At 38.3% G+C, this 268,004-nt stretch overlaps 2 protein-coding genes across 11 annotated transcripts in view; both read right to left on the bottom strand.

Moving 5' to 3' along the window:
* Window positions 1-27,049: 27,049 nt before the first annotated feature.
* On the bottom strand, window positions 27,050-197,922 carry mcf2a (MCF.2 cell line derived transforming sequence a). Of its 6 annotated transcripts, none has more exons than XM_039766155.1 (30): window positions 197,280-197,922; window positions 136,151-136,222; window positions 127,246-127,360; window positions 123,553-123,643; window positions 114,184-114,303; window positions 104,106-104,222; window positions 103,796-103,945; window positions 101,591-101,715; window positions 100,593-100,707; window positions 100,345-100,464; window positions 99,054-99,245; window positions 79,279-79,470; window positions 75,817-75,988; window positions 68,587-68,675; window positions 68,223-68,308; window positions 63,749-63,815; window positions 63,488-63,603; window positions 60,266-60,335; window positions 54,407-54,499; window positions 50,556-50,648; window positions 50,091-50,216; window positions 47,993-48,214; window positions 46,552-46,644; window positions 46,378-46,456; window positions 45,293-45,356; window positions 42,973-43,100; window positions 40,360-40,499; window positions 39,283-39,395; window positions 33,616-33,716; window positions 27,050-27,789 (listed from the first exon to the last, which is right to left on the bottom strand). In XM_039766155.1, the coding sequence occupies exons 1-30, from the start codon at window positions 197,380-197,382 to the stop codon at window positions 27,749-27,751; spliced, it is 3,405 nt and encodes a 1,134-aa protein (XP_039622089.1). In that variant the 5' UTR covers window positions 197,383-197,922; the 3' UTR covers window positions 27,050-27,748. The 6 variants fall into 6 exon arrangements, with proteins under 6 accessions (XP_039622089.1, XP_039622091.1, XP_039622090.1 ...); XM_039766157.1 differs by having other exon boundaries at window positions 42,973-43,097; XM_039766156.1 differs by having other exon boundaries at window positions 136,151-136,219; window positions 197,280-197,921.
* A 40,893-nt stretch (window positions 197,923-238,815) lies between these two features.
* The window catches only part of atp11c (ATPase phospholipid transporting 11C), a 266,736-nt gene continuing 237,547 nt past the window's right edge, over window positions 238,816-268,004 (bottom strand). Inside the window, exons 25-30 of one of the 5 annotated variants that reach the window (XM_039766150.1) lie at window positions 266,770-266,905; window positions 263,877-263,942; window positions 260,876-260,979; window positions 258,267-258,423; window positions 254,645-254,735; window positions 238,816-243,568 (exon numbers count right to left, since the gene is read on the bottom strand). In XM_039766150.1, the coding sequence (XP_039622084.1) occupies window positions 254,646-254,735; window positions 258,267-258,423; window positions 260,876-260,979; window positions 263,877-263,942; window positions 266,770-266,905 (553 nt within the window). In that variant the 3' untranslated portion in view covers window positions 238,816-243,568; window position 254,645. Of the gene's footprint in view, window positions 243,569-251,661; window positions 251,771-253,550; window positions 253,564-254,644; window positions 254,736-258,266; window positions 258,424-260,875; window positions 260,980-263,876; window positions 263,943-266,769; window positions 266,906-268,004 lie in introns of those variants that run through there. The other 4 variants (XM_039766149.1, XM_039766151.1, XM_039766152.1 and 1 more) reach the window with 4 other exon arrangements.

Below are 268,004 nucleotides of genomic sequence, written 5' to 3'. Positions count from 1 at the left end.
GTGATGCAGATCAATTTTGTTCCAGTGCAGAGAAATGGTAAACTGGCAAGTTTATTTAGGGGCTGTTTGGCAGGTGGTCAGCATTGTCTATTAATTCTTCTCTTTTCTGATTCTTCTATTGTTGGCTCACAAACTCTGGAGAGTGGAAGGGTGGGGTTGGGAAAGATGCCATCAGGTTTTGGGGTGGGAAGGGCTTGTTGTTGCCTACTGTTGCAACATTTTTTTTTCCCTGTGATGGTTAATTTCACACAGCAGTTGTGTTGGTGTTACTTGTGTTCCCAGAAGGAGGTGTTTCATGTCACAAGGCACCCTGGATATCATCGAGAGGAGTCGCAGCGCACGGCTCAATGGCAGCTCTGGTCTGTACCGGGAACTGTGAAGGACGGCTGCGAGGGCTCTGAGGGCAGATAAAAAGGCGTTTGTAAGAGGAATCTGTGAGCAAGTGACACACCATCTGTGGTCTAGCAAGCAACGTCCTCATTACAGAGGAATCAAAGCATTACGCACATCCGAATCTGTTCCTCGGAGAGTCGCAGTCAGGACGGCTGATGGAACGGTCCTTACGGATGACACTGCAGTTGTGACCCCCTAGGCTGGCTGTTTTAAGCAGTTGTTCAAAGCTGATCTTCCAGCTAGGATGTTGGATATCTCTGGGTCCACAGTTCTTGAGGATGATCCTCCAATTAGCTGTGAACCACCTTAATCTCACTGAGATTGCACATTCGGTGAACCAGCTGAGGGAAGGAAAGGCTGCAGGGATCTGTGGTATCTGGGGTGAACTTCTCCAGGTTGGTGGTAAGGCTGTCCTCCTGGCATTGCATGCAATCTTTCCTTCCATTTGGAAGACTGGCATCATCCCAACTAACTGGAAAACGGGACTTGTCGTCCCTATCTGGAAAGGGAAGGGTGATCGCCTGGATTGTGGCAACTACAGGGGGATAACACTGCTCTCGGAGCTGGGTAAGATCCTTGCTAGGGTCATCCTCAATAGGATCCATGATCACTTGCTCACCTACCAGCGACCGGAACAGTCTGGTTTTATGCCTAGGAAGTCTACCATCAACCGCATCCTGGCACTGAGGGTTCTCAGCTGAGTTTCTTTGCAGAATTTGTCGATTTTCGTAAAGCGTTCAACTCGGTTGATCGAGCTGCCCTATGGGACATCCTGACGGTTTGCGGGATCCCCTCGAGGTTGCTGGATATCATGGCCGGCCTGTACACTGGTACTGTGAGTGTTGTGCAGAGTAAAGGCAGAATCTCTGTGTTTTTCCCAGTTGATTCTGGAGTTCATCAGGGGTTTGTTCTTGCACCTACTCTGTTCAATGCTTGTATGGACTGGGTGTCGGTCAAGATCGTGGGGTCCAGCGGCCGTGGGACATCTGATGGTGAAGAAAGATTCACGGATCTTGACTTTGCTGACGAAGCTGTGATCTTTGCTGAGTCAATAGAGGTTCTGATCAGGGCACTAGAAAGACTGAGTGAGGAGTCTGTCTGGGCTTGTGAGTGTCCTGGATAAAAACCACAATCCAAGTCTTTAATGACCTCTTGGGCACAGTCATCAGCAGTGTGTCTGTTTGCGGAGAGAGTGTCGACCTTGTCGAGAGGTTTACTTACCTCGGCAGTGACATTCATGTTTCTCTTCCTATGAAATCAGTAGACGGATTAGGAGAGCATGGGGGGTCATGAGGTCGCTGGAAAGGATGGAGTCCCGAATGAGGCACATTACCTGCATTGTGAGGGAGCGTCAGTTATGGCACTATGGCCATGTGGCGCGTTTCCCTGAGGATGATCCAGCTCATCGGATCCTCATTGTTGGGGACCTGAGTGGCTGGACCAGGCCAAGGAGTCACCCACATAACACCTGGCTGCGGCAGATAGAGGGTCATTTCTGGAGGGTGGGACTGGACCGCGTGTCTGTCTGGGGGGTTGCCAACCGTGGTCCCGAGCTGTTTCGTCGTGTAGTGAGTGCAGCAATGCACTGTACCAGTGCATGCTTCTCAAGTTGACTTATTAATTTAACTTATTCAACTCAAACTAAAAAAAAAAAAGTGTTAATGTGTTGAATTAAGAGAAGTGTATGTGGAGAATGGAGGACATTCATTTCATGGACACATTCTCTCTGTCTCAGGTCATGCACTCTCTGATGAGATGGTAGGAAGCTCTTTGGATTCTTTCGGAGTTTTGACTCATACTCTACCTTTTCCTTGTTTCTTTTATTTAATTACCTTTTCTTGTTCTTTTCCCAATTAATGTTAATTCCTCTGATACACTGCTAGGTACTGCAGCCACCTGCAGTCTCACATAATGGCTGCCTTCCTCAGCTTATTCCTGAGCCTTTGAGTAGTTTGGTTGCTTCTTTGCAGTAGCCTCTGTTTTGAATATTGGTCTGTTTTCTCATTTGCTTCTTCTGCTTTTGGATTTGGCTTTTTCTTCTGGCCAGAGCTTTGGATGTTTCATTATTTTACGTCCTTGGTGTTAAACCTGTGTCAGGCTCAGGGGGCTTTGTAATAATATGCTTTATTATGTTAAGATCAAATAACTCACAAAACAGCATTCTGTTACCATCAAGTGGATGAAATACCATTATGCAGTAAAAAAAAATCAGGAATTTTCCTGTGCTTTCTGCTACTTTATGGTAACTCATTAATATTCATGAGTGGGGTGGAGCCTCCAGTGACACAATGGCAAATGAAAAGCCATAAAGGCAGTTTTAGTACAAACTGAAACTGAGTTTGGGCAATGAATTGGTCATCAGACGTTGACAAAGAAAGTGAAGCTGATGCATGATACAGCTCTGTATGACCAAACTGCCGTGATATACCCAGAGAATTTGTTGTGGGAAGTTTCATCACAGTGTGACAGAAATGAAAAGTAATTGTGATTAAGTGCTAGGACAAACAACATGCTAACCCCTTAAGCCCTGTTCACTATCCGGCAGCCATCTGTTTGTGTTAGGGGAAATGTGGAAGTCGCTAAGCTACGCACTGTGGTAGCCTACAATAACACAAGGGGTGTGCCAATCACGTGGATCAGGCAATGACATTCTACCCTCTCGTGCTCAAGCAACAGAAAAAATATTATAAGAAAGTGCACAATGGTGATGTTGGGCTGTGCGTTGGCGACTGTCTCAAAACATATTACATGAAGGACGTGTACTAAATCTGCATAAGTACACCAGTGGACACTCAACATACCTTTCCCACTGTATTCATTAATGCTATGATATATTTATATTTCTGTTATATGTAATAGCATTTTTTCTTGATGAAAAAATGTCAATGGTTTGGGCTCAGTTTTCCCAGTGTAAATGTAACACCAAGGAGGCTAAATCTCTTTTGTATTTAGGTCCATTTTTCTGTAATTCAGGTTTTAGTGTTGTTTGGTTTCTGCTTTGCCTTGTGTTTTTGTATGAAACTTTCCCTTTATTTTAGTTTTCTTTCTTAAACATTGCTTTCCATCTATATTATTTCCCCTCTTTTCTTACTGATTAGTTTGTGGCAGTTTTAATTTTATTATCTACTAGCAGGAGTACCCAGCATTGCCCGGGAATCTATAATCGGTGAATTTCCGAAATGAAAGAAACAGAATATAGAAATAGAACAAATAGTTTTCGGATTCACATTTTATTGTAAGAGGTAATATAAGTGCTCATTCCAGAGCCTTTGGATACATTATATTTTTTGTTTTCCCTTGTGTGAGAAAATTAACAAATTCTGAGGATTGCCCACTCGAGGACATGCTACGTAGATTGTCCGCGTGAAAAGCATGGATTTTCGAAACTGATGCCTGCAACTTGTAGTTATTGTCCTTGAGTCTTATTAATTGACATAGCAAAAGCCAAACGAACAGGAAATTGGAGCAGTTTGAAATCAAATGGTAAATCATTCGGAATCAGCGGTATTCTTGGTATGAAAACATCTTTGCGTCTTGCGCAACGTGTCATGATAGTTGCTTCAGTAATATTTGGATAGAGAGTCTTGACACAAAGGGAAGTGGTATTACACAGTAAGGAGCGTCTGTGTTGAGCCGTGCTGCTATCTAACGGACGTTGGCGATGGTAACTACAGAGAGAAGTGACATACAACCGCTGCTGCGTGTGTGGAAAATGGCGGGGGAAGGATGCTGTCTTTTTAAGCGAGTCTCTGTTCAAACGTGCTGCCATATAACGGACGTTGGCGAATGAAACACAGCACTATCAGTGCGTGACGGAGTGTGACTCGCAGAAACGCGGGTGTGTCAGCCGGTCACGCGCCACTGGGTCGTTCACGTTTTACATCCATACGACAGTTCCCCTTCACCCAATCAAAGCAGTCGGCCATCTTCTACTTGGACACTTCCGCCATCTCTTGGTAATTTAAAGGAACATGGGTAAAAAGCGACGCACAGGGACCAAAGCTGCCGCTAGATGGCGCCGCGGTGAAGTTCTGTTGCAACGTGCGTCCATCTTAAGTACGGGGACTTATGCCGAACGTTGTGTAGGTGAAAAGGTGCCCTGCGGTTCACCACAAACATTTTTCCGAACCAAACATACCCCATGACCTTCTCCTGGTTACAAAGGAGCCCCATACCCAGTTTGGTGGCGATTGTACGCCTGGTGCAGATTTGTATGGCGGAAAAACAAACCTACATACACACACACATAGATAGACTGCTTTATATATTAGATATATACTGTAGATTTGTTGCAATATACTGCTATAGATAAAACTGCATTTAGCTACATTTAACTATGAGAATGATGGCGGAAATAAAAAAATCATAAAATTATAAAATTAAATGTATTAGTAACAACACAATGAGGGAGGGGGTAGCAGCTTATTGTTCCCATTATTTACATGGGATGTTTAATGTTTACACATTATTTCTAGACGGATGATGTATACATTAAAATAAAATTGATAATAGTTATTGAAAGGATGTGCGTTATATTGAATGCAGTTTTTAATATCGTGTGCACATTTATATTTCCATGGTACAGAAAATGTGGATGGTTGTTTAAATCAAATACAACTTCCGGTGGTGTCATTTTCCTCAAATTTCATATCTGTTTGCTTTTTATCATTATAAATATTTATAAAACACTAGACATTAAGCCCGTTACAATAACGGGCGCTAGAACAGTAGTGCATAAACATTAGTAGGAACAGTCTATATTAAATGGCAAGGGACCTTGTATGGGGCTGTAATATGCATCACTGTATTGTGTGCCTTTAATTTTCTCTCTTTGTAATACTGGTTTGTATTTCCGTAAAATGCCTGTAATTTTGTCAGACAGTAATACAGTGGAACCAAAGTAATTTCCCCCATAGGATTGTATGTAAATACAATTAATCCGTTCCAGACCGTACAAACTGTATGTAAATATATATATATATATATATTTTTTAAGATTTTAAGCACAAATATACTGTAGTTAACTAGCAAAATACCCGCGCTTCGCAGCGGAGAAGTTGTGTGTTAAAGAAGTTATGAAAAAGAAAAGGAAACATTTTGAAAATAACGTAACATGATTGTCAAAGTAATTGTTTTGTGTATTTGGCGGCAGCGTCACAAAGTTATTTTCGTCTAGCTGCATCAGAAAATGTACCACGACGTCTGACATGCCTCCTTTTTACTGTTTTCTCACAGCTTGGATTGCTGCTGTCATAATCGGTTTGAGTGTATGTACTGTGTGTATATGTATATATATATATATAGATATATATATATACATACATATATACACATATACACATACATATCTTCATATATATACATATATACTGTACATATATACATATCTATATATACACATATATATATATACATACCTATCTACATCATATATATACATACATACATACACACACACATACAAATTATATATATGTGTGTGTGTGTATGTATGTGTGTGTATATATAATGTAGATAGGTGTGTGTGTGTGTATATATATATATATACATACATACATACATACATACACACACACAGGTATATATATGTATGTGTCTATATGTGTGTTTATAGCTTTGGTCACTGAGTGCAAGGGAAAATAATAAAATGTAGTCTATAAGTTATTAAACAGTAAAACATTAACGTTTTAAGAAGTAAAGATACACTGAGCACCAGTGGAGTGGTTGTGGGTAAACTACATTTTAAAGCCGGTATAACATAACAGGTAAGTAGTACTAACAGCAGCTAAAATGTATATGGATCATCTGTCGGTAGTAGATCCCTTTTGAAAGGCGCTACACGACGGCTGTGGTATAGAAATTACATTTTCTATGTGAACCTCAAAATTTCTGCCTGTGGTAATGTGCTTTACCGGCATTACCAGCAATTAAAAGAAAATCATTTTTGTGTGCTCTGCAGTGTTAAGTGAGAAAGGCTTTGGTTGGGGATAAAAGGAAAAAAGTTGTAAAGAAAGGAAACTTGCCTTTTTCTTTAATATAGTGTGCATAGAGGTCTTCGCTGACGATATGAGTGTCGCGATGGGTCTCGTGTAGACTGGAGAGACCAGTGTGTTTACAGTTGTCTGGGCTATAGCTCATGGGAAGGGGGAAAAAATGAAAAGTGTTTACTTTCACTTAAGGCAGAAGCGCAGTCAGCGTCTCAAAGGCTGGCAAAGCTACGCAGGAGCGCTCGCGCGCCGGCCGCCCAACTTTTGTAGTGTTTTTGCAGTGCAGGAAACGCCATTTTTTGCAGACACGTTCAAGTGAGGAAAACTCTCCGCGCTCTTTAGAGGTCTTGCTTTCTCTGCGCACTGCACTCATAGTCAGTTCACGTGAGCCGTTAGGAGTACATGCATCGAAGCTTCTGAGCTGTGCCTGTGCTATCTCGTGCAATCTTGCAATGTCCACGGCGTTATTTAATGTTAGCTAAGACCCGGCACTTAAAAGTCTCTCGCTACAGCAAGTTTAACTCCATTACAAAGTGATCCAAAGTCTCGTTTATATCTCGTGTCTTCTCATTAAACTTGTATCTCACGAATAAAGTATTCTGTGTTTCTCTTCAGGGCTCTTCCTTCTTTTCTAGGTAGTGCGGTCACAGTCAGTTCATGTGATTACGTGGGAGGCGTGATGATGTCACACGCAGCTCCGCCCTCCACGACAATCGGGCTAATGTCCATTACATTATATGGAGAAAAATAGGTTCCAGTTATGACCATTACGCCTAGAATTTCAAAATGAAGCCTGCCCAACTTTTGTAAGTAAGCTGTAAGGAATGAGCCTGCCAATTTCCAGCCTTCTACCTACACGGGAAGTTGAAGAATTAGTGATAAGTGAGTCAGTGAGTGAGTGAGTGAGTCAGTGAGGGCTTTGCCTTTTATTAGTATAGATTCCATGATTTTTCTTTATTTTGCTTAACCTTTTCATCTTTAAATTTAGATAATGAAAATGGTGATTAGTCACTTAGTGGTTCAAGTGTTTATGTTATTAGCTTCAAAATGGTAACATATTAAACAGAAATGGGTCAGCACTACATTTTAGAAGAACACACCACTGAGTGAGCCATGAGAGTGTTGTGGCCATCTTGTCAACAAGTAATTGAAATGAGTGACATGTGCTAATTTTAAGTTGGATTTCAAGTTGGTCAGCCAGAAGTAGACACAAAGTACAAATAAGTGGAAGATGCTCCACATAGAGCAAGGTCATCAGTGGAGTAACCCAGGTTTCTGTACTTGGACCATTACTTCTTCTGATTTATATTAATAACATTGATTCTAGTATAGTTGCAGCTTGAACATCTTGTTGGGCTTAAAGGGGCTGATCTTAACTGATTCAGGTCATAACTGGTAGACACTTTTCAGTGACTTTAAATTCCTCTTTTTCGTCTATTGCTCCTCTTAAATGTGGTATTCCCCAGGGATCCATTTTGGATCCTATCTTATTTTTCATATACCTTCACCCTATTGGAGCTATTTTAGGAAATTTTACATTTCTTTTCATTGCTATGCTGATGATACACAGGTTTATATTCCTGTCTGCAACTCTGCAATAAATCAACTCCACAACTGTCTTTCTGAACTAAGATCCTGGATGGCTAATAATTTTCTTGATCTGAATCAAAATAAAATGGAGGTGCTTATAGAGGGTCCATCAGTTAAAGCCCAAATTGGTCTTGGACTTCTCGGCTCTTTCTCTGTCTTTTGCAAACCTCAAGTCCGCAATCTACAGTAGGTGTTATCTTTGACAGTAACCTCTCTTTTGAGAAACACATTAATTCTGTAGTTAAGAGTTTTTTTTCCAGCTTTGTCTATTAGGTAAGATCAAGCCTTTTTTATCTTCTAGGGATCTTGAGAAAGCTACTCATGCTTTTATCTTTTCTCGCCTTGATTACTGAAACTCACTGTATTCTGGGATTAGCAAATCCCTGATACACATGTTACAGTTGGTCCAGAATGCTGCCACTCGCTTTCTGGTTGGGGCAAGAAAGTCTGATTCTGTTTCTCCAATATTAGCTTATTTACAATGGCTGCCTGTCAGTTTTCGAATTGATTTTAAAATCTTATTGCTAGTTTTTAAATCTTTACATGGACTTGCTCCTGCCTATTTATCTGAATTGTGTAATTGTGTGTTTTACACCAGCCATCCAGAGTGCTTAGATCTTCTGGTCAGTTGTCTTGTGTTGTCCCTCATACCAAGTGTAAAACTAAGGGGGACAGGGCCTTTGCAGCTGCTGCTCCTTGCCTGTGGAACACTTTACCTCATTACATAAAAGGAGTCGTCTACAATTGAACTGTTCAAAACAACATTAAAGACTCATTTCTATTCACTTGCTTTCCGTGACCTTCAGTAATACTGATGGTTTCCTCATTGTGATTATATAACATTACTTCTATTTATTATTTACTAGCAGAATACCCGCGCTTCGCAGCGGAGAAGTAGTGTTTTAAAGAAGGTACGAAAAAGAAAAGGAAAAATTTCAAAAATAACGTAACATGATTGTTAATGTAATTGTTTTGTCATTGATATGAGTGTTGTTCTCATATCTATCTATCTATCTATCTATCTATCTATGTTGTTCTCATATCTATCTATATATATACAGTATATCTCTATCTATCTATATATATATCTCTATCTATCTATATATATCTCTATCTATCTATATATATATAGCAGAATACCCGCGCTTCGCAGCGGAGAAGTAGTGTGTTAAAGAAGGTACGAAAAAGAAAAGGAAAAATTTTAAAACTAACGTAACATGGTTGTTAATGTAATTGTTTTGTCATTGATATGAGTGTTGTTCTCATATCTATCTATATATATATTTCTCTGTCTATCTATATATATATATACCCACGCTTGGCAGCGGAGAAGTAGTGTGTTAAAGAAGGAAAGAGAAAGAAAAGGAAACATTTTAAAAATAATGTAACATGATTGTCAAAGTAATTGTTTTGTGTATTTGGCGGCAGCGTCACGAAGTTGTTTTCGTAGCTGCATCAGAAAATGTACTACGACGCCTGACACGCCTCCTTTTACTGTTTTCTCACAGCTTGATTGCTGCTGTCATATATACACACACACACACACACACACACACACACACACACACACACACACACACACACACACACACACACACACACACACATACATACATATATATATATATATATATATATACACATATATATATATATACATATATATATACACATATATATATATATATATCTTCATATCTACATATCTATATACATATCTACATATACACACACTCGCACATACATACCTATCTACATCATATATACACACACATACATATATACACACACACAAATTATATACATGTGTGTATGTATGTATGTATGTATGTATGTGTGTGTGTGTGTGTATATATATACACATACATATACTTGTGTGTATGTTTGTATGTGTCTATATGTGTGTGTATAGGTTTGGTCACTGAGTGCAAGGGAAAAATAATAAATTATAGTCTATAAGTTATTAAACAGTAAAACATTAACGTTTTAAGAAGTACAGGTACATTGAAATTACATTTTCTATGTGAACATTCAAATTTGTGCCTCTGGTAATGTGCCTTACCGGCATTTAAAGAAAATTAGTTTTGTGTCCTCTGCAGTGTTAAGAGAGAAAGGCTTTGGTTTGGGATAAAAGGAAAAAGGTGTAAAGAAAGGAAAGTTGCCTTTTCTTTTATATAGTATAGTAAAATACCAAGGCTTCAGAGGAGAAGTAGTGTGTTAAAGAAGCAATGAAAAGAAAAGGAAACATTTTGAAAATAACGTAACCTGATTGTCAATGTAATTGTTTTGTCACTGTTGTGAGTGTTGAGTGTTGTTGTCATATATATATATATATATATATATATATATATATATATATATATTTTATATATATATTTACACACACACACATAAACATATATATATATATACATATCTATACATATACACATATATACATACATATATATATCTACATATATACACACACATATACACACATATACATACATACACAGACATATATACACACAAATACATATATATATATATATATACATACATACACACACACATATATAAGCATATATATACATATACATACATATCTACATATATACACACACAGCTATTTCAGATCAGTGCAATACGCTGTTTGTTAAAACGGTTGACTCCGCTCTTACGTGCAATAACAAATCAAATCATTCAGTTGTCTTTGCTCATATGTCATTTTAGAGCTGGACGCCTGGCATTTTTTTTTGGCCACAAGTTCGTTTCTGTTTGGTGTGAGGTTCTGTGTTGTGGAGATTCTCAGGATGGATTGCAGGTGCTCATCAGTGAGGCGACTCCTGTGTGCTGTTTTGTTAGTCTTTATCACTGAGAAGAGCTTCTCACACAGATATGTGCTACCAAACATGCACAAGGTTCGAGCCGCATGTAGACGGACTTTTTTTGTTCTTCAAAGTCACCAAAGCGCCGTGCAAACTCAGTGCGCAATAACTCTAGCTTCGCAATAACTTGCAGCATCAAAGGTAGACTTGATTAACGTGGTAAAAGTGTTCGGCAAGGCAGCTGAAGCGCTGCATTATGGGATCTGTAGTTTATTGTGTTACCAGCGCTTCATATACCCGTGCTTTAATAACAATAATACAGTATATAAAATGATCTCGCGGGGCGGATATAATTACACGCCGGGCCGGATGTGGCCCGCGGCCCTTGAGTTTGACACATATGGACTAAATAGAACTTGAAAAGATATGTTTTTCAAATGTGATCGCGCAATTCAGATAGAGTTGACGCAAGACTACAGCCTGCATGCCTCAATGAGTCATCCTCCCTCGCTCTTACTTTTTACCGCTCATCTAATGAATACACTGAGTATGGCTTTACCAAAACAATCATTGATGGCTAATAAAGTATCCATTATTCGAGTATGTAGAGCGGGATATATATATATACATATATATATACCGAGAGAGGGCATCGGCATCAATATACAGTATTTGTTTTGTGAGTGTTACTGAGTGTTGCTGTCATCAAGGATTTGATTATCATTATTTCTTTCAATCAGGGAGCCCAAAATCGGGCGTCCGTAACACAGGTTTGTAGGATGTGTTGTGTTCAAGTTAGGGAGCATCAGTCAAGGGTGCGCTCTTCGTTTGTCAATCGGGCCATTCTAAGATGTCTTTAAAGATGACAGGTTTCATTCATCGATGTTCGGAGGACAGCTTGCAGTAGATGCTTACTGCATCAATAAACAGCTCTATCTACCAGACGCTGAAGGTCTTCTTCTTTATCTGAGACCTGATCGAATATGCTTATTGACATGATAGATCCTTCTTCAGCGAGAAGTAGTGTGTTAAAAAGGTAGAAAAGAAAAGGGAACATTTTAAAAATAACGTAACATGACTGTCAATATACAGTATTTGTTTTGTGAGTGTTACTGAGTGTTGCTGTCATCAAGGATTTGATTATCATTATTTCTTTCAATCAGGTTCGTATTTGTAGGATGTGTTGTGTTCAAGTTACATTCCGTGTTTGTCAATCGCTGTAAAGATGACAGGTTTCATTCATCGATTCGCTTTCTTACTGCATCAATAAACAGCTCGCCTTCTTCTTTATCTGAGACCTGACACACTGCATGCACGGGTTTTTTACACTGTCTTCCTTTAGCGGACATTGACTTTTTCCACCGTGTGCTTTGTTTCCACAGTAGCTGCATTTATGAATATGCTTATCAGACGCTTCATATTTTTGCTGCCTTTTCAATTGTGTAATTCGGTTTTGTTCAGCGCTTTGGAACTGTTGCTTTTATCTGTGCACTGCGTCAGTTCACGTGAGCCACTCGTGTACTTGCATCGAAGGTTCCCAGCTGTGCTGGTGCCATCTCGTCTATGTCCATGGCTGTGTTTAATGTTACCTTAGTCCTGGCACTTAAAACTTTCTCTCGCAGTTTCGCTGAGTTTGTGCCAAACACCACGCTGACCATCTCATCTTCCTCTGCATAAGCACAGTCCTTAACCCGTGAATATTTAGTGGAGTTTGCTATTGGATTGCCGCTGACGGACGGCCTTATATGGGCAGGCACTAAATTACAAACGCCAGCGGCAGCCTGTCTATGAACTTAATTTAAAGTGTAGGTTTACATCGTGCTTTGTTTCCGAAGTAGCAGAACTCATCAATATGGTTGTATATGTCACTCGCTCGCTTCTTATTGTTTCGCTGCCTTCTCAATTATATGTTTTCTTCAGCGCTTTTTTGAGGTCTTCCTGATTTTCTATGTGCTGCGTGATTACGTGGGAGGCGTGATGATGTCACACGAAACTCCCCACGGCGTTGAAGCTCATCTCCATTACAGTAAATGGAGAAAAACTGCTTCCAGTTATGACCATTACGCGTAGAATTTCGATATAAAACCTGCCCAACTTTTGTAAGGAAGCTGTAAGGAATGAACCTGCCAAATTTCAGCCTTCCACCCACACGGGAAGTTGGAGAATTAGTGATGAGTCAGTGAGTGAGTGAGTGAGTGAGTGAGTGAGTGAGTGAGTGAGGGCTTTGCCTTTTATTAGTATAGATTCTATTTATGTTTATTTATTGTATTTCTATTTATGTTATTCATGTTAAGTGTATGTTTTTCTTTAATTCTATTATTGTAAAGCACTTTGGCCACAGCATTCCTATGTTGTTTTAAATGTGCTATATAAATAAAGTTGACATTGACATTGACATATACTTAATAAACTTGTAAAATTCGCAGATGACAATAAATTTGTAGGGATGGCAGCAAAAAGAAATAAAAAATACATGGATACGCTTCAGAACTGGGTGAACAATTAGAAAATGTAGTAAAACGTAGAAAAGTGTAAAGTGCTACACAACGGCAAAAGGGACATCAGTTATAAATACAAGATGGGAGATGCGGACGTACAGGAACCAACCTCTGAAAAGGATTTAATAGTTTCTGTTGATGCAACATTTTCGTCAAGTAAGCAAAGCAGAGAAGTAAATAAAATGTTAGATTATATCATAAAAACTTGAATATTAATCAAGGGATGTTAGGCTTTGACTAGATAGTGCACTAGTGAGACCGCATCTGGAATATTATCTGCAGTTCTGGGGTCAGATGTATAAAACTTTCATATGTACATTTTAAGCATCTTCTTGGGCATTCATAACTTTCCATGAAAACATCAGGGTTTATAAAAGGAAACTTGTGAAAAAAGCATACATATATTAATGGCAGCTCTGACCCATTCATATCCAGCATTTAAAGGAAACTGAGAAATGATGATGTTCTTGATGAGGTAAAGAAATGCAGCCAAACCAGCTATATGACGACTTACACACATAATAATTGAAATCTTTAATTCATTATTTAATGTGTGTTCACGTGTCCAAAATATTAAGTTTCAAATTTGATTTGTATGAAATACAGACTTAATTTTAGTTCCCTTTAAAGAGCGCAAATGCTGTATATTTACACCGAAGAACTTATTTTTTTTTTCTTCAGCTTACACAGCCCTTCTGTTGTCACTTCTCATGAACAGAAACCAAAATTAAGTAAACACCCAGGTGTGATTCTGTCCTTGCAAACAGACAGCTCAAAATCTTATACCCTACAGCCAGTTCATTACCTAATCTTTTGCACAACATGGCTTGTTTGGCACTGCTTGAAGATGATGCAAATGGTGAAATTTCAAAGAGAAAGAGCTTTTAGGGACCAGTTAGACTTTTTTGCCCAAGGTGATGACTGGCTTATGAGCTGATTTAGGCTTTCTAGAGCCATTATCTTGGAACTACAGTATCTGCTGAGTTGGCCCCACCATTAGAAAGGCTGACTGCCTGAAATCGGACTACACCTGTTCATGTGCAAGTTTTAACAATGGCAGGTACCAACCAGAGGGAACTGGCTGACCGATCAGGAATATCTTCAGTTCCATCATGCCTACTGTGTTGGAAGTCATTAACGACTCATGAGGTGCCACATTCAGTTTCCACATAGTTTGGTTGTACATACCAACATAAAAGGAAATTTGCAGCAGTGTCTAGTTTTCCTAACATGATTGTGGCAAATGACAGCCTGCATTTTGCAATAAGCGTGCCAAGCGAGAATGACACCATCTTTGTTAACCATAAGCAGTGACATTCCATTAAGACACAAGTCATCTGTGATGCCATGATGAGATTGACAAAAGTCATGGCTCAGTGGCCAGGGCTCATGAATCATGTATTCTGAGGCAGAGTAGCATTGGCAGAGGACTTGCAGAAGATGCTGTACATCAGTGGTTCTCAAACTGTGGGACGGGACCCCCTTAGGGGCGCGCAAAATAACAAAAAGGGGGCGCAAAAATGTGAAAAAAAGAAAACAAGAATCAAAAATATGAAAAATACATCTATTGAAACCAAAACAAATTAACTTAAACTGTATTCTGATACTAGAAAAATAAATATAGAGTTAGAAAAATGTTGATAAAAGTTAAGTAGGTATAATAAAATATGCATCTATGATACATCATTAATTAAAAAAGAACAAATTGGTATTAGTGGGCTCCTTTCAAAAAAACGTTAGGGGGGCACGATTAAAACTGTTATGAAAACTCGGATCACAAAAACTTAAAGGCTGAGAAACGCTGCTGTACATGATAGCAGACTTGTTGCCAATGTAACTCATTGAATTTGCAGTGTCTCATATGACCCATGTTTTTCATTGTAACAGCAATCATGTCATTACATGTACAAGGAGATAAAGGCTACCCGCTCAAATGTTGGTGCCTTGTGCTGCCAGAGCGCAGAGGAGAGGTGCACCACAGAACTCCTCAAATGTAGATCGGAGGCTGCTCTAGCAGCCAGTGAAGGTCTGCAGCATTGTGACTGCATATGTTATTCAGTTCATTAGCATAGTCAATATAAGAATATTCCAGGGTGGACACGGGGAGAGTTCAAGTTGCTTTCAGTTACACACATTTACAAGATGATTGGGATTTGTAAAAGTAAATTGTAAATGTATTGCCAAGTTTTATAAATCCGATTTTTTTTTGGCATAGACATTTCCCTGTTTTTTGGAGTATGCATATTTTCATATTAGATTCAATGCAAAGTTTTATAAATGAGACCCCTGGTCACCATACTAGGAAAAAAGACACAGCAGCATTTGAGAGCAACCAGGTGCATTTCAGGAATTAAAAATTCTCAAAGGAATAGCGAACATAGAACCAGCAGAATTCTTTCAACTAAATGGTGAATCATGTACTCAATGGCAGCAGTGGAAACTAAGGGGAAGTGTATTTAAGACTGAATCCAGGAAGCACATCTTTACACAAAGAGTTGTATGTGGAGTAGGATTCCTTTTCAGGCTCTCACATCTACAGTGGTGTGAAAAACTATTTGCCCCCTTCCTGATTTCTTATTCTTTTGCATGTTTGTCACACAAAATGTTTCTGATCATCAAACACATTTAACCATTAGTAAAATATAACACAAGTAAACACAAAATGCAGTTTTTAAATGATGGTTTTTATTATTTAGGGAGAAAAAAAATCCAAACCTACATGGCCCTGTGTGAAAAAGTAATTGCCCCCTGAATCTAATAACTGGTTGGGCCACCCTTAGCAGCAATAACTGCAATCAAGCGTTTGCGATAACTTGCAATGAGTCTTTACAGCACTCTGGAGGAATTTTGGCCCACTCATCTTTGCAGAATTGTTGTAATTCAGCTTTATTTGAGGGTCTTCTAGCATGAACCGCCATTTTAAGGTCATGCCATAGCATCTCAATTGGATTCAGGTCAGGACTTTGACTAGGCCACTCCAAAGTCTTCATTTTGTTTTTCTTCAGCCATTCAGAGGTGGATTTGCTGGTGTGTTTTGGGTCATTGTGCTGTTGCAGCACCCAAGATCGCTTCAGCTTGAGTTGACAAACAGATGGCCGGACATTCTCCTTCAGGATTTTTTGGTGGACAGTAGAATTCATGGTTCCATCTATCACAGGAAGCCTTCCAGGTCCTGAAGCAGCAAAACAACCCCAGACCATCACACTACCACCACCATATTTTACTGTTGGTATGATGTTCTATTTCTGAAATTCTGTGTTCCTTTTACGCCAGATATAACGGGACATTTGCCTTCCAAAAAGTTCAACTTTAGTCTCATCAGTCCACAAGGTATTTTCCCAAAAGTCTTGGCAATCATTAAGATATTTCTTAGCAAAATTGAGACGAGCCCTAATGTTCTTTTTGCTTAACAGTGGTTGTGTCTTGGAAATCTGCCATGCAGGCCATTTTTGCCCAGTCTCTTTCTTATGGTGGAGTCGTGAACACTGACCTTAATTGAGGCAAGTGAGGCCTGCAGTTCTTTAGACATTGTCCTGGGGTCTTTTGTGACCTCCCGGATGAGTCGTCTCTGCGCTCTTGGGGTAATTTTGGTCGGCCGGCCACTCCTGGGAAGGTTCACCACTGTTCCATGTTTTTGCCATTTGTGGATAATGGCTCTCACTGTGGTTCGCTGGAGTCCCAAAGCTTTAGAAATGGCTTTATAACCTTTACCAGACTGATAGATCTCAATTACTTCTGTTCTCATTTGTTCCTGAATTTCTTTGGATCTTGGCATGATGTCTAGCTTTTGAGGTGCTTTTGGTCTACTTCTCTGTGTCAGGCAGCTCCTATTTAAGTGATTTCTTGATTGAAACAGGTGTGGCAGTAATCAGGCCTGGGGGTGGCTACGGAAATTGAACTCAGGTGTGATACACCACAGTTAGGTTATTTTTTAACAAGGGGGCAATTACTTTTTCACACAGGGCCAAGTTTGTAGGTTTGGATTTTTTTTCTCCCTAAATAATAAAAACCATCATTTAAAAACTGCATTTTGTGCTTACTTGTGTTATATTTGACTAATGGTTAAATGTGTTTGATGATCAGAAACATTTTGTGTGACAAACATGCAAAAGAATAAGAAATCAGGAAGGGGGCAAATAGTTTTTCACACCACTGTATGGTCATTAGGTTGTCTTATGCCCTTCTAAATATATTTAGAGGCATCCATTACAACTATAGCTCGTCTAATAGCAATGAAAGAATCATCTTTAAGTCTGTGCAGGACTCAAATGTTAAGATGATGAAACATTGTAAATACGGTAGTTTCCATATCCATAATCACAAGCTGAGATATCCCTACCTGTGTCATCAAAATAGCATCTTTTAACAACACCCTGCTCAATACTTCAATAGATATTGTTACGTCAAAGAAAATAAAATAATGATCTGGCATGCCAGTTTCCAGGATCAGTGTTTTGTCAATGTTAAGTCACTTTCAAATAACCAAATCTGAAATGTATGCTTCCTAGTGTCCCGACTCAATGGCACACTGCCTGAGTTCAAAAGAATTCACAAGTTTCATAAACACTTTTGCTCTGGTTGGCACATTAATTATCTTCTTGAAAATAGAAATTGCCTACTACGGCGGTTATCAACCTGTGGGGCTGAGGTCGTAAACCACAGAAAGAGCACTGAGCTGGAGAGAACCCCTATGATAAAGGACAGCACACATGAGGTCCAAAAACCAACGAGTGATGCGTGGGTTGGACTCCTTGTGCACTGCCTTCCACTATAAACGGCATGATCAGTGACAAGGGTGAACTCACGACCCAAGAGGTAGTACCTCAGTTGTGTTGCCCAATTTGATCGCCAAGGCCTCCCGTTCCAGTGCCACATACCCAGCTTCCTTGTCTAGCAGTTTCCGGCTCAGGAGAATGATGGGGTGTTCACACCATTGATGCTTTGGCTAAGCACAGCACCAAGTTCTGTGTCTGAAGCATCGATCTGGAGGATAAAAATCAAAGAGAAGTTAGGAGCCATTTAAAACAGGTGCCGACATAAGGGCCTGCTTCAAGTCACAAAATGCAGTGTCAGCTTTATTGTCCTATACCACTCTGTTAGGGGCCCACTTCTTTGTTAAATCTGTCAAGGGCACCGCTCTCTCGGAGAACTATGGTACAAACTGACAGTAGTATCCAGCCATCCCAAGAAAGACTTGGACCTGCCACTTGGTTTTCAGGCCATTTCAATATGGCATCTACATTGGAACACTGTGCTTTGACTCACCCTCCACCACCCACCAGGTAGCCTAAATATTTGCCCTCAATCATTCCAAAAAAAAACATTTCTTGGGATTAATTCAAAGTCTGGCTTTTCAGAGTGCCTGGAGCACAGCCTGAACCTGCTTTAAGTGTTTCTTTCTTGTGTTGGAATAGATGACTACATCATTCAAGTAGGCGGCACTATAGTGATTGTGGGGCCATATCATTATATCCACCAGACATCAAAAAGTGGCAGGTGCCCCATGCATTCCAAATGGAGGAACACGATATTGCCACTGTCCACTAGGGGTGCTAAATGCTCCCTTGGCCTTCGTGGAATCTGTTAAAGGAACCTGCTAGTACCCCTTTGTCATGTCAAGGGTGGTCAAGTATTTTGCCTTTCCGAGTCGCTTGAAGAGATCGTCCACTCGCAGCAATGGGTAAGTGTCGAATTGGGAAACTTGATTAAGTTGATGGAAGTCATTGCAGAACTTTCAACTTCCGTTGGACTTAAGGACCAATATGTTTGAGTTGGACCAGGGACTATGACTTTCCTCAATTATATCTAGTCCCAGCATATGTTTGATCTTAAGCTCATCATCACGTTTTGCCTCCAGAGTCAATAAGGCCACTCCTGGATGATTATCCCAGGGTCTGTTATAATATCGTGCTTAATCAGTGATGTCCAACCAGGTTTCTTGCTCACAACCGCAGGAACAGACAGAACGATTGCTTCGTATTCCTGTTTCTGTTGGGGTGTCAAATTAGGACCGAAGTTAAGGTTGTTTTCACAGCCGAAAAGAGAACGAGGCTGCCCGGAGTAAGGATCGGGGTCCCTGTCCCTTCACAGCTTCAGTAGGTTGATATAATAAATCTATTTGCTTGGTCAACAATTTGGTTGTTTAACCAGGTAATCAGTGAGCCCTTTTCACTCCTTAACTTCATATGGGCCCTGCCAATCAGCCATAACACGATCTCCAAAACAGAATTCCGTAAGTACCGTCCCATGGGAGTATCATTGGGCCTGGGATGCTTGTGCCTTTTCCATGTCTTCTTTTAACATAGTTCTAATTTTGGCAAATCCATCATAAAACTGTGTGATATACTACAGAATGTTAGTAGAAGGGAAGGCCCCCTCCTCCTCCCATTCTCCTTTTCGGATGTCCAATATCCCATAGACTTGACACCCATATAATAATTCTAAAGGGGAAAAGTCTGATGAGGCTTGAGGCACCTCCCAATAGACAAAAAGTACGAGAGGGAGGAGCTGATCCCAGATCCTCCCATCCTCGCTGACCACCTTACATAACATTTGCTTGACATTCTGATTAAACATCTCGACCAGACCATTAGTTTGAGGGTCATACACTGCAGTGTTTAAATGTTTAATTTTCAGCCATTTTACATCTCCAAGGTAAAAGGTGTCCCTTAGTCTTTAGACCCCTACATGTTCCAGTGTGATTGCTTTTGAATTGGCTATTCTCAAGGGGATAGTCTTGGGATATTGGCTGGCATAATCTACAAGGATGAAAATGTATGTACAGTATGTCCTCTGGCTGAGGGATCGAAGGGTCCTACAATAGCGACCCCTATGCATTCGAATAGGATGTCAATTTGGGGAATGGGAACCAACAGAGCATGATTTTATAGGAATCTGATGTAACTGACACTCCAGACAGGAAGCATAGAAACATCTGACCTCTTCATGGATTCCTAGTCAATAAAATCGGAGATTAATCCTCTCTAGTGTTTTGTCAGTTCCCAGATGGTCACCTAGAAGCCGGGTATGTGCCTGTTCACAGACCTGCCACTTGTAGGTCCTTGGTACCAACAACAGTGACCTTGTCTCCCCTCATGCTGAGCTATCTGATATAATAAATTATTGTCAATAATAAAATAGGGTCCTGATGGCATGGAATTTAAGGTGCACTGACTATTCACTGAGACTACTGCATTTTCGGCAACCTTAAGAGAACCATTGTTCCACTGCTCCTGTTTAAAGGACGCCAGGGTTTGCCTAAACTGAAACTGCAATGTGGTAAATGGGTCTGGACTGACCTCAGTGTGTGCAGCATCAGACCACAATGTTGATGGCCTGGGCTCCATAGGTTCCGGAGTCATCATTGCGACTCCGTTATGTCACATTGGATAGCCATGTGACTGATTCTCCGGTGGTGCACATGCCGTGGAGACAGTTTGGGACGGATTACATCCGTCCATTCCTAGTACCAAAGACTTAACAGGAGGATTTTGTGTCATACTGCTTTTAATCTTAGACCAATCTCTGTCAAATATAATGGGAAGGGGTGGATTCACAGCATTACCACCTGTTTGGCCCTTATGGAGTCTTCATAGTTGATTACACAGGTTGTGGACCAATAACACCGCATTTCGCCATGAATACACATCAGTCTGGTCTTTCCCTTAAGCCACTGTTGCAGTAAGACATAATGGCAAGTGACAATAGAGATATTGCTGCCAGTGTCTATGAGTGCAATAACCCCATGGCCATTCACCACCACCACTCCTGTCTAGGTAAAAGATAAGAGGTTAGCAACAGTACAGTACCTTTCACCTTTAGTTCAACTGTAGTGAGGATGGTATGCCCTGGCTTCCTGGACTTGAAGCAATATGCCTCTGTTGGCATTGGTGCATGGACCTTTCTGAACGCTCGGATGTGGCTATGTCTCTCCACTGTGTCAATTAAGGCAACCATGTTTTTATAGGCTTGCCTGAAGACTGCCTGGGTAAGGAAGATGGGAAAGGTGTTTACCAGTAGGTTGTAGGCAACTTGCTCCATGACTTATTTTGAATTGTTAATGTCTGGGCTTAGCCAGTGCCCTGCTTTTCCCCAAAGATCATAAACCTGAGGTCTTGTCGGCCGCGCTGGGTTTTTACCGCCATTCATGGCAGAGCCTTTCTTGCCTGCTGGTCCACGGAAACGTCATACCTTTTTAATATTTCAGCCTTGTGTCATAGACTCAAGGTCATAATAGTTTTCAGTCTCAAGGTAATAACAGGTGCTTTATGCTTTGCCATTCAGGAATGGCATGCTCCCAATGGTGTCTTATAGCTGTACGTCCAAAAATTAAGAGAAACAACTCTATGTCATTGTTCTCCTGTAATGGCATCCGCACCACTGGAAGGAGCCCTTGACTGATCCTGTTGGAGGGCGACGCAAGCTTCAGCCTGTGCTTCCGCCTCAGCAAGCTGTCGGATTCACTCAAATGCACGTTAAGTTCTTGTATCTCTGTGGTCATGCGGTGTAGGAAAGAAGTCAGGTCTTGCTCTTTACACATTATCAAGCAATAATCCTGTCTACTACATTGATGTAATACGGCCTAAAAAGAGCCACAAAAAGGTTTGGGGATGGCCACCCCATATACTTGGAAAAAAAGGTAGCAAAAAAACAGGAGTCCAACACAGAACTGACTAACATGTTAAAAGCAGCATTGTAAATAGGGAAGAAAGTAGGAAGAGGTGGAGTCAGGGAGGCAAGAACAGGAACTGACGTGGCAGGAAGATGGGTTCTCAGTACAGGATATGGCATCATCAGAGGGTTTCTGGAAGTTACATCAACAGGGGCCAGACTGGTGGTGATGTCATTGAGAGGCAGGTCCTTCGGCTGGTCTGCAGAGGGAGAAAAGGACAAAGGATCAGGTGACAGCACCAACCCCTAAGAAATAACACTATTTGAGCCTGTAAACCGTCTCCTATGTGCACATGTGTGAAAGGCATCACTTCTCTTTCCTTGATAAGCAGAAGGAACACAATTTTAATTCAGATGGGTTACTTCAATTAGCAATGCAGGAACTCTACTATTAAGTCATATTTCACACAGTGTTACAACTTCTATTGCCCTGTTGCTGACAAGTTAATTTACATAAATCTGTGGGTCTCAGAAGTACATGACTTATGCCAAACTTTAGGATAACCATAGACACCAATTCAGCTATTGAAAATTTTACCAGTCTGTACTTTTTGGAAAATGTATAACTCATATTATTACTGAGTCAATATAATGCACTTTCTTAGGAATAGATTCTGCAAATTTATCTTATTTTAATACCAGATAATGTCTACTGTGATACATACAGATAGGTAGTCACAGTGGCTGTATTACCGCTGAAACTTTTTTGATTAGGCCTGGAACCAAATCTCTTGGGGTACAGTCTATGCTGCTGGAAGAAGCATAGTCGTACACATTAGAGGCCCCAGTTATACATAAAGACAATATCCTGCCTTTCAAACAAATATCTTAGCCAGTTGTTCAGAGCTAGGAGTATGCTGCAGGCTCTGTTGAATCTTCACAATATTGTGCAGAACAGACAATCTTTATGACAGATGTCCTTTCCTTAATAACTTGAATGAGAAAAGAGAACTTCATCTTCAACTCCTTCAAATGACAGCAGATAATGTTGCCTACCTAGAATATAGCACTGTCATCAAATAAATTCTGTTCCTGTACTGCAGCTATACAATCAGATAACAGAAAGTTTAAGTTGTGAACAATCAAGTGTCCAATAACGAGGAAGTCTCTACAGTCTGTAGCAATGTGGGGAAGTGTAGAAGTTCAAAGTGGTTGTCTGTCATTAAGTCAGCACAAGTAGGTGGTGGTGACCTAGGCCTCCTTCTGCAGTGCTGATACTCCAAACCTTCATTGCGGTAATAAAAGTAGGAGTAAAACTAATTTGGTCTGGGATCCACGCTGCTGGATCTGTCTTTCCAAAGTCCTGACCTTTTCGTCAACACACTGAAGTTCACAAACCACCATCTTGAATCACATCATACAGACATCCCCTAGCTAGAAGGCCATGAAAAGGTGGTAATCGCAGCGTAGTGCCCACAGTGTTCTGTGAAAGAAGCTACGTCTTTAGTAGTACAATATATCAAGGTGAAATAAGATCCAAAGGCAATTCATACATGTTATCTAAAACATTATTTTCCATCCATTTACTGAATGTGTTTAATCCACTTGTGATATCATTGTACTTAACTGTATCCTGCCAGCATTGGGCACACATACCAAGTTAAGATGACAGTTTATTAACAGGTTATTGGCAGGTTGATCCAATGCTCCACTGAGTCACTACCCACCTACTTCCACTACAAGAAATGGAATAATGAATTTGGATACTTTTTGTGATCCATCTGTACTCTTCATCCCTCTGAAAAATATTTAAAACTCTGGTAAGTATCCTAGTGCCCATCAGAATATGAACAATTAAAGGAATTGCTGAGACTCATTTACTTTTTTCTAGGTTGACAAATAATTCCAATTCTCTCAGAAAATTTTTATGGGATTCTCCAGACAAGCAAGGCACAAGAATGTCAGACTCTTCCACCTGATTTTTAATTGTAGGCTTCTCTTTTTTCTTGAAGAAGCTTGGTAGTGAGTTTTTCTAGTGAGGATATACTGTACTTATCTGTAAAAATTCTTGAAGAAATAACAATACAGTGTTGTGAAAAACTATTTGCCCCCTTCCTGATTTCTTATTCTTTTGCATGTTTGTCACACAAAATGTTTCTGATCATCAAACACATTTAACCATTAGTCAAATATAACACAAGTAAATACAAAATGCAGTTTTTAAATGATGGTTTTATTATTTAGGGAGAAAAAATCCAAACCTACATGGCCCTGTGTGAAAAATAATTGCCCCTTGTTAAAAAATAACCTAACTGTGGTGTATCACACCTGAGTTCAATTTCCTGATTACTGCCACACCTGTTTCAATCAAGAAATCACTTAAATAGGAGCTGCCTGACACAGAGAAGTAGACCAAAAGCACCTCAAAAGCTAGACATCATGTCAAGATCCAAAGAAATTCAGGAACAAATGAGAACAGAAGTAATTGAGATCTATCAGTCTGGTAAAGGTTATAAAGCCATTTCTAAAGCTTTGGGACTCCAGCGAACCACAGTGAGAGCCATTATCCACAAATGGCAAAAACATGGAACAGTGGTGAACCTTCCCAGGAGTGGCCGGCCGACCAAAATTACCCCAAGAGCGCAGAGATGACTCATCCGAGAGGTCACAAAAGACCCCAGGACAACATCTAAAGAACTGCAGGCCTCACTTGCCTCAATTAAGGTCAGTGTTCACGACTCCACCATAAGAAAGAGACTGGGCAAAACAGCCTGCATGGCAGATTTCCAAGGCGCAAACCACTGTTAAGCAAAAGAACATTAGGGCTCGTCTCAATTTTGCTAAGGAACATCTCAATGATTGCCAAGACTTTTGGGAAAATACCCTGTGGACTGATGAGACAAAAGTTGAACTTTTGGAAGGCAAATGTCCGTTACATCTGGCGTAAAAGGAACACAGCATTTCAGAAAAAGAACATCATACCAACAGTAAAATATGGTGGTGGTAGTGTGATGGTCTGGGGTTGTTTTGCTGCTTCAGGACCTGGAAGGCTTGCTGTGATAGATGGAACCAAGAATTCTACTGTCCACCAAAAAATCCTGAAGGAGAATGTCCGGCCATCTGTTCGTCAACTCAAGCTGGAGCGATCTTGGGTGCTGCAACAGCACAATGACCCAAAACACACCAGCAAATCCACCTCTGAATGGCTGAAGAAAAACAAAATGAAGACTTTGGAGTGGCCTAGTCAAAGTCCTGACCTGAATCCAATTGAGATGCTATGGCATGACCTTAAAAAGGCGGTTCATGCTAGAAAACCCTCAAATAAAGCTGAATTACAACAATTCTGCAAAGATGAGTGGGCCAAAATTCCTCCAGAGTGCTGTAAAAGATTCATTGCAAGTTATCGCAAACGCTTGATTGCAGTTATTGCTGCTAAGGGTGGCCCAACCAGTTATTAGGTTCAGGGGGCAATTACTTTTTCACACAGGGCCATGTAGGTTTGGATTTTTTCTCCCTAAATAATAAAACCATCATTTAAAAACTGCATTTTGTGTTTACTAGTTTAAATGTGTTTGATGATCAGAAACATTTTGTATGACAAACATGCAAAAGAATAAGAAATCAGGAAGGGGGAAAATAGTTTTTCACACCACTGTAAATACTGATTCTTTTAAAATAAACTTTCACATATATTTGGAATATATTTCATGAGTAGTTTTTCTTGAAAAAATAAGCAAAACAAGTAAATCTGTATTCACATTAAATGCAAATATATTCTGAGATTTGTCCGCTAAGTGTCACAAAAGTCTTAATATAAGATTGTTCTACTTACCTAAGATGGTGCTGGAGAGTGACGAGGTGTAGCAAGACGATTAGCACATGAAAAAAAGAATTTCACTATACTCTGTGCACATGAGAACAATGACCCTAAACAGTAAACCTTTAATTTGAAATTAAATTCTTTGGCAAACACAGTCAGTGTTGAAACTGTTTTTATTTCATCCCGGCACTACAAACAGGCCATTGCAGTTTGCCATTGACGACTCCACTTTTTTCATTAAAGATCAACTCTCTTATAAAACAAGTTAGGCTGAAATAAAAAAGTATCCTCTACATGAATATTTTATCAATGCTGTTTATGCAACACAATGTCAAATGTAAAGGGTTGACAGAAAGGAAATAAGTGTTTATTGAAATTGCCATTCAGTAGCAAAAGCAGGAAGAGTGTTAAGAATATCCTGCAGATGCTTCCTTTTGGTATGGGCAAAAAAAAGAAAAAAAGTACACTGTGGCCACGTGGAAAAAAGCGGGACCCGCCGCATGGCCAACAGCAATCGAGCTGCAGACTCTAGTTTACACTTTTATCACTAAAGTGCTCTTCAGGCAATAAAGGAAAGAAGCAAGGTTCTAACATAAACATTTTCAACATCAAATATAAAATAAAACTCAACAGTATGGCACATTTCCATTTTGGCATGTAAACAATGTCATTTGAAATCAGCAGTACAAGCATCACCCATTGTGGGGAAGGAATAGTTTAAGAAAATACAGCATTTAATTTGCCAATAATGAGAATATTCTAGTCAAAATAATTAAAATGCAAGTCAATCAGAAGCACATCAATGCTGTGTAGGTGATACATGCTCAGTATCCATACAGATGCGATCACTATGACACATTTGTCACTGCATCATCGTGTAAACAGCGCTGAGTTGCTGTTTATTCTTTGCACAGTCTGCAGAAGAGAAGCAGGGGTCCATAGCACAAATCCAGTGTAGTGGCTCACAAGTTTTTATACCAATTTACATGTGTTTAGCCTTGGAAAGAGTGTGAGTTACAGAAATACAAGTATGTCTGAGTGCCAACAGGTCATTTCTCAACAAAAGAATCTAATTTTAAAATTGTACAGTCTTCTTGTAAGAAAATAAAACAATTTAATGTTATTCACATTACAACTGGTTACTATTCCATTGTCGTTACCATGCCCAGATACTTGCTTTTGACTAATGTTCCTTAAGACTGCTATTCATCAGTAATGACTGCATCTTTATTCACTAGACTTGCACTGGGTAAAAGATTCCAGCAGGGGGTGCCCAAGTTCAAATAGTGCAAATTATTCTCAGTGCAGTCATAACAAATATCAAACTGAATCACATAAGAAACTTTCTTCATATTGTAAAAATGTCTAACCGTATATGTTGTACAGCAGGATCAAAGACCCTAGCTGTTTTACAGGTAAGATAAATAATATCAGAAAGTAAAAAAAAAACAACCTATTCTAGGTTGTAGAGAAAAAGAAACATTTTCAGAATATTTTTCAGTGCAACATAACAAAAGTTCTCAAAATGTATTTTCAGTAAATTCAACCACTGCACTTGGCTTCAACCTCTTTAGTCAGTAATGGCGACATTGATGATGATGATGATGATTACACGGTGACTGTGTCAGACCTTACATGACCATTCACTGATGTACACCTCACAGTTACTAAAGTACAGGTTTTGTTGTGCATGGTCAGGTCATGTCAGGTTCCTGAAAATGTCTTGTCAAGTTAAAGGATATTCATATAAATAGATGTTTTGAACAGTGATGATTAAAAAAAATAAGTTTAGAATCACTAACAACTAGAATATATCACTTTTTGAAAAGAAACACTGGTGTCATTTACTGTGCTGGTACTTGATGGGCAGAAAGTGACTTGCTTCAAGGGCCTTCTGAGGGACTTTTGCAACTCTCTCCAAAAAACAGCTTTTCTCAGTGTAAGGGCACTCCATGTAATATATATCAATTAGACATTGATGTTGTCCTTCTTAACATGAATCCTTCAGTCCAGAGGTGCACATTCCCAGTCAATTGGTCTTTATGGAGAGCTAAGTTTTCTTGTTTTGAGATTCCCAGGATCTATAAGAAAATTAAATGTATTGTCAGCAAATGGGATACAAACACAGCAGTGGGGATATCATCTCTCAAGTTGCATGAATGTGGGGGTATGCATCTGTAAATTGTCAGAGTGCATTAAATAAAATCTGATTCATCAGTAAAATTTGGGAATTAAATCTACTGCCTTCAGTCCATTCACTTTTAGATATGACTTTTTGATTACATGTTTGGAGGGGAGTCACAGCCTACCCTGACAATATCAGGTACAGAGTAAGACCCAACCCTGGATGTGACACCACAGTATTGCATAGAGTACTCACACACACACAGACACACACCCTCACTGCTACATCCATAAACCTGCTTAAACCAATTATAGGACTGCATATTCATTTTGGTTAGCAGTTACTCTACAAAAGCAAATGTCTGGGAATTTCTATTTTAACTTATTTTTTAAAGGTAGAGGTGTCTGTGTTAATCCAAGTGAAGAGGTTTGTATCTTTTGTTTTAAAATGTTTGCATATAAATAGTACCTTTATTTTGTGCTTCTAAAGGTTGTACTAACCCTCTTAAAATATTTCATTGTAAGAACTTTGATATCAGCACATAAAAAAAATATACAAAATAAGGTTTTGATTGCAGATGAACTGCCAAATGGCAAAGCAAAGGTACCTGTCTCTGACTGCAGTTGCAATAATAAAATATGGGATTTCTCTTTTACAAGTCACAGCCTACAGTGATGTAGCTCAAAGTCAAGATTAAAAGATGGGTTGGCTTTTTTCATCAGTAGCAAAACAAATTCATCAGCAGCAGTACATCACTATTAAATGTACAGTATTATGACAAAAGTCTGCCATCACTTGAACAGGCACACTAAAGTATATGAGAGATATATGGTTCTGATGTATGATACATTTCAATATCCAGCACCTGATCAGTCCTACCTTATATCAAAGCAGATCATTTCACACCAACTTGCTTCAATATTGAGTTACCTTGGGGCTGAGACAGTCCCTGCTTCACTAGCTTCAAGGAGATGAGCATTACCAGGCAATACTAAAATTATGATTTGAAAATAGTTCTGCATAATATATTTGACAAGCTTCCAGAAATGTAGCAGTGACAGAAGGATAATACCATTTTCATTCTGCTCTAATCACTGAAAAAAAGTTAATTTGGTACTAAAACAGAGAAATGGTGTATAAATGGTGTTTTATATCTCAGACCAGTGCTTCCCAACCCATGTGCCGCGGCACCCTGGTATGCCGTGAGCACGGACTAAGGGTGCCGTTGCTAGGTGTCAGAACATAAAAAAATTAAATTTGAACTGATAATAATAATACCAGTTACACCTCAAGACTAAAGTCATGCTACCTGTGTGCTTTAATACAGTCCAGCGTGCATCCTATTTCAACTGCAATCTGACGAATTAATAAATACTAGCTCTAATTTGCTTACTTGCCACAGGGCAAGTGACGTTGCTTCCTGTTGTCTGCTTTTTTTTGTGCCGAAAATGGCCGACTGTAGTGAAAGTCGTATCAACGACCTCAATGAAAATGATAATGCGGGGAGCAGTAAAGTTGCAAAAACGAAAACACGATACTATCAGTTACTTGAATTATGGGTTTACATTTGTTGACAAAAAAGGTATTCAGCACCCGCGATGTTTGTTGTGTGGTGATATCCTTGCAAATGAAGCCATGGTTCCAAACAAATTGCAACGTCACTTTCAAACCAAGCATCAGAATGCAAATAACAAGAACTCGGCATATTTTAGGCGTTCAATGGACAGCCAGCAGAAGCAAGCACAGCTGTTTATGAAAACTGTGTCAGTGTCAGACAAAGCCCAGTTGGCTAGTTTTGAAGTCACAGAACTGGTTGCCATGGCAATGAAACCACACGCCATAGTCGAATCTTTGATTATGCCAGCATGCAAGATAATGGTGAAAACGATGCTTGGTGACGATGCAGAAAAAGTGATATTCAAAATGCCATCGTCAAACAACACTGTTTCTAGGAGGATAGAAGCAATGTCATCTGACATCAACAACAATGTGTGCGTTTTACTTCAGACCTGTAAACGATTTGCTCTGCAGATCGATGAGTCTACAGATGTTAGTGGAAAATCCCAGTTGCTGGCCTTTGTAAGGTTTTCGAACGGCTCAGAAATGTTGGAACAGTTTCTGTTTTGCAAGGAACTTATTGAAACGAAGGGAGAAGATGTATTTAAACATGTTTGCACATTTTTCAGTGAGAATGATTTGTTGTGGGAATGGTGTGTTGCTATTTGCACAGATGGTGCTCCTTCTATGACCGGCAAAATGCGTGGTTTCACATCATTTGCTAAGTGTGAAAATCCAAACATAATCACCACTCATTGTTTCATACATAGAGAAGCACTTGTGAGCAGATGCTAGGAACTGAACTGCAGTCAGTTTTAGATCAGGTCGTTAAAATTGTTAACTTCATCAAAGTCTGTCCAGTCAAGTGCAGACTGTTTGAGAAACTGTTCAAAGACATGGGATCAGAACATTACACTCTGCTAATGCATACAGAAGTCAGATGGCTGTCAAGAGTTAAAGTTCTGTCACGGGTGTATGAACTGAGAGATGAACTCCGCCAGTTCTTTCTTAATGAACAAGCAAACAATAAGTTCATAACACTGTTGGCTGATCCAACATGGTGCAGTAAACTTGCATATCTCGTTGACATTTTTAAAGTATTGAATGCATTGAATTCGGGCATGCAGGGCAATGATTCGAACATACTGTCTGTTACTGACAAGCTGCAAGCTTTCCGTCGTAAACTTCTGATGTGGACAAGTGAAATAGAAACAACCCATTTAATTGGCATGTTTCCTCGTGCAGTACAGGCTAATCCTGGCGCCGTCGTGTTGCATGATGTCATTGTTAAGCATTTCTCACAGTTGGGAGACAATTTGCAACATTACTTTCCAAGTTTAGACATCCCTGGCAATGACTGGATAAGGAACCCATTCCATCAGCAGCTGGACTTGTCTAACTTACAGATGACAGAGAAAGAACAGCTACTTGACATTGCAAATGACCGAACATTACAGCTGAAGTTTAAGGACATGAATTTAACAGAGTTTTGGATTATGGTTGAAAAGGAATGTCCTGTGTTAGGTGCTAAGGCTGTTGGCATACTTATTCCATTCTGCACCACTTATCTGTGTGAAAAGGCATTCTCGGTATTGACACTACTGAAGACAAAACACAGAGGAAGTTTATTGTCAGTTGAATATGATTTACGAGTGTGTTTGTCAACTGCAGTTCCAGCTCTTATTGACAAACTTCTCTTTGAAGCCAGCCTTCGCATTAATTATGACGTTATAGTCTGCTTTGTGCCTTGTGACTTATTGCACTTTTCATGTTTGTGTTGTGTTCAAGTTTTGCATTTGAGACTGGTTTACTGGAAATTTTTTTTGTTACCTTTGTAAATGCAAAAATGTGTAGTTGGAACGCCTCATAAAAATAGGAATCTCATTCTACTCAACTGATGAGTTAGGATTAAATTGTTAATTTGAGTAGTTACATATCAGAGTGAAGGGGTGCCGTTAGCAGAAAAGATTTCACTAAAGGTGCCGTGGTTTGGGAGAGGTTAGGAAGCACTGTCTCAGACCCTTATCTTTTTCATTATCATTAAATGTGTTAGAATTTCATAGGATCTGCAGATTCAACCTTAATTAGAATAAATTTATGCTTCTTTCAGGGGATTATCTAGGTATTACCAAGCTAGGTACTTTTCTGCTGATCATTCCTGAACAGTTTATGTAACTTGGAATCATTATTACATATTTTTTTCGAAATATGATGAAAAATATTAAAACAAGATGTTAATAGATAGTGTGGCATACGGCCGGGGCTCTTGCCCAGCCAGGAAGACTATACAGTGGAAGGACTGGGCGAGAGAGCATTTTCATGAGCATTACCTCCCCCAGAATGCTAGATGGTTGCCCCCCTGGATTACAGCAGTGCCTCGGATTCCCTCAGGGCACCTTGAGAGATGGAGTTTAGAGCAGCCCTGTGAGTGCTGTGACGTGGTGCTGCAGCAACAGCTGAGCACTGTGTGGCAGCACTTCTGTCACACTGGGAAGTGCTGCCAGAAGAAGATCATTGAGCACCTGGAACTCTACTGGGTGCCCTATAAAAGGAGGCAGCTGCCACTACTCCGGGAGCCAGCATTGGGAAGAAGGCAGACAAAGGTTGTCGGGAGGAGTGGAGGCGGACACAGAGGAAAAGAAAGAGAAAGGAATGGAAGAAGAGTTTTGTGCTGTGTTTCTGTGCTGTACAGGTGGGAAACAGGGGAAGGTGCTTCCTTCAGGAAGAAAAAAATAAAGAGGGTGCGATGAAATTGTGCCCTGCATGTGTCTGTATTAGGTTTAGGTGGCAGGAGTGCCCTCTGCAGAGCACAAAAGTTAAAATGAACAACTCCCCAAAGCTCCTATATCTTTTTTAAAGCATCCCTGCATAGATTAACACGTCCTTCTTTAAGTAGACAAACTCAACTGTAACCTTAGTTATACCAAATTTAACATTAAAAAGGTGATTCTACAAAGACTTAAAGCTGACAGCAGAATGGCACTACCTCCTTAGAATTTCTAGTACTTGGCTGTAAATATTTGTACAATTAAACATTGGTAGTTTTCATGGTTAGCCATGAAAAATCCTGCTCAAAACCTTTTCTGTATGCTGAGCTCTTTTGTTTTAGTCAATACTAATTTAATACAAATTTACCAGCAATCCAGTGGTTCACTTATTCAAGGCCCAATGTAGGACACTTTAAAGGCCTGTCCCAATACATGATAACCACTTATTTCAGTCTTATTTAAGTTATTATTCACTATATCGAAGATATTAAACAACAATCCCAGAACTACAGCAAAATACATTGTGAAGATGCTGGAGGAAACAGGCAGGCAAGTTATTATATCCACAATAAAGCAAATCCCACATCAACATAACCTGAAAGGCCGCTCAGCAAGGAAGAAGCCTCTATGTAGATATCCTGCAGCAGCTTCTCAACTTCTCAGCATGGAAGCTGAAAGTTTCCAGTCACAAATGGGTCTTCTAAATGGACAATGACTCCAAGCATACTTCCAAAGTTCTGTCAAAATGGCTCAAGGAAAACAAGGTTAAGGTATTGGAGTGACCATCACAAAGCCCTGACCTCAATCTGATTTAAAATTTGTGGGCAGAAATGAAAAAGCTTGTCCGAGCAAGGAGACCTATGAATCTGTCCCAGTAACACCAGTTCTGTCTTGAGGATTAGGCCAAAATTCCAGCAAATTATTGTAAGAAGTTTGTGAAAGGCAAACCAAGCCATTTGGAACATGCTACCAAATATTACCAAAGTGTATGCAAACTTGTGAACCACCGGAATTATGATATAGTAAATAAAAAGTAAAATACTCAGTCTGTAAACATTGTAAGAAAAAATTACTTTTGCCCTGCACAGAGCAGATGTCTTAACGATATGTCAAATTTATGGTTCTGTTAGTATAAACTCTGTGGAGGAGTTAGAAACTAAGTTTTAAAGAATTTACCTTAAGTGCATGTAATTTTTTGACTTCAACTGTAATTTATCCAGGAAATGATAAATGCAGACATAAAACACAATCAGGACAGGTAAGGAGCCAGAATTAATTTTTGTGGATTTTCATGGATTGACTTTAGAATAAATTATTCTACTTGCTATGTTCCTTTTTCTTTTGCTCAGATTGTGTTTTTTATTGCATTTTGTTTTTAGAATAAACAATGTACATTTAAAAAAGAAAAGCAAATGCAAGTGTTGTTAGAGTGGCAATGTCTTCTTTGAAGTTCTCACCTGACAGCCTTCCAGAGTGAACCTGGCTCTCCCCAATCACCATCTGTAAACTGCTGCCATGGATCCAGCCTTCCATTCTACTTGTTAAATTCTTAACCAGCCTGGTAAAAAAAATATTTAATTCAGTTTATTATCATCAGATTAAATAACTTCAATGAAAGTAGATTACAATATTTTTCATCTGTTTTCCTTGGGAATTATTAAAATAATAATCTGATAATGCTCACCATAGTTTTCAGCAGACACACCAAGTTATGCTGCTTTTGTGCATCCAACTTTCAGGGTTTCACTGGAATAAAATTAGACCAAATACACCCTAAAATGTAGGTGTACCTCTAAAGCATTTCAGCAAATACAGTCTATGGTAAAGGACTTGATTGGAGTTGGGTAGTTTTACAAGGTACAGGACCAGGGTTGGCCATTAGATGTCTTAACTGAAAATCCCCTGGAAGAAGAGGTTGGCACCTCTTGCTGTGCTATAGAAGATGGACTTTCACAAATATGGTTGGCAAAGAGAACTCCAGGTATAGTCACTGTACTTCTGGGATGAAAGGAAGCAGTGAAACCTTGGGTGTTATTGGAAACCTGAGCAGGTAGCTTCTGCATATTTTCTGTATTTTTCCACTACCCAGTTTAATGGACATGCAAGTCTTGGTGAGGAGTATATGGTCCTTAAAAACACATCAAGGACTCAGGTCACATATAATTATCAGACTCAACTTTAGTTTCTCAGCCCCAGATTTTTCATAGAGTAATCCTGATCATGGAAATGGTGGGATAATTATCTCAGAAGTGTTCCCTGGAATAAACGTCTGATTACAATATCCTTAAAGTTGGAATCAGGTACAGAGTATGACAATAGTTTGACTAGTGGGAGAAAAAAATGCCATGGCAAAAGTGAGAGAATGGAAGTTGAATTAAAGGTAAGAAAAGGTACATGAAGCACAAGGGAAATTTGAGTGAAAGAGGAACAGACTATAACATTTAAGGCACAAGCTGGGAAGTAAGCAACCAAGAATCTGTATGAAACAAAAATTCACAGCCAAATCGCAAACCGGAATCAAAGCGAAAACAATTGTTGCAAAGTCCTTACTGTATACTGTTGTATTTGGACCCAACTAGGGAATCCATTCCCGTACGGGTTTATCCATTCCCGGTAATTCGGGAATCCAGCATGTCATTCCCGGGAATGACACAGTGCAGGGGCATCTCACATGTGAATGGTTTTAGAACGAACAACACTTATTTTTAATAAAACTACTGCAATATGTTGACACCAATAAAAGACTAACCTTATCTACAAGCAGTTCATGGTGTCATATAAGTACATGTTCAAGGGTGCGCACACTTTTTTGGCTTGCCAGTTACTTTTAAAATGACGAGGTCGAAATGATCTACCTACATTAAAAATGATAAATATATATATATATATATATATATATATATATATATATATATATATATATATATATATATATATATACACACATACAGTGCTCAGCATAAATGAGTACACCCCCTTTAAAAAGTACGAATTTAATCAGTAGCTCAATGAACAAAAGAACAATTTCCAAAATTTTCACAAGGATGAGTTTTATTAAACACTTGTTTAACTCCATAAAATTAAGGTTAATAATATAACTTAGATCACAAAATCTTCAGTTTTACTCAAATTGGTTGAAGCAAAAATGAAGCAAAATTGGTTGAAGCAAAAATTAATACACCCCGCAACAAAAACTACTAAATCTAGTATTTTGTATGACCACCGTGATTTTTAAGGACAGCACCAAGTCTTCTAGGCATGGAATGAACAAGTTGGCGACACATTGCAACATCTATCTTTTTCCATTCTTCAAGAATAACCTCTTTTAGAGCCTGGATGCTGGATGGAGAGTGATGCTCAACTTGTCGCTTCAGAATTCCCCACAGGTGTTCGATTGGGTTCAGATCAGGAGACATACTTGGCCATTCAATCACCTTCACCCTGTTCTTCTTCAGAAATGCAACAGTAGCTTTAGATGTGTGTTTTGGATCATTGTCGTGTTAGAAAAGTGCACGACAACCAAGTGCATGGAGTGATGGCAGCATCTTCTCCTTCAGTATAGAGCAGTACATTGTTGAGTTCATGATACCATCAATGAAATGCAGCTCCCCAACACCAGCAGCACTCATGCAGCCCCACATAAGGACACTGCCACCACGATGTTTCACTGTAGGCACCATGCATTTTTCTTTGAAATCCTCACCTTTACGACGCCATACAGTTTTGAAACCATTAGTTCCAAAAACAGTGATCTTTGTCTCATCACTCCAGAGTATAGAGTCAAAGTAGTCTTCATCTTTTTCAGCATGGGCCCTAGCAAATTCTAGGCATACTTTTTTGTGCATGGGCTTTAGGAGAGGCTTCCTTCGTGGACGATACCCATGCATGCCATTCCTCTGCAGTGTGCGCCGTATGGTGTCATGGGAAACGGTCACTCCAGTTTGGTTTTCTACTGCTTTAGCTAACTGCAGTGAACTTGCATGCCGATTTTCTTCAACCCTTCTCATCAGAAGACGCTCCTGTGGAGATGTTAACTTCCGTGGATGGCCTGGACATCTCTGTAAGATGGTTGCACTTCCATCTTTCTTAAATTTTTGGATCACTTTTGCTACAGTATTTTGACTGATATGTAAAGCTTTGCTGATCTTCTTGTAGCCCTCACCTTTTTTGTGTAAAGTAATGATTTCCTTTCTCAGATTTTTTGACATTTCTCTTCCATGTGGAGCCATTGCTGACAGCATGAAATGGGAAGGACTTTTATTTGTTAAGTAATGCCCTTTTATAGTCACCTGTCTGCTGGACACCTCTTAAATGAATCATTAGACTCACCTGTGGCTGAATGCCTGTTAATTAGAATTTTGTAGTCTTAAGTGTGGCTTTTCTCCTAAGACTATAATTGGGGTGTACTCATTTTTGCAACAATTTGTTAGGAAAATCACTTTTTTGTGTGTGCAAATTAACAAATCTTGTTTGCAATAAATGGCCCACATTTGTGGGAGTATTTTGTAGTACAGTATCTCATACAGTATCTCATAGAAAATGTTGATACTGAAAGGAAACTAAAGGTTTACTGACAAATGTAGTGGGGTGTACTCATTTATGCTGAGCACTGTATATATATATATATATATATATATATATATATATATATATATATAGCATAGTTTTACTGTCAAATAATGCAAAGAGTATGTGACACGTGTTTCACCCTTTACATTGCGTCACAGCGTGTGGTTCGTTTATTTGACAGCATGTAAATTGGGGTAATTACATTCATGGTATTCGTAGTCTGAATAACAATCTGATTGTATGGATGCATGTGGGATGGCAAGTGTGTTAGAAGAAAAGAGATCTCAGACCGGCCGCCTTGTATGTGGCAAATGCCATATGGAGGATATATGATAGACTAATGTTTAAAAAAAAAGTTTTTTTGAATGCAACGCGATCTACCTGATCAGAAACTGATACACTTGTTGTAAACAATGCCCACACTTGTGTTGCTTTGAAACGCCGCCATTTCAGCTTTTACTGATGCATCCAGTTTCTTGTCATCATTCTGTGATAGCAAGTTTCCTGGCACAGATAATGCGGAAGCAACAGACTGACGCATTGCAATTTCAAGTTGATGTTCAAAGCTGTTGTCTGACAGACGTCAATGAAGTCTGCCCTGTCCCGGCATTCGTGAGCTGCCGAGTGCAGACTCCTCCCAATCCATTGTGCTCAGTCTTAGTGGGAGCCGGGAGACTGACGACTGCTGCTGGTTGACTGAATCAATCTGAAAAACACTACACTGTGGGCCAAAAAACCGTGCCACTTAATTATTTTCAACTATAATTCTGTTATTTCTTGATCGATTTTTACACTTTTACACGCTATATATGCGAGCTTGGCCATTCCTGGTTTCCCGGGAATTACAGCAGTTTAATTCCCGGGAAAGCGGGAATGAAAAATGTCCGGAAATGGATTCCCTAGACCCAACTATAGTAATCTTTGTAATCTGTTTTTAGAAAAAGGTACCCATGTCTTGGGTACTGAATTCTATGTGCCAGCATTATGACATATTGCCATTGTGACAGCACCTGACCACTTGACTTGCTATATATGCTGCCACTATAAATAATATGGCTGTGACCATCAGAAAATGATAAAATTACAGTACCTGAGATAAGCAATGAAAAATAAACAGAAGAAAACACATGTTTAAAAATTCCAGAAATGAGAAAATTTATAACAGCTCTTAGTTGGTCCTAGGGATGCAGACAGAGCCTTACTTGTTCATATTGATACTTTGGTTCTGATATTTCCTTCCTAATATTATTATCTTTACATCTTTTCCAGGGTTTTGGCATTAATTGTGGGTTCAAGGACTGCCCCAGATTGCACCCCTTATTACTCATAACTCTTTATGATGGACCTGTATCAGCAACAGGGCCATAAGGACCAATAATCTATGAAAGAGCCCTGGATAGCTGGAAGATTCAGTAGGCTTGAAAAATTAAAAATAACACTAATAATAATGAAACATTAAGATAAAGCAGTAAAGAAGCTGCTAATTTAACTTCATTTTAGCAGCAATGAGGAAAATGAACAAAGAAACAAAATGATCAATAGACAAAAGTACCTAATTTATGAAGGCCTACCATCAATCTATAAATACTTACCTTGATTACCTGGCCTTAATATGACCAGATTTTAAACTAGGATTGCCTACCACCATGCAATAACAAAGAAGCACAAAAATGAGAGGCATGCAAAGAGTCAAAAATAATGTGCCCAATTACAAACAACAAAGTAACTTGTCCTAAGTAAATCACAAAGTAAAACTTTAAAAATGTAGGCTGTGTCTTTTCTAAATAGAATAAGAAAAGCTGAGGTATATAGACATACTCAATGTGTCTTGAAAATATGTTCATCAAGTAGCATTATGAACTCCTAACTATGTTGGGTTCAAGGTAACAAGTGGCTATTAATCAAATAAACATGTTTTTTCAGCAAAAAAAAATTTACAAACAGTAAAAAATACAGTCAATCAGGATATTCACCTGAGAGTCAATGGGGGCACATCCCTACACTACATGTCTTTCAATATGTTTTAAATATGAAGTTATAAAGTTAGATCTGGGCTTTATTCTGAAAGAATGGCCAGCCATTGAATTTAATGACTAGAAAAATGTACTTTCAAGCATGCAACACTACAAGTGAGCAATAACTGAAGACTTTTCCTCACATATTCACTCCTACAACATACAGCTTCAAAATACTCTGTAATATATGGATGTAGGTATAAATCATTAATAGGGATCATCTGTTCTGTATCTTTATTAAAAGGCTACTATCTGAAGGTATAGTTAGTTTAAAGATAAACATTACTTCAAATGAAATCTCACTGGTGGTAGAACATAGTAGAAACATTTAAGTGATGAGAGACATAGTATAACCTTATTAGTAAGGATTATATTTAAATTTTATTATTAGCTTATTATATGGACACAAACATGCCTTTTCTAGTGCATATGTTTTAGTCAGGCATGTAACAAAATACAGTAAACCTGAAATAAAATCCTGATTTCATGTTACATTGTGTTAAAGTGTTAACATTAAAAGCTTTTGCAGAACCAACTTACCACATGTTCCCTTGGTCTTCCTGTAACACCTGGATATCATCACCAATCCTAATAATTGGATTATCAGAGCTACCCCTCCTGCATTCTGCAATTGCACTGTACCTGCCAAGAGTCTGAAAGACAACTTAGTTTGGATGTGAATGTCTTTAAGTAAGCAATATCTATATTAAAATCATAGCAAGGTCACACCATTAAAATCTTATGAGCGTTCAGAGCAAAAAGACTAGCAGAATAACTATATCATATTGAAATTGTGTATGTCTTCCTGTATTTTTTTATTTTCACAAATGATTCTTGTCATTCATTGAAGTATTACTGTATTTAGATCTAATCTTGGTGACCAATTTATTGTAACATGACCATAAGTGCCAACAATGATGGTTATACCTAAAAGACAGAATATTGCAAACAGATTGTGTCTCTGACAAATTCAGAGGGGAGAAAGATTAAAGATTCATATGGCTTTTTGTAAGGTATGGCAGTGGGCAAGAGATGGGCCAACATGATTAATAGCAAACTTTTGACGTTTTTGAAAACTGCTGAAATATACCCAGGATTATCCCCTATGGAGTTCCAGAAAGCATGTGCAATGAGTGCAAAGAAGTAACAGGCTATTTAGGCAATAATTCTCCAATTTTAGGTTGTGCTGTATAAAGTGAAACTGTTTGGCTTGGTTTGTGGATCACTGGAGAACTGAAGGCAATGGACTGTATATGCAGGGCTTTTCAGCCATTAGAATTACGTATATTGTCATACAGTGCCATAGATGAACAATACATTCTACAGAATGCAGTCACAAGAATTAAATTCAAAAAGAAAAAAAATCCAAATAAGATAGAGATTCATTCTCAATGAAATAAGTAATCTGATATCATGATGGTACACACAGCAAAATAACACAATTAGAATACACTTTGGACTTTTAGTTGAAAATGCAAACCAGTAAAAATAAGAAATGAACATACTAATGTCTATTTATAATTTGGTATAAATTTAAACATTTTAGCAGAAAAATGAATTTAAAAATTTTAGCAGAAACCTTTTCAGTATTTTTAAGTTTCAATCAAATTGATTTACCAGTAGAACACCACCCTCTTCCTCATCCTCTTCTTCTTCATCCTCCTCTTCTGTGTCTGATGGGTTAGAAATGTCATTTGTGACAGTCCAGTCTTCTAGACCCTCACAAATATCCACAGAGTGAGACAGTCCTGACCAGCCTAAAGGAAACAAAATGAGCAAAATTTTTTTCTTGAATTAAACAATTTCTTTTTGCTGAAAACGAGTCTTAAATGTTCAAGTACAAAGAGAAACATTTAAAAAACAAAAGTACAAGAAAGTTGCAAGCAGGTTTGAGTGGTGGCTTTGCAGCTTGTGAAAAAACTTATATATAGTTTAAGTGAAAATTTGAGGTACAAAAAATTCAAGTGAAAAAAAAAATCTTAATCACCTGGCAGAATATTTTTTCAACTCAATGCATGAAATGTGAAGACCAAATTTGTATTTACCACTTTAATCCAGTAATCACCCTTACATTACTCAGAACTCTAACTTTTTGTATTAAACTTATCAGGCTCCTAACAAACTAGCCTTCACTTGTGACAGAGAAGACAGGTAGACACAATAACAAGTGAACTTTTAAGAAAAAATATATTTCACTGTTAAAATAATGGAATAAGCATGCAACAGGATAATTTTATAACATGGTAATAGGGACAACACAGATTCATTGTCCTTGGAGACCATGTCCAGACAGTGTATTCCATTCTTAAATTATATATGACACAATCCCTTTTTATATTTCCAAGACAGTTTCTTTTCAGAGACCTGTAAAAGTCCAATCTAAGTGCCAGTACTATAATTACAAACATCACATTTTGCTTCTAAAGATCAGGTTAACACGGTGGTATTGCTGCCTTACAATATGCAGACTGGTCCTTAGTGTTCAGTACGTGGAGTTTGCATGTTCTTCCCATGTCCACATGGATTTCTTCCAGATGCTCTGGTTTCCTTCCATATGTTCAAAGACATGCAGGTTAGGGTGACTGGTGATTTTAATTTGGCCTCCCATGTGTGTCTGTGTGTGTGTAATCAGGTGGTGACAGGCTGGCACCCTGTCTGTGGGTTGTTCCTGCCTTGCGCACAAAGCTTGCTGGGATAGGCTATAGCCGCCCCAGAATCCTGTTCAGGATAAGTGGGTTTAGAAAATGGATGGATGAACAGATGGATTCACCACTGGAACAGAACTTTGTTCTATATAGTGCCTAAGAAGCACATATTTTCTCTTTTATTATTAAGCCCTAAAACAGAATTCATTTACAGGACGTATCAGAATTAAACATTAATTTCATTTACCAGACTTTATTCCAACACTATTAATTTTTAATTACTTTAATTTTTTACAGAGGAACCTATAACACTTTGCCATTTTAGTATGGATCATTACAGAAATAAAGAAAGTGTAAAAATAAAAAAATACTAGGCTGAACAATGAAAAAACAGGGATCCACACAAAATATGTGCATGGGGCTGAATAATTTATATTTTAGATGGATTAGTAGCTCTAAAAGTCAAAAAGTTTAGGCTGTTAAAAATCAGTTTGAAGGTATTTGAATAATTAATGTTTTTATTTAAATCATTCAGAAGCAGCAGTGTTGCTAAGAAAATTGAAACCATCTATATAGCATAATTTGTTCTAAACATAAATAAAACATTTCAGTGTTTACACTGGTGTTAGTAGTGAATTATAGGCTGTGGCTGTGTACGTACAGTATGATGCTGTTTGCTGCCACATATGATACATTTTCTTTCATACTGAGATGGTATAAATAAGACAAACTTACTTGACCAATACTGAAGGGAAAAAAAGTGATCACAACAGTTTACCGTTAGATTCTATGAAATCAGGATATTACTTTTATCTATTTACTTCCTATTAGGTTCATTGTACTACTAAACACTGGCAGTGTATGTTCTTCCTGAGCATTTTACAGTCTACCTACTGTCCTGCAATTAGAAGAAACATTGCTGCAGCTGCAGTCTCTACAAGACTCCTTTAACAGTTAAAATACAAACAACATAAACACAAAATGTAATGTTGAATCATAAGCCGAAGAATGTCATACACTATATACAAAAATTACCATACACACACAAAGCTCAAGCACCACTAATAACAGTGTGTTCTTTTAATATTTTACCCAACCATTCATTGCAGTGCTGCCACATTGTTAGTGTTATCTAACAATACATTCTGATGGGATGAAGCTAGGGAAGTGGGCATACCATGCTAACCGTGATTGGTTGATTAAAAGTAGGCAGTGACAAAGACTGCAAACCAAATGTGTACAGGCTATGGTTGTTTCCAAGAAAACAGTCTATGTGGAGTTTGCATGTTCATTCAGTCTTTGTGTGGGTTTCCTACAAAAATTGATGTTTATTTCTACAGAACAAATAGACACTATCATTTCAAACGTCTATCCTAAATGATCCTGCTGTTAAAATTTGTATATATGTATTTTTTGGGTGTCCTACTGTGTACTAATATCCCATTTCATACTGTTTCAGCTGATACCAGAGCACTTTCCTTTTCTCTGTGACAATGACTAGGACTAAGCAAAATTAAATATGGATTTGTAGAAGATATATTTTTATACCAGTACTTCAATACATAAACTAATCCAATATACTTACTCCTGCGCTGAGGTTGATGTTCAGGAGAGAGATTTTCTACATGACCTGGACTGCTTCCAAGCATAACTGGGCTTGTCCTTCCAGACTCATTCTCTTCAGAGCTAAATGATGCCCTCTGTCGCTTACTACTAATTAAAAAAAATAAATAATACTTATCTACCAGTCTTATTCAAATTCATCTTTCCAAGACTAGTTTTCTGAATAAAGTACCTTTGATGGGCTATAACACAAGGAATTCCAAGCATGGGACTAAAATATAAAATGTTTATTATATAGTATTGTCTATTTTTTATTTTATTTTTAATTAAATGTACCTCAAGTCTTAAAAAAATCCTAGCCACTATGTTGACTGACAATAAAAAAGTTTAAGTTTGAGAGCTATAGAATATTGGGTCCTAAGTGCTGATATAAAATGTCTTTAGGTTATGCAAGTAATGCTGGTTTCCTGCCACCTACAGTATCATCTTCATGATCCTACTATGCATAAATGAGAACTTTGAAAAATCTTCTGTGTTGTTTTAACTGTTATCAAACTATACAACAGCTAATAACCAAGAAACTTGGTGTGGCAGATGGCTAGGGGTCCTTCCCAGCCAGGATGCCTGGAGGGTCCGGCAGAGGAGCAGTACCTTCCCCGGACCACGAGAGGGCAGCCACCCGGTCTGTGTGGGGGCCATGGGAGTAGAGCATGGAAGCTCAACCCAGTTGGGGCCCCCGGATACTTGTGGAGCCCTGGAAGGCAGCACTTCCACCACGCCAGGAAGTGCTGCCGGAAGAAGATTCCATGTACGCCCGGAGTGCTTCCAGGTGCAAGAGCAGCGCTTCCGCCACACCAGGAAGTGCTGCTGAGCGAAGATCAGGAAGCACCTGGAGTACATCCGGGGAAGATATAAAAGAGGCCGCCTCTCTCCATTCCAGGAGCCGAAGTTGGGTGGAAGTGGACAGAGCTTGCCTGGGAGGAGTTGGAGGCAATAAGAAGAAGAAGAAGGAAGTTGAAAGGACTGTGTGTTTGGGTGATTACTGCACTGGGGGTTGGGCTTGTAAATAAGCGTTGCAAATAAAATGTGCGTGTTTAAGACATTCTGTGTCTGCCTGTGTGTGTCGGGTCCACACTTGGATATTTCATCTCTCTGTTGGGGGATAATATCCATTAAAACGTCCTGGTTCTCGTCGTCTGCTTGTTTCTGACATTGTGAGATTCCTTTGAATCTCCTCAGTTATATCCAGTTCAAAGACTTATGTCTGCTTTTTTCAAACACACCATTTGAATAAATACATTGTTCTACTGTAGCATTTTATTTATATGATTTTTGTCTAAATATTGGTGACAAGCTGCTAAAAACAAATGAACTACAATATCTCAGAGTCAGAAATAGGTGAAGACCAAATAGGAACAAAGATACAATAATTTCTACATTACTATAGTATATTGTACTACAGTACAACAAGTCTTTTGTTAAATTCATCAATAAGCTGCCTCATGGAACCTGTGCCATGCCTTCAAAAAGGCATGATGAAGATTTAATTAGACAGCACTTTTTTCAGAATAATGAATACCAAAGGATAAGAAAATACATAAAAAATATTCATGTCTCCCATCTCAATAAAGTTTACTTATTCAACTAACAAAAACAGATTTAGTAATATTTTCTTTGGTCTTTAAATTGGAATTAGGTTTTCAACTTTGATGGCTGATGCAAGTTTGTATACTACCAAATATGAGTCCAAAATCCTTTATTTTGTTTCCTAGTTCAACTTTTCAGTTGAATATTATCACATTTACTTAACTTTTTTTTCCTTCTTTTTCTTCAGTGATATACTTCATTTGTTGTTGATATACCTAACTTGTGAAATGTTTACTTACAACAAGAAACTTTTCAGCATAGTTTCTGTGATTGCTTAGTAAGAGATTATCAACATATGTTTGATCAAGAACCAAAGGATTAGCATGAATTGGCCAGTAGTAAAGATCTCTAATTATCTCAATGAACAGATGAAAAATATGCAGCACAGTCTCAGACCAAGAACAAACCCACGACCCAATTTGTCCACTAATTGACATTTAAAATCACTAATACTGACATTTGTCATTTTTTAGAGAGACCAGACAACTAGTATTGAAAACAAAATTCAGGTAGCGCCACATTCAGAATTACAAATACACAGCATTCATATAAATCATATGATAGAATATTGTACTATATTAAGATGCAGTGAAATTAATAATTATAAAAATCATACTGGGTTTCTCTTAAATAAAATGCCCCTCCTTTGATTTGCATGGCAATTCCTTTTTTTACTTGTTGTTTTTAGATTTTACCTGTCATACAAAGGAGGTGATAGCTCAATTGCTTGTGAGGTTGGATTGAAGTTGTAGGAGCCATCTGTAGATTCAAGAAGAATATTAGTACATTTAGACACATAGTACTGTACATAAGCACATACATCAACATATTACCATAAAAACAGATATCTTATGCACAATCATGCTAGCATATGGGTATGATAAATACTCTCTGCAAATGTAAACATAGCAGATAAGCAGTGACTACACATATTTATACTGTACTTAGGATAATCTAATAATGTGCACAAAGTATACCTTTGTAGTTACCCTAGGACTAGGAATTAAAAAGTTCTTTGACCCATTCATGTCAAAGTGATTGTTCACACACACCTTACCAAATGCTGTTTCTTTTTTCTTAGATTGCTGGTGTGCTTTCATTTTAAACAAATGAGCTATAGTGTAGGTATGACCTTACGGCTTATAACCGAAACATGTAAAGTAAGCTTGACCTACAGCCCATTCATGGCACTAATAAAACCAGTTATTTGATCCATAATGTACTGCATAAATAAATACAATGGGCAGTTCTTGCTTATAGGTCTCCATTAAAAGTGAAAACCAGCATGGTAAAGAACTGGATCCTTTAAGTGTACCTCTGTTCCTCCTTGCAAAATTGCATATGTCCACATAATTCTTAAGTTAAGTGTTTTTAGTACAATATATTTCTTTCACTTCTTCCTCTTTACTTATCTAGGCATCCTTGCCTTAAGTATGTGTTTTAAAAAATCCTTATCTCACTTTAACCTTTACAGTGCAGACCGTAGCCTATTAGACTTAAATAGCAAAGTGAAACAAGTGTGTAGCTTCCAATTATTCTTTAAGGAATTCTCATGCATTCCTCTTCCTGAAACCTTTCTCAGGTGCTTCACTAACCATATTTCATAAAATACCCTTGTGACTTTCTCATATTGAATGAAATTCTCTTAGTAAATCACCCTAAAAAAAGCCTTGTTACAACCTTGACAAATCCTGTAAAATCTAAAAGGTTTTTCTGACCTCTTCTGGTAACATAATGTCACTACATCAGAGCATATAATAAGCAATAAGCAGCCACAAACCTCTCAGATGTTTCTGCTGGTTGGTAAGCACCTTACGAATTTCATTTAGCCAGGCAAGCTTCACATCCATAGAGGAAGCCTGGGAGCAAAAAATATCAGAGCTGAGCAAAGTTAGGACATTAAAACACTGTGTAATATACCCTAAGTTACAAAAGAGGTTTTTATTTTGCTTACCTGGACCACGTACACTTCTTCCCGACCACTATACCATATTTCAAATTTCTTTGCATCACCTTTTACATTTTCAGTGATTCCTACTGCACTCATCTAAAAACAAAAGTCAAATTGTAGTCAGAAGCAAATCACTATATCATGAAATCACAGTTTGTGGAAGAATACCACATGAATGGTATTAAATTTGTTTCTTCTTGATTTTTTAGAGGACAGGCTATTAAAAAATTTACAGAAATTACTTTTTATGAAACATTGTGGGAAAATCCCTTTGTTATTATTACTAAAAGCTCTTATTCACCTTGGAGAAGAAGGTGATTACATAGTTGTAGGACTAAAGTGCACAGTGGCAAAATCACACTAGACAGAAAGTAAAACTTGTGCTTTGTTCATCCAAGTGCACTGAGCTGTATGACACATTTCTTAAATTTTTTATCCTAATTTTCTTTCCTTATGCAGTTGCAAAACAATCTTTTTTGTTGTGTCTGCTAGTTCGCTTGGAAGCCCTTCTGTTTTCTTTTTCTATGCATGCTTCCATTTTAACTTTAAGAAAGAAGCCTGAGCTGAGACTGCAGAACAGTGATTTACTGTAGTTTTGAGAATTTCTGGGAGACTGATTTGTCAATTTCAAGCTGTAGCATGGCAAGTAAAGATGCAGGTAATTAAGCACTAAACAGCTAAATGGTGTTTAAATATGTTTTTTTTGTGGTTCACTTTTTTCAAGCTGTGATACCTAACTGTTTTCTCTTCTATGGATGTTTTCACTTTAACAATTTCTACCATCCCTTTCAGGACTGGGTATTTGTAGATAATAAGCAAAACATTTTAACATTTCAGTGCCTTCCTTTTACAGGTTATACTTACATTGTGACATGTTTAATTTACATTTTAGATAAACTATAATTGACTAGACAGAATTCAAATTTCAGATATCTGCTATATGTGTTTACCTAGTGAAGACAGACACGTACAACTAAATTGATTATACAGATTGTGAATTAGAGATACATATTAGAATGTATCTCAAATAGTATATACAACTATGAGAACTTTCCATTTTATTTCAGTGTAGATTTTAATGCAGGACTTCTGTCACCACCAGTCTAGGAAAAGTCTGTCAGTTTTCACTAGCAGATATTTGCAGTTTGACATCTGACTAGTCCATTGACAAATGACTATATCCAAAATAAGAATTAGCATGAAACAATAAATATGAAGACAGCATGCCAAAAGAGAGGTTTTTGGCTTAAACTTACAATTCAAAAAATGATATCTCTGCTTATTTTTACAAGACATTTTTTCTGATTTTACATTTGACCAGATATGAAACTAAATATTTCCTGAATACCTTCAATAGCATTTCCAACAAAACTCTTCTGGCTATCATGTACTGTAAGCCAAATAAACTGCGTCATTCACTATAAGGTAATAAGACAGGTCTTACCTTAAGATAGTGTTTGAAGCTGTATGAAGGTGTTTTATCATACCCCTCTCCATGTTCATCTCTTTTCTTACAAAACAGTAGGGCACTTTCATATAAGAACAGATGGCGCTGCATGGGCTTAAATCGAGCTAGATCCTTCATTTTGGTGGGTCCTTTTTTGTGGCTGATCCATACACTGAAGGAGCCCTGCATAAGAAGTCGCCCCAGCTGATCTAGATCACCCTTTTAAAATAGAAAACATGTAGAATATACTACTTGGTAGGTCAGTTATTTACATCAAATAAACTTTACTATTACCCATTCATTTAGCAAATTAGTTTACAGTAGTGTGCATGAAACATGCCTTCTGTATGTACACTGAAGTGTAAAATATGACTTTATGATTTCACAATGATTTCTATCAGATAACTGATTACATGTAGATTCTTTGTCACATCTCAGAAATACAAATCTTAAGTGACTCATGAGTCTGATGTGAAATAAAACATATTGATCATACTATAGATATCTACAAGTAAGTATTGATGGAAATACTGATTATGCAGAGTGTGAATCAGACATACATAGACACTTCCTAATACTAATATCATCACATAAAATACTAAAACTGGTTAGGAGGATATGACACATAGCATTCTGGTTGCTGGTCATTTTGTATATTACAGTATACCCAATATTTACATTTTTTTATTTTGTATGTAACTGTGAAAATGATTTTCATGCATCTTCTCAATATTGGTTTTAAAGTAAGAAAAAATACAGATAACCAGAAGAAATCTGCCTGAAGAGGACAGAGCAGATACATAACATAACAAATGAGTTATGACAAACAGCCTTGTTTTTATTTTTGTTTATTGTTCACATATATGGGAAAAATTAATTTGCTTATTTGCCTATCTTGGTAACACGGGGTTAATGTGAGAATCAGCCCTGTAAAGGATGGATCTCCTTCACCAGGCACACTGATAATTGGTGAATCTGTAGTGTTCAACCAATCTAACATGCAAGTTTTTAGGATATCGTATGGAAAATCCACACAGATAAGAGTAGAACATGCAAATTCCAAAAACAAAGTGCCCGGGAAACAATCTGAACCCAGGAATCAGGAGCTTAGAGGCCTCATCTTTAATTGACCATTTTAGTTATGTAACCATTTGTACTTTCCATGGAATACAGTCAGCCCTCCGTATCCATGGGTCCCACATCTGTTGGTTCAAACAACTGCTGATATTTGAAAAAAACAAAATCCAGAATGTTTCACAAACCAAAACTTGAATTTGCTGTGCGCAAAGCACTAGGCTGAATTCATGTGAATTAAGTGATCTGTATAGGAATACCCTGCTGTTGCCTACCACCATAGGAGCTGAATAAAATGTCTCAGAAGTAAATTTGCACCTCTTATATTTCAGCCAATTGCTAAGCTACCACACTGCTCTTCAGTTAGCTAGCTCGGCTCACATGAAGTACCCTTGCACTACTCTGTATATCAACCAACCCCATTCGCCATCCATCTCCGCCTATATAAAAGAAAAGCTTTTTCTCGCTTACCTGTCCTAGACAGGCTTCTGAGTACTACCAATCCCAAAGGTGGGAAATGGTTTTCATCTTTACACTTCCCAAAATACTGTAGCTCTTAAACAAAACAGAAAGTCCTTGGTGTCAGAAAGTGTGCATTCTTTGTTTCTGTGAAAAAAATGACTCCTAAAAAGCAATAAAGTGGTCAAAGCAATCCCTCAAAGGTTAAGAGGCAGCATAAAATGGAATCTCTCGATGAGAAAATAAAAATATTAGATATTCTGAAAAGTGGAATGTTGCTTACTGAAGTCATTATTCCTGGATATGGAGGTCTGACTGTATTGACTAACAGGCTTGCTGCATTAAAGTACCACACTATGCTTCTTTTGAAAAACCACACCTTTGGGCAATATTATATTTTTTAGGCTATAAATTTATACTTCTTCCATTCAGCCAGGCACTAGAAATCAGTTCTACTGAAAAGCATGTGAAATTTTAATGGACCAAATTATTTTTCTAGTGGTTCTCTTTTTGTTATTGTGATGTCAAAAAGTTACTTGAAGCATATAGCACAAATACTTACATCATAACCAGTAATGGAGATCTGGTGCATAGAGTCATTTACTGATTTGAGTAGTTGTAGCATGGCTTCAAGTGCCTCTTCTAGCTCTTTGGACCCTTCACTGCTTACACTATACTTTAGTAGCTCCTAATAAGATCAGGAAGAAAATTAAGAAGCAGGAGTCAGCAAGACCATATGCAGTGAAATGAGGTTAATACGAATCATTAAATCATTGGGTGATAAAATTTTCTTTAAATGTTTATGTTGACATAACTGACAGACTCTCCCCTTTTTCTCATAAATCTTTCCTGCATTAACCAAGGTTATTACTAAAGAGGAGATCACTTCCCTTGCTTCCTCGATAGCCTAGAGATTTCACTAATTTGTTTGCATGACATGATAGTTACTAGCTGCACAATCAAAGAAACCTTCCAAATAATGCTCATGACAGGGTTATTGGAATGTTTTATTTATTTTCTTACTCACTTTTAGTAAAAGTTGGTATTTAGTGAGTCTCTGAATGGGTTTGAGTAAATAGGAATCCAATCCAAGCTTGTGATCAAGTTTCTTCTGGCATTCCTTCAATGGAGAAAGAAATATTACAGATTTGTGAGGAATTTTGTAACATCTATATTTTTTACCTGTCACTGCTTGTTAACTATCCCTAAAATAAAATATAATACTACACTTTAGCTGGTTTAAAGGTACAGCATGTTATCATATTGGCAGTGTGGAATGTATCTACAAAATATTAAATACATGCATACATACATACCACCTCAATCCTGGTCTGGATTAAGTGGGTTAGAAAATGACATGACATGAAAGTCATGAGGGAGGAAACAGAAATTCTCAAAATCAGTCAGTACATGTCTAAAGTCTTGTTAAACAGTCTGCCAAGTGGCACAATGTTCAGTTCATCGAGATGCATATTTCTGACATTTATTCTAGAATCATGATTTTTTTCTAAAAGCACATCAGGTCATATCAAACATCAAAAAAACAATTATCACATTTTTTAACATTAACAGGTTTGTTAATAAAGAGTTTCCAAGAGATCAGACTGTTAATTAGGAACATTACACTAAACTACTAAGGCATTTGTGGGAAAGCATCAAGACACAAGCAAAACTTATTTTTGCACCATGATAACACACCTGTACGCACACCATTGCCCAAATCCATTGCAGTTTTTCCTTTGCATGTACTGAATTGACCAGGTCTCACCATGACGTTTTTTGTTCCTCAAACTAAAATTGAGGCTGAAGGTTGACAATTTGCTAAAAGAAACCCAGGACATACAAATCGCTGGAGGCAACTGACACAGTAACAAAGATGAGTACAGGAAATATTTTCAGGAATGGAAGTAGTACTTGGTCAAGAGTATTGCATCTCAAGAGGTGTACATTGATGGTCACTGAAGTGAAATTGCTGTAAGTTGTATAATATATTTTTATTTCTGTAAATTTTTGGGTCCTTGCTAGTACAGTAACACCTCAATTATCCATCACTTCATTAACCTTCTGTCTTCATTAACTGTCATGGCCAAAAAACTAAAAAAAAAAAAAAACTTTCCGCACACCAGCAACTACCTATTACTGTACTACTACTGCCGTGCAATCCTGCTACGAGCTATGCACAAGAGAACAACTCTCTCCCTTGTGTTCTTCTCCAGCACCACGTTTCATGCCGCATTTTGAAATCACAGTGTCAGTTACATACCTTCAGTTTTAATAGCATTTCTTAGGTTTTCTCTTTTGTTATAATTAATCTACTATGCATTGTTATGGCCGATAAACATACACGTGTGGTGTTAGAATTGACACAAAAAATGTAAATTATTAAACATTTACGAAATGGCAAAAGTGCTTCAAGTATTGCTTCAGTTTATGGAGTAGGAAGAACAACAGTGAACGATATAAAGCGTGATGCCGACAACATTGAAAAATGTTTTGAAAATGGAAACCACTGACGGCAATGTTATTCTGTGTTAATGTTCTTCTGTATTGTAATTTTATTTTTAAATTCTGTTATATTATGTTTTGTTAATCCATTGTGACGTGCATGCAGCTTGTGATGTGCTGTGGAGGAGCAGAAAGAATGGAATGCTGTAAGGGATGGGACTGGGTAAACGGCTTCTGTTCTGTAAGAGGCAGACACACCTGTGATGATGCAGGTCTTTGCTCCATGTTCCCAGTTCCCTTTTGGGAGCCCTCGAACCCAACACCGTTGGTAATGTAACTGGATGAGCTGGACAATGAGAACATCAAACAAAGCAAGGGGAAGGTGCAAAGTGCAAACGGTGCTTTTAATTAGGAAAACAAAACCAGTCAAAACCAAACAGTGTTCAAATAAATAGTGCAGTGCATCAAAAATCCACAAACAAATAAATAATCCATAAAAACAGGGTGAAATGTGGAGGTTAAAATAATACAATAAATATTCCATTTAAAAATGAGGTTAAAAATCAATAATGGCTGGAAGCAGTCCTTTAAAAAAACCTGGTGCCTTCTTTAGCTGGCGGCTCCCATGTTTCTCCCATCCGAGCCCTGCACCAGGGGAGTCGCCCAACCTGCAGCTGACCTTCTCCTACTGGTCTGGTAGCCTTCCGAACCCTGGCTTCGTACAACTCCACCAGACCAAGTTTCATGTTCCCCAGTGACCAGGGCACTCACGCTATGGCTTCCACCTCCCAAGCCTCCAACTCCCACTGCCTTCCGCAGCCTTATGCGGCAAGCTGTCCTCAATCGTGTTCACTCCTGCTCCTCTGTAAAACACAGAAGGCGTGACCCAATCCAAACACCCCCCAAGTGCTGGCCAAACACTCTGCTAGGGCTCACTTCCCAGCTGCCTATCGCTATCACAGCGGGCCTGCTCTTGTTTGCTCACTCCTGCACCAGCTCATTCTCCAGCCTTCTCCCTTTTCTCCTTTTTAACCTCCGTCCTTTTCTTTTTTCATCCCTCTTTTTCAATCTTTCTTTTTTCCCTCCACACTCATGCTCCTATTATTTATAATGGGGACGTGGCACAAGTGCGGCGATTAGACACTCCCAGCATCAACTATGGACATGGACGATCCCACACCTGTGCACTTCGGTGCGGAAACACCCAAGCCCGTATCACACACGGGAACCGCTCTTGCCACACTACCACACCCCTTCTAAGCTATGAGTGCAGGAATTATTCATTTAAAACTGGCCTTTCCTACTGAGCCGCGGACCTGTTATATCACAACGCCTCTTAGGAAATGAGTTATAGAAAAAGTTGAGCGAAGAAGGAAGATGTGGCGGAAAGAAGTTTTGAGTAGGAAGTCAGGAGACAATAAGAAGGAGTGTTTGTGGTAAAGAGAAAAAAGAGAGATAAACTGAATGGTAGGGAAAGTTTTCTTTTATTGTTTTGGAAGTGTGCTTCATATTCCAGATAACAGAGTATAACATAGGGCACCGTTTGTTATGGAACGAAGACTCCAAGTAAACTTAAAAAAGTCCAGTGCTTCTGAGTTGTATTTGTTTGTTATACTGGTCGTTACAATATTATATGAATTAATTAATTTTATTAATACTATATTATATTTTGTGAATGTGGTTTTGTTGTGTAAATAAATACGACGATTCGCTAAACTAATATGCTGTATATCATTTTAAAAATAACTGTTCTGTTATCTGCCTTTTCTCTTACCCGTCATGGCCATGGTCCCGACCCCTGGCGGATAATCGAGGTTTTACTGTACTTATATACACACAAATGAAATTCCATGAATATTTACCATGAATGGTTCACAAAAAGAAGCACTTAATGATGCACTAGAAATTGCCAAAATTTTAAAGAACAAATTCAGTATTTTTCAAATTAAAATTATTTCTTCGTAATCTTGGTATGTAATAATTTTCCTCATAAAATGAAGCATTTTTTCTAAATTTTAAAAAATACTTTATTTATTCTAGCATTTTTAAATTTTGTAAGAATATACACCAAAAGCTGAAAGTAGGCATCTGAGAAATTGACAAGTCTAGTTAAAAATGGAAATTAACTTAAAAACTTAAGTAGCTGAGAAATGAAATGAAGCTGCTACAGCAACACAGAAAACTAAGCTAGAGACTCCTAACATTAGAATTTATGGCAAACAAAATGGAATAAATGTATTTTTATACTGGTCCCTTTTCAGGCTTAAGTACCATAACCTAACACTCAGTAGCTTCTGTGTGAAACATAACTGACATAATTTTACACACAACAGGACTATGCCATTTCAAAAACCAACCTGTCTGTCTGAGAGCTTCAGTGAAACAGATAAGTCACTCTTGTTGATAAGTAAAGGTAGGTTAGGATGAACTTACCTGGAAAAACAAGCTGTCGGAACATTGTCTCCAGAGCAGTTCAGACCTTGGCTTGTTCTGACAATACTGTTCGTACATCTGGAAGTTGGACTTCTACAACACAAAAATTGCCAGGAAGCAATATTAACAAAGAAAAGCACCATGTATGACGAACGGTGTTTACTAATTTTTCTAAGGATAGTTTTTTCTTGTTTTCCTGCAAGAAACTGATAAACATTAGTCTCTGTCAGTTGAGGCTGATACTACTATAGCAGGTAACTTTTTCAGTTTTCACTACAACACCTACGAGTACTGCACCTTTAATTTTTTATGCAGACTGCTAGCCTCACTGTCTATTTTAAGTTAATGATACTGTCATGGGTCACTGTTTGGGATACGTAACCAACAGCACATTGTCCCAATGGGGCACTAGTAGTTCATAACTGAGAATGGGCCAACAGCAATTAAGAGACAACAAGGTTCAAATTTTCCTTTAGCCCAAAGTGCATGTGTATTTAAAGCAAAAATGTCCAAAGTGCAGTTAATAGATTTTCATAAAACCAATTAAAATAAGGGTAACAAAAAGTTAACACCAAATGAACAAAATCCATTTGTTCGAATTTATTAAAAGAAAAAAAGTCCAAAAAAAGCCCCAAGTATATTTTGCACTTAGAACACAAGTGGTGATTGCTTCACTTTAATTCACCATGTTCCCTATGAAAAAGCACAAGCGGTGTCTTGTTTCGTCCTGCTTACTCCCTTCCAAGTGCGGTGTCTTCCATAGCCAGCCACAGTTCATCTCCCAGTGGCTTCACTCATAAGTGCAGCTCTGACTTAGCAGCCATCATACCCATCATCCCAACTCTGCTGTACCTACTTGCCCTTTCACTGCAATCTCCAGGCAGACAGCAGGGAGTCCACCCTGCCACCTCCAAATCAGTACCTGCAGAGCACTTCCAGTGTCTTCCCTGCCTCCACAATCACTACACAAGTTTGACGCTTTCATCTTTCCAAAGAAAAGTACCTACTGCCTCTTCAACTGCTTTTGCTACAGAGAACTAAACTGATATCTCAAAAATTGATCTCCTCATCTAGGTGATGCAGGTGTTGACTCATTTAACATTGCATTGCAGCTAATGACGAACAGCCACAGTGATCACAATTGCTCATGCCTCTTTACAAGCCGATTCCAGTGTCAGTTGCACTGCATCTATTCAGAATTTTCTGTAATGACTGTAATTATGAACTATCTTCTACAATATTCCTTCATTCTGTGTGCTTTGCTGGTGGTTCCCCAAGAGGAAGGGCAACACTGACATTACCAATCTTGAGCCCACCCTCTGGATATTTCAGTCCATAGTAAAGGAGTTCAGGCAGTGTTTCAATGAAGTGTATTTGGAGTGATTTTGTGAGTATCGCCTACTTTGTTTTTTTGTTAATTCTTTGATCTCTGTGATATTGTTTTTAGACTTTTAACTGGATTGTGTATTAGGTCTTATTTGACATAGGATTGCCTCATTTTTGGTCTTCTGAACACCTTCCATTATTCTTTCTTTTCAACAAATATTTTTATTTATAAAGGATTATCTCTTTTGGTCACAATCTGGGGTTTTTCAAGGTTTTCCCTGTGGTGAGGCATTTTGCAAATGGTTAGGTTTATTTTTAAATTTAAAACCACTTTTCCTATTTTTAAGCCTAGTCAGGTCAAAGACTACTGATGTAGTTGGGACTAAGCTGGTCTCAAGGAGCCTCTGCTGGGTTGGCTAGTAAAAGTCCCTGCTTGCTTTTATGGTCTTTCTTTGTATGATTCATCCCCATTTTGTTCAATGTAAGTTTATTTATTTTTTTGATTTTATTAAAATCAAATAAGATTTCATACAAATAAATCAAGTTTTATAAAAACAGGTTTGAAACAAATCAACCCCCACCCCTGAGAGCTAGGCCAGCAGAGTAAAACTTTAAGCTAGTAAAAATAAGTAAATAGACAAATTAATAAGTGAATAAAGATAAATGAGGATTCTTCCAGTTGAGCAAGATAAGTCTACATGCAAACAGTGTAGTAAAGGCAATTACAGTTTGTTCGTCCTTTTCCACTTTAAGCCCATCTGGAAGTACAAAAAACACATCTGTTAATGGGTTAGGAGGGATTGTGACTGCAAGGCAGTCTGAAAGGCATTTAAAGATTTTGATCAAGAATGATGTTAATTTGGTGCATACAATATATAGTATCTATGTGTTTTCTAATGTTAACCCTTTTGTTATTGTTGACCGAAAATGAAAGTGTGTAATTCATTATCTATGCTACCTTTCTGATATCTATCAATTTCTCTGTTCTCAAGGGTCAAGAATTTCAAAGAATTTCTATGCTGGGTTGGAACCTTGAAGACTGCTTCTTTGTATTTACTTGTTTAGTGTAGTTTAACGAATAAATGTTTAATGTCATTAACTGGCATGATGAATAACTGAATCCATGGGCCTCAGGAAGAATGTACAGTAAGGGGCAAGAGGAAAATAAGGTTCAAAAACACTGTTGCAGATCTCTATATTATTACAGGAGACATCATCAGTGAATGTTTTTGATAATATTATAACGATGATTCAAAGTTGATTTGTTCAATGTTGATTTAAAATTGCGATAAATTTAAATGCTGTGTTGGCACCCTAAAATTATGACTTCCTCATCATACAATGGACTTAAATAAATGTCTATAACCATGAAACAGTAAAAGATACTAACACCATCATCATTAATCCTCCTTCTACCATATTCTGAATAGCCTGGCATACTTATCTCATAATACATTTTCATACTCTATGTAAGTGTACAAGAGCATTGGCTTCTTACAAAAATGTAAGGCTTTGGTTTGATAACAAATCTAGTGGCATTGGTTCATTTCAGTTATTGTCACATATACACAGTGTAATGAACTTCCTGTCAGCATACCCGACCAACACAGAACAGGCTGAAACTGTCTTTGTCTAGTGGCACAAATCTTGCTTTGTGAGTAATGTATAATATCCACCCACCTATTGTTGATACCTGCTTATAATATAACATCCTAAATTAATACTCTAGGTAAGCTAAACAGATGAGTTTCCTTGTGCATCCAGTTTTGCAAAATTGACACTAATGTTTGTTTTACATGTGACTTTGCAAACATTAAACTCACTAAAAAGAGGTTTTTGGGATTATATAAGTGTTTTGGTGAGTTGAAAGAAATGATCATTGTTCTTTAAGGGTTTGGCAATGCCATACAACCTGAAAATTTCTCAGAAATGGGTCTTGATGAAAATAATATGAAAAAAAACAAAAAAAATTCAACATGGCTAAACACAACTCACAATGAGGCAAAAGACTACTCTAAGGCAAAAGCTTCAATCCAGTGAGGGAATAAAATTGTAATCCAAATTAGTTGACAGGAAAATGCTTTACCTGCTGTCTTAGACAAGATTCTACTTTGGCTGGTACAAATATTTGACTGTACTGAAGGCATCTTCCCCTAAGCCCTAGTGCACGCCTACTGCCTGGTGGGAACTATAGTCTGTAGGCATTTTAATGGCCTGTCTGGCCCCTGTCTACTGCTCTTTTGGCCAAACACAACACCCTCTTAGTGGCACTTGCCTTCTCACAATGACGTCTAGTTTCTTTCTATCCATTAGTCTAGGAGCACTCTGCTACTTTAAATGTGCACTTGGCACAAGGTGGGGCAGCTATTCACCTCAAACACAATATTAATGCTTTGACTTTAGGGTGTACAATCATCCTAAAATCCAAGGATATCCAAACTATTACAAACTGCAGAGTTTCTAGCTATAGGAACCCCAAATGATCAATATACCAATACTAGATGGACCATGTCTATGGTCCTTGTCTTAGATATTAAATAATTAATTTAGCATAACAGATTTCTGCTATATGTTCCCTTTTCTCTGGAATATCTTTATAATGGAATTTTGTTTTCTTAACCATACATTTGTCTTACCTTGTTTCTCTTCTACAACATACACATTAATAGTTAGACAGATTAACATAACTAGCTGAAAAAAGAAATATATATATATATACACACACTACTGATGATAGTGCCTCCATTCAACCATCCATTTACTGTATGTAATATCAAGCTTTCTTAATGCAGTCGAAGGTCACAGGTTGTAAGTCCATCACTGTACACATGTATGCATGTGTAAATTTTTATACACACATTTCCAGGTATTTTTGAGTTCAGTGTGGCATTTTTGAGTTTTATTGCATACATTCTAAACTTTTACATTAACTATACAATTACTTTAAATGCCCTGCAAGGGACTGGGACCCTATACAGGATTATTTTCTGCCTTGCATCAATGCAGCCAAGGCATGCTCTGGCCCCCACAACCTGGGAATATTATTTATACATATAAAAGGCAAAGCCCTCATTGACTCTTCACTAATTCTCCCCCTTTCCATACAGGTGGGAAGCTGAAATATGTTTCATTTTTGCACCTTGTCCCGTAACGAACTTTTGAAAATAACGTCTTCTTTTTGGCAGTTCTCACCATTATGCTGCAAGGAAATTTCGGAACTGACCTCTCTTTTTGGTGGTTTCATTCTTTATTTGCGTTAACAAACGATTTATTTCACAGCAGAGACGCACAAGGGCTGCGCCCGGTCCCCTTTCCTTTTTTCACACGGCCGCTCTCCACGCACCTACCACGTGGTTAGCTCCCTGCCTATATACATTAACGATATCCCGCGCTCATGAGCCTCCTCACTTGCTTCCTTGCTGTCCTCAGCTGTTCGTTGCGCTCATTGCTCCCTTCCTCTTTACTCCACCGTTTCAAGCCTGTTATTGTTCGCCTTCCTTCATGTCTTCCTGCTGGTGATTCCTGCCTTTTCATTTACTCCACCGCTTCAAAACTGTAATTGTTGGCCTTGCTTCACATCTTCCTGCTGGTGACTCCTGCCTTTTCGTTACAATCATCAAATTCACTGTCAATACTAAAATAAGCCTACAACAATTACATTGACAATCATGTTATGTTATTTTTAAAATGTTTCCTTTTCTTTTTGATAACTTCTTTAACACACTTCTCCACTGCGAAGCGCAGGTATTTTGCTAGTCTCTCTATATATAAAATCTAACGTCTGTCTATCTGTCTGCTTTTCGCAAGAGAACTACTTAACAGATTTAGATCAGGGTTTTTTCTATAATTTGCTTGAACATTCCGGTTGATTTTGCGACTTCTCTCTTCACGCTAAGAATCATAGTTCGCTTGCAGGAGCGATATATTCGCGCTAATCAGAGACAGAGGCTGCAAGCCGAGGGGAGGGAGAAGAGTGACGTCAGGAGTAGGGAGCCGGACAGGGCCCTCCCCACTCACGTGCCAGCCACTATTTAAGCTGGTGAACCTCTGCGTTTTGGAGTGTACCTTGCCTCCAGTTAGCTAGCGATATCTGTTTGTTTATTGGTTTTTGAAGTTTGTCCTGTTTCACTACTATGTGGGTGAAGCCACGGGGGACGGCTAGTAACTATAAATTTGTAAGGTAATGGAAGCAGACCATATAAGAATAACTTTACTAAACAGAGTTGAAAATTAATTTGTAACACAAAATATTTCCTTATCCTTTTAACCCAATTAGTGATTGCATGGGCCAGGGCAAAAATCCCAGAATCAGTGGCAACAAGTCAGGATTATTACAAGGCAAATACTGTCACTTTGTAGCTTTATTTCATTTTTTAAATATTGTGAAAAACATTAAGAGAAATTAATTAAGAAAAGGTACATATTGGATGAGTTATGAACATTATGTTGTAAATATAGTTCATGTACTCTTCTGTTTTGCCAACTTATTAATTACTCCTAACTTTCCACTCTTAAGGACCAAGTGCAACTCACTCTTTCGAGAAAGCAGTACCCTACTCGTTCTGGAGTCTCCAGGCATCTCTCCAGGGCATTCAAGAAAATCCTGAAAGAGAAGACAACAAAGTTAACCCATGAAGGCACATGTGCTCATTGTCAAACACAGAATCAATCATAAGCTAAGTTTACCTTTTGGGCATCATCAGTTATCTAAAGGGAGAATGATCCTTTTTAAAAGTGTCATCACATACATAATTAAAAACTGTATTCTACTTCAGTTTTCAGATTTAAACAGTATATTTCCCATGACAAAATGATCAGATAAATACTTATAAATCAAATTTTTCTTCTGAAACCTCAATAATTATTTTACAGATGACTAAGATTGTAATGTTTAGTGCAGCAAAGTTTATAAACCATGTTATAATGTAGAAACATTAAATAACTAGAAAATTGACAATACACCTTGAAAAAAACTAATAATTAACATATACAAATTCATTTCAGGTTTAAAAAAAAAGCATGATATTCTCAAACCTACTTAATAGCAGGCCTGTAGGATGCAGTACTAGGCATAAAGCAGGACCCACCCCTGAGTAGGGCATAAGTCCATCATTGGGATTAGTTTAGATTAATCAGTTATCTTAACACATATGCCTTTGGGGCATGTGGTAGAAAAACACACATACAAACACACAAAGGGAGCATGAACATAATTTCACATGGACAATCACTGGAATTGGGATTTAAACCCAGAAAAAAGAGCTCATGTGGCAGCAATGCTAACAAAGGTATCATGCCTATAAAACATAAAATAAAAGCAATTTTAGGCTTTTTGATCATATACAAAAAAGAAACTCTTATGTATTTACTACAAAAAAGACTGAATTTTGCCTTTTGAATTTCCCTCCAATTTCAGACTTTCACAAATTTTAAAAACCATTTAACGGGAAAGCAGATTCATATAAGTTTATTTATGCATTTTCCGATGCAAATTTTTAAGTAAAACTGGAAACTACAGTACATCATATTCACATCAATTGACCCATTCATTTCAAACTTTTTTACTACTGAGTGTGATCTAGCAGCATCAAAAATGATAGTAATCAACATTTTAAGCAAAATCCAAAGTATCTTTGTTGCTTTCAGGACCAAACTATATAATATGAGAGAAAACATATTTTTGCACGGCCCTCTCACATTTATAAAATCCAACACAAATTTTAGGAATTGCTTTAATACAAAGGTCTTAATCTAATGATGGTTTATAAAAGACACTTTTTCTGAACACACATTTTAGTAATTAACTTTCCATTGATTTGTTATCAAACCTGCTTAATCTAGTACAGGGCCAGTCACCATGACTGAAGCTATAACAACCCTGCATTGACCAGACCTCGACTTGGACAAGACCTGAATCTCAACAGAACACTCCCTAATTGTGAGTCAGCAATGATACCCACTTTGCTGCCATTCTAACCAAAATGTGTCTATTACTTTGTGTTTGAATTGTGTGAAACAAAGTTTTGATAGAAAATGTTGTCCAATATGAAATTTGTTGGTGAATGCCTTAGGTTGTTTTCAGGATTCAAGATCACACAGCAAAAAAATTAATTCTACCAAGCCAGCAGGGATTATTTATACAAATGTCATAAATTCAAACAAAATATTTGCACAATTAATTCTAGATGGTTATATTACACATACATCTATTTAAACCATTTAAGCAATGAAAGATGTATGCACTGTATCAAAAAACAAAAAAATGTTTATTTAAAATAGTTTTGATTGACAGCAGCTTGGATAAACAAAACAAAACTGAAATAGGTATAGAGCACAACTACATTTTACAATGCAATATCTAAACAGCCATTGAGATATATGCTTTTTATAATCCCACTTAAAATGCCCTTAAGATAAACAAGGACATAATGGGTCAGTTGCATTGTGCTCCGAGATGGGGATGATTCCATTTACATTTGAAACAGATCAACATACAGTTACCAATTAATCCTTAAATTTAAAAGAAGCAGATTCTGTGTCTCCAATTAAGAAATTGCTTGGCCACCAGTTCGGAAAAGTGCACATTAAAGGTGGTGTTAGTTTCTTTTAAAATGTATTAATTTGGAGTGTTGTGAAGAGTATCTTTGTGAGTCTCTCACATTATGTATTATATAGCACCTGTGTTCTACAGAAAAGTTTGCACAACAAGGCATTTTTTATACGTTTTGCTCTGAATCGGACTATATGTATGTTGGTGACTGTTGGATTAATTTGGTTATTAGGAAAGGCTGTCGGCATAATGAATAACTCTTCTGTATTATCTACGTAATTGAGAAAATGAGTTATAGCATTATCAGATCCCCATAGGCCTTGGGTGTCATACACATATAGTTACACTCTTTGAGCATATTTTATGACTGCAACAGAAACATGGCTACGTTTAGGTAGGAATTACATTTCTGGAGCATAATCTACAGTTCAGTAAGTGACAGCACATAAAATCTGAAGTGGAGCAGGGGATTATTTTAGCAGGAGTGTTATAAAAATCCTACTACAAATACAGTTGACTAATATTGCATAACACTCACTGCAGTAAAAAACAAAATACAAATAAATGTGATCTTGCAATTGCTGTGAATTTGGTTCTACACCTGCATTCATTTTGTTCTTGTATATGCCAGGGTGCAATCCTGGGTCACCCTGATGGTAGATTATCATTCACCCATTAAATGCTGAGAGGCAAAGATGCTTCATATACAACTCTACTAGCATTTAACTTTCACTGTCCTCATTGTCTAAATACTTTCTATAGATTTCATGGCCTTTTCAGACTTTTGGCATGAATAATATTTACAATAATAACAGAATCACAGGTTTAGATCTAATGTATGTAGCTTAATGATTGCAGTTATTTTTTATTAAATTTACATGAGGACATACTGTTTCCCTATGTTTGTTAGCAAGAAAAAAACTGAGCCAAAGGTTATAGCTGAGGGACAAATAAAAGAACCTGTCCTAGCCATATACTAAATAGATAATATTTCTCCAACAGACTTTATTTTTCTGTTTATTTGGGAGCTGAAATGACCAGCAGTATATTATCTGATGATAAGAACGTTTTTCTCTGAAATATTTTGAAAGTTGAAAGAAAATTTTGATATTAACACGGCCACAGTAAAAATCCAACATTAAGTATTATATTAGAAACAAAACAGAAATGTCTGCCTAAGAAAAATATCAGTTTTCTTGCCGTGCCTGCTGTGAAAGTTGTATATTTCAGCCATGTTACCAAAGAGGACGCTCTTCTTATCACGCAGTAATGGAGGCAGGAGAGGAGACAATGCAGGGTTATCCATTTCTGCCCGATACCCCTGTAAAAGATAGTAAACCAAGTTTATATCATTTCAGGATCATAATACTTTGCCCTGTCTGATTAATCTAACCAGTCATAGACATGCAACTATTATTGTAGATATGATATTAAAAGGTCTAAGAGGTAAGGGGTTAGGCTCTCACCAGAAGGACAGACAGCAGTTCTTCTACATAGACTCGCTCCGTGTCAATAAGTTCTTTCATTACATGACTGTAAGACACATGAATATGGCTTAAACGTAATGTACTGCACAAACCGACTACATAAAATCAATCATATGTTTTTATAAGACAATGAACTGAACTGATGTTTTCATTTCCAGTCAACATTAAAAAACTGCTGAAAAACTAAGTGTTTCTAAACAACTGAAAGACAGTTAATAGTACTTTTAGCTAAAAATAAAAAAAAATGTAGGTTTTGAAATAGTCCACTTTTAGCGCAATTCATTTCTTGTGCAGTTAAAAAAAACTCTAAGCTCATTACAGCATAGAAGCCCTAAGGGTAGGGAAAATAAATAAAAAAAAATAACCAACTATTTTTTTGTAACTGGAACATGTGGTTCAGACCTGGTAGACCAAGTTGGTAAAGGCATATGAAGCCTGTGTCTACCTATATAGCATATGTAGCATGTAAATGCATAATAATTTCAAAAACATTTTTAATTAAAAATTAAGCAAATTTTGATTTTCATTTGACATGTAAAAGTTCTCTGTTGTCTATACAATACAAATACCTATTCGTTAATGATTTGGCAAATGACAGATTCTTGTTTTTGTGTACTTGCTAAAACAGGATCTCAATCGTACAAAGTAGGTCTGCAGAGGCTGACAGGAAGCATCTCTACTATAAATACTTATTAAAACATAGGAATTCTTGAAAGCTTTGGATGCCTGATTACATGACCTTGAACTTAAACTTGCTACAAGCAATGCACAACAATTGTAACAGCATACATTCATATGTCTTGTGCATTATTAGCATTATTGAGAAATCTACCATAGTAAGATTTGTAGAAATTGAATCACCATAATAACTACACCTAACTTAACATAAAAGAAAGTACACACACCCCAGCAAAAGCCCATCAACCCACAATCAGGTTTGCCTCAAAATACATTATGTACTTAAAGTTATATTTTTACATTCATACATCTATATATTCATATATACTGTATATATACAGTATATATTTATATATACTGTATATATATATATATATACATATATACACACACACAATATACAAACAATATATACAGTGCATATATCTTGTATCTCTCTATGATAACAAAAAATCTTGGAACGGAGACGAGAGAAAAGACAGTGATACAATATGAAAGTTGCTGTACAGGCTTTTAAATGATCGTTGTGCAGCGCAACATGAAGATCACGCAGCACATCACAAGCAGTTGTAGCTGCTGTAAAGGCTTTTAAATGATCGTTGCACAGCGCGACATGCAGATCACGCAGCACATCACAAGCAGCATGATGGTGGGGTGGAATAACTCATTCACTACAGCTTTATTACTGGCAAATATCAAGAAATAAAAAATGAATGAAATGAAAATAACAAATTCTTTAAATTGTATATCCAGATAACCAAACCTGGGGGTTGGCAAGCGAAGTGAGCAGGGGCAGAGCTCCCTACTCTTATATATAAAAGTCTACACGTGGAAATGTGTGTGTCTGTCTGGCCCAGAAGTGAGAGGTGGAGTTGGGGTAAGGGCTCTACCTCTGAAGAAATGAAAATCTCGCTTAGCCGCTAATAACACATGTGGGGCCAGCACATCAGCAAAATCAATCAATCAATCAACATTTATTTATATAGCACATATTCATACAAAAAAATGTAGCTCAAAGTGCTTTACAAAATGAATAGAAAAATAGAAGACACAATAAAAGATAAACATAAGTCAACATTAATTAACATAGAATAAGAATAAAAATGAAACCTCAGAAGAGGTTCTGATCTTCTCTATTCCTTTCCATCAAAACCCTCAGAGCAAAAATCGCATCTGTAGTGCTCTTTCCTGGCATGAAACCATACTGCTTCTCATTAATCATCACCTCCCTTCTTAACCCTAGCTTCCACTACTCTTTCATATAACTTCATGCTGTGGCTCATCAATTTTATTCCCCTGTAGTTACTACAGCTTAGCACATCCTTCTTATTCTTAAAAATTGGTACCAGTACACTTCTTCTCCACTCCTCAGGCATCCTCTCACTTTCCAAGTGCAACAGTTTGGTTAAAAACTCCACTGCCACCTCTCAGAAACACCTCCATGCTTCCACAGGTATGTCATCTGGACCAACGGCCTTTTCATTCTTCATCCTGTTCACAGCTGTCCTTACTTCCTCCTTGTTGGTCCATTGCATTTCCTGATTCATGATCACCACATCATCCAACCTTCTCTCTCTCTCTCATTCTCTTCATTTATTAGCCTCTCATAGTACTCTTTTCATCAGCTCAACACACCCTCCTCACTTGTGAGTACATTTCCATCTTTATCATTTATCATTTATCACTCTAAACTTCAGTTTAAGGGTGAATCATGTACTCCAGGACATCACTGGAAATTAAGGGGAAGCTCATTTAAAACTAAGGCCAGGAAGCACTTCTTTATGTAAGAGTTGTGGGACTCTGGAACAAACTACCGAGATATGTACTGAAGTAGCCTTGACAACCTTTAAGAAAAATCTGGATGACATACTGGGACAGTTTATATATTACCTAAACAAACAGGTACTAAATGGTCTCCTCTTGTTTGCCAAATTTATTATGTTCTTATGCATTTCTTTTAAATTCTTTTCTTCCCTATTAGGGTTCTGAAGCATGAACACTTCATTTCTGTGCCTCAGATATTTCTAGTGTTGTTTTTAAGGATGTAAGATATTTTTTACATCTTTTCTATCTCCATTTAGTGGGTGCCTCCATGTTTTGGGCTGTTTGCATTAGAAACCCATTCAGGAAGCAACATGTGTGACATCAATTACATGATCACATAAAGGTCAATCCTAATGATTTTCTGGGTCATCCAAGATTGGATCGAAAACAAAACTTGATTTGTGTGCTTTGTATGAAATTCCGGTTAAAAAAACTTTGCAATACTTGTATCAGCTACAATTTTTAGGGTTACTATCTTGGTTTTGGGAAAAGATTGCACAGGTTTTTGTAACTTCTGAATTGGATTTGTTTCTTAGTTACATCTGATCTTCTGGTCTCTCTTTACAGGAAGAACATACTAAAGACGAGTAGCAAGCACATAATCTATTTTAAAACAGAAAAATCTATATATAACATACACATTTCTATGATAGGAATTTCTGAAAACAAAACCTGCAACAGAGTCATCTCCTAGATCTATCGCAAGCCAAACAACATTTAAAGACATCTCAGCATGCATTTCATATTTTCTAAAATGCAGATCAGCTTTCAGATATCTGAAATGTACTTTAAAAACAAGTTTTCATATATTTTTAAATAATCTGTAATGCAGATTTTGAGAGATACCTAACTGGTGCATATGTGAAAAAAATCTCTTTATGAGTGTAGAACTTGAAAATAAAGTTTGGATGCTGAAGTATATATGTGGCTCTGGCTTTTAAAGTTGGTCACCATGATTTAATATGCATATAGTCACAGCCAAATGAGCACATAACCATAAACCGACATAGATGTGCCATGACTTTAGCAATGCACGAAATTATAACAACATAGAAAATGGCATTAATGAAAAATGATAATTAAACGAAAAATGACATTAATAATTTTCTTTACATTTATACAGCACTGTTCTCACTACTTAAAGCACTTTTAGTGAGTGGGACGCCACTTCAACCGCCACTAATGTGTAGCATCCACATGAATGATGCAATAGCAGCCATTTTTGCACCAGTATGCTCACCCAACATTAGTTATTAGGTGGTGAAGTAGTGACAGAGAGATAGTTAGAGACAGGGGATGATTAGGGGGCCAGATTGACTAGAATATGGAGGGCAATTTAGCCTGGACACTGGGATATACCCTACTCTTTACAAAGGATGCCCAGGAATATTTCATGGCCACAAAGAGTTAGGACCTCTGTTTTAAGTCTCATTCATAGGACAGTGTCAGTTTTTCAGAACAGTGCCCTCGCCACTGCACTGGGGTATTGGGATCACATTCAGACCACAGGATAAGTGCCCCCTGCTGGCCTCACCAACACCTCTTCCAGCAGCAACCCAAGTTTTTTGTAGATGGTCTTCCATCCAAGTATAGGCCGAGTCTGATCATGGTTATCTTCAGGTAGATGTGGACAGGCAACAGTCACTGTTGCTAGTGAAGTATGCAAGTGGCACAAAGGCGAATAAACTAATTTTCTGCAATTTAGCAAAATATTTTGAGATATATTTACTTCTTAAGATCCACAAAACAAAAACATTTGTAAGGCTAACAATGAAACACATTAAACAGGATACAATTCAAAGTTGTATTAATCTTAAACATTTCTTAATGTTTCTGGTTTCCATTCTATCCATGCAAATTATAATTAAAATGAATACTTAATATTAAAACTAACACAGTGCTATGGAAAAAAAAAGTCTTTGCACTATAGTCATTAAAAAAAGACAAATACCGTTTTTGCATCTCAGGACTGTCTTCACAATCAAGGCTGAAAGAAAGGGAGTTGCGTGTCTCCTGATAGTCATGCATTACTTCAATCTGTAATTAATACAAAAACCCAAAAGATCACTACATTTTCATTATTTTTCACATTTATTTTGCTTCTGTGTGAATGACTATGAAAAAGAGCAAGCAAAACTGTTCAAACAGCATAATCTTGTCATTTATATTAAAAATCTCAATCAAAACTATACTATGATGCAGAATCATTCCTAGAAAAGAACAAGCTTTCCCATTACTCTATTAAAATTTTGTCTCCCTGTTTGTTCTATAGAGTACTTTATAACACAGCCCAGAAATTATAGCAATATTCTAACCTTCCTGGAGCTAGGGCTCTTTCTTGAGGTTCTCTTCCCAGGTAAGGATAGATCAAATGAGAACTTGATACTTGAGTTAAAGTCCACGCCTATAACAACAGAAAGTAAAACAAATCTTAAGACACCATTCCAATCTCAAGAGAACTGATGTAAAATAATATCTCCATTACTACCCTTTCTCATTTTGGGGCTGTACAAAATTTTAACTTTAACTTCTTAGTTACTTATTTATTTCACCTTTGCAAGCAATCAGTTAAAGGAAAAATCAACTGACAATTATCTGATGGCAATAAAATTCTTAATAACTGGGTGAAATCTTTAAAGTCAAACTGGGGAATATATGTTAAATCTCCACTTTGAGCAGAGTTGAATTGATATATGGCAGTATACAGAATACCCATAGAAGGACAGAAGCATTTAATAATATTAGAGAGACAATATTTACAGTGTTACAATGTTTCCATTAAAAAGAAAAGGAAAATAAAATATTTAATACATACATTAAGCATTATTGTGAACACCATTCATGATTTACTACTGCCGTGATAACTGACACTAACTTAGCACAGTACTTATATTACTTGTCAATTAAATGTTTGGTGTTATGTCTGACACAGATTTATACACAATTGATTTTAAGTTCTTCCACAGCAGGAAATCAAGTGATATTAGATTTGTACTTTTGAACATTTAACCCATTGTTGCAGACTAAACGTATGAATTTATTTTCGTTTGCTGGTATGCACAAAAGAGAACGACAGGTACTATGGTATATAAAGAGTTCAATTATTATTAATATTTTATGAAAAAAATCACTAAACTATAATGTTATGAAATATCACTGTTCTGGAATTGACACCATATATTTATAGTAATTAAATCAACTGCCAATATCAAACAGCAAACTGACTATGTTAGACGATTACAATACCGAAAGAAATTAACAGGAAATTAACACGGGTGCTAAACAATTGCAGGCCTGAAAAAGCCAGTATATATTTAAATTCAGTTTATACAAGCACATGTAGTACATACAATATGCATTGATCAATCCATTTTCTGAGACAGAATATTGAAATGCACAGTTGTAGGAAGCCAGAGTGCAGCCTCTCAAAAAGTATCAGTAGAATGGATAGCTGAGGTCTGTGCAGATTTACAACAGACTTTAGACTGTAGTGCTTTGCATTGCTTGCAACAATTTCCAAGACATAATATATGGTTAAGCTGGCGGAACTAGTCGATAGTCCATCACAGAGTCACATTTTCTCAAAGTATCATCTCGTCCACCACAGGTGAAATATCAGATAAGTGATTGAATAGAAACATCAAAAGCAGATATAGCTAGTGTTAGGTCAAAATAGTTTGATTATGAGTGTTATCTAATGCTCTGACATCTGTCCACTGAAACTGCCCTGTCAGTCATGAGTGATCACCCATTTCTACCTTGAAGCTCACTTGCGAGATACCACCATTAGGCCAATTTTTTGCGTTAAAAAAATGACACATACACAGTGCAATGGCAGCTTTAACCTTTCAAAGTGGCACTGTTCCCCTATCACAAGCAGAGATTCTCATTAACCTGGGTGCTGCAGATCAAGCACGTCTACTTTGAAGCGCACCAGAGACTGATGGGAGAGGAAATGAGGTGCCACTGTCCCTAGACCTACATTAATATCTGCCTCTGAACAAGGAGGGAGTGCTACCCCTTAAAGTTCAAGCTACAACCTTGAAAAGTGGGAAAAATTGTTTTTAGAACAGCACTCAATGACCATTAAATGTCTTTGTGGGATCCACACACTTCCTTTTTTCCCTAGTGACGTCATTCCCTCTTTGATTTTTTAGCTGCCGTTTTCAATTTTGTTTGTACTTTCATTGTTTGTGTGTTTTTCATTCTTTCATTTTTTCTTTTTTGTTTGCACTGTCATTTTTTTTAATTAGCACTCTTTATTTGCACTTATTTTAAATTTTTTGTTCGTGTTTTGCCTTTCGAGACCACTGTAAGTTTCACTTCAGAATCATACCTAACACACTTAACATAAACACCTTTCTTCTTCTTCTCAAGACAGAATCTCAAAAACTGAGGCAGCAGTGGAGTTTGAGTTACTAAAGTTCTATTTTTTTATATATGGCAGACCAAGGCAAAACATTGAGAACCCTGCACACTGACCTGCCTATTTTATCCTCAGAAAGCAGAAGAGGAAGAGTCTGTGCATTGAAAATCCACTAACCACCAAGACTGCCTTTGAATGAAAACCAGGTTCAGATGGAATTCTACACTTTTCTCCTCCTTTAAATATTTGGACTTTCCCTGTGCAGCTGTCTGTACAAGCTGATTACAAAGCATTCAAATGTCTAATGGGATTAAAAGCTTGGGAATGAAGGCTCTACAAAATAATTAATTTGGCACAGCAAATCTCCATCTCTTTAATATGTTATTAGCAAATATGCCTGCAGGTACAGCTTAGAGACTAGTGATTACCTCACAGGATGATCCTGTTAAACTACTGCAGGCAGTAGAAGGGTCCAATGGTCCAACAAGAAAGAATATAGTTGGAAAGACTCATTATTTGATCATTAGAAATCCAAGCTCTGTGATCTTCACAATTGTCATATGAGACTTTTCAGGGTTAACTTTATTTTCTAAAAACTCTGATTAAAACAAAGTAGTGTAGATCTTGCCAATGTATGGATGAAAGAAAGTTATTTTTTCATCCAAAAAAAAAAAACTAAACTTAATGACCACAATACACCACCCAGAGCTGCAACAATATGTAAAGTCCAGTAAGTGATATTTCCTAAGCAATGTGTAAGGCTATTGGTGGCCATGCCAATTCTGAAGCTCCATGTGTAGTTTACAGGTGTTAGATTATTTGAAAGTGCTAAGACATTGTAGTATGCTTGCTACCTGTTTCACATGAATTATATAACGTTTAGATGCTGTGACAGGAGCTTGGCATCTTTACCCAGCCGGGACGCAACTGCGCACTATATTCAGGGGGAGCAGCCATGGACATTGCAAAACCTCACCCTGAATGCTAGTTGGCCGCCTCCCTGGGGTGGAACAGTGCCTCGGGTTCCTGCAGGGCATCCTGGAAATTGGAGTTGGGTGCAGCCCTGTTGGGTCCCGCAGGTACTGCCAGGAGGCACTGTATTTGGGACTCCTGAGCCCGTGTGGGCAACTAATTCGTCACACCCAGAAGTGCAGCCGGGAATCAGGGATCAAGCGCCAGGAGCACTTCCGGGTGAACTATAAAGGGAGCCAGCGACCACCACTCAGGGGCCAGAGTCGGGTGGAGGAGGAGACGGTTGCTAGGAAGGGTGGTGGTGTCAAAAGATGAGTAAACTGTGTTGTGTCTGTGGGTACAGGGAAGGCGTAGCCCATAGACAAAGAAAATAAACATTTATTTAATTTTACGTGTGCCTCCCATGTCTAATCTGTGTTGGGTCGGGCACTATATAGCGCTTATCTTACACTGCTTAACGTAAACTAAGTTATATCAGAGTTATGACAGCTTAGGTCTATAATTCATTGTCTGCATGCAGCTGTGGAGAACTCAACACCCTCATTCCGTTTCATTTTAATGTGGTAACTTTGATTTTGTTCATGGGAGAATAAAAAAATGTAAGTAAGCATGTAAGGTAAAAACTGCTAAAGGTACACATTTTGTGATGTTAAGTGTATTGTTTAATTCAGCATCTTTTAATAATTACCTTCAGTAATTCTATATACTTTTGTGTGTTAGAGATAATGAAGAACAGGACCAAAGTGAGGGTAGCAGTGGATCAGAGCTGTTTGCAGCATACCATAAAGAAAAAAAAGCTGAAAATTGCAGAGCCTTAGTCCAGCTAAACTATTACTTCGATATCTGTGACAACAGCCTAATTGGTTCTTCCTTATTGCTCAAAGTGGCATAGGTTACCTTGTTGAGCAAGTGTTTATTAATGGAGGGATGATAAGGCATAATACTGAAAATTAAGAACAAGCAGATATATGTCACAAATAAAAGTATAGTCATATATTTGAGAGGATAACAAACTAGTAATAGAAAAACAATGTATACAACATATTCAAGTGAGTGGACAACAATGATCAAAGTATAATAACATACACGAGTGGGAACATAGTAAATAGAAAAAAATGATAAAGAAAAATAAAAAATAAAAAAAAACACATACACAACAATATAAAGCTATCAACAAAAACAGAGGAGTACCTTGTTAAGTAATTGTTAAGTAATACAATCAATAGGTAACACATTCAGGTAATGTATAACACATATATAACACAAAAATATCAAAATGTGAAAATGAAAAAATAAGAAATTGCTCTGAATTGTACAGGTACAAAATAACAGAACATAAATAAGGATAAAATGCAAACAAAAGGTATGCATGTCCTTTCTGGGTGGTTAAATCATGACTAGTTTTATCATTTTTCAATGTTTGAGGGGACAACACGTTTCAATGGCTCAAAACCCACTTCTTTAGAGCCAAACGGAGCAATTTGCTAAAAAAAGGAAAATTAAAAAAGAGATTTTGTTTGATATAAAGGGCAAAAGAAAAACATGAACAATGAGGGATAACAAAAAAACTGATACTTGTGTACAAGGACAAAAAATAAAAAGCCTGGACATTATCCACAAAATTGGGTTGAAAGAACTGTGTGAAAAGATAACCTGATCTGAATAAGTAAAGAAATTACAGCAAAACTAAAATGGAAGCTAGGAGCAGCACATGAAGTTTAAATAAGGAGCTTTTCAATGTGGTCAGGGGCCTCATGTATAACGCCGTGCATAGAACTCACACTATGACATGGCACAAGCACAAAAGCGGGAATGTGTGTACGCACAAAAAAATCCAGATGCAGGAATTGATGCTTATGCAAACTTCCACATTCTTCCACTACATAAATCCCGATCAGAGCGAAAAGTAATGTTCGTGCACACCCCTTCTGTCCTGCCCCAACTCCTCCTAGAATTTTGCCTCTTTGAATATGCAGCTCAATATAAATAGCCCTTAAGCTCAGCCTTCATTGAAAAGACAATGGTAAAAGCACAGGGGAAAATATAAGAATTTCAGCGAATACCAAGTGGAGGCAAGGAAAAACATACTATTTGTTGGTTTATACAGTTTTATTATCAATAAAAGGAAGATGATCGAGTGACAGAGTGTCGAAGAAACTCGAAAGCTCAAGTTCACAAAGTTGCACAGTGCCCAAAATAAAAAAGAAGTTGTCACATATCAAAGTTGCCGTGAAAAGACGAGTCGTAGCCCACCGTCTGAGTGTCATATGAAAGCTTATTAGGGTACAGAGAAAAAAAAAATAGGTACACAGTCGGAAAGAAGCACAAAATGTCAACTTTAATATCGAAATTTCTACTTTAGTTACGTAGTTTATTTTGTCATTAAAGTAGAACATCATAAACTTCATCTTAAAATCGTTTAACTTACTAGTTTCTCAAATCCCATTGTAACTAAAGTAGCACGTTAAATGCTTTGTTTTGGATTTGATCTTCTATGTGCTCTATGAGTGTGAATAACTACATGCTTCCACGCTTTCTCTTTCTCCGATAGGACACAGAATCCATTACATTTGTAATATTACAGCTCTCTGAATAATTAAAATACTGAGATGTATATGTGATATGTTTTTCATGATGATAAGAATGAAAGCATATTATTAAACATGTGAACATGGTGGTGCAGTGATTGTGCGTGACCTTCGATAAAATTATCGCAGCAGTACTGTCTCTTTCAAACATACTAACCTCCAATTCCTGTCCTTACTTTTCTTTCTCCAAATACTCAATCGCCACACAATCAGCTCTGTAATAGACGTTAAGCCATCTGCAAGCTTACAACGACGATTCTTCAAAACTTTTAAGGAGCATTGAAATATCTTTGTAGTACGTGTTTAATTATTCTATCCATCTATCTTTCCAGTGTCGTGCCAGGCCAACAAGAATACAGCACGAGGTAGGATCAATCCGTAAACTAGCTAGTGTTGCAGCACAGTGTCCTCACATGTTTAATTATCAACAATACAGATTATTTAAATGAAGTTAAAGTTTTATCTGTTTTTAAAATGAGACTTGATTATGTACAGTATCTATACTATGAAGTGGGCAGCATGGTGGTGCAGTGGTAGCAATGCTGCCTCTCAACCAGGAAGCTAGGATTCACATTCCACATCCTCACTGCATATAGTTTGCAGGTTCTCTCCATGCCTGTATGGGTTTCCTCTAGTTTCTCCAGCTTCTTCCTTCAGTCAAAAGACATGCAAGTTTGTAAGACTGAAAATGCTGATCTATGTGAGTGTATTCACCCTGTGGTGGACTGGCATCCTCTCCAGGGACTGTTCTATCCTTTTGCCTTTTGCTTGCTGGCATAGGCTCCAGCTTACCTCTGACTGTACTCAGGGTATAATGTGTTTAGAAAATGAAAGGTTGGATAAACTAAGGTAACATAGCCTTTCAAAATTTACTTTCTTTAAATACTGTGTGTATTAGACACACTACATTTATGAGAAAACTGTGCTAAATCTATAGTACATATGCAAATTACTTCAAAGTAAAACAATTATTTCAGATGCCAGTCACTATTATATCTTGATACTTGATTCTTTGAGAAAGTCTATTCATAACTTAGATATTGGTATATGTCACATATTATTATAATTAAATTAACTGCAGATAGTGGTGAAAATGTAAGCATTTTATGCTCAACTCTCCTCAACTATGACTTGACTTCACTTGCTTGACTAAATCCAGCAATTCAATTCGCCTTGCTTGAATTTAATCATTATATCTTGAGACCTGACTTAAACTTCAAGGCCAGGACTTTAAGAATACTTAAGACTGACATATTTGGATTTACTCTCATTTGTGGTATTTGTCAAGTCGATTAGTGAAAATGCCTGGTATGAGTTAGTGGGGTATGTTCGTGTATATGTCCAGCAATTGACAGTTTTTTCCTACCTTGAACTAGAAGATGGTGCAATATACTTCAGCTGCCCATAACCACGAATTGGAAAGGTAATTTCAGAAAACTGATGGATGTAAACACTTATCTCTCATTTTCAGAAACCACTTTGAACAACTAAAATTCTGACATTCACAATAAATACTTCAATAATTGAGACTAAAAAAATGTAAATGAGAGATAGGTGTGGATTTTATGGAAATTGCTCCAATATGCTTTTGTTGGGATTCATTAAATACTACAACTCACCATGTTTAGGAGAAAATAGTGGAGATTTGGAACGGGGTGGATGCTCGGGTCGTGGTGCTACCAGTTGAACAGGGCGTACTTGCTTGTCAGCTAGCTTTCGTAGACAGACCTGGCGGTTCTGAAGCATCCCACGTACTGACATGACTTTCTCTTGAACTTCTGTTACTTGGGCCTGTAGGATGGACAACACAAACAAAAACATTGGTGTTGCTTTAAAATGTATGCTTGTTTTAGTATCTGACCACATCCATTTAACTACACACATGTAGTTAAGAAAGAAATTATGCCTAATTGTCTAAGTATACCATTTAAGATTAAATATACTGTACATTTTAAAATAATATATTTACTATTAAACATAATGAAATAATTAAAAAAATGTGTTTTATGGCATTTTGAATATATAGGAAAATACAGCAGTACAGCATAAAGGGGAAATAAAAAGAGCTAATGACTAGAGGTAGTACTCAAGGAAGCCAGGCAACGATGAAGTTAAAGGGTTTTGTTTGTTTCTCCATTCCCTTGCTCACTTAAAAGAATATAATATATACGGTGGGCTGGCGCCCTGCCCAGGGTTTGTTTCCTGCCTTGCGCCCTGTGTTGACTGGGATTGGCTCCAGCAGACCCCTGTGACCCTGTAGTTAGGTTATAGTGGGTTGGATAATGGATGGATATATATATATATATATATATATATATATATATATATATATATATATATATATATATATACTGTATACAGTGTATGTACATTGTATACACAGTGGATTGAGAAAGTATTTAGATTCCATTCACTTTCTTCATACTTTACTGTGTTTTAGGCTTAATTTTAAATGCATAAATTTTATATTTTCCCATATCAATTTACACTCATGGACACCAGCGGTGAGGGATGCTGTCAAGCTGAAGAAGGAGTCCTACCGGACCCTTTTGTCCTGTAGGACTTTGGAGGCAGCTAATAAGTACCGGCAGGCCAAGTGGAATGCGGCTTCAGTGATTGATGAGGCAAAAACTCGGGTGTGGGAGGAGTTTGGGGAGGCCATGGAGAACGACTTTTGGATGACTTCGAGGAGATTCTGGTCCACCATCCGGCGTCTCAGGAGGAGGAAGCAGTGCAGTGTCAACACCGTATATGGTGGGGATGGTGCGCTGCTGACCTCAACTCGGGACGTTGTGGGTCGGTGCAGGGAGTACTTCGAAGACCTCTTCAATCTCACTAACGTGCCTTCCAATGAGGAAGCAGAGCCTGGAGACTCGGAGTTGGGCCCCCCCAACTCTGGTACTGAGGTCACCGAGGTGGTTAAAAAACTCCTTGGTGGCAGGGCCCCAGGGGTGGATGAGATACGCCCGGAGTTCCTCAAGGCTCTGGATGTTGTAGGACTGTCTTGGTTGACACGTCTCTGCAACATCACATGGACATCGGGGACAGTGCCTCTGGATTGGCAGACCGGGTGGTGGTCCCCCTCTTTAAGAAGGGGGACCGGAGGGTGTGTTCCAACTACAGAGGGATCACACTCCTCAGCCTCCCTGGAAAAGTGTATTCGAGGGGTCTGGAGAGGATGGTCCATCGAATAGTCAAACCTCAGATTCAGGAGGAACAGTGTGGTTTTCATCCTGGTCGCGGAACAGTGGACCAGCTATACACCCTTAGCAGGGTCCTGAAGGGTGCATGGGAGTTTGCCCAACCAGTCTACATGTGTTTTGTGGACTTGGAAAAGGCGTTCGACTTTGTCCCTCGGGGAATCCTGTGGCGGGGTGCTCCGGGAGTATGGGGTACCGGACCCCCCGATAAGGGCTGTTCAGTCCCTGTACAACCAGTGTCAGAGCTTGGTCCGCATTGCTGGCAGTAAGTCGAGTCCGTTTCCAGTGAGAGTTGGACTCCGCTAGGGCTGCCTTTGTCACCGATTCTGTTCATAACTTTTATGGACAGAATTTCTAGGCGCAGCCAGGGTGTTGAGGGGGTCCGGTTTGGTGGACTCAGGATTGGGTCACTGCTTTTTGCAGATGATGCTGTCCTATTGCTTCATCAGGCCGTGATCTTCAATTCTCTCTGAATCGGTTCGCAGCTGAGTGTGAAGCAGCTGGGATGGGAATCAGCACCTCCAAATCCGAGACCATGGTCCTCAGCCGGAAAAGGGTGGAGTGCCCTCTCAAGGTTGGGAGCGAGATCCTGCCCCAAGTGGAGGAGTTCAAGTATCTTGGGGTCTTGTTCACGAGTGAGGGAAGAATGGTGCATGAGATCGACAGGCGGATCGATGAGGCATCCACAGTGATGCGGGCACTGCATTGGTCTGTCGTGGTGAAAAAGGAGCTAAGCCATAAGGCAAAGCTCTCAATTTACCAGTCGATCTACGTTCGTACCCTCACTTATGGTCATGAGCTTTGAGTAGTGACCGAAAGAACGGGATCGCGAATACAAGCGGCTGAAATGAGTTTCTTCCACAGGGTGTCTGGACTTTCCCTTAAAGATAGGGTGAGAAGCTCAGTCATCCGGAAGGGGCTCACAGTAGAGCTGCTGCTCCTCCGCATCGAGAGGAGTCAGATGAGGTGGCTCGGGCATCTGATCAGGATGCCTCCCTGGCGAGGTGTTCCGGGCACGTCCAACTGGGAAGAGGCCCCAGGGAAGACCCAGGACACGCTGGAGGGACTATGTCTCCCGGCTGGCCTGGGAACGCCTCGGGATTTCCCCGGAAGAGCTAGGAGAAGCGGCCCGGGAGAGGGAAGTCTGGGCATCCCTGCTCAAGCTGCTGCCCCCGTGAGCCGACCTCAGATAAGCGGAAGAGGATTGATGGATGAATGGATGGAATTTACACTCAACAAACTATAATAACAAAGTGAAAACATTTTCAGAAAGGTTTGCAAATTTATATCAATCAAAAACTGAAATGACTTATTCTTAAATATAAAGTACACACACATATATAATAAAAGGGTAGTCCAAATAACAGAAAAATCTGTACAGCCATTCTTAAGTAAAACAACATTTTTATATGTAGTATGAGAGACGACCAGTAATAATTAACTACTAAATTTTTGCTTTCTTTTTGTTGAGAAAATTTATAATGAATGAAGCAGTGCTTCTTGTGGCTGTTTTACACAATACTATACTGTATTTAAATTTATAATCAAAGAAAACGTGAAGACAAGTAGAATTCAGTGATGAGACCAGCTTATTGAAAACCACAAAAAATAATAACCCATAACTGCAAATTACTTAAACCTTGCTGAATCTTTAAAACAGATATTGCTTTTGAATAAGAATTTTTATTTGACATACATACTGTAAGAATTGCTCTTGCTGAGGTATGTTTGTGTCCATAAGAAAGAATCCTAAACTAAGATTCCCTGGCCTATGTTACTCATTATAAGGTGCACAGTTTGTGACTGTATGTTTCTATAGCTAGAGATGCTGGTTGAAGCAGGAAGCAATATCTTGATTAATTAAAAACAAAGAGTTTTTACCTTTAGTTGAGGGCTGAGTACAGACTCAGTTTCTGGATTCAAAAATTCAGAACCAACAATTAGAGGGGAAACGGCTCCCTCCTGAAAGCGGTCAATGTCCCGCAGAGCTTCCTGCGCTCCCTCTTTAGTCTGGAACTTATCAACCTGCTGATTGGCCAGGAGGTAGGCACCTTCATTACACCATCGCAGCGCCTGGGACAGACAGATTCACAGACAAGCAGTGGTCCTTAAGGACAAAATAGGGAGACAACTGACAAAAGCAATTGCAAAATGATTTTAAAAGGATTGGTAAAGACTTACAAAACATTAAACATCTAAAAACACAGCACAATGGATATGCATGGAGAACTAAATCTATAGATACTTATATGAAGTCCAGACACAGATGCACACTTAAAACTATCAAATTAATCTAATATTTATAAAAAATGATTTATGACATAAATTACTGCTTTGGACAGAAATACGAACAATTTTCTTTAAATAGCAATACAGAATATTGTCCCTATGTCTGTAATATGAGTGACATCAACGGTGGGTAAAGCCAATCAAACAATGGTTTAATTATCACACGGGAATACAAGACAATCATGATGTACTGTGCAATCCATGCTTCATAATCAAAATGAGTTTTTTGCATACAACACAACATGTATGTAACTTCAAGGAAATATTTGCACAATGAAAACTGAAACATGTTATGTGATTTGTTTGATATATGAAACATGACCAAATGCTTATGTAAGTATAAAAAGGTCAGAGCATCAACATAAAATTAAAGAAAAGAATTAAGAAAAAATAAGGTCAGAAGATATTATGTAATTTAGGTCCAAGTTTGTATTTTAAATAAATAAGGCCTACAAATTTAGGGCATTTTCCTTCTGTGTTATTTCTTGGAGTTATCCCCAATTAAATTTCATCACTTCTGGCCTGATTATTTTCCAAAGTACTTTATAAAAGACAGTTGAACACAAAACAAAGATCAATGTATTAAAGAATGCACATTACTGATACAGTTCTCACACATAAATGTAAATTATGGAATTATGTAGAGTATACAAACAAATTAGAAACTAAAAGAGGACATATAATAATTAAAAAAATCACAATGCTTCTTTGTTTAGGCTGACATGAACCAGGTGCTGTTTGGGTTTTCCTGTTTTTCCAATAGAACAGCAAGTGCATTATTTCTTACTGCTACATCTTTCACAGCATATTTCCTTTTAGCCTCTACATGCTGTCTCTGTTTATCCGAAATTAACCTTTGTCTCCACAGATTCACTAGAGATTGGGTTTGAAATTAACAAACAAAATTGCAGACACATGGCTGAAGGTACTGCATGTTTTAATACATCACAGGATGGTGACTCTGTTTAACCAGGTAATAACTGAAGTTATATTAAATGTCATGTGTCTAAAACTACTCTAAGAACTTTTTTTGTTTGACTGTCCTTAGAAAGTTATTTAGTGAGCAGTAGATTTTCCAACCTTTATTATACTCATAATAAAATAATTAGGGGTGTGAGGGATGGCTGGCAGTCTTACCCAGGGATGCCCTCAGAATGTAAGGTCTTGGGAAGAGTGTATGCACAGAGCATTATCTCCCTCAGAGTGCTAGATAGCAGCCCTCGTGTTGCTGTGATGCCTCGGATTCCCCCAGGGCAGCCTGGGACATGGCATTCCCCAACTCAGCCTGTTGGGATCTGTGGGCGCAACCAAGGTGGTGTTACAGGGACTTGGGAGCCCTAAATTATGGGGTTTCCTTCTCAGCCGGAAGTGTTTTTGTATCATGTGTACAGAAGACCGTAAGTATTCCTGGGCAGAAGATAAAAGGAGCTATCTGCCTCACAAGGATGAGCCAGAGTTGGGAGGAAGGTGGACAAGGTTTATGAGGAGGAGTGGAGAAGGCCGTAACCTGTGACTGACTGAGAAAAGACAAAGAGTGTGCTATTGTGCTTATCGTACTTGTGGCTGTGGTAATTCGAAACACATGGTTAACAGAGTTTACCCACAAGAAAAGACTCAAACCTTTTAACTTGTATTCATGCCTGCTTGTGTTGAGTGTTTGGGGAGCTGGAGCAGCCCCTGGTTCCACAAGGAATAAAGATAACTTCCCACCTTTCACTATAACGGGCTGTGAATCTTTTCTCTTACTCTATACTTCTGTAGTTTTTTGCTGGTCCAGTTTTTGATCGTTATGAAAACACTGTGTAATAAAAGGAATTCATTCCAGCTGATTTATTCTATTACCATACACACCAGTGCAAAAATAAGCTAATAATTAGCAACTGTTTATTTTTTTTTTGCAATGTTTCTATTTTAGACTGAAATTCACTAAAGTAATTACACATTGAAATGCCATCGGATAAACTCAGAAAAATCATAGCCGTTATGCTAGGTTAAAATGGAATCTATCCATTGGCTTTGAACTTTTGCTTTGTTTTTGCTATGCAATTGTACTGTGTTCTACTAGAAGCTAGCTTTAAGTCAATCTGCATATTCATAACATAATGTAACCAATTCCTTTCCTGTATTGCTATTTAATACAAATATTAAAAAGTCTGATTCCTTTTCTGGAGCAAAAATAGACAAACAAAAAACAAAACATAAACAAGGGTACTTCCAAACAAAAGCACAGATTTTCATGTAATGTAAGAAAAAATGTGTTTTTGAAATATCTTATTTTTGAGTCAGTTGCTCAAATGATGAAAAACAATTGTTTATAAAGTACAACCAGGGCTGGCGCCACCATTAAAGCGAATTAAGCAGAGCAGATCACAATGGGGGAAAACACAGCCGCACAGGTTAGCTACCAAAAAGTCAGCTGGCGCACTAATAAGCTTGGCCTAGGCTGCAATATAAACTAGCACCAGCATAGAGCACAAATCTTTAATGCGTTAAATTCCTTTTTTGCACCATATCCTAAATACTACATCCTCCACAGTGGGAGGGAAAAGATGGTTTGCATCGATAGGTGAAAGCAGTGATATAAATTGGAGTCACTTAAACGGATGGCATGAGGTTGCCTCTACATGAATCCATTCAGGAACAAATGGATCTAACTTGGACTTAAATAAATATGGTAAACTATCCATCCATCCATTATCCAACCCGCTATATCCTAACTACAGGGTCATGGGGGTCTGCTGGAACCAATCCCAGCCAACACAGGGCACAAGGCAGGAAACAAACCCCGGGCAGGGCGCCAGCCCACCGCAGGGCACGCACACACACACACACACCAAGCACACACTTGGGACAATTTAGAATCTCCAATGCACCTAAACTGCATGTCTTTGGACTGTGGATGGAAACTGGAGTACCCAGAGGAAACCCATGCAGAAACAGGGAGAACATGCAAACTCCACACAGGGAGGACCTGGGAAGCGAACCCAGGTCTCCTAACTGCGAGGCAAGAGGTGCTACCCACTGTGCCACCCAAGGTAAACTATGAATTTTCAAATAATAATTAATAAACAAAATATAAAGTAATAATAAATAATAAAAATAGTAATAATAAGTAATAATAAATAAAAAAATAAAATAAAATAATAATCATTTAATAAAATTGGACATTTGGCATTAATGGGCCCACCACTGCTTAGGTCTCTTTAGAAAAACAGATATATGTGGAATCTATTTCAGATTAACAATTAAATAATTTGATCAAGTGAAATAAAAAGATTTCTGGGTATAAAAACTGGGATACAATGAAAGCCACTACAGATGTCCAAAATGCAGCAGCCCATCTTGCATTCAATAAGCTGCCCACCTCCATCTTCATCCAAACTGCTAACTTTTGTGTTTAAGAAGCAATTGAAAACCCTACTGTTTTTTGCTCTGTGGATATCTGTCATATTGTAAATTGATCATTTTTTTAATACTAGCTTTATAGTTCTTCAATTGTGGTGATCAACGTTTAAAACATGTCGTGCTACGCTTGTTCGAAACAGTCCCTAGACTGATGTTACTCGATTTTTTTGACCTCCTTTGTAAGTCTTTTTGGATAAAAGTGTCTGCTAAGCATATAAATGTAAATGTAAATATACAATAAGTCTAATTATCTTAACCTTCTGCCTAGATGGATGGAAATATTAACATGATCAATTTGCATTGATTGTTGCCTAATCTCTTGGTTACTGTATAATGCAGGCTAATGCAGGCTATAATGTTGGCTACAGAAGGTAACATACAGTTGTTTAGTAACAACATACCATGTCTGCTTTGGGGAGAAGTCTTGATGAGTGTTACACATACGCGAATAGGGGGCAGCCAAAGGGCTCAATAGGGCATGAAAGAACACAGAATAGGGGTCTGGAACAGAGCACTAATTCTTTCTCTCTTTCATTAGAAAAATAGAAGAATAAAAGCTCATCATACTGGAAAAAAACACCATGTTTGTACCGAAGACCGGCTGCTCGGGCTTACTTCAATTCCGTCTCATCCCGATGACTTCACTACCGTCTCCCCACTTCTGACATCATGTCCTGATCCTTCAATCAACCTCACATCCATTTTGATTTCATCTCCTGTCAGTTGTAGTTCCTCTTACGCCTCCATAAAAGCTCTGGAAACCCATTGTGTGACTGTCAAATATCTATTGCGATTTATTTTGACTGTGATTTGAATCTGGGATTCACAACCAGTATATGGGGATGCTCCCCAAATCTTTACCTGCATATTTCTGTTCTTCTTTTGTCATATGAGGTACAAGGAATCAAGTAATTCCATTCTGTGTCATCCGCTGAGACATAGGTAGCACCTGCATCAAGCTGTTTAAGGTCAGGTATCCCTAAATGGGTGACCGTAAAAGCTGTACTAGGAGCATATTATTTGCGAGGGATAGGGGCTAACCCAATGACATTCTCTCTCCCACTCAGACATATACTGTACATCAACAGCCTCTTATGTTTTAAAATGTTTCTTGTTCAGAACATTCCTATATGCTGCGTGATGAACTGTTTTTATTTATTTATTTAGTTTTAATGTGTGCAGCATAATGGTAAGGATGCTGGGCCGGGAATCCCACTCAGCCTGCAGTGCTTGTCCATCAGCAACGTAAACTTGACACAAAAATGGAACTCATTCACTCCACTTGTATAACTGATTTGATTTTAATCATTATCCTGTTATTCTCTGCACTTGAAAAAACTAGTGTATATATTAAACAATGTGTCTGAAAACATGAGACAAATCATGTCCCTTATTGATTCAATATGGTAGGCAGCATTTTATGTTCCAATTCATGATGATCCCAAATTATAATAGATGGGTAGCAATCCTATTGCTGTGTGTGGCTGAAGGTTATTATCAAGAAGCAACATACGAGGCTACTTATTCTGAGCTCCTTATTTGCTTGGCTACTTATTTACTTCCAGCCAGCTGCTCATACCTTGTGCAAAGTAGTTACTTATTCAGCGTTAACAGAAAGACAGATGTCTTTGATAAAACAGCAGTTCAGCACTATAAAAGGAGAAATGTTATAGGCCACCCCAATTTCCACAGTATCAAATAATCCTTTAATGTTTATTTTTAACTGTTTTGCCCACTTTTAACTTTTAGGTGTACTCCTTTGTCCTCTTCAAATATTTTTTTTCTGTCATTATAGATAGCCAGATGGATAGCACCCAGTAATTATCTTTCTGCCTCCATTTATTCTTTTTTTCACTTTTTCTATAATGGGAAGTAACTCTCTACCATTTCTATGTAATGATTTGTACAAATACTAATGTTTTCTGAGGTATCACTTTTTAATTTATGCAGTTACAACTTCCCCATTTTCCCTTTTTGTTCAGTTGTTTTTGTGTTGTGCTTTGCTAACATTCAAAAGGTATAAATGTTAAAAATAATACACAAAAGGGTACTGTTGTATGTGTCTGTTCTTTGCAAATATGTTAGTAGTAAATAATGGTTTCCCCAGATCCAAATACAAGTAAAAAAGTAAATCAATAAAGGAATAAAGTACTATCTATCTGTCTCCCTCCAGCCAGTAGCCAATTTCGTGGAGGTAGCATATTCTTCAATGTGCCGTGTGGCAATTCCATGTGTTCCAACTTCCTCCTACGTCTCTAATCATGAAGTTTAAATTGACTGACAATTCTAGATTAACATATGAGTGAGTAAAGTTGTGTGCTGTGGTGCATAGTATAATGTACTAGTTTCACTACCAAGACTGATTTGTATCCTGTGATTTATGGTGCTGTGACATGATCTGGCTCCCTGCAAACCTGAAAAGGAAAACTAAGTTCATGAATTGTATGGGTAATAATATCCTAAAATGGTGACACCTTCTCATAAAGAATGAATTCCAGAGTTTTGCTAGAACTTTTGTTGATGGCTTAACTTTCTCTTATTGTGATGTGGAACTGTAATTCAAAATACAGTATATAAACTGTAATTGTTTTATTGCGTCATGTTACTGTAATGTACGTACATTGCTGACTTGTAATTAAAGAACAATTAAGATACTTTATTATTGGTATTGTTAATTTTTGCCTCTTTTAATATGCCAATGATTAATAAATTAGTCTGGATCGTCACCTAAATAAATGCAGCAGCATGGCCTAGTAGCTAAGGAGCCGGAATTAAAACCACACAATGTAAAGATCAAAGTCATCAGCTGGTTCGTCACTTTAAAATAACGAGCAAGCCATATTATCTATCTTATCCCCAAACATTAAACTTCCATCCATCCATTTTCCAACCCACTGAATCCAAACACAGGGTCACGGGGGTCTGCTGGAGCCAATCCCAGCCAACACAGGGCACAAGGCAGGAACCAATCCCGGGCAGGGTGCCAACCCACCGCAGGACACACACAAACACACCAAGCACACACTTGGGCCAATTTAGAATCGCCAATCCACCTAGCCTGCATGTCTTTGGACTGTGGGAGGAAACCCAGCAGACACAGGGAGAACAAGCAAACTCCACACGGAGGACCCGGGAAGCGAACCCGGGGCATCCTAACTGCGAGGAAGCATCACTATCACTGCACCACCCAACATTAAACTTACATTTTCTAATTTAAAATATACTTAATACATTTCAGGATGTCTAAAAATTACTACAGTAACTAAGAAGTAATGTATTTATAATCTGTAAAAGGAAAACTACTGTAACACACCTTGAAATGTACCTCATATGTTGATTGCCCCTTTCAAATATAATTTGATATGTTTAAAGGCTGATTTCTATTACAGTTCAGCGTTGGCAGATTTTAATTAACAAATTCTCGCTTACGTCTGGAAGCTGTCCTTTTTTAAACATGGCAAATCTCTCCTGACTAACACTGCAAAAATAATTACTGATGTGGCTTAGCAAATGCTCTCTCATCTGAATAGTGTGATTATGACCCTTGCATTATTAATGGTATTGCAATTTTTAAAATTATCTTTCAATACATATACGAGGTGTGGCAGAAAAGTAATGAGACTGATTTTTTATTTACCAAAGTTTTTATTTTTTTCAAACATCAATGTTATCCCCTTCAAAGTAGTTCCTTTGGGCAGCTACACACCGATGGAGACGTTGTTCCCACTGTTGGTAGCAGCGCTGGAAGTCTTCAACCGGTATGGTCTTCAGCATGTCCGTTACACTCTTTTGGATGTTTTCTAAAGTCCCGAAATGACGTCCTTTGAGTGATTTTTCAGTTTAGGAAAAAGGAAAAAGTCACACGGACTGAGGTCAGGTGAATAAGGGGGCTGGGGAACCACAGGAATGTCTTTTGAGGTCAAAAATTCTGTTATGGAGAGGGCAGTTTTTCGGCACCATTTTGGCACAGACCTTTCGCGTGTGCAAATGTTCAGTCAAAATTTGATGAACGGTAAATCTGTTCAAATTTAATTGTTCACTCAACATTCTTAATGTTAAACGATGGTCTGATCTCACAAGAGTGTTCACACGTTTGATGTTTTCATTGGTTTTCGAAGTTGAAGTCCTCCGTGAATGGTGTTCATCTTCAACGTGTTTTCTGCCGTCCAAAAATGATTTGTGCCAGCGAAAAACTTGAGCTCGGGATAAAGAATGTTCCCCATAGGCCTGTTTTAACTTTTCAAACGTCACACTTGCCATTTAATGGCACAACGTTGCTCCAAATTCCGCTGTTCCATTTTGCGTAACGCACAACCAAAAACACAACTTCGCTAATAGCAGTCACAAAAATCACGTAGTTAACGGAAGGAGTTGAAACTAGCACTGAGCTATGGGAGGGTACCTATACACGTGTTGCCAGTCTCATTACTTTTCTGCCACACCTCGTACCAATAACATACCTAATCTGACAGTGTAATACTGCTAGATTCACAGACTGTCAATCAGGCAAACAATCATGTTCTTTTTGGACAAAATTACAATTGTATATACAACAAGTAGAACACAAACATTTCGCCTCTTTATTTAATACTCCCAAACATATTTTAAATATATTTGTAAAATACTAAAAACTAAGATAAAATGCAACTTCAGAAACACAGAAAAATGCATTTTTAAAGTAGGATTTGAAAACAGAGTGCATATGCTATTGAAGCCCAGTCCTAATAAACTTGTTAATTATAACAACTGTGATGAATGTTTTTTTGCATCTCCATTTCAAGAACATTAATATATATGTACTAGTGAAATATAATCACTCTCCACTTAATTTTACTAGCTCATACATGGCTATATCTTAAGACATATACTTTGGTTTAAAGGATTAAATGAAAATAACATACTACATAACAGCCAGCAGCATTGGTTTATCAAAGGAAGCTCCTGCCAAACCAATCTTTTAGATTCTTTTGAAGAAGCAACAAAAAAGTTGGCAAAAACAAAGCATACAATTTAACTTACTTAGACCTTCAAAAAGCTTTTGATTCAGTCCCACACCAAAGATTGATTCTGAAACTAGAAGCTGTAGGCATCTGAGGTAACCTACAAAACTTAATCTCTGATTGGTTAACCGGCAGGGGACAAAGATAATGGGGTAATGCTCCACATGGAGCAAGGTCATCAGTGGAGTATGTCAGGAGTCTGTCCTTGGGCTATTACTTTATGGTATAGTTAGTAAACATGTGAAATTCACAACTGACACTAAAACTGAAAGAATGGCAGACACTGAGGAGCCAGCAAAAAGAATTCAAAAAGACCTGAAGCTGTGCAGAGGAGAGCAATCAAGAGCATCCCAGGATTACAGAGATTGGGAGCATGCTCTGATACAGTGCGTTGCTGCACCCACCTCATGACAAACCACCTTAGGGTCCCAAATTAGGAGTGCAGTAGTTGAATGGGTGACACCTCAGCACCACACTAGTTCAAATGGAATGAAACAGTGTAAGTTTTTTTTTTACAGAGGCTGGAGTGCCAATCCTGCCATCAACCTCTGAGTTTCCCCAGCAAGTCGGAGGACCTGCTCATAGAGCTGGATGCAAGTTAACTTCACACCTGGGACAGAGCAACCACAGGTTAAAGGCCTTGCTCACGGGGTGGGATCTCTTCTGGAATTTACAGGATGTGAACCAGCAACCTTCCAATTGGTGCGGCTCAAAGTAATAAACCTGTTTAGCCACGAGCAGAGGAGACTCCATAGGGGCCTAATCCAGGTATTTGAAATCCTCAAAGGCATTAATAAAGCAGATCCAGCAAAGTTCTTTCAGGTTTAGAGTGAATCATGCACTCAAGGACAACAAAGGAAAATTAAGGGGAAGTGCATTTAAGACCGAAGCAAAGAAGTACATTTTACGCAAAGAGTTATGAGACACTGGAACAAACTTCCAAGACATGTAGTCAAAGTAGAAACCTTGACAACCTTCATGAAGAATCTGGATAAGATATTGGGACAGCTTAGCTATGAGCTAAACAAACAGGCTTGATGGACTGAATGATCTCACATCATTTGTCAGATTTCTTATGCTTGAATTCCTGTTTGCTGACTTTTATTTATTGCAAAAATCTGAATAAAGAATATTAGACATTAATTTCTACAACTTAGCCACAGGAGATGCACAAACCAGTGTGTTTCTTCGTGCTGGTCCCACACCTGGATAAATGGGGAGGGTTACGTCTGGAAGGGCATTCAGTGTAAAATTTTGCCAGATCAAAATGCGGACAACAATGCAGATTTCCATACCAGATCGGTCGAGTCCTGGGTTAACAATGACCGCTAACCTGTTAGCCATTAAGGTGCTGGCGGAAACTGGGCTACTGTTAGCTGAAGAAGGGGGAGAGCTGAGAGACATGTCCAGAGGAAACAGGAGAGAAGGAAGGTAAAGAGAATGGAACTGAGGGTAGGAACTTTGGATGTTGGCAGCATGACTGGTAAGGGGAGAGAGTTAGCCTATATGATGGAAAGAAGGAAGGTTGATATATTGTGTGTGCAAGAAATTAAATGGAAGGGGAGTAAGTCCAGGTGGATCAGATGTGGATTCAAATTGTTCTATCATGGTGTTGATGGGAGGAGAAATGCAGTAGGGGTTATTCTGAAGGAATAGTATGTCAAGAGAGTTTTGCAAGTGAAGACAGTGTCAGACAGAGTAATGATTATGAAGCTGGAAATTGGAGGTGTGATGATGAATGTTATTAGTGCATATGCCCTTGCAAGTTGGGTGTGCAATGGGTGAGAAAGAAGATTTCTGGAGTGAGTTGGATGAAGTGATGGACAGTGTACACAAGGAACAGAAGGAGGTGATTGGAGTGGATTTCAATGGACATGTTGGTGAAGGGAACAGAGGGGATGAGGAGGTAAGGTCAGGATCATAAAAGATAAAGATAGAATCATACTCCCAATCGAGGGGGTTGTGTTAAGAAGAAGGAATTAGTACTTCGAGAGGCTGATGAATGAAGAGAACAAGGGAGAGATATGGTTGAATGATGTGGAGATAGCGAATCAGGAAGTGAAACGGATTAGCAAGGACAAAGTAAGGTCAGCTATGAAGAGGATGAAAAATGGAAAGGCCCTTTTCTTTCCAAGTTCACAAAGCGGAAGCGGAAGTAGAAGCAGACAATGGCTGACAGTGAGATGAATCGCGTTGCCGTCGTCGTCGAAGAACTCCAGGCACTCGACAAACAGATTCAGAAACTCCTGTCCATACGAAGGTACCTCAGAGACTTGAAGGCTCGGCTGCTGGATAAACCATCCTCGACATCTGAAGTCAACGTAACATCAACCCCACCTCGGGCTGCTCAATTCCAAGGGCAAGTAAGCTTCACCCCCGTGCCTCGTAGGAGCAACGACAACGCCGATGAAGACCTCGGCGGGTTTCAGCTATGCAGGCGGGGGTTCAAGGCTAGAACACCTCCATCGGCACAGGCGAGCATCCCAATCCAGAACCGGTTCGACCCTCTCCGCATCCCCAGTTTGCCTTTAACCCCGGGTGATGTAATCGTGATAGGTGATTCGATTGTATGAAACCTCATTATCACATGCCCTAATCGAAAATCTTTTGTTTCTTGTTTTCCCGGTACTCAAGTCCGAGATGTGATGAGACGGGCGCCGACCATCTACGAGAAGCACAAGAGGGCAGTTGGATCCATTATTTTACACGCCGGCGTAAACGACATAAGGCACCGACAGTCGGAGGTTCTCAAGGCTGACTTCGCAGCACTAGTTAAAGACACGAAGGAGAGGACTCCATCGACAAAAATTTTCATCTCGGGTCCACTACCTCTCATCAGACGATCAAATGAATACTACAGTCGTCTGCTGGGTTTAAACAACTGGCTGAGAGGCTTCTGCGAGACTCAAGACATCGGGTTTATTGACAACTGGGACCTTTTTTGGGAAAGGCGCTTCTTCAAGCGGGATGGACTGCATCCGAATAGATTTGGCGCCCGGGTCCTCTCCGAAAACATCGCTAAGGTAATTCGTCTATCTTGACTGTCTATTTCTACTTTAAACCCCTTCCGTAATGCTACTGCTTTGATAGGACATAATGGCTTAACACAGTCTTCCGTTAAAGTGCACAACATTAATAATCTAATAACAAATCTTAATGCACGTAAAAAGTCTAGGCAGTACGGCATAAACACCAATAATTTAATTGCAATTACAATGCAGTAAAACTATAAAAACAGATTGTAGATTACATAAAAAATACACACAGAGCGGCGTTAACAAAAATAACTTAGTTTTTGTTCCAAATACCAATAACGCATAAATTCAGCTCTGCCCCTCCGAAACATTAAATATGGCACTATTAAATGTTAGAGCTTTAACTAACAAGACATTTTTTATAAACGATCTTATTAGTGATAGAAACATTGATTTTATTGCACTAAGTGAAACACTAAGTAATCGAATCTGCGCCTCCGGATTACAGTTTTACTCGTGCAGACCGCCCCGGAAAAAAGGGGCGGCTTGGCAAAAATTTACTCGAACCAGTTAAAGTGTAAAGATGTTAGTTTTGGTAAATGTAAGTCCTTTGAGTATCTCGCCGTTGTTATTCATGGAGATTCTCACGTTCTAGTATTATCCGTGTATAGACCTCCTAAATATAACGTCTTTCTTTGAGGAATTCTCTGACTTAATGTCAATTTTAATTACAAACTATGACACACTCTTAATAGTCGACTTTAACTTTCATATCGACAATCAGTGTGACCAAAAGTAAAAGAATTCATGAACCTCCTGGTCTCTTTTGATTTGAGACAGCTCGTTAATCAGCCTACACATAAAACAGGTCATACATTAGGCTTAGTGATTACTAAAGGACTAAAAGTTGATATAAAGCAGGTCATTGATATCGGTCTATCAGACCATTTCCTTCTGCTATTTAATATAGAAATAATGATAGAAAACATCATGAGAAGCATATTGTTAAAAACGCTTCTTTGACTCATCAGCAGCTTTAAAACTTACAAACATTCTAAGCAATCAGTCCGTTTATAGTGCCAACTATAATAGCGAGGATAATGTAAATAGTAAAGTGGAAAACTTTAATTCTAAAGTAAGAGCTGCTGTTGACATAGTTGCACCTGAAAAGACAGTTAAAAATCTTCTAGCATTGTTATTCCATGGAAGACCCAAAGAGTGTCTGATTTAAAAGAACATGTCGTAGAGCTGAGCGTAAATGGAGGAAAACTAAATTAACTATCCATTATGAGATATTGAAGGTTAAAATAACAGAATACAATAACACAGTCCGTCTTGAGAGGCTGCTATTTCTCTAATATTATAAATAACAATGCTAGTAATCCCAGAGTCTTATTTTCTACAATTGATCGTCTGTTAAACCCAGGTAACACAAAGGAATGCCCCAGAATACTTCCAGTGAAACCTGTGAGAACATTGCTGTATTTTTCAATCAAAAAATTAATGATATTAGAGATAACATAGTATATCTCCCCAACACTGCAGAACCTCCAAAGCCCCGGTACTCCATTATAAACAAATTAAATGCTTTCACCAGGATAGATTTACCTGAATTACATAGTATAATCTCTCAACTGAAACCCTCCACCTCGTCCTTGACCCAATACCAACAAGGTTTTTCAAAGAAGTATCAGGCGTGCTAATTGACAATATTTTGACATAGTAAATTCGTCATTAGATACGGGGGTCTTCCCAGACTGTCTTAAGACTGCTGTAGTTAAACCCCTGCTCAAGAAAAATAATCTTGACCCCTCTGCTTTGAAAATTTTAGACCCATCTCTAACCTGCCCTTCTTAAGTAAAATTCTAGAGAAGGCAGTCATTATGCAGTTAAATGACCACCTCAATAAACATGCTATTCTTGATAAATTTCAGTCAGGTTTCAGAACAAATCACAGCACAGAAACTGCACTCGTTAAAGTAGTAAATGACTTGCGGGTAAATGCAGACAGAGGCCATTTATCTGTTCTCATCCTCTTAGATCTGAGTGCTGCATTTGACACCATTGATCACAATATTCTTAGAAATCGCCTTAGTCAATGGGTGGGCCTCTCTGGCAGTGTCTTAAATTGGTTTGAATCCTACCTGGCAGGGAGAAAATTCTTTGTGAGTTGTGGTAATCACATCTCAAAGACACATGATATCCATATGGTGTTCCACAAGGCTCTATCCTGGGTCCGCTGCTCTTCTCAATCTATATGCTTCCGTTAGGTCAGATTATCTCAGGTTACAACGTGAGCTACCACAGCTATGCTGATGACACACAGCTGTACTTATCAATAGCACCTGATGACTCCGACTCTATTGATTCACTAACACAATGTCTTACTGGTATTTCTGAATGGATGAATAGTAATTTTCTCAAACTAAATAAAGAGAAAACTGAAATTTTAGTAATTGGCAATAATGGATTCAATGAGGTTATCAGAAATAAACTTGATGCATTAGGATTAAAAGTTAAGACGGAAGTAAAAAACTTAGGGGTAACTGTTGACTGTAATCTGAATTTTAAATCGCATATTCATCAGACCACTAGGACAGCATTTTTCACTTAAGAAACATAGCTAAAGTTAGACCTCTTATATCATTGAAAGATGCTGAGAAATTAATTCACGCTTTTGTTTTCAGTAGACTAGATTACTGTAACGCACTCCTCTCAGGACTACCCAAAAAAGACATAAATCATTTGCAACGAGTGCAGAATGCAGCTGCTAGAATCCTAACTAGGAAAAGAAAATCCGAACACATTTCTCCAGTTTTGATGTCACTACACTGGTTACCTGTGTCATTCAGGATTGACTTTAAAATTCTGCTTATGGTTTATAAAGCCTTAAATAATCTCGCTCCATCTTATATATCGGAATGTCTGACACCTTATATTCCAAATCGTAACCTTAGATCCTCAAATGAGTGTCTCCTTAGAATTCCAAAAGCTAAACTTAAAAGAAGTGGTGAGGTGGCCTTCTGCTGTTATGCACCTAAAATCTGGAATAGCCTGCCAATAGGAATTTGCCAGGCTAATACAGTAGAGCACTTTAAAACACTGCTGAAAACACATTACTTTAACATGGCCTTTTATAACTTCACTTTAACTTAATCCTGATACTCTGTATGTTCAATTCATCATAATAACTATTCATAGTGGCTCTAAAATCCGTACTGACCCTACTCTCTCTTCTGTTTCTTTTCCGGTTTCTTTGTGGTGGCAGCCTGCGCCACCACCACCTACTCAAAGCATCATGATGCTCCAACATTGATGGACTGAAAGCCAGAAGTCTACGTGACCATCATCATCAAGTCCTTCCATGAGAACCCTAAATACAAAGAGGACTGTTTCATTTATGTTAGGTAGATTGCCCAGAGGGGACTGGGCGGTCTCTTGGTCTGGAATCCCTACAGATTTTATTTTTTCTCCAGCCTGGAGTTTTTTTTTTTCTGTCCACCCTGGCCATCGGACCTTACTTATTCTATGTTAATTAATGTTGACTTATTTTTATTTTCTATTGTGTCTTCTATTTTTCTATTCTTCATTTTGTAAAGCACTTTGAGCTACATTTTTTTTGTATGAAAATGTGCTATATAAATAAATGTTGTTGTTGTAGAGAGCAGGTTGAGGAGACCCTGGAGAGGTGGAGATATGCTCTAGAGATGAGAAGAATGAAGGTCAGTAGGAACAAGACAGAATACATGTGTGTGAATGAAAGGAAGGTCAGTGGAATGATGAAGCTGCAGGGAGTAGAGCTGGTGAAGATGGATGAGTTTAAATACTTGGGATCAGCAGTACATAGTAATGGGGAATGTACAAACCGGATTCCAAAAAAGTTGGGACACTAAACAAATTGTGAATAAAAACTGAATGCAATGATGTGGAGATGGCAAATGTCAATATTTTATTTGTAATAGAACGTAGATGACAGATGAAACGTTTAATCCGAGTAAATGTATCATTTTAAAGGAAAAATATGTTGATTCAAAATTTCACGGTGTCAACAAATCCCAAAAAAGTTGGGACAAGTAGCAATAAGAGGCTGTAAAAGGTAAATTTGAGCATAACGAAGAGCTGGAAGACCAATAAACACTAATTAGGTCAATTGGCAACATGATTGGGTATAAAAAGAGCTTCTCAGAGTGGCAGTGTCTCTCAGAAGCCAAGATGGGTAGAGGATCACCAATTCCCACAATGTTGCGCAGAAAGATAGTGGAGCAATATCAGAAAGGTGTTACCCAGTGAAAAATTGCGAAGACTTTGCCTCTATCATCATCAACTGTGCATAACATCATCCGAAGATTCAGAGAATCTGGAACAATCTCTGTGCGTAAGAGTCAAGGCCGTAAAACCATGCTGGATCTCCGGGCCCTTAAACGACTAAACTGCACCACAAACAGGAATGCTCCTGTAAAGGAAAGCACAGAATGGGCTCAGGAATACTTCCAGAAACCATTGTCAGTGAACACAATCCACAGTGCCATCCGCCGTTGCCAGCTGAAACTCTACAGTGCAAAGAAGAAGACATTTCTAAGCAAGATCCACAAGCTCAGGCATTGTCACTGGGCCAGGGATCATTTAAAATGGAGTGTGGCAAAATGGAAGACTGTTCTGTGGTCAGACGAGTCACGATTCGAAGTTCTTTTTGGAAATCTGGGACGCCATGTCATCCGGACCAAAGAGGACAAGGACAACCCAAGTTGTTATCAACGCTCAGTTCAGAAGCCTGCATCTCTGATGGTATGGGGTTGCATGAGTGCGTGTGGCATGGGCAGCTTGCATGTCTGGAAAGGCACCATCAATGCAGAAAAATATATTCAGGTTCTAGAAGAACATATGCTCCCATCCAGACGTCATCTCTTTCAGGGAAGACCCTGCATTTTTCAACAAGATAATGCCAGACCACATTTTGCATCAATCACAACATCATGGCTGCGTAGGAGAAGGATCCGGGTACTGAAATGGCCAGTCTGCAGTCCAGATCTTTCACCTATAGAGAACATTTGGCATCATAAAGAGGAAGGTGCGACAAAGAAGGCCCAAGACGATTGAACAGTTAGAGGCCTGTATTAGACAAGAAATGGGAGAGCATTCCTATTTCTAAACTTGAGAAACTGGTCTCCTCGGTCCCCAGACGTCTGTTGAGTGTTGTAAGAAGAAGGGGAGATGCCACACAGTGGTGAAAATGGCCTTGTCCCAACTTTTTTGGGATTTGTTGACACCATGAAATTCTGAATCAACATATTTTTCCATTAAAATGATACATTTTCTCAGTTTAAACTTTTGTTCCGTGATTTATGTTCTATTCTGAATAAAATATTAGAAGTTGGCACCTCCACATCATTGCATTCAGTTTTTATTCATGATTTGTATAGTGTCCCAACTTTTTTGGAATCCGGTTTGTAGAAGGGAGGTGAAAAAGAGAGTGTAGGCAGGAAGGAATGGGTAGAGAACAGTGTCAGGAGTAATTTGTGACAGATGGTTATCAGCAAGAGAGAAAGAGATCTACAGGACGTTAGTGAGACCAGCTTTGTTATATTGGTTGGAGGAGGTGACCCTGACCAGAAAGGAGGAGACAGTGCTGGAGGTGGCAGAGTTAAAGATGCTAAAACTTGCATTGGGTGTGACGAGGATGGAAAGGATTAGAAATTAGTACATTACAGGGTCAGCTCAGGTTGGATGGTTGGGAGACAAGTCAGAAAGGCACGATTGCACTGGTTTGGACATGTGCAGAGAAGAGATACTGAGTATATTGTGAAAAACATGTTAAAGATAGAGCTGCCCAGCAAGAGGAAAAAAGGAAGGCCCAAGAAAAGGTTTATGGATGTGGTGAGAGAGGACATGCAGGTGATGTATGTGATAGAGCAAGATGTAGAGGACATGAAGATAAGGAACAAGATCATCCACTGAGGCAACCTTGACATTGATTTCTACAATTATCAACCTGTGATCATTTCCTGATGCATTTGGGAAATGATAAGAAAACAGTGACATGGGATAATGCAACCTTCACACATCAATTTTCTGAACTTACTTTATTTAATGCAGAATTGCAGGGAGTTGCAGCTCACAACAGCAGAACTGTGCACAGCCTTTCAACCTTTACAGAAACAATTAGCTTGGGTTTAGCAATATTAACCTGGGGAACCCAGTATGCAGACATTCAAAGGGTGCCATCATCTTTCTTTACTAAGGTGGACCAGAGATGTATGTTATTTTGATGATGTGTAGCTTTTTCTTGTGCCTTCAATAATTTCTTGTTTTAAAAAGATAATTCAGGGTGATTAAAAGTCAACCGAAACACACATTTTCTCGAAGGTATCTTTACTTTACCAGTTTGGTATTACAAAAAAATTATAGTCAGTAGCTGTAATTACTAGTAAAAGAAACATTTCTTAGGAAATATTTGTCCTTTGCCATATGCCCTGCATAATAGACAAAACTCATATCTTCCCGATCTAGGCAGAAACAGAGCACCAGCAGAAAAACTGTGCAATGTGATGCATAATGCAACCTTCACACAGACAGTGACCAAGCCAGGAATACAATCTGGGTTTATGTATTAGCAATGTTTCATTGTACCACCACACAAAATACTAAAACCTAATTAAATTTAGATTTTACAATTAAATACTAATGGTACACATTAGGTTTACTGGTCACTTTAAATTAGAACAGTATAAGCGAGTGGGGATGTGTGCATGAGTGTCCCCAGTCTAAGCTGCTGGGTTGGGTACTGCTTTCCTCTGAATCTGAAATAGATGATATTAGAAAATGAATGGATGGGTAAATGCAGATAAAACCCAGTCTTGCACAAACTATTAAGATAAAAGACAGCAGCTTTCACCACTAACATTTTTTCATTGATCTTAATGCATCTATAATTACGACGTTTGAATAACATATAACAAATATATATACTGTATATATATGAATGATTATTATAAAAGATGACATTAAACTTTTATGATATTAGAGAAAATGACTTTCAAATACTGATAAACATCAAACTATTACACATAATGCACCTGATTAAGCAGAACTTAAATTCCACTAATCATTATTCGTTTCATTTTGTAGAGTGATGGGAAAGGGTAGTAGGATGTTCTCTAAAACCTAAAAGTGATTTATTTTAGCAGTAACTTAGAAAACAACCCATCTAAAATACAGCTAAGGCTTTTGTGCTTTTAGATATCCAGGAAATATCTTTATCTTTTGAACCCACGGACAACAGAAGCTTATATTGGCAGAATCAGGAATAAAGCAGTATTTACAGGACCAGACCATAATGGAGCACACTCTTAAACATACCATAATACCTCATACTGGACCAATTTAGAGTTGCCAACCGTTCTAATATATACTGTAAATCGATGGAATGTATGTGAAAACCACAGTACCTCAAAAATACCTATACAAACAGGGAGAATGGAAGAACCTAAACAGAGGACCAGGGTTCAAATCTAGTTCCCTGGATCTGAGACAGCAGCATTAACCACTGGGTCACACTGTTATCAAATAATCCATTTTTCTCTATCACCACTATCATGAAAAAATTATCCAAACTTTTAAAAACTAGCTATCAATACTGACAATTATTACATGAAACAAAAAACAAGCTATCACAAAACATCCTTAACAGGTGATATAGATTGTCACCTGGAAGAGAATATGGTTAATACTATTACATTTACGAGGCCCAGAAGTTCTAGTTTTTGGCATGTAGAGCTAATCTAACAAGTGTGTTACATTTTATCACTGATGTATGTTGAATAAGTGAGATCACATAACTGCTAATTTATGTGTTATGAAATATTACTCATTTAGCACTGGTCATCTCTAATATCCATATCATGTTCAGTCACAGTCACTGGATCCATTCAACCTCACAGAATGAATATCACATCTGTTTTGCAAAGCAAAAAATGAATTAATGAGGTACCTCATCCAAGCGAGCCTGCAACTCCCGTGAATGGCTCAAAGCAACCCATTTGGCCCTCAGGTTTGCTGTAAGCACGTCTGAAAAGTGTCTCAGCTCATTACATCGCTGGCAAATAAGTGCCATAGCATAGTGATGGTTAGCCGCTAGTTGGTGTCCCTGTAGGATAAGGATTTGAGCCTCACTCATTTCATCCTGCAAAACAAAATAAGATTATTACTATTTCACAAAGTGGAAAAGAAACATTGCATATTACTTCATCGTCTTTAAAACACTAGTCAACAAAATGTGATCTGTAGACTAGCAGACGTGTGTTGTAAAATATATTACAAAATTACAAAAATTATTTAATCAAACAACATGGCTATCTTTACAAGGGACTAATAAAATGACTCTGCATGTTCTCTACTTTATGCTACACACAGCCCCTCTCCACTATAAAAAAACTCAGAAGCACATACTCGACATTACTTGCAGATTTCTGTTTTATCGCTATATTAAATGGGCCACAATGGTTGCTAAGCAACAGGGGTGACACTTGTTGAAATGTGTGGCGGCAGTGTGTGATCAAAGAATGTATAACATTAATTTTGCAAAAAACTGAAAAGTATATTATATTGTTGTACTTTAAAAGGTCCAATTTATGACATTTTTGGTTAAGAAAAACCACCCATTACTGAACAGATTCACCTAAAATTGATGTAGCTTTAAACTCAAAACATATGTAAAATACAATGGCAGTGCCAATCATTAGCTTGTTTAAAATATGTAGAATCACACCACAAACATGTTTTGAGTAGCTAGGTTACATATGAAAAAAATTGTCAAAATATTATTTCTGCTCTGTTCACCTCATAGGGGTCGTAGTTTGTATTGCTGACTCTCTATGCTCTGCAGACACTGACACAAACATTCTTTTTGAGGGTGCTCTATTTGAATTAAGGAAGAGTGTCTTTTTAAAATTAAAAATCTTGGCCCAATCTTCACATTTTACTCAGACTACTGTTCAAGTTCTTTTCTGAACTGACCTGATCTTTACTAATATTTTTGATTCCCTTAGTCCTGTAATTCTTTTATTTCAAAATACAGTAATTATACCAGCACTACAAGCATTACTATCCATTAAGTATTTTGTTTTATCCACTGCCTTAAAGTAATGAACACTATCACAATTATTTTAATTTGACTTATCCCCGATTCTCATGACAGCCAGTAAAACACATGATTTGTTATGTTATTCAGATTGTTAAATGAAATATTGACTGATGGACTCTGTTAATAAAGTAAAACTCACCTGGCATTGCTTCTCCAGTGACCCAAGTTCACGGATCATCTGTTCAGTGTGTATAATACTTTCACCAACTGTTGGGATACTTCTCTCCTGAGCTGACAAGGCCTCAAGAGAAGCTTGCATCTGTAATACACAAAACGCACTGTTGACACCTATTAAAATGTGCCAGAGAGACTACTTGTAATAAAAATAAAGGTATTCTGAAAAGCAGAGCATCATAAAGAGATACACAGTGTAGGAATACTTTTTACCTCCTGGAAACTCTGCTCAAACCTCCACAGCTGCAGATACTGCTTCAGTTTTAGTTGATGCTTCTCCCAGAAACCATCAAATGCTGTCTCCATCTCATGCAGCTGACCCAGAAGCCTCAAAGTAAAATGAGTAGAAATCACTTTAATTTAAGGTTACTTTTGACCAATAAACAGAGAGTTCAACTTGAGAATTCAAAGGAGCTTATAAAAAACAAACTATATCCCTCCTGGGATATAGTATGGTTGGGATTAACACGTCCTTTTGTCTCAAAACCATCACTAAAGGGCTGTATCTTATCGCAGTGACAGTAAGACATGCTGGTGAATAACACTCCAGAAGAAGTCACACATTTTTTTTAAATCGTTGTGGGCTCAAAGGAACAATGACATGGTCAAAAGCAGTAGATTATGCAACAAGTTGTTACAGGGCCTGAAAGAAAACTTTCACAATCTATACAGATGTGATGCAATTCACGTATTGCCATTGCAACCAAATGTATTTGGATTTCTGTTAGATTTGAGATGCAAGGTCTGTCAAAAGGCAGACAAATGACAAATTAACCCGTTTAGATTGATATGCATTAATCTTGCACTCAGAGACAGATCAGAAAATGGTTATTCTAGCGAACCTTCCCAAATAGAACATAGTGAGTGAAATGATGTGGGCTGCCATAAAATAAAACAGCCAGTAACCTGTTTTGCACTTTAGGGGCAGGCTGATGCTCTGTTACTCATCATAAAATTCAACAAATATAAAAAAAACTAGATAATCCACAATTGTACCAAACATTTTTCTCTTCAGCAAATTTCCATGTAATTTTCCTTGATGGGTAAATGACTAATCCTATTTTAGAGTATTTTTTAGTGTTTGTGTGTCTGTAATTTTTTTCATATTATTATTTTCAAATTTCCATGAGCCTAAGATTTGCAATTACTTATTTGACTTTTTCAGAGAAGACAACAAATATGATATACTAAATCGATAGTTTCTGCCACACCTGTGCACAGTCTCCCAGTCTTGGCTGGCATTCCTTTTCTGTTCAGCATCAGCTTCCTCACTTCCAGAATCCTCCAAGTTGGCAAGTAACTGCCCACCCTGTCGCATCACCAATCTAATGTCTTCCTGGCAGGACAATAACAAAAATGAAGCTAATCACTGAAATGGCAAAATCAAAGTAAATGACATATACACAAAGTCAGTTATTGGGATAAAAGCATGCAATTTACAAAGGATCACTGCTTTCACAGCTGGTAGAGTTCAGTACTGGCAGACAGGAGATAGCAAATCAAAGATGTAGGTCTGAAGTTAACAACAATTTAGAGAAATATTCAAAGTAATTTTCAGTTGAACAGAGATATTTGTGCTATTACTAAATGATTTGCACAAAATTCAATACAAGAAATTTGACTTTAAACTTACAAATTAAGAGCATATGAAAATCAACAAAAGGGTTCTTGAATTGATGCTCATTGTAAAAGCTACCATAACAAAATAAAGAATTTATTGCAGGGATTCTGTCTTTTCGTCAAAAAAATACATCTGAAGCAGCTTCAGACCCAACAATTATCATCTTGTTGCTAAGCCTATGAGCCACAACACACTTAGCAAAAACAACCTTGTCTGGCCTCCACCTGGGGCTATAATATACTGTATATATATATATATATATATATATATATATATATATATATATATATATATATATATATATATATATATATATATTTTAGCTGTACATTGTGATTTAAAAATCAACATTTGTATAAATGGTATCTATTTGAAATGTTTTGCAATAACACATTTGCAACATGGCAGTGAATATGTTGCCTGATTTCTGGAAACAATGATACGTCATATCCTGGCTTGGTCTTTCAATGTACATATATCTTCAATGGTTTGAAATTTCTACCTTCTTTGGCATATAAACATAGTAACATTGTTTATTACCTAGTGCAAATACTGACTGAAGTTGAAGCTATCTTACGGCTACTGATGGCAAGATTCTCCTTCATGCTCTTGAGACTGTGCTGGGAGATGCAGCAAACCATCTTGTGACAGTACGTATGGATATGCCATCCTGGAGCAGCTGGACTACTTGTGTAACCTATGTCGGATACAGGTACCACCTCATGATACCAGTAGTGACAAGGACACTAGCAAAAAGGAAAACTAGAGAACAATCAGCAGGGAAAGATAAGGATAGAGCCATTGTTCGTGGCCACCACTTGCAAAACTATTCCCTTTTTGGGGGTCGCCTTACTATTGCCTCTCCAGTGCACCTGTTGTCACTTTCATTTGCACCAAAGTAAGTGAAGTTGATTCATAATCACTTATGCATCCTAACTGGACAGACTGATATTCCTGAAGCATAATTAACTTGATGATTAAGCGTTCCCTTAATTTTTGTGACCAATGTACAACTGCAGAGTTTTAAATATACCAGCAACTGCACGCTCACATATACTGCAGATTACACAAAGACAACTGTGGTGAAAATCAATATTAAAATTATAAGTTTTGTATTTGTTTTTACTTTGTAATTTTTGTCTAGTTCTAGTTTTAGACATTTTCTCATTTTTGGGAAAAAAACACTTGTTTCTTCATTACAAAATCCAAACCGTTTTTTCACTCTCCTATAATACGTTACACATTTCCACCACCTATAGTTACTCTGCTCAGTTAATTTAAATGGATCATTTGGAGCAGCTATATATACAGTATAAAAATGGTGGGTGAAAATGTTTCTTGTTCCCTGTTGTTTGTGTGGGTTTCTTCAAGGTATTCTGTTTTCTTCTCTGACTCCCTGTAAATTTCAATTTCAACTTACTCATATGTCTTCTTTTAAGCCCACACATTACACAGTAATGACAAATATAATATGCAAACTGAAATGCAACATAAACACAAAAAATACTGTTGCAATATAAGCAGAGAAACATGTTGTAGTTTATACATTAATATATGTATACTTTATACAGAGTTGCTATATCCTTGTTTGTTTATCTGTCTTCAACATAGGACATGTGAGGGTAGAGAGAAGGAGTGAGGAACTGGGTGCCAAAAGTTAGGCTTTTGTTTTTATTATTTCTTCAAAATGGTTGCAATTTATTTTCCTTTCACTTTTTTCTTTGTTTCTAATTAGGATTTGATAAAAAAGTGATATATAAATAAACTCAATAATGAAAAGCATGCCTGCATATACCTTAAGCTGCTTATACTTTTCTTTCTGGGTAACCAGGAGTGCCTCGATCAAGTTGACTTCATTAGGTATCTCAGTTTCTGCCAATTCTGTGCCAAATGCCTGTAACTGCTGAGCAATCTCCTTCACTGTGACTGCAAAGTTTTCTATGGCCTAAAAATGAATGAAATAAAATAGAACCTGTTATAAAGTACATATATGTGATTGGTTTTGTCAGTTTATATTTCTGGTGAGAACACTACCGTTGAACATAGTCAGACAGCACAGGCTAAATTTGGGCATTTAACACATGTATTGTATTAAACATACATACCGTGCGAAGGACAATCCAGTCACTGTGGCAGTATTCAAGAGTGCCGCCATACTCTGGAGTTAGTTGGTTCTCATCAATGTACCTCAACAGGTCTGTGACAGAGCTCAACATAACAACCTAGGATGGGAATAAAATTATAAATGAGGACTGGCTGGGGACAAATAAAAGATCTGACATAATGAGTCAGCAGTCAAAGTTGAACAGAAATGATTGCAGGGCATTGGACAGGAAAAAGAACTGAAGTAAAAAGAAAATTATGCACTAAACAAGAAATCTACTGAGACAACACCTGTGGTAATGACTCTCACAGTACATACAAAGTGAAATAAACTGCATACAAAGTAAAACTATCTACACTTCTCCTTATTTCAGAATGTTAACCTTATGGATATAAACTCATGTTATAACTGATAACACTGACATTTATGATTATTTACCCAAAATCTTCAGGGCAAATCTGTCCACAAAGATTCATCTTTTCAATTTTTCATTTAATGAAATAGTTTAATAATAATAATTTAAGATTTTCAAAAATAGTCAATAGTTCTATCTAAAAATACATAAGAATGTGAAATACAAAATTCCATAACAAAAATTAAAAAGAAAATACAAAACAAAATAAATAAATAGCTGAAACTTCAAATTATTAAGGCCAAAGTTCCTAGTTAAAAAAATCATAAATATAATCCAAAGATCAAGGCTCAAAAAGAGCAAAAACTAAATAGTAAAATAAAAATGCTAACATTAAAAGCAGAAACGGAAGCACACATAAGGAGTCAGTCAGTGACTAACTGGCTTGCAGACTTATTAATTGACTGAGTGACCGACTACACTGCAAAGATATATTGGCTACCAGAGATTTATATAGCCCTCATGTGCTATAGCAAAACTAACAGAACATTTGAGTGCCATTTCCTAAAAAGTGGTCTCACCTATCAACTTAACAAGTAATACAATGAGATAATTAAACTAAAAGAGTGGGGAATAAACTAAACTAAGAAGAGAAGCTAAAGGGAAATAATGATCAATTAAAAAACATGTATTAGAACTAAACTTAAACAAGGACATTTTGAAAAATAGAAAAGAAACAAAATACAAAACAAAATGCCATGGTGAGACTCAAAACAAACTGTAATACAGATGACAACACAGAATAAAACAAAAGCAACATATTCTGCTAAGTAACTAAAAGAAACTTAATTCTTATTTATAAACCATGTGTTATTTTCAATTAACAAATTACAGGAAATTGACTCAGTTCTGTATACCACGTTTATATTTTCATTTTTAAGTAATCTGTGAAATACTATACATTTTTGAACTGATTCGAAGTGGTGAATGGCAAGTTTTGCTCCATCGCAGCTCCAGTTGAATTCAAACCCCATGGTTACATTATCCTGATTAATTTCCACTAGGTTCCCCACTTTCTTCCTGCGTTCCAAAAATATTTCTTAAACTGTCCGAATGTTCAGGAAGTGTGGTTGTGTGTGTTAAAATGTGCTATGATGTACTGACATCCCTGTCTGGGTTGAGTCCTGACATTCAGCCAGTGTCTCTGGTTAAATTCTAGTTGTTCACAGCCCTAAAATAGAAGCAGCAGTCTTGGGAAACAAACTGATGAATTTTACTGAACTGAAAGGTAAAAATGTGATAAGAATATTTGGCTACTGAATGCTACAGGGTGTCACATATGTGCGCATGGGAGGCGGGAGGTGGCAGAGAACACTAATTCGCCTGGGTTTGATGACATCACTTCCAGTTTTTGCACCCAGGATTTTTCCTGCCTTATATCCAAACCTACTTGGATAGGCGTAGGTTCCAGGTTTCCTGTGATCCTGCTCTGGATAAACAGGTTTAGATAATGTATATATTGTTCTTAATCTCACATGCTGTCTTTTTGTGCCTGTCCATACTCTTATTACCTGCTCTGCTCATTATGGGTTTACTGTTCTTATACATGGGCTATTCAAGTCTCATTGCCCCTAACCTTGACACTACATGCTTGTTTTTCTTTGTTTCCCTCAATACAACTAGGTGGGGTCTGAAAACTGATTCAAGCCTGAAAACTGATTCAAGGGTCTGAAAACTGATTCAAGCCTAATAGCCCTATTCTTCCTAAGCCCCTGTGAATTCCAATATCAGAACACAGTAGATTCTGTTTTCTGATTTTTGATCTTTTCAGGCCTGCAAGTGGAAAAATTTTGTCTATAAATTGTTTGTGCCTGGAATAGAATCAGAGATCAATATAGCTGGTAGAAAATGACTAAGCCCAGTATTTGAGATTTTTCAATGCAATATTGAAGGCATTCATTATAAGCACATTGTCGTTGGAGCAGGATATGTTGTGTGCTGTAGACATTTAGAGTAAAAACCCTCACACCTTAAAATTCACCTAAATATCATTACAAATTGGCCCATTCTGGGCAATAAAAGGGAGCCTGACCTCTCCTCTCGCAGATCCATCCCCTCTTTGCTCACAAATCAGAAATTAACTTTGTCTGTCCAAGAGGTGGTGAACAAGAAACCTGGACAGACCTCCCTGATTGCGCATGACATCATGACAGACCCCAGGATGATCGTTTGAAGAAACCCATATCGACTTCCTGAAGCAAAAAGGTTGGAAGTGGAACTGGAAATCAAGTGTATGCTGGAATTAGGTGTGACAGAGGAAAGTCCTAGTCCCTGGTCCAGCCCTATTGTTTTGGTCCCTAAGTCTGACGGAAGTTGGAGGTTTTGCAATGATTTCCAGCAACTTAATCAAGTCTCCCAATTTGACACTTATCTGATGCCATGAGTGGACGACATCCTCAATGAAAAACTCGTAGATCCGTCCCACCTTAAAACCTATCACACCTCTCTGCCAGCGTCTTTTGTCATCTAAATGTGCTGTTAAAGACAAACTGCAAGCAGCCGGCTACTCCATCCCCCCACCGACTTAGAACGTACACAAACTTCTCCCAGCTCATGCCTTGATTGATTATCTGGGAGTGAAGTGGAGTTTTAGAGTAGAAATAATAGATCGTTATTTGGAACACACGCATTTCATGTGTGTTCCGTTTCTACAGTAATCTGTGTAAACACATTGTTAAAACAGAAACTTTTTCATAGTTTAGTAACAATTGTTACAAAATGTAGGAATAAACTATAGAATGTGTGAAGCATGAAGTCCAAATATCAAATAAACACTTTCACAAACAGTTCAAGAACAATGCAACAGCTTCTGTGGCTTAGCGGTAAGATTTGGTGATTCAGAGGGCAGTAGGCTTACCATGCCCCAAAGACCCCGGTTCGATTCTCCGTTGGGGAAAATGTGCTATTATTTTTTTCTTTTTAACCTCAAACGGACATAAAATTTATAAATTGTTATGCACTGTCAGTTAATGAGATCGTTATATTTTCATGCGGGATGCTCCTTTTAAAATATTTTTTAACAACTGAGACTGCAATTAACATGAACAAGTGTCCTTATAATTGTTATTTTTAAGATCCATAACACACAGTCAGACAGAGCACTGCATAATAGAGAGACAGACAGGCAGAGAAGTCACTAGATATATAAATAAACAGGGAAGGCACATGTACTGAAAGAAAAAATATACCAATAACTATCTGTTAAGGATCTCTTTGTATACCACGTTGTCAGTTCAGCACTCCGGTTGTAATATGACCAAGCAGTGCACTGAGATTACTTTTGAGAATGCAACGTATAGTTGTCCAGGAGAAAAGCAATGTTGCCTCAAATCAATGGCAACCTTTTGTAGGGTCTGTCCCTGAGACTTATTAATTGTCATCGCGAAGCAGAGCCTTACTGGAAATTTGAGGCATTCGAATTAAAATGGGAGATCAGAGGGTATAATGGTGATGTGAGGAATACATTCAGAGTGTGGCGCTCTGCTGTTTTTTGTGTAGCTGCCTTCACACAGCTTCTCCGCTGCTTTATAAACGAACGCCATATAAGGCCGTCGTTTCTCCTTGCTTTGCGGTTCTGTACTGTTTTTTTGTTCGTTTATTACGATTGTTATAGTTATTGTGTTGCTATTCGAGACTTACTTTACTGTTCAGGTACCCATTTCCTTTATTTAATCCGCGGCTTGTACGCTATATTTTGTTCATTTATTACGATTATAGATATTTATTGATTCCCTTCTTTAGCTGACTGCCTGCGCATATAAGGTGCTCCACTGGTTTTTTGTGAAACCTTTACACAGCTTCTCTGCTGTTTTATAAACGAACAACATATGAGGCCATCCTTTTTCCTTGCTTTGCCAAGGAAGCTGCCTTTTTATTTAATCCACGGGTTCTCCGCTGTTTTATTGTTCGTTTATTACGATTGTTATAGTTTTCTTTATATAGCACGTTGTCAGTTCAGCACTCTGGTTGTAATATGACAAAGCTGCGCAAGCTCACTCTTGAGAATGCAACGTATAGTTCTCCAGGAGAAAAGCAATCTTGCCTGAAATCAATGGCAACCTTTTGTAGGGTCTGTCCCTGAGACTTATTACATGTCATTGCGAAGCAGAGCCTTACTGGAAATTGGAGGCATCTAAATTGAAATGGGAGATCAGAGGGTATAACGGGGATGCGAGGAATACATTGAGTGTGGAGAAACTCTAGACAGCATGTGTATTAACTTGTGGATTTTTCTGTGAGTATTTGGTGGCAGCGTGACGAAGTTGCTTCCGCAAGACCATAATAGCTGTGGAGCTCAGCTTGGAGCATATTCTTTTCCCACCTTGTCAATTGTGTAATGCGTTTTTTGAACAGGTTTGATGCATGGAAGTGATCACTTTCATACTGCGTTCAGTCAGTTCACGTGAGCTGCTCTCTTGTGTGATGTTGCGATGTCCACGGCTTTATTTAATGTTAGCTAAGACCCGGCACTTAAAAGTTTCTCGCTACAGCAATTTTAACTCCGTTACAAAGTGATCCAAAGTCTCGTTTATACCTCGTGTTTTCTCATTAATCTTGTATCTCACGAATAAAGTATTCGACGAAGGCATGACAAACGGCAGCGGGAGTGTGTCCATAAACTTAATTTTAACTTATGGTTTACACCGTGCTGTTTCCGCAGTAGCTGCACTTATGAATATGCTTGTATGCGTTTTTCTTCAGCGCTCTTTGGGAGCGCTTCCTTCTTTTCTACGTACTGCGTTCACAGTCAGTTCACGTGATTACATGGGAGGCGTGATGATGTGACACGCAGCTCTGCCCCCCATGGCCATGGAGGTAAATTCCATTACAGTATATGGAGAAAAATAGGTTCCAGGTATGACCTTTACACGTAGGATTTCGAAATGAAACCTGCCCAACTTTTGTAAGTAAGCTGTAAGGAATGAGCCTGCCAAATTTCAGCCTTCTACCTACATGGGAAGTTGGAGAATTAGTGATGAGTGAGTGAGTGAGTCAGTGAAGACTTTGCCTTTTATTAGTATAGACTAGCAAAATACCCGCGCTTCGCAGCGGCGAAGTACTGCCTTAAAATTTTTATTAAGAAGAAAATTAAACCTTTTTAAACTGAGGGAAAATATACCAATAATTATTTGTTACGGATCTCTTTGTATACCACATTGTGAGTTCGGCCCTCCGATTGTAATATGACCAAGCTGTGCACTGAGCTTACTCTTGAGCATGCAACGTACAGTTGGCCATGTGAAAAGTAATCTTGTTTCAAATCTCACAGCTTGGATTGCTGCTGTCATAATTGTTTTTTTCAATTACGACAGTATTTGTAGGACTTGTGTTGAAGAGACATTCGGTATCTGTCAAGCGTTGTAAGTATACAACCAGTTTCATCAATAACTTCACATCCAGCTTTTGAGAGTTGAAACATTCATAAACATCAAAGTGTCCACCACTGAAACCGTCACCTGTGAATCTAAGATGTTTAAGAGGCATTGGCGGTTGTCGAAAGGTGTAAATTATCTGGCCATTTCGATACACTTGAAAGCGACAACCAAACAATTTAGCGGCAGCCATCAACTCACATGCAGAACCATAGGTGAAGGGCTTAAGCATTTCTCTCTTCTGGTGCTCCTGTGTAGTATAATTATCTCCTGTACCGTCATCAGTCCACACCTTGAACCTGTCCCAGTCATTCAATAAATAAGACACAATGTTCCTCCGGATATCAAGAGTGAGCCTGATATGGCCGTGCAATATGTAACAAAGAGAATGGAAAAAGGCAGGTGCCATCTCCGGGCATGGAAACCACTTGGTAAGTGACAGTTCTTTGATTGATGGTGATCACCTCGATAGACATGTTAATGGGGGTACGTTTGGAATGATAAAGGAAATGGGTACCTGAACAATGTAAAGAAAGTCTAAAATACCTACACAATAACTATAATCGTAATAAATGAACAATAAAACAGCGGAGAAGCCGTGGATTAAATTAAAAGGCTGTAGTTATCAGAAAGGAGACGTGAATCCTGTGGCGTAGCAAGGAAGGGAATGTAGAGACTGGAGCGACGGGCGGTCTTATATAGGCAGGCAGCCAACAACGTGGGAGGCGTTGGGATGTGGGACCCAATGCCGCCTCACGCGGTGATCGAGCTGCAGGCTATGGACATATATATGTAGGTAAGTAGGAATCAGTTAGCGTTGGGAACCCTGCGTACCAAATTTCTTGAAGATGGGCCCATAAGTAACAAAGACCATTGAAAAGTTCAATATGGCGGCCGACAGTGGCATCATACCACGGAAATAAGTACGTACATTGGTTTCGGTTAGCGCAGGGAAGCCGCCTACCAAATTTCATGAAGATGGGGCCATAAATAAGAAAGTTCAACATGGCGGACGTTGTCGACCGTTATGACCATTACGCGTAGAATTTCGAAATGAAACCTGCTTAACTTTTGTAAGTAAGCTGTAAGGAATGAGCCTGCCAAATTTCAGCCTTCTACCTACACGGAAAGTTGGAGAATTAGTGACGTTGGAAAGTTCAATATGGCGGCTGACAGTGGCGTCATACCACCAAAATAAGTACGTACATTGGTTTTGGTTAGCGCAGGGAAGCTGCCTACCAAATTTCGTGAAGATGGGGCCATAAACAAGAAAGTTCAACATGGCGGACATTGTTGACCGTTATGACCTTTACACGTAGAATTTCGAAATGAAACCTGGTTAACTTTTGTAAGTAAGCTGTAAGGAACGAGCCTGCCAAATTTCATCCTCCTACCTACATGGGAAGTTGGAGAATTAGTGACGTTGGAAAGTTCAATATGGCGGCCTACAGTGGTGTCATACCACCGAAATAAGTACGTACATTGGTTTTGGTTAGCGCAGGGAAGCCACCTACCAAATTTTGTGAAGATGGGGTCAGCCTTCTACCTACACGGGAAGTTGGAGAATTAGTGATGAATGAGTGAGTGAGTGAGTGAGTGAGTGAGTCAGTGAGGGCTTTGCCTTTTATTAGTATAGATTCGATCATTTTCCTCAATAAATAAATGACCAAGTATAATATTTTTGTCTTATTTGTTTAACTGGTTTCTCTTTATCTACTTTTAGGACTTGAGTGAAAATGTGATGATGTTTTAGGTCATATTTATGCAGAAATATAGAAAATTCTAAAGGGTTCACAATCTTTCAAGCACCACTATATATAAAAATATTCCTGAATATATAAAATTTCCATGCTCGTCATTTCACTTGTATTAGTGAAAGGTAAACTTCGACAGAAGCCACTCAGAGTCGATCGGGCTTATGAGGTTCGTCCAAAAATGCACCCATACAAAAAGAATAAATAAATATAGTGTTCAAAATGCCGGGCACATACATCATTTTGAATGAATTAACTGAACAGTGGGTTTATTAAAAATATTTTTCTGAAGATGTTTTTATTAACTTATTTCATTACGTTGTATTAGGAACTCATTGAGTTTACTAAAAATGTGCCTGAGTCGTTGCAATCAATATCAATATAATCTGACTTTAAATTTATATATTCAGGAATGAGGTTATATATTCCGACGTCGACTTTATATATTCGGTAATGACTTTATATATTCGGTAATGACTTTATGTATTCTAATTCTGATTTTATATATTCAGGAATGACTTTATATGTTCTGAAAATCATTGTAATTGCCTGCTTGGCACCCCATAGGCACTGTATAACAGATATATAAAAACAGATAAGGGGATAGATATATAGATAGGAAGGAAAGGCACTATATGATAGGCAGACAGGGAAGCTGCTATATAATAATAAAATTACTGTTATTACTATATAGATAGACAGGGAGTTCAGGGCAGGCAGGCACAGCGGCGAAGGTTAAAAAGAAAAAAAAAATAACATTTCCTCCCCAGCGGGGAATCGAGCTCAAGTCTCTGAGGCCCGGCAGGCCTATTGCATTCGGAGTCAGCAAATCTTAACAGTACACCGCGGAAGCTGTTGTATCATTCTTGAACCTTTTGTGAAAGTGTTTATTTGATGTTTGGACTTCAGGCTTCACACATTTTATAGTTTATGCCTACATTTTGTAACATTTATTACTAAAATATGAAAAAGTTTCTGTTTTAACAATGTGTTTACACAGATTACTGTAGAAACAGAACACACATGAAATGCGTGTGTTCCAAATAACGATCTATTATTTCCACTCTAAAACTCCACTTCACTCCCAGATAATCAATCAAGGTATGAGCTGGGAGAAGTTTGTGTACGTTCTAAGTCGGTGGGGGGATGAAATAGCCGGCTGCTTGCAGCTTGTCTTTATCAGCACATTTAGATGACAAAAGACGCTGGCAAAGAGGTGTGAACGGATTTAAGAAGCGATTTAAGGTGGGACGGATCTACGAGTTTTTTCGCAGGCTCTGGTAATTCTAGTGTTAACAGACTCTGCAAAAGCAAATACTGCATTTAGCACCCCTAGTAGTATTGCAGTATTATGTCCTTCCATTTGGGTTACATGGGGCACCAGCAACCTTCCAGCATCTGGTGGATAAAGTGCTCCGTCCTCATAACTCCTATAGTGCTGCCTACCCGGATGACGTGGTCATCTATCCAGCACGTGGAAGGAGCACCTACTGCAGGTCCAAGCGGTATTGTGGGCATTAGGCAAAGCCAGCCTTCAAATTAATCCAAAGAAATATTTCTTTGGGTTAAGAGAAGCCCAATATTTAGGCTACATAGTGGGCCAGGTACCATGAGTTCACAGTGTTCCAAAGTAGATGCCATATTGAAATAGCCCCATCAAAAGACCATGATGCAAGTCCAAGCTTTTCTCAGCTTAGAGGGCTACTACTGGCAGTTTGTATCCCAATTTTCTGTGAGAGACGTGCCCTTGACTAATTTAACAAAGAAAAGGACCCCGAACAATGTGGTATGGGATCCCAACGCAGAGACTGCATTTAGTGACTTAAAACAGTCTCTTGCATTGGCACCACTCTTGAAAACTCCTAACTTATCTTTGCATTTCATCCTCCAGATGGATGCTTTGGATACAGGTCTTGGTGCTGTGCTGAGCATATGGATCATGCACCTTTACAGTGGATGGCTTTACTCAAGGAGTCGAACCCATGTGTCACAAGATGGTCTTTAGACCTACAACTGTACAAGTTTTTGCTCGTTCATTGACCTCTCATTCAGGAACTCCTCACCCGATGGATCTGGTCTGAGGGGGGCCAAGGCACACACGTGCGCATGGGAGGCAGCTAAAGGGCTCAAAAGAGGGTAATTCCATGCTGGACCTGGTGGTGGCGGAGTACATTGATAATTTCTCCTTTTCCTCTGCAGACCAACCACAGGAAATTCCACCTGGGCCCAGCGACGTCACTTCTGGTTCCAGGCCCAATGACATCACTTCCGATTCCTGCCCTGATGACAAAATTTCCCCTGACCAGCGTTAAAACCGCCATATTGTGCCTAACTCCTCAGTTCTATTTTCAACTAATGTCTGTAAAGACCAATTGCTTCAACCTTTGCCTTTTTCAGCCAACTTCTCAAGTATATGGGGTGGCTGCCCCAAACCTTTTTACAGTGTTGTTTGCATTTATTTCACAAGGATATATGAACAACTGAAATAATAGATTCATAATAAAATACTGTAAGACCTTGTAGAAAATGTTTATGTCTTACCGGCATTTTGAGCATAAAATCTTCCTGACTGAAACGAAATCCAATATCAGTCACTGTCCTTTGAATGAATCCTGTTGGCCGTAGCACCAGCACCAAATGCAAGTTTCCGGGAAAGGACGCCTGAGAAAACACAATCACTGTTAAAAAGCCTTAAAGCATTGAGATAATAAAGTAATTACCATCCTAAATCAAAGTCACTACACAGGCCATAAAATGCACATAGGATTTGTTCACATTCTTTAAGATTATGATTCAGGAACATTGCCAGGAATATTTTGGACCATTTAACAAGCATGGACAAGAGGGGTGTAGCTTGCATGAAATTTGTACCACAGAAACAATGATTCATCATTCTACCAAATAAACTAAATAATTTATTTGTGCTTAATCAATGTAATGCATATAAATAAGTAATTAAAATATATTGGGTGAGAATACTACCTGGAATTAAATGGAGAAATGAAAACATCAAACAATTCATAACTGTCTTTTTGGTTTATTAGCTACAACATTCTTAATAAATGCAAACAATGCCTTAAGTGATCTATGGTGAAATGGCTACAGACTTGTAATAACATTGTGAATAAAGAAAGACAGTAAACCTTTAAAGCATAACAAGCTGAACCAAATAGAAAACCTGATTTAGAAAACTTGTTTCCCTAGTCAATTAGTGCTGTAGGGCATGATTTCCTGTTATTTCTGAGTTTAAAGTTAAATTTTCATTCATTAAAAAATACCTGCCCAAACTTGATAAAATAAAACCATACAATATGTTCATGTTATTGCACAACTTTTACCATTAATACAAATGTGCAATTTAAAAATTTTACACTTAAAACATTACAGCCAATAGAACTTGAATTAGGGCTTTCGTAAATCTGCTTTAAGGTGATGTTTCCAAAGTCAACTGTCAAGATGAGGGATTAAGTGGAAGTGTTAACGAGTAGTTCAAATGTCCCACAGGAAAGACTTACCACAAAACCTGTCAGTCTTTTCCATTGCTTGGCAAAATCTGCACATCTTTACTATAAAACAGGGGAGTTTGAAAATCTCAAAAATAAGAGAGGTAAAACATACTGAATTTCAGTAATAATGTACTTGCAAATGTTGTTATATTAATAATAATTCCGGAGTTGAATACTGCACTGGTGTCACAGCTTGTGTTTAGTTTGCAGATTTTCCCTGCAAACAAATTAGATTAAGCGTATCTCAGCATGTAATGATAATTCTGAATATAATTTACCAATATTTTTGAAATGCGTACTGCTTCTCAAAGTGAAAAAGAACTAACTTTTTACTTGATTATTTGCTCTTTAAATACCATGAAATGAGGTATTTACTAAAATTAGACTAATGAGGAGAATGAAACTAATTATACTGTAAGTGATAATGTAATAATAACCCTTATGGAAGAGTTATTCATGACATTCTAGTTCTAGTTTACTTTACAAAAATGGTTGGAGACTTGATTTGAGCTGCCGCTTCACAGATTTAGAAATCACAGTTCAATCCTGGATCAATCAATGTCTTTGATGGGTTTCCATTCTCCAGGGACCTCATGCATAACGCCGTCCGTAGAATTCACTCTAAAACATGGCGTAAGGACAAAAGCGGAAATGTGCGAACGCACAAAAAAATCCAGATGCATAAATCTGTGTGTTAGCCAACTTCCACATTCTTCGCTCTATAAATCCCGGTCAGCGTGAAAAGTAACGCAAGTGCACACACCTGCTGTCTCGCTCCATCTCCTCCCAGAATTACGCCTCTTTGAATATGCAAATCAATATAAATAGCCCTTAAGCTCAGCGTTCTGTGAAAAGGCAGTGGCAAATGCACGGGGGAAAATCGAAGAATTTCAGCGAATACCAAATGGAGACAAGGAAAAACTATTTGTTGGTTGAAACAGTGGTATAAACAACAAAAGGAAGTTGATCAAGTGACATAGAGTGTCGGAGAAACTCAAAAGCTCAAGTTTACAAAGTCGCACAGTGCCCAAAATAAAAAAGAAGTCAGATGTCAAAGTCGCCGTGAAAAGGCGAGTCATAGCACACCGTCTGAGTGTCATATTAAAGCTTATTAGGGTACAGAGGAAAAAAAATAGGGACACAGTGAGAAAAAAGCTTGAAATGTCAACTTTAATTTCGAAATTTCCACTTTATTCATGTAATTTCTTTTGTCATTAAAGTAGAAAATCATAAACTTCATCTTAAAATCGTTTCATTTACTTGTTTCTCAAATCCCATCGTAACTAAAGTAGCACATTAAATGCTTTGTTTTGTATATGTTCTTCTATGTGTACTATGTGTGTGAATCACTACGGGCTTCTTAAATGGGCTTTCTCTTCCTCTGACAGGACACAGAATCCATTACATTCATGATATTACAGCTCTCTGAATAATTAAAATACTGAGATATATACTTGATATCGTTTTCATGATGATTGGAATTAAAGCATGTATTAAACATGGGAACATGGTGGTGCAGTGATTGTTCCTGCCTCACGCAAGATGCTTGCTGTGCTGTGCGAGACCTTCAATGAAATAATTTATTGCAGCAGTACTGTCTCTTTCAAATGTACAGTACTAACCTCCAATTCCTGTCCTTCCTTTTCTTTTTCCAAATACCCAATCGCCACACAATCAGTTCTGTAATAGATGTTAAGCCATCTTTTTTTAGCTGAGAATGCCGATTCTTCAAAACTTTTAAGGAACATTGAAATATCTTCATAGTACATGTTTAATTATTCTATCCATCTATCTTTCCAGTGTCCCAGCAGCCCCAGCAAGAATACAGCACGAGGCAGGAACAATCCGTGAACGGAGCGCCAGCTCCTTGCTAGCGCTGCGACACCATGTCCTCACATGTTTAATTATTAACAATATAAATTATTTAAATGATGTTAACATTATATCTGTATAATGTCATAAACATATTTTGCTGTGATTCCACACTCAGATACAGTGATATAACTACTCCGAGTGGTGCAGTGAGAATAATATGGAAAAAGAAGATCCGCTGTGGAAACCCCTAACAGGAGCAGCTGAAAGAAGAAGAAGGTGCAGTGAGAGTAACAATGCTAAAGCAGCTATGGTATTTGGAATACTTTGACTATTCCGTAGACCATTATATTGTTACGGGTTAATTACAAGCAGATGCCTTAAACTAATAAACAATATGCAGTTAATTTCAGTTTATATGATAAAGCCACATCTGGGATGTTGATCTAAAAAAGAAAGGGAAACCACACTGGAACGAAAGCACTGCTTTGACGCTGGGTGCCGCCAGTTTGCAAAACTAAGCGGAAAACTTGCGTATGCCAGGGTTTTAGCTAGCGTGAAAATATACATCACAATTTGAGTGTGAAATGGGAGTATGCAACGTTTATACATGAGACCCCAGGTGTCTGCATTCTCTGGATGCTCCAATTTTCCTCACATGGGATTGTGCAGGTAAGGTTTACTCAGCCATGTGTTGATAAGTGTGTGTATTTACAAGTAAGTGCCTTGTGATTGCTACTACTTTGCATTTAATACTGCTGGCATTGGTTTCCTATGACCCTGAATATGAATTAAGTACAGTACATTCATGGAATTAGTGGAAGAAAGTTAACTATATGCTATCTAAATGCTGATTTGTATTGTAATAAATCAATCTCTGTCTTAAAAGTAATTTGTCACAGAGGAAAAATAATTCTAAACTGCTAAAAATGTGTTACTTGCTTCAAATTATGTAATTTTTGATGCAAAGAAACATTATAGAAAAAATTAAAAGAGAAAACCACTTGTGTTGTAGGAAGATTCTTTTTTTTTTTTTACTACTGAGTACCATTCTGTTACTTAACAGTAAGCACCAACTGGTCTTTTCCAATATTTTAGTAGCATAGGATTGTAATCATGTTATCCTATAAGCACTAATGACTAAAGCATATAACTTTTATATTTAAAACGATCCTTTAGTAAAAATATGATTTCTTTACTTTTTAGCAAATTGTTTTAGATGTTCATTGACACAGTCATAAAACTGGAAACATTACCCTTCTTTTTAAAAAGCATTTCAAACAATTACAAGATGAATGTTGATCTGTTATAGTAAGACAATAATCTAGATCCATGGTAGCCAGTAACAATCTTGGTGTTATTCAGTTAACACAAGCTGAAATACTGTTTTTTTCTAATCAGCAAAAGAGGAGTGTTATAGTTGAAAATGACAAAAATGTCATGAGAGAACCACTTAGCATGCATTAACCTAGAATCAAGTGCACAATATTCCAAATTATTAAAAATGTGGATATGTTAGGGCTGTATAGTTACAATGGTGTTTATGCAACCATTGCAGAGCTCCACAAACCTGGGCAGGTCACTCTGTCTTGAAATTTGCATATTTCCCCATGATATGGATATGGGTTTTCTCTGGGTAGTTTGATATCCTTCTATCATGTAAAGCTGTGCAGGTTAAACTAATTGGAAACCTGATTAGATATTATGTATGGGTGTGATTATGCTTTGGATAGGACTTACATCCAGTGTTGATTCCTGTCTTGCCACCCAAGCTTATATCTTTATAATGTAATAAGTGGGGTTCAGAATAGGGACAAATGAATTGTTTTAGTAAACCAAAGTACAAAGAGAAAAAAAAAAGCACAGGGAAAACACACAGTAACAACTAAGTAAATAGTACATAAAGGCTATCTGAACCCCTCTGGGTCTGGTAAAACATTCAAGTTCTTGGACAGAAGCTTATAAAAATGTGCCATCCCAAGGTTCAATATGCACTCTCCAAATCCATCTTCCATTTTCTCGACTAATAATTCTCACACTGACTGTTTGGCAACAGAACTTTTGCCCTTTAGCTCAGCTTCTAGGTCCAAAATTATTTACATATTAAATCCCTTATGAACTTCACTTCTGAGCCAAGCTCTGAGATCAGGTGTTTGTCTACAAAGTCTTAGGGTCCTTAGGTCACCATGCCCTCTGTTAGTTTTTTAACAATTACACGCTAAAGTTGTGCCCTTAAAAGGACAATATAGTACAGCAGAGTATAGTTGAGAATTGCCTTCTGTTTATACTGACTAGGAGGTTTTTGCTAGCATTCTTCTAGCCCTCCATGCCAATTCACACACTACTATGCCTTCATAGTTGCTCCTATATACCAATGCTGGGATGCTCAATGACTGCCAATGTATGTCTCTCTCTCTCTCTCTTTGACCCTAAAATCTTTAGAATTTTAGGATCTTTGCTTTCTCTCATGTCATCTTGATGCTTCTTCAGCTCCTGACAAATCACTGCTAACTGGGCAACACATTATATGTACAGTAAACTACCTGACGTTGATGGGTTGTGCACTTTTACAATACAGATACTAAAAAAATAAAATATAGTAAATTCTATTATACATGTGATAATTCTATAAATATCTCCTTAAGCGTTTACTAGTTTTGTAGTTTACATATAGTCAAATGTAAGATTATTCAATGCGTGTATAACTATGCTACATAAAAGGGAAATTATACATATTAAGTAAAATGTGAAATATATGAAATCTACACATAAAGCTGAACCTGAAATAAATACACTTGAAAATAAACACAGTTATTTTATTTTGTTATACATGAAGTTTGGCACTGTATTTGAAATCAAATGGGTACATTTCTGCTATGTTATAACACGTATTAAACATTTTCATGCAGTTTACCTTCCTAGCACATTGGCTAATGCCAGATACTGTGCTAATCATTTAACATGCGCAAACGTAAAAAAATGATTTAATTTGTCAAATGTGCTTAAGGTGTCGGTTTCCTTGGCTGGCTCAAAACTAATGTTATTTTTTAAGGTTCAATATTGTTTCTAAAAGACCATCGTGTACACACAGTGCTTAGACTAATGCGCAAGTTCACCACTGACATTGATTTGTCCTGCAGTCCTGGTGCAGGTAAGTCATGCCAGGTACTTCATTAATAAAGACAAACCACCTACGCAAACTAGCTGTTCGCTAACGTGTCCATAAAGACACAATGCGGTCTGCAGTGTAAGTGCCGTCGCGGGCATCACTATCGCATCGCATGACTAAGGTGAATTATAGCTCTGCAACACATACGACTAACGTGGAGCCCGCTATCTCACCGCCCGGATCTGCAGCATTCTACGTAATGTTCTTGAACTTGGGAAACAGCAAAACACAGAACGGCTTACCGTGGTCCTTCTTAGCCGCGGCATGCCTGCCCGCGGATTAGCTTCTGCCATTGCTCGACCGGCGGCCACTCACGACAGGTTTTATAGCTTCTGGGCCGTTGCTTGCTGCCTCTGTGTCTCCAGCTGCCAGCGCCGTGTAAACGGAGTGGGGGCAGCAGACCGCCGCAGACACAGCGATGCAACGGCCAGGAGAGGGTGGCAGCACTGCGCTTGAAATAAGCCACACAATTCTGAGCTTCAGCTGCTAACTGCCTAGAGTTAAACAAATAACATCTGCGCCAAGGTGGTCACCTACGTACCGAGTGAGCAATAGCCTTTAATTATATAAGAAGAAAATTAAAGATGGTTGCGTACGGAAGCCTCTTTCTACTAAAAAAATGGAAAAAGGCAATATCTTATACCTAAAATTATACCTTCATTTCATTCTAGGAATGTTATATTTAACAAAATCGTTATAGTCTGCACTACCCTATAATAAAATGATGGGTAATGTCCAAGTAAGTGTATTTGCACTTAAGGTTAGTACTTTATAGGCATGTTTTATTAAAAAAATTAGCCAACATGCTAAAGTCACCTATAACCAAATTTACCAGAAACAACCTGAATTTATAATTTTCTGCATTAACTTAACACTTTTTGAACTTTGTCCCAGTCTTCCTTATAAGATTGCTTCAGTTCATTGGTATTTGTGGGCACACAGTGCACAACTGTCTCAAAGCTCTAGCACACAATGTCAGTGACTTGGCCATTCCAAAACCTTGACCCTTTTCTTTTTCAGCTATTTAGTTGTGAAGGCATTTTTGTGCATAGAATGAATTTTCCACTGCATGATTTAGTCTTGCCCAAGCTTTAGATGTTGGCGGCATTAATGTTTTAGCATTATGATTCAGTGAAGCAAAGCTCTGACAGGTGTTGTACAAAGTAAGCATTAAGCCTTTCTCAGTCATTTAAACTTATGATCAAAGCATTTTAGCTGCTCTTAAACTATTCCAAGTTTTCTGTTTTCCCCACATGTTCAATGTAATTTGTTATCTAGAAAAGTGCTGCTTTTTGTAGCATGTAAAATTATCCTCATGCTGGGGCTTCAAGCCTATTTCTGGCTCTATTTGCCCTATAGTGTTCTAGGTTCACCCTTGGTTGAGTTGTCACATGTGAAACCTGAACTTTCTAGTTAAAAGATTGAGCTTGAAGGCTATGCCCCTTATTCTTGGCATTAAAATGAGGACAATCTTTTTTTTTTAATTTGCATGTTTTCACTACCAGTTCAAATTTTTCCCACTCAAGGTTACAAAGAGCAAACCAGTGAAGTGGTACAATAAGATTAGTACAATTTGCCCCATTAGCCACAGTAATTTTAAATTTCCATGTCGTAGAAAATAATTCCATTCAGTATGATGCCTCTTTTTTAAACAAGCAGAGTCCTTGTGTGGAAAGATCACAATATGCAGAACATATTTTTTTTTCAATTGTTTGCCAGCTTCACATTGTCCAGCCAATGCCTGGCTGCACAGTGGTTAGCATTGCTAACAGACATCCTAGAATGTTACGCTGGAGTCATAAAGTGTTTCAATTTAGGAAGTTCATAATAAATATATTTTTCTGGGCAGTGGTTGGTTGCAAAGCTCACTGTGACCTTAATGTTTAAATCTTTATTATTGTATTTTGTCAGAAGATGATGATGTCGGAGTACAGTATATCAGAATGATCAGTTGCCAGTCAAGAAACTCCAGATTCCAGTATCCCATTGTTTGATTTTTTTTTTTTTTTAGTGAATGGTGTGTGAACGTTCATATCTTGAAAGTCATTAGCAGAAGAGGGACAGATATTATTAATTTGGTACTTAATGGTAATGTTAGAAAAGTCTGCACACATAAAGGAAAATTCTGGTATGGCTCCACCTGAAATTTCATGCCAAAAATGCCAATGGCTATTGCACAGATTGCCCTGCATTTTTCCTTCAGAATGTCCTGTGCATAAAGAGGATTTCATGGTGTTCTTAGAGACTACCAGACCTGACGACTAGTATAAGATTTTTGAGGTGATGTGCTCTACTTGGGTTTTACCAAACATGACATTGTGCATAATAACCAAAAAACTTCACTTTCATTTCATTTGTCCAGATGACATTTTTTGAGAAGTCTTTTGGTTTGTTCAAATGTAACTATGGAAAACTAATTAGTGTTGGCACATTCTTTCTGTATAGAAAGGGCTTTCTTCTGCCTCACCCTCCATGACAGATATACTTGTTTAATCTTATGCTGATAACCGACTCATAAATTGTAACAGTCACTTTTGTGGACAGAAGTCTGAGAGCACTGTTCTTTGTGATTTCTCAGAATATTAAACACTCCTATGATTCCTATGAAGATTGACATGTTCTCTATTTGTATAATCTTTTTCACTAAGATGATTTTCTGAGATCAGTATAGAAGTTTCTTTGACATGGTGTCATTACAAATTTGAATGCTCCAGTATGAAATTCTAAAAGTGTTTATTAACTATTGAACTGCATTTGATTAACAAAATCTGCCCTTAATTACAGTATCTTCTTAACTGATGTGCAATGAATAAGGATTTACTTCCTTTTTTACACAGGCCTTTTTTTCTATCCATACTATATGTGTAGATAAATGAAAGCAAGTGTAGCTCTGGCTTTCACAAGTTAATTTGGATAAAAGCATCTGTAAAATAAGTACAAATTAACACGTGTTTTTATATGTTACCGTATTTACATAAGTTAAATGTATGTATAGGCCTACTCAGTATTGCAATGACAACATGGCTTGAATTGAGACAAGAGTTTTATAGCCAGGTATGAGGACTGTTTGCATCTCTCAGACTGACACCGATAACATGTCTACAGACCCATATTGTTTTGAAAAACTCATCACAGACTTCAAAGGACTTTGTTGGACAGTTATCTTATCCAAAGATCTTGACCATACATTGTTCTTCTCTCTCTTGTTAAATTAATCTTAGCCTGAATGAACCTATTAATTTTTTACATTTAAGATTTTTCATTTTTTTCATATAATTCAGATCATTATTTCCTAATAATAAATATAATGCATTATAAAAAAAGTATGCATTTGTAACTGTTTCTTACAAATTAATCTAAGGGTGACTGCATTATTCAAAAACAAAAAACAAACAATTCAAAAGAAAAACTAACAAAACTTACCGCTATACGTGATAGGGTGGCTTTAATAGATGCCCAAGTGTCCATTCTCCGGTCAACAATAAGAATGAATTTGATGCCAGGTTCTTGTTTTCTAAATAAGAAGTTTACAATGAAGATATATTTTAAAAATAGATCATTTATTGCAAAACCATACTAGCAATACTGTAATTAGGCATGAAAACAAAAAATATTTTCTTAAAACCATACTGGCAATACTATAATTAGGCCTGAAAGCAAAAAAGATTTTTTCTTTCTTTCAATGGTGCATTTAGATGTAGTAGTTTCTTGTGTTCCTAAGTATTATAGGGAAAGCTGAATTATGTAGAGCAATTAAGGCACTCACTGTTTAATCATATTGTTTGTCATTTTTCTAATAGCAGAGAAAACCCAGTTAACCAGAAAAGGCAGAAATTAGGAAAAGTACATTTACATAATAGAATTTAACAATTAATACCTTTAAAGAGATATGCTTCAGGGAATTTTGTTATTTTCACATTACAGCATATTGATAATATTTTACAGAATATCAATTGAACTTCTATTCATTTTACAAACATTTTTTCCTTAACTCATATATATTAGATACAATATTGTTATACATGTTATCTCCACAGCTCTATACAGTTTGAATCACAGAACAGTCACTTTCGGTGTCAAGTTTGCAAGTTGTCCTTGTGTCTGCATTAAGCTGGCTTTGCTCTCACAGATGTATATGTTAGGGTTAGGTTAACTGGCAACTCTAAACTGGACAAGTTTGAGAAGTGTAGTTTGAATGTGATAATGTTCACACTTACAGAGTTAGTTTTTGCCTGTATAGGCTCTTGGTCCCCATGTCTAGTCACAGTAATAAGCAGATTCAGGATGGAATGGTGGATGTATATCAGAAGGTACAGAATTGTGAAACAGAGGGCAGCACTTGCATGTGTGTTTGATTTCTGGCTTTGCCCTGATTAATATGAAATTAAACTGGCTGTGAACATTCAGAGCAAAGTCAGCATCTAATTTTGACAACAAGCCACACATCCTGGAAATGTACATACAAGATGGAATTATTTTCAACAAAGGAGGAATAGGAAGTGTATTGGTAGAATTTAATTCATTATTATGCTTTAAATATGATTAAATGAACCCATCTACTGAAGTGTAAAAATAGGTTTTTTACTACTTCTAGTATTGTGAGCTTGTTGCTCGTCTCAACAGACTTTGTGCAACAAACTGAGACCAGGTGAAACACCTTAGACCATCTTTTGAACATGGCAGCAATTGTGTTGTACTTGCTAAAAGCAATCTCACTTTTTAGGCAGCTAATGAAGTTCAACTAATATTCAATGTGTTACTGTGGGTTCATCAGGGGTGTGTTCTTGCTCCTACTCTGTTCAATGCTTGCATGGACTGGGTGTTGGGCAAGGTCGTGGGGTCCAGCTTTGGAGCATCTGTTGGCGAAGAACGATTCACTTATCTTGATTTTGCCGATGATGCTGTGATCTTTGTGGAGTCAATGGAGGCTCTGATCGGGGCTCTCAAGAGACTCAGCGAGGAGTCTGAGTGTCTGGGCTTGTGAATGTACTGGATAAAAACCAAGATCCAGGTCTTTAATGACCTCAGTAGTGTCAACCTTGTCGAGAGGTTTTCTTACCTCAGCAGTGACATTCATTTCTCTGGTGACTCTTCCTATGAAGTCAGTAGATGGAATGGGAGAGCATGGGGGAGTCATGAGGTCATTGGAAAGGGGTGTGTGGCACTCCCGATATCTATGCAAAAGGACAATGGTCCAAGTCTTTAGAGTCCTGGTACTTCCTGTCTTGCTATATGGTTGCAAGACATGGACATTACCCAATGACCTGAGATGAAGACTGGACTCCTTTGGTACTGTGCAGTTGCTCATGGAGTCCCGAATGAGGCACATTACCTGCATTGCCAGGGAGTGCCAGTTACGGGACTATGGCCACGTAGCTCGATTTCCTGAGGGGGATCTGGCTCACAAGATCTTTATTGTTGAGGACCTGAGTAACTGGACCAGGCGAAGGGTGGGACTGGGTCACGTGTCTGCCTGGGTGGCTGCCAACCAGGATTGACATTTCGTGTGGTGGGTGCGGCAATGAGCTGTACCAGTGCACGCTCCCCAGCCTGACCTGACTTTTGCTGGTAGAGTACATAAATGGGATAAATGATTAACTTCTTAGGCTGGATGGAAAGTATCTCACTCATTCCAAAACCTTTCAAATGCAACTTACTGTAACTTCAAAATCATAAAGCTAGTAACTCAAATTTTCTTATAATTTCTTTTATATTGGATAAAATTTCCAAACTTACAGGATGCTATAGAAATGGCAGAGAGCAATAAGGTAAGGGAATGGTGAGGGACATTAGAAAAATGTACATACATATTTGCACAAGCACTAAACTTTCTTGATGTCATATTTTGAATTACTTAAAGTATGAATGGTGAATAATGAAAGCTCCTATTTTATGTATCAAGGCCACCATTATGCCATGGGTTACAGGGCACATGCATCACATGCCTACTACACATGCAGCCTCATAGTGACTAGAAACACCTAATGGTAGTTTCCATGTAAACAAAAATAAAATGGCAGTTCTGACAAAAAATCAAAGGCTCAAAATTTTGATGTACTGATATCAACAGAAGAATATACAAATAATATAAAATAAAAATAATAAAAACAACCAAACACGTTTCAGAAATAAATAATTGCCATATTTCTTACATAAAAATGCTGTAACATTTTACTTGCTCAATTTGACTGCTTTCTGGATTTATTCACAAACACACCATGCAGGGAGATTCATGGGATTTTTTTATTTGCCTTTGTTCACAAATTCACTAAATGAAGGAATTTACCAGTGTATTCCTTCTCTAGCCTACATGTATTAATGGGATTTACATCTCTCTCAAACATTTATATTAGAAAATTAACTGATCTATGGCTCTTCCAAAAAATTTATCTTGCAGTCAAGAAATAACATTTGCAACAGAAACAATATGCTGACTTAAGCCATACAGTATGCTCCCTATTGTGACACAGAAACAGAATAGGAAGCTGATTGAGGAAGAGTGTCTAATTATCAGCCATATACATGTTGTTGTGAATTAGAAGCTGTGCAAAGATCATAAGCACAATGAGCAGCAAGAAGTCATCTGAATTGAAATAAATGAAAACATAAAACAAACTGATTTATGAAATAGCAGAAAAGACTTACACATAATGTCAATTTTAAGCAGTTTTTAAAAATACATCATTAACTCAGTTGCTAAAGTCTATTGTTTCTTTTACTTTATTTCCAATGTATACTGGACAAAAAGCCAGCACTACTGTAATATGTGACTTAATAAACCATGAAATAGATTTACAAAAAAATTTAAGAAGTCTTTAAAATATGTCAGTAATTAAGTTGTAACAGTTTATTTTTTATTCTATGTCAGTATTCTTATAATGTGAAATGTAGTTATTCAGATCAATACTTTTGATTATCTTTACATTAGTGCTACTTTTAAATAATATGCATTTAATTAAGATTGCTTTTCTGTAAAAGGTTTTTTCCAGAAGACATTGGCACACATGAATTTTTTTCTTCTAATATAACCCTTTCATACTGTATCTGCCCTGCTTTGTAAAAAAAATACTGAAGCTTCTCATTTAGCATTGAATTGCAACACAGCAAGTAACGCACCGTGGAATCATTGTTAAATAGGTCAATACTTTGGTCAAGGCATCTTCAGGGACTTCATGAAAACTAGAACATTCTGGAAGAGTGATGACAAATGAAGACTCCTCTCCTCTGCCACCTAATATAGACAGAGAAAGAAACACAAAACATTACCTTTTGCCATTGTGATTCATTTGTAAAGAGTTAACTTAATTTTCAACCCTCAACCATCCATCCTTTCATTATTGGTATCTACTGCATTCAATTCAGGGTTATGGGGAATCAGTGTCTATCCCAGACAGTGTCAAGTACAAGGCTGGAACTAAGTCTAGATGACATTCTAAGTTATTGTAGGTCACATTCTCTCACATTAGGCCAATTTAGATTTTCTGATCAACCAAGCACGCTTGACAGAATCTGAGAGGAAAACCAGAGTACCCAAAGACAAAATACATGTGGACACAGGAGACAGCAAGCAATTTTCAAACAGACAGGTTGAGGCAAGAGTTTTCACATTATTATTATTACTTGAAATTATTAATAGAAAGTATTTGCATTCTAGTTTTCAAAACATATACAAACAGGTTCCTCTTGTCAAAAAGTCAATACTAACCATTTTCTAGTTACAGATGATCTTTGTGGAGGATCAGAGTACAAGAGGCTTTTTATCCAATGTTTCAGCAATTATCTCAAACTCAAGCAGTATTTGATGATGCACAGGTGACAGAGGAGATGACTGCAGTTAGTTTTTTATTTGGTGTAATTTTTAATTCTATTACATATGTTTCTTTAGTAACCTTAACAAAGCCTCATTTGAGTCTTAATTATGGTTACAAGACATCAGTAAATAGGTTATTCATCTCCGTGTAATACAGATATTGATATGCTGGTGAGGCTACTTTTTAATATGAAGGATTCACAGGTGTTATTCTGATGTATGCAATATTTTAGTTGGTCACATTGTATACCTGAATAGCCACTTTACTGATACTTTCTAAGTGTCATTAACACCAAAAGAAGCCTCTGTTAATGTCTTGTTAAATAAAAGTGATGAGTAATAAATGTATTTTTCAAGTGCATAAACTAAAAATGTTATCAACTGAGTTATTAATCAAATGGAATCATATGAATATAGCAATCTAAAGCAGCATGCATGTTTTAATGTATGATGATCTTTATGAGTTCACTTCAGCTTTCATGTTATTCTTATCTGACAAGATAAAATAATAAAAGGGCCATATTCATTGAAAATGTCAGATTTGCACATTGAAATGCATTACATTTTACATCTGAAATCTGCTAAGTGTTCTTAATGACTAAACATTCTCAGTCACTGGAAAGATTAACTCTTCAGACTGCTCTGAAGGTAGTATTACTGGCAGTATTAATACCTTAATGTGGTTTTCTACAGAGAACCTTTTTGTTAAACCCAAAAGATAATTGGTACAGGGATTAAGAACAACCTTCATACCATTGGAGAACTGCCAAACTTTGATGTGTGTCACCATGAACTACAAGTTTATGACCATTCACAGGGTTTATAAAAAGGAAGTATTCTCTGGGCATCACCAAATCTGATTTATTAAAAATCTAAACTATGATTGGTATTCAAAATTTTATTTTCAAGGCAGTTCCACATATAAATATAATCCTTTGGGTATAATTTGATACCCAGATCTGGTATAAATGTATGAAACACCTTCCCTTTGAGTAATGGCCATACTTTAAATGGAAGGAGATTCTTTAGTAATTTAAAAGTATAAACAAGGATGCTTTGAGTTGTGAAATCTGTGTGTGTCAGGTTGAGTACACTGTGATACTTCTGGGAAGTGCACAATGTGTATTGTGCATAAAAAAATTACTAAATGTGTATGTGTATCAGATGACTAATTAAAGAGGATCCAAAAGTGAAGGACATTTCCAGTGTATAGACAGGACATTGATATTGTTTTAAGTAGTTTGAACGTGAGTTGCTACATAACTCAAGAAAAGGTGTGACATGTTTAAAGAATTAATAAGGAGGGGTCATACAATGGTACAGTAAATAGTAATTTTGCCTTGAAATAAGAAAGCCGTGATTCATGTTTGGATGTTTGCTTTGTAGAGTTTGTATATATGTTCCATGTCTGCATAGGTTTTCTTTGGAAGGTATATGGTTCAAACAGTGCCAGAGCTTGTGCATGTTTTGAATATAGCAAGGAAAACTGATTAATAGAATAGTATGTTAGTTTTATGTAACTACATAGATAATTGAAGGTTTTGTTTTATTTTCAATAGAACATTTTGAGTTTTAACGTATTTAAGTAGAAACGCTTGTATTATGGTAATTTAGTAACTGAAAATTGTAGCTTAAGGGAAGAGATGTTTAATTATTGCTTTTTGTTTAGGAGTGACAGATTTGAAAGTTACTGCAGTTCAAAAGAGTGGTATTGATGTTTGCAAGATGCTTTGTGTTTGGTACATACTCTATTAGGGAATAGGAAATATGATGACTGTAATTCAGCCTGTTGTGACTAAGCCTACAAGGCTGGCAAACAGTGGAATGACAGAGACTAAGGGCAAAGTTTCAGGTATATTTTTATGGGCAGGACTGTTACTTTTAAAGTACAGATAAGCCAGTGCTAGTAAAACAAAGTGTGAGGTAATTTGTTAGCTAAGAGAAATAAGCAAAGTTTATTAGATGGTATTAACAGTTTTAACAGTAAAAGGAGAACTGAGGAATAAAGTTTGTAATTTCATTAGCATAGAAATATTGTTCAGACTAATAGCAGTTGGTGACAATATAGAGAACATAGTTCATAATATGGCTTTTGGGGCCAAAGTAGTTAGTAGTATACCACAACAGAGATGAAGTGCTTTATGCAGAAAGTGACTACGAGTGCAGTTTTTGAAATGGAAACCCCAGAGGCAAACTATGGATTCTATCTGGTGGCAAAAAGCTTTTATTAAAAAAGTATGCAGCTCAAATGCAATCAAGCAGTGGGCCCACTGTCTTGAATCAATGACAATCCAAAGGGAAGACTGACACCTACTAATCAGCACTGATACTGCTTACTTTTAATGGAACAGTGGTGACAGCCTAGTACAAACCATAGCCGTATACAAAACAACTGGACAACTTTGTGGATACCAGCTTGGAGATGTGAGCATGATTGTATGAGGACTCTGTCTCTGGCTAGACCATTCTTATAGGGAAATATAACTGGATTTTTCAAATTTTCAAACAACGCTATATTTAACAGAGTGTAACTGCAGCCCACAATACATGACATCAGTTACACATATTCTGTCTTGTTCCTAATGAACCTCATTCTTTTCTTCTCTAGAGCATATCTCCACCTCCCCAGGGTCTCCTCGACCTGCTCCCTACTCTTGTTACACATCACAATGTCATCGGCAAACATCACAGTCCACAGGGAATTCTGTCTAGTCTGTCAACCTGTCCATCACCATTGCAAATAAGAAAGGGTTCAGAGCTCATCCCTGATGTAATCCCACCTCTACCTTGAATGCATCCATCACTCATACCGTGGACCTCACTATTGTCACACTTCTCTCGTACATATCCTGTACCACACTTACATACTTTTCTACCACTCCCGACTTCCCTAAACAATGCCACAACTTTACTTAAGTCCACAAAGACACAAAGCAACTTTTTGTGTCCTCCTCTGTACTCCACCCTCAGAGCAAACATTGCATCTATAGTGCTTTTTCCTGGCATTAAAAAACATACTGCTGCTCACTAATCTTCACCTCTTTTCTTAACTTAACTTCCACTACTCTTTCCCATTACTTCATGATGTGGTTCATCAGCTTTATCCCTCTATAGTTACTACAGCTCTGCACATCCCCCTTATTCTTAAAAATTGGTACCAGTACAATTCTTTTCCACTCCTTAGGCATCCTCTCACTTTCCATGATTGCATTAAAAAATCTTGTTAAAAAAACTCCACTGCTGTCTCTCCTAAACACCTCCATGCTTCCACAAGTATGTCATCTGGACCAACAGTCTTCCCATTCTTCATCCTCTTCATAGCTGTCCTTACCTACTCCTTGGTAATCCGTTGCACTTCCTGATTTTCTATCTCCACATCATCAAATATTCTCTCTCTCTCTGATTCTCTTCATTTATCAGCCTGTCAAAATACCTTTTCCATCTGCTCAACATACTTTCTTTTATCCTTAATCAAAGTAACCTGCTGCACATCACCACCTCTCTTCACCTTATGCTTTATCTCTTTGTACTCCTGTCTGCTTTCTGCATCTCTCTGACTATCCCACTTCTTCTTCACCAGCCTCTTCTGTTGTATACTCTGCTGTACACATTATGATGTTATATTATGATGTTATATTATATTATGCTATTCCACCACAAAGTTTCTTTGTCCTCCTTCCTTTGTCCAGATGTGACACCAAGCAACCTTCCAACTGTCTCCCTTATCACTCCTGCTGTAGCTGCCCAGCTATCTGGTAACTCTTCACTGCCACCCATTGCCTGTCACCTTCTCCCAGAACTCCACCTTACAGTCTTCCTTTTTCGACTTCCACCAGTTGATCATTGGCTCTGCTCCCACTGTCCACGTCTTATATCCAACGTCATCTTACAGACACCACCATATGCTGTGTAACCATTCTTTCCCCTGCAACCACTTTGCAGTCTCCAATCTCTTTTCAGACTGATCCTCCTGAATAGGATATAATCTACCTGTGTGCATCTTCCTCCACTCTAATACATCAGCCTGTGTCCCCCCCTTCCTAAAATACATATTCACCACAGCCACATTCATCCTTTTGGCAAAATGCACTATCAAATGTCCTTCTTCATTCCTTTCCTTGTCACCATACATACCCATCACCGCCTTATCCCCTCTGTTCCCTTCACCAACATGTCCATTGAAATTCGCTCCAATCACCACTCTCTCTCCCTTGGGTACACTGTCCACCACTTCATCCAACTCACTCCAGAAATCAAAGGCAGATATCTGGCCTTGTTGGAGCACGTCTCTTGCATGTGCGTTATGCAGCCCTTTCTGGGGTAAGAATTAAGCAGCCAGCTCTTAACCCCTGCTAAGGATTTGAAGCTGAGGTTGCCAACCTGAGGCATATTGCTTTGTTTGATTTGTGTATCAATCAACAATCAACATTTATTTATATAGCACATTTTCATACAAAAAAATGTAGCTCAAAGTGCTTTACAAGACTAAAACTGTACTAAAGATATGAGTGATGAGTGAATGTCACATAAGTAAATAAAGCTGGATATGCTGTAAAACTAAATCAAAACTAATAATTTAGGCATTTCCTATATTAACTTGTTCACAAATGTGAAAAGAACTTTTCAGTATCTTTCATGCACACTTTTACACAGGAAGGTACATTGTTGGAGGTAAGAGTGAAAATTAGAGAAACATAAAATATCTTCCAGGAACTTTTCAGAGATGTTGCACTTTAGAGAAGCAACAATTACAGACTTTGAAATACTGCTGTGATTAGGGGACATCAAAAATTCAATTCAAGAAGGGTATGAATGGCTCTTTAAACAGTTTCTAGCCATCTGGTTGGGTAATCATACAACAGAATATCAAAAGCATTTTGTGTCCTGCCATTCATTAGGTGAAAAAGTATCAATGATGTCATTCAAAGATGCATACATTTCTATTCTGACCTGAATTAAAAGGTATACAAAACTGATGTGTACCCAATACATATTATAAAGAAACTTCAGGAAACTGCACCAAGCCTCTTACATTATGACAACAAACTCAATGAGGGGATGCAGGAAAGTAGTTGCACTCAATACCAGTAACTTCAGGAGCTAATAGATTAGATTCAGTGACTTCATTTCAAACATTTCAGCTGATGATGTGCTGAATGCAAAATAATTTTGTACATCTATTAGCAGCCCTTGGTCTCTCAGAAACACTTCTGACTCCTGATCAGAGTGAGAACAAGGATTTGAGTTATTAGAGATACAAGCATTTAAATAAACCAGTCAAAAGTGTACATATACCACTGTAAGACATATGCAAATCTTTGGTTAGTAAAAAAAATTTCATTCCTTACTTTTGCAGCTGATACGGTACCTTTGCCAGATTTAAGTAAGTATCATACAAACAAAGCAACTTAATAGAGTTGAGTGCAAGAACACATTTTAGGGTTTAAAAAAGACTGTTGTTCCTCATGGTTCTGTGGAATCTAGATAGTACAAAGAATATAATTGTTTAGATCAGTATCTCCCAATATGGCCTGAGGGTGGTACTGTCGTGTCTGCCTATACTGGTCATACTATGCTTTATGTTACAAAGCCAGGGGGCCGCCTCTGCCCAGCTGTTGGTTGGCGATGCTGAGTGGAACAAAGCAGAAGGCTTTGATCAGGATGATTCAGAGACTGGCTAAGACTACGTTTTTTTAAGCAGTTATTTTTCTATCTGCTAAGTGTGTTATGTTTGATTGTCTGCTTTACATTGTGAAGTTTACAAAGTGATTAAAGACTGAAAGTTCCCAAAGTCAAGGTGGACTTCTCAAATGGCCTTTAAGGTGGTAGTGCAAGTTAGTAAAGTGTTCTTACTACATTTGATTGGACTCTTTACATTTAACAACTTACTGTGTACACATTTTTTCTAATTATTTTCATAAAATCAGATATGTTTGTTTTTTTTACTTAATTTTTTGGTACCAACATCTTATTAAAAGTGGAAAAAGAGACTTGATTTTATCTAAATTTCAGCTTTTACATGAACAAAAGCTAAAATATCAACAGGCATCTGCATGGTTGACTCTTCTTGGAGTTCAAGACTGCAACGGTAACCTAAGCCACCAGGAGGAGCCATAATCCTCAGAGCTCCGACCCTGGAAATGGTAAAAGGCTTTGACCCAGAAAAAAGAGACATAACGGGGTATTATTTACAGAAGTATGTTGTGGATAAGTGCATTTGGAATTGAAAGGTAAACACAGTACTGTCTTGCCCGGCATGCGAGGCAAAAGGTTATTTTTCCTTTTTTAACATTATATTTATTCCTTATATTTATTCCACCCTTGTGGGTTTACTCTGTAACAAAACTTTGATTTTTTATACTTCTCTTGGTCTCTTTGATTCTGTTCTTTAGACAGCTCATAATTTTCCCCCTACAGATGACAGTATGTATTGTGATGCATGGCAAATTAAGCAACAGGATTGCAGATGCATATATGAGGCTGCACTGCTCCACTGATAAAACAGAAAGCAAAGAAATGGTCTTTGACACGTGGCTATGAATTGACAAGAAATTACTCAAGCCTATGATGATATATGGGGCCACACCAGGATGCAGTGTCATTGCTGAAAAAGTAGGGCTTCCTCTGACCAGAGAATTGTATATGGAGTATTACTAGAAGTGATCCTGGAAGTATGTTTAACTTGGAGTGCACAGAAGCATTGAACATTTAGTCAGGATGTGAATTCTAAACTTATAACAGGGGTTCAACTGGTTGGGTGAAATTCAGAATAGAGAGAGAGAGATGGAAGGTGAAAGAAAAGAAAATCTTTGTTCAGATACTTATAGATGAGTAATTGTAGAAACCTCACAACCAAACAGGCAGCGCTTCAAGACCTGAGTTTGGACACAAAATAAAAAACAAGAGTTTTTTTTTCCTTTTGGATTATTTTTTATTTTGTAATTGCTTTTGTCCACCACACTTTCTTGTGTCTTATATTTTGACAATAAAGACAACCTTTTTCAGCTTTGGCCTCCTTGCTGTTCATTCCAAATTCAAGGATAGCTCAACAACACAATAGTGCTCCTATCATCCACACTATATACATTTAAAATTACATTTTTATGGAATCTTTCATATAAAGCATAAAGTACATTATAAGCATGAAAATACAAAAAGTAAAAGCTTTGTGATAGTAAAATGTTAAGAAACAAGTATTTAATAATTAAAGAAGATACCCTTATAAAGAATATAATTTAAAATCATACAAAGCCTAGGATCAAAAGAAATCAATACAAATGATGGATTGACTGGATAACTAAAAAAATTAATTTTACTTTTCAGTATAATGCATCAGAACTGGCTAGTACTCTTGTCTCACAGATCTGTTGATATGTGTGTTCACCAAACAGAACCATGTACTCCATGTACTCTGACCTCTTCAAACATACCAAAGACAAGTATGCTACGTTAATTGAGAAGTCTATGTTGGCGAGGTGTCAATGAATGCAGGGTATATAATGGACAGATGGTTTCTGTTTTCTAACTAAATGCTCATTCAAAATCTGTGATGGAAAAACCAACTTCATATAATGGATTGATGGGCCCAGGAATTCAATTGCAGACAGATCGACATTTTGGCATACTGCTCCAATTCCTTTACTGTAGACTATGCAGTATATGACATAGAAGTATTCATTTAAAATATAATCTGGAGAATCAATGAGAAGCTACAGGAAGAAATGTTTCCTCTTTTCTAAGTTTCTTATGGTTTAATGATAGAGGTGTTAAAGCTATAAAGCCAATTTACCTCCACCACTAGATGGTTTTGAGTTATTTTATATTATGAATTCAGCACTCTTTCTTCTGCAAAAGTAGATTTTTTTAATGTCAAACACTCTGATACACACGTAATCCACTATTAAATAAAGTACAAAACTATTTGACATATGTGCCACAAAACCATTTGCCATGGAGACATAATAAAGAAGATAAACACAACTGCAACAGGAACTAAAATCTCATATTCCCTGAAAGGATGAACAACATGTTGACTTTAAGGAGAAAAAAATGCAATTTTAAGACATAATATGTCTGAGTGGTTGCATGCACTGTCAGTAAGACATATTTGCACAAGTTTTTCACAGCTTTGTAAATCAATCACATTGCTGTAAAGCATAAATAGAGATTTAGCAGTGACAAGTAAATGATAATACACAAAAATATTCTCACCTGAAAGGTATGCAATCTGACTATCCATGTAATCCCTGATTTCTTTTATATACAAGGGCAAGGCAGCATCTGCTGGTAGAACAGAACATATTAATGAAGTTACGAATTAAGTCATTCAAGGTCTTCAATAATAATTAAATGAATAAATGCACATCATTGGTATATGAGGGTTAGATCTTTGGTATGTGGTTAAACAAATATACTGAACATCACAGAAAATATATATAAATATTAGGAATGTCCATTTTACTTTGAAATAAAATACATTATTTTACAAAGCACTTTCCTTATCATCTCTATCACAAGAAATATTCTTAACTAACCAGTAAATTATCTATCAGGAAATGACAGACCAAAAGAAAATACAGCACAATAAAAGGTAAATCTTTTGGGTATTTAATTTGAATAACTAATTGTTAAGGATTTATTTTATCACAACATTTGTGGAAACAGTAGGATAGCCAAATAAAATATTGAGATGAACTTTTGTATTTGTTATGTGGAAATTGGTGGGTTTGTGGCTTCTACATCACACAAGAGCCACCCTTGCCGGTTGAGCCCACATTACAGTGATGTCTGATTGTCACATCATGATGAGTGAAGCTCCATTATTCTTTGACCATTTTGAAAATGATGCTCTTTCTCCATTTCATTTTTTATTCCTACCTGGCTCATTGCTCTCATTATCTGAGCTTTGGACTTATTAGACTATGGGCCAGGACCCCTGTCTACAATATTTTTTCCCAATAATCATCATGTACAATGAGGTATTCCTTTAATATCACTATTACTGCTTTGAAGCTTTCTAGTTATAATCTTTATTAAAATATAAATGAGGATGTTTCAATCCAAGAGGAAATCATTCATTCTCCATAGACTGGGGCATGATAAATACTGACAAAAACAAGAATCAGAGAGTGCACTAAAATATGCTTGAAGAATTTTAGTATGGTGAGCAGAATGACTTTGTTATGTTAAGTATTACTCATGCTGTAATCTAGTGATTTGTGGATTTTTATTTCAAGTCTCTATAGACTCAGGTCAGGTACCACATTTAGAAAACGGATTAAAAAGCTTCCAACTGACATATATGAATCAGTTTTAAAGAGGATGGTGAAAACTGCAGTGATGTAGAATATGGAGGGCCAATGTGAGGCATAACCATCTGTAGCAGTCTCAGTTTGTTATAGACCCTTACAAAATTGCTGTTCAACAAATTATTGCAGTAATCCAGTTAATTGCTGTCAAATCGCAATGACTTGTATTTAAAAAGGCAACTGAAGAAACCCTTAGCAATTAAAATGTAATATTTTATCTTTTTAAATATGGTGACAATGATGCATTCTTTTTTATAATATAGGTAGAAAGTCTTAAAACTTAGGAGTTATATCAGATAGATGTGCAGAATAAGCACACAGAGTAGCATAGTGGCACAGTGGTGAGCACTGCAACTGCATAACTCCAAATGCCGTGAGTTAAAATCCTGACAGTCATCATTTATATGGATTTTACATGTTCTCTCCATATATGTGTGGGTTTTTCTAGGTTTTCTTTCCAAGTTCTAAAAATGTGAGTGTTAGGTTAATTAGTTACTCTAAATTTAACTGGTAGCAAGATTATAAACACACTGACATAAGCACTCAAATCATACAGTTCTTTCTGCATATTACTCTATTATCTGCCAACATTTTATTTTTTGAAATGAAGAAAGTCCATTTTACTTCCAAGTATCTGTGATTTATCCTATTTGAGTTCAGAAGCCTTTTTAACATGCTGGAAATCATACAACTATAGTGACTCTATCAGTGATGTATTTCTGTCCCCTGCATGCTGCTCCCAGAACCTGCAATGATTGTCAATAACAGTGATGAATAAACACAGGCTCATATAATGAGCAGTGTGCTGCATCTGCATTGCAGAGTTGTTTTGCTGAAGCAGCAACCTGAGACTGATGAGGGCATCCAAGCAATACTTCTCTCAATGTTATTGTGCACATGCCAGTACTATGAGACGATGGATACACAACTGTGTGTGGGATTAAGAAGCAAAGAAGGCATGGCAGGCAGCATACAGTAGTTGACTATGGATTTCTAAAATACTCTGCGATAAAATATTTGAGAAATTGTAGGTACTGGAATAAATGATTCTGCCTGAAATCAGATACAAACTTGATGTGTAAGAGAAAACAGATTTCTGTTCCATGTTATAAACTGCACTTGAGTTCTTGAACAAGTTTAAAGAAGACTGTTGTACACACATTTCCATTAAGAGCAGTTTAAACAAGTAAACACAAAATGTAAGGTTTACAAACAACTCACGACAACACATAAAACAGACTATGATAAGGATTCTGAAAACACTAAAGAATGTTTTCGATTCACCCATTCTATTTTTATACTTGCTTATCCAGTTCAGAGCTTCTGGTATGTCAGTGTCCTTATATAAAGGACTGGTGGAGACCCAGCAAACAAGCCGGAGTTGGGAGGGAGTGTGACAGAGCTTGCTGGGAGGAAAGGAGGAAAATCATTGTGCTTATTCATTGTATTTTTGGTAGATGTGGTGCTTTGGAGGCACTATAGTGAAGGAAAGTATTAAAAATCTTCTTAGTGCTATTAAACCTGAGTTCTGGAGTATCTGTTTCACGGGGCAACAGCACCCTCATGTGTCCACAGCCTTAAATCTTTGCATACTCTGAATGAGATGCACAATAGTCAATGTTGTATTTATTAATGCCAATCTTTTGAAAATTTATTGTTTTTTATTTCTTTCAAAAGCGGATAGTAAAGTCACTAAATTTCTGTTTCTGTATTAGTTTTGGTGTGTGATTGGTTAAATGTACATTTAAACTAGCCCTGAATTAGTGAGTTTAAGTGTGCCTATGTGTGAGGGGTACCCTGTAATGGATGGGTATCGTATTAATACTTGGTTTCATTCCTGTGCTTAATGATACCAGTAGGTTTCAGCTTCCACGACCCTATATTAGATCGGGCAGCTGTAGAAGGAAGGCAGATGTTTAACAGTATTGATTCAAAATGTTGCTCACACATTAACTAGTTTAAATATCTTTCACATTTTTGTCAGAATACACTGGTATACCAAATAGGATAAATGAAGGTGAAAAAATGTCTGGAAAAGCAGAGACACTTAAAATTCTTAAATTCAGCAGATTTCTTTCAAACTAAAAGAGACACACAGACTTGTAAACACTTGTAGAAATTGAGCAGAAGTGTACTTAAAATAGATATCAACAGCAAATAAATATCCCAAGCACAGTGTTGAAAAGGATATCCTGCATTCTGCTCATGCCAGGTACAACATTTACAAAACAGACTAAAAAGCCTCCAACTGACATCAAAACTTATTTTATTTAATATAGTATATTAATGATGTGGCAGCCTTTCTAGCAGCTCCGTGTACGACTTTATCTTTCTATCTTTTTCTCTGATTCTGCACCTCGAGCTCAGGGTCGCTGAACTAGAGGAGGAGTTGGCTGACCTGCATTGTAATAGAGAATTGGCAGACTTGGTCCACGTGTCCTTTAGAGACATAATGTGCACCCCCAAGGTGGCGCGGGAGGAGATTCCAGACCAGACAGGTAGGAATAGGTGGGTCACGGTCACAAGGTGTAAGGTAAAGGATGCACACTGTACGGAATTAGAAGTGTCAAACCATTATCATGTCCTTGCGGAGCTGGATGGTGACTCTGATAATTCTGAGGTGGTAGGCAGGGATGAGGAGCTCCAACGGGCCACCTCAAAACCAGTTCCCAAAAAGAGAGAGGTAGTGATAGTTGGGGACTCAATCATTAAGGGGATTGAAGCGCCGGTGTGCTCCAGAGAGAGAGAGTCTCGCACGGTGTGTTGCCTTCCGGGAGCACAGGTGGGAGACCTCCCTGGAAGGGTGGATAGGCTCTTGGCCAGAGCGGGGGTGGATCCAGTTGTCATTGTCCATGTTGGAACAAATGACATACATAAGGGTAGTCTGTCAGTTCTGCGATCCAAATTCAAAGAGTTAGGTGCCAAGCTGAGGAGCAGAACTGACAAGGTAGTCTTCTCCGAAGTTCTGCCTGTGCCACGCGCCAGTCCAGGTAAGATTGAGGAGATTAGAAGGCTTAAGCATGGCTCAAATCTTGGTGCAGGGTAGAAGGGTATAGGTTTATGGGGCATTGGGACTCCTTTTGGAACAGATGGGACCTGTTCCGCCGTGACGGGTTACATCTGAACTGGAGGGCACCAATGTATTGGGGAGGCATATGTGTAGGCTAGTCGAGGATTGTTTAAACTAGGGAATGGGGGCGAGGAGTTTAGGACAGGCCAGATTTAGATCTATACATGGAAGAACAAACAATGGTGTAGAAATAAAATGCATAGTAATGTAAATTCTAAGCAAACATTTAAATGTAGAAGGAGTAACACATTAAAAATAGCTTGCCTTAATGCTAGAAGTATCAAAAATAAGGTAAGTGAGTTGGAGTTGTATGTAGCAGAGCATAATTATGATATTATAGCAATAACGGAAACCTGGCTAAATAACAAAGATGGGGATGAGTGTAACATAGAGGGATACACATTTTTAGGAAGGATAGACAGAACAGAAAAGGAGGTGGGGTTGCTGTTTATGCCAAACAGGGTTTAAATGTAAGACCTCTTCAGTTGGATGATGAGCCCCATCTTAGTGAGGACATGTGGCTTCGCCTGGAAAATATTAGGGAAACAGGTCTTATTTTAGGAGTGTGTTATAGACCACCCAATTCAGACAGTAATTTCAACACACATCTTTTAGTAATATCAAAAAGGCAAGTTTACAGGGGGATATTATAGTCATGGGGACTTTAATTATCCAAATATTAACTGGGATAACCTTGCAGATGGAGGAGCACAAGAGCAGGAGTTTTTAGAAGTAATCAGTGACTGTTTCTTAACACAGCATGTTAAAAAGCACCAACACGAGATGAAGCCTCTCTGGATTTAGTATTCTGTAATAATCAGGATAGAATTGAGGGTGTAGAGGTGATTGAACCACTAGGGTCAAGTGACCATAATGTAATACAATTCTCAGTATTTTGTAAGAGTGCAGATGCAAAGACTAAAATTGTTAAGTTGAACTTTGGTAGGGCTAATTTTGAGCAGATGCGACAAAGTCTAAGTAGGATAGACTGGGATAAGCTTTTAAATGTGGAGACAGTCGAGGAGCAGTGGAACAGGTTTAAAAATGTTTTACATGTAATGCAGGACAGATACATACAGTACCTAAATTTGAAATTAATAGGACACTAAAAAAACTCCACAGTGGATTAATAAAGATTTAAAAAAGAAGTTGCAAAGGAAAAAACTGCTTTATAAGGCGGTCACACGCGTGCGCATGGGAGGCAGCTAAAGGGCTTGAATAAGGACAGTTCCGAGACATACCGGGACATGGCAGAGTGCACTGACTCTTTTTCTCCTATGCCTACAGACCATTCACGGTAGCTTCCACCTGGTCCTCTTGACGTCACTTCTGGGACTGAGCCAATGTCACAAACTCAAGACAGAGACAAAGATTTGGGGCAGGCACCCGTATAATCTGGTTTCCTGGCTGCAAAGTAGCTTTCAATAGATACAGCACTGATGTGTACAAAATCGAGTCCAAAACAGAACTGAGGGAATAGGGAAAAGGTGGAGGTTTTTAAACAAGGCATATAAGACTAATGACTGCAACCATTAAGGAGGATATCAGGAAGGCTAAAAGACAGTTGGAGAGGAATATAGCAGATAAGGCAAAAGAAGACCCTAAGAGATTCTTTCAGTATTTTAGTAGTAAAAGAACAGTCAAGGAGGAGGTCAAGTGCATCAAAAATAGTAAAGGATAATTAAAAGATACACACAGTGAAATAGCGGATGCCCTAAACTTACATTTTTCTGAGGTTTTTACAAGTGAGCAAGTGGACAACCTCCCAGAGGTAAACGTGACTACTAAGGAGGTACTAAGGAGGTACTGAGGGATTTGGAAACTGTAGAGGGAGAAGTGCTGCTCAGATTAAATAAGATGAAATCAAACAAATCACCAGGACCAGACAATATTTATCCTTGTATTCTTAAGGAGGCTAGTGAGTACATATATAAACCCTTGACACATATTATTAGGATGTCACTGCGCACTGGAGAGATTCTGAAGGACTGGAAAGTGGCAAATATCATCCCATTATATAAAAAGGGTGACAGGGCAGATCCAAGCAACTATAGGCAAGTAAGCTTAACATGCATCACAGGAAAATTAATGGAAGAAATTATCTGGATAATAATCTGGAAATTTATCTGGACTTTCAGAAAGCATTTGATAAGGTGCCACGTGAGAGGTTGGGCATCAAATTAAAAGAAGTGGGAGTTCAGGGTGATGTTTTTAGATGCGTACAGAATTGGCTCAGACACAGGAAGCAGAGGGTGATGGTGCGAGGAACCTCATCAGAACTGGCCGATGTTAAGAGTGGTGTTCCACAGGGGTCAGTGCTAGGGCCATTACTATTTTTAATATATATACTGTAAATGATTTAGACAGGAATATAAGTAACAAGCTGGTTAAGTTTGCAGATGATACCAAGATAGGTGGACTAGCAGATAATTTGGAATCCGTTATATCATTACAGAAGGACTTGGATAGCATACAGAATTGGGTAGATTTGTGGCAGATGAAATTTAATGTCAGTAAATGTAAAGTATTACACATAGGAAGCAAAAATGTTAGGTTTGAATACACAATGGACGGTTGGAAAATCGAGAGTACACCTTATGAGAAGGATTTAGGAGTCATAGTGGACTCAAAGCTATCGACTTCCTGACAGTGTTCACAAGCCATTAAAAGAGGGCTAACAGAATGTTAGGAAATGTTAGGAGCACAATGTGTGGAGTACAAGTTCAAAGAGGTTATGCTCAACCTTTATAATATACTGGTGAGGCCTCATCTTGAGTACTGTGTGCAGTTTTGGTCTCCAGGCTACAAAAAGGACATAGCAGCACTAGAAATGGTCCAGAGAAGAGTGACTAGGCTGATTCCAGGGCTACGGGGGTTGAATTATGAAGAAAAATTAAAAGAGCTGAGCCTTTTCAGTTTAAACAAAAGAAGATTAAGAGGTTATATGATTGAAGTGTTTAAAATTATGAAGGGACTTAGTACAGTGGATCGAGACTGTTATTTTAAAATGAGTTCATCAAGAACGCGGGGACACAAGTGGAAACTTGTTAAGGGTAAATTTCATACAAACTTTAGGACGTTTTTCTTTACACAAAGAACGATAGACACTTGGAATAAGCTACCAAGTAGTGTGGTAGACAGTAAGACGTTAGGGACTTTCAAAACTTGACTTCATGTTTTCTTGGAAGAAATAAGTGAATAGGACTGGCGAGCTTTGTTGGGCTGAATGGCCTGTTCTCGTCTAGAGTGTTATAATGTTCTGTTCTATCTCTCTGATCACTCCTACCACTTTCTTTTATGTGGAATCGTTTCCTGGACACTTTTTTTGGTGAATTTCCCCTTGGGGATTAATAAAGTATCTATCTATCTATCTATCTATATTTTAATATTTTCAATAAACCATGAGAGGGTCTCCACCAGGATGGTCCAGAACAGCCAACATGTCTGATACAAGTTTTCCAAGGCAGCTAGACAGCCACAATCACAGTAAAACTGAGCAAAAGTGTGTTGTGTCCACTTTGTTTCTGTGCTGTAGGGCTACATGGAGTTTTAGACAGATGTTCCTTTAATAAAAGTAGGGCTGCATTTTACACTGAAAATGACACCATTAAAGGGTCTGACTCTTCGTAATATCTAAGGTACTATGACAGACTCCCATCTCAACCCCCCAGTTTGACATTTCGATAGATGGGGTTTGTCAATATTTTGTCATTGTCAGTGCTAGTTTACTGTGCAAAATAGTGGGTTTTTATAAATTAGTATGTATACGGCAATATTTTTAGCAAGCACAATCACACAGTAGATTACAAATAGAGCAAAAGCACACAATATTGTCACATCTGCTTAAATTAATCCAGGGTTGTGGGGAACCAGAGGCTATGAAGGCAGAATCATATGTAAGGGAGGAACCACCCTGGCAGGGAACACTCATGCAAACACCCATAAGGAGTCAATTTAGAATAAAACCTTGCTAACCTGCATGACTTTTGGCTGTGACTGCCTAGAGAAAAGCCCACACAGACAACATGCAATCTCTACCTAGACAGAAATCAATGAAAAAACCTTTGCATTGAATTTCTATCAACAAAATGCTAACTGATGAACAGACAAAGTGAAAACTGAGGGGAAGAAATACCAGTAGAAACTGTGACACACAAGACAATAAGAAAGTTTTAAAATGAGGAGACCATCTTGTCTATTTTATTGGCTTACTTAATATTTGTTTTTTTTCTAAAGACACAGTAATGAGCTACTGCAATGAAAATCTAAGTGATTCAATGACTGATAATGAAAATCTTCCAAGAACTGCAGGTTAAAAGATAAGTTTTACTGAATATATATACCAAAACATTACATACTACAGTATAAGAACAGTGTTGTCAATGTCCTCATTTTTTCTTTCCTTTCCGTGTTAAGATATATGTTGCAAAAACAAAAGGCCATCTTTCAAAATCAAACAGAAAATGAAATGAAAGAAAAAACAACAAAATCATAAACCTTTTATATATCTTTTTCTCTTAGTCTTCAAGCCATGGTTTTCTTTAATATCATTTTGCTATAATTAATATCTAAGAAAGCTATGAATCACCAACCAGAGGTCAATAACAACAAATTAAAATATAGAAATCTTAAAGAAATAATCTTTAATCAATGTTGCAGTGTTAGAAATTTACATGTAAGGTTGTTATACTCACTAATCATGACACTGGAGAGTGGTATGACATTTTGCAGTCTGATTATCATTGTATATGTTATAATAAAACTTTATTACCTCAGTGTATGTGTCCAACAAACTGCTTTCTTATTAGATCTGATTTCAAAGGCACACAACACTTGTTAAATTAAGGGATATGCACAAATGCTTGGCATGTAAGTATAGAGATTTACTTAATTTACAGGTGTATTCTCTAACCACCCAATTAACAAACATCACATGTAAACTGGGGCAAACAAATGTGTCATTTCACAGGTTATCTAGCTCTGTTGCCACACAACCCCCGAGTGTAAGCTTTGTGATAAGAACACAGTGAATTTTACAGAGGCAATTCCATTACATAACTCCATGAAGAAAGTCCCACATTTTCTAAAACATATCCATTGTACAACAGAACAGAAAATAGCTGTCAACGACATCCATCCATCCATTCATTATCCAACCCGCTATATCCTAACTACAGGGTCATGGGGGTCTGCTGGAGCCAATCCCAGCCAACACAGGGCACAAGGCAGGAAACAAACCCCGGGCAGGGCGCCAGCCCACCACAGGCTGTCAACAACATACAGTTTAAAAACTGAGCTGAACAGAAAGCATAGAGAACTGATCTCCTTATGCCTTCCCACAAAACAACAAATACAATCAAACTGAGGAAAAAATAATTACTGTAAGAAAGGGCAGCACTGGAGCGGAGTAGTAGGCAGCTGCAGAAGAATGTGTTCAAGTCCCAGCTTAGTCACTGTCTATGTGAAGTTTTCACCTTATTCCCATCTCTGTGTTACTTTTCCTGTTATCCTCCATCATCTCATACATTCAGTTTCTATAACTGGTTATTTTAAATTGGCTCCATGAATGTGAGTATGTGATTGGGTGGATAGTGCATGAAACAAATCTCTCTTCTGTGTCTATTTAATAATCTATATTTATTTATATGATGACAGATTGCCAGGTTGGCAGGCAGGTGCTGGGGACAGAAGGGGCAGTAGATGGTGGGACAACAGGAGATTGATCTGGTGAAATCTCTGCTTTGTATAAGGAACATAAAATATGAGTAATATTGTTAAGCAGTCATTAGACGTGTGATTTAAAAAGCTGCGATTAGCAGAACTGTCTTTAATCACTGCAAGGTGGATTTGCGTCTTAGAAAGAAATGGAGTACCTACAGGATTTGCATTCTGTGGACCACAGAGTAAAAGAAAGTTAAAGAAAGGTGGGCAGAAGGCCAAGAGAAATCCCCACAAATATTACTTGGCAGTATAGAGATTTTGTATTGTACAGGTAAAGCCTCAATAACCATGGCGAACAGCCTGTGTTGTGATATCATGACTAACTCTAAGTGTGAGCGGACCTATAATGAAGTAGTGCCCTAACCAGCATTACATTCTTTCTTCAACAGGTTGCTGCTAGGATAGGCTGCAGCCCCACACAACCCTGAATTGAGTTAAGCATTTTGGGAAAGTTTCATTATGTTCAGCTTAATAACAACAGCATATTTTTTTACATACGTTTTTGGATTTTGGCATCCTTTGTTCGGAGTTATGATGATATACAGACAAGTTAAAGGGCAAAGAATTTTCATTTCCAACCAAATGATGAGTGGTTTTCATTAGATATTGACTTCAAGTTTCTCATGTTTCATTTCAATTCAATTCAATTCAGTTTCCTTTTACAGTTTATATTTATGAATATCATGCAAAAAACAGAGACATACAAAACCATACAAATACTCACATGTTATACATCTATCAAAACATAGTCATCCAGAATAAATATGGTAAAGAAAGCAAGCAAATATTGAATTTTAAAATCAAACTGATTAACAGTGGGTGTGAGCCAGAAAAGCAAGCTGTGTAAGTCTCCTCTCCCCTTAGCATTACTATGACAGAAGCTGTTTGCCTACTGACTCCCTCATGAGTTGTTGAACACTGAATTAAAATCACAGAGGAGGACCAAAAAGAATTTTAAGACTTTTCAGAATAAAATACTAAAATAAATTTGTAATGGCAAGTTGGAGGATTGATTTTCTTCTGAATCACGATAATATAGGACTCTTAACTAGGGGGGGTTTCAGATTACCTATGTTAACTTGGTGCAGAACTGCACTGTTTCTTTCTTTAAGAAACAGATTACACACTTTTAGTAATACACGTCATATATCAGGGAGATACTGGAAAGGGCATGGGTAGTAGTAAAACTGTACGCTAAATAGTATATCAGAGTGATTAGTTAGCCTAACATTTACATCTTTAAGATGTGGAAAAAACTTTAGGGCAGACAAGAAGAAGAACGTGTTAATTGCTTGCAGTCATATTTTGAACACAAGGCTCTGAAGTAGTCCAGCACCGATACTAACTACTGTACCATTATTCCACACATATTTTGTACCACATACAGTGGAACCTTGGTTCACGACCATAATTCGTTCCAAAACTCTGGTCGTAAACCAATTTGGTCGTGAACCGAAGCAATTTCCACAATAGGATTGTATGTAAATGCAATTAATCCGTTCCAGACCGTGCGAACTGTATGTAAATGTATATTTTTTAGTTTTTAAGTACAAATATAGTTAATTATACCATAAAATGCACAGCATAATAGTAAACTAAATGTAAAAACATTGAATAACACTGAGAAAACCTTGAACAACAGAGAAAACTAACACTGCAATAGTTTGCACTATAGTGCTAGGAACCGCTCGCTAAAAACACTTTATTTTTAATGAGTTTTAAGCACAGGGAAAAAAATGAACATTTGAAAAATCCGTAATTTAATAAACCACCAAGAAAAGTAACATTGCCACAATGAACCGATCGCTGTAAACAGAACTGAAAACAAAAACAAGCCTTTTCTACCTTATGCGTCCAGCCTTCCTCTCTCGCTTCGCGCCGCTTCGCTCTCTCTTCGTGTGCGGGTGTCTCTTTCGCGAGCCTGGAGCGCCAGTGTGTGTGCCTCTGTCTCGTGTGCCTATGTGGGTGTTTGCCGCTGTCGTGTGTGTGTGTGTTTGTGTGTGCCTCTGTCTCCCGTGCCTGTGTTTGTTTGCCTCTGTCTCACACGCCTCTATGTGTGTCTGTCTCTCTCCCGCGCACTCTCTCTCTTGCTCGCTCGCTCGCTGCACAGCAAATGCACAGGGAGAGACTGAACATGTACAAACCTAAAGGGAAACTGGCTTGTTCGTATACCGAGTGTGTGGTCGTGAACCGAGGCAAAAGTTTGGCAAACATTTTGGTCGTAAACCGAGTTGTACATGTACCAAGACGTTCGTGAACCGAGGTTCCACTGTAACAGTATTACATAGTATATAAAAAGCTACATTAAATGTATGGCCATTTTCTATGTCTAGTAGCCAGGATGCATAAAGCATCATTAATGTGCTACTGATGTGTTCATTCACCTTTTCTATTTAAATAAAAATTTTGACAGTAACCAGTCTAACTCTTGATACTTTTTATCATAGTTCCCTTTTTTAGTGAAAGATTTAAGATAAGCAAATTATTTTTACATGTAGTATAGACATTTAAACAGTAATTATAAAGCAACTCTACACAAGGACTCTTATATTTCATTGCCCATGTAGCAATATTCTTGAGAAGGCCCTCTGATGGACTGATACCCTCTTTAGGGTTGATTTTTGCCTTCCACCTGATGCTGCCAGGATAGGGTCTAGTCTCTTTCAAGCCTAGACTGGATTAAGGAGGATATGTAATGGGTCTCCCCTTCTCCCAATAGTGTTACTATCATACTTTGTAAATATTATGTGCATGCATAAGTCAGATAGAAAAACATGCCCAAATAATACTTGGCATGGTTCCAAATTTTTCCATTTCATCCCAACAAGCTTTTAATTTTACTTACATTTTTTATATTCTTGCATTCCACCTTTGCAGTACCTTCATACTTTTCTTCGAATGCCCAGATTGCAGTACCCTAAATACTAATATGCATCTCTTTCCTGAAATTCATCCTCCTCATAAATTGAGTATGTAACATTGTTTTTAGTTACACTACAGTTACTGAACCTTCTCCATCGCTCTCTCTCTCTCTATATATATATATAATATTGCTGTTTACTTCATGGAGAAAAGAAAAAACAATCCCATAACACATTAATCTGCTTGACTATTCATCCATCCATTCATCTATTTAATCAATACATTTATCCAAGTTTAGGGTTATGAGTAGTCAGACTCTTTGTAACTGAAAAGAAAAATTATTGTATACAAACATAAAAATACTTTTTAATTACATAAACTGATTCAGTTATAAATATAATAATGAATCAAATCAATAAAATATATACAGTACTACAATTAAATTTATATTCCAGCATTATCTTATTGTACCACACCATCTGACTTCTTCTGTTATTAAATATTATTCATTCATTTCAAATCACGTTTATAGGTCAAGTGTAACGAAAAAAGTTTATCTGGGGAAACATTTCAGAATAAGTTAAGACTGGCTGGACCTTATCTTTAACTAACATAATACATCCCAATTACACTTTATTGAAGCTAATGTTGATGTTTTTGTTAAAATTTTGTGTACTTTCTTTACTGCCAAATGTGTCATTTTCTTTAGCCAAAACCTGTAACACTTTTTTTTTTTTATTATTATTTTTATTAATTTTATTACAAACCATACATAGCAATCATGTTTTTACAAAAAAAAGAATTATGTTAAGAACAGATCGATCCCCACCCTGAGAGATAGAGCAAGCCAAACGGCGTAAAATTTAAGGCTTGTAAACATACCTAAATTAATAAATTCTCTGTGCTTTATGAACTTATTTTAAAATATTACTGATTAGATCCTGCCATGTTTTGAAAAAAGTCTGTACGGATCCTCTAACTGAGTATTTGATTTTTTCCAATTTCAAATAATATAACACATCGGTTTCCCACTGACTTAAAGAGGAGAGTTTGGGTTCTTCCAGTTTATCAGAATAAGTCTGCGTGCCAAGAGTGTAGTGAATGCAATCACAATTTGTTTGTCCTTCTCCACTTTAAGCTCCTCTGGAAGAACCCCAAACACAGCTGTTAATGGGTTAGGAGGGATTGTGAGTCCAAGGCTGTCTGAGAGGTAATTAAAAATTTTTGTCCAGAATAATGTTAATTTGGTGCAGGCCTAGAACATGTGACCCAGTGAGGCTGGGGCTTGGTTGCAACGTTCGCAGGTTGGATCATGCCCTGGAAACATTTTGGAGAGTTTTAGTCGAGACAGATGTGCTCGATATATAATTTTGAGTTGTATAATTGTATGCTTTGCTAAAAACCTGTAACACTTTTAATGGAAGTATAATCAATCACGACATAATACAGTACATGCCATTTATAAAGATCAACCACTGAGAGGGGACTAAAACCTTATCCCATGTTGATAAACAGAATGAATTTCCATTGTAAAATCCACTGATCCACCATATTCTTCCTATCAAAACAGTAGCATCCAAAAATTCAACTCATATCTATTACAACAAACACTGTCATAACCATTAATTTGTTCATCAAAGCATCGATTTTCTCATTAGACACCTTACAAATCACTGACAACTAACAGTCCATAAACTCATATATTATTTTGTCACTTTTATCTATCTAGAATACATAAGCAGAGACAATATTAATAAGTCATTTGGCAAACATCCTTGTTAAAATTAAAACACGCTCTTCATCTTAGCCCTCCACATTGCATTCTAGGATGTCCTTAACTGTGTGTCATGTGTGTGCCATCCACAAACTGATGGTTTGGTGGAGCAGCTCAATCAAACGTTCAGACAAAAGCAGTACAAGGTGGTCAGCAAGGATGAAAGGAACTGGGAGCATTTAATACCCCTTGTGCTTTTTGCATATCGGAAGGTCACTCAAGCCTCTACTGGCCTATCACCTTCTGAGTTATTGTATGGTCAACAACCCAGAGGCTATTGGATATCTAAAAGGGGAATGGGAAGAAGAGGCACTCTCCTCCCCCAACATTCTACAGTATATTGCACAATTGAATTGAATTGAAAAAATCTGACAGACTGTAAATTATGAAGAGTACGTAATCATCCCAGGCTCACTATTATGACCATGGCACAACCTTGTGGGAGCTTGTTGAATGCCATGAGTGGGCAAACTCACCTGAGTGACTTGATAAGGCTCAATACTTGACCACACTTGATATGACAAAAGGGTAGTGGCAAATTCCTTTAACAGAATCCATGTGAAGGTCACGTTTAGCATTGGCATTATCTTGTTCTCCTAATTGGATTGCATGTGGCTCCTGATGCTTTCCAGTGTCTGGTGAATAGAGTGCTTTAGCCCGACAATGCCTATAGCACCACCTATATGGAGGACATTTTCATTTATTCTGGCACCTAAGAGGAACATGCACAGCAGATTTGCACTATGCTCCTGACACTAAGCGAAGAAGGGCTACACATCAATCCACAAAAATGCTTCACTGGGCTGACCAAGGAAAAATATTTAGGCTACTTGGTGGACAGGGGTACAGTTTGTTCATAATTTTAATGCAATCATGAAGTGGTCCTGTCCAAAAAGCAACAGGAACACAGGATGGAGCTATTTACTAACACCTTGTCTCTTCCTCCCTCTGCAGATTAGAAGACTTACGGCTTTACCACCCTTGACCCTGATCCCAATCCTTTTAAATCTGCCTCCTTCTGCTAGTACTCCTTATTACTGGAAGATCCACCATCTTTAGACAGTCATTGTTAACACATGCATCACTGAATATGCTTCTTTTCTTTTTCAACATGTTTGTAACTTGTATTTTTTTTCAATTATATGGGGTTTGCCTGTGGATGACCCAACTCTTTATGATTGCTTTTGTTTTTTTCTTACCATGTACTATTACCTACTTCTACAAATTATTGTTTTTCTAAACCAGCTGGGGTCACCACAGAATATGTTTTACCGATTCAGCAAATTTTAGTTTATTTTTTAGAGCAGTCTTCTCTGACAATCTGGCTATCTGGTTAGTATGTTTACACAAATGTGCAAATATATACATCCACTCATTGTCAAAGACAACTGAGGATCATGATGGGCAAGCGGATCTAGTCCTAGATGAGTTCAAGGCAGGACCCAGCCTTAAAGAGGGAGTGAACCACTGCATGGCACACACTCTAATTCACATTAGGCCAATTTGAATTTTCAATCAACCTATCCTGCACACTTTTAAGATGTCATACTGAAGTAAAGAAAGAAAACTCAACAGACACAGCATAGAATGATCAAGCAGGAACTTCTATCTGAGCTATGGAGCAATGGAACTGTAGATGCTAATTAATGCATCCCCGATATGCAAAAAAAAAAGAAAGAAAAAAACATGAAATGTTCACATTACTAACATTAATATTAATTAATTGAGTGTAACATGTTAAATAATATAAATGGTAAAATTGAATTTCTATTTTATGTTGCATACTGATGCCTAACTCTATCACATGTGTGTTGGCAGAATCTACAAAAGTTAAATTTAATAAATAAACAAAAACATACTAATATAGGAGAGAGAAAACTAGTGGAACATACAGTATGTCAGCTTTAAAGTTTGAGAATTTTGGTCAACATTTACAACATGCAGAAGGACAGTGAATACTGTATATTCAGAGAAGGGACAATAGGATGCCAGAATATCTTAAATATAACACCTCCATTTTTAGTAATTAAAAGACACAAAATGCATCATTGTCGCATCACTGAAGTTCAGACAGTGTGAAATGCTATCATCTCTGGTGTCTCAGTATTAAGTGACACAGATAAGAGAATGTGAAGGCTTAGTCTGATAAAATGCATATTTTTATTGATCATCTTTTCCAATAAGGTTCCTATAAAACAGAAAATCTTTGCATCCTACAAACAATTACATTCTAAATTTAACTTTCCAGCAGCACATTTCTTTCACTATCTTCAAATTAGAAACTCTGTTAAACAGAACCTGCCCAACTTTCATCACCTCCCACCTCCCTCTATTCTGGAAAAAATATTGCTCAGTTTCGAGGACTTAGACAGCATTTCTGCAACATATAAAACCATTTTACAGTCCCTCCATTTCAAATATCCAAGAGGACAGTGGGAAAAGGATCTCTCACTCAGCATCTCAGAAAAGGAGTGGAAGGTAGCAATGCAGAGAATTCACTCGAGCTCCTTATGTGCAAATAGGCTTACAACTCAAAATTATATATTGAGCACATCTGTCTCGTTTAAAATTGTTCAAAATTTTTCAAGGGCAAGATCGAACCAGCGAACGCTGCTATCAAGTTCCAGCCTCACTGGGTCACATGTATTGGGCCTGCACCAAATTAACATCATCCTGGACCGACATTTTTAAATGCCTTTCAGACAGCCTTGGTGTTACAATCCCTCCTAACCCATTGGAGAAGGACAAACAAACTGTGATTGCCTTTACTACGCTGTTGGCACGTAGACTAATCTTGCTCATCTGGAAGAATTCTAACTCATTTCTTGTAAGTCAGTGGGCAACTGATGTAAATATTATTTGAAACTGAAAAAAATCTAATTCTCACTTGTGCAGAATGTTTTCAAAACCTGGCAGGAACTAATCAATAACATTTTAGGATAAGCTTTTAAAGCACTGAGGAAGCAGATTCTCTCCCCATTTCGTTTTCTTCTCCGTTTATCTTTATTCACTTATTAATCTATGTACTTATTTTTACTAGCTTTAAGTTTTATTCTGCTGCCCATGCTCTTTTTCTCAGGGGTGGGGGTTGATTTGTTTTCAATCCTATTTTTGTAAAATTGATCTATTTGTATGGAATGTTGTGTGACTTCAATAAAATCAATAAAATAAAAAAAAGAAACATGGAGATAGGGCCTACATTTTGCTTGAACCTCTTTCTATAAAAAGTGCATGAAATCATTGATCAAAGTATACTTATTTAATTTCAATCATTAACAATACTTATATTTAGAGATGTAAGGTTTTAGTGTTTGTCCTAGTTCATTAGATGTAAAAATTCCAAACAAAGCCAATTGCATATTATTAAACATGGGATGCTTTTTAAAAATCTGTACTCAACTCCGATTCCATCTTCTTTTTCCAGTACCTGTTAAAGAATGTGCAAGTGACACATCAATGTAAACCATGTACTTCACAAACTGTGTTGAAACATTTGATTAATTGGTTTTGCTCATTCTTCCTAAACGACTCAAAGAATTGCAGAATATAGAGAAAATAGTCAATAGGAAGGCAGAAGCAAACAAAAAGATTATTGTAATGGGGTTATTTGGAGAAGCATAGTGGTGTAGTAGTTAGCACTACTGGTTCACAACTTCTGGAGTATGTATTCAAATGCCAGTCCAGTCACTCTTAGTACAGAGTTTGCACATTCTCTCAATGGATATCTCTAGCATTCTCAGATTATTTTACTTTATCCTAATCAAATGTACTTTATATTAATTACACACTAGAAAATTACCACGCATAAATGCATATCAAATTGGACTGGCACCTTGTTAAAAGTTGTTTCCTGCTTTTTGGCCAGTTTTATCAAGAAAAGCTACAACTCAATCCATCACCCAACATTGATAAAGCCGGTTCAGTAAAAGAATAAAGGGCATCAGAGGTGTTCCATTCAATAACAAACAACTGTTTCATGCTCAATACATATTTCACATCAGTTAAAACAGCAATATAGAATGTGAAGATGAGGTAAAACAATACTATTATTATTAAAAAATCATCAGCAGGTCCTGGCTTTCCTGTTGGCCATAGTATTTTATGTTTTACTTTTCTCTCATATTTTGAAGAGATGTTTAATTTGTGAACCTCACCATATTGCCTATTGCTTCCATGTTAAAATAGTATTGCCTTTAAATAGGAAAAATGGCTTGGGGGATGATTATAACCTATTCTGATGATGTCACATAATACTGTATGTTCTACTTTTTTACATACCCTTTCATTATAAATTATACACACTTATTCACAAAACATCTTTTTAAGTAAACTGATGTACCATTGTCTCACCTTCAAGATACAAAGCAACACAATTCAAGGTCAAATTTGAAATATATATTTTGAGCACTAACAGATGTCCAATCTAGCAGATATAATAGTGCATTCTTCATGAGACAAAGCCGTCATTACATTCATGTTTTTACTCAGTAAACACTCATAACAAAGACAACCCCATTCGTGCCGACAGCTCTTCCCTCTGGAAATAATATACCTGCCATACAATATTAATCAACAAGACTCTGGGTTCAAATAAAAGGTTTTAATTATTTACCAACACTTTTCCACACACACACGAAGGCTAAATACTTCAAAATGAATGGATTCTCTTTTCTCACCCTCCAGCTTCACCCGCTGCCTCCTAACTCTGCGGGCTTCTTTTAAACTGGGACTAATTCTGTTATCCTGGGACTGGTCACCCAAAGCACTTCCGAGTCTGATGAAATTAGTAGTAATTCCCCAGCAACACCCCTTTGTGGCACCCAAAGATCCTGACAGGATTGTACTTCTTGTCCCATGTCATCCTGCATGTGTCAAATTGGGTTTTGCCTGAAAAAGCACTGCCACCTGCCATGTAGGGTAATGAACTGCTCACCCTTTCCACAGTGCAATTCTAAGCATTGGAACTGGCCCATTCGTGGAGCTAACACTACTTGCTAGACAGAACCCTACCTGTTCTAATCACAAATATGTGCAAACATATATTACATGTTTTATTAGGGATATATTTCAGGAAATTTTGCATTTAGTTGATGCATTTGAAGTATTATCAAATACTACATACCAAAGACAAACCAACAGACATATTGGCAATGAGATGTAGTGGATGCGGCTTTGGACCTAGGACTTCAAATCCAGATGTTGTGGGTTCAAACCCTGCTACTGACACTTTGTGACCATGAGCAACTCACTTTACCTGTCTATGCTCCAAATAAAAAAACAAATGAAGCTTAATCAAATGCGTTTCAAATGTTGTAAGTCAACTTGGATAATGGTGTCAGTCAAATAATAAGTAAGACGGGAATTACAGAAGGGTTGTAAGCTGCTGTTATTTGTCTAAAGGAGAAGAGCTAAAGCAATACATATTCAACATTGTAAAGCTTTTATTTAACTCAGATTCACTGGTAATCACTCACTTTAAAAACTTCTCACTATGTTACAAATGCATTCATCCACCCATCCCTCTTCAAATCCCCTTATTTCAATTCAGGGCTGCAGGGTCCATACTCTGTCTTTACAACACTGAGCACCAATGCATGAACCAATCTGGGACATGAAAAAAGTGTGAAAAATAAAAAATGTCAAACTACTGTTTGTCTAGAATAAATATTTTTCACAGGGTTCACCTTACAGTAAAGTAAGCCTAATTAACATACTCCACCTCTAGATGTGATCATGACTGAGACACTATTTAAGTGATACATACTGTATTATGATCTTGTATATACTGTACTATATACTTAATACTATGATATTGTGCCTACATAAATCAGATTTTAATTAATTTTAACACTTTCGTAGTATGATCTTTCAACTGTCATAATTTTTTTCAGGCTTTCATATATTTAATTTTGAGCATTGTATTTATTTGTTTATGTAAATATGTAAATATTTCATTACTTGGTCATTCATGCATATTCAAGTTGGTTAACAATGTTAAAGTTTCACTTTGACTTTTGTTCAGACTATTATAAATATTACTTGCCAAGCTGAATTGCATTTGACAGGTTCAAAAATGGATTGATGGATTTCAGAAGCTATAATGACTTCAGGAAGATAAAATAAAATTAATCTTCAGTCTAAGGAGTAACTCCACAAACTCCCCAATATTAGAAGATAAACATACAGCACTGCACATAATTTATGCAGTATAAAGAATTTAGTGGTGTGTCTCACATTAAGTAAACAGATGTCTGACTGCAAAGCTATACAAACTGCAAAGCAAAAAATACCATCAAACAGCTATTTAAATCCATAAAATAAAAGAGGTACTGAATAATGCACACTGTGATGGAAAGTGAAATTAATGTTGCAAGTAGCATGAAGAATTTTGAAAAGATTACAGGAAGATGAAAGACTGCCGGAGGGAGGGAGCCAATCATCATGATATTAAGTCAATGAGCACAGTTATAAGGCAAAAACGACAATAAAAAAGAATGATTTTAAACTTATGGCTATATAAGACATGCAAATAAAAGAAAAACACAACACTTTTCATTGTCATCACTGGTTTATTTTTTTATTTTCTGTTTTTACCCAGGTTAGCTGGATGGCCCCCCAAATCTTTCTCCCTCCACTCTCTACAGTACTCAGGGTCCTTACTTTTCATATCATCTAGTACCACATCCAATCACATCTTCTTCCTCTGGGTTTCATTTCCCTCCACTTTCATCTGGGTGCAGCTATTCATCCAAACAGTCTCTGCCTTTCACTTATTTCCAAACTACCTAAGCAAGTTTCCTCTCAGCCCAATTCCTTTCACTTTCAAACCAAGTCCTCCTCTTAAGTCTACATTTATCTCTTTTACTCTGAGACATTCCATATACTGTATCCACATCCTTCATCATCCATTTCTCAGTTCCATAATGTGTACTAATCCTCACACATACAGAAAATGTTTACTATAAAATTAAAACAATCAAAAACATGGGGGAGACGGGTACACTTTACTACCCAAATAAGGAAAATGTTGAGTTGCTAGGCCTAGGGTATAAAAAAGATTTTTTTTTAAAATAAAGAATTACAATACAGGGGGCCAAAATGCAGTATAAGCTAAAAAGTCAAACAAAGCAGAAACAACTGCTATATCATTATTTTCCTGAAATTAAAAAAAAAAAAATCTCTGTTAAAAAATATAATTTTAAATTCCCTTATTTACAGAGCTAACACATGCAGAAATGCCATAGACTCACTTTTCATTGTGAAGAATTTTGTTATTGTAAAATTAAATAAAAGTTGAATAAGAGATGAGAATGACACAAATGGAAGACAGTGAGTGAAAATAAGGACATCATGCAGAAGAATGAATTGGTGTAAAGTAGTGAGGGCCACGAAGAGAGAACAGTGGATACTAATCCTCGCTTTATATAAAAAGTCTTCCTAGAAGTTAAAATGACACATTAGCCTATGCCTTGCCCTGTACTGGATTAAGCAGATCCACTAATGGATAGATGGATAGATGAATGAAAGCTGGCAATAAACAACCAATAAAAAGAAGAATACAATGTTGAAAATAAAGAGGAGTATATTTTCTGGTAGTTATCCAAGAGTCAACACAAAATAATTCCATTGCTACAATACCAGTAGTGTTGATCCAGCAAATATTTACAAGCATTTGCTCTCATACTAAAAATAGCACAAACATACACAGGTTTGACTTCTGTACACAAACAGACAGAGATACAGTGTGAAGGCATTGTATTTCCTCCTACTTTTCATCAAGGACTTTGCATCAAACTGCTGCATAACAGGTTTTCCAGAAAGCCCTTTAACAATCAGATGGAGAGGTCAAAAGAAAATTAACCCATTAAAAAATTAACCTTGTGTGTCACCTTAATGGCTCAGACAACTGCTTCAAAGGAAAGGATTGCAAGTTGAGCTTCTAACATGTGTGTGTGAGCCTGAGCAAGTCACTTAACCTTCCTGCATTCCAACTGTCAAAAAAGTATGTAAACAATAATATTGTTGCTGTACATCTACAGCACCTTGAAATGTTGTTAATTATTGAAAGTTATTTGCGCTTGTTTAAAAGCTGATGGAAGTTTCCACTCATAGTCATATGTTAGATGGAACTACTAGTGTATTTGTTCATAGGGAAGAAGGTGTTAATAATTTCACTCTCAGTACATTTTCCAAACCCAGTGGCCACTTTTTCCACAATAACTGGACATAAACTTTTTTATGGTGGCATCTGTGTATGAGGCCCTTGTAATTAAGTAATGGTGCAGCCCCAAGGTAACACTGATACAAATGACTTTGCCTTCTGGGTACAGAAAAGTCTTCTTTGTGTCAGTTTCTAAGATTTATTGTTTTCCCAGTCTGTGGCTGGATTGTGAGTTCCAGGGCTGTGACTTAGGGTAGGTGATCGACATATGTGGCAAACACTAAACTAGCATGATTTCATCACTTGCTGTTGTGCATTTGAGCTAAGGGAACACTCTCTTTTCTGCTCATGGTAAACAATTCAGTACAGTATCTTAAAGATATCTTAGGTTGACTGTTGAGTATTAGTGTAGCAGTGAAAGACTGGTGACCCCATACAGTGCAGGTACCAGCATTTCTTCTAGTTTAGGGCTATGATTAGTACTATAAAATGTGAATTGGAAGGCATAACTAAAAACCTTTGCCCAATTTAGGTCATTCAACACAGTTTTTTCCCCAATAGCATACACACATGAGAAATTCACCTCATTTCATGTCATCAGTTTAAAGGAAAATGCCTACTGGCTCCTCTTTATAATACAATTGTTTTAGCAAAGATGCCTGATGCAAAATAAGTAAAAAAAATTAAATCATAACAAACTGTAGTTTTCAGTACAGTATTAGCACATGCAGGTTACTCTTTGGACAGTCACTTTTAAACAGCAATTAGTATACAGTAACAGAAAAACAAAGACATGCCTATTAGGTGCTTAACTTGTTACCTAAAACCGCTTCATCAGATTACATTGCTGCAACGCAGAACCCATCTTACTAACAAAAAAAAAAAAGCAGAATACCACTGAGGATTAGGCAGGAGTCTAGAGAACAGAGTAGGGGAAAAGCTTGCCTGTGGGGCCCAGAGCCAACTGAGGGGAGCAACTGTGAACCCAGGGAGGATGGAATTAAGACTACATTAATTTTATACAGTAGCAGACCACATGCTCACAAGGCACTTTACTGCAATGAATACATTTCAAAGTAACAAGATCCAACAGATATAAAGGAAATGGTGATACGCTAGCCACAGCCAAAATATATTTAGATATCAAATTTAAAGAAGAATCCATAATCTGTGAGGAAGTGAGATTACCTGGGGACCTAGCAGACAAGAAAAATGTATAAACCTCAAATAGTGACTAGGCTGGGAATTGAATACAAGTCCCTGAAGCTGTAAAGCAGCAACACTAACTACTGTGCCACATTTCAGTCTAATATGACAAACTGGAGTACCATAACAAAACTTGACTGATATATTTATTTCAGATGATACATGGATCTGTTTGTAAATATAAATAATTTTAGAAATTTAACTGGAGCGCTTAGAGATGGAACATTAACTAATTGTACATAAGCCAGACATGACGTTATTTGCAATTTCTACATGTAACATGAGTAAAACATGACAAGCAGAATGTAATAACCAAATCCTTATATTATATGCAGACACTGAGACTAGAAACCTCATGATTGGTCTTGATGACATAGACAGTGGGACAGTGGACAACGGACAAATCTCTTCCAAGTGTCTTTGTAACTCTGCCCATCTATTTTGGTCAAATCTGCAGCACTTTATCACTGCAGTAGTGAGAGCATCAAATAATAGTCATCAATTAGACTGTCAATCAGATGTTTAGAATCCAGGAAGGAAACCAGCAAAAAAACCCATACAGAAGTGAATCTCTTTAGCCGCACAGTTATACTAATTATTCTGCCCCCATTTTGTCCCATCAGCATGATCTACACTCAGAGTGGGATAAAATGGAAAGCACATAGAGATTGCACTTCTTGTAAAGTTCTGATCCCAGAGGATAGGAGCATAACCCTGTGGAATTATGTTCACCCTGATAGAAGTGACCAATGAAATAATGACTGATTGTTATCCTTGGTGTAAACATTGCAATGTACAGTACAAGTTCCCTGATGTTCTCTAGTACACTCTTTTTTAACACCCGATCTCACACACCTCACTGAGTGAGTTCTCATTTACATCCATTTACAGAAGTATCACATGGCAGAGCTCTAAACAGGGCCCTGAAAGTGGATCCCCTTTACAGAACACCATATTATTCAATTAGAAAGCTGCAGGAAACTGGCCTCAATAAAAGCTTACCAATATCAAATACAAGTACATTATTTTAAAATGCTTTTTGCTCTGTTTATCACATTAGATTTAGTATTATCATTACCAACTGGACTTGAACCCAGATACTTAATATGTTTTCCTAGCATTCACTACAGTAGGCATTATTCAAAAAAGGTTATTTTATATTTGTGTAAAATTATTTATACTTAAAATTATTTACCTATTTGTAATGCAAAAATCTGCTACTAGGTTTTGTGCTTTTTATATCATTGTTGGTGTACTTGTTAGGACACAACAGGAAAAACACCATTTACTCATATAGCATGTTTTCATACAAACAATGTAACTCAAAGTGCTTTACAAAATTAAATACAATGAATTTAACATAAAACATAAACATGATTAGGCAATAATATTATAAAGTATGTAATGAAGAAAAGGGTTAGGTCAAATGGCCAGGAGGACAGAAAAAAAAAACTCCAGTTAGACTGGAGAAAAAAAACTCAGCGTTCAGAGCTCAGTGGTAAAACCAACAATGTGAACATACTGTATTGGTAAGGATGGAAATCTACTCTTCATATCCACCTGTCAGATGCTGCTACTTCAGTACTACTTGCAATTCAAAGATGAAGTAATAGCTTTAAAAGCTGAAATCAAAAAATATTTGTTTTAATACAGCATCTAAAAATTCTGAGCAATTTCTCACATTTTTATGAGTATTGACCAAGGATAGCAAAGTAAGTAGCACTGCTGCCTCACAATAAATATACCGTGGATTGATTCCTTATTGGGATATGCCATCTGTGTGGAGTTTTCCTATTCTCCATTTGTTCTAATATCAAACTGACTGGCAACTCTACATTGGTCCAGTTTTCGAAAGAGTATGTCCTGCAGTATGCTGGTGTTCCATTCAGGGATGTTGCCTCTCTTCGCTATTAAGATACAGTAGGTTATTACTCCTTTTGACTCTGTGCAGAAGAGTCTGACAAAAAAGAATGGATGGATCATATTTACAGTAAAATATTTCCATTTATTTAAAACTTAAAGACAAAACTACATAAGTTTTGTAATGCGGATAAAAACTGTGCTTTTACAGTATGCTAAATACAACTTGTAGTATTTAATTCATCTGTTTTGTTTTAGTGTGTTTTTATTTTTGGGATAATTTAGCTTTTAACCAGAGCTTATATGAAAAAGTTGTCATTGTGAATTGTGTAATCAAAATGCTCTGTAAGTGGGAAAGTTAGCAGGTACAAATTAAATCAGTCAGTCAGTCAGTCATTATCCAACCTGCTATATCCTAGCACAGGGTCACTGGGGTTTGCTGGAGCCATTCCCAGCCAGCACAGGGTGCAAGGCAGGAACAAATCCCCAGGCAGGGCACCGACCCACCGCAGGGCACACACACTAGGGACAGTTTAGGATAGCCAATACACCTAACCTGCATGTCTTTCGACTGTGGAAGGAAACCCACGCAGACACAGGGAGAACATGCAAACTGCATGCAGGGAGTACCTGGGAAGCGAACCCAGGTCTCCTTACTGCGAGGCAGCAGCGTTACCACTGCGCCACCCCAAATGAAATCATTAGATCATAAATATTTATGTTTTTAAGACCAATAAAATAAAGGACAGATGATGTTTTCTCCAAAGGTTTTGAATTCAAAACGAACTAACAATTCCTGGGTATATACAAAGACAAGAGTTATGGGAAGTTAAGTATAAAATACTAGCCATGTGCGCCCAACTACGTTGCGTGTGTTAAAGTTGTCTGTGAAGGGCTCCCTGTTTAAACGCGGCTGCCAGTCGTGAACATGGCCCTTCGTTGCACAGCATTATGATTTTTTATAAGGGAAACAAATTTACAAAAGAAAACCCTTGGATATTGATTCAATAGGAATGGCCTACTTGGAATCACTGTTCGATTCGTAATTATGTGGTGGTGTAGGAGCATTTCTGCTTCTGTCCATTCACAGTCCGTCTCGTTTTCAGGACGCTGTCGTTTCCTCTCACGATCTCTTCTCAACCTTTCTCTAATCTCGCAGGTTGCTTTGTGGCAATCCAAAGAGTAAGGCAATATACACAGAGCAATGGTTATAAAAGGGGGACACATAGGTATCCAAGCTCTTTAAAGCATAAATAGGGATCACTTCACTGACATGTGAGCAAGCCACGGTACAACTGTGAGACGCGCAGCACTTGCCGGCTACAACGTAACAATAATAATTTCCGGAACGGGCTGCTACGTTGTCATTCATTTTACCCACTATCTTTCTTTCATTTATATGCTACGTAGGCATGTACCTTTTATCTTCAGCAATCTCATTCTCTAACCAGGCCTCAGGAGCTAACCAGCGTAACACTGTCCACCACCCCTTTTGTTATTCCGGCACATTGTTGACATCTGTGAGTAACAACAACATACTAAACTGGAAGGTGGTCTACACATGCGTGGAATTCGCGGATAAACAAAGATCAAGATCTAAATGAAGATCTCTTTAGTTAAATTAAAGCACAATTTTTGTTTAGTTTGAATGTCTGTGTTTTGAGGTGTGACTGGCGTACTTCAGTCTTCGGTAGTATAAGCCTGGAGGAGATTCTTAATGCAATGCATATGTTTTAGCTGTCTCTCTACTGCCATCTAGTGCTTCTTCTTCTAATTCATTCACGGACAAACAAAGATCAAGATCCAAATGAAGATTATATATAGAGATGTTAAAAAGTGTCATTGTTTTTAAGAATGTATATGTTTAAGCTCAGATAAACTATTTGGTGTACATGTTCTTGTAAGAATATGTTGAAACTTTAAGGTTTTGTGTTTAGCTAAAAATAACTTAACTAACAAAGAACCAGACCATGGGAACCTACCGGTTGCACAGTTTTTGACTAATGCATCATCATACAGTACATAAAGCAAGTCAAAAATAAATGCAAATGACTTTAAAAGGCATTTTTAGAAAGACATCGTAACTTAAAGACAGTAATGACAACTTTGTTTTGCCATCTACTATTACAACACTTATAAACATCATGTCTTAAAAAGACAAAGGCTGCAACTACTAAAGCTAGTGCCAACACCTGACACAAAGCTTGCTCTGTGACCTGTGATTTTTGATTTGAACCATTCAGGTTGTATGTTTTCATATTTACCACGAATGGTAAAATAAACATAAGTAATGATTCAAACACAGTTTGGGTATTACACTGCTGAAGTTGTCTTTTTGTTTACTGACATTTACCAATGACTGAGGAGTGTTGGTTTCTGTTACACTAAGCAGCCCTTTCAAAGGTAACTATCTGAGTGAGAAAAATTTATCAGCAGTAACCCTTGAAGCAGCTCTTGACTCTTGCCAGTATATTCTGAAGTGTAGCCCTTTCAGGGGAAGCAATCCGGAGACGGATCAGCACATTCGTGACAGAGCGGCTTCTAGCCCCTGGTAAGGAATTAACACTTAGGTAGCCAGCCACAGTCAGTGTTGAGGTATTCTTGCTTTGTATTTGAACTTATCTGTGCTGAGTGAATGTTAACAAGCAAGTTTTGTTTGTTTGCATTCACTTTATTAATTTAAAGTTGATTATTTACCAATAAAGCAGCTTCTGATTAACTGGTATAAGAGGACCCATGATAAGAATGGATGAATTAGTTTATTATTAAGGTGCAGATTTTCTGTAGGTTGCTATAATGTTGGATGTAAGGTTTAGGTAAAAGCTAAATATGTTTACAGGGTTTAAAATTGTTATTACAGTATTTCTAAAAAATTAAGGGGAAAAACCTCCACCATCTAACAACTGCACAAAGCAACTGGTGTTTTTATGTGCTAATCAATTTTTTTTCATAAAGATGCTGCCAGTTCCAGTGACAATCAAGTTACATATGAGTGAGGGTGACGGGTGAAGGAACAGAATTAATTCATTTATTGAGGTCACTTTTGTCAGAATAGTCTCAAGCTGCTCAAGACTCTTTCTATATATATATAAAAGTCAATGTGTGTATGTATGTTCCAGGATCACGTTAGAATGGCTGGAGCGATTTTCATGAAACTTGGTACCCCTTCTGGCTACGGTGGAAGGTGATCTTACGGTCGTGTATGCATGTTATCATTCAGTTGACACTCTGAACGACCACCAGAGGGCGAACTGGAGGTGACTGCCAGCGTTCTTTAGGTTTGAGCGCCACCGCGCCCCTGTTGCTTTTGAAATTAAATAGAGTTCTACACGTGCAACTGAGACGTAGAGTTGGAGTGAGGGTTCCAACTCCAAGGATACACAAGCGAGGCCAGCACACCGGAAAAGGAAACCTCCTAAGGCTGGGTTTATACTTCACACGACACGACGCATGCTGCAGCAGATGCTCCTGCTACACAAGCGTTGTACTGTTTATACTTTTGCGTGTACTTTACGCAAATCTGGAGTAATCCACCAGGTGGCAGTTTGAGATATTATCACGGTGAGAACAGGTTCGGCTTCGTTGTGTTGTGAATTGCCTGGAATACCCATTAAATTCCGATGACACCTTACCATAATATCTCTGAAAAGGATATTTAATGATTAAATCAATCAGTCCAGAGATTTGTCCATTTCAGCAAGCATTGGGCACGAGGCAAAAACAATCCCTGGACGAGGCATCAGCTCATTGCTACATGAATACAAGCACTCACATACACAGCGTCATTTTAGCGTCACCAAATCTGCCTATCTTTAGAAGGAAACCAGACCACACTGAGGAAACCCAGCAGGAAAACATGTAAACTTCAGACAGGGAATATCAGCGATGTGACTCCCTGTAAGACAGCAGCACTAACGCTCCACCACCGTGTCACCCCCATGTGTGTAATTATTAACAGTATTCATTATTTAAACGTAATTACCAATTTATCTGTAAATTGTAACATGCATACTTTAATGCATTTCATCATGAAAGTGATATCAAGTATAAATCTAAGGATTCTAAATGTGCAGAGAGTTGGAATATCATACATTTAATGTGCTCAGTATGGCGATCTATTGCTGTTTGCCACTCCTGTCAGTACCAGAGGAAGCCCTAGGAAAAAAGACGGCACAGAAGACAGTATGTGAGACTTATAAAATGTATCGTGTCATTACGATCGGGAATATGCGACACTTGAATATAAAAGCACCACAAATGCATCTGTATGTTGGCATTTTGCTTCACCACATCAAACCATTCATCAAACATCGAAGCGCACACACCGATCTCGTAGGATCCGCAAAACGGCTTTCTATCACATGTAGCTAGTAACCAGAGACTCTGACGTCACATTCCAACCCTGTTGCTTTTCAAATTAAATAGAGTTGGCCTGTTCCGAGCATCAACTGGATAATACCATACATACAAGACCGCAAGACAAGGACATTAGTGAGATTTTATTGTTAATAAATTTATTTTTTATAGTTTTTCTTTTAATTCTGTTTTTCTCAAACAATTAACAAAAAAAAAAACACTTTTTTATTTTCAGGGTGGCACGGTGGTGCAGTGGTAGCGCTGCTGCCTCGCAGTAAGGAGACCTGGGTTCACTTCCCGGGTCGTCTATGCGTGGAGTTTGCATGTTCTTCCCATGTCTGCTGGGTTTCCTCCCATAGTCCAAAGACATGCAGGATTGGTGCATTGGTGAGCCTATATTGTCCTTAGTGTGTGTGTGGGTGTGTGTGTGCCATACTTTGGGCTGGCGCCCTGCCTAGGATTTGTTCCTGCCTTGCGCCCTGTGTTGGCTGGGATTAGCTCCAGCAGACCCCAGTGACCCTGTGTTAGGATATAGCGGGTCAGATACTGACTGACTGACTTTCATTTCCTCTTGGGCAATGCTGGGTATTTCAGCTAGAAATGAATAAAATGTGATAAACAAATATTTAGTAGGCAATTTCAAGTCACAGGAACCTGGGGTGTAAATCTGTATGAGATACTAGTCATAAATGGCAGACACTCTCACACGTAAAAGTCATTGTAGGACATTTTTTTTTCCAAGCAACCTGAAACGTATATCATTGGGATGTGGGAGGAAACCTGAGTACCTGGAGATATCCCACACAAAAACAGGAAAAAGTGTGTCCTTCACAAAGACAGTAATCAGTCTAAGAAGTAAATCCAGATTCCCAGAACTATGAGACACCAGCACTAAAAACTGTAACTTCTGTTCATTAGGTATAGTGGAGATGCAAAGATCCCTAATGTTTTTCTTAATCACACTGCCTAATAACTGGGTGTATGCAATGAGTAGGCACAATCAGTTTTATAGGAAAATCTGATTAAAGCAAGACACCAATGAATCATAAGTATATAACGCAGAGGAAGAATAGACAACACCAAAAAGTGTCTTTGGCTGCAGAACAAGTGTGGAACAGATGGGACTTTACATGACCCCTGGAAGCAGCAACAGGGGCCAAGTTAGGTACTGACCCTTACTAGGATGACAATCCATCACAAAGGACACCATCCTTGAGATGCAGGTGGAAACTCTGAAAAAAAGGCACATAGACACAAAGACAATATTCAATCTCAAACCCTGGTCCATGGAGCTCTGGGCCAGCATTATTAACCACTTACTTTCCAATTTTTGAAAACATTCTTTCAGATCCACTCCTAGACTCTCTTTTTAGGATTAATCCTCAAGCCTCATTTCTAGAATAAGTATGAGTGCACTTCTGTAGATTTCTCTAGCATCAATTTGTCCTTCTGGTAATATGGAAAACAAAACTACACATTATAGTGCATCAACCAATTCTTCAGAATATACATTTCTGATTGTCATGACATAACCACAAAAAATTAAATGACCTTTTAACCAGAGTCATGTAAGCCTTTCTGTGTTTCAATTTACAGAAGTTCGATCATTATTCAAAGCTTGGGTTATGATTAAGGAGGCTATTTATTTTGATCACAGCCCACTAAGTCATTCCATCATTCACCGCATAGCATAGAAGTCCTCTCGTAGAAGGCAGCATTTATACACACACACAAGTGAAGAAGAGTACTATTGATATTAGAAAAAATAATTTATTTTCTGTGTTTTAGTACTAAGAGACTGCTATAGATTTGACTCATAGTCTGAAATTTTAAAAGGTACTAATGTAACTTTATGATAGCAGCAGTGATTTTTTGTTACTTAACTTCACCTCATAAACATTTTCTATAAAGATACTGCATAAGTGACTAAAAGATGCAGGAATTACTTGTCTTAGGGCGTGTTGGGCTAATATATTCAGAATTAATTTAAATTTAGAAAATTATGGGGTATGGCTTAAAGATATTGTTTTACAGATACTATATGTGATTTGGAAATTGGATCATTAAGCCACAACATGCAGGGCAGCTACTTTTAATATCATATAAACAGTTGAAACAAATATATAATAAACTACATATACAGTAAATATATAATAAGGTATAGTATTTAAAAGACAGAAAGTAAAGCAGTGCAGCTATTAGCCCTCTATATGCTCACTTTGTTTACCATAGTTTTCCCAAATACAGGGTCACAGGGAGCAGCATCCTAGCAGCATTGGGCACCAGGAAGGAGCTCACAACAGACAGGGCTCTAGTTCGCTGCCGAGAGCACTCAAGGACTTACACTTTGACTCACTGATGCAAAGCCAATTTAGAGTCTCCAATCAAACAAAGTCCCGAGAGAAAATCCATGTGGATAAGAAAAGAACATGCAAACTCCACACAAACCAAGAAATAATGAACCAGCAGTGATAACCACTGCATTGCAATGCCAAGCATACAGTACTTACACTAGAAAGCAAAATCAAAACAGATAGTTTAAAATAGAATTTGGAATTAGAAAACAAGTGCTAAATAAAGCTTCATTTAAACAAATAAAAAGATTTACATGAAGGAATGACACCTGTTAGACAAACAGGGCAGTGAGAGAAGTCACTGTCAAGAAAATCCAAAGGAAATTATTAAACTGGTTAAAATAATACTGATTTGTGCCTTCTTATGTGAAGTACAAGTCAAGACGTGTTATACTTAAACCATGCAATAAACATGTAAAGGAGGAAATTATGGAATTATGTCTAGTTTCAGTCATTGCAGAGGTCAGAAACCATTATAGTATTAAAGAATAGCAGGGAAGAGATGCAAATAGAAAAGGCAAAGGCACTGTACCTTTTTGTGGAGATCCGGCCTTTCAGTGGTGAATGGAATTCAGGTCTAGAGACATTAGCACTGCAGTCTCTGTTTACATCCCCACATTAATCTCAAAACCAACCAAATCCCCATTAACCCAAAACCCACCCCACCCCCAGCTGCTCATCCCATGAAAATGGTCAGAAACAACTTAAGCTCCTTCACAAGGTGTAGGAGCTCCTCTGGCACCTAAGTACTACAATCAACTGTTTCAGGAGAGTAACAACACCGACATTAGATTTGAAACAGGTCCACCTCATCCTAATGTCATTCCCCTTGCCAATACTATTCTCCACACTACAGAAAGAAGGCCAAAATAATCTGCATATAGTAGGGATGACACCCTCAAGCCCCTAAACAGATACTCTTAACCCTCACGTGGTCTTACAGAGACCACTCCCCAGCTTGGACAAATTCCTCTGAACACACAAAACAATCATCACTCTGCACAAACAAGGAGTGAATGGCATGAGGCAGTAGGTAGAAAGAGGCGGCCTTTTTCACAAAATTTTCTGGGCATAATCCTTCTCTAAATCACAACAACAATATTTGTGCAAGGGCCAAAACTACCTGTAAAACAGGAGGATACCTCTCAGTTCACTACTCCATCAATGTTCCACCTTCACATGGTCACAAAGTGGAATGGGCAGCCCAAAGGATAATATCAAACACCCAGGCAGCTCTCACAGCTAGTCCATGAACATCTGAGAATCCTGAAGAAACTCTGCAACCAGAAAAAATAGTCGGCTTTGCTCAACTTACTAGCACCACAAGTCTCAAAAGAAAAAGCAGTTAGAACATGGATGGATGTACAAGTTACGTTGTCTGTAATTTATGCCTCATTATAGCTCTACCACCAACTTAATCATTTCTTAAGTTTACAGTACTATCCACAAAGATACAATCCGAAAGTTTTATATGTAATTTGCTAACTAACTTGACAACTACTGAATGCTATCTTTCCCTGACAAGTTGCATTACATATTTATTAATGTCTTTAAATTATATAAATGTCTTACCTCTAAAATCTTTTGACTACTTAATATATGTATTCTCCATTTATGATCAATGTATTTGTGAAAACCTGACAAAAATATGTATTTACTACATTTGCAATATTCTTATTACTGTATGTTATTTTACCTCATGATCCTGAAGTGGATTATATTCCATATTTTATAATGGAAGCACAGAAAAGTGCTATATAAAAATAAAGAATTCTTCTTATTATTATTGTAATTATTATTAAATATATATATTATTTTGCCTATATGCATATTATATCACTTTACCGCCTAATCAGGGCTAGAACATGGCATGGGTAATATAGTCAGTTACCAATTATGCATTTCTGTGCTGTCTTATGGTATGGACTATTTACATTCATGCCTAGGTTATAAGTATTTGGTAGTGATGTACAGAAGAAGTACAATATCATTAATTCTGAAAGTTAAAGACTGAGCAATGAGACCTTCTCATAGTTCTGTTACAATCTGGCAACACACTGAAGAGACCACTTGCCACCAGAGTTAAAATGGAGATGGTCATGACTCTAATTAAAAGTTCTCTGTATCAGAAAAAACTAGCAAATCTTATATCACAAAGCAAGTTGTGTGTTGTATTGTTATACAGGTTAAGGTTTACTTTGTATTTACATAAGCATGCCTTTGGGCAACCTCTAGGCCAAAGCCAAGCATATGACATGTCTGAGATAGAACTACTGAAAGACCATGGTGAATGTGGAATACTGCAATACCTTCTCTTTTTTGGTTGTAACCTATGTTGGTGCATGAACAGCTAAATGACCAAATGCTAGCATAAATCATCAATAGAACTTTCCTGACTTAGACGCTGTTCCAAAAGTTCTCAAATTCATTGAGTCCTGGGGCTCCATTTAAAATGGCATATTAAAAGACAATGGCAAATGCATGTGGAAAAAAGAAGAATTTCAGCAAAGGCGAAGTGGAGGCAAGGAAAAACGTACCATTTGTTGGCATAAGCAGCTCAGCTAACATAAGCAACAAAAGCACATTGATCAAGTGATACAGAGTGGCAGAGTTCAAGTTTAGAAAGTCGCACAGTACCCAAAATAAAAAAGTGGTCAGATATCAAAGTCGACGTGATAAGGCAAGTTGCAGCCCACCGTCTGTTTATTCTGTTTCAGACAACATTACAAATGCAGATGGGCAAAAGCACAGACTCCTCGGGACAACGATCCGCTACATCGTCGCCGGCTGAGAGCAAAATGGGGAACGAAGGTGCGATCGTGAGTGCAGATCTGGATAGCTTGCTGATTGGAGAAGATCACATGAAACTGGAAAGGGCCATGAAGTCCGCGGCTTCAATTACGCGAGCCTGGAGCAGCGGGGACACCGGCTACAGCAAAGTCTGCTGCTTCATCTACGGTACAAGAAAGCACAATTGAACTATCTGAACTGAAGGTGTTGCTCGCTGAGCTTATGCAAGATATAAAGAAAAGCAAGAAGGCTAATGAGAAAGCAAGGGCAAAGGCACATGAGAGACTGAAACAGGAATTGAAACAGGAGATGAAACAGACCAATGAATGGCTGCAACAGGAATTCCAACAGGCAAATGAAAGGCTGCGACAGGAATTCCAACAGGCAAATGAAAGGCTGCGTCAAGAGGTGCAACTTGAGCTTCGACAGGTGCTGGGTAAAATTGAAGAGCGCATTCAGGAAAACTCAGTTAAACTGAGCACGCTTACTGATCAATTGGAGCATTTCAAGGAGACATTCACGAATCGTATTGAAATGGCCGAACATTTAGCTGCCAGTGCCGAGGAAAGAGCAGTAAATGTCAGTTCCGAATGCAAAAAACTCGGAGAAAAACTTGGAGACAGACTGGCTGCTTTAGAAGATGGGAGTAGAAGGTATAATGTCAGAATTGAAGGTCTGCCAGAGAATCGAGAAAGTTCAAACCCTGTGAAATTCGCAGCTGAGCTTTTTTCTAAAATAATCGGGGCCGACTTTAAAGCAGAATCTAAGATAGCAGCGGCTTACCGTGAACGCGGATCAAACACCGTCAGACCCCGACCAAGATCTTTTATAGTTCGTTTTGAACAATTATCATTTAAGCTAGAGGCGATGGCACTCCTCAGAAACAAGGAAGATATTATATATGAAAATAACCACATTCTTATCTTTCCTGACTTCTCTCCAGCAACAGCTACTAAACGCGCAGCCTTCTATAATATTAAACAATGGCTATGGCAAGCCAGTGTCAAATACAGCCTCCTGTGTCCGGCAAAACTGAAAGTGGAATGGCAGGGTCAATTCTATGTCTTTGCTAGCAAGGAAGCAGCAGAAAAGGAATTAAGAAAGCTGATCCCGGGATATTTTTATGATACATAATAGTGAGTCATGGCGGTAAATGATAAAGCAAAGATTAATAATCTTTTGTCTGATCTATTCGTTTTAAAAAACGGGTTTTTATCAGCATATACAGTGGTGTGAAAAACTATTTGCCCCTTTCCTGATTTCTTACTCTTTTGCATGTTTGTCACACAAAATGTTTCTGATCATCAAACACATGTAACCATTAGTCAAATATAACACAAGTAAATACAAAATGCAGTTTTTAAATGATGGTTTTTATTATTTAGGGAGAAAAAAAAAAATCCAAACCTACATGGCCTTTGTGAAAAGTAATTGCCCCTTGTTAAAAAATAACCTAACTGTGGTGTATCACACCTGAGTTCAATTTCCGTAGCCACCCCCAGGCCCGATTACTGCCACACCTGTTTCAATCAAGAAATCACTTAAATAGGAGCTGCCTGACACAGAGAAGTAGACCAAAAGCACCTCAAAAGCTAGACATCATGCCAAGATCCAAAGAAATTCAGGAATAAATGAGAACAGAAGTAATTGAGATCTATCAGTCTGGTAAAGGTTATAAAGCCATTTCTAAAGCTTTGGGACTCCAGCGAACCACAGTGAGAGCCATTATCTACAAATGGCAAAAACATGGAACAGTGGTGAACCTTCCCAGGAGTGGCCGGCTGACCAAAATTACCCCAAGAGCGCAGAGACGACTCATCCGAGAGGTCACAAAAGACCCCAGGACAACGTCTAAAGAACTGCAGGCCTCACTTGCCTCAATTAAGGTCAGTGTTCACGACTCCATCATAAGAAAGAGACTGGGCAAAAACGGCCTGCATGGCAGATTTCCAAGACGCAAACAACTGTTAAGCAAAAAGAACATTAGGGCTCGTCTCAATTTTGCTAAGAAACATCTCAATGATTGCCAAGACTTTTGGGAAAACACCTTGTGGACTGATGAGACAAAAGTTGAACATTTTGGAAGGCAAATGTCCCGTTACATCTGGCGAAAAGGAACACAGCATTTCAGAAAAAGAACATCATACCAACAGTAAAATATGGTGGTGGTAGTGTGATGGTCTGGGGTTGTTTGCTGCTTCAGGACCTGGAAGGCTTGCTGTGATAGATGAAACCATGAATTCTACTGTCTACCAAAAAATCCTGAAGGAGAATGTCTGGCCATCTGTTCGTCAACTCAAGCTGAAGCGATCTTGGGTGCTGCAACAGCACAATGACCCAAAACACACCAGCAAATCCACCTCTGAATGGCTGAAGAAAAACAAAATGAAGACTTTGGAGTGGCCTAGTCAAAGTCCTGACCTGAATCCAATTGAGATGCTATGGCATGACCTTAAAAAGGCGGTTCATGCTAGAAAACCCTCAAATAAAGCTGAATTACAACAATTTTGCAAAGATGAGTGGGGCAAAATTCTCCAGAGTGCTGTAAAAGACTCATTGCAAGTTATCGCAAACGCTTGATTGCAGTTATTGCTGCTAAGGGTGGCCCAACCAGTTATTAGGTTCAGCGGGCAATTACTTTTTCACACAGGGCCATGTAGGTTTGGATTTTTTTTCTCCCTAAATAATAATAACCACCATTTAAAAAATGCATTTTGTGTTTACTTGTGTTATATTTTACTAATGGTTAAATGTGTTTGATAATCAGAAACATTTTGTGTGACAAACATGCAAAAGAATAAGAAATCAGGAAGGGGCAAATAGTTTTTCACACCACTGTATTCTAATATATTCTCATTATTACTTAGTATTACTAGGGCGCTATCTGTTTATGTTTTATTGTGCTTAATTATTCTTTTTTTTTTTTTCTCTTTTTCTTTTCTAAGTATTTTATCTCTACCCTAAACGAGACTGTTCAATATCATACCCTTGGTTTACTGTTACTGCTATTACTGCATTAAGACTTGTTATGCTTCTTCTGGACACATTTTTAACACCATCCCCCAGGTTTATTATCTGGGTGTATCAACTTAATGCACTAAAATTGCTGAAGACTATATATATATTTTAAGTGCAAAACTCCTTTTTTTTTTTTGAGATATCTCTATCTTTTAACCCTAAAGCGCCGCTGCATTGGAGCTTGTTTTGCTTTGGACGTACTCTGTCTCTGGGTATGTCAGAGGACTGGGACTGTGTGAAGTGGGTTTTAGCCTCACTTGGGGAGGCAAAAAGGGAGGGTGGGGGGTTAAGGGGGGTGAGAGAAAGAGAGCAGGCCTAATCTATACCTAATCTATCCTCTCAGTCTTTATAATTATAATCTATACTAATAAAAGGCAAAGCCCTCACTGACTAACTGACTGACTGACTGACTCATCACTAATTCTCCAACTTCCCGTGTAGGTAGATGGCTGAAATTTGGCAGGCTTATTCCTTACAGCTTACTTACAAAAGTTAAGCAGGTTTCATTTCGAAATACTACACGTAATGGTCATAATGGTCGATAACGGTCGACAACGTCCGCCATGTTGAACTTTCCTATTTATCGCCCCATCTTCACAAAATTTGGTAAGCGGCTTCCTGCGCTAACCGAAACCGATGTACGTATCTTATTTCGATGGTAGGACACCACTGTCGGCCGCCATATTGAACTTTCCAACGTCAGTAATTTTCCAACGTCCCGTGTAGGTAGAAGGCTGACCCCAACTTCACGAAACTTGGTAGGTGGGTTCCCTGCGCTAACCAAAACCAATGTATGCATTCTTATTTCGGTGGTATGACGCCACAGTCAGCCGCCATATTGAACTTTCCAACGTCACTAATTCTCCAACTTCCCGTGTAGGTAGAAGGCTGAAGTTTGGCAGGATCATTCCTTACAGCTTACTTACAAAACTTAAGCAGGTTTTAATTTCGAAATTCTACGCGTAACGGTCATAACGGTCGACAACGTCCGCCATGTTGAACTTTCTTATTCATGGCCCCATCTTCACGAATTTGGTAGGCGGCTTCCCGCGCTAACCAAACCAATGTACATACTTTTTTCGTGGTATGATGCCACTGTCAGCCGCCATATTGAACTTTCCAACGTCACTAATTCTCCAACTTCCCGTGTAAGTAGAAGACTGAAATTTGCTACTTATTTTGGTGGTATGATGCCACTGTCGGCCGCCATATTGAACTTTTCAACGGTCTTTGTTACTTATGGGCCCATCTTCAAGAAATTTGGTACGCTGGTTCCCAACGCTAACTGAATCCTACTTACGTACATATATACGTCCATAGCCTGCAGCTCGGTCACTGTATGAGGCGGCGTTGGGTCCACCATCCCAACGCCTCCCACGTTGTTGGCTGCCTGCCTATATAAGGCCATCTGTCACTCCAGTCTCTACATTCCCTTCCTTGCTTCGCCACTGTATTCACGTCTCCCTGCTGATAACTACAGCCTTTTTATTTAATCCACGGCTTCTCCGCTGTTTTATTGTTCATTTATTAAGATTATAGTTATTGTGTAGGTATTTTAGACTTACTTTACATTGTTCAGGTACCCATTTCCTTTATCATTCCAACCGTACCCCCATTAACACGTCTATCGAGGTGATCAGCATCGATCAAAGAACTGTCACTTACAAAGTGGTTTCCATGCCCGGACATGGCACCTGCCTTTTCCATTCTCTTTGTTACATATTGCACGGCCATATCAGGCTCACTCTTGATATCCGGAGGAACATGAAGGAAATTCCACTGTAATTATGTTGTTGGACTTAAGTGCAGCATTTGACACCATTGACCATTCTATTTTACTGCACAGGCTAGAAAACGATGTTGGGCTTACAGGCCCCGTGCTCGCTTGGTTCAGTTCTTATTTATCAAATCGATTCCAGTATGTACAGAAATGTGCAGACAGTACTCCATCATTATACAAAGAAGTTCAATATGGTGTCCCGCAGGGCTCAGTACTGGGACCTTTACTGTTTTCACTTTACATGCTTCCACTGGGATCTCTCATTAGGAAACATAATGTTAATTTTCACTCGTATGCAGATGACACCCAGTTATACCTTTCATTTAAATCAAATGAAGTTTCTCCGATGTTGTCTTTAATTAGTTGTGTTAGTGAATTAAAGGAATGGATGAATGAAAACTACTTGTCTTTAAATACAGATAAAACAGAGATGTTAATTGTTGGAGGGAATGACACTGATCACAGCAATATTTTGTCGTCATTTAAGTCAGTTGGAATCCCAATTAATTTTACTGAATCAGCCCGCAATCTAGGAGTTATCTTTGACTCTAGCATGTCATTTAAAGCGCATATTACAAAGTCGTCCAAAACATGTTTTTTCCATCTTAAAAATGTTAGGAAATTAAGGCGCTTTCTAAATAAACAGGATTGTGAGAAATTAATTCATGCATTTATCTCTAGTAGGATTGACTACTGCAATGCGGTGTTCACTGGCTGTTCAAACTGTTCTCTATACAGCCTCCAGTTAATCCAAAATGCCGCTGCAAGAATTATTACAAGAACAAGAAAATATGAACACATAACCCCAGTTCTTAAATCTTTACACTGGCTCCCAGTTAAGTTCAGGGCAGATTTCAAAATCCTCCTTTTAACATATAAAGCATTAAATGGCCAAGGTCCGCTTACTTGTCTGAACTTATCATGACTTACAAACCTGAGCACATTAAGATCTCAAGATGCCGGTCTGCTTAGGATTCCAAGGATTAATAAAATAACAGTGGGAGATCGAGCTTTTAGTTACAGGGCCCCTAAACTGTGGAATGGTCTTCCTGCTTCCATAAGAGATGCCCCTTCAGTCTCAGCCTTTAAATCCCGGCTGAAGACTCACTACTTCAGTTTAGCATATCCTGACTAGAGCTGCTGATTAACTGTACATACTGCATCTCTGTTGTTAGTCATTAGCACTATAACATAAGTAACATGATAATTATATTTGAATACTAACCCTCACCTATTCTGTTTCTTTTCTCGGTACCCAAATGTGGCCATTGGTGCCACGGCCCACCTGCCAAGTTGTTTGCCTGCCTATGGTAAAGTCATCCCTGATGGAGGATCACAGGAATCATGGGAAAGAGGGGTCCTTTCATCGGAGCAACATTTCAGCCGTGGCATGGCTAAATGGGGAGGCAGCTAGATGGATGAGGTCTCCAGGACTCTAAAAATATCCAAACCTAATTATGTCATATCATCTATTGTTAAACCGTACTTCTAAAATTTTTATTATTATGCTGTCTTAAGGAATTGTTCTGTTCTGTATATTGTATTGTATTGACCCCTACTTTTGACACCCACTGCACGCCCAACCTACCTGGAAAGGGTCTCTTTGAACTGCCTTTCCCGAGGTTTCTTCCATTTTTCCCTACAAGGTTTTATTGGGAGTTTTTCCTTGTCTTCTCAGAGAGTCAAGGCTGGGGGGCTGTCAAAAGGCAGGGCCTGTTAAACCCCATTGCGGCACTTCCTGTGTGATTTTGGGCTATACAAAAATAAACTGTATTGTATTGTATTGTATTGTAAACTGTATTGTAACATTGTGTCTTATGTATTGAATGACTGGGACAGGTTCAAGGTGTGGACTGCTGACGGTACAGGAGATAATTATACTGCATAGGAGCACTAGAAGAGTGAAATGCTTAAGCCCTTCACCTATGCATCTTCATGTGAGTTGATGGCTGCCGCTGAATTGTTCGGTTGTCGCTTTCAAGTGTACCGAAATGGCCAAATATTTTACACCTTTGGACAACCGCCAATGCCTCTTAGACGTCTTAAATTCACAGGTGACGATTTCAGTAGTGGACACTTTGATGTTTAGAAATGTTTAAACTCTCAAAAGCTGGATGTGAAGTTATCAATGAAACTGGTTGTATACTTACAACGCTTGACAGATGCCGAATGTCTCTTCAACACAAGTCCTACAAATACTGTCGTAATTGAAACAAACCATGAAACTCAAACCGATTATGACAGCAGCAATCCAAGCTGTGAGATTTGAAACAAGATTACTGTTCACATGGCCAACTGTACGTTGCATGCTCAAGAGCAAGCTCAGCGTACAGCTACAGCTTGGTCATATTACAACTGGAGGGTCGAACTGACAACGTAGCATACAAAGGGATCCTTAATAAATAATTATTGGTATATTTTCCCTCAGTTTAAAAAGGTTTAATTTTCTTCTTAATAAAAATTTTAAGGCAGTACTTTTCTTCTGCGAAGCGCGGGTATTTTGCTAGTAAGACTATAAAATGACATCAAAAACTCAGAATCAGTGTCTCCATGATGGGACAGTTAACTTCGTAAGCTGGAATGTTAAAGGCCTGAATCACGAATTAAAGAGAAAGAAAGTACTCTCTCACCTAACAGGTCTAAATGCTAAAATAGTATTTTTACAGGAAACCCACTTAATAAGCAAGGATCAGTTCCGGCTGCAAAAGACTGGACTGGCCAAATGTTCCATTCTAGTTTTACGAAGAAAACTAGAGGTGTGGGAATTCTCATACATAGAACAGTACCATTTGTAGCATCAGATGTAGTATTGGATCCTGTAATGGTTATGGGAGACTTTTCTAACTGTAAAATGATCTTGATAAATGTTTATGCACCTAATGTTGATAATAAGGAATTTATACAAAATTTATTTGCATCCATTCCCAATCTGAACACTCATAAAGTTATAATGGCTGGGGACTTTAATTGTGTTCTAAATCCACTTTTAGATAGGACTTCCTCCACAGGGGGAACGCATCTAACACTGCAAAGATAATTACAAAGTTTATAACTGATCACAACTTATCAGATCCCTGGAGGTTTTTAAACCCAAATTCAAGAACATATTCTTTCTACTCACCAGTACATCATTGCTACTCAAGGATTGATTACTTCTTTATAGACAATAACTTCTTGCCTAAGATTAAATCTTGTAAATACGATGCTATTGTTATTTCTGACCATGCACCTATGATCTTGGAGCTAAAATTACTAAGCCCCATACACTCACCCCAGATGGCCTCAACCCGCTTCTATTAGCTGACGAGAATTGTACTGAATTTATATCCAAACAAATCAAATTCTTTCTAGAGACAAATACATCCCCGAGATCTCTGCAGGAATACTCTGGGAAACTCTTAAGGCCTTCTTAAGAGGACAGATTATCTCATATCTTTCCCACAGAAATAAATCCGAGCCAAGAAAGTAGCAGAGATAAAAAGAAATTACTAAAATAGATGAAGAACATGCCAGACTACCAAGCGAGACTCTACATAGGAGAGGCAGGCTCTACATTCAGAATTAAACCTCTTGACAACTAAAGAAACTGAACAACTAATTTACAAATCCAGACATCATTATTATGAACATGGAGAGAAAGCTAATAAGCTTTTAGCTCAACAAATTCACAAGCAAGAAGTGCAACGCAATCTCGTAATCACTAACATAACGGAGATAAAATCATCGAACACAAAAATATAATGCACACTTTCAGAGACTACTATAAATCCCTATATACTACTGAGTTTAAAGAAGACAATACACAATCTAATGCATTTCTGGATACATTACAGATACCACAAATAGACGCTTTAGTGTGGAGGAACTTGATAAACCTCTGGCATTATCAGAATTACTAGATGCTATAAAGTCACTCCAAGGTGGAAAGCAGCAGGCCCTGATGGCTACCCTGCAGAGTTTTACAAGAAATTCTCTGCTCAGCTAGCTCCCCTCCTATTAGCAACATTTACAGAAGCCAGAGATAACCAATCTCTTCCACAAACCTTTCGCCAAGCACTAATCACTGTCTTTCCAAAACAAAATAAGGACTTATTACAATGTGCATCATACAGACCAATTTCACTTCTGAATAACGACGTTAAAATACTCTCTAAAATCATAGCTAGAAGGATGGAGAAAGTGCTCCCTCGTAATATCACAAGACCAAACTGGATTTATTAGGGGCCAGCACTTATCTTCAAATCTTCGACGCCTGTTTAATGTAATATACTCACCAACTAAATCAAACACCCCAGAAATATTATTATCATTGGATGCAGAAAAGCATTCGACATGATTGAATGGAAATACCTTTTACTATATTGGAGAAGTTTGGGTTTGGCCCAAACATTTGTGCATGGATTAAATTACTGTATACTAACCCAGAAGCTTCAGTTTGCATCAACAACATTTGCTCAGACTACTTTAAACTAGAACGTGGCACTAGACAAGGATGCCCTTGTCACCGCTGTTGTTTGCATTGCCATTGAACCACTGGCAATACATTGTCGAAATACTGATCAGATAAAGGGGATTAGCAGAGAAGGACTGGAACAGAAAATCTCATTATATGCAGATGACATGGTACTGTATATATCGGACCCAGAAAATTCTGTGCCTGCAGTCTTAGCAGCACTCACAGAATTTCAAAAGATCTCTGGTCTCAGAATTAATCTGAATAAAAGTGTACTCTTTCCAGTGAATTCTCAAGCATATAATATTAGATTAGACACCCTACCTTTTATCATTGCAGAACAGTTTAAATACCTAGGGTAAACATCACAAGTAAACATAAAGCTCTTTATCAACAAAATTTCGCTCTGCATGGAAAAAATTAAACAAGACTTGCATAGATGGTCAACCCTTCATCTCACACTAGCTGGAAGAATTAACACTGTTAAGATGAATATTCTTCCTAAGCTCCTTTTTATTTCAAAACATCCCAATATACATTAATAAATCATTTTTAAGCAATTAGATTCAACAATAACCTCATTTATTTGGAATTCAAAACATCCACGCATCAAAAGAGCGACCCTACAAAGACAAAAGGCAGAAGGCGGCATGGCTCTACCTAACTTCCAGTTTTATTACTGGGCAGCAAATATACAGGCATAAGAACCTGGACACAAATAGAAGAACATACACAGGCTTGGACCGCAATAGAAGTAAAATCCTGCAGTACTTCTTTGTATTCCTTGCTCTGTGCTCCAATAAACACACGCTATCGGCAATACACTAATAACCCAATTGTGCTCCACTCACTTAGAATCTGGAACCAATGTAGAAAGCATTTTAAGACGGAGAAGCTTCTATCTGTGGCACCCTGCAAGAGAACCACCTCTTTCAACCTTCACAAACATATGCAGTTTTTAATATCTGGAAAAAATTTGGAATTAACTTGCTTAGAGATCTTTATATAGACAACGCCTTTGCATCCTATGAACAATTACATTCCAAATTTAACATTCCAGCTACACATTTCTTTCACTATCTTCAAATCAGGAACTTTGTTAAACAGAACCTTCCAGATTTTCCTCATCTTGCACCCTCATCCATGCTGGAAAAATATTGCTCAATCTCAAGGATTTAGACTCCATCTCTACAATATATAAAATCATTTTACAATCCCTCCCTTTCAAAGATCCAAGAGGACACTGAGAAAAAGATCTTTCAATTAATATATCAGAAAAGGAGTGTAAAGTAGCAATGCAGAGAATTCACTCGAGCTCCATATGCGCAAAGCATACAATTATACAACTCAAAATTATATATCGAGCACATCTGTCTCGACTAAAACTCTCCAAAATGTTTCCAGGGCATGATCCAACCTGCGAACGTTGCAACCAAGCCCCAGCCTCACTAGGTCACATGTTCTGGGCCTGCACCAAATTAACATTATTCTGGACAAAATTTTAATTACCTTCAGACAGCCTTGGACTCACAATCCCTCCTAACCCATTAACAGCTGTGTGTGGTGTTCTTCCAGATGGGTTTAAAGTGGAGAAAGACAAACAAATTGTGATTGCATCCACTACACTTTTGGCACGCAGACTTATTCTCATAAACTATTAATAAAAAATAGATAAAAAAAAAAAAACAAAACAAATGCTGACACCTGTGCTGAGGACATGAATCCACATGCTGACGGTGCTGCTGCGCCGCGCACATCTTCAGGGACTGGCTGCACACACACCTCTGCCTTGGAAATGGCTGGGCAACCATCTGGCTATGGGCTGATGGACGCTGTTCTGGAGTTACAAAATGCAATAGTGGATGGTGTAAGAGATGTCACCAATGAACTAAGTTATATAATGGCTTACTATGTGATATTTACCACAAAATAAATTAATTGGCTAAAAAATAATTGCTGAATCTGATTACCTGTTTTTACATTCTGCTCATTACATTCAAATGAAGATGTAACACTGTCTGATTTGACTGATCATTTGGTGGGTCAGGGTCAGGTTCATCGTACCACATCTCTTCAGGTACGGGCATGCCATGACTGTGAACCACATTATGCAGCACATTACATGCTTGTACAATGCAACACACTTTCTGTGGACTATAGAGCAGCACATTAATAGAGTGGAAATGCTTTCTACTTACATGAACAAATTAATTCTCTGAAGCCGCCTTTATAGTGTATCATCGACACAGAGCACCACAATGAATGGATTCTCTGTCTTTTACATGGCTCTTTGACTGACTATCTTTAAAAGGACTGATTGCCTTTTGACACACTAGTTGGAAAAAAAGCACATTCAATAGTTCAGAATTGCTGTTTTTATAGGCACTTCTGCTACAGATGATGTAATGCCAGCTCATTATTTTGGTGATTCATCCCTGGCCGATGTAACTTGTCCAGTGCCATTGCAATAGCAATATGTGTGCAGTTCCTCCTATTACATCTGGAAAACCGGACGTTGCTGTACATTGTGCTTTGATGTTTGCCTGCTCAACCACAGTGTAAAGAAATCTTATATACGTGACAAGCAGATAATAGCATCCTATACAGCTGGTATGGTTTGACTCAGTGATGTTTGTAAAATACCCGATCGGTAAGCAAGTTCACATTGAAAAACTCCTGAGGCTGAAAATCCAAGAGTGGACAGAACTTGCAAAAGAGCTGGTAGAGCACAATTCCTAAAAATATGCCTTTGTAAAGATGGCACCAGTTCAGCACACACCTCCAAGAGGATAGCTCTTGGAAATTGAAATCGACTTAGAAGCCAGTCATCATCATCTATAAATATGCGCTCTCTTCTAATCTTTCCATTAATTCTAACAACGCTAAAGCAGCTATGGTATTTGGAATAGTTTGTCCATTCCATGCACCATTATATTGCTACAGAATGACTGCAATTAAGTGAATTAAATTTGTAAACGATATGCAATCATGGACATGAATATGAAAAAAAACACAGAAACAGTGGCACTGCTTTGACGTTGGGTGCCGCCAGTTTGCAAAACCGAGCAGAAATGTGCGTATGTATGATCTGAGGCTGCTGTGAAAATGTGTGTGCCTTTACACCAAGTTTAGATTTTACACATTTCGAAGTGAGCATGGAAACAGATGTATGCAACATTTTTGTGCATATGCACCATTTATACATGAGGCCCCTGGTGACTGAGATGGGCATAGAATATGTCTTACTTCCATTCACTTCTGTCTTTAGAATAACTACATTGTCATTCTGGAAGATTCAATTCACACTGATATATAGCACATATGAACTTGTACAGTTGTTAAGGAGAAGATAAAGAATGACTCAGGTGACCAGATGACTTTTGAACACTCAGCAGACCATCAATTGTGTTCCTTGCATAAACTAGCTGTTAAAGTACATTCTTAAGTGTTATAAAGGGTTTACACTCCAAAGTAATACCACAGAATACCTCTGCACATTTCTCAACAAACGTTGCTCTCATCATAGACTAACATAGACTAACATTTATACTCAAATGATCAATATTTACTGGTATGTTTTTCTTGCATGTCATATCAATATACAGACATCATGTTCCAGGAGTTCACTTTTATTCACAGGTGCCCTAGAGTGATGAAGTCTTTCTCTGCAATGTCCATACCAACATCACCTTAGCCATTGCTGTCTAAGATACCATCAAGGTACACAAGATGTCTCTGAGGCTTCTTCCCAAAAATCAGTCTCTCTCAAGGTCACCGAGATCTGGACTTTACAACAACTTATCCTATATAATGTACAAGTGCCGCTGGCAAACACTGATAAACATGATGGAATTTTAATTGCAAATGTAGATGTGCCTGCTTTTGATGTAGTTTTTATTCCTTATTCATGGAAGCATTTAGTTATAGCTTACATTTTGTAATTAGATCACACATCATCTCCATATGGTACACATGGAGACACCAAGACACTCATTATAATCAATGCTTCATAACAAGTAAACAGAGGTAGATAAATGAATCAGAAGAAATCTGCCATTATCTATAGATTCACATTTATACTAGTGTTCAAAAGTTTGAAATCATCTAGAAAGTTTCATGTTTTGATAGAAAGTGATACTTTTTTTATCAAGGTACCATTGAACTCATTTTAAAATATGATCAAGACATTGCTAATGCTGCAAATGATTATTATTGATTGAAGTGACTGGCTTATAATTTATTACTCAAATAAGACTGCAAAGCCCCTTTTTCAGCAGATGTTGCTCCAGTGTCCTAAAGGTAAACACTCTTAGCTTCTTTTTAATAAATCGTGTTTATATGCTAATTGGTTATTACAAAAACATTTATATTTGCACTAGCATAGCTGAAACTTGCTATTCTGTTCAATAAAGCAAGTAAATTGTCTTTTCTTGGATTGCAAGGTATTGACATTACTAAAGCTCAATTCTGCCTTCAGAAATGGGCAAAACAAAATATTTTTATCAAGAAATATGTCAGTCTGTTGCTGTTTAATCCATTTGAGAACCAAAGATTATTACAGGTAACAGACTGCAAATAAACAGCTAATTTCGAAACAGGCGTCCACTACTGTGTTGAGAAAGGAGGGCAAACTAGATCTAACAAGAACAGAAAAAGAAGCAGGAGGCCCAGATCCACAACCACATAAGAGGATAGATATAAGACAGACTGTAGGTAAAAACAGACTCCCTGTAGGTCCTCAGCTGGCTGCTTCCTTACAGCACATGCCAGAAACCACTCTCACATGCAGACCCTAACATATCTACTCTGTTGGGCATTATACTGTTAACTTTCATCAAGCAGGAAGCCGAAGAAATGTAAGAATCCATTCCACTTCTCCACTGCTGCTGTATTTACATTGCTAAGGTTTCCACCAGGAGGGATATTTTTATTTTAGACTAGATCGTTTTCAAGCGAAGTACTTTTCCCTTTTCATGCATCTCTACTATGACTAACTGCAATGCAGTGAGCAACATCTTGTAGGAGAGCACCACTTTAGAATAATTTATGAACATAGCACTCAAAAGGCCACCTGTTCCATCAGGCAACTGACTGACAGAAAGTGGAAAATCTAGAGTTATCCTGCATCCCTGCCAGATGCCACTTTAAATAGAAAACCACTCAGAGAGAAGTGACAGGATCTGAATGCAGCAGCAGATGGATTAGCATAGGTACAAATTAATAAAATGGTTGTAGCATAGCAGTACTTTCTCTAGTCTGCCTTTGTCAGTTTTAACATTTAATTGTTAACGTCATCATTTCATATTTATTACAGCTGATAACGTAATATAATTTAATACATCTTGTAAATGTTGCCAAGCCGCGTTTTTTCCACAAAGCTTATTTCAAATTTCTTTTTTCCTGCTTAATCTGCTGTTTCTCAATAATGAAGCAACTGAAAGTTCCCACCCTTACCATGCGGTTATGCAGTGGCCACCTGCCTTCAGCAACTATAGTGCTTGATTCTATCAATTACCTGATTCACCTACACAAGTTCACGTTCCACCCACAATTTCACAAGAATAACAAAGACATGCTTAAAATATTTCTGGCAAACACATGTACAATGGTAGGTTTATTTTCCATTTTCTGTGCGTGTGGCACTCACAGTCACAGAAAATATTAAGCAATAGGAAAGTACTTAATAACACAAAGCTGTGTGTCTGTATCTAAAGGAGTCTGTATATAGAATTTTTGACAGAGATCTTTCAAATAAGCACTCACACTCTTTTCTGATCATTTTATCCAAGGTTTTCCCCAATGCCCACTTTGACGTCCTTAATCCTTGACAAAAAAACCCTTGACCCCTTTCACTTCACTTGAGGATCCATACTATCCAAATGACTGAAGATGACCTGGCACGTTTCTATGGTATTTTCTCATGGTAACCCTCGCCAGCATGACACCACTAGGCAGTCTGATGCTAGAATGAGCAAGTTAAAAGCCTTTAGCACCCTTCTACACCATATGCCCAGAAGTATGACAAGTCTTCTCAGCAAGTATTTACATCTGTATAAAGCAAGTATGAAACAATAAAGCCAACCTGAGAATACGTTTGTTGCATCCAGGTCTCATATTTTTTCCTCTAAATATTCCCTAAATTTCTGGATCATCTATTAACCCATTTTTTGGATCCACAATTATAGACAGCTCTTAACAACTCCCCATTTTTCCCCAGACTCTTGACAGGTTTCCTTCAAATCTGTTATGCAACATAGGGCCTAACACTGGACTTATCGGGTGTCCCTATCATGATGTGTGTGGACAAACCCTGATGGTGTATCACTCTACGTGAAAATCAGTATTAAAAGTACCTCCTCCATGAACAAGCTCACATCCTACCTTCATGATGTATATGGTAAACACAGTACAGATGGAAGACAAACAATTGCATTATATGAGCTCCAGTCCTCAGCTATTATGAGAAAAGACACCAAAATGTAATTAAATCTGCTACATGCTGTGTCATCGAGTCAAGATGATGGAAAACATATTGTTTGGTGAGTTGCACTTCTTGACAGTAATGCAAATTATTATGTTTCACAAAACTGCCATGAACTACATAATACCATATCTGTACTGAACAATGACTGTGCCAGTATCATGCCATCGGAATATTTATTTCTCTTTAAAATTTACTGCAGAAGCCTTAGCAAAGGCATGACCTATTGATCCACAATATGGCTACATGTAGTAGTCATCAGTATTTAGTAAAAGTTGCAGAGTTGCTTTATGACATTACATCACATGAATGCCAAATGCTGTTGGATAGGAGGTTCAACCAAGCACTGTGCATCTGTTCACTTTAAAAGTCATTGTCTAGAAAGTGTTTGAAGAGAAGTGGAATAAATATCTATGATTGACCCACAAATACTCTATCTAAATTCAGGGACCCAGTTGACCTGGTAAGGGTGCTGACATCATGTGGGATTTCTTAGGGGATGCCATCACTGTCTATTTGAGTATTCTCCTGTTGGAAAACAGAGCAAAGAAGACCTGCTACAAAATATGTATGACAGGTGAAAGGGGTCCAAATGTATCTAACAAGCAGATGACCTTCTCTTGGAAGTGAAGCCATTCTATCCTATAATATTGACAGTTCTGGTACTATGCCATGTTGATCTGATCGCCCTATTGTCAGATAATCATGTTGTTACATATTAGCTAGTTGTTAGCTCATGGTTCAAAACATTATGAAGCAATTTATGTAAAAGGAATCCTGTGGTGGCCATTGATAAGCATCTGTATGTACAATGTGCAGTCCTCTAGTAGCAGCTGGCACTGCAACAGAAATACAATCCTAAATCAGCCACACTGGTTTTCATGCAAAATAAAAATCTCCATTGATTTTTTTTGTTAAGTAGTGAACTTATCAAAATAATTAGCATGTATGCTAGTGTAAAATGCATAATAATAGTCTGACTGTCTTGTGAAATTCAGGTAAACAGCAATCCTGTTTTAGAATAAACTGTTTTAGAGGATGGATTGATTTAGTGAAAGGAGACAATGAAAATGAAACCCACAAGTTCAGGCTATCACTTTTTTTCCCAAATACAGTATATCCATCATTCCATGGCTCAACCCACCTGAACTACTTCAGAGCCATGAATGCTGAAGGTATCCCAGCAGAATTAGATGCAAGCAAAGGACACCAACCCTGGATGGGGTGCCTGGCTATCACAGGCCAAATTCATGGCTATAAGAAGAATTTAGGGTTGCTAAATAACTTTTGGTTGTAATAGAAAAAGTCAGGTAGACAAATTCAATAAAGATCGTGCCAAGGACAGAGCCCAAAAACTCCAAGGCAGCAGTGGTAACCACTGCATCACCGTTTTGTCCTCTTCATCTCAACAGTTTTATAACTTAATAACTTACAAGAATAACCCTATACTATGCAACCCTATATTGTCATCTTGTTTGCTCTATATAACACATAGTCATTGTGCATGCAACAATTAGAAAGATCAGTTGACTATATTATCTCTTATATTATTATTATTATGATATTATTATTATTATTATTATTAGTTGAATATATTATCTCTTTACCTACAAGTATCTCTTTATTTTAGTTTGCACATGTCTGGCAATAACAAAAATATCTCTATACAAGACACAACAGGAAACGGTGTTTTGAGTAGAAACACGGAGCTCTAAATACATTCATTCCAAAAATTACAGATTCAAAATAACTCAAATTATCTTAAAAGCAAAGCCATCTTGTGTCTTCAGTACTCATTACATATGGAGTCTACTTGCACTTTCTCTTCCTGGAAAAGCTACCCACAGTGTGTCAGCAAGACTTGTACCTGAGCTGCTGACCACACAGCCGGGAGGGGCCTGCACCAGGAAAGCACGAACAGGATTTCAGCTATTTGCTTTGCTGACTAAATGTCAACATTTGTAAACTTGATTCCCACATTTTCTAGCAAGATACTGATATCGAGTGGCTGAGACTCTGACCTTCTCAGATGAGGAAAATATTATAAATAAGGGTTTTCAAGGTCAAGCAGCATGGTGTGCCTCAGTTGCAGGCGGCAATTCCAGCCAAGCTCCCCTGATAGAACATGAATGAGCCTCCTGTTAATAAGAATTCTTGTTTTTTTTTTGTTTCTAAGCAGGGATTTTGGGTTCCAGTAATCACTTATTCTGTGCATTATCCTTTATGTAAACTAAATAAATGATGCTAGAAAAGCTATGCAGGATCATATGGAGTCTTGGTGTCTTAAGTATGAAGTGCTGATACACAGTTCACAGTACCACTGGATGGCCAATCTTTAATAAAATCAGTACTGGAAGCCATCCACCCATTTACTGATCCTATTTAATCTAAACTTAGAATTCAGATGGTCCTTATCCAATACCAGCACAATCAAGTGCAAACGCAGAAGCCAACTCACAATGGGGAGGGTTTCCATCAGAGTACCAATTTTCAACCATAAATCACATATTTCTTTGAGATGTGGGAGGAAACCAAAGTACCAACGAAAAAACCACATGGACTTGAGAGCACATGAAAACTCCCAACAGACTGTGACTGGGCTTAGAATTTGAAACAGGTTTACTGGAAGAGTAAGGCAGCATCGATTAATTATCATTGCACCACCACGCTTTCCTTGCGCACACATCTGCAAAATCCATGCATCCATTATCCAACCCGCTATATCCTAACTACAGGGTCACAGGGGTCTGCTGAAGCCAATCCCAGCCAGCACACGGCGCAAGGCAGGAAACAAACCCCAGGCAGGGTGCCAGCCCACCACAGGGACATCTGCAAAATTTTTCCTTTTATTTTATTGCTAATGAGTGTGAATTACAATTCCAACATGTTGAAAAATAAAACTGGAACTCAGCAAATACAAACTATTCAAGTCAACTCATGCTAAGGCCTCCTTTGAATTCTCTTACCAAGACATTAAAAACTGACAAAACCAGAGATGAAACAGGAGGAGAGCTTTTCTCGCTTTACATCTCTTCCGACTGCCTCAGACAAGGCACTGCATCTTCATAGTCTTTAATCCAGAATAATGGCCTTTATTCAGAACTTGTCTGCTTTTAGCCCTAATCATCGAACGTTCCCTTATTCGTTGCTCATAATCTCAGGAATTTACACGTCAGATTGAACTGGTCCATTATTAGTCAATGTGGGTGTGCTCATAAGAGTGTCCTGCAGTGAACTGACACCCCAGCCAAGCTTGGTTCTATCCTCACACCTGATAAGCTACAGCTCCCTATGACCCTGAACTGGATAAGTTAAAATGAGTTAGAAGATGGCCAAATAGATAATCCTCTACAGACAGATAATATATAATAGATAATACATCTACACAAGGGCATTTATTTTAGCTTGAACCATACTGTAGATATTAAATGCTAAAATTCTTTTATAGGCATAATATATGTTCTTGTGAGTTCAAGATCAATGAAATTCTCCGTGCCAAGAACTATTAGGCATCTACCCAGCATTTTTAAATGCCCAGTAATATAAGAAAGGAAGTGAATGCTAAAGAAATAAAAGCCACACAGGACTACTGCCATTAAGGGGTTTGTCACTGACCTCACTTTGAACGAACAACTGGAAGTCTAGCTGTTTAGATGTTGTAAAGGCACTGAGACAGCAGATCCCCAGTAACGCTACTGAGTGACTAGCCTGCATTTCTTGTTTATTCTTTATATGAGTTCCACGACTCCCTACTGTTTTAGGTTTTCACAGGTTAATCTTTAATCAAACAAATGCCTTGCCACTACACAACAGACGTGCACGGATGTGTGTGACTGTAAATAGAGGAGATTTAAAACCATTTCACTTTCTTTCTGTTTAAAGTGTTCCAGTCTCATCCTTTGCTTCACAGCTCTTGCATTCTGGGTTTAAAATCCTGAGCCAGCCTATGAAGTCTGTATAGGTTTGGTTAACTGGTGACCTGGCAGACGTCCTATCCAAGGTTGGTTCCTGCCTTTCACCAAGTGTTACTAAAACAGGGTTCTTTTCATGTATTGGCAAGTGTGACTTTATTTCCTATATGTTATACTCTCCACTTCTCACTGACAGCATTTATGTATAACACACTGTAAGATAGAAACATTTGCATATGGGGTAAGGAAAAATAAAGTGCATGTCTCATACCAAAGCCCTTCTCAGACTGCAAATAATATTAATCACAATCATATTCCAGTGCACATTCAATTACTGCAATGCAACAGCCATTAGCATCACCATCCAGGAAGGAGACAAAAGGGAGGACAACAAGGAAGTGGGTCGCAGTGAGCTAAAACAGAACACCCAGGCAGCTTTTCTAAACTTAGCTTTAAAAGCACAGGAGGGCTAACCTAGCAACACAGTCAGGATTTGCAGGGCACACCATTAAAACACCATCATAGTGACTATCATAGGAAGATAATGCCAATGTTTTCAGGCACAATAAAGCTTTTTGTATCACTATCGACAAAATCCTCACTTCTAATGCTACACAGAGAGTAAGGCGCAATTCAATGAAATTATCATTATGTACTACTGTGTGGACTATGACCGGCCAGTCATCCAGGCCAATATACCCCCAGGACGCCAGATGGAGCCCTCCCTGCAGCATGGAGGTGTCCTGAATGCAAGCAGGGAATCATGGACATTGGAGTTTTCCTTTACAGCCCTGCTGGATACCTTGGGGGTTAACACAGGACGCTGCAGGGAGGCACAGAGACTCTTACGTCCCCTATAACCCGGAAGTACATCTTAGTCACAGCGCCAGGGGAAATGACGTACTTCCGAGATGAAAAGAAGACTTTTTATCTGACCCGGAAGTACTACGAAGTCACATGGACTGCAGGTTCAGAAGCACTTCCGGGTCATGAACTATAAAAGACTGTGAGAGATCCCAGATGACAAGCTGAGCTGGGCGGCAGGGTGGCAACGCGTCTGGGACAGCGGAGGATTTATTGATTATTATTATTGTGTATTGATTAATGAATATTGTGGAGAGGAGGGTGCTTTGTGCACTTATTTGTTTTAATAAAGTCAACTATTGGACTTTTATCTGGTGTCTGGTGTCTGATCCGAGGGTTCAAGGGGACAACAGCGCCCCCTATCTGTCACAACTGATAAAATATTAAAATTAATTATTGAGTTGGTATAAGAGTCAGTTTAATGAGTCCTAGCACTGCCTGAGAAACCACTGTGCCACAAAAGATCATGCTTATGAGAACCATGGATGGCCTTCACAAATTAATGAACTGACATGAAACCTCTGCTGATCGCTGCCAGTTCAATCCCTGCCACTAGCTCATTTTGTGAATCTATATGACTCGATACAACTTGAAAAATATAAGTATGAACAAACTACTGCTGTTTTTTTGCCAAGCTCTAATGGTGTTCACTACAGAAAGGTGCCTCAAGCATGGGAAAGATGCTATTATAATAAAATGTATTATTATTATTATTATTATCAAATGCTCACGAGTGACTTTGATTTGAATCAGGACATGTGAGGGTGTCTACCTATTTCAAGGGCCTTGTATTCTGTGCCAGTGACAGAGGCCTCTGAAAAAAAGCAGGTATGGAAACTGGAAGGATAAGTGTTTGCTTTTGTTTGTCACACCTCAGTGTAGGTCAGCCTTGACAAAAGCTGAGATGCTTATCTTTTGATGTCTTTCATTATGTGACTTAAGATGCCACTTGATGTTAAAAATGGCGCATAAAACAATGACTATGAAACCTTCGGCAATAGTAGCAATAATTGGGCAGCAAGCAGACACAATGACCAGCACTGCTATTGTGCAGCTACAGGGAGGGACCCGAGTCCACTTGCCAAGCAGGGCACTGTCAGTGTCAAGTTGGCATGCCTTCCATGTGTCCAATTATTTTTGGCTGTCTAGTTTGGTGGTTCCCAAGTTCAGCCTTGGCATACTACTGTGGCTACAGGCTTTCATTCCAGCCAGTTTCACAAGTCAGTGGGTCACTCTTACATCTAATTGCTTAGCTGGCCTTTTTCCTTTTCTGATTCTGCATTCATAAAATTGCTCTAGTATGTTATTTCCATTGAGAAGAAATTTAAAAATGTGTTTTTTGTCATACTTTTAAACACTCTATCATTTTAATTTGACTTTGTTTCTGTGGGGTTTCCTCCAAACATTGTATCCAAATACTGACAATTAGTAATAAGCAGTGCAGAGACCGCTGCAAATGGAACTGAATGTTATATCAGTGCTGCTACTTCAATGGTCCATTCTTCTGTGTGCTAATCAGTAAAAGGCTTAACAAGTGGTCCTCAAGTTCAGTCCTGCGGACCACCTTACCTGAAGGTGCTCATCCCATCCACCTTGTTCTTTTAACTGGACTCCTCCCTTTCTTTATATATAAATACCCTACCATGACTGTTCGTTTGTCTGTCCAGGATTTTAAATCACCTGTAGCTCGCAAACCGTTTGATGTATTGACCTGAAATTTGGTACACATATACTATGTGACGTCTACTATCCGCTTTCGGGTGGTGATTGACGTTATTCCTCTTTTTATTTTTATTTTATTGTAGAATCAACTCTCAGCAGCGGCCAGCAGGGCGGCCGTGCAGCTCATGCATATGGGCGCCGTTCTCATTCCCTACCACCTTCGCCGTAACTTCCCCTACCTCTTCATATCTTAAATCATTCTTGAGGCAGATTCAAGACTTAAGTGCCAGCTTAAGTGAAAAATTAAAGAAAATCCATCCATCCATTTTCTAACCCGCTGAATCCGAATACAGGGTCACGGGGGTCTGCTGGAGCCAATCCCAGCCAACACAGGGCACAAGGCAGGAACCAATCCTGGGTAGGGTGCCAACCCACCGCAGGACACACACAAACACACCCACACACCAAGCACACACTAGGGCCAATTTAGAATCGCCAATCCACCTAACCTGCATGTCTGTGGATTGTGGGAGGAAACCGGAGCGCCCGGAGGAAACCCACGCAGACACGGGAGAACATGCAAACTCCACGCAGGGAGGACCCGGGAAGCGAACCCGGGTCTCCTAACTGCGAGGCAGCAGCGCTACCACTGCGCCACCGTGCCACCCATAATTAAAGAAAATGTACTAAGTAATTGCAATACAAACACTGACTGACTTAATCAGTTTTAACACGAAAAGATGCCGACGGAAGAAGAGAGGAAGTGGGCAGCTAGAGTGGAGAAAAGAGGAGCTGCTCAGGAAGCAGCAAGCGCATCAGCCTCTGAGCAAACGAATGCTAAACGTACAGAGAGAGAGGATGAAAACTAGGAAGGCACAAGTGAACTGAATTCACTGCAAGTCATCGTGCAGTGCACCGTTACTGTTAAATAACCTGGTATGTCCCAGTTTATGCCACTTTTTGTGTCAATCCAGAAATGATGAAATCCATTTATCAGAATGTAGCAAACATTTGTGTTTGTGAAATTAATTACTTTTCTTACCTTGCATTTTAAGGTTCTGAGCTTTTTTATTTTATGGTCATTTAAGCCTTTACTTATTGATTAGCTTGCAAGTGTATTTTATACTGAAGTAGCTGCTTTCCTTTAATATTCAGTATCATTTACACTTGTGTCTCTACTGCTCCTCACTGTGAGTACATAAATACAATGTACAGAGTAAATGCCACAGGAAAAAAATTTGTAAGAGCCATTTGCCTAGTTCTATAAAATGAATGAATATTTACTAGATGATAATGCATAAAATATGGGAGGTTCCTAAAACCCCCGTGAATAGAATTGAGTTGGTATTTTCCTGTCATTTCTTAACAGTTTTTGAGTAAACAATGTTCTTTAGTAAGTGTTTAGCCTTGCCTTGTGTAAGGTATAGAGGCATACGGTTTTTTAACCATGTCCTTGAACGAATTCCTTTTTATGCTTGTGTTCGTGCATATGCACGTCACTGAGCCTGGCGCATATCTAAGTGCCAACGGCCTAAGGGTCTTTTGAGTGTAAAGTAACTCGTAAATTAAAAGATCTAAGTTTGGAACCGTATGTTTAAAGCATACAGAAGAAGAAATAAATAACCTTTAAGTACAGAAGTAACCAAAGCTTCATAAGAAAAACTAAGTTTATAGAAGATACATTTTTCCCTTTTTTTGCCTTTATTCTTTGTGTGTAACTATTTTTCTTTTTATTCTTGTATGGATTATTTGCCTTTAACTTTCACTAAATATTTTTAAAACGAACTTTTGGACTGAGAGATTTCTTTGACACGCGTCTTACCCGTGCCTGACTTCACCTTATGCAAAGGCGGCTACAAAATTAATTAAAAAGAGTATGGCAAAAGAAAAATAACATTTTAAAATAAAAAATAATGCAAATATCAGAATTTTGTTTACATGTACATATATTAGCACATTCTTAAAAATGTAAAATATGAGAGGAAAACTAGTTATGATTATTAGAATCTCTTATGAACACTTTTTTGTCAGAGTGCCTCCTGACTCAATGTTACGACTCCCCACACATGATATACCGTTCAATTCAACTTGATGTCTAGATATGTAAGATGTTGAGTTAAACCAATAAGTGTCTTCAGCAAAAATGATTAGAAGGACTTGAAGCTGTGCATCCCACATCAACTGACCCAAGGGTTCACCCCCTAATGGAATACTAGGGTCAAATTTACTATTTATTTGTGAAGTTTTGTGAAAAGAAGTATCAGTAAATTAGGCATGCGGTGTGTTGTTTTATGCTATTTTGAGGACGCTGATCATGAATATGATAATATTTTTGACATTTGATTTTTTACCATTGGTCATGGTCCACTAAGCGCCACTCCCAAAGTTTAAAAATGTCAAAAATAAGCATGTGGGCTATTGTTTTTGACTCGTTCAAGGTGATTATGAATATGACTGTATTTCTGATCTAGCCCTCTATGGACCTTTACAGGAGGTGTAAAATTACAAATATTTATTACATTCAAAGATATTTAGACTTAAAATATTTAAACTAAGGCACCTATTTTAATATTTTAAATATCTGATGCAAATACTCTTGTTTATTGTGTACTTCTGCCTCATGAAGTAAACTGTACATTTCTTATAAAAGCCCCAAATTAGGGCAGCGCACACTAATTCAGACATTTTAAACAATAAGATCATTTAGAAGTTAAGACCAAACCATTTCTTTGAGAAACTGATTGGAATGAAAATTTGCTGTTACAGTGGCACCCTAGGACTGAACTTGAGAACACCTAATATTGTTCCTTTTCAAAAAGTGTAGATTAATTTCAGACAGTATGATCGGGTGAATGTTTGTCTGTGTTCTGTTCTTTCCTGACTTTATGCCTGTCATTCACCTGATGCCGTTAGGTTTGTTTCCAGCACCCACAAATCCTGAAATAGAATAAGCCGGTTTTGAATGAATAAATAAATAAGGATATTAAGTGTAAATGTAATGGAGAAAATATGGGGATTATAAAATGACTAATATTAAAAAATATTGGATTTAATAACTAAATTTTCCCGCTGTACTGCACACCACACTGACGATTTCTTTTAAAAACATCTATCCACCTCTTACTACGCATGTCTCTGCCAAAACTGCCGTGTCACCTGGTCAAGGCCTGGCTTTCAGATCAATTCAGTTTTCACATCTTTCATAAAGGACTACCTTCATCGTCAAACTGTGCGCGGCACGAGAGAGCCTGCTGAAGAAGTTGCAGATTCTGAACTTGACACGAACAAGGCGACTGGGAGGACGCGTCAGCATTCAGGCTCCGAGCGTAACTGAGGATCACTCGCTGTGTTTGTGTGTGTGTGTGCTGGGAAGCTGGAACTGAGCCACTTCTCGTATATTGAGGATTATAAATGGGCATACGGAGGAAAAATGTCACAAGCTTTTCAGAGAGTAGAGAAAAGTCGTAAACGAAAACTACAGGAGGTCCAGCCTTAGTCACTGGCACTGCGGAGCAGCGGCCGGCAAGGCTGAAGCGTCGTCCCGACGCAGCCACTGGCACCGCTCCGACTGTACTTTGAAAGCTTAAGAGGTTGAGGGACGACGGGGTTCTTCTCGACTCTGAAGAGCATCTCCTGGAAAATGTATTCTAGAATAGCAGGAGGAGGGCATGGAACGCCAAGGGTCGGTGAGGGGGTCAAGGGTACTCACTCTGCAGCGTCGATTCCAGTTGCGAGCCGGCCTTTAGGAAGCCGTAGTAACTCTCCATTTCTGTCTCCGATATCCGCAGGGGCTCCTGAGGCGACGTCCCCATGTCAAGTGCGATTGCATGGGCTTCCGTTCATTTCTCACATGTTTGTCAGTTCAAGGCGACTTCACATTAAGTTGGAGCGTTGGAAAAGGATGCAGAGACACTCCGAAGTCACCTTGACTAAATGTATAAAACAAAGTTTGAAGCTGGATACCAGGAGGTAGCAATTTATACATTGGAGAGATGGCAAGAAAGCCACCTGGCAGGCAAAACTCCTTCAGCCGCTCCTCCCAAATGAAGCGTCCGCCGATCGATATAAGTAGGCGTACTGCCACTCTTCGGGCCGCTTCTCTCCAGTGAGTCAGCTTTCAGACGCAGGCTTCTGAAACCTGGCCAATTTCTCTGCAGACTTGGAAATTTTAATTCGGCTAACGTCGTGCATCCTCTGCAACCTTTGAGCGCTGAAGGAGAGAGCGTGATGTAGCGTGGAGCGCCCAGCCCGGGGTATCCGTGACGAGCTTCAGCATCTCCAATCCACACTGAAGCCTCGACTTGTGCGCGCCTTGCAGGGCACCTGCGCTCCCGCCTTGATATCCGAGACGAGTTTGTGCCCCTCGCTCTCTCTCTCTCTCTCGCTCATTCTCTCCCTCCCTCTCTCTCTCTCTCTCACACACACACAAACTCGTTTGTTCCTCACAAAAACACCGCAGCCCACACGCCCAGCTGCAGTCACTGTGACTTTTGGCTCTGGCGAGGCCCCCGTGGAGAGCCTCCCGGCGATCGGCTGGCTGCGCGGCTTCTGCCTGTCATCTGGCAAGAGTCACACTGGAGAGAGACGGGACGGTTTATACATCAGAAGATCTGCGCAGATGTAAGGGGTAAGTACGGGGTAAGCAAATCAACCCTTCATGAGTGCGGACCTGCCTCCTTTGCCCAGCCGTGAGAACACAGAAATAGGGTTACCAGGCACTTAACTCGAAACCCCTATATCAGCAAGCCAGTTTCCTCCCATTTTTCAAAACTAAATCTCTTACTGATTGTTTATTTTACACGCCTAATACAGGCCGTTTAAAAAAAAACGGAACACAGATCTGTTAGAAAGAAAGGCCCAATGCAGTGCAGGATTTACGTACAAGCTACACAAGCAATAGCTTAGGGCCCCCACCTTCTTGGGGGCCCCCAAAACAAATTGTCTGATTGAGCAATTGTCAAATATACTTAAATATACTACAGCATTATTTGTCCCAATGCCACACGTCTCAAATAGCTTAGGGCCTTATCAAGTCTAAATCCAGCCCTGGCCCTATGCAAGTGAATTACTGGTATAGATAGATAGATAGATAGATAGATAGATAGATAGATAGATAGATAGATAGATAGATAGATAGATAGATAGATAGATAGATACTTTATTAATCCCAAGGGAAATTCACATAATCCAGCAGCAGTATACTGATACAAAAAACAATATTAAATTAAATAGTAATAAAAATGAAAAAAATTAAAATAAAATTAATGTTAGCATTTACTCCCCGGGTGGAATTGAAGAGTCGATAGTGTGGGGAGGAACGATCTCCTCAGTCTGTCAGTGGAGCAGGACAGTGACAAAAGTCTGTCACTGAAGCTACTCCTCTGCCTGGAGATGACACTGTTAAGTGGATGCAGTGGATTATTCATGATTGACAGGAGTTTGCTTAGTGCCCGTCGCTCTGCCACAGATGTTAAACTGTCCAACTTTAATCCTACAATGGAGCCTGCCTTCTTAACAAGTTTGTCCAGGCGTGAGGCGTCTTTCATCTTTATGCTGCCACCCCAGCACACCACCGCGTAGAAGAGGGCACTCGCCACAACCGTCTGGTAGAACATCTGCAGCATCTTACTGCAGATGTTGAAGGATGCCAACCTTCTCAGAAAGTATAGTCTGCTCTGACCTTTCTTACATAGAGCATCAGTATTGGCAGTCCAGTCCAATTTGTCATCCAGCTGCACTCCCAGATATTTAAGGTCTGCACCCTCTGCACACAGTCACCTCTGATGATCACAGGGTCCATGAGGGGCCTGGGCCTCCTAAAATCCACCACCAGCTCCTTGGTCTTGCTGGTGTTAAGGTGTAAGTGGTTTGAGTCGCACCATTTAACAAAGTCTTTGATTAACTTTCTGTACTCCTCCTCCTGCCCACTCCTGATGCAGCCCACAATAGCAGTGTCATCAGCGAACTTTTGCACGTGGCAGGACTCGAGTCATATTGGAAGTCTGATGTATATAGATTGAACAGGACCGAGAAAGTACAGTCCCTCGGCGCCCTGTATTGCTGCACACAATGTCAGACCTGCAGTTCCCAAGACGCACATATTGAGGTCTGTCTGTAAGATAGTCCACAATCCATGCCACAAGGTGTGAATCTACTCCCATCTCAGTCAGCTTATCCCTAAGGAGCAGAGGTTGGATGGTGTTGAAGGCGCTAGAGAAGTCCAAAACATAATTCTTACAGCACCACTGCCTCTGTCCAGGTGGGAGAGGGATCGATGAAGCATATAGATGATGGCATCCTCCGCTCCCACCTTCTCCTGGTATGCGAACTGCAGAGGGTCGAGGCGCGGCGGACCTGTGGCCTCAGGTGGTGAAGCAGCAGCCGCTCCATGGTCTTCATCAGATGTGACGTCAGAGCAACAGGCCGGAAGTCATTCAGCTCACTAGGACGTGATACCTTTGGGACAGGGGTGATACAAGATGTTTTCCAAAGCCTTGGGACTCTCCCTGTTCCAGGCTCAGGTTGAAGATGCGCTGTAGAGGACTCCCCAGTTCCAACGCACAGGCCTTCAGCAATCGTGGCGATACACCATCTGGACCCGCTGCTTTGCTGGCACAAAGTCTTTTCAGCTCTCTGCTCACCTGGGCTGCTGTAATTGTGGGTGGGGATGTCTCACCTATGCTGGTATCAGCAGAAGGATGGTTGGAGGATGCAGTACTCCGAGGTGAGAGTGGGTTACTGTGATCAAACCTATTAAAGAAGTTGTTCATTTGGTTTGCTCTCTCCACGTCTGTCTCGATGGCGGCACCCGCTTCGAGCTGCAGCCAGTGATAATCTTCATCCCATCCCACACTTCCTTCATGCTGTTGTTCTGCAACTTCTGCTCCAGCTTTCTCCTGTACTGCTCTTTCACCGCCCTGAGCTGGACTCGGAGTTCCTTCTGCACGCACTTGAGCTCATGCTTATCACCACCTTTAAAAGCCCTTTTCTTCTGGTTCAAAAGGCCCTTGATGTCACTTGTAACCCATGGCTTGTTGTTAGCATAGCAGCATACTGTTCTTACTGGAACTACAATGTCCATACAGAAGTTGATGTAATCAGTTGTGCATTCAACAGCCTCTTCAATGTTCTCACTATGTGACCCAAGCAATATATCCCAGTCTGTAGTTCCAAAGCAGTCTCTCAGAGCCTGCTCTGCCTCAGGGACCACTTCCTGAATGAGCGTGTGGTTGTAGGTAGCGCCCTCACTCTTGGTTTGTATTGAGGCTGAAGCAGAACCAGGTTATGATCTGCTTTCCCAAGCGCAGGCAGTGGGGTGGCACTGTATGCGTCTTTAACGTATGTTAACAAACTAGCTCGGGCAACCGTTGTAATAAGATATTTTAAATTAGTCCAATTAAAAAGGATTTCCAACTTTCATGTGCATTATTGTATGCCGTGTGCAAAAGAATGCCAAGTTTTTTCACAACATGGGGGGTACACAATAATGGGCACCATCTCTTATCCAAAACAGGTTAAAAGATGTGACTAGATAAGCAATCATGCTAATGAAAAAACTCAGCAAACGATTTCTTCAATGATGTTAAAGTGTAAAAAGTCTTAATTAGCTGCATTATGCTGCAGTAATTTGAGCTGTTCATAAGAAATGTAATGATTTCCTACATGAGGTAGAGCTGAATAATGAATGGGAATAATGGCATCACATATTTAAAATATTAAAATGTGTGCTTCATTTAAATGTTTAAAGCCTTAACATACTGGATTGTAATAGAAATCTGTCATTTTTCACCCTCAAATGTTGGCCAACAGAGGGCTAGATCCTTAGGAAAGGATGAAAAATAGCATCATATTAGCAATCACTGACTTTGAAATAATATAAGATGACACCCCTCATGCTTATGTCTGACATACATGAGCACTGAGATGAGTGGCAGGGCAAAGACAGATGGCCTTTTCAAAGATTAATATGTTGGTTATTGCTGACTTTCATTGATCAATTGGGAATTGGGAAAATTAGGATGATATGAAACCCTCCCTTTGATTTTCTCTCAACAATGGGGTATTTAACCATTTCCCTACCCTGAACAGAGAGTACATTTTTTCATGCTTATGTTGCCCATCTGTATGAGGTGGCCACCACTCCACATGGACACGACTGCTCTGTGCCTACCAGCACTCATTTAACTGTATGTCTCAAAACTCCTATATAAATTTGCAAAGCACATGGTTGCAAACACTGCTGTCATTTAACCAATTTTTGTATTTCATTGCATCTTACATACCAGTGCTGTAATGAGCTACACAAAGCAATACCCATGAGACTCTAAAAGAGCCATATTGTGTGAACTATACATAATAGATAATGAAGGCAGTAAAACTGAAAAGGAGTAAAAGACGTGGACATTCTATCGACTAGGACTGTGGACTGAGAGAGAGAGAGGGAGGTTGGGAGCATGCACTGATACAACACATTGGCATACGCACCACACAAGCCTGGAGGATATTCCAAAAGATATGGGTTATATATCGGATAGTGCAATCTCACAGCCGGCCCTAATGGGTCAAGGCCAATGAACTTGATAGCGATACCACGGACAGTACAAATTAGGTTAAGTGGTACTGAGTGAGTGTGCTACTCAATTTATAAACTCAGTGTTGCCAGGACAAGCTCTTTTCTCCACAACTATAAAGTTGGAATAAATAGTGCAAAAGGATAAATGGATAAAGTAGATGGAAGAAACCTACTGTTTCTTCCATTTCTTCCATTTGGAGCATCACCTTTTGCAGTGATGAGGGTGATTTCTGTAATTAAGCCCGTAGAATGAAGAGTTTCTTCATTAAGAAGCATTTTAAGGTGGGACAGAATTACGAGTTTTTTCGTAGGCTCTGGTAATTCTAGTGTTAATAGAGGATGCTAATCTCATGTGGTGGACATGGCCCTCAATCAAGCTAGGAGTAGACCTTGTACCACCCGTTCTAACACTCTGAAAACAATTCCAGTAATGAAACCCACATCCCACTGGTCCTTCTGTTCCACCCTAACACACTCTTTATTCCGGAGGTCATTAAATAAAATTTCCCTTAATTTGCAGACTGATTCTTCCACAGATGACTTTCTCCTACCCCTCCTTTGATCTCCTTCTACCAACCATCTAACCTACACAAATTCTTGTCCACAGCTCACTTAACACCAGGCACTTTGAGCTGTAACAGGAGTCGCTGTGTCACATGCAAATAAAGTATGTCACCAACAGTATCCTTATATCTGGTCCCAGTGGTAAATTAAATATTAACCAACATGTCTCTTGTGAATCTAAAAATCATGTACAAAGTGCCCAGCCATCTACATAAATGAAATAGGAAGATGGCTAGCAGACAGTTTCAGGAAGTGCATTTGGGCCATTAAGATGAAATACCTTACAAAGCCTGTTGTAGAACACTTCACATTCCTTGATCAAGGCCACACTGATTTCTCAGTTTGTGTTCTTTCACAGGGCTTCAAATACACTTTTCAACGAAAAACAAAAAAAGCAAAACTCATTCTCACACTGGAATCACACATCTCCAGGTCCTAATGACCAATTAAGTTTTTAATTTCTCTGTTGGTCTTCAAAGATAGCAGGTTTTTCATACCTGCGCTCACCTATTCTCATTTTATCTGCCCTGGGTTTGTTCCCTCCTTCCTCTCTTATATATGTTATCCACTCAGACAGTGACACTGACAGACTGAGGAGATCATTCCTCCCCCACACTATGCGACTCTTCAATTCCACCCGGTAAATGTTAACATTATACAAAGTTATTGTCTGTCTGTTATACCTGCATAAGTTATGTTGTATGATTTGCATTTGACAACTATTGCAGTTGACTGTTCAAAAAATGTAAAAACATTGATTTGGCAAGATCTACTTCTCATAAACCCATACTGGCTGTTATCTAGTATATTATTTTCATATAGGTGCTTGTCACCTCAGAGTTGGCCAAGGAGATGTAAATAAATGAGACCTGAAGAGGGCACTGGGCATGTGGAATGAGAGGAAAAAGAATCCAAAAGTTTCATATTGTCGAGTTCTCTCTGTTTTGTGTTGCTTATTCCTCATGTTTCGGGTTGTCCAGCGAGTCTTGAAGGAAAGTTTCAGTTTGCTTTTTAGTAGTAGAAACTCTTCTGTCTGGATGAGATCCCAGGATTGGTTCGCTATTCAAAATAGAGTCGGACTGAGCAGCCCACTCATGTTTATTCTTATTACCAGCATGTCTCCACATGACCCCGGACAAATCCTAATCAGAAGACACTACTGAGCTGTTCTTGTGTTCCTGGCTCGAGACCAAAACTCAATGAGCACCCAGAATACTGGCATACAGTCAATATATACAGCTGGATCAGCGCTTTCAACAAACTGACTTAGGCTACGAAGCTGGAATTAGTACTTCATCAGAAGAAAATGGTCACAGGGGAAAACAAATGTTAAGAAAATAAAAATTGAATGATGCCCTGCACAAGCAAACACTTTCTAGTGCCATCACACTAGATACACAGTTATGGCTGAACTGATCAAGGCTCACATTTATGAATGTAGTTTGGCAGAGTACAATGACATTAGAGAGACTAGGCAGCACGTTTGTTTATTCTGAACTCTCTTTGTTAAACCTCCAGATCTGTGGAGTCTGCAGCAGGCACTTGTTTAGCAGGGCTGTTTATAATAGTAGCGGACAGGAAAAGCAGGAGACCAACATGTCAACAGCAGGGTTGCTCTTATAGTGATCCTCATACAAAGAAATGTGCAAGAAAGCCCCAGTATAGAATATTATATTTATTCAACTGCAAGGCAGAGTAGGAAATGATGGTCAAAGGGAGAACACAAAGAACAAGTATATAAAAGGAGATAAAAGCCTGCTGACTCTCTGGTCATTCTTACATTGGTCCTGAATCCTATTGCTGTGAAAAACCCTTCTGTCTCTCTCATGCAGTCTTTAGCCTGGCATCTTTTTGTCTCACCCATGGACCCTTGCCCATCTCATCACGTGATTGTAAACTTAGCATGCTGTTGGTCATGAGGTAGCTTTAGCATTCGATCAGTGTTTCTCAACCTTTCTGGTGCCATTAGATCCCCTGGTGATGGTACTTCCAGGAATGGCTCAGAATTACTTACAGTAGCAGTGGCTGGGCTACCAAAGTTTAGAGCCTCCCCAAGAGCTTTAAAGGGCCAGGTTGGTAAGGCAGCCTTTAGTCACAGTTGCTTAATAAACAATGGATTTCTAACCTTCTTAACTTTTAAAATGGCAAACCCAGGCCAACCTATGTGTGGACCAAGAACCATGCTGCCTTCCATTATCTTTGTGCCAACCTTTTGAATGCTCTTCCTCTTCTCGCCAGAGGGTCAGATGTCCACGGCACTTGCTGGATTATCTGCTCTCCAGTGCCTTGGTTTATTATCACACAGTCCTCAGAGATCACACTGCTCTGTTTCACTGATGTCCCTGTATTGGCCTCCTGGGGCTATTAAAACACATTTAAGCTAAACTAACCCTGGCCGTGCCCATCTTCTTGCATTGAGATGAGGATAAAATTGGCCACAGTGAGTGCTAGTTTTCCTTTTCTTCTCTGAGCTTTGCTGTCTTTGACATGTAGTTGTTCTTATTTTCTCTGGCAGCTTATCACAAACACTAAGGAAAGAGGGGTCTTCTCATTCTGTGTAAAAGCACTGAGACTTCAGTTGTTCCATCGAAAAAGCAGAAGAATGAAAAGTGAGTGAATGCAAAGGAGGCAGTCATAATAACACCAGAAATGGGAGCAGCGACTTCTTTCCAGCACTTAGATCCTGATTGAACAATAATATTTATTGTTATTGCATATTTTCATAGACAGGCTGTATCTCAAACTGCTTTACAAGATGTCAGGTGGTGGTGGCATTACAGAAAAAGCAGAAGAAAAAGCACAGAAAAATAAAGATTAATATTGATTGCAAGTCCATGTTGATAATTCTATGCATGTAGCAGGTAGGACTAAAATGTAGCTACAAAAAGCCAAGTTAAAGAAGTGTGTTTCTAGGAGTTTTTTTAAAAAATGATCCATGGCATTAGCCTGGTGTATCTCTATTGATAAAGTATTCCAGATTTTGGTGCATAATAGCAAAAAGCTGCCTTAACCACTTCTTTTATGTTTGGCTCTTGAAATTATAAGCAGGCCACTATTAGAAGATCTAAGGTTACTTCTTGGAGTGTAGGGGGACAGGTACTCCAAAATATTAGAAGTACCCATGTTATTTAAAGCTTTGTAAACCATGAATAATATTTTAAGTTGATTCTAAAAGATAGGTAACCATGCTAAAACTGGTGAGATGTGCTCATATTTTCTTTTTCTGGTTAGAATTCTTAATGCTGCATTCTTAACTAACTGCAACCAATTGATGTCTTTCTTAGGTAGACCAGTTAGGAGTGCATTGCACTAATCTAGTTGTCTAAAAACAAAAGTGTGAATTTATTTATCAGCATCTTGGTATGGGGAGCTTAAATGGGAAAATGCAGTCCAAGTAACATGGTTAATGTGCAATTTAAAATTTAGTAAAGTATCGATTAAGGCTAAGATGGCTTAGTGGAGGCACCTTCTACAATTTGTGGTGGCAAAATAAAGCATTCCCTTTCGAATGGGTTCTATGTGGAGTTTGCATATTCAGTGTCCAGGTGAGTTTTCCACACATTTCAAAGTTGTTTGTGCAGATTTAATTGGCGACTCTGAATTGGCCCGGTATGAGTGACATTTTGAGTATGTTTGTGTGTGACCTTTTAAGGACTGACACCCAGCCCACCTTCACTTCATGTCTGCTGCCCAATGTTTGCTGACATTGGGTTCAGGCACTCTGTGACTCTAAAAACTGAATTAAGTGGGTTAATTGAAGGGATTGATGGCTGAATGAAGATGTCTGCCCCAGAGTTCTGTCTTTAGCAGCCACCAGCGAAGCATTGCTCCTGACATGTGAACCTGCAACCTTTGGGTTGCAAAAAAGAAAAAAGATGCTCACATAGCAAAAACCAATAGTTGTGCCTCTCACCTTTGCAGATGGTATACCTTTTAGGCTGTAAGTGGCACATCAGGCCAAGCTCTCTCCCAGCACGCCACTCCTACACTCATCACCAGATGGATACATTGAATATATGAGGATACAAGAAACACATAATCAAAGAAAGAATGAAGGGTGCCTTTACTCCAAATACTCGGAACTTGGAATAATGCAATATGGGACAAAATATTCATTCACCAATAATGATGGTAGGGACTATTTAGGAAAAGGTCATCAAAAGATGAAATGCACAGACATTTATGAAGTGTGTCATTATTGACCTATGTGGATGGCCACCTTGAATCCTCTATACCTGAAGAGCATTTTTTTTTTACCATATAAACTTATTGAAACCTGACCATATCACTTTTTCCCCTTCCTAAATATCACTGGTCCTCAACTGAAGTCCACAGCATGGCCATTTGCAGTGCACCACTGTGATATGGTGCAAGGTTAAAGAAACACAGTCAGTTAATTAGAAGGTCACATCTAAGGACCTACAAAATGTCAATATGTGCTGTGACAGTGTGGGAGACCGCAGATGGCAAACATGTCTAATATAAGAAGACACAGGCATCTAATAACATTGGGTATAAGGACATAAATTTGACAGATGAGAAGAGATCATTTAGTCCAGCAGGCTCGCTTGTTTAGCTAATAATTAAGCCGTCTCATAATCTCATCCTGACACTTCTTAAAGGCTGTCAAGGGTTCTGTTTCAAATATATGTCTCAGTAGTTTTTTTTCCCAGACTCCCACAGCTCTTTGCATAAAGATGTGCTTCCTGGCCTCAGTCCTAATTGTATATCACTTTAATTTCCACTGGTGTCCTCGAGTTTATTATTCATCATTAGCAATAACAACAACATCTGTTTCTGTAGCACATTTTCACACAAAGTCTGTAGCTCAAAAAAAAACCAAACAGTATCTTCAGGGGTTTTAAAACCAAAAGACCACCCAGTCCTTACGGAGTGTTCTACAGTCCATGAATGTGTCATAATTACAGGATACAGTAAAACCTTTGGTTACGAACATTTTAGAACACGTACAAATCGGGTTACGATCAAAACGTTCGCCAAACTTTTGCATCTGTTCACGACCACACACTCGGGTGGTGAACAAAAACACTGGCAGCCAGCCAGTTTCCCTTCCAGTTCATACATGCCAATGATTTCCACACATGTTCAGTCTCTCCCTGTACATTGTTCTCGGTCAGATGTGCATGCATTCGCTGTGAACTCTTTGTGCTCTATTTCATGTGCTTTTGCATTAATTTTGCAATTAACTGTGGCCTCTAAGCAAGTGAAGCGTGGTAGTGTTGGTGGGAAGAAAGGTTAGAAGAAAATTGAAATCAAATTAAACATAAACATGATGAACGAACATGTCTCGCATTTCCAAAAAAATGTAATACGCAGGAAAAGGCAAGTCACATTAGACCGCTATTTCACGAAGTCTGATCCACCAGGTAAACAGCTAAAAACACCAGAAACCCAGGAAATCACAAGAGAGAAAACACCTGAAGGAGAACATCCCTCCATCGTGGAGCCAGACTCTCCCTCAAAACTGTAACCTTCTCTCCACCCAGCTTCCTCCTCACTTCCTTCATGCCAGAACTCGACTCATGCAAAGTTAGTTTTCTTGGTTGTTTATGGTTAGTTTTTGTATAAATTAAGGATTTTTCAAATTTTCATTTTTTCCCTGTGCTTAAAACTCATTAAAAATAAGTGTTACAGCGGTTCGTAAGGGTGTAGCACAAACTCTTGCAATGTTAGTTTTCTCTGTTGTTCAATGTTTTTATATTTAGTTTACTATTACACAGTGCATTCTATGGTATAATGAACTATTTTTGTGCTTAAAAATCTTTAAAAAAATATATTTACATACATGTTGTACGATCTGGAACGGATTACTTGTATTTACAAAAAATTAGTTCAGGTCACGACCAAATCGGGTTGCGACCAGAGTTTTTGAATGAATTATGGTCGTGACCTGAGGTTCAGTTGTACTCCTGTGAAGCTCTTTCTTTTCACCTTCTCAGCATATCAGGCAGCTGCACCATACTTAGGCCAGGGCAGTGGGGCATAAGCCATCACAGAGTACCAGAATAAGTTCAAAGGACTTTATTGATGCCCTTGAGAATTTTGAGGATGTGCTTGAGACTACAGTTATAATTCTCTGAGTCAGTAAGAGTAGGATATGTCTTTCTGTCTTGGGATGCACTTGGTTGCTCTCCTCTGAACAGTTTCAAGTGCTGCTATGTCTTTTTTTGCAGCACAATGGCCAGTACTGCACGCATTACTCCAGATGTAGTCTTACCAGTCCATTATATAGTTTGATCACATAATTTCTGGATTTATAGGCAACAGTTTTAATTATACAAGTTAACATTTTACTTGCCTTTTTGATTTGAGAATGTTGAGTCAACATAAACCCCTAAATCCTTTTCAGATGTTGCTTCCTGCATGACAGTGTCTCTCATCTTGTATATGTAACTGATGTTTCTTTTGTGTTCATGTGCAGCAATTTCCACTTTTCTAATTTAGACTGCATTTTCCAGGTGTTCATTCATGTCTGAAGCTTATCCAGGTCTTTCTGAATTGTATATCTGAACCACAGACTGTAACAGGCCCTCAGCAGGTCTATATCAGCTGACATCCTCTGAAGATGGGAAATGTGAGTAGAAGCCCCCATTAAAGTAAACATGTCTAATCCAAGGGGCAATATACAAACCTAATTATATAAGAAGAACATGAAGCAAGGCGAAACAGAGATCAGCTTTTGGGCTGCACTGTATCTCATGGGATGCCATAATGCTGTATCATTGACTATCTCAAAACATGCAGAGCCAGGCATTTATATCAAAGTAGCTCCTTTTTGTATAAAAAATAAGTAATAGATTAGTTTTGGCAATATCTATTGTGCTTCTGTTACTCACTTACTGCTATGGAAAAAAGGACTTTCTTTGTTTATATTGTTGCAGCAAAAATATAAAAAACAAGACAGAGTAAAATGAAAATGTCTTTGCAAACAGCCTTTAAATGCACACATGTGGAATAGGAGATTTTTGTTATCTAGAGGAATTCCCCCCTTTGCTACCTTTTTATTAAATTTCCATTCTCAGCGTCCATTATTGAGAGGTCCAAATGTTTGATTCCTAGTTAATTAACGATTGGAGCATTCCAGTCGTTTTTTATTAAAAATGATGGGCAGGCTTTAGTGCCTGTGAGTGTGGACAGCATGGCTGAATGACAAAACCTCTGCGATTTTGAAAAAGGGCTGACAGTGAGCCAATTTTTGGATTAAATGTCATTGATGAGGTCTGTTCTCTTTGCTTATTTTTCACAAGGAAGAACTGTGAGGTCATTAGCAATGTTAAGTAGGTGTTGAACAGGCTTGTCCAAAGGGGCTTAAAATAAGAATAAACATTTGTTGCTAAGGGTGAAATATTCAGAAGGGCCGTCAGAAAACAGGGAACCTGGAGTCAGTCAATCAGTTCAAGAGCTGGGCTCTGCAAAGATGAAGTTCCAGGATTTCTTTCCCCAAAACTAGGCCTCGGGGCTCCTACTGATGCCTAGAAACGAAAAAACAGCCTTACCCTAAACTCAAGAAGCAACCTTTGCGGCCTGTACGATCAATATTGTGAATTGATTCTGTAAGACGTTTTTTAGTGAGCCATCGGCACATTTTTCTCAGACATTTTTACATTTATTTATTTGGCTGACACCTTTATGCAAAGTGACTTAGAACATTTGAGATACAATTGGTTATATTTTTTTTCCAATTGGAGCACAAGCAGGTGAAGTGGCTTGCTCAGAGTCACACAGTGTCAGAATTTGAACCCACAACCTCAGGGTTTGAAGTCCTAAGCCTTCACCACTGCACCACAGTACCTGTGACTATAATTTGGATTTTGAAGTATGTGTAACTGAATTTTTATATCATTTTTTATATGTAACTATTATTTACAAATATTTTGCTTAGTTCCCAATAACTGTTTCCCATTGCCATAATGAAGCTCCCTGATGCTGAGGGCACAGGCTCAGAGGGAGGTCGCAATGCTTTTTGTAATCAGAACGATAAGTTAAAAGGTTGCTGGCAGACTTTTCTTATCTGAGATAGTGGATTACTCTACCTTGGTTGTGCTGCCTTTAACAAACAAAACTTTTTTTGTTCCTGACCTTTAAGTCCTGTATTTTTTGACTTCATTTTCTTGTCTTGCCTTTTGGCTTTGACTTCAGGTAATGACCCAAGCCTGTATTTTGACTATGTTTATTCCTTCAGTCCCAGTCACTACAAACACATACCATTTTTCTGCAGACAGAACAAAAAAATGAAATGCTTTTAAAACCAAAAATCGAATAAAGGGAAGGGGGACTTTTAAAAACTCCCGGCTCACTAGAACGTAAACAAAGCTGATTTATAGTTGAAGATTTCTTTACAGATACAGTATATCAAAAACAAGAATAAGAGCAAAGAAAGGATAATGCTAAAAAGGCCATCCTTAAAGCAAAAAAAAAAAACAGTGCTCAAAAAACAAAGCTATAGATATAACAACAAAGAATCATAAGAAGAAGATGAATTTACAATAGCAGAAGTCTAAAGTTATAATGAAAATTAAATGAGAGCAGAATAACAGTAATTAAAGCTCATGCTTCAGTATGTAATTTATGGCCTACAAGTCTCTAAAATAGGGCTGATGGAGACCCCATAAATGTAACATCTGGGCACCCTGCTTCCTCTGGTTGACATTAAAACAAATAAATGTATCATCAATATAATACAGAATAATCGATAAATAAAACATTATTCAATAATACATTAAACAACAAAACAAAGAAAACACAAAAGACAATATTAAACTCTAAAGGATACAAAATGAATACATTCAAAGAAAAAACAAGGCCATGGCTATTTCGTAACAAGTAAAACATGTAGTCAGAAACCAAACTGTAGTTGTAAACAAACTAAACCCCAATTATTTCTTACTTTTAGAAGTGTTAAAGTGCCAGTCATTTACAATTACAAGGTCTTTTCTTTGTTTAGAGCCAACATTTGGAAGCCTTCTTGGACATGCCACCATCTTTTATAGTGGTGGTGTCATAAAGTCAGCCTTACACAAGACATGCAATGGGGGTTGTTGCTGTAAACAAGATGGTGGCACCCATGGAAAACGGTTAGATAAGAAACTGGTTAGATAATGACATCACAAAAAATAGACACAAATAACAATAAATAAAAGAACAAACACCAATACAAATAAAGGGGAAATGCATCACCTTTGACACCTCATACTTCATCAGGCATCCACCTTAGGTGTTAAAGATGGCTCAAATAAAAATACATCCTTTTGTTTAATAGTAAAAGCAGAGTCTCAAAAGTCAGAAATCTCCCAACAGCTTTTTCTTTCCTTGCACTTTACAGGTTCATCTGCCAGTTGTCTTTTGGGTCCCAGCCAGTAAGCTGTTGTGTTTGCAGATGTGTTTGACACCCATGGGAGAATTCGAACAAAACAAAAGATTGGATTTCTCACTCTGCATTTTTTTTTCTGATCTTTCTTTTCTCACTCTTCAAGAATGACAATATGCACTATCCTGTTCTCTGTGACATTTTCCATCCCACGATCAGAAAATACTGCTTGTAAACTTGTTTTACTCCAACCTCCTGCATTCCTTACATGTAACATTCATCCATGGCCTTGTATCACAGGAATGAAATACGAAAACTAACTGACGTGTTTTTGTCCCAGACCATACAAACAGCAATTAGCATTATTAATGCATATTTAACCATTTCTTCTTGAAGTGATAAGCAACAAAGTATTTCAGGCTGATGGGACGCTTAAAGCGGCAGAGCTGAGATCATGACTTTAAAAATGAACAATTTGCTGCTTGCATTTGAATTACTGACAGAGGGTCAATTTAGTCTTGTTTGTCTTTTGGCTGCTCCTCTTAGGGGTTAGCAGATCATCTGTTTCCATATTTTGCTCTGTTATCCCACCACCTGCATGTTCTCTCTCACCACATCCATAAACCTTCTCTTAGGCCTTCCTGTTTTCCTCTTACCTGACAGCTCTATCCTTAGCATCCTTATCCCAATATACCCAGCACCTCTCCTCTGCACATGTCCAGATCAATGCAATCTCGCCTCTCTGGCTTTATCTCCAAACCATCCTACCTGAGCTGACCCTCTAAGGTTCTCATTTCCAATCCCATCCATCCTTGTCACACCCAATGCAAATCTTATCACTTTTACCTTAACAGCTCTGCCACCTCCAGCTCAGTCTCCTGTCTTTTCATTTGTGCCACTGTCTCAAACCCATATAACATAGCTGGTCTCACACTGTCTTGTAGACCTTCCCTTTCACTCATGCTGATAACTGTCTGTCAGAAATCACTCCTGACATTATTCTACACTCACTTCACCCTGCCTACACTCTCCTTTTCACCTCTCTTCCACACTCCCCATTATGCTCTACTGTTGATCCCAAGTATTTAAACTCATCTACCTTCACCAACTCTACTCCCTGCATCCTCACCATTCCTGTGACCTCCCTCTCATTCACACACATGTATTCTGTCTTGGTCCTACTGATCTTCATTCCTCTACTCTCTAGGACATATCTAAACCTCTCCAATGTCTCCTCAACCTGCTCCCTCCTCTTGTTATAGATCACAATGTCACCTGGAAACACCATAGTGCACAGGGACTGATGTAATCCCACCTCCACCTTAAACACATATGTCACTCCTCACCACTGTGTTGCTTCCCTCTTAATCTAACTTCCACTCCTCTTTCCTAGAACTTCAAGCAGTGGCTGATCAATTTTATTCCACTTTAGTTACTATAGCTCTGCACATCTCCCTTATTCTTAAAAAATGATACAAGTACACTTCTTCGCCACTTTCACTTTCCAAGATTTCATTAAATAATCTGGTTAAAATCTCCACTGCTGTCTCTCCTAAACATCTCCGTGCTTCCATGGGTATGTCATCTGGACCAACAGCCTTCATATTCTTCATCCTCTTCATAGCTGTCCTTAAATCCTCCTTGCTAATCCGTTGCACTTCCTAGTTCACTATCGTCACATCGTCCAACCTTCTCTCTCTCTCATTCTCTTCATTCATCAACCTCTCAAAGTATTCTTTCCATCTGCTCTAAACATTCTTCTCACTTGTGAATACGTTTTCATCATTGTCCTCTATCACCTGTTGCACATCTTTCCCAGCTTGGTCCCTCTGTCTAGCCAATCGGTGCAGGTCCTTTTCTCTTTCCTTAGTGTCCAACCTCTCATACAACTAATCATATGCCTTCACCTTTATCTTTAGCCTTTACCACCTCTCTCTTCATCATAGCCTTTTCTCCATGTACTCTTGTCTACTTTCTTCATCTTTCTGATTATCCCACTTCTTCTTCTTCACCAACCTTTAACCTTTGTAAACTCTCCAGTACTTCCCCATTCCATCACCAGGTTTCTTTGTCCTCCTTCCTCTGTCCAGGTGTCAAAAAATGCACTCTTACCACTTCTGCTGTAGTTGCACAGCTATCTAGTAACTCTTCACTGCCACCCAGTGCCTGTCTTAGCTCCTTGCTGAACTCCACCTTACAGTCTTCATTTTTCAACTTCCACCATTTGATCCTTGCTCTGCCCTCACTCTCCTCCTCTTCTTGATCTCCAACGTCATCCTACAGACCACCATCCTATGCTGCCTAACTATGCTTTTCACCTGCCATTACTTTGCAGTCTTCAATCTCCTTCAGGCTGACTCTCCTGCATAGGATATAATCCATCTGTGTGCATCTTACTCCACTCTTGTACGTCCCCCTTCATTCCTCCCTCTTCTTAAATTATGTGTTTACCACAGCCATGTCCACACTTTTTCTAAAATCCATTATCATCTGACCTTCTTCACTTCTCTCCTTGACACCATACCCGCCCATCACCTCCTCATCCCTTCTGTTTCTTTCCCCAAACATGTCTATTGAAATCTGCTCCAATCACCACTCTCTTTCCCTTGAGTACACCTTCCACCACTTCATCCAACTCACTCCAGAAATCTTTTTTCTCATCAATCACACAACCAACTTGCAGGGCATATCCACTAATAACATTCATTATCACACCTTCAATTTCCAGCTTCATAATCACCATTCTGTCTAACATCCTTTTCACCTCCAAAACACTCTTGACCTACCGTTCCTTCAGGATAACCCCTACCCCATTTCTACTCATATTCACACCATGGTAGAACACTTTGAACCGCCCTCCAATGTACCTGGCCTTACTGCACTTCCCTCTGGTCTCTTGCACACACAATATATCAACCTTCCTTCTCTCCATCTTATCAGCTAACTCATAACCAGTCATACTGCCAACATTCAAAGTTCCATTCACTTCCATTTTCCTAACTTTCCTCCTCTCCTCCACATCATCTTCTCCTTTGGCAAATAGTAGCCCAATTTCCCCCAGCACCCTTCTGGCTAAACGCACTGGTGGCAATCATTGTTAACCCAGGCTTTGATCGATCTGGTATGGAAATCTGTATTGTTTCATGCATATTGATCTGACAAAAGTTTACACCGGATGCTCTTCGTGAAGTAACCCTCTCCATTTATCCGGGCTTGGCACCAGCGCGAAGAAACACACTGACTTATGCATCTCTCATGGCTGGGTTAGAGGCTCAGTTCAGTATATTTAATAAATAAATAAGATACTGCATAAGTAAGGCCATTAAATGAGAAGTAAATGTGCCTGAGCTAACAGTCAAGGATTTATTAGTGCCAAAATGTTGGCAAAATATATTATATTATCAGTGCTGAATACCAGCAGTTCCCAAACTGTGGTACGGTACGCGAAGCCTTTTCAGGTGGTACGCATCGCAGTCTCTGAAATTTTATTTATCTGTGCAAAACCCTTTATGACAAGCCTGTTGTGAGCAAAAACCAATGAAACTGTTTAAATACAATAATAGGTGGATTCCCAAATTTAGTGTGAACAAATAAAACCTATTATTCAAATCAGTATTTAGTTCATTTAACGCTACCATAAATCCATTTCGCGGAAGTCAACTTCTACTTCTTCACTGTTTGAGCTTTTGGTCACAAGATGAAAGTACAATGCCGACAATATTTAGTCTTCGGTAACTTTGCCTCACAGAAACCGCTCATGTTTGTTGTTATATGTGCACTGCCACCGTATCGCATTGTAGTCACTTGATCTAAGCACAAAGCCGATACCATTTTGTCTTTGGTAACTGCGTCGCATAAAGGCCGAAGGCAGGATTTAGTTTAGGGGTGGAATTCATCAATTTATGTACATGCAGACATTTTTTCATTAATTTTATGCATAATTTCTTCCAATTCTTTAACTTTTATTCAGATTTTGGGGCGGTTTAGACCCAAACTCCCCCCCCTTACAGCTCTCCCTCCCTTTCAACAAGGTGCGGGTGGTACGCAACGCAACTCACATAACCTCAGGTGGTACTTGACATCCAAAAGTTTGGGAACCCCTGCTGTATACTAATGGAGTGGAAATACTTTGTTACCATACTTGAGTGTGTTTTGACAGTATTTCTAATTGAGTTGAAGATCTACTTTAATGTCTACTTTCACATTGACATCACTACATATTCATACACAAATGGCTACTTTTGCTCTGATATATATTTTGGACACATTTGTTTTTGCACTATTACACCAGAAAAGAATTTCACAAATATGTACAGTATTTTACTTACATCAACTATGTAAAATACAGGCTTCCACTGCTTTAGAAATATTTGCACATATGAAGAATCTGGGGCAATTTTCAAACATGTGCCGCTGGCACTAACACCAGGCGATGTACTCATTCATTCACAGTTGGAGCGGTGCTGGACATGAGTGATGCTCAGTCATTTCCACTGTTGATACTGCTGCGTCCAGACACCATCCTGCCAAACAGGGCGGGGCTTATCTACAATGATGGGCGCTTGTGCATTCTCGTGGTGTGGTTCACTCACCTAAACACTTGTGATGCTTTCATCTTCAGGCTCCAAAACAGATCATGAACTAGTTGGAAAAGTTCAAGAAAAAAATAAAAGAATGTGAAACTAGAAGTGATGAAGTCCAGGTAAAGTGCTTTATTAGATATTATTTAATTAAATCCAGTGTCTTATTAGGGGTTGTTTTAATGACTAATGTTATTATTAAACTATTTCTCTCAATTTTCATATACAGTAGTTTGCTGTTATATGAACAAAAACTGAGGTTGTGTTGGGGCCAGAAAGTGCTTAGATGTTTTCCATTTAGATTAATTGCATTCATGTGTTTATATTGCAAAATTTCACTTTATGAAGCAGGTTTGCAGGAACTGATTAGCTCTTTCTTAAAGCTGGGGATGCCTGTACGTCTGTCCTATTAGTGCCCATCCCACTGAATTCATGCTGCGTTCACGTGTTATCGAACACCCTAAGAAATCAGAGCTTCAAGCCAAACAATACAGGGAAAACCAAGCAACTCAAATCCTCCAGGCTGTGATGTAATGCTGACCTTTCAACCCAGTCAGTTGTATAAAATAAAATAACAATTCATTAGCCAAAAATGCCATTTTTGTGGATGAATTGCATTTGGAGAGAGGTGATACACATTTAGTACATTTAGTTTGCTCTTTATTTTCATGAAAAATAGATCACGCTTATTTCCTACAGACCAAGTAACAAATCAGCAGCTACCCCGCATTTCCCAGAATCGTCCAACTGGAACTTGATGCGAACGCACTGAAGTGAGAAGGTGAAATGTCACACCTAGGAGCTCTGAAAACTTGGACAAAACAAGAATGCATCATAAGGCTCAACCTCGTAAAAAGAAGGCAGTCTGAATTATGTTATAAGAACATTATTTGACAATATACAAAATGAGGAGAAGATCAAAATGTGCTTGATACTGAAGTACACTTAATATCAGAAACTTAAAAACTTCTACTTGCATATTTCTAATGGACACATTTAACTTTTACTCAAGTTACACTTCAAAAAAGTACACTGACCTAAAGGATTATTAGGAACACCTGTTCAATTTCTCATTAATGCAATTATCTAATCAACCAATCACATGGCAGTTGCTTCAATGCATTTAGGGGTGTGGTCCTGGTCAAGACAATCTCCTGAACTCCAAACTGAATGTCAGAATGGGAAAGAAAGGTGATTTAAGCAATTTTGAGCGTGGCATGGTTGTTGGTGCCAGACGGGCGGTCTGAGTATTTCACAATCTGCTCAGTTACTGGGATTTTCATGCACAACCATTTCTAGGGTTTACAAAGAATGGTGTGAAAAGGGAAAAACATCCAGTATGCGGCAGTCCTGTGGGCAAAAATGCCTTGTTGATGGTAGAGGTCAGAGGAGAATGGGCCGACTGATTCAAGCTGATAGAAGAGCAACTTTGACTGAAATAACCACTCATTACAACCGAGGTATGCAGCAAAGCATTTGTGAAGCCACAACACGCACAACCTTGAGGCGGATGGGCTACAACAGCAGAAGACCCCACCGGGTACCACTCATCTCCACTACAAATAGGAAAAAGAGGCTACAATTTGCACAAGCTCACCAAAATTGGACAGTTGAAGACTGGAAAAATGTTGCCTGGTCTGATGAGTCTCGATTTCTGTTGAGACATTCAAATGGTAGAGTCAGAATTTGGTGTAAACAGAATGAGAACACAGATCCATCATGCCTTGTTACCACTGTGCAGGCTGGTGGTGGTGGTGTAATGGTGTGGGGGATGTTTTCTTGGCACACTTTAGGCCCCTTAGTGCCAATTGGGCATCGTTTGAATGCCACGGGCTACCTGAGCATTGTTTCGGACCATGTCCATCCCTTCATGACCACCATGTACCCATCCTCTGATGGCTACTTCCAGCAGGATAATGCACCATGTCACAAAGCTCGAATCATTTCAAATTGGTTTCTTGAACATGACAATGAGTTCACTGCATTAAAATGGTCCCCACAGTCACCAGATCTCAATCTTTGGGATGTGGTGGAACGGGAGCTTCGTGCCCTGGATGTGCATCCCACAAATCTCCATCAACTGCAAGATGCTATCCTATCAATATGGGCCAACATTTCTAAAGAATGCTTTCAGCACCTTGTTGAATCAATGCCACGTAGAATTAAGGCAGTTCTGAAGGCGAAAGGGGGTCAAACACCGTATTAGTATGGTGTTCCTAATAATCCTTTAGGTGAGTGTATATCTGTTTTTCCAAAAGTATGCCTGTTGAGTACTTTATACCACACTGCGTATTACTTACCCACTTGTGTTGAATTTGAGAAGAAGGCTAGCGCCTTTCCTGAGTCGAGACTCCAAGATAAATGCCTTGAAAACAGTGACAGCATACAGTATGTCTGTAGTTAACACACTTATCAGCCTGTAAATATAAAAAAAGCTCAAGTCAGTTAACAAAAGTGAGACTCTACAGTAGTTATGGCCATTATGGCTGCTTACTTGGATGTACAACACGTACTGTATGTGGCCACAGTCCAGTGCCAAAGGCGAGTCAGGGAACTCCATGGGGCCCGCAAGCTCAGTCTCCTCAGACTCCTGACATGGATTTATTGTCACTATTTTAACGCAAAGTCTAAAATAATAAGATCAACAGGGAGAATTTAATAAACACAAATTCTTTTTATTTGGTAAGAAACAGATTATATCAATAATCTTCTATAGAAGATAGAAAATCAATAATAATAGAATAACGTAAACTTAAAAAAAAATGCTAAATAAATATGAGGTGCACAAATTGTGCACATAATGGAAATAAAAAAAAAAGGTATTAGTGTGACTGTTAAAATTGCTGTTTGAGGGCCTAAGGTTTTACTTTACAAAGTCAACTTCACACTCAGCATTGCATTCATTAAACCAGAACGCTGTCTGAATGTTTCTAGCTGCTTCTGTGACTTCTGAGCTTAGCTACTTCATTGTGAGACACTCACATTCAAGTTTTCATTACTTGGTGGACGATTGACATCGGATTGGTTGCCTTTTATTCTAAATGTAATTTTGTTTTCCTGATGGATTTGCTGACTTTTCATCTGTTCTGCTCTGTTCGCAGTTCACTGAGAGTGCGGGAGACCCAGTTCAGTTCTAAACCACTCTGCGAGTGGAGCCTCTCGTGTGACGAGGTGACAGAACTACAGCACATGAACACGTGAAAGCCCCTCGTCATGTTTCATGTTTAATTAATAGTGCAGATTCCTTACTACTTACCACCATCCTTTCACCGTGTTGTTGCTTTTTTCCCCCTCTTTTGTTAGACATGTAAGTCATGCTTTATGAAAACGGCGCTGATTACATTTAATGTTACTTAAAAACAGACTCTACCAATGGAGACTGGCGCTGTTGTTGTGGTGTTTCAATGCTATGCTCCTTGGGGTTCTCATAGGTTTGTCAGTGCCATGGCTGACCTTAAGGGGCCCAGGCAATTGCCTTACCTATCATGTTGCTACGCCATGATTATCGATAACCTTACCTCGAAACCTTTGGATTTATGTACCTTAAGTAGTGGATACGACTCATTATTACAAAAATAATATTTCATAAACAAAAATGACATCTCTTCTTAACGAAGTAAATTACAAAAATGAAAACACTTCTACTTTCAGGATAGTTAACTGGGTCCCTGAATTTAAGCACCTTTGGGCTTTGGGCTGCACCTTCCTGATCTCAAGTCTTTACTAACTGGACCTTCTCAGTGGTGGGCTTGCTTATGATACAGTATTATAGAATGCTCAGGCGGAGGGTGATGACCAGCTGGGCTGTCAGCAAAGCTGTGCCTTTGCCTGTTACAAAGCATGGTGGACCACCCAGTGGTTTATTTCCCCTAGAACTGCTGCTACCTGTCATTTTTGTTTTGCTATTCTTGTTATCAGAAGCCACATCTCAATTGTTATAGTAACAGGAATTTATACTGGCCTGGCTCAAAGCGTGTTTGTCCTTTGAGATGTGTGTTTATATCTGCTAATGTCCTGAGGTTTTCTACTTTGCTGATGGTCTATTTTAGTTGTACATATGGGCTCAGAGCTTGTAGTCAGTAATCCAAGTAATTTACCAAGATTGCAAAAGCACGCCAAATTCTGACAAACCTTTCTGGCTGTCAAAATTCTTTGGTAAAAAAATATCCCCAGCTGTTATTCAGTCAGTTATTATCCAACCTGCTATATCCTAACTACAGGGTCACAGGGAGCCAATCCCAGCCAACACAGGACGCAAGGCAGGAACAAATACCAGTCAGGGTGCCAGCCCACCTCAGGGCACACACACATACACACACCAAGCACAATTTAACCTAACCTGCATGTCTTTGGACTGTGGGAGGAAACTGGAGCACTCGGAGGAAACCCACGCAGACACGGGGAGAACATGCAAACTCCATGGAGGGAGGACCTGGGAAGAGAACCCAGGTCTCCTTTCTTGCTAGGCAGGAGTGCTACCACTGCGCCATTGTGCTGCCCCCAGTTGTTATTCAATAGGTTTAATTCAGTTCAGGGTCATTGTAGCCACCTTGGGAAAACAAGGCAGGAACGAGCCTGGAAGAGGTGCCAATGCCACTCATAGTGGGGTGAATTTAAAGTCACCAAGCAACCTAACATACAAGTCTTAGGAGATGATGAAGGAAAATGGGACACAGGGAGAATGTGCCGATTCACACAGCGTCTTCAAGACTGTGAGATGGCAGCACTGACTCCTCCTCCACCATGAAACTCTGCATCACAAGACAGAAAATTTCCGCATTCCAGCATTTTCTTTCAACTCTGACAGACAGCCTTTAATTATGAAAAGAACGAAAAGGAAGGCTGTGTGGAGAATTTGTCTGTACGCCCGCACCTGTCAAGGAAGCCCACATTTACTTACACGGCAGACAGCTGAGACGCCTGCTCTGCTGTGTTGGCCCAATTAATTCCCAAGGATTTCACCTGGTTTAACCCTTTTCTCTACCTAGATTGGAGAAAAAACTTTTTTTACTTATTTGAATTTTAGCAAACACCTCAAAAGAGGTCCACGTTTTGAACACTTTAAACATCCATGAATTATCCACATGATGAAAAAATGGCCTTCTCAGGCTTTGTTTGCACAACACTACATTTTCTTTAAAATGTCTCTCTACACTAATGTTTTCACAACATTCCAAAAGGGTGACTACCCAAATAAAAATGACTGAAAATTCATATGCCGTAGATGGTTGCCTGCACTGGACATGCATGCATTACTGGAAAAATCCATGAAGGGGTGGTAACACCAAGGCCACTGGATTTATTGCAGAACTGTACCAGCTGGTCAATGTTTCCCTTTCATGCATGTATGGAGAATTCAAAGTGTACAAAATGCCATTTAGATGCATATAGGTAAGCAAGGCAACAAGTGCCTTGGAAAGCAACTCTTCTAAGGCTGCCATGTTGGAATTCGGTTTTTCTTCCGTGAAAAGTGGCCAGCCAGGGAATGAGGAGTTGTAATGAGCCAAATAAATTAGCATAATTAGAGTCTGCATTGTTTTTGCCCATTCAAATTACAACACCAAAGCTGCCTTTTCAGAACTGCATGGCTCCAGAGAGAACTTTCAAAAGTCTCCGTTTTCAAGGGTTGAAAAGACAAATTGGAGACTAACGTGTATGTTTTGAAGTGAAAGTGTTGTAGTGTGGACAGGGAATCAGTCTTCAGATCTGAACTGAATTGAGACATTAAGGACAATCATAAGAGCTGGTCACCATCGCAAAGAGTCAAGTTCATTGAAGTTGTCATGACAGAATGGTGTTGCCCCCCACCCGGAGAGTTCTAGACTTTGGTAGACTAACCTGCAGCATGTTCATCATTGCCATATGTTTAGAGTAAAGCGAAACATGCTAATCGACAGGCAACACATCAGCCAGTTGTGTAGAATTTTTTTTTGCTTATTGTAATGTGTTTTACAAAGCCAGTGAAAGGAACAATTTTCAGTAAAGCTTGACTTGGCCGTTGTCGTTCAGAGATCTTTCATTTAACGAAGACGAAGAGGTTTTGAGGTGAGGTGGTTACACTCACTTTTCACTGTGTGTGGTGGATAAACACATTATATGGGGAAATCCACATGAAAATGGGGTACGTCAGATGTACTTTGTCATGCATTTGTGTTTGGGGATTACCTTTCTGGCTCTGCTGAGGTAAGCGATACCACTCTGGGTCGAGAGGGGGTTACTGTAGCTAACTGTATCTTCTCTGACATCCAGTATTCTGAGAAAACTGCCAAGTAGGATAGCTAGCCTCACCCACAGCATCCAGAGAAGACTTCACGCCTTCTATTAAGACACCATAAAAGCGGGCAGTCCCAGGAAGTTGGGATCTTATCTTGACCTCTGCCTCAACAAGGACGGAGCTCTCGCTGACTAACAGGCTGAAGCAGCTGTCTTGAGATTGTGCTCTGTTCACTTTTTCTGTTATTTTCTGTTACTTCTATAAATGCGGTAGCCCAGCTGGTACCCCAGTTCTACTTCTGGCATTGAATCATCTGTCCCCCCCCAGTCACAACATATCTGTTCTTCTGGATCCTTCAAGAATGAATGGATTACCGAAGAATTTGACAAGCTGAATGCTGGCTAAACCTCAATGAGTACCTCAAAACTTTGACATGTTAAGGGTTTCCAAATTTTGATGATCCCACCCAACACCAGATTATAAATAAGAGAGAAATATGTGGGATAAAGCAGTCCTTGTGTGTTTCTTCTGCCACCTTGATATTTCCAGCTGCTTCAATTTATTTATCCAGCAAATCCCAGGATTCCTGAGCTGTGACACATCTTTTATAATATTCAAGTATGGTGCACTCATGGTCTTACCAGATGTACTTTCTGGAGCGGGCCTTAAACTTTTGGCACAATTGTTCTGTTTATCTCAAGCTGCAAGCCACAGTTCAGTTAATAAGTCCAGGAGGGAATGCTTGAGGATGTGATGCTTTGTTTCTGTCTACGTACAGTTTACTACTCATGGTGTACTACCCTGTAATTTGCAAGGATAATAGCACAGTAAACCAGCACTCCACTTACTATGGCACCTGGTGAATGGTGCACTGAGCTGGGCAGATTAAACTATGGCACGCTGCTCATGCCCTCTAGGATCATCGCTAGGAAGCTCTCAGCCATCTGAATCAGCGTGATGCTCGCACAACCTGACAACTACCTTCATAACACAACAGCATATTATCCTGAACAAGACAAACCTGTTAGCCCAGACAACACACCTTCAAAATTTCCAACCATCAGGATATTGCAGTAAAGCAAGGAACACAGGCGACATTGTCTAAATTTAGCAGCTAGCTGTCACTAACAAAATGATGGCGTAACCTTTTGACACAGAAGTAAATACCTGTCTCATTATGAAGATTTCAAAAGTGACACACATCACAGTGAAGAATTCACTACGCTTCCTGCCCCACCTCTTGATCAGTCACTCATTCATTTAAAATTACGAAAGTCCGAATATTTTGACACAATTATTCAAAGACATCTTCAGAAGGCTCTCATTACCTGGCTTAACCTCTGCTGATAAGAATGCCTTCCCCAATATCACACTGTGATTTTTTTGCCATTTGTCTGAATATTATTATTTCAGCTTGTTAATTTTTTGCATTTTCCAAGCAACTGTTTTTAAGCTGCCACTTTAAATTAATTGGATACGGGCTGTGGAATATGGCCGGCCAGTCATCCCGGCCAATACCCCCAGGCGGAGCTCTCCCTGCAGCATGGAGGTGCCCTGAATACCAGCAGGGAATCATGGACAGTGGAATTTTCCTTTACAGCCCTGCTGGATACCTTGGGGACCAAAAGAGGACGCTACAGGGAGACCCAGAGACTCGTACGTGCCCTATAACCCGGAAGTACGTCTTAGTCACAGCGACAGGAGGAATGACGTACTTCCGGGATGAAGAAGAGGACTTTTGATCTGACCCGGAAGTCACATGGATTGAGGGTAAGGAAACACTTCCGGGTCAGGGAATATAAAAGACTGTGGGAGATCCCAGACGAGTGAGCTGAGCTGGATGGCAGGGTGGCAATGCGTCTGGGAGTGGAAGAATTATTGATTATTGAATTGTATTGGTTTAAGAGTATTGTGGAGAGGAGGGTGCTTTGTGCACTATATAATTATAATAAAGTCAACTATTGGACTTTTACCTGGTGTCTGGCATCTGGTCCGAGGGTTCAAGGGGACGGCTATGCCCCCTATCTGTCACAGGGCACTGCCATGTTGTTTATGGTTTATGTGCCTGCTGCTGGATCAGTGGACTTGATGTCATGATGCAGACGTTCTTTAAGAAGTCTGACATATCCAGTTTTTGGATTTTCAGTTTTTTGTTTTTGCTTAGCAGATGCAACTTATAAACCTTATCAACATAATCAAGTAAACATCAGTCTGGGAAGCAAATGTTACAGGACAAAATGATTTAAAACAAGTGAAGAACTCAAAACACAATACAAGTGAGCTACAATTCCTCACTCACAGCTAATATCATTTGGACAGAAATGTGATGACCAAGAGAATCTTCAAATGCTTCTCAGATACATTAAAGAAGTCAGAATTTCAAATGAAGTTTGGTAGCTCATTCTATCAGCCTGGAGCTACACACTAAAAGAGTCTGGACTGAGATTTGATACCATGGAGAGGTGGCATCACCAGACACCATTTATCAGCAGACCTGAGTGGTCAAGAAGGAGCATAGGACCTCAGAAATGTCTCTGTATATATGGCTACTGACCCACTGACGACTCCGTAGGCAAGCATCAATGATTGGATCTTAATACGTGCCACTACAGGAAGCCACTGTAGTACTCTGAAGAGAGGAGGGACATTTGCCTACCAGATGTGCTGCTGCATTTTCAATTACCTGCCGCGACGTGGTGACACAGGCTGGTACTCCCACCCGCAGAGAGGTGCAGTAGTCCAGGCATCATAAGACCAAGGTCTGGACTAGCAGTTGTGCTGCATATTTTGTCAGGTATGGTTTGATATTTTGGATATTACATATAGTAAATCCACAAGGTCAGCTGGTCATCAATCACCAGCCAAAGTTGGCATACCAGCTTGGTGGGTGTCAGTGATAATGAGCAGAGCTGAACACAGATGGGGTGCTGAATTGATAGACAAGCTGGGATAACAAGAAGGCCTGTCTTTGCCAGCATGAGCTGGAGATGGTGTTCCTCCATCCAGGTTGCAATATCAGTGTGACATGGAGAGATTCTAGCTAATACTGTGTGGCCCTCTGGCGAGAATGAGAGCATAGCACTGATAAGAAAAACCTTGGCACTGGATGATAGGGCTGTGGCACCCCATACCCTTGAACCCATGGTATGACCTTGGTAATGGGGCTCATAGCAGTTGAAACAGGTGGTATACATAGACTCTTGCCTTTACTCTTAAAAATATAAAAATAATGTCCTTTATTACAAAAAGTAATTGATGTTCAAGTGCAAAGCAGTATTGCTATTTATATGTACAATTTCTGTGCTCTGAATTCAGCAGTTTAAAAAAAAAAAAAAAAAAAAAACAGATAAAAGACATCATCATTACCGCACTGCAAGAAAACCTTCTTCTATAAGCGTAAGCCACAAAAAAATACTATTTACAGCTCCTTGCAGATTTCGCCAGCACAAACTCCCCGGCTTCTCCCTCTCTCTCTTTGCAGATGTCTTTGGAGGGTTCTCTCTGGGCACCTTCTCTCAGGTACTCAGGTATCACCCTGTCCAGATTTACGTAGTGCGCTAGCTGCATCTACGTCTCGATGACCTCACTAAAAATTATAAACTACTATAAAGTATGTTCTTGTTACACATGCATGCGTGCGCTCTAATGATACCTGCAGCACCACCCCGCACTCGTAGCACGGTGGCTTGTTTCTCGCTACTTTTCCCTGTGCATAAGCCATCTTCTCTTTTATGTACGTCTCAGCTTCATGACGTCTATCTCGCCAAGGTGACTAGCACACCACTGGTGTCCCAAATTAACGTTGGCCACCCCAAAATGCAGAATGGACAGTCGGTGTCACTTTTCCCATTGTCCTCAGATGCCAGTGATGCTTCCAAAAGGTCTGTTGTGATGTAAGATTTTGCATATAACTTGATACATGTTTTGTATGTCTTTATTTGTAATTTAGTAATTTAGCAATGTAATTTAGTGTTACTTTGGTGAGAGGCATTCGTGTTTGCCCCAAAAGTTTACGACTTTTCTTTGTAATTTTACGACAGGATTTGGGGGATGTGTCTTAAACCAGTTTGATGAGTATTTCTTTGCTAAAGTCTTTCTCTCATCCCCCACACAAAGCCAGGTTAGCTTAACATATGGTCTTGAGGGGTTGCAGGTGTTAAGATGCACTATTTCCCCCATTGGTCTGAGATATGGCTGTCTGGATTGGCTGTAGGGGTTGGACAGAAAACCTAGAAATTTGCTTGCTCAACCACATTCTTTCTCTCTAACCAACATATGATGAAGAAGCATCTCTTGCTAATCTGTGATGATGTAGAAGTATCTTTCTCTTGCTAACAACTGATGAAGACCATCACACCATGAACTGACAAGAACAGCACAATGAAGAGCACAGCTCAGCAGACATATTGAACAGACATGTGGCTGAAAGCTGAGCACCAACGATGCCTTAACTAGAGACATTTTATGTAACTATAAGTCTGTGTGCAACCTGAATTACACATCACCATTTTATCAGGTTGTATGGTTGCCAATATTCAAATTTACTTTGCATTTTGTTATTATTTATGAATATTATCAGTAATACATTATTTCATGTGTAACTTCACTCCTGCTTGTCTTTTTACTACATTTAGTTGCCTGAGGTTATAGAAGGTGGGGATAAGTTATATAAAATAATACTTTATAAACAGTGGTAAGTCTGTGAGATTAGGCATTCTAAGGCTACATATTAATAATACAATAGGGGAAAGTAGAGCAATATATAAATTACTCTACCAAGATAAAACAATGTCTCATGCACTCACCTTCATGCTGCAATGAAAAAAAGAAAAACAAAGGTTTTTAACTATTTACCTAAGGACATGCTGGTGTGAAGAAAACACAAACAACAAAGATGAAGGTCTGGGGAGTCTACCCTTTATACGGCAGCAACAGGCAAAATAGCGAGTAGTCATATTAGACTGAGCCAGAATATAGACGGAGCCACAGAATGAATGCTTGGGTTTTATAGGTGGATGGGGGGGCAGGAAGGAGGGGCTCTCTGTCGGAAAAGAGGTCTGCAGGAGGGCGTGATGAAGACGTGGAAGTGGGCGGGGTCTTAACTGGTTTTTCCTTCTGGTGGTCTATAGAAGAGGGAGAAAAAGCATTAGTACTGTTCAACAACCCCTGCCTCTGCATTTTACTCCCAGTTAAGCCCTTCGACTGCCTCCTAAGCGCGCTTGTCTGACAACAGTTACACTTCATTTGACTGCTTTGACTTTGGTGTGGTGCTAAGGCGCTATGCTACAAGGGCCTAGTGAGGATAATCATTTCAAAACCTCGATTTGCTGTTACTTTAGTTAAGATCAGCTTAATTAAGGACTTATGTTGTTTTATGACTACTGCTGTGCCAGTCGTTTCGCTGGATATAAGCATGGAGCAGATGGCGAGAGTTACTATCGAAAACTCTGAAATGCTATTGTCTAAAATTAGAGAGAAAAAACAAAGTCTAAATGACAACCATCAAAAGACATTTATTAAACGAGGAGTTGTCACCAGAGCCAAGACACTAAAACTGTAAACAGAACAAATAAATGAAATGCTACGACTTATTAGCCAGGCTGCTTTAAACAACTGAACCGGATCAAGGTTTTAATACGTAATCTCAGACAGCGAGAACAGAGCAAGTGCCTCCCGGGAGGAAGCTACTAGCGACAGCGCTAACAGTAACAAAATGCTGAAGCTACAGAAATGGCGACATGATGACAAGACACAATTAAAATTAAACAGCAAAAATATATTTATCATAAACAAAGTGATTATTACAAAGCACAGAAACTGTTAGCTTCACTCATGGAAATACTACCACAGTTAAAGAGGAGGCCCAGGAGCAGAAACATCTCTGATGCACTGATTTTTTAAAATGTTGTGATGATGACGTCCACAGCGTCACTTTCAGGAGACGCTTCCGTCATTGTGTCATGAAGGTGTGCCAAAAAAAACACATGAGTGAAGAAAACAAGTCAAAGTAATATCTAATAACCAAAACAAATATCTAAAATGAAGACAAATGCAACAATTGAATTCCACACCTCAAAAAAAAAAAAAAAAAGAAAAAAAAGTTTAAACAAGTGTACAAAAACTTGCCAAACATACACAATTAAAACATAAACACTCCTTGAGTTTAGAAGTCTCTATAACACGGGAATGGAAAAAAATAATGTAACCCCAAAAAACTGAGACATGGTGTCCCCGTTCTCTATTTTCATCCTCTCATTTTGGTTTTGACACTTGGTGATGTTTTGATCTCTTGCCACTGAATTCTGCTTCTTTAGCAACTCAGCCTTTGGTTTCTTAATGGCTGCTGCTACGACTGCAACTGGCAAATAAATAAAAAAAAGAAGAAGATCTGCTGCCTCAGTGGACCCACTCATTATGTTCCTTTGGATTAATGTGCTGTAGCATCCTCTATGGCAGTCGGCAGGCATGTTCATATACCTTGATGGGACTGCTGCCTGAGACATTGTTTACCTCTCACAACCCTCATCTCTGCCATTTCTTGGCTAGGTCTGCCAGAGCCGACTACTGCGTAGCAGACAGTTTATAACTTGACATTTCTACTCTTTAACGTCCATGGCATTAACACCAAGTGTCTCTCAGACTCGGAATTCTATATAAAAATGGTTAACCCCAAGTGTCGTCAGGTCTAGCTGTATTCTGCTGCCATCTACTGGATGAAATAATATCATGCTGCAAAAAAATCATGAATATTTCCATTTGCTTTTGCAACTTGTGGTATAAGAAAACATATACAGTAATCCCTCGCTATATCGCGCTTCGACTTTTGCGGCTTCACTCTATTGCGGATTTTATATGAAAGCATAACTAAATATATAACGCAGATTTTTCGCTGCTTCGCGGGTTCTGCGGACAATGTGTCTTTTTACTTCCTGTACATGCTTCCTCAGTTGGTTTGCCCAGTTGATTTCAATCCCAACGCCTCCCACGTTGTTAGCTGCCTGCCTATATAAGGCCGTCCGTCGCTCCGGTCTCTACATTCCATCCCTTGCTTTGCCACAGGATTCACGTCTCTTTTCTGATAACTACAGCCTTTTAATTTAATCCACGGCTTCTCCGCTGTTTTATTGTTCGTTTATTACGATTATAGTTATTGTTTAGGTATTTTAGACTTACTTTACATTGTTCAGGTACCCATTTCCTTTATCATTCCAACCCCCATTAACATGTCTATCGAGGTGATCACCATCGATCAAAGAACTGTCACTTACCAAGTGGTTTCCATGCCCAGAGATGGCACCTGCCTTTTCCATTCTCTTTGTTACATAGTGAACGGCCATATCAGGCTCACTCTTGATATCCAGAGGAACATGGTGTCTTATGTATTGAATGACTGGGACAGGTTCAAGGTGTGGACTGATGACGGTACAGGAGATAATTATACTACACAGGAGCACTAGAAGAGTGAAATGCTTAAGCCCTTCACCTATGCATCTGCATGTGAGTTGATGGCTTCCACTGAATTGTTCGGTTGTTGCTTTCAAGTGTACCGAAATGGCCAAATATTTTACACCTTTCTACAACCGCCAATGCCTCTTAAACGTCTTAGATTCACAGGTGACGATTTCAGTAGTGGACACTTTGATGTTTATGAATGTTTAAACTCTCAAAAGCTGGATGTGAAGTTATCTATGAAACTGGTTGTATACTTACAACGCTTGACAGATGCCGAATGTCACTTCAACACAAGTCCTGCAAATACTGTCGTAATTGAAACAAACCATGAAACTCAAACCGATTATGACAGCAGCAATCCAAGCTGTGAGAAAACAGTAAAAAGGAGGTGTGGCAGATGTTGTGGTACATTTTCTGATGCAGCTAGACGGAAACAACTTTGTGATGCTGCCGCCAAATACTCGCAGAAAAATCCACAAGTTCATAGAGACGCTTTCGCTAAATACTCGCAGGCAAATCCACAAGTTAATACCGGGAATGCCTGTTAAACATCTTAGATTCACGAGTAGCGATTTGGGTAGTGAACACTTCGATGAATGAAACCTGTTATCTTTACAACGGTTGACAAACACGGAATGTAACTTGAACACAACACATCCTCCAAATACGAACCTGATTGAAAGAAATAATGATAATCAAATCCTTGATGACAGCAACACTTATAACAGTGACAAAACAATTACATTGACAATCATGTTATGTTATTTTCAAAAATGTTTCCTTTTCTTTTTCATAACTTCTTTAACTTAGACCAGCTCCGTGTAGAAGTTAGGACTGGCTCGTCCCCAGTAGGAATTGGCAGCTGGGAGCCGCAGACCCCCTCTTGACTGAAGAACCCAAGAGAAGTTGCATTCTTGCAGACAGGAGGAGAAAGACTAACCGGTGAGTAGGAAATAAAGGGTGATGTGATTACGTCAAAGAAGCTAACGGACGCATCTGATTATATCGTGAACTCAATGGGTCACTTGGGAAACTGATTCTTGGGGAAACTCATCAATAATAATGAAAGGGGAGTAGCCTTAAACAAATACAAACAATGGTGTGTAAATGAAAAGCTGTAAAGCCAGTTTTAGAACAAATAGAAACTGAACCATTAGCTGAATGAAGTGATAGTGACGACAGTGTGAATTGGTCTTCAGAAACTGAGGCAAATGACACTGACAGACCAACTTGCCTGGTGAATTCAGTCAAATGAAGCTTCAGCGGGGCAAAAAGGCAGAACGACTGCGATAAATGAAAATGCAAGAGAGACATTAGCCCCCTAAACACTGTTCCCAATGGAGCAACTGTCAATGTTTGTGTCAGGGGAAATGTAGAATTCACTAAGCAATGCACTGTGGTAGTCTGCAATAAGGGAAGGAGTGTGTCGATCCTTTGAAGCAGGCAATGACATTCTACCCTATCATGCTCAAGGAATAGAAAAAATATTATAAGGAAAAGTGCACAAAGAAATGTGCTCTACTGTCCTAATTGTGATGTCGGGCTGCGTGTTGGTGACGGTCTCAAAACATATCACGTGAAGGACACGTACTAAATCTGCATCAGTATGGACACCACTAGGCGTGCTGTTTTGATATTTACATGTTTCTGTTATACACATTCAATCACTTTTTTTCTCATTGAAAATAAATTGCCATTTTTAGCTGGGGGCAAACATAACGTCAAGGAGCTACTGGTCAGCTGTAGATGAGGTCTTGGATAATGGGATATCTCAACACAAACCACACATTCCAAAGATCTTATCAGCAGTTTGCTTGGCTAACAAAATGTGTCGAAGTCTTCGGGTTGTCCCACACTGTAGTAGTGTTGTGGGCCCCAATATTAAGTTTCAGACCTGGAGGTCTCCACATCCACAGTTGTGTTCGTCTCAGCGTCCACACTATTAATGTCTTCTTACAGAAATCCAAATGTTGTTTCAGAGACTTCCAGTAAAAAGTGGCATCTCAGTAACAAAAGTGACAAATACTTTCACGACTTCTTCCAGCTAAACTGTGAGCCAGGGGCTTGAGGGGACCAATGGAAATTAAGAGATGAACACTGAAGATGAAAAGTGTTTCTTTATAAAGTGGACAAAGGAAGAAGGAAGAATTCAATAGTTGTAGTAGAGACCTTGTCTGGATGGGATAATGGAGTGTGTAATGAGTCACATGAACTTGGCAGACAAATGGACTCCTTATGTTCTCGTGCTTCTCACAGTCCTTCCCGTGAGGTGAAGCTACACGGCGACTGTCCCAGAGCAAACCTCCCAAAGTCAGCTGGTCACAATGCTGCACATTGGAACAGGAGATCGCATTTCAATCAATTAGGCCAGTGACATCATTCTACCCCAGAAGGTGACTCTATTGCCTTTCTTAACGTTATATGTTTAGTAAAACGTGAGCTACTCAAGCTTGAGAGTAACTGAGGTGCGGTCACTAATCATCTTTCTTCTGACTAGCCTGCCCACCAAAACATTTATAAATTCAAATAGGCGCATGCATTTCAGTTCCTATATACTTGATTTTGCTATCTGAAGAATATCCAGACTCCAAAATAAAAATCCACCATACCACCTGGGCATACCATTAGCTTTTATTTGGTCCAATCTGTTGTTTCATGAAAAAATGCCAAAATTGGAAAAGTTTTAAAAATAAAAATATACAGAAGTGCAATCAGTGAAAAGTGCCAGAGAGCAGGATGAGAGTTTGGGATCAACAGAAATCACAGACAACTATCACCATTCATAAATTGTACAAAATGTCAGCTTCAGTGTTTGCAGAGATTCTTCACAAGCTCACAGCTACTTTGAACTGGGAACACTGGGAATGGGGGCTGAACCACATGAATAATGAAAATACAAAGTCCTGTCTGTGAGCAGCCTGCGTTACATGAAGAGAGGAGATAAAGCGTCACTTACTGTGTTGTTGGTCTTAACCCAGTTCAGCACACTTACGGGCACAGCAAGCAGTTTCAAGCTTTTTGCAATCATTTTTCATGCTCTTTTGGACAATTTTAAGTGTTTTCCAAGCATTTTCCCAGTGTTTAAAAAAAAAAAAAAGAAAGATTTTGCAGGAAAAATATGATCAACATCACTTCCACGTTGTAGAGTGTGAGGTGTTGTCATGTTCTGAGGTGATTGCTGCGTTTCCAGATTGTCTTCTGTCACTTCAGTGCTTTTAACTGTGGTAAGCACAGTACTGAAGAGCAGTCACACTTAACAGTTTTAGTCTTTGCATCTGCACTCTTCCAAAACACTGAGAATTGTATTACATTATGGTCACTTGACCCTAGTAGTTCAATCACTTCTACACCCTCACTTCTATCCTGATCATTACAAAATATTAAATCCAGACAGGGATAGGATGGAGGGGTATGCGTGGCAGTGATTGGCAGGTGGCCCTGCCCCTTGTGGAGCCACCCACAAAACACAAGGGTCATAACCTTGGCCACACCCTTTTCCAAACATACACATACAAAAATGTACATTGTCAATGAAAGAAAGATTAATACAAATAAATGATACAAACTTAAACACAACTGTGAACAACAGCTGGCTGAAACATGACCCCTCAGTAGTTGGCACTACATGACCAAACCATACGGTTCCATAATGTTGCACTGATAGCAGCAGGAGATTTTTTTTTTTTGCCAAAATAACACAATGTTAGTTTTTTCCACACATCACATGCTTACCCATGTATAATCCGAAAAATGTTCAGGCCTGTCTTCAGAATTGGCATCAACTCCCTTTGCTGCTGAGGAGGGTGAACCCAATAAGTTTAACGTTGAACAGATGCGGCAAAGTCTAAGGAGGATAGACTGTGATAAGCTTTTATGTGTGGAGACAGTTGAGGAGCAGTGGAACAGGTTTAAAAACGTTTAACATGTAATACAGGACAGATACATATCTAAATTTGAAATTAAAAGGAAATTTTAAAAAACTCTACAGTGGGTTAATAAAGAATTAAAAAAGAAGCTGCAAAGGAAAAATCAGTTGTACAAGGCAGATAAGACTAATAACTCCAAAGTGAATCATAGGGCGTATGAGATCATGAGGGCAACCATTAAGAAGGATATTAGGGAGGCTAAACGACCGTTAGAGAGGAACTGTTCTAGACTGCCTTGTAAACAGATGTTGGTATAAGAAATCAAACGTCTCCCTCGACTTGCACAAATTGTAAACTCTGCTTGGTACACAAACCCTCCATGTTTCACTCCCCTCAGTCCTGGCTCCTCTCCTGTGTCTCCAGGTGTCTACATACAAGATGGCAGTGATGATTCCACTTAAAGCAAAGGGGGTAGTGAGGCACCATTTACAAATTCAACCTGGACCTTGTGTGTCCTCCATGATTCCTGAAAGCAGGTACAGTGACTGGGGCCTCTCGCACATGTGCTCTAACACCCTTAGCGGGCATTTTGGTGCAAAGTATGATTTAGAGGGGAGATGTTCTGGCTTTGAACCACTGTTGTATTTTGCTCACAGTATAATACAAAAAATGATTCTGAATATGTGTGTACAGTTTTAAGAATTATTAGATTTATTATTTACTGTTAGAGGAAAACGGTAGTAGACGTGTACAGTAAGCTGTTACATATTGTGAAGAGCACAACTTCTGTACTTTACAGTAAATCCAGTAGGGTTTAACAATACATTACTGTAAAGACTATCCAAAACATGGATGACACGTGTGAAGAAATTACAGCAGAAGATCTCTGTGGAAAGAAATGAAAGAAGACCATCAGCTGGTGGGAGGCAGCAAGAAACTTTAATCTCATACTGGCCAACAATGCTACTCGATTGAGTGAAATAAGAAAAAACATTCTTACAATTAACATGGAATCACTTGAAGCACAGTCAGGATTCTTAGAAAGCACTCAGTTAAATATGTAAAAAGCCGCAGACTGCCATTTCAAAGAATTTCTGACCTGAACAAGGAGTTCAGGCATCAGCATGTGCAGGTACAGTAGATCCTCAACTTTCTGGTGTCAACGATTACATGAAGGATCCTTCTTTCTCACTACTTTCCAGAGTAGGTTTATCAAACTCTGATCCTGGAGGGCCACAGTGGCTGCAGGTTTTCATTCTAACCCTTTTCTTAATTAGTGACCTGTTTTTGCTGCTAATTCACTTCTTTTGAATTCATTTTAATGGACTTGCTCTTGAAGACTCAGACTCCTTAATTAGTTCTTTTTCCTTAATTAGCAGCCAAACAATAATGAGATACAAAATGAGCCAAAACAGGACCTGCAAACTGTGACCATCATACATTATCTGACAGTAAAGAAAGAAGAAGGTCTCAGCATTTTTTAACAGCACTCTTACAAAAGGAAAGACAAAAATTCACAATTTCAGAAATGTCTGCTATTACAAAATGAGAGCAGCAACAAGCCATAGAATTAAAGAACGGGTTTAATTAATGACGAGACTCAGCGCCTAATTAAGCAACTGGTTGGAGTGAAATGAGTTGGAGTTTGAGGCCCTGACTTAGTTGGTCTTCTGTTGGCTCACTCACTTCTCATTTCATTTCTGTTTGGGTGCCGTTTAAGGAAAGAAATGAAGCAATTCAGAGGAACGATGAAGAAATTCAGGGGAACAAATTAAAAAATCAGGTCAATTAAAATGAATTCAAAAGAAGTGAATTAGCAGCAAAAACAGATCACTAATTAAGAAAAGGGTCAGACTGAAAACCTGCAGCCACTGCGGCCCTCCAGGACTGGAGCTGAGGACCCCTGCCATGTAGAGCTCTTCATTTCCAGGGCGTTCGCCACTTGGGCTCCTGTCATGTCCAGCATGAATACGTTTTCATCGATGAAGCTTGATTTAATGTCACCAAATGAAGACGGTGTAGGAGGAACATTATGGGACAGCTTGCCTGCTCCTGGCCACTGTGGAGGTGACATCACAAAGTGTGCTGCCATTAGTGTGCACAGGGTCCTCCATCACCACGATGCACTTGGACCACACAACACAACCCGTCTTCTTATTGTCCTGGACAGCACGCACAATGTTCTCATTCCTCCCAGCTGAAATGTCTAACATCAGGAGACACGCTACTCAGATACATGAAAGTTTCCTTGCAGCAGACACCCAGTCTTCTCCGTGTTATACTGTACCTTCCGGCATATTCACCATTTCTGAATCCTATTCAAGATTTTTTTTTCCACTTGGAGTTGGAAGAAATTCTGTGGCCAAATAGGCATTGGGGGTTTACATTTAGATTATGTTGGAATAAAAATATTTACAGGTGTCTCCGCCGAAGGAGAAATGGATTTTTATTTTTTTTTCCTTTTTGTTTTTGTACACACTTCATATTTTGTTCATTTGAACATTGCAGAGTGGAAAGCAACCAATAGAAAATTAATTAATTGTATTTCTGGGATTTCTATTACTGTCTGTGCATGAAAGATGCCGCACTCATTGTGACAGCCGAGCGTTCCAGATTCTTCTGCAGTGCGTACGACACAGTTTGCTGCACTCATTCATTTAGTAGCCTAAGCGTCTCACATATTTTGATGCACGTGTTTGATTCGGAATGAACTTTTTGTGGTTTTGAAGTCACTGTTTCATTTTGCTTACAATATGTGAAAAGTTTCAAAATGTGTGTGAAGCTTCGAAAAACGTGCCAAGGCATTTGCAAAGCAGAGACACTGTTTCCAGAAATGTGTGCAAACAATTGCAAAAAACTACAAGAAAGAAAGAAAAATCATTAATAGAGACATTTTATTGTTCCATTGTAGCTTAAGACACAGATCCATGCTTTCAGGAACAACTTAAGTGCCAGCAAGTCTGTTGTGGTAAAGGAACTGTGGTTAATTCACTTGACAGGCCAAGATTAGGAAGGACACTCGCCTGACGATAGAAGGACCGGCAGTTGCCGATATTCATCAGAGCAAAAACCAAACCATGATGTCACCAAAAAAATGTCCTGCAAAGCTTATGGGCAGGTGCATGTTGAGGCACAGATCTGCAGCATGGAAGGCTACCAAGAGAGTGGCTGCCTTCATGGTCGTTAAATAGAAGATGTTAGGAACAAACATAACTCTTCCTAGAGCTGGCCACCTGGGCAAACTGAGTGATCAGGGACGAAGGTCTTGGTAAGAGGTGATCTGGCTGAGCTCCAGGGAACCTGTGTGCAGAAGGGAGAAACTTCCAGAAGGTCAACCATCACTACAACACTCCACCAATCTGGGCTTAAATACAGAGTAGCCATGGAGAAGTCTTCCTTAATAAAAGGTACATTGATGCCAGTTAGGAGTTTGCAAAAAGTCACCTTAAGGACTCACAGGACTGTGAGAAACAAGCTTCTGTGATCTGATGAAAGCACAATTAGCATCATGTCTGGAGGGAACCAGCTGCAGATTATCATTCCAATGGTGAAGCCTGTGGTGGTGGGGGCAGCACTGTGCTGTGGATGGGTTTTCTACAGCAGCAGGGACTGGCGAGAGTAGACCAGAGTTCAGGAAAAAATGAACAAAGCAAAGTACTGAGATATCCTCAATGGAAACCTGCCCTGGACCAAAGGTGTGCCTTCCAACAGGACAATGACCCCAAATGCAAAAAGACAGCACCGGCATGGCTCAGGGACAACTCTATGAGTGTCCTTGAGTTGCCCGGCCAGAGCCCAGACTTGAACCCAATCAGACATGTCTGGAAAGTCCTGAAAACATCCGTCCATCAGTGGTCTTCATCCAAATGGAAAGAACCTGAGAGGTTCTACAGAGAAGAAGGGCAGAAAATCGCCAAATCCAGCTGTCCAAAGCTTGTCACGTCAAGCAAGAAGACGACTCCACCACCGAAGTGCCGAGTAAAGAGTCTGAATACTTGTGTCAGTGTGATTTTTCATTAATAAATTTGCAAAAAATTCTGGTTTTGATTTGTCATTCTGGGCTACTAAAGAAAAACGAATTGAAATGATTTTTAGCACAAGGCTGCAACGTAACAGAATGTGTAATAAGTGAAAGGTTTTGTATACTTTCTGAATCCAGTGTCTGTATGACTGTCACATGTCCCTTTTCGGTGCTGTTCGTTCCATCATGTTTAGTTTCTGTTCACTTAGACACACTGGAGAAGGTGGCCTAATGGGGCTTTGAAGCTCATAAAGTGGACTCGGTGCCTTTGTTACTTTAGATTGGCCTGCGTCTAGTATTCAATCAAGTTAATTTCTTAAATTCTTTTTGCTCGTTTATATTTATAGAAAATAAGACTAGGAATGCAGAACCAGCTAAGTAGAGCCAGGCTACGGGGACAAACACATTAGCTTTCTGTCAGTACTTTGCAAATACAATCTGCCTATTGTCTATGGAGCACAGAACACTCCGAGCCATGAAGTGGATCATTTCAAAGTCCACATTCAAAAAGTCTTCTAAGAATCCATGTATTCCCAATACCACACGGGATACACGGAATTATAAAAAAAGCAAATCTGATGTATGAATATCAACACAACACACGAGAGAAAAAAAGGGAACACAGGGAGAAGTTGATTCTGTGGCAAGTTTTTTTTTAATTTTCATTGATTTTTCTTAAAATCTACAAATTTTTTTTTTGGAGATACATTCATTTTCAACATAAAAGACATCCACTTTAGCAAACTCCTTGACAAGCTTATGCAAAACCTTAATAAACAGGCACCTCATGAAGCATTACAGTGGTCTGCAGCGCGAGTGCTCAGCGCACCCGTGAACGAGAGCTGCTCGGCTTGAGCAATGTAAACAGTAGGCATTGTCACATTCACAGCACAGTTCATTTTCTTTTTACTTCCAGAGGAAAACAGGAGACTGGATTGGATATCCTTACAAGCAGGACACCAAACTGATAAAGAATTATGCAGCCTGTTTTCTGTTTTTCCCCAGAAGTGTTGAAGTCTGCTGAACATAACAAAAATCTTGGAAATGACAGGTTATTGAGCTCTGCAGCAGACAAAGTCAATTTAGTTCCCGGAATAGAATTCTTTTTTTAAACTTTTACTCAATTCAGAATTTTAAATACGTATATATTTATATATTAAGATGCACTCTAATGTACAATTCTTTGAAGATCTTTTTAAGGTTATTTTACTTTATTGCTACTCCACAGAATGCATTTGTCCCTTGCCAGTTTCATCAGTGGCTTTTTTAAAATAACAGGCAGCCCACCTCCTTCTTCTCTGTTTCACCTAAGAACTGTTGTCTTGCCTGAAGTACAGCTTCTTGATCCCCCCCAAGTACATTTATCTACAGTACCAGTTGGACTTGTTAGCACATAATGAATATTTATCACCATTCCATTTACCACCTACAATAGGGTAGGACATGCCATGACCCTGTACTGGAATAAAAAGATTCAGAAAATGGACAGTCTGGACTGATTGATGGATGGATAGGTAGATTAATTCCACATAATACACAATAGTCCAAAACAAAAAACCTGGGTGAGTACGTGTTCATCTTGACACCCAGATTTAGAAGCACACCCAGCATGACAACTTTAAAATATTGAATCTCACAGGAATAAAAAAAGACAATTCTTTAAAGAAGCAGAGGGAGTATGGCTCAATGTTCTCACACTGAAGCTGGGAAGTAATATAAACACATCTATACACACACTATGACCACCTTTCTAAAATTAAAGATGAATCACACATTCAATAAATAGTACAAGTTTAGGAATTACACATGATCATGAACTGGAATGCATTTCAATAACCCATAGGACAGACTTGATTGTGCAGGCACCAAGAACATACCTAAAATACACATTAATTAAAAAATTGATGAATGCTTATAAAATGTAACAAAATTTTATACATTATGAAAAAAAAATCCAAGTTTTTAAAGTTGAGCACAGGTTTGGACCCCCCTTTCAAACAATCTACCAGTGACAATTACATCATAATAACTAATCTGTAGCACATGCAGTTCTCATATTTTCATCTCCAGTGCTCATGCATTTTCTAAAGAAATAGCCCAGTTTTCCCGACTGCCCTCAACAAATCATTTTATTCTTTCTCAGCTCTATGGACATGCAGGCTGATGGGTATGAGAACTGTGGCTTGTGCTTGCTTTAAGATGGTAGCTCCTGCAGTAACCAGTGTGGCAGGCAAACTACACAAATAACAAAGAAAAAGGCAGCAAGATGACTTTGTTGGTGTTCTTTCAAAATAAATAAATAAATAAAAAAACAAAAAGCTCATAAAGCCCTGCACAGACTGATTAATTAGCCATGGTAGCATGATAGTTCCATCAACCAGTCCGTGTAATCACTGGTGTAGGAAAGGCATTCATTCAGCATTAATCGATTTATTCAAAATGACAATTAAAAAATGTGCAGGTCTTCAACAAAATCAATTTTCCATTGAAGGAGAAGGCTATGGTCATCAATTTTTATCATAACAGACACTTTAATGCACATAAACTCAATACATTTAATGAAGTGTAAAGCACTGAGAAATAAGAAATGCGTTCACTTCAGGTTACGGCCGCACTTAATCTGGAAGCAGAAAAGTTGAATGATGTACACTTCAGAAGTCTGCTAGGATGAAAAATGATGATGTCTGATCGTTTGGAGGATGTCTTATTTGTATTTTTCAGTGTACTTCAGACCCACTTTCTACAGGGTTGATCTCTGTCTACAGTACACAGGAGGACTAGATAATGGACTTGGCCCCAATGTCATCTTTGACAGTACAGGTTAAAAGGATCATTCTACGAAGAGCCAGTCCTTACCGTGATTCCAATGGACTTGATGGCAGATGATCCATTGGCTTCAGTAGTTTTAAGAGTCACAGTCAAGTGAAATTCTTAAGTCTTAAAAGGGAAAGGCTGCTTGTTTGCTTCTTTTCTTTGGTACAAATGTAAACTGACAACAGCTAAAATTAAAACGCAATGCATCATGAGGAATCAGACGTGAAGAAGGACGGTCATTTACTGTACAATGGACCAGTTACCACATGTATAAAAATGAGGAAGGCCTTGAGCTTCACTTTACAGACGTGGTCGTTCTTAAGCAGCACTCCCAACTACATCACCGCAAGCGCGGATGTTAGCACGCAGACTGCTACTATTCATTTACTGCCTAATTTAAATGGTTCTCTGTCGGTTGAAGTACTATATCTTACGTATGCACAAAAGTAATGTATGTACTGTAAATTCATAATGACTCTGTGTTTGGTACAAGACAGATAATTTCGTATTGCTTATATTGCATAATTGACATCACATCTGCATCCATATACTGAATACAATGTTCTCTGAATGGGAGCCACGGCAGTTCTCTTTTGCTTATCCGGAGACTTTATAATTCACGAGAGTTAAATGCACACTATTACAATACACAGTCTGTCTTTACAATAGTACACCAAGACACTACGGTACATAATCGCTGGAGTTAGGAGGCACTTTTATGGCGCTTCTGTCCCTAGGTGCTGCACATAAGGGCTTTGGCAAGAATGATTTAAGAAAGCGATCTAGTCAATGATCAAGTGATGTGAAGTGCATGTCATTTCTCCTTTCACATTTATTGTTTGAAGTATGCCTCACCTTTCCTGCCCTCCCCCTACACACCATTTCATTCTGTAAATGTGATCCAAAAAGTTCATTTTTCATCTCACAATAGGGCAGAAAATACTAAGCTTGTCTTTGAAAGATATTAATCCCTTCTTGTATTGTGCAGCACAATGCCGGCACTTAGGAAACAGTACCTGAAAATGTGGGTGAGACCAACTATCTGACGTGAAACTTCTCATTTACAGTAGGAGAAAAAAGAATACAAGGACAAAAAAGACAGCATCTACAAAAATGGACGCACATGTTATGTGAACAGAAGCAAAGAGAAAAAAAAGAAATCCGCATTTAAAAACAGAGCTTCTGTACTCATAGGCATTTATAAAAGGTAACTAATAAAATGATAAAAAATCATCCTAAGAAATGAGGATAGGTTAAAAGCAACACTGACAGGAATGATATTGAGAAATATAAATCCAATATTTATCTAACTACATTTTGTTATAGGAAAACTTTCTCTTGTGAATACAGTGCACATATTTACGGCACAATTTGCTAAAATGCCTGCAGTGCTTATGCTATTGAAATTAAAGCTAGATGGGCAAAGATTCAGTCACTTTAAACAAAGGGTGAGAAATGTAAAAACATCAGTGAATGCCTCTTTGACATGTTAACACAAAAGTTAAGGAGTAAAACAAGCGTTCTCTGCCTAGTCATTAGCAAACACTGCAAATCTACTCACCAGTGAAGAAAAACTTGACCTGTATGTAAAGATAAGTGCTGCACAGCTTCTGTCAGATAGTAACACAATTAAACCAACCATTAGACTGAAGTTATGCTCCATGAAACAATGCTGATCAATAGAAACGACTGGCAAATTCACTAATCAGATCTGTGCAGCTCATTTACGGCCATATGGCACAGAGGTCACACGGACAGAGAGGTTTCGGGAAACGGAGAATGCAATTTAAACTTCGTTTTAGAGGACAAAGATATAAGTTGCTGTGGAAGTACTGGGCATCTACAAGGGATTTCTTCTTTACATCTTTGACACCAAACTTTAAAATATAACTTACAAATTAAAGAACCTTAAATTATTTACAGCATTGGGGCACTTTTTTCTTTTGTACTTTGCCACACTTTCAAATCAGTAAAAAGATTCATACAAAAATGTCTTCTTACCCACCCTGCTTGAGGCTAAAGCAGAACATTAAATCTGCTGGGTTTCCAGCCATGCAGATCCTGGGCGTAAGTCTTAGCAGAGCATGTAACAACAGCCATACAACAGACAGTTAGAGAAAACAATTGTCTGTCATTTTGTAACAAAGATACCGAAACCTCCAACTTCAAAAAAGCAGTCAGTGAGTTTTTCAGGATTTGTTAAAAAAAAAAAAGAATAAACAGTGACTACACAGTGTTTTCACAGCTATACCTACAGGCAACCATTGGGAAAAAAAAATAGTGGTCAGTTGCTGACATTGCCAGTAAGGCAGAAACAGGAGCAGAAAAGTAACAGTTGGAACAAAATTTACTGGTCGTATTACTGCTCCTCTCATTAAAGCAGCTATCACGATCTGTTCAGTGACGGCCCACTGCTGTTGAAGTGGAGTATCGCTGAGAATGTTGCATTGCTTCAGTACTGACGTATCATGTTGCTACTGCTGGGGTCACAGTACCCATGAACTGTGCTTGGATGATGACTTGCAGATGTGGGCATTCAGCCCTGGTCTTTGAGGCTCTTGTAGGACAGCACTGAAACACTGCAGATCTGTGAAGATGAAACACAGTGCATCACAGTTGGCACCAGGGCATCAACATAATCACACAAAACATACATAAAGTACATATGGGTACTGTCAGTCACTAACCCCGCAATTCAGCCAAGAAAAAAAAATTAAAGAGTACCAATACGTTCCATGCAAAAGTAAACAAAAAACTATACCTTCTTAAACTGGCAGAAGTGGTAAACCTGGGCAATGTGCAAGCAAACTGAAACCATCTATAGTCTTAAATGTTCCTGAATATTGAGAAAACAACTCAAAAGTTGTGTGCTCAAGAAACATTTTTGCCACTGAAGAATTCTATTATGCTGTGGTATTAAACATAAACTAATAAAAAACAGACATACTGATTATTTTGGACCCCAACTGCTGCCTCACATATTCAGGAAACTGTTGAGAGTAGGTGTGTGTGTGTGTGTGTGTGTGTGTGTGTCTCCAACTGTGTTTGAATGTGCTCTGTGTTGGATGGGCTTACTGTGGTTTTCACCTTGTGCCTGATGATTCTGGGAATCATCTGAATCATCTGAAGCTCACGTCTACTGCAGTTGGGTTAAGCAGCTTCAGTAAATGGAAGGACAGATGGATGGAGTCGTATTTCAAAACTGGGACACGCAGGCCTTTGCTGGGATGGATGCTCATGACTTACTTTTATTACTGTCCTCATTTGAAAATGAACTTTTAGTATAAAGAGAACCTCTCCTTGGAAAATAATGCTCTGCATTTTCATCTGCCACTTAAAAGGGATTTCTCTGGGGGGCACCCTTGCATGTTTTCATTTTATCTTGTGTAATGGCGACTGAAACATTGGCTAAACACCATTTCCACTGTAGTTTTAAAAATGAGGAGAAGAAGAAAAGCTTAAAGAGCAACAGGCTTAAATCTGGAACTTACAGTGCATCCGGAAAGTATTCACAGCACATCACTTTTTCCACATTTTGTTATGTTACAGCCTTATTCCAAAATGGATTTAATTCATTTTTTTCCTCAGAATTCTACACACAACACCCCATAATGACAACGTGAAAAAGTTTACTTGAGGTTTTTGCAAATTTATTAAAAATGAAAAAACTGAGAAATCACATGTACATAAGTATTCACAGCCTTTACTCAATACTTTGTTGATGCACCTTTGGCAGCAATTATAGCCTCAAGTCTTTTTGAATATGATGCCACAAGCTTGGCACACCTATCCTTGGCCAGTTTCACCCATTCCTCTTTGCAGCACCTCTAAAGCTCCATCAGGTTGGATGGGAAGCGTCAGTGCACAGCCATTTTAAGATCTCTCCAGAGATGTTCAATCGGATTCAAGTCTGGGCCACTCAAGGACATTAACAGAGTTGTCCTGAAACCACTCCTTTGATATCTTGGCTGTTTGCTTAGCGTCGTTGTCCTGCTAAAAGATGAACCGTCGCCCCAGTCTGAAGTCAAGAGCGCTCTGGAGCAGGTTTTCATTCAGGATGTCTCTGTACATTGCTGTAGTCATCTTTCCCTTTATCCTGACTAGTCTCCCAGTTCCTGCCACTGAAAAACATCCCCACAGCGTGATGCTGCCACCACCATGCTTCACTGTAGGGATGTTATTGGCCTGATGATGAGCGGTGCCTGGTTTCCTCCAAACGTGACACCTGGCATTCACACCAAAGAGTTCAATCTTTGTCTCATCAGACCAGAGAATTTTGTTTCTCATGGTCTGAGAGTCCTTCAGGTGCCTTTTGGCAAACTCCAGGTGGGCTGCCATGTGCCTTTTACTAAGGAGTGGCTTCCGTCTGGCCACTCTACTATACAGGCCTGATTGGTGGATTGCTGCAGAGATGGTTGTCCTTCTAGAAGGTTCTCCTCTGTCCACAGAGGACCTCTGGAGCTCTGACAGAGTGACCATCGGGCTCTTGGTCACCTCCCTGACTAAGGCCTTTCTCCCCCGATTGCTGTTTAGATGGCCAGTTCTAGGAAGAGTCCTGGTGGTTTCGAACTTCTTCCACTTACAGATGATGGAGGCTACTGTGCTCATTGGGACCTTCAAAGCAGCAGAAATTTTTCTGTAACCTTCCCCAGATTTGTGCCTCGAGACAATCCTGTCTCGGAGGTCTACAGACAATTCCTTTGACTTCATGCTTGGTTTGTGCTCTGACATGAACTGTCAACTGTGGGACCTTATATAGACAGGTGTGTGCCTTTCCAAATCATGTCCAATCAGCTGAATTTACCACAGGTGGACTCCAATTAAGCTGCAGAAACATCTCAAGGATGATCAGGGGAAACAGGATGCACCTGAGCTCAATTTTGAGCTTCATGGCAAAGGCTGTGAATACAGTACTTATGTACATGGGATTTCTCAGTTTTTTATTTTTAATAAATTTGCAAAAATCTGAAGTAAACTTTTTTCACGTTGTCATTATGGGGTGTTGTGTGTAGAATTCTGAGGAAAAAAATGAATTTAACCCATTTTGGCATAAGGCTGTAACATAACAAAATGTGGAAAAAGTGATGCGCTGTGAATACTTTCCAGATGCACTGTATGTGAAAAAAGGGAGATGCCACAGGGCTGCTGCAGGAAGATGACATTTCAGTGTGCAGAGAAAGGAAGTCCTCAAGAGTGACAATACTTTATCAACTAAAATGGCCATGTCCCATTGCAATAGTGTCTGGGGCGCTAGATAATGTCTTAGCTGATTTGTTTAATTATGGTCTGGCATAACGATGTTCATATACTCTTTAAAGAATCTGTACATTCTGTTCAACAACATCCTACACACAAGCCAATATAAATGAGGTACTGATTTTGTTAACACTTACTCCAGTTCATCTACATCCACATACAGTTATGGGAACTTTAAACTTCTTCAAATGACCAGTGATTCTAAATGTATGTGATGTCAACCAGATGTGAAATGTCCTGCAATGGCCTATAATTCCATCTAAGTTTTTCTACCTTCTTTATACTGGGGCAGGATCTGGATTTATCTAAAAGAAATGAGGCCAAAATGATGTGCAGAAAAAGAACAGATGGTTGTATTTGAAATTATATTAAACATATACATACCTGCATGCACTTCTGGCCCCAAATTATTGTTTACAAATTCAAACAAGCGTGACAAGTGCTTTGGATCCAACTCTGCCAGTTTAACAATGTTATCAAAGCCAAACAGTATGATTTAAAGATGAAGAAAAGTACGGTCAGACTACACCAACCACATTCCACATACACAAAGACACCTTTAGGAGCATGCAAATGGCATGCAGTCAACACTCGGCTGAAAGGTGTAATAATAAAGTCATGCACTTCTTCATTTAAGGCTTCAGGCACATTAAAGCTCGATATTGCTGATGCATTTCCACATTAGACACAAAGAGATTTACTTCTGATACATTTTGGGAGAAGAATTAAAAAAAAAAAGCTAAATTAAATAGAAAAACCATGCAGGGCTATAAATGTCTGGATTTTATCTGAACTTGTTTTTGCTGTAACATTTCTAGCAATCAGACTAGAAAAATGAGCAGTTAATCAGAAGAGCTCCCAGGCCAATCAGAGAAATTTGTGAAAATGATCTTACCTGGATTAAAACAAAACAAAATCAGTTATAATTTGATATTTAAATTAGAAACCAGAAGAATGTAGGATGATTACACCTAAGATGAAAGATCTGTATTTTAAACTACATATCTTTAAGCTATTTGTGCAGTTCCATTTTAGTTTATTTTATGCAGATTGTAATTCTGAACCCAGCAGCAGCCTAGATGCTGGCTCAGTGGTTCAACCAGAATAAGGCCGGGGAGCTCAGCCTCTGAAGGTGGCAGCAACTGCAGATTTCTTCTGCGATGATTTTACTTAATAACAAATAACTCATTTTTTGCTTAAATAACCTTATTTTTATTTAAGCACACTGACATTATTTTCTAGTATTTGACACTTCAGAAGTGAATTCAGTCAACTTTTGCCCATCTTTAAAGATTACTTTTTAATGGCATAAGACCCACCTGCTGGTTCAATCTACTGCTTGAACTTGATTACTGGAAACACTTCCATTTTAAAAGGCTTGAATTACAGGTGGTCCACAATCCCTTCAAAAGATATTCTAAATATGGAGTGGTTTCAGATGACTTTAAGCAACACCTTTTTCATGGCTCGTCACAGTATAAAATTAACCTTTTTAACCTTGATATTGAAGTCTGATCATATGTGTATTTGTAATAATTTTCACTTTTTTATAATTAGTTTTCTTTTTTAACAGCATTTCATTTTCTTATATTTTCCAGTTAATATACTATTTGTGAACAATATAGACTACACAGGATGTATACCGTTATTTACATACATCTACAGTTGTGGCCAAAAGCTTTGAAAATGACACAAGTATTGGTTATAACAAAGTCTGCTGCTTCACTGTTTTTAGATCTTTTTGTCAGATGTTTCTATGGTATACCGTAGTAGAATTACAAACATTTTATAAGTTTCAAAGGTTTTTATTGACAATTACATAAAGTTTATGCAAAGAGTCAATATTTGCAGTGTTGATCCTTCTTTTCCAAGACCTCTGCAATTCGCTCTGGCATGCTGTCAGTCAACTTCTGGGCCAAATCCTGACTGATGACAGCCCAATCTTGCATAATCAATGCTTGGAGTTTGTCAGGATTTGTGGGTTTTTGTTTGTCTACCCGCCTCTTGAAGATTGACCACAAGTTCTCAATGGGATTAAGGTCTGGGGAGATTCCTGGCCATGGACCCAAAATTTAGATGTTTTGTTCCCTGAGCCACTCAGTTCTCACTTTTGCCTTATGGCACGGTGCTCCATCATGCTGGAAAAGGCATTGTTCGTCACCAAACTGTTCTTGGATAGTATTGAGAAGTTGCTCTTGGAGGATGTTTTAGTACCATTTCATTATTCATGGCTATGATTAGGCAAAATTGTGAGTGAGCCCACTCCCTTGGCTGAGAAGCAACCCCCCGCATGAATGGTCTGAGGATGCTTTACTGTTGGCATGACACAAGACTGATGATAGCGCTCATCTTTTCTTCTCTGGACAATCTTTTTTCTGGAGGCCCCAAAAAATCGGAAAGAGGATTCAGAGAAAATGACTTTACTCCAGTCCTCAGCAGTCCAATTCCTGCACCTTTTGCAGAATATCAGTCTGTCCCTGATGTTTTTCTTGGAGAGAAGTGGCTTATTTACTGCCCTTCTTGACACCAGGACATCCTCCAAAAGTCTTTGCCTCACTGTGTGTGCAGATGCACTCACACCTGCCTACTGTTGTTCCTGAGCAAGCTCTTCACTGGTGGTGCCCCGATCCCGCAGCTGAATCAACTTTAGGAGACGGTCCTAGTGCTTGCTGGACTGTCTTGGGTGCCCTGAAGCCTTCTTCACAATAATTGAACCTCTCTATTCTAACTCAATCAGCATGAGAGAGTGATCTCCAGCCCAGTCCTCATCAACACTCTCACCTATGTTAACAAGAGGATCACAGAAATGATGTCAGCAGGTCCTTTTGTGACAGGGCTGAGATGCAGTGGAAATGTTTTTTATTGGGATTAAGTTCATTTTCATAGCAAAGAGGGACTTTGCAATTAATTGCAATTCATCTGATCACTCTTTATAACAATCTGGAGTATATGCAAATTGCCATCATAAAAACTTTGTGAAAATTAATATTTGTGTCATTTCTCTTTTGGCCATGACTGTATAGCTCTAAACTGTAATCAGCACCTAGGTTTAAGTTATAGTTATTAAACTTTTGCTAATAATAATGCTGATCTGCCCAAAACTCACTGTTGGGCATCATGTGAATTTCTCTAGTGTACTGTATTGAAGGATCAACACAAGCTAGGCTAGAAAAAATGCAATTTAATTTCTTATTCTACATTTGTGGTTTTTAAACTTGTTTGAACGTTGTTATTTTTGATCAGTCTAATTGCGTAACCACTTGCATAATAACACTACTCTGAGTTGCTTCGGGCTTGTTTGCCTCTGCACATTAGTTCAGTCATCCTCTTAGCAAAAAGTCCACTGTAATTAATGTTAGTAAGTATAAATATGCAATCTGAAATAATAATAGTGTAGCTGCAAATGGAAGTGGTTTTCTGTACTGATGATATGTAAATCGTTCCTAGTGTTATGATGTAACAGGCTGAGATTATTGCTATTAATTTACAAAAAAAGAGCATTGCTTAATGAGCTAAATACAGCGATTAAAAGGTGTTTATTCTCACATACTTAATAACTTCAAATTGTCACTGCTCTTACTCAACCTCTAATTACTTTCTTCCACAGAATAAGGAGACAAGGAGGACAAGATAAAGAACTGGGGACCTCCATTACAACCATGTTTAATGTTCACCACCAAAAGTGTAGCAAAAAGATAAACAAGATTTAAAAAATGAGTGTGGACCATCACAGTCTGTACATCATTTTCAAGTAATGGAAAAGAAGCACTTTCTATTATATGAAAATGAGGATCAGTCTTTGGTCCTCTTAAATACTAAACTAGGTGAAATGGACAGAACGTTCATGGCTGAGGAGGAAACTACTTGACTGTTCACCATCTTCCAGCCTACAGGAAAGGGAGTCAACACCCACATTACCCTACTTTCCAATACTGTTGTCCTTATCTCCAAAGAGCCCTGCACACATTCCCAAGGTACACCTGTGTGACAAAGGGAATACTTTTATGTGTAGGAATACAGAAATATTTATACTCTGAAAATTTCTGTTATTTCTGACAACTTATTATATATATCTCAGTTTTCAAAGCTTTCAAAATCTTTTATTGGGGTTCAAGTCTAGACATTATTTTTAGTTCACTCAAGACTACTTCTTTTCTAGACTTCACAATGTTGCTATGACTAATTCAAGCAGCTTCTCTGTTAAACATGAATTTTCTGCCCAGTCCAGGGTCTTTTGAGCAATAAAACAGTTTTCTATAATTTGCTCTGTTCACTGTTTCCTGTACCTCTTCTCACACTCCATTCCTGGCCACTGAAAAGCTAACTCCCTAATGTGATAGTCCCTTTACCATAAATTAATGTGTTGGATGCGTGGTTTGACAGACTGTATTTGGCTTGTGTCAGGTGCAATTGTAGATTTTGTTAAGGCCAGAGAGTTCCACTATTGTTCCACCAGATGAGATAAATGTCATAAAATCTCTTGCAGGCACTGAATGTGCTATGGTTTTGTTGTTTTTGTAAAGAGGCATTTGTTTGGCCACATTTTGTCAGATCTAATTAAGACCTTTAAAGGTCAGCAGAGATAACTGACCTCTGTACACAATATCTAATCTTAGCTGGTGTTGATCTGTCAGGATGAGAATTTTGCTGGATGTTACTATAGAATATTGTGAAAAACAACAGACAGGAGTCTTTTGAATAATATCATAGTAAATCAATCAATCCTCATAAATATATATATATATATATATATATATATATATATATATATATATATACATTCTCTTGTATGCATACATTCTGCCACCCATTCTTAAAAATTCAAGTGAATAGTAAATCAAAATGATAAGTCAGACATGGCTTAAATGGGAGTGATCAATCTGTTAGTGACTGCCATTACTATTTTTGTAGCTAGTGTTGCAGGGTTAGACTTTGGCTCCCCAACAGCCAGAACTGTATTAAATGAGCTTGAAAATAAATGGTTGAACAGGAAATTTCTAAAAATCGTATGAACTACTGTAATCATAGAGACTGATATATCCACTGAAATGACAGCAGGTTTTTACAATACAGAAAAACAAATGGACCTGATGTCAATTACAGGTGTCATGAGCATTGATCAAATTTAGATTGAGCTTGTAATATTATGATATGGTTCAAAACAAGGTGGGTTAAATATTTACTGAGGTCACTTCTGATCACAAATTAGTTAACTACAATGTTGCATTATATTTTCACTTAATTTTCTGATACTGTTTACTAAAAAAAAACAGAAAGACCTGCAGCCACCACAGCCCTCTAAGACCAAATTCCCCCATTGCTGATTTTGACTGCGTCTCTTTAAAGAAGGAACTGCTGGTGGAGAGTGAGGGCTTTGATTGGTAGACTGAAAGCATTGGGCCCAACACCAGCTATGGCCAGTACCTGTTTAAACCACAGTATTGGACTCATCTGAAAATGTTCTCAAGAGCAGGGGTCTGTCTGGAGATCGGGATGACTGGGGATCCCTTCCCCGCAGATGAGCAGGATTCTTCTGGAAATGTGAGGCAAGAAATACTTAAAAGTACAGAAACACAAAAGGTCTGCAAATGCTGAGATCTTTCAAATCAAAACCTAGAGATATGATACAGAACATTCCACTTGTTAGTCCTCCAGAAACAAAAGAGAAGCTTAGACCTTTCATGTGTAATATGTGTAACTTTCACAAATTTAAAGATATCTGTTTGTTTTACATTTGTCAAAAACATTCTGTATGAGTAACTTTTACAACAGATAATCATTCTGCATCTGAACTGTGCTGGGAAATACATGTGTCAACGCTTTGCTAATCATTTTGTGTGCAAATTACCAACAGATTTAGCAGAACAGGATTAAAATCACAAACCTACTACAATAGGAAACAGAGAAAAACTTTGATAACAGCAATCACTTATTAGCCATAAAGCACTGTCTTCCAAGGAAAATATTACTAAATATTTACATTATTATGTATTTGGTTTAGAAACAGAAGCACATCAACACAGTGACAACTTTTCTTGGGAGTCCTCATATCTACATGATAGCAGTTAGCTTCTCAGGAATACTATCAGCTGTTATGTCTTGCTAAAACATGTTTGTCTATATTAAAATCAATTTGATCGGTCACTTTTCGTGTTTATAGTACCATGTAATTATGATATAATTCTCAGTTTTTAGAAAGTTCAAAAGTCAGTTGAGTGTGCAAACTTAAAGGTTGTGGTTAGCTGAGTTGTGAGCTCTTGCATTACTTTGTTAAAATGTCTTTCTCTGTGGCTGGGTGTAGTACTGCTAGGTGAAATGTGGTGCACTGTTTCAACATAACTCACTTTCTGATAAAAGGCTTTGATGTGAACTACGTGGACTGGTCATTACAGTTTTTTCTTGCTAACGATGCCGATATGGTAGATTCCTTCAGTCTGACATTGTAAGTGGCATTCTTGCTTTCTGTGTGATAATGCATTGTAGACGAGCAGCACAGTATTATACTGAGACTTTGTCACACTTTCACTCAAATGGTCGCAGTCCAAGCTTTATTCAGCATAAGCCCTTTTAAGTGAAGGATTCTATTTTGCTTATAGATATAATACTATTGGACTTATAGTTTAACTACTGTCCCCGTGAAAATGTTTAAATTGGAAAAGGTTTGAAGTGAAAAGGCCATTCAGCTCAATAAAGCTTTTCAAGCCCATCCATCAAATTCCCCCAAAATAACATCAAGTTGTGAGCCTGTTGTTTCAAAAGCTTTTCCCAGTGTTGTAATATTAATGGACAACAATTGTAAAGTAAGTGTGTACCAAGCACTGCAATGCATCAATCAATTAATAATTCCTAATGCAAAATAATTTTATAATCAATATAATAGTTTGGTTAACAGTTTTAAAGTGTGTTCCTCACACAACTGTAAATTAACATCCTTAGTTAAACAACATAAAGTCAGAATTTCAAATCTTTTAAACCCTTTTTGAAGATACTTTTATTTTTATTTATCTAATTTTTGTAAGAAAATAGATATGGCATCACAGGAGACGTATAACCTTAATTAAAGTACAGTCTGGTCTTAGATATACAGGAAGAATTCAGCTGTTCTCCCTTTAAAAAAGCTTTGGGTTGAAATAGAATAAGAACTATGACAGTATAAATCCTCCACACTGGAAAAAAAGCAAGTGCAGTGTATATGGGATAAAAGCTGCAAAGAAAAGCTTAATCCAGCTGTATGCAACTCAAAGGAAGAGGAAATATGAAAAGCAGCCACTAAGGACAAAAGGTAAAAAGAGAATTCTCAGTATTTCCCTCACCTTGGTGTGACCGCTCACAAAAACAGTCAGCCAAACAAAAATATTCACAGAAAAAAAAAAAAATTACCATTTAACAAGTTTAACCATATGTATTAACTGATGAGCTAGTAAGACATAAAGATGTCTGTAAAACAAGAATCAACTATAAAAATGAAAAGGTTAATTAAGTTGTAAGTAAAACATATGCAGCTTGTAGATTACACGAAATACTTAGGATAATATGGGCCCAAATATGCAACCCATCACATAAAAAGTAGTTTAAGGCAAGTATAATTCCTGTGGATGTACATTGTACTTTGAAACGAATGTCAAAAACAGGAAGTTAGCTAAATTCAACTTTATAAATTATGAATTAGAGACCAGAAAAAAAAAACATTTTTAACATTTTCATTAACAGCAAGCTCTGGAGATGGTAGGGAATAGGGATAAAGTGGACAGTAAAATATTTTCATACTGGATTTCAAGAGGCAAGCCTCATAATCACAGCCAAGCAGCAAAGGAAAAGTTAAGAGCTGCAGGCTATGATTGGTCAGGAAATGTTGCTTTGAAAATAACCATTGACTTTCATTTTCCCTCTTAGACTTTTCCTCAGGGTGAAGACACACTGCACACAAGAGATAACCTGACCCCTAAAGTTGGGGAGGTCATGCAGGTAAGAATATAAACAATCCAGACATTATCTTGAAAAAGGTCGTGCAGCATTAGCAAACATGCTTGGAAACTGGTTTATCTCAGAAGTGCAGACAAAAGATATGCTACTGTATTGCTTTCAGAAAACTGCCCAAATGTTTAAAAGAAACCCAATTTTAGACAGGAAAAATCTTGTTAAAATAAGTTTCAATGCCCGTTTTGTGATTAAAAACACATCCAAAGATGCTGTATTTTCTGCAGCAGCCAACCATAACAATGTAAGTAGCAGAAAAAACTGACAGCAAAAAAGTAGCAAACGACCTTTTTTATTCTTAAATGTGTGAATGAATGTAGTAGGAATTTTCTGATGAAAGACTAAATGTTGGAGTGACCTTTTAGAAGGGAAGGCAGGATAGCAAGCAAGCAAGCAAAGAAGCAAGCAAGCAAGCAAGCAAGCAAACCACCTCATTCACTCCAAGAAAAGCTGTGGCGACTGGAGGTCTGAGACAACATGAAGATAGTGGAGGTCCCAGAATGAGGAAGTCGCCGCTTGATCTACAGAACAAGTAAACAAAAGAGAGAAAAGATGAAAACTAAGGAGGAGAGAGAGCGAGAGATAGAAAGAAAGAAAAAGAAAAAGAGCACCCGGAACACTATTAGAAATCACAACAAGGAAGCACTGCAACGGACATAAATTCTTTGCACAGAGGGCACTTGGTGTCATTTTATTCTGTGTTGGACGTGAGTAATATTGAGAAAAAAAAATGTTAGTCAAACGTTTCACATAACCCAATGTTCATAGTGTGTCTTCATATTCTTAAAACTTATTATGACTTTATACAGATAAACTTTTTCAAATCACAATTTTTAAAATCCTACAAATAAATAAATTAGGCCATACAGATTTAGTAAAAAAAAAAAAAATGTAGGAGCAGCACTTTTCTACTACCACTATTTTTTAAATATTTTCAGAAATTGGCTGAATGTACTAAAATATTATATATATCCATTTTTCCAAACCTTCTAATCCTGAACAGGGTCGTGGGGAAGCTCAAGCCTATCCTAAAAGGCTTTGGCACAAATCAGGAAGACCCTAGGACAGGGTGAACACACTCACGCACACGGGCCAATTCAGGAACACCAATGCACCTAACCTGCATGTCTTTGTACCCTGGGAGGAAACCGCGGCACCTGGAGGAAACCCATGCAAACACTATTTATATGTTATTTTATTACAATAGTAGGAATCTCCCACAATTACTAAATTATTCTAGTGAGTGTTGTTATTATATATAGCTAAGCGGGGTATAATGCTGTAATTTATAAAGATGTGTCTATATGAAAAAAATGTTGCCCAGTTAAGAGTATACCATTTTTTGTGCTCTAGTTTATGTCAATATGTTAGTCAATCAATAGCTGAACAATAAACCATACCATCAATATAAGGTTCTACATCCGAAGTGTTAGCATACCTACTCTTGTGTTACATTTTTTGATTTGATTTTGAAATAAAATCAGTTTTACTTCTAAAGTGTGCATTAAAAGCTAAATCACCACTTTACTGGCTTTCATCTGGTCTCTTCATCAGTTAGTACAGGGTTCAGTGCCACTGAAAGATGCTGGTACCAGTGTTGACCATACCATTATATTGTGAATTTGGTGAGATATTATGGATGAAAAGTCAATTTGAGGGCTTGGTTGTTGAACAGTATTCCACTTAAGATAGTGCCATTTTTTGTTTTTTTCATGAATCCTCTCTTTGTGTATTCATTACAAGCTGTACAATTGTGTCTGTGGATTTTCTGCTGATACATCCTAAAAGATGAAGATTTTATGTATGGGCAACTCTAAAACACCCACAATGAGTAAGTGTGCCCAATGATGAACTGACACCTCATCCAGGGTTGGCTCCTACCTTGCATCCTGAGTTGCAAGAACAGGTTAAAACTCTCCTTGATCTCATATTATAAATGGCATGCAAAAAAATGAAAACATATACGCATTCAAGAAGAAAGACAGGATTTCATACTATTTAGATGCTTTTACAGTTTGCATGTCCTCTGGGAACAAGCTCACACAAACTCTTAAGTGATTACTTTATAACATCTTTCACTAATAAACTGTACTATTAAGATATGATGTGGGGGTGCTCATATATATATATATACTTACACAAATATTTTAAAAAGAATTATATTGATTAATTAAATATAAATCCTAAGATTTCTTTTCAACTTAATGTGGATTTACCATCTCTATTATTGATGCAGAACAGAAATGTTTTAATACTTGAACACATCATTAGGTTATTTCAATATATACCGCTGTGTTGTATTGTACCAAGTGACAGAAATAGGAAAGGCTCTAGGCAGAAAGGTGGGACTGCATTTGGAATTTAAGTTTAGTGATGTTCACAGAGAAAAAGAAGTATCACTAACCTCTCCACAGATATTGTTACATTATAGTTCCCGTATATTTTTTTCTATTTCATACTAATTAATCTGTCTTCAACACCTTCCAGTCAGCTCAGGGATATGGTGTCCTGGATAATGGATTATCTGTTGGGCAGACTATAGTTTGTGACCCTCAATGAACGTGACTCTGATATGTATGTGAGCAACACTGCAGCACCACAAAGAACGCAAACAGTCCTGTCTCCTTTTCTCTTCACTCTCTATACCTCAGACTATAAGGATAACACCAGGTCATGTCATCTGCAGAAATTCTGATGATTATGCACTTATGGGGTATATTCACAAAGGGGACTGGGACAGAGTATAGGAGCCAGGTTGAGAACTTTGTTTCTTGGTGCAGATGGAATTGTCTGCAACTGAACACCAGTAAAACCAAGGAACTAGTTATTGACTTTCAACACACCAAAAACCCTCTAGTTACGGTCACTGTTCAAGGAGATAATGTGAAGGTGGTGCACTGCTACAAGTACTTGGATGTTCACATCAATGAGAAGCTGAACTGGCCTGGTAATACACATCGACTATATAAGATAGGGCAGAGCAGACTATTTTTTCCTAGGAGACTGCACTCCTTTAATATTGCTAGAGACATTCTTTGTACATTTTATATCCCTGTGATTGGCAGTGCAATTTTCTGTGTAGCAGAGTGCTCAGCTTGTAACATCACTTCAAGAGAGGCCCACCAAATTAACAAGTTAATTAAAAGGGCAGGCTCGGTTATGGGGTGCACTCTGGACCACCTGCAGTTAGTAGAAAAGAATGAATGAAAATAAAGCTGAATGCCATTATTAACAATGCTGCACATCCTCATCTCTAACACAGTAAGACTGAGGACTTTCAGCCAACAAATTATTCAGCACTCAAGAAACTCTACTGAGGCTCCTGTATACCCAAGGCAATACGCCCGCATAAACCCTCACTCTGAATGTTCTTCTTATCTTTAGAAATTTTCTTTCTTTTGAGGTTTATTTCCTTTCAATCATTCTGATGTGTATTTGAAAGGGTGTTTGTTCTTTGTTATAATACAATAATATTTATTTACTGAGCTTTTTTAAAAAGTCAAATTTCCCCCAGAGAACAAATATAGTGCTATCTATAGCACTATAATTAAGCTGATGTAGCACAACCTATAGCACTGTAATCTGAGACAGTGGATACAGTACAGTAAGTGTTATGGATATTATGTAACATAATTTAAATTGCCAAAGGAAAGTCAGTTGAACTACTGTATGGTCTCATTATAATTGTTAGTTCTGTGGCTTCCTCAAACAATATAGATATTTTATTCAAAGGTCTAAAATGCAATAGTACTCTTTCCCAGGTTGTTGTAGAGAATATACCATAACTCAGTATTAGCCTGGGATCAGAAGAGTGGTCTCTGATTAAGGTAAACAGGATGACAACTATAGAAAGAGGCTCACAAAGGAATAAGCAGGGCATGTCACTTTATCTAAAAAGGTAAAGTAATGGTGCGCTACGTCAGCAAGAAGAAGAAAACATAATCTGCATGAAAGTAATTAACTTTTGTTTTATTGGAAGCACAAAAGTGAACAATACAGAGTAGGGGATGTAAAACTTCTAGCTGGAAGAGAAACAAACTCCAAATACTTACATGGTGGCGATCAGGACCCTGTGGCTGCCGAATGACCCCAATCACAATGTCTGGAAGCAGACTGACCACAATGAGGAGAATGATAATCAGCCAGGCAGACACAGAACTCAGCATGTTAGCAAAGACAAAATAGAGACGCTGCTGCTTCAATGAAGGCCTGGAACAGATAAACAATATTAGAAAAGATAAAATGAGTTTGTTGCAACATATGCATATGCACTTGCACAGAACCAGAGCTCACATCTCATCTCTTAAGATACTTCAACTGGAAAAAAAAAAATCACAATAACATCTACCAACATTGATTTTGTTAAGCAGAACCAAAACTGCAGTATGTGTGGCACAGAGATTAATGTTACTGCCTCACTGCTCCAGGATCCTGAGATAAAATCCAACAATGTTATGAAAATGTACATACTCCTTCCTGATATCATCTAATTTTGTACATATTTGTTGTATGAATGGCTTCAGATCTTTAGACAAAATTCAATACTAGATAAAGGGAAGCCTGAGGTGGGCTGGCACCCAGCCCGGGGTTTGTTTCCTGCCTTGTGCACTGTGTTGGCTGGGATTGGCTCCAGCAGACCCCCGTGACCCTGTAGTTAGGATATAGCAGGTTGGATAATGGATGGATGGATGTATAAAGGGAAGCAGAGTAAACACATGACACCATTTCTAAATTTCTTCTTAATACAAAGTATATTTATGTAATAAAGTTACCCAACACCTGTATTGCCCCTATGAAAATGTAATTACCACCTTAGTTACTCACTCAGATAGTTGACCAAATGTAGTTGATAATTAGAGATGGATAACTGAACATGGCCAATCCTGTTGAATCTAGTCCTCACCACATACAGTACTGACCCTTACCATGATAGTGAAGTAGTCACAACAAGGTTTCTAGTAGAATGCTATGCCTCAATCAAATGAAATTCTCAAATGAGATGAGATAAAACGTTATTGAAACTTACTGATCACGAGAGCATTTCTAAGAGACTTCTAAGGCTCTGGGACTCCACTGCACCAGTGAGAGTCTTTATCATCATTTCGAACAGCAGTGAACCTTCCCAGGAAAGTCCAGCTTGTCAAAATGAATCCAAGAGCACAGCGACAACTCATCAAGATGTCGCAGAGGGTCTCAGAAAAACATCTCAATAATTGTAGGCCTCATTAGCCTCAGCTAAGATTCATGACATGATAAGAAAGATACTGAATAAAAATCAAATTCATGGCAGAGTAGCAAGATGAAAACCTCTGCTACAGAAAAGTAACATCAGTTCTCATCTCACATTTCCAAAGAAATACCTTGATGATCTTTAAGATTTTTGGAAAAATGTTCTATTGATAGGGTGGCTCACGACCCACTTAGTATCAAATCTGCAATAAAACAGTGTGTGTGGCAGTGTGATGGAAAGGAGATCCTTTGCTGCAAGATCCAGAAGGCTTGCCATTTTTGAAGGAACCATTAATTCTGCAAAGAATATTCTTAAAGAGACTGTTTGGTCATCTGTCCACAACCTGAACCTGTAGTGTAATTGGGTTAAGCAGCAGGACAATGATCCAAACAAAACACAAAACCAGGCCAATAACTGAATGGTTCAGAAGAAATAAAATTGAAGTTTTGGAGTGGCCTATTCAAAGTCTGCAAAGAAGAGTAGGCTAAAATTCTACAACCATCATGTGAAAGACTATAATATCAAAGTAAAGTACATGTTTAGTTGTGATTATTGTAGCTAAAAGGTGCTGCAATCCAGTCTTAAAGCTATGGGAGTAAATACATTTTCATGTGGGTGAGAGGGGTGTTGGGTAACTTTAATTTGTGCATTCACTCGGGTTCCTTTTCTCTAGTACTGAATTTAGTCTAGAGGTCTGAGGGTATATATAGTGTAAAATATGCAAAAACAGAAATATTAAGAAGAGGACAAATACTTTTTGATTTAACAGTACTCAGTACTGTAGTCTTGATAATTCAACTATTCTTACATATCTAAAACAAATCTATATTAAATTGAATGGCGACTCAGAGTTGACCCCTATAAGGGAATGGGCTTGTGTATGGAAGCATGACCTGCCCTGGGTTGACACCTGTTTTGTGCCGGTTGCTATAAGCACAGGCTCAGTCATTTTGTGCTTCCATATTGAAATATAAAGGTTAGGAAAACGAATGAATAGAATTTATAAACAGTAATGCAATTTAAATACTGTATTATATATATACCTTATATTTGAATGAATGCTAAAATCCCAAAACCAAAGAAAAAAAGAATATAGATTTTTTTAAATTTACAATAATGCAAATAAATACAGTTCAGTATTTTTACATCGCCATGTGTAATTGAAGCGCTAAAAGAAAGTAGTTTAAAAAGTGTTATAATTAAGGATAATCAGGGCAGTACAGTATGTGCTAATATCATCTTGCTTAACTTTATCTTATCATCTTTATTCTCTTTAGTATTTTTTTAAATTTTAGTACACTTAAATTTTGTTCAAGGAAGGAGAAATGGTAATATGTAATTATGTCAAATGTAATGTAAAGGAAAGAATAATAAAAGAATCACAAGATAAAATTGCATAATCAGGGTTTGTTCTTTATAATAATTGCTTACCAAATGATTCCTCCCCAGAAGAAAGAGAAGAAGACATAGAAAGCCAAAGACCCCCAGATCACAAAGTGATTGATCCAGGTCCAGTGTCGTGTGTCCAAGGCTAACTGTAAAGATTAGAGATTTTTAATATACATTATTTACTGACAAGGGGATATTTTGGATCTAAATAAATTACTCCAGTAGTAAATTGTATTTTCTAGACACCTGTGACTTTAGGCTTTTTTAGCATTTAACTGTTTAAAAATCTTTTCTCAAGGCAAATTGAATATTCCATTTTAGTATGTATGCAAGCTCCAGTAAGTGACTAATTGATATCTCTTCAAGCAAGGGATTGAGAATGATGTATAATAACAAGCTATATACAGTACATCAAAAATTACTATTCTGTTCTGTTAATGACTAAAATTATTTTCAGGTGAGACAGTCACTATATTTTTCCTTAGTGAAACTTATGAAGAACTGAAAATCAGGTACTGGTTCATACAACAGAAAACTCATCTTACAATGCACATACTGTATAAGGCATAAAGAGGATACATTCTTTAGGAGTTAAAGGAATACATTTTAGATAGAACACCCATACCATTGGGCTTCATGCAACATAAATGGTACATTCTAAACTGTTAAAAGAACTGTCATCAAGATTAGGTAACATATTTCCTGTTTCTCCATCCAAATGGACACTGGTGCATCCTACTATCAAGCCTATTCAAACTAGTAGGCCACAAACATCAACTTTCCAAGCTATCCATTACTCACAGGGTAAAAATTGGCATTGATCATAGCAAAGTGGATCACAAAGCAAGCAAGAATGGATTATTGTAAAGAATTATTGCCAGTAGACCATTTTTACACGTGTTTTCAAATAATATGGAAAGGACTTCCTGCAATTTCCATGTTTGCTTGTCTGTTCACTTGAAACAACACAGCTTTCAGTGGATTAATTTTGCTGATATTAGGTACACTTATTTATCATGGAAATTTGTGAGGAAGGTTCAGTTTTTGCCTGGGATACATCAAACAGAGCATGTAGTACAAAGTTTTAAAATGTCAAAATCTCCCATTGAAAAACATTGTTGAAATTCTGAACTCACCAATCTTAAAATAGAGAAACATTCTGTGTTACTTCAATTACGGATTTGTTTACTTTTTAAAATTAACCTCGAAAGAGGTCACATCATTTTGTTTATTTTGTAAATTTTACTCTTTTTCTCGTCCAATATCTTCTCCTGGCAGCACAACAGATCTCTAATACACGTTAATCAACATCTGGCACTGCTTATACATCAAAGAAAGTATGTATGTATGTATGTATGTATGTATGTGTGTGTGTGTGTGTGTGTGTGTGTGTGTGTGTCTATCTATCTATCTATCTATCTGTTCACATCTCCTGCTGCTTTAGCTAAGTAAAGGCAATGAATGCAAGAGGAAAGGAATCATGTAAGTGTCGCTCTGTAAGCTTAGACTGAATAAATACTGTGTATACTCTGTTTATGTTACAATAAAAATAGCCTCAATTGCTGCATTGTCTGCACATTATCATCATTTAATATATCTCTGACAATATACTTCATCAGTGAAGCTCCAGACCTGTTCTGCATCCTGTTTTAAAGCTGCCAACAACTTCACCTAGAGACCTCAAGAGATTTTCTCTCTCTACTGGGTATGTGTTTCAAAAATATTATGTTTAAGAACTCTGAACTACAGTTAGTCACAGATCTCCTATAGCTAACAAATAACAACAGGAGCCATTTTTAAATTAATTGAATTTGAATCTGCTGTGTATTATAATTATTTAGCCACCACAAACCTATTTGTGTACATTTTACCTACATGACTTTGTAAAGTACTGTTTATTAAGTTTGTACTTAATGTAATGTACTAAGACATGGATTTACATAGGTTACAAAAACATTTTAAAAAACAAAAATGTGATAACTGGCTCTTTAAAGAGGCAACTAAAAACACTAAAAATGTAACAAAAGTTGAGTTGAGTAAGTTCCCGAATGCACCTGAATGCTACTAACTTATTTAATAAAATACTGGAGAATGATTCTGAGACTTCGTAAGAAGAATAACCTCAGAGTATGAAATGTTAAGTCACAAACATCTGAAACACTATATCAATAGGACACAGAAAGTGTTCACTGCTTTACAGTATGTTGTATGCACAATTTCCCTCTCTATGTTAGGCATCTAAAATACTTTAGGAGAAAAGACCTGGAGAAAAAAGAAGCTAGATAAAGATTAAGTATCACTAGCACTTTGTTCTTGCATTTTTGAGATTAACACACAAAACCCACAATTAATTTTCTGCAAATGTATTAGCAGATGCTATTTTTGGTTGTAGGTCTTACTGTGAAATACAATTTGTTACTGTTGGTGCTTTTTACAAGGTGTTCATTTTTATATAACATATTATAAAAAATGCAGCGGAAATGTTAACGTTTATATTTTTATATAGAGTGGTTGCATCTGGCCTGCAGGCACAGAGAGGGAGTGAAATTTAACAAAGACGAACCACTCATACAAGTTAACACAACCAAAGCATGTAACACTATGAGATTTTCTATGATATTTCTAAAATGCTTTACAAAGAACTCACATTACGACAAAGTCATCTATAATAAGCCCTGCAACAAACCATTCAACTTTGGGATCAAGAGAGAAATAGAAAAGAAAAATTAATTTAGGTGCCCAGCCCAAAGTCAATAAACAATTCTGCAAATATTTGCAAGAGAGATTGTTGCGAAACAATACTTATTGAATGGCAAGTTTTTTTTTTTTTATTAAAGATCTCCTAGGTTCCCCGCCATGGTTTAGTACTAATAATAATTTATGACAATGTGCTTAAAATTTCTGGAGAAATAAATATAAATGTAACAGAAAAACATAAATCCAAAGAAGAAAACAATCGAGACATAATACTGTGTACATAGGATTTTCACTATGCTGAAACAATAGAAATATTGCACACCACCACGCTTCATGCAATACTTACCTTTAGTGTAACTGTAAACACAAGAACAGTGAAAACTATTGTTCCAAAAGTCCAGTTTCCAAACACCTAAGAATATATATAACATAACATATATTAATAATATAACATAACATACAGTATATTGATGACACTACAAGACAAGGGACTGAATAGTGGAAAGATATTTTAAAAAAGTACTACATGCTAAGGAAGGCGATCTTTTCAAAGAATTTTCAAAGATGAAGAATATGCAGTAAGCCTGCAGAACAAGCCAAAAGTGCAGTCTAGACAGAAAAAAAGAACAAACATAAAAACACTTGGGATTTTGGGAGCTTATTATTAAACACAAATCATAATCTTCTCTAATAACCTGTTCGTCAATGACTTTATCTTACGCAAAAATAATAAAATAAAGACATCTCAAGCTCGATAACAATTCATTAGTAGCATTAACTGTTGGACCTGTGATTGATTCTACAGTCACAACAGTCAAGAAGCCTACTACAAAATGACATATATCTTGGTTCAGAATGTTAAAGCTGCGGTAATGCTAAAATATAAATTTGACTTTACACACATTATATGAAAGAAGTATATCTAAAGCAAATTAAAACATCAATAGAATATTCTTTGAAAGATTGACACTAGCAATAAACAACAATATTCAAACTGACCATCCTGAAGCATTTTAAAAGGCACTTACTTAGATTAATTAAAATTCAAATATTAAAAAGATCGCATACTTTGTGGAGTATGCTTGAAATTAAGGGAAAATTGATCCACATGCACCATGACAGTCTAATAAGATTCTATCACCAACAACAACAGAACACACACAGATACAAAAAAGCAAAGTGGCTTTCATTTAGCAGTAATTCAGTCAGCTGACATAAAAGTTGTAAGGTATGCCTTGGAGGAGCAATGTGATGAACACATGCAGACCGTCCAGTGTAAGCAGACAGAATAAATGACCAACACTCTATGAAAAATGTTTAACATTTCACTCTGTAGAGTAAAGCACACAGTTAACAATAAAGAAAGATGAACTCTAAGATAGTCTGTCATTCTGGGACTTGACTGGGACACCTCAGTCTATAGAGTTTAAATAGGTAAAACAAATACTGTATGTCTTATGCATACAGAAAACACACATTCATTCACATTAAAACTTGCCTACAAGTTTTATGGCTATGGGAAGTTTTGTACTTCTTTGTACTTTGTACTACTTTAGTTTGATATTATTTAATTTTGTTTTTGGAATATGGATGCAGTGTCAAAATTCTGAAACTTATGGGTCATAGAAGTTTTAAGACTCCACAAGGTGGCAAAGAATCCCAGAAGCAAACAACCAAAATACTGTTGTGTACTGACCAAGGGCAGGCAATTCAGAACTGTCATTGGTGTCTGGTATCTATGTGATTATTAAGATGTGGACTAGAAGGATACACAGTGCTGACATACTGTTGGAAACAATTCTTTAAAAAGCTGTTCTCAACAAAGTACTCATTTGATGCCTAGTTTGGATTTAAAAGGCTCTACTGCTTGAGCCTGGAGATACAGAATGAGACCACAATTCTTTACCAGAAATGTACACCACCATAAATTGTGCAGAAAGTGAAGGGATCTGAATACTTTCTGAATCTACTGCATATATAGTACTAGTGAGTTTAGTGCACTGATTTAAATTCCAAACCAAATAACAATAATGATATTGTAGTGAGTAATTTAGGGCTGATTGGTGACTTGTGCAAGCACCTCACAACCATGAGATGGAAAAGTGGGTTTAAAAATTAATAGAAAGATGGATAGATGAATGGGCAGATATGATAATCACTATTTAGGTGTGCAGTAAACGTAATAACCAATGAACCAGTTTACAATTTCAATAATAAACATATTATAACATAAATACTATATTTTCAGCTAAATCAAAGATAGCCAATAAAGGATTATGTTTGAATTGAATCTCACTTCATTGCCAGTTTTTGACACACATTTAATACAGACAATAAATCGCTACTTAATATCATGGAAATTTTTCCACCATATCCTTATACCCTGAAGTGTCCCATCAGTTCCAGCATTGCTAAATTATTATGAATGAACAAGACTGACGCTTACCAACAAGCCAGGCTTGGAAAGCACAATGAGAACAGAAAAGTGAGATGGTAACATGGAACAAAAACAGGAAACCATGACTAAAATGCAAATGCCGTGTGACAAGAGACTGCAGAGACACTTTAAAGAGCAGATATCACATGGGGATGCAAGGGTTAGCATCTGCTGTAATGTCATATTCAAAGCAGCATACAATACTGATAGATATACATCTATAAGAGTTTAACTCTTATTTATAATGTACATGTTTTAATTTGAGAAAGTAAAAAATACTTTGGAAGTTTAAAAGACATTGTTAAAAGAATATAAAACTTCTGTCACCCCCTTCTAAGCTCACAGTAAGACTAAGAAAGAATTTGGTGATAAAGTACATGTTAGTACAAAAAAGATTTCACATTTACACTTTAGGAATATATAGCTTTCTATACCTCAGTAACTATAGTAGTTAAATTGTGGAATACATGGGCTAAAAAATGTTGCTACGTACAAAACCTGCAGAATTAAAATTATACAGTAATAATAATAATAATAATAATAACAAACAACTGTCATGAGATGGTTAGTGCAGTGAAACTCAGCATTGGAACTGTACCATCATTAAAAATTACTTTTTCAGAGATATAGAAGTCAGTAAGGTTTACCATGTACAAATGGAATGACATACACTTAATAGTAAGTAGCACAAAAATTACACAAAAGCAAAATGGCAAGGTCAGTAAACACACAGGGGTTTAGAAATGCTTCTTGAACATGCACATGATATTAAAAACAGATTAGTGTCATCTGAAATACCAACCTGGCCATTGTCTTCGAGAGCAGGATTCTGGAAGAGCTGATAAGTCCCAAAAAAGAACACAAGTCCTTGAAAGAGCCCCAACAATGTCCAAAATAGGAATGGACCCCAGCGCAGCATGGCATTTTTTCTAATTTTCCTGGAGAAACAGAAGTTTGCAAGAGTCCATTTGAGAACAGTTTCACCCTCATAATTAGATGGAAATATATCAGCATACCATTAATGTTTATAATCAAGAACATCTAAACAACAAGAATCACATCATAGAGACACCAGATATGTAGGACTCAATAAATCTGCAAAAAATTAGGATGCATAAGCCCTGAAGAATAAATTCTTTTTACCAGCAGAAGAAAGCCTGAGAGAATGCATGTAACATTACATGATACATCAGAAACAACAAATGACTTAGCCTCTGACTTTAATTTTAAAAATATAACATCCTTCAGAAACTACTAACAGTGATTAATGGAATATTTGTACAAGTTTCAGATTTTAATGAATGGGTATTGTGATGGCCGGCTGGGGCACCCCTTCTGTGTATGTGCCAGGGGAGCAAGCATGGGCTGCACAGTACCTCCCCGGGACCACTTGGTGGCAGCTCCCCTGGGTGACTGTGGTGCCTCAGATACCCGCTAGGTTCCATTGGAGATGGAGTTCTCCACAGCCCTGTTGGGATCCGGGGTGGCCACCAGGAGGCGCTGCAGGGGTTCCTGGGCCCGTCTGGGCCATAGATCAGCCACACCCGGAGGTGCAATTAGAGGCAGGTGGTCAAGCACCTGAAGCACTCCTGGGGCCAGCAGCCACCACTCCGAGAGCCTGCGACGGGAGAAGGAGGACAAGGCTTGCCAGGAGGAGTGGTGGTGCAAAGAAGAAGAGTGTGGTGCTTTGGGTGTTTTTGGTGTTTTTTGGACTGTGTTGTGCCTGTGGGACATGGGGAATAAAAGTTCACTTGCTTTTATATGTCGGGTCAGCGCCTATATAGCACCTTTGTTACAGTATACATAAAAAATAATAATTGAATACAACACAAACTAATGCAACAATAAACATCCTAATTTAACAGAAGCACTTTATCCTGTTTATCTAGTAAAAACATAAATAATACACAACATCTGAAATGCACAAGTAAAACCAGTTAAACAGGCAAGTAAATAATATATTGTGACAAGCACTGGAATGATGGACATGACACACCTGATTTGAAAGGTAACATTCATGGCTTTTTACTTGTTACT

This window comes from Polypterus senegalus, chromosome 10 (assembly GCF_016835505.1).
Source record: "Polypterus senegalus isolate Bchr_013 chromosome 10, ASM1683550v1, whole genome shotgun sequence".
Classification (NCBI taxonomy): domain Eukaryota; kingdom Metazoa; phylum Chordata; class Cladistia; order Polypteriformes; family Polypteridae; genus Polypterus; species Polypterus senegalus.
This window is presented reverse-complemented; position numbering and strand designations above follow the sequence as displayed.

Bases quoted from the DNA above. Each gene is read 5' to 3' on its own strand.
- mcf2a (XM_039766155.1), bottom strand. From the start codon at position 197,382: ATGGGGACGTCGCCTCAGGAGCCCCTGCGGATATCGGAGACAGAAATG. The intron at 100,708-101,590 runs GTGTGGCAGAAA...TTTTACTTTGAG, and splicing joins GACTGGGAGACTGTGCACAG to GCTTCTGGGTCAGCTGCATG. The intron at 40,500-42,972 runs GTAAGTATATTG...TGTTTCCTTTAG, and splicing joins ACATCAACCTCAGCGCAGGA to GCTGGTCAGGACTGTCTCAC.